The 204054-nt window shown below is 43.2% G+C and overlaps 7 protein-coding genes and 1 long non-coding RNA gene across 18 annotated transcripts; 2 read left to right on the forward strand and 6 right to left on the reverse strand.

The window, feature by feature from the left end:
- Positions 1-1480: 1480 nt before the first annotated feature.
- Positions 1481-15743, reverse strand: LOC109897018 (interleukin-13 receptor subunit alpha-2-like). 6 transcript variants are annotated; one of them, XM_031832309.1, is made up of 8 exons: positions 15619-15743; positions 11751-11881; positions 11225-11378; positions 10622-10721; positions 10273-10448; positions 9519-9652; positions 5094-5232; positions 1481-2933 (listed from the first exon to the last, which is right to left on the reverse strand). In XM_031832309.1, exons 2-8 carry the CDS (start codon positions 11772-11774, stop codon positions 2818-2820), a joined length of 843 nt encoding a protein of 280 aa, XP_031688169.1. In that variant the 5' UTR covers positions 11775-11881; positions 15619-15743; the 3' UTR covers positions 1481-2817. The 6 variants fall into 6 exon arrangements, with proteins under 6 accessions (XP_031688169.1, XP_031688172.1, XP_031688170.1 ...); XM_031832312.1 differs by lacking the exon at positions 11225-11378 and adding an exon at positions 14178-14275; XM_031832310.1 differs by lacking the exon at positions 15619-15743 and adding an exon at positions 14178-14903.
- A 174-nt stretch (positions 15744-15917) lies between these two features.
- LOC109897017 (segment polarity protein dishevelled homolog DVL-2-like) lies at positions 15918-35305 on the reverse strand. Its single transcript, XM_020491505.2, has 14 exons — positions 34788-35305; positions 25507-25576; positions 24054-24214; positions 23353-23462; positions 22626-22846; positions 22448-22517; positions 21832-21971; positions 21659-21735; positions 21475-21542; positions 20682-20813; positions 18671-18802; positions 18273-18449; positions 17815-18048; positions 15918-17652 (listed from the first exon to the last, which is right to left on the reverse strand). The coding sequence occupies exons 1-14, from the start codon at positions 34946-34948 to the stop codon at positions 17087-17089; spliced, it is 2319 nt and encodes a 772-aa protein (XP_020347094.1). The 5' UTR covers positions 34949-35305; the 3' UTR covers positions 15918-17086.
- A 177-nt stretch (positions 35306-35482) lies between these two features.
- Positions 35483-40625, reverse strand: LOC116375226 (E3 ubiquitin-protein ligase rnf152-B). The gene is made up of 2 exons (XM_031831370.1): positions 40383-40625; positions 35483-36638 (listed from the first exon to the last, which is right to left on the reverse strand). Exon 2 carries the CDS (start codon positions 36525-36527, stop codon positions 35880-35882), a length of 648 nt encoding a protein of 215 aa, XP_031687230.1. The 5' UTR covers positions 36528-36638; positions 40383-40625; the 3' UTR covers positions 35483-35879.
- Positions 40626-45302: 4677 nt separating this feature from the next.
- On the reverse strand, positions 45303-47723 carry LOC109897020 (uncharacterized). The gene is made up of 2 exons (XR_002256173.2): positions 47632-47723; positions 45303-45821 (listed from the first exon to the last, which is right to left on the reverse strand). It is a non-coding gene; the product is annotated as an uncharacterized LOC109897020 (long non-coding RNA).
- LOC109897019 (RING finger protein 222-like) lies at positions 46947-50728 on the forward strand. Its single transcript, XM_020491509.2, has 2 exons — positions 46947-47485; positions 49526-50728. Exons 1-2 carry the CDS (start codon positions 47041-47043, stop codon positions 49582-49584), a joined length of 504 nt encoding a protein of 167 aa, XP_020347098.1. The 5' UTR covers positions 46947-47040; the 3' UTR covers positions 49585-50728.
- A 24630-nt stretch (positions 50729-75358) lies between these two features.
- Positions 75359-158625, reverse strand: LOC109897022 (insulin receptor substrate 1-B). Of its 3 annotated transcripts, XR_004211054.1 has the most exons (5): positions 157789-158597; positions 121698-122002; positions 117299-120449; positions 76246-77942; positions 75359-76214 (listed from the first exon to the last, which is right to left on the reverse strand). XR_004211054.1 is itself a non-coding variant. In XM_020491512.2 (4 exons), the coding sequence occupies exons 1-4, from the start codon at positions 158135-158137 to the stop codon at positions 77935-77937; spliced, it is 3813 nt and encodes a 1270-aa protein (XP_020347101.1). In that variant the 5' UTR covers positions 158138-158597; the 3' UTR covers positions 75359-77934. The 3 variants fall into 3 exon arrangements, 2 of the variants coding, with proteins under 2 accessions (XP_020347101.1, XP_031688173.1); XM_020491512.2 differs by having other exon boundaries at positions 75359-77942; XM_031832313.1 differs by lacking the exons at positions 75359-76214; positions 76246-77942 and adding an exon at positions 116836-117093 and having other exon boundaries at positions 157789-158625.
- A 763-nt stretch (positions 158626-159388) lies between these two features.
- Positions 159389-176341, reverse strand: LOC109897024 (arf-GAP domain and FG repeat-containing protein 2-like). 2 transcript variants are annotated; one of them, XM_031832315.1, is made up of 14 exons: positions 174434-174719; positions 171192-171241; positions 170625-170718; positions 169173-169288; positions 167179-167326; positions 166532-166658; positions 166175-166279; positions 165159-165377; positions 163826-163898; positions 163511-163554; positions 163040-163132; positions 162677-162796; positions 161101-161171; positions 159686-160394 (listed from the first exon to the last, which is right to left on the reverse strand). In XM_031832315.1, exons 3-14 carry the CDS (start codon positions 170676-170678, stop codon positions 160347-160349), a joined length of 1218 nt encoding a protein of 405 aa, XP_031688175.1. In that variant the 5' UTR covers positions 170679-170718; positions 171192-171241; positions 174434-174719; the 3' UTR covers positions 159686-160346. The 2 variants fall into 2 exon arrangements, with proteins under 2 accessions (XP_020347105.2, XP_031688175.1); XM_020491516.2 differs by lacking the exon at positions 171192-171241 and having other exon boundaries at positions 159389-160394; positions 174434-176341.
- A 1713-nt stretch (positions 176342-178054) lies between these two features.
- On the forward strand, positions 178055-197919 carry LOC109897023 (arf-GAP with coiled-coil, ANK repeat and PH domain-containing protein 1-like). 3 transcript variants are annotated; one of them, XM_020491514.2, is made up of 23 exons: positions 178055-178688; positions 181231-181288; positions 182931-183050; positions 183241-183294; positions 183488-183546; positions 183716-183899; positions 184416-184460; positions 184694-184789; positions 187594-187668; positions 188162-188274; positions 188583-188634; positions 188778-188878; positions 189111-189222; positions 189344-189552; positions 189625-189694; positions 190870-190964; positions 193762-193958; positions 194518-194568; positions 194647-194825; positions 194929-195038; positions 195114-195224; positions 195303-195364; positions 197284-197919. In XM_020491514.2, the coding sequence occupies exons 1-23, from the start codon at positions 178636-178638 to the stop codon at positions 197379-197381; spliced, it is 2304 nt and encodes a 767-aa protein (XP_020347103.1). In that variant the 5' UTR covers positions 178055-178635; the 3' UTR covers positions 197382-197919. The 3 variants fall into 3 exon arrangements, 1 of the variants encoding a protein (XP_020347103.1); XR_004211055.1 differs by having other exon boundaries at positions 178078-178688; positions 195303-197152; XR_004211056.1 differs by lacking the exon at positions 178055-178688 and adding an exon at positions 179852-180037 and having other exon boundaries at positions 195303-197152.
- The last annotated feature ends 6135 nt before the right edge of the window (positions 197920-204054 follow it).

The following is a 204054-nucleotide window of genomic DNA, read 5'->3' on the forward strand; positions in this document are numbered from 1 at the left end:
TGTAAAAAGTACAGTTCCTGTAAAAAGTACAGTTCCTGTAAAATATTTTTATTTTTATTTTTTTACCCATAATACATTACTAAGAGAAGATCAAAGATGGCTACAAGGTAAGCGAGTCTTCTTTTATTATGTTTTAATTTGATAATTGTCCTCTTACACATTTACCCATTTTAGATTACCATAACTGTGTAATATTTATGTTTGAGAATAATTATTGAAACTATTTACAGTATAATAGATTAGAAAGAGCATTAATTGATGTAAGTTTTTTAGCTGAGTCATAACGGCTTGGTTAGTTAAATTTGCTATTGGCCTTTCTCATTACCGTAATGCTCATTTATCAATACTATGCCATATGGTTGTCTGTGACAGTAATTCAAAGTTCAGTTACGGTAATGATAGAAACTGTTTCTGATGCATGTACAATGTAACTCCATCATGCTATGTGCGCAACAGATACACTGCTAACCAAACAACAGTTCAAGGTGTATGCACACTTGAATTAAAGGGCAACCGCACTGCAATTTACTTTTTTCAGGTTTTTCCCAGACCTAAAAAAAAATTGTCTCCTGATGGGGTTTAAGCATTGTTAGCACATCCAATTTTGTTGTTATTTTATTAGAAGTGTGATTTTGAGAGCAAAAACCTGAAGGAAAAAAAAAAGTAACCATTTTTATAATTTTTCAAAGGCACATTACAATTAAACATCCAAAGTTTATCTGTTGTTTTTAGAACACCAAAAGTGGTGTTCTGTCAACAGATGTCCCCGTCCTAGACCATATGTTTTGTAAATCCGTCTCAGCTATAACAATGCAAACAATTCAAAATGAACTAAAAATTATTTCCAGACTTGTGGTGTTTATCTTTTCCACCGACTCCTAAACTTATTGGTGTTCTATTAGATTGTAATCTGTCATGGTCCAAGAATATTGATTCTATTGTTGTAAAGATGGGAGAGGTTTGTCTGTGATAAAGAGATGATCTGCTTTTTTTAACATCACATGCAACCAAACAAGTCCTGATAAGCTCTGGTTTTGTCACATCTTGACTATTGCCCAGTTGTATGGTTAGGTGCGACAAAAAAGGACCTAAGAAAAGCTGCAGCTGGCACAGAACAGAGCAGCACGTATGGCCCTCAAATGTCAATAACATGCAAGTCAGTCTCTCCTGGTTCAGAATGAAGGAGAGATTGACTGCATCCCTGATGGTCTTTGTAAGATGTGCTGAAAGTACCAAATTGTCTGTTTGGCCAGTTAACACATAGCTAAAAACCTATACCTACCCCACAATACATGTAACTAGGGGGTCTCGTCACAGTCCCCAAGTCCAGAACAGAGGCTGGGAGACGCACAGCACTGTAGAGAGAAATTACTACATGGAATTATCTTCCACCTCAGGGAACTTAGGCAATCAAAATCTGGTTTAAAAACAGATAAAACAAACCCTCAAGGAACAATGCAGACTGAGAGAGACACACATAAACCCAGACTTTCTTATAATTATACATTTTTTTTATTTTCTCCTTTTCACAAAATGAATACAAACCCCAAGCCAGCTGTATGTCTCAACGTCAACAGGAAAAGATCAACACCATATAATTTCCAGGTCTTATTTGGTGCTTATCTTTTTCATTCATTTGGGGTTTTTTGCATATAGGTGTGTCTACACAATAAATGGCCTGGGATGTGGATTTAAATGGATAGTTAAATAAACCAATATGTAATTTGTGTTCATTTTATTTAACCCTTATTTTACCAGTTAAATTGACTGAAGTCATTCTCATTTATAGCAATGACCTGGGGAATAATTACAGGGGAGAGGGGTGATGAATGAGCCAATTGGAAGCTGGGGATGATTAGGTCGCCAGATTGGGAATTTAGTCAGAACACCAGGGTTAATACCCTTACTCTTAAGATAAGTGCCATGGGATCGTTAGTGATCACAGAGAGTCATTTAACATCCCATCTGAAAGACAGCACCCTACACAAAGCAATGTCCCCAATCACTGCCCCAGGGCATTGGGATATATTTTTTTTTAGACAAGAGGAAAGAGTGTATCCTACTGGCCCTCCGACACCACTTCCAACAGTATCTGCCCTGCTTAGCTTCCGAGGCAAGCCAGCAGTGGGGTACAGGGTAGTATTCTGCTTGCTTCCTTACCCTGTAAGCAGTCTATTAACAAGAGAACACATCAATCCTTGCTTGGGTTTTGTTTACCTGGTCACGGTCTCCATCTTTTTAACATTGATAGCACAAAACCAATTTAACTGAATATCTGTGATATTAGCATATTTCACATTTCATGTCCAAATCATCTTAAACTAACTGTATTGAGCTAGACAATCAATTTTTGGCACTGGATGATTTGGACATGGAATGTGAAAATGCTTATAAAAAAAATCAGGGATATCCACTTGCAGTGGTTTTGTGCTATAAACCAAAGCATGGATTGCTGTCTTGCCTTGTCCATTGACTGCTTACAGGGTAAGGAATCCAATGTACGTTTGTAATTTCGGTGATCTATCCCTTTAAGTCTACTTTTGAGACATAAGGCTACTTTTGAGGTGTGCAAACATGTGCCAAACTTTACATTTTTTGAGTGCAATGCCCCTTTAGTGGATGTGCAATAATCTAGAACAATCTGATTAATTTAAACTTCTTGTTATCTTGGCAGATAAACGTCTTGGCAGATAAGAAAAGAAAGGCTGCATCAAAAGCTAGGGTGGAGAAGCACAGAAATCCAGAGCTGCTTGAGCAGCACAGAAGAAAGGAAAGAGAGAGGTATAGAGAGAGGAAGAATTGCAGTCATGAGTGGTTTCAGAGTTGGAGTGCTGATCTATGATCGATTGCGGAGCTCCCACTCCGGACACTCTTATTAAGCAGTGCAGTTAGGGTCCTCGGGGGAATCTTGGGGGAAAAACGTATTTCTGTGCCTGAAAAAGAACACACAAAAAATAAGCCCAAAATGCACCACCAAAATGAGTGAAATCACATTTCCTATATCTAAACACATTTACATTTGAATCATATAGCGGTCACTCCTATCCAGAGTGACTTGGTGTTAGTGCATTCATCTTACGATAGCTACAGTAGGTGGGACAACCACATATCTCAGTCATAGTAAGTACATTTTTTCTCAATAAAGTAGCTATCAGCAGTCAGTGCTAGCAGAGTGCTAGCTGAGGGGGAAAAAGTCAAGTGCGAGTTCACAAAAGGCAAGTGAGTTAGTATTAAAAATATACACTGCTCAAAAAAATAAAGGGAACACTAAAATAACACATCCTAGATCTGAATGAATGAAATATTCTTATTAAATACTTTTTTCTTTACATAGTTGAATGTGCTGACAACAAAAATCACACAAAAAGTATCAATGGAAATCAAATTTAGCAACCCATGGAGGTCTGGATTTGGAGTCGCACTCAAAATTAGAGTGGAAAACCACACTACAGGCTGATCCAACTTTGATGTAATGTCCTTAAAACAAGTCAAAATGAGGCTCAGTAGTGTGTGTGGCCTCCCTACAACGCCTGGGCATGCTCCTGATGAAGTGGCGGATGGTCTCCTGAGGGATCTCCTCCCAGACCTGGACTAAAGCATCTGCCAACTCCTGGACAGTCTGTGGTGCAACGTGGCGTTGGTGGATGGAGCGAGACATGATGTCCCAGATGTGCTCAATTGGATTCAGGTCTGGGGAACAACGGGCAGGCCAGTCCATAGCATCAATGCATTCCTCTTGCAGGAACTGCTGACACACTCCAGCCACATGAGGTCTAGCATTGTCTTGCATTAGGAGGAACCCAGGGCCAACCGCACCAGCGGTCTCACAAGGGGTCTGAGGATCTTATCTCGGTACCTAATGGCAGTCAGGATGGAGGGAGTACATGGAGGGCTGTGCGGCCCCCTAAAGAAATGCCAACCCACACCATGACTGACCCACCGCCAAACAGGTCATGCTGGAGGATGTTGCAGGCAGCAGAACGTTCTCCACCGCGTCTCCAGACCCTGTCACGTGCTCAGTGTGAACCTGCTTTCATCTGTGAAGAGCACAGGGCGCCAGTGGCGAATTTGCCAATCTTGGTGTTCTCTGGCAAATGCCAAACGTCCTGCACGGTGTTGGGCTGTAAGCACAACCCCCACCTGTGGACGTCGGGCCCTCATACCACCCTCATGGAGTCTGTTTCTGACCGTTTGAGCAGACATGCACATTTGTGGTCTGCTGGAGGTCATTTTGCAGGGCTCTGGCAGTGCTCCTCCTGCTCCTCCTTGCACAAAGGCGGAGGTAGCGGTCCTGCTGCTGGGTTCTTGCCCTCCTACGGCCTCCTCCACGTCTTCTGATGTACTGGCCTGTCTCATGGTAGCGCCTCCATGCTCTGGACACTACACTGACAGACACAGCAAACCTTCTTGCCCCAGCTCGCATTGATGTGCCATCCTGGATGAGCTGCACTACCTGAGCCACTTGTGTGGGTTGTTGACTCTGTCTCATGCTAACACTAGAGTGAAAGCACCACCAGCATTCAAAAGTGACCAAAACATCAGCCAGGAAGCATAGGAACTGAGAAGTGGTCTGTGGTCACCACCTGCAAAACCACTCCTTTATTGGGGGTGTCTTGCTAATTGCCTATAATTTCAACCTGTTGTCTATTCCATTTGCACAACAGCATGTGAAATTTATTGTCAATCAGTGTTGCTTCCTAAGTGGACAGTTTGAGTTCACAGAAGTGTGATTGACTTGGAGTTACATAGTGTTGTTTAAGTGTTCCCTTTATTTTTTTTGAGCAGTGTATATTTTTGGGGGGCGCTGTGGGATTATTTAAGATACTATTTGAAGATGTAGCATTCCAGACATTTTTAGAAGATGGGCAGGGACTCTATTAAGACGACATATAATATTATACAGACTATAGACTACTGGTATATATATATATATATATATATATATATATACACACGTTTTATTCTATTTGTCTTCTATTTTATTTGATAACGGGAACATGGTGGTATGGTAACACAATCGGTAACACAATTACAGGACATCACTGTCTGTGTTCTGAAAGAGGAAGAGAATGTAGAGAAAGAGGAGAAAGTACCATAGATTTCCTCTTCGCTCCAGTCGCTGCCTCCCTCCCCACACCATTTCGTATAGACTGCTTTAAGCTTGACTCTGTACTGGCATCTCTGGTCATATGAAACCTTCCCTGGTACATGTTCCAATTGTATTTCCTTACCCTGGAAGAAACATACACAGAACCATGAGTGGAACTCAAAGTGTACTATTTGACTGACACACCCATGCACGCACACACACAAGCACACACAGCAGATGTTCAAAGCCCTTTATTCTAACACATTCAGTAGGTCTGTAAAAACAATGCAAATACTGTCCAGTGACTAAAGCTCTATTTTTATTGGTGTAATTCGCATACGTGACCGGTGTCATGTTGACAATAGCAGAACACCCAACCCCTCAATTGACACACATTCTGTCTGCAGCCAGCTAATCTTTAGGCCTCATTATCTGTGTATTTGTTTTTGGATCATTAAGTATTATTACAAAACACAGGTTCTGAAAAGTTCCCTGTTGCAAAATAGATTTTTTATCTCCGTGAGACTAACCTGTATAACAATGGCACGACTGAGTGGCGTGCAGTGCCTTTGGAAAGTATTCAGACCCCTGGACTTTTTATACATTTTGTTACGTTACAGCCTTATTCTAAAATTGATTAAATGGTTTTATTTCCCCTCATCAATCTACACACAATACCCTATAATGACAAAGAAAAAAAATAGGTTTTTAGAAATGTTTGCTAATTCATATTAAAAAAAACTTCAATATTACATTCACATAAGTATTTAGACCCTTTACTCAGTACTTTGTTGAAGGACCTTTGACAGCGATTACAGCATCGAGTCAAATCAAAATCAAACTTTGTCACATGCCCTGAATACAACAGTGAAATGCTTACTTACAAGCCCTTAACCAACAGTGCAGTTCAAGAAAGAGTTGAGAAAATATTTACCAAATAAACTAAAGTAAAAAATAATAAAAAGTAATACAATAAAATAACGAGGCTATATTCACGGGGTACTGGTACCGAGTCAATGTGCGGTGGTACAGGTTAGTCGAGGTAATTTGTACATGTAGGTATGCGTGAAGTTCATAGATAATAAACAGCGAGAAGCTGCAGTGTAAAAAAACAATGGGGGGTGTCAATGTAAATAATCCGGTGGCCATTTGATTAATTGTTCAGCAGTCTTATGGTTTGAAGCTGTTAAGAAGCCTTTTGGTCCTAGACCTGTTACTCCGGTATTGCTTGCCTTGTAGTAGCAGGGAAAACAGTCTATGACTTTGGTGGCAGGAAGCTTGGCCCCAGTGATGTACTGGGCCGCATGCACTACCCTCTTTAGTGCCTTACGGTCAGATGCCGAGCAGTTACCATACCAGGTGGTGATGCAACCAGTCAGGATGCTCTCGATTGGTGCGGCTGTAGAACGTGTGTTTGGACCTTGATAGTTTGCTCGTGATGTGGACACCAAGTAACTTGAAACTCTTGACCCACTCCACTACAGCCCCGTCGATGTTAATGGGGGCCTGTTCGGTCTGCCTTTTCCTGTAGTCCACGATCAACTCCTTTGTCTTGCTCACATTGAGGGAGAGGTTGTTGTCCAGGCACCACACTACAAGGTCTCTGACCTTCTACCTACAGACTGTCTCATCGTTGTTGGTGATCAGGCCTACCACTGTTGTGTCGTCAGTAAACTTAATGATGGTGTTGGAGTCGTGTTTGGCCACACAGTCGTGGGTGAACAGGGAGTACAGGATGGGACTAAGCACACACACCTGAGGAGCCCCAGGGTTGAGGATCAGCGTAGCAGACGTGTTGTTGCCTACCCTTAACACCTGGGGGCGTTCCGTCAGGAAGTCGAGGATTCAGTTGCAAAGGGAGGTGTTTAGTCCTAGGGTCCTTAGCTTAGCGATGAGCTTTATGGGCACTATGGTGTTAAACACTGAGGTGTAGTCAATGAACAGCACTCACATAAGTGTTCCGTTTGTACAGGTGGGAAAGGGCAGTGTGGAGTGTGATTGAGATTGCGTCATCTGCAGATCTGTTGGGGTGGTATGCGAATTGGAGTGGGTCTAGGGTATCTGGGAGGATGCTGTTGATGTAAACCATGATCAGCCTTTCAAAGCACTTCATGGCTACCGACGTGAGTGCTAGGAGGTGGTAATCATTTAGGCAGGTTACCTTCGCTTCCTTGGGCACAGGGACTATGGTGGTCTGCTTGAATATGTAGGTATTACAGACTTGACCAGGGAGAGTTTGAAAATGTCAGTGAAGACACTTGCCAGTTGGTCTACGCATGCTTTGAGTACACGTCCTGGTAATCCATCTGGCCCCACGGCTTTGTGAATGTTAACCTGTTTAAAGGTCTTGCTCACATCGGTTACTGAGTTATCCCACAGTCGTCCAGAACAGCTGGTGGTCTCATGCATGCTTCAGTGTTGCTTGCCTCGAAGCAAGCAGAAAAGGCATTTAAAAAGGAGGACCAAGGCACTCTTCATATAATTAATTAAAATGCCTTTATTCGTATGGCATGTTTAATAGAAACAAAGTTTATATGAAGAGTGCCTTGGTCCTCTCTTTTTGATGACCAATTTACCCCTTTTACCAAAGAGCACCTTCTAGCTACCAAAATGTACTATTGTGTACCTTAGTAGCGCTTCCCTTCCTCATCTTTATACTAGAAAAGGCATTTAGCTCGTCTGGTATGCTCGTGTCACTAGGCAGCTCACGGCTGGGTTTCCCTTTGTAATCCGTAATAGTTTTCAAGCTCTGCCATATCGAATGAGCATCAGAGCCGGTGTAGTAGGATTCAATCTTAATCCTGTATTGAAGCTTTGCTTGTTTGATGGTTCGTCTGAAGGAATAGCGGAATTTCTGATAAACATCCGGAATAGTGTCCTGCTCCTTGAAAGTGTTAGCTCTAGGCTTTAGCTCGATGCGGATGTTGCCTGTACTCCATGGCTTCTGGTTGGGATATGTACATATTGTCACTGTGGGGACGATGTCGTCGATTCACTTATTGATGAAGCCAATGACTGAGGTGGTATACTCAATGCCATTTGATGAATCCGTAACATATTCTGGTCTGTGCTAGCAAAACAGTCCTGTAGCGTAGCATCCCCGTCAGCCGACCACTTCCGTATTGAGCGAGTCACTGGTACTTCCTGCTTTAGTCTTCTTGGGTATGACGCTAGAAGCTTGGCACACCTGTATTTGGGGAGTTTCTCATATTCATCTCTGCAGATTCTCTCAAGCTCTGTCAGGTTGGATGGGGAGCATTGCTGCACAGCTATTTTCAGGTTTATCCAGAAATGTTAGATCGGGTTCAAGTCTGGGCTCTGGCTGGGCCACTCAAGGGCACCCAGAGACTTGTCTCCATTCCACTCCTGCATTGTGTTGGCTGTGTGCTTAGGGTTGTTGTCCTGTTGGAAAGTGAACCTTCGCCCCAGTCTGAGGTCCTGGGCGCTCTGGAGCAGGTTTTCATCAAGGTTCTCTCAGTACTTTGCGTCGATCCTAACTAGTCTCCCAGTCCCTGCCGCAGAAAAACGTCCCACAGCATGATGCTGCCACCACCATGTTTCACCGTAGGGATGGTGCCAGGTTTCCTCCAGATGTGACGCTTGGCATTCATATCAAACTGTTCATTCTTGGTTTCATCAGACCAGAGAATCTTGTTTCTCATGGTCTGAGAGTCTTTGGGTGCCTTTTGGTAAACTCCAAGCAGGCTGTCATGTGCCTTTTACCGAGGAGTGGCTTCCGTCCGGCTACTCTACCATAAAGGCCTGACTGGTGGAGTGCTGCAAAGATGGTTGTCCTTCTGGAAAGTTCTCCCATCTCTAGAGAGGAATTCTAGAGCTCTGTCAGAGTGACCATCAGGTTCTTGATCACCTCCCTGACCAAGGCCCTCCCCCGATTGCTCAGTTTGGCTGGGCGGCCAGCTCTAGGAAGAGTCTTGGTGGTTCCAAACATATTCCATTTAAGAATGAGGGAGGCCACTGTGTTCTTGCGGACCTTCAATGCTGCAGACATGTTTTGGTACTCTTCCCCAGAGCTGTGCCTCGACACAATCCTGTCTCGGAGCTCTACACACAAATTCCTTCGACGTTATGGCTTTGTTTTTGCTCTTAACTGTGGGACCTTATATAGACAGGTGTGTGCATTTCCAAATCATGTCCAATTAATTTAATTTAAAACAGTTGGAGTCCAATTAGGTTGTAGAAACATCTCAAGGATGATCAATGGAAATAGGATGCACCTTATCTTAATTTTGAGTCTCATAGCAAAGGGGCTGAATACTTATGTAAATAAGGTATCTGTTTTTATTTTTGTTAATTTGCAAAAATGTCTAAACCTTCTTTCTCTTTGTCATTATGGGTTATTGTGTGTAGTTTGTTTTCATGGATATATAAAGGGTGACATAAATCAAATATCCCCACATCCAGGGCTTACCAGAGACTCTTGACACTTGTTGTATTTTAAGATGAAATTCCAGCAGTGGACAGCGCCTATGTCCGGAGGGTCCCAGCTCAGGATGAGATTCCTACCTTCCTCTGTGATCTTCACCTTAGGGGCCGGGGGCTTGACTGAAGGGAATCAGACATATAGTATTACATTAGATAAATGAGAGTATTATTAATAAACAGTATTGCATACTTGAGAGAATAGTCGTATCATATAATTACTCACTGGTTGGTCTACTTTCATAAAGATATAGCTTTTTTATATTGACGACTGTCATGAACGTCGTCTTGAAAATGACCGGACCAAGGTGCAGCGTGGTCAGCGTACATGTTTCTTTATTTTTAAACGTCGCCAACAAAACATTAAACAAAAACTAACATGAAGCTCCGTAAGGCTATACATGAATTAAACGAAGACAACAACCCACAAATGAGAAAAGGAAAAAAGGCTGCCTAAGTATGATTCCCAATCAGAGACAATGATAGACAGCTGTCCCTGATTGAGAATCATACCCTGCCAAAAACAAAGAACCAGAAAGCATAGACTTTCCCACCTGTGTCACACCCTGACCAAACAAACATAGAGAATAAAAGGATCTCGACGGTCAGGGCGTGACAACAACATTTTTACTGACTTCACTTCCTGAGGTAAATGTGTTTGAATGTTTTTCAGATCATACCATGAGGATATCGTAAACATTTGTTTTTAACTGTTAAAAAATGTGGTATGGAGTTATTCTTACCATGATATCTAGGAAGCACCAGGAAGTTATTCTGTACAGATAAGCCATCGAGAGTCCCATTGACCTTGAAGTAGACGTCATATTGAAGGAAGGATCCTCTCAGGTGACATCCTGTCCTCTGACCATCTCTGTACTGGTACTCACTGCATGCTGCTATGTGGGAGGGACCAAGGTACCTGAAACATAAGGGATGAGAGGGATGACAATCTGTCACTGCTCAGCTAAACCGACACAGCTCAACTGACAAATATTCAGTGTTCCAGGAGTTATTTTACCAGTTCAGTTGTTATCCGTTGAATTGGGTAGGGATGTATTAGGGGATTTTGACAGGAAGTAGAATAGTTCTCACCCATAGTAGAGCTGGAGGTCTGAGGCCTGATTGGCTGGGAGCCAGCTGCAGTTCATGGCCTTAGAGGAGTAGAGGGAACACTGGAAGTTCTTCACCAACTCTGTTATAAATAAATAAATAAATAAATAAATATATATATATATATACTGTAGTCTGTTCTCTCTCTCTCTCAAATATATATATATATATTTGAGAGAGAGAGAGCGAGAACAAACTCATGGCAGACTACAAAAATAGGATCTGACAAAGAGAGAGATGGAGATTTAAATGTTGACCTATTAAGGTTTTCCATCCAGCATAGCCTTAAGCTGTGTGGCTGTTTGCTCACCCCTTTGTTCAATATTTTATTGGATGTACAGTATCTACCGTAAACTAGAATTAAATGCAAGGGAATTTCAAACATGTAAAACAATAGTAATCGCAGCACATTGTTCATTTTACAGTAGACACATTGGATATAGTTCAGAGGGGTTCACCTGTCCCAATTCATAAAGGGAAAACTCCTTCCACTTAAGCCAACTTTTCACTCAGTCATGCAATGATTTCAGAGGGAGACTAAGTGAAAATTCAAAGTTAGGATTTGCCCCAGTGATTGTTACCTACCTGTGGGTTTAGTGATGGATTTGCTGACAGGTTTGCTTATGGTTCTACCTATACAGTGTTTGGGGTTTGTTTGCACTGTGTAATTCACTGCATCTTCCGTAGAGAGTCTATACTCTTTATACAACTTGAAAGTTGTCTCTACTTTGGGTCTCCTCTGCAAAGAAAAATGTTATCTGTAATTTCAAATTCAGTGTTATATCTTAGATTAATATGGTGTATATTAAAATGGCCTACAGGTTAACATCACTTCATATCAGATGTTTCTCATACTTTAAGAAGTTATAATTTATAAAGTAGCTATAAGAAAAGTTTTGAAATTGGTGAATAAAATATTTTACTTGGCTTTTGATATAATTTTAATTGCGATTCATATTTTGCATTTGATTGTTTTCTATTATATGCGTGAATATGTGTCCCCATTCAGTCTATACGTGCAAACCAGTCTGTTGTTAAATAAATTCCAAATTAATATTTGTATTAAAATAAAATGTCCCTTTCGTGGGCCCGGGTGAAACAGTCGACTCACCTCTCCGATCGTTGTAGTGATCATGTAGTTCACCTTGCATGATGCATCTAAATCCTTTGGTGCGTTCCACGACAGCTTTATACGGAATTCAGACTCCCACGTCAATGACAGGTTGAACGGCTCAGGGAGAGCTGAAGAGGTGACAAGAGATGAGCAGTGTAAACTACTCTGTATGGCAATGTGATGACCGAATGCTATATATATATTGATCCACAAATCTGTTTGGAGTAACAACAACAAGCATAACCCATATGCTTTATAGTCAGGCTACATCAAAAAGAATAGGCAAATAATCATAGTCCATGTCAAATTAACGTTACAATGGATGCAGATTTGGCTCGGGAATCCAACATGTACTTTCATTTTAAAAGGCTTTCCTACTGAAAATGATTAAACAACTTCTGCCACATACAGTAGGACTTAAAAAGGTAATGTAAAGTTCACACAATTGCATTACCTTTCTCAGCTGCAATCTCTGTTGCGACAAAACGAATAAAGTATTGTAGAACCAAGATACATTTCAAATGTTTCAAAATCATGTTGTCCTGCACGGAATTCCAAAGGTAAGGATCTCAGAATTGTCAAGCAGTGGTCTCCCAAACTGAGAGAACAATGCAACTGCCTCAGATCTGATTGGTCACAGGATAGTAATTGATGTCTCGATCACAGAGGTATTGCTGGTAATTTGTTCTACCTGAAAAGTGATGAATATACATACTGCTGGGAATAGGGCAGGGCAGTGTGTGTGTGTGTGTGTGTGTGTGTGTGTGTGTGTGTGTGTGTGTGTGTGTGTGTGTGTGTGTGTGTGTGTGTGTGTGTGTGTGTATGCAACCAGACATGTTGATTCTTGCCAAAGCAGGATTCAGGCAGATTAATCTATCTTATCTTGTTTTCTGAAAACCAGTTGGTTGCCACATCAACACTAGCTAACCTTTCCAGCAACCCCTTCACAGCGAGGTGGCTTCTTACAGGCAGAAGGCAAGTTCTTAACTGACTTTTAATAAAGATGGAATCCTTAATACCCTTAAAAAAATGATTGCAGTTTTGAAACTGCCATAAAAGTGCAGTAACTGAAGTCGACTATTGTATTTTGGACACCAAGGTAAAGAAGGTTTGAAGTTGGATATTCAACGGATATTCGCGCTTTCAAATTTAGTTTGAAAGCTATTGACTTGAGCCACAGGTTCCAAATAAGTGTCATTATGTTGGAAAAATTGCGCAGGACATTGCACAGGTCTATTTTCACGATTTGGACATTAATTCATTTTCCAAAGCTAATAAACATGTGGAAATGTGAGCAGCATTTTTTATTCCTAGTTGAATTAGTTAGGGAGCGTGAACAAAATACAAACTCTTTTTACATTTGAATTTCAATAGCTCCTTGGTCATGTGACCTACTTGACCCAAACAAGGTCCAGAATGTCCACTGACTGCCCTTCTATATTGCACACCCTTTAGTTTGTCCATTTTCATCTAACAAGATTTTACATGAATTTTTCAAAATGTAAAATGTCAATAGCTCCTTGGTCATGTGACCTAGTGACTTCAAACAAGGTTCAGAAAGTCTGACAATACCTTCATATCGCACACTCTGATGTTTGTCTACTTTCATATCATGCTATTAGACATAAATCTGTAAGCTTTGCAGGCCTTCATTTCACATGGGTATTAAACTTTTAAGTTAACAAATGTTCCATGTGAACTATCTTTCACATGGACATTGAAAAGATCCGCAAATGGCTGTATGTGGAATGGATCAAGGACAAGAGGTGTTCGAACAGAGGTGCTTAAAGGAAGGCACACAGGTAGGCCTCAAGAAAAACAATGTTTCATATGCTCTTTTTAATCACAGTAATAGGCAGTGATTTGTTAGAGTGAGCTTGATAAGGTGAAATAATTATTTTCATAGAATCACTTTCATATACTGTATATTAAGACAAATCCTTCTACGTTGAGTATTAGAATGCAGGTTACATAACCTGATGACTTGATTTGAGTACATTCACAACAAGCCACCTGCAGACAAATTACAAAATGCAACAGTGCATTTGAGGGTCGTTTTTCTGATGAAAATAGTTATTTGATGCATGGCCTACTATTTCTAACTGGAAAAATACATTCCTACGTCTTGAGTAAAATCCTTTTTCCAAAATTGATTTAGGTACACGTTTGTGAAGAGGTATGAGGGTTGTGATATGGGTCATTTAATAGTAAAATCATTTAAGGGATCAATACATTTCTATATTGCTTCGCCAGTATCTGCATGAACCATCAGACCAAGTGTTTTTGGTTGACCCTGCTGGACAGAAAGAGAAGGAGGAATGGGAACACGCTGCATTCAAATTCAGGTCTTAGTTATTCCATTGTACTGGATCTAATACATTAGCATTTTACATACATTCATGTGTAATATTTTTTTTGACATACTGTGAAAAACTCTTGGCTGCTGGTTGTGTCACTTTCAGACATGCGCAGACCAGACTGAAAGGGGAAGGGTAGCTCTTGACTTGATCCACAGTGGTTCTCTGTAAAGAGAGAGTAATCCAAAAGGCACAGACACACCCCTGGACTTTAAATTGGCACCATTGACCTGTATGTATATTCTCTCCTGATTGGCACTTTAGTCAGACGGTGCACCACAGAGCCAGAGGTATGAGGAGAGACATCCTCCTTTGGATTTATGGGAACAAATATTTCCAAACACTTTAGATCCTATTCTTGGACAGTTAGAAGACACAATGCAACATTTATTTTTTTACTAATTACTGTCCATGAGTAACCTCAACCTTGTGGGTCTGTGGGTGTTTGGGCCAATAAAGTGGCAACTAAATTCTACCAGTGACGAGTCTCTCATGCCCCTATGAACGGGGGCAGAGGGCAATAGCTTTTAATCTAAACCAGTCCTTTATATACCGGAGTACACTAACCCCTAATTGGGGCTCTTTTCTTGACACACAGTAGCAGTTTACCAGATAAGAAGTCAAGATCAAAAAGTAGATTGTTGTAAGGGTGTATTACATCCTGTGCTGCCACATTGTCATATCCATTCTGGATTCTGAGTGGTAAAAATCGGTCAGAAAACGCCTCTGTGTGTATACATTTTCCCCCAAGACAGAACTGCCAAAGGGGGTGGAGTTGCAATCTACTGCAGAGTTCTGTCATGCTATCCAGGTCTGTGCCCAAACAGTTCGAGCTTCTAATTTTCCAGAAGTAAGTCTCTCACTGTTGCAGCTTGTTTACAGACCCCCCTCAGCCCTGGACACCATATGTGAATTAATTGCCCCCCATTTATCTTCAGTTTGTACTGTTAGGTGACCTAAATTGGGATATGCTTAACACCCCGTCCATCCTACAATCTAAGATAGATGCCCTCAATCTCACCCAAATTATCATGGAACCCTGCAGGTACAACTTCAAATCTGTAAACTCAGGCACCCTCATAGATATCATCCTGACCAACCTGTCCTCTAAATACACCTCTGCTGTCTTCAACCAGGATCTCAGCGATCACGGTCTCAATGCCTACGTCCGTAATGGGTCCGCGGTCAAACGACCACCCCTCATCACAGTCAAACTCTCCCTAAAACACTTCAGCGAGCAGGCCTTTCTAATCGACCTGGCCCGGGTATCCTGGAAGGATATTGACCTCATTCCGTCAGTAAAGGATGCCTGGTTATTCTTTAAAAGTTCTTTCCTCACCATTTTAAATAAGCATGCCCCATTCAAAAAATGTAGAACCAGGAACAGATATAGCCCTTGGTTCACTCCAGACCTGACTGCCCTTGACCAGCACAAAAACATCCTGTGGCGTACTGCATTAGCGTCGAATTAGCAAAACGTTTTGCAACAGAAACAGCTAGAAACTCACGTTTTTAGTCGGAAATTCTGACTAATGAATACACCCCGGACTTCGGCAGCACAAGAAAGTCTGGTTTCCTTATTTCAAAGTGGGAAGAGTCAAGACAAGAAAACTTCTTCAAAGAAAATGCATATCATAGCGCCATCTACTGTTCTGGAAAGTTGGTGGACATTAATATTTCTCTAAAATCCATTTACATTCGTAAGATATTCTAAAAAAAAGTCTCATTTTCAGTCTATTACAAATTTATTCTAAAATACAGAAACAAAAAGTGACAATAATGAAATCAAACAAGGAGGACACCAAGGTGACACTGCTATACTTCATTTAGCACCTTTATGGTTCGGTTATACATCATCGTTGTCATCTTCTATATATTCCTTCGTACAAAATGGATGCTAACGCGTGTCATTAACATACAAAATATGAGGCAAGAGGATGAGGAGGAATCACAGTTATTTGAAGAGAAAACTCATGATTCAATCCCAAAAGTACAGTTTTTGGTGTGCCTTCGTCAGCCTGAAGTACCATTTCTTATGCCACATAGTCCTAGACATGGTTACAGTACATGGTACCCATTCTTGTAATTTGAGGTCTTTATCCTCTGATTGCCAGCTTCACAAGTTCACTATTCTATACTATTCTATACTATTGCATTTACATGGAAGTTATTATAGATATATACAAAGGCAAAAATAATACAATAAAAACTAGTTGGCACACAAGTTCATGAAAAAAAATGGGCTTGAGACATAATACATTTCATACATGTCTTTTAGGAGGCTAATGGCTGAAAATAAGGCACTTATGAGTCACGTGATACAGCCCCAAATGCCATTATCAACACAACATGATCAATTATAAAAGAGGAAGTGGCGCCCTCTACTGTCCGAGTCCTCTCAGTACACTTGGCGACAGCTCATTTGGCCAGTCCGTTACTTCAGTCGTTTTAATGAACCACCACTACAGTTACTCACACCCACCCAGTCAGCCAAACGCTATTAACTAAATGTTGGCGATAGGAACACAAGCGTTTCACTTCAACCGCAATCACAAATGCTAAATATGTGTATGTGACAAATAGAATTTGATTTTGAAATCAGTGATTTCAGAAGCAGAACTAAACCAATACACACACACACACACACGTTTTAAATAAAACGAGAAGAGTTGCTTTTCTGACATGGAGAGTCCAGCAGCATGTTTCGGAGTTGCAAGTCAAGATGTATGCCAGTATATTCAGAAAAGGGAAACCAGACATGATGCATTTCATGTCTTTTATGATACTGTGCCAAAATTCCTCTGACTCACTGTTGAACCCTGTTCTTACAAGACATGAAATGAGTGACACCAATCTACTAGGTCCTAATCAGACCACAAGTTAATTACCAGCATAGACTAGAATATTCACTCCCCAAAGAGGGAAACTCCTAAACCTCACATCAATAGTCACTCTCTTCACACGCACGTCATCAGACTACATGACATCCACAAAGAACTCGCTGGGGTTGCCCATGGCTAGGTGGAAGGACTGGCGCGAGGCCGTCAGCTCGGGGGGAACAGAGCCCAGGTCACGGGTTGGGGGGGCCCCGGGTGGTCCTCCAGGGACAGAGGGGCCCATGCCCGGGTGCATGGGGACCGAGGGGTGCTGCTGGGGGTACTGGTGGGGGTGTCCCATGTTTGGGGGTCCCATGTGTGGGTGTGGGTGCTGGGGCACCATCATCACCATCATAGGGTTGTAGGGCATGGGCATCCCCGGGGGATAGGGCGACATGTGGGGAGGCGGTGGCATGCGGTGATGATGATGATGCGAGCGCTGTGAGGAGTGGCTGTGCTCGCTAGGCGTGGCCGAGCCGTGGCCCCGCCTCAGGCTGCTGCGGACTGAGTATTCTGATTCGCTGCCGCTGCCCGAGCGAGAGTCCCCCCCTTCCCCTCCTCCAGAAGGGGACTTCTCTCCTCCTCCCGCCGTACTGCCTTGACCCCCCTTACTGCCTCGTCGCCTCTCACCCCCCTCGCTCCGCGTTGACCCACTGCTCCGGCTCCCTAGGGGGATAAACACAGGGGTTAGAACGGATTACAACTGCCAGCTCTCACACATTAATGGTTATTTCTTTAGTATCCATAATGCTGTCACAATTTGGACATTGGCCACCGATGTGACACCCACCCCGGACAGCTTTCCCTCCTTCCCTACCTCCCCCTTACCTTCACTGTGCTGACTGGCTGTGCCCGTGCTGCCTGGAGCGAAGCTGTAGCTGGACAGCTCATGGTAGGGTGGGGGCTGGCTGGAGTAGGGGTGGGGGTGGGGGTACTGGAAGGAAGGGAAGGAGTGTAGCAGGGGCCAAGGCGTGGCCCCCGGGAGGGGCAAGGGGGCCAGGGTGTCCTGGTCGGAGGCCCCGCTGGAGCCGTCGTTGTCAATCAGGGACAGGTTGGCCATGTCTGGGGGGACGGGGAGGGGAGAAGTAATGAGGGAGGGGGCAAGGAGAGAGAGAGTTCAACTTTAACTGGTTGAAGAACTCATTTGGGCAAAGGGTTTGAATAAGCTCTTACAGCTATTAAGAAGATATAGGCATTAACCTTTCAACAAATAAATTCATTCAAATAAAAAAATCTAAGCAATCAAAATGATTTTTCTTCAGCATAAGTGCCCCCCTGGTACTCACAGTTCTCACAGTCGCTGAAGTCTCCGAAGATGTAGTAACACTGTTCTGAGAAGGTGATCTTGTTGACCGTGTGGCGGATGAAGCCGGCCTTCAGCAGGTTGCTGGCGTACTTCCTGGCCTCGCGGCGGTCCTGGAAGCCCTCGATGTGGTGGTACAGCCACTCCACCACATCAGAACCTGGAGATAGACACACGAGAGAGAGAGACAACAAGAGAGAAAGAGACACATGAGAGAGAGACAGACACACGAGAGAGAGAGAGACAGACACGAGAGAGAGAGACATGAGAGAGAGAGCCAGCGAGAGAGGATGAGGAAAGAGGGTCATTAGTTTGATCCCTTTAAATGTTTCCTTTTTATCTTGATACAGAGGCCTGATGAGGCCCCATGCTCTAACTCACCCAGGAAGGCATTGGGGATGGTGATCTTGAGCCACATCCTGTCTCTGACCTCCAGGCCAGACTCTGGGGAGGCCATGGCCTTAGCAACCGACGCCATGTCAGAGTGCAGGGACAGGTTGAAGTCATCAAAACCTGGAGAGATAGAAAAGGAGTAAGAGATACAGAAAAGGAGAAAAAGAGAGGGGGAGATAGAAAATGAGGAAGATAGATGGAGAAATAAAAGGAGAGAAAGGGGGGTAGGTTTGAGGAGAGAGAAACTCAGCAAAAAAAAAGAAACGTCCATTTTTCAGGACCCTGTCTTTCAAAGATAATTCGTAAAAATCCAAATAACTTCACAGATCTTCATTGTAAAGGGTTTAAACACTGTTTCTCATGCTTGCTCAATTAACCAATTAATGAACATGCACCTGTGGAATGGTCATTAAGACACTAACAGCTTACAGACGGTAAGCAATTAAGGTCAGAGTTATGAAAACTTAGAACACTAAAGAGGCCTTTCTACTGACTCTGAAAAACACCAAATGTCAGATGCCCAGGGTCCCTGCTCATCTGCGTGAACGTGCCTTAGTCATGCTGCAAGGAGACATGAGGACTGCAGATGTGGCCAGAGCAATAAATTCCAATGTGAGATGTAGCTGATCGTCCTCACAGTGGGAGACCACGTGTAACAACACTTGCACAGTATCGGTACATCTGAACATCACACCTGCGGGACAGGTGCAGGATGGCAACAACAACTTCCCGAGTTACACCAGGAAAGCACAATCCCTCCATCAGTGCTCAGACTGTCCGCAATAGGCTAAGAGGCTGGACTGCGGGCTTGTAGGCCTGTTGTAAGGCAGATCCACACCAGACATCACCGGCAACAATATCGTCTATGGGCACAAACCCACCGTCGCTGGACCAGACGGGACTGGCAAAAAGTGCTCTTCACTGACCAGTCGCGGTTTTGTCTCACCAGGGGTGATGGTCGGAATCACGTTTATCGTCGCACGAATGAGCGTTACACCGAGACCTGTACTCTGGAGCAGCATCGATTTGGAGGTGGAGAGTCCGTCATGGTCTGGGGCAGTGTGTCACAGCATCATCAGACTGAGCTTGTTGTCATTGCAGGCAATTCAACGCTGTGCGTTACAGGGAAGACATCCTCCTCCCTCATGTGTACCCTTCCTGCAGGCTCATCCTGACATGACCCTCCAGCATGACAATGCCACCAGCCATACTGCTCGTTCTGTGCGTGATTTCCTGCAAGACAGGAATGTCAGTGTTCTGCCACGGCCAGCGAAGAGCCTGGATCTCAATTCCATTGAGCACGTTTGGGACCTGTTGGATCAGAGGGTGAGGGCTGGTGGAAGAGTGGGCTAACATCTCACAGCAAGAACTGGCAAATCTGGTGCAGTCCATGAGGAGATGCACTGCCGTACTTAATGCAGCTGGTGGCCACACCAGATACTGACTTACCTTTGACCCCCCCCCTTTGTTCAGGGGAACATTATTCAATTTCTGTTAGTCACATGTCTGTGGAGCTTGTTTAGTTTGTCTCAGTTGTTGAATATTATGTTCATACAAATATTTACACGTTAAGTTTGCTGAAAATAAACGCAGTCGACAGTGAGAGGACGTTTCTTCTTCTGCTGAGATTAGAAAAGGAAGGGTAAAAACAGAGGGAGGTAGACAGCCATCATTGACCACATAAAAAAGCTGTAGACTAGAAGAGAAAGACAGATGTGGCTTGTGCTTCCGGTGCCAAGGTCGGGTATAAAACGCCTGGCACGCGACAAGGGAATGGATAGACCACGATAAAAATAAAAGAGAGAGAGGGAGGAGGGCAGAAATGAGAGAAACAGAGAGGAAAACTAAGTAAGAGAGAATAGACTGGGGGTCAGTCAAGTGGAGAGAGAAAGGGCGAGAAGGTAAATGTTTAAAAGAGTGAGAAAGTTGAAAAGAGAGCGGTAATATGTAGAGAGTAGCCAAAGAGAGAGAGAAAAAAGAAAGAGCGTGCGGTACTCACGTTCTGTCTCAGTGACAGAGGTGGTGGTGATGGTGCTGAGAGCAGAGCTGCCGGTGTAGGGAGGGTAGGCCCCCGCCAGGGCTACCGAATGGCTCACCCATGCTGCTGGGTCTATGGGCCGGATCGGCTCATCTACAGCGAGAGGGGGGGGGGGGTACACGAGATCTCAAAAATGTAATTTCTTTGACATTTCATAGGATAAAGTATTGATGGCCCCACTATACACAGTGTACAAAAGAATAGGGACAGCTGCTCTTTCCATGACAGACTGACCAGGTGAAAGCTAAGATCCCTTATTGATGTCACTTGTTAAATCGCCCTCAATCAGTGTAGATTAAGGGGATGAAACAGGTTAAAGAAGGATTTTTAAGCCTGGAGACAATTGAGACATGGATTGTGTATGTGCACCATTCAGAGGGTGACGGGACAAGAAAATATTTAAGTGCCAGGCGCACCGGTTTCAGTGTGTCAGAACTGCAACTCTGCTGGGTTTTTCATGCTCAACAGTTTCATGTGTGTATCAAGAATGGTCAATCACCCAAAGGACATCCAGCCAACTTGACAACTGTGGGAAGCATTGGAGTCAACATGAGCCAGCATCCCTGTGGAACGCTTTCGACACCTTGCGGAGTCCACGCCCCGAGAAATGTAGAATGTTCCGAGGGCAAAAAGGGGTGCAACTCAATATTAGGAAGGTGTTCCTAATGTTATGTACACTCAGTGTCAAAGATCATAGAGCCAGAGTAGCTGTACAACTCTGTGGTAGAGACGAGGCGTGCAGGCTGCTACTCACTGCGGGGGAGGGTGAAGTAGCCCTGAGGTGACGGGTCCCAGCACTTAGCCACTGTCAGGATGATGGGCCTGAGGGAGACAGAAGGACAGGTCACCATCGCGTATCAACTGGCATTTCCCCATTGAGCGCAGGCAAAAGGGCTGGACCGTGTAAATGTACTGATGTCCTTAGGTCTGAAACGCACCCCGGTTTGTGCACGATTTCCCTCAGCACGCGCACCGCGTCGTCGTTGCTCATGTTCTCAAAGTTGATGTCGTTCACCTTGAGGAGAAAGAGAGTCCGTAGATATGAACGGTCCAACTCGATATATATATATATAACTGGTAATCTAGTTACCCCGGTCAGTCACACACACACCTGAAGCAGCATGTCCCCGGGTTCGATGCGTCCGTCGGCAGCCACCGCCCCTCCCTTCATGATGGAACCGATATAGATGCCCCCATCCCCTCTCTCGTTACTCTGGCCCACGATGCTGATGCCTAGGAAGTTATACTTCTCTGTGGGAGGGAAGAGGATATTGGTTATTTCATCTCAAACTTTTAGGAAGAAAGTTCCCTGAGATAAAGAACCTCTGTGAGGTGGTGGTAAGAGTTGTGACAGCAAGTGAAGAGAGAAGGATAGAGACGTGACAGGAGGAGAGAAGGGAGGAAGTGGTAGTGAGACATGGAGTTCAGGTCACAGGGTAGAAATGTGTTGGGAGGGGTGGATGTCTATAGCCTGGTAAAGCAGACTGAGCGCTTAAGTTCCGTTTCACTTCACAGAACGTGATCTATTGCAAAGATCAGGCAGGTTTCACCCGGCTATTTCCAGAACGACTGGAGGTTTTTCCAAAAATGGACACGCAGAGTACTGGTTAGGTGGTCTAAAATAACGAGTGAAAAAGCTCGACAGTCAAAGAGAGGGTCAAGAGAGATGGGTGGAAGACATAAGAGGGGGAGTGGTGTCGGGGAACAGACGGCGAAACGTTACTGACCCATGTTGAGCGTGACGGTGATGATGTTTAGAGACATGGTGGAGTCCGTCACGCTGCTGAACGATGACGCCTGGGACAAGAAAAGGGAAAACGCAATCAATTCCAAAGCAGAATGGGACATTTGACTTAAAACGCAAACTTAAGTCAAAAATTAAGAGAGGGAGGAAGAATTCATTACCCTTTCTAGCCTGGGCGGGCGCTGTTTCTTGCGCCTGCGGTGGCGTTTGAGCAGCCTGGACGCCGTGCTCTGCTCTGTGGAGCTGCTGAACCGGCTCATGGTGTCGTCATCCTCAGAGTCACAGAAACTGGTGGTGTCCAGCTCGCTGCTCATCACCGTGGTAGCGCTCTCATAGCCCGCTAGGTGGCGCTCCATGCGGCTCTGGCCGTTCATCCTAGGCCCTGACGCACCAGAGATCGAGAGAGCGACAGATAGGAGAGCAGGGGGAGAAGAGGAAGAGAGATGGAGGGTTAACTATGGATTTTATGTTTATTCATGTTATCAATGTCAATTGCTATTACCACTAGAACAAGGGTTGCGTTCAGTAGACAAAACATTTTGAAAACGGGAAGCCTGACATTGCCCAATAAGAAACGCTCATTGTCATTCTCCATTGTAAAATGTTCCATTACAGTGCCCTACTGAACATGACCCAGTGCCGTTCCATCATGGTTCGTCAATAGTTACCACAGCCACAAAAAAAAAAAGAGATTTTAAACCTTAACCACACTGCTAACCTTATGCCTAACCTTAAATTAGGACCAAAAATAACAACCTTGTTTTCATGAATTTTTATGATTTAGCCATTTTGACTTTGTGGCTGTTCTATTAGCCATTTTTACTTTGTGGCTGTTCTATCTAGTGGAAACCATCATGTGACAAAGAGCAGGCGGTGCAGAGTGCTCACCATGTTGCTCCATGGCCTCCCTGTGTCTGGGTCTCTCTCTCCTGTAGGACACCACAGACTCTGTTTCTGTCTGGTCATCCAGGTTCTCCACACTGCCTGCTGCATTGGGACTGCATAGGGGAGAGGGTTAAAGTAGGGAAAGCTCTGGAACATACATTATTAATAAAACACAAATAGCAGCGCACACCTAATGTCTAATAATATAGGCCACAACACAGATCGTATTACGACCTATGAGGACAATGTGTATGAATAGGAAGCAATGGATTAAGCCTAGTTAAGGTTGGGTTCAAATAGTATTTGAAATCTTAATTTTCAAGAACTTTGAGCGATTACTTTAGTCTGCCTTGAGTGCTAGATGGGCGGGTTTGTACTTTTGGGGCCATTCCACTGGTCTCATTGCACCAGGAAAACTCTATATAGTGCAGCTAATGATTTTAAATACTATCTGAACCCAAGTTTGCAGTGTATTATAACCTAGACAGACAGTAACTAGAACCTGTTCCCAGACCAGGTGCTTACTGTCAATAGGCGGCACAGGCTCAGATCATGTTCAAATGGGCCGTTGTATTTAACAGTAGGTAACATGATAGCTGGAGTGACTGAGGTATTCTGTCATAGAATACGTTAGATACAGTACGAGATACATTAGAGTAGCACACTGATTATTTGGGACTGTGGGAGAGGGTGTGCGCTCATACTGGAATGATGGGGGTCTGGAGTCACCGATGCCCCCGGTCCTCTCAACAGGTGGGGGTGGGAGGGGAGGAGGGGGTGAGGGCGGGGGCCGGACTTCTGCTGGGGGTGGAGGAAGGACTGGTGGTACTGGCTCTGCTGCTCCTGGCGTGTCTGATGAAACCAACTGAGGAGAGCGGGAGGGACAGAGATTTGGAAGGGGTGGACAGAGGAGGGAAAGAGGGGAAAAGGAGTTGAAAGGGGATGATTAAAAAAATTAAAAAATAAAATAAAACATTTAAAATTAAAATAAAACAGGTGGAAGAAGAGGAATTATTATTTTAGTTTTTAAGTCAATTTTTTAGGTTGTTAACTAAGGTTTTTTACTCAAAGGGCCAGTTGCCAATCCCTGACCTTGCGCAAGGCATCCAATTACCTACTCCCTACAGACCCAAAATACTCCTACACAGACCAGTCTGCCTGGAGAGGGGCTAAAAAGCCAACAAATTATCTTTCAACAAAGATTCTGGGTTTCTATACGTTTCAAAATCCTCTATGACAAAGGATACTGAACAAAGCATCCATTCAAATGTGTTCTAGTTTCATGGATACAGTTCTGTCCTGAACCTTCCCCTGAAAACCAGTTTGTAGTTTTGATTGAATATCCCCTCTAAGGTGTCAGACACAGTGCCACAGAACACTTTTCCCCCTTTCTTTTCTTTAAGCTCTCTTCCTTCCCTCGTTCTTCTAAATGGCTGTTTGACTATAGAGCAGTCATCCCTCTGGGACCCTCCATCCTATCTTGTGTCAGTCCCTATGGCCTCCTCTCTTTGTCCAACCCTTTTAATCCCGCTCTCGCTCCTTTCTTCTCCTTCATATGCACTTGGCAGATGTTTTCCTCCCAACCGGGACAAGTCACAATGTTTTGTCTGCAGGACTCATATCCTGCATGTTCTTTAGGGTAGGTAATATGATCATAAGTGAGGACATTTGAGGACGTAGTTACATTCACAGACCAAGGTGTTCATGATAGTGGGTTTTTGTCAGTGCCTTTTTAGTAGTTAAAGCAGGGTCATAGCCACAGAGGTCGGTAGAGAAATGGCCGCCATGCTGGCACCAAACGTTCCATGACAATAACGTTCTAATTGGCATTCTTAGAAGATCGTGTAATGGTCTTGGAACTTGACGCCAATGTGGAGATCGTTTTAAACTCTGAAACTCAGACTGAGTTTGCCAGAGTCTGTAGCCTACATCTCTGGCTCTGGTTCAAAGCTCACTTTGAGCAGTTTATGATACATTTGAACTGCTAGGTCCAACTCAGCAGTATTGTTCCGACTTGGGAACTTGACTTTTACAATTCGGTCCTGGAAAAATAGTTTGTAGCGATTCAGGCATTCCTCCTCTGTCTCCCTTCTACTGCTGCCCTTTCACTGGTCCAAGAAAGCTGTGGACCGTCTACCTCTACCAGTTTGCCCTTACCCATGACACCACTCGTCCGTTGAAGCAGGGGAGCTTGGAACTGTCGTCTGAGATCTCTTCCTTCACCACCCTTAAAAAAAGAGAAGAAAAAAAAGAGATGAGGCTAAGTGAAAACACAGAGACAAAACAAATACTGTAAACCCATACGCGGAGACCGACGTAAAGAGCAACATGAGGACACCGCTGCGTTCGTTTCCCAATGACTCAGCGTCCTTCCCGAACCACAATGGAGATAGATACACACTCCCTACAACTACATCTGAAACTCTCACGGACCAGCCATTGTTTCTTGAGAATTAGAAATCCATTCCTCTTCTTTTGCTCTGCATCCACTTATACAACGTCAGTGAGACAGAGTTTGCTGTGTAATATTTGTCTGTATGAGCCACTATGTTATTACTGCAGTACTTAGGACCTGAGCTTGACATGAGTACTGTGTAGAGGAAACGTTTAACTGACTGCCTAAAGACTTACAGCTAAGCCTTTTCATCTTTATTTGCCTCTATGCCTGATGTTTTGTGTGTGTGGTTTGGTTGGCCAGTGTGTGTGTGTGTGTACACATGCACCATTTTGTGTGTACGTGTGTGTGTGTGTGTGTGTGTGTGTGTGTGTGTGGGGGGGGGGTGTAGTATGGTCAGCTCTGCCCCACTCTGGGGTTTTGTAAGCAGCTGTTGAGGGTTGGTTTTGTGGGTGAGTGTGAGCAGCTGTTGTTTTGAGTGTAAGCAGCACAGGGACAGATTGTTGTGGGCACCGGGGAGGCATGTCACAGGCTGGAGGCGGGCCTTGTGTGACAGTGCTGGAGTGGGTGAATGTGAGAACCCGTCTTTACCCCCTATCGTGCCCTCTTTCTCATCTCTCGCTCTCAGTCTCTTTCAATCCTTTCAGTTGCCCCCTTTCTCTTGCCCTCGGTCTATCCTGTTCTTTCTTGCTAAGAGGTCAGACTCAGATTGCATCCAGAAAGGGACAGATGCAACATTCTATCCCTAACAGGGTAATAGTCTGCATACCTCACCATTCCAAACAAAATGACCTCACCGCAAACTATTTCACCAACTCACTCGAAAATGTCTCAAACACAAACACATCTTGGAAATTCAGAATCCCCTTGGAATCCTAAAACCTGACATTCTTGCCCAGCACCTCCCTCCTAGCCGTTACTTCTTTGCCTCGCACACCCCAAGCAAACACACGTTCTCTCCCATCTACTAATCTCTCGCACAGCACACCCAAAACCACCATTCACTTCGACTACCCCGACCCCTCTCCCCACCCCACTCTCTTCCTGTTGATTCTGCCATGGCCAGACACCAAGCATATGGCCTCTGTCCAACCCCTGGTCCCCGATCTGGTCTGCTCCACACTGCTCAGCTCTGCTCTGACTGCCACACACAGCCTGTCTGACAGCTGGCTCGCACTCCAGGAAACAAAACACAAACAGAACAGGCAAACACACACACACACACACACACACACACACACACACACACCAATGCTTTAGTTACTTTACTGAGGCCTCAGGCTGACGAGCTCTGTTTTGATTGGGCAGCTGACTCCTTTGAGCTGGGTTTAAATGTAGCCTACTTGTAACTGACTCTTGAGATGTTTCAAAATGTTGCGGTTGTGGTAGAAGTAGGCTTAGGTCTAACGAACCCAGGAGTCAGACACTTCCAACGGCTTGACCACAACTCACATTTTTAAAAATGGATTTAACCTTTATTTAACTAGGCAAGTCAGATAATAAATTCTTATTTACAATGAGGGCCAACCCCGGCCGAACCCTAACGACGCTGGACCAATTGTGCGCCACCCTATGGGACACCCAATCACGGCCGGTTGTAATACAGCCTTAGACCGCTGTGCCACCCGGGAGCCCCACTAATGAAGCAGGAGCATTTGATTGTTTTAGTGCCCGTTTTAAAAACATAACATGGTGTCTTGGTTTCGCGTTCAGTAACATCCGAGAGAGACATCAAAGTACGTTTTGCTAGCTTAACAAAACTTCAGCAGTTTAACTGCAAGTAATGAGTTTAACAGAAGCCCTAGGTCTCATCAGTCAAACTCCACCACAAACATGCATTCCATTCAACCTAGGGAAATGCACAACTGACAGGCAGCCACCAAAGAAAGATTAATTGCAAGAGCAGATAGCTCTTTCAGTCTGGAGGATTTAAATGGGAGAAAAGAAGGAGAGAGAGAGGAGAAAGGGAGGTATACAGGGGTTGCAGCCAGCCAAGCTAGGGTGTTAGGGGAGACAAAAACTTGGCCCAGTTCCCAAAAGGGAAGAAAAGCTGAGGATTTCACAAGCTCACGGAGAGAGAGAGATGGGAATTAGTGATGAGAACAGCCAGGGTAACAGCCAGAGTGAGAAGGGTTTTTCTTCATTGTGGTGTCCAATGTAAAGACAGTATTTATGCCGGAAGTTATGCTTTGACCCATATTTGGACACTAGTATGTTTGCCTGGTCTTACCTATGAGAGATCAGGAGGGGTATGATGGATAGAGAGATGGTTTGGCTTTCTTTGTGCAGTCATTGACCCCCCACATCCCCTACCTCTTTGATAGGTGACAGTCATACACAAAATTGGGTAACGTTATGGGACATTGTCCTTATTGAATTCAATTAAATACTATTATAATATCCTAACAGGCCAACCAAATGTGTCACCTTGTTGCATTAACTGTCTAAAGATAAAATCACAAATCCCTATTCCAAACATTAGATCAGTGGTTCTTAACCTTGGAGGTACCGAACCCTTCTTAATTGGAAAAATAAAATATTATTTTTTTCAAATTCAAAACATATGTATATATTTACTGGTGCACAAAATGAACATCACAAAATGAACATCACAAAATTAACATCACTGTGTTCAAAGAACAAAATCATCAAAACATGATTTTCACACAAAAACAAAATAATGAATATTTACTGCAAATCAGTGTGACTTCTGCTGTTGCCTTTCAGAGACCAGTTCAGAAATGTGCGGCTTCACCTTGGCAAGTGCCACTCTCATGTCATTTTCGCAACAAAGTCTGTTCCTTTTCTTCATTTTTATGTCCAGCATCCTCGAAAAGGACTCTCTTGTAGGGAAGTATCCGTCGAGAGACTTTGCAAGCTCATCTAAGTGCGTGGCAATTGCTTGCTTCAGTTCCGCGGGTACAGAAATGTCTCCGATTCCAGATACATCTTCGATCTTACTTACACAGTCGTCCAGCAGGGGAAAGTTTGAAGTTATCGTTCTCTGTTCGTCGTTTCCATACCGGTAGCTTTTTTTTAAAAGCCTTCAGGTTTTCCTCCGCTTCGATGATGTTGACTCCACTGCCCTGCACCTTTTGATTGAGATGATTGAGAGCTGCGAAGATATCAGCCATATACGCTAAAATGAGAATGAACTCAGAATTTTTTACGCAATCTGCATGACAATGTTGGTGCTCTTGCAAAAACAGGGCTAATTCCACACGCATGGCAAAAACACGATTCAGCACCTGTCCCCGGGATAACTACCGAACGTTAGAATGGTACAGAAGTACATCGAATTCAGAGCCAATTTCTTTACACGGCTCACTGAAGATGCGGTGCCTCAGAGCACTAGTTCGCACATAGTTCACGCATTCCACTACACTTTTTAATACTTCTGCCAGTTTTGGAGGCAAGGTTTTTGTTGCCAACGCATGCCTGTGCAGAATACAATGCATAACAATTATGTGTGGTGCATCGGCTTTCACGAGCGCACCAAAACCAGACTCTTCCCAGCATGACTGGAGCTCCGCCCGAACAAACTGCAGAAACCATATCCCACGAAAGATTGTTGTCTTTGAAGAACTCATCCACAAGTTTCTTCACATCGGCTGCCTTAGTTGTGGTTGTAAGAGGCTTACAAAATAAAACAAATCTTCCTTTATCACGCCGTCTTTCACATAGCGCACGAATACAGCAAGCTGGCTTAGATTGACAACGTCTGTGGTCTCGTCGAGTTGAAGGCTGAATTTTGCCGGGCTTGAAATCAGATCAGCAACTACTTGAGCCAAGATGTCTTTGCTCATGTCCTCTATTCTGTCGCTGATGGTGTCCATTTGAAAGAGGAATTTGGGATAACTTAACTTCAGCCTCTTTTCCCAGCATGATATTCGCCATCTTCAACACAGCTGGTTTTATGAGTGTTTCACCAATGGTGTGTGGTTTGCCCTGCTTTGCGATCAGGTACTTCGTACGATGCTGTGAGGATCGGTTTGTTGATGGGTACAAAGCCGAGAACAGGCAGAGTAGCCTTTTCATTGAATCTGTCTCTCTTCACCTTGAATTCAGCGAGCGTGGTGTTCTTGTATTTTCCATCTCCATGCAGCTTAAGGAAGTATTCTCTTAGTTTTGCCGGTGCTAGACTAGAATTGCTCAACTTGGCAATGCAAATCATGCAGTTAGGACGCTGACTCCCATCACGTTCCGTTATACATGTGAATCCATATTGTACATATTCGTCCGACCACTTTCTTTTTTTGCTCGACATAGTAAGTATGAAGGGATTAAAATATTAAGTAAGAAATCACAAGACGTACCATCACGACAGTCACAAGTCGACTACTGAGCGTACCACATTCCCTGCAGCACAGATAGGCCAAGCAGGGCGTGTCATCACGAATCATATGAGTCGGATGTTTGTCTTGACCTCCGCCGAACCCCTGAGACTGACTCACCGAACCCCTGGGGTTCGATCGAACCCAGGTTAAGAACCACTGCATTAGATCAACTCAAGCGTTTCCCCCTTCTCATGACACTTATTTTCTCCCACTAGCCAATTTTGTAACTAATTGGCGACAGATTTTCACGCGAATATTCTAAAATCTATTTAGAATATTATTACATGTACTTTTATGCACATGTAATAATAACCATCATATCGAAGTCCATTTGGGAGTCACGCAATAACATGCGGTCCACCCACTAAGACTTGTAGGGAAAGCATGCCGTTTATTAGGCTACAGATTACATTAATTATGATGAACTTCACAGGGTGTTGAAAGTGTAAGGTGATGAACTTGATGCTCCTTTCTAATAAATATTGAGGGTCTTATTCTGGTGACATGATCAAATGCCGTTTGACAAATCAAAACAATCTTGCTCTTCTGTCCATAATAATCTCATGTAGGCTATGCCTGCACTGTATATCTGCGAGCTGTTGGCTAGAGCGCATGCGCCAATACTAGAGTGGGCACACTTGCTATATAACACAAACATGTTATAAAGGAAGCGGATCCTTTGTTCGGATCACCAACCAGGACATTAGATCTAATCAAAAAGGCCGACCCAAAACAACGTTGCTGCAGAAGAGTTAGACGGAGCAGCCTCCTGGTCAGACTTCGAAGGCATGCACACCACCCACCGTTTCTGAGTATATTACTCACCAATGTCCAGTCTCTAGACAACAAGGTAGACAATTTGGGCATATTTCTCCTCCAGAGAGACATCAGAGATTGTAATGTTCTCTTGTTTCATGGAAACATGGCTCTCTCGGGATATGTTGTCAGAGTCGGTACAGCTACCGGGTTTCTTCATGCATTGCGCCGACAGAAATAAACATCTCTCTGGGAAGAAGGGCGAGGGCGAAGGCTTCATGATTAATGACTCGTGGTGTAATCATAACAACATACAGGAACTCAGGTTATTTTGTTCACCTGACCTAGAATTCCATACAACCAAATGCAGACCATATTATCTCCCAAGAGAATTCTCATCGGTTATCGTCACAGTGACAAGAACCATTCAATGCTAGTCTGACCAATTGGAATCTACTCTTCAAGATTGTTTTGATCACTCAGACAGAGGAATGTTCCGGGCAGCCTCAGAGAATAACATATTTATAAGCTGATTCGGTGAGTGAGTTTATAAGGAAGTGCATTGGAGATGTTGTACCCTTTGTGACTATTAAAACCTACCCTAACCAGAAATCTTGGATAGATGGCGGCATTTGCACAAATGTGAAAGCGTGAATCATCGCATTTAATCATGGAAAGATGACTGAATATGGCCGAACATAAACAGTGTACTTATTCCCTCCGTAAGGCAATCAAACAAGTGAAATGTCATTATAGGGACAAAGTGAAGTCGCATGCAATTACAGACTACAAAAAGAAAACCAGCCAAGTCACGGACACCGAAGTCTTGCTTGCAGACAAACTAAACACCTTCTTTGCCTGCTTTAAGGATAATACAATGCCACCAACACGGCCCGCTACCAAGGACTGCGGGCCCCCCCTCTCCTTCTCCGTGGTCGACGTGAGTAAGATGTGTCAACCCTGGCAGGGCTGCTGTCCCCAGACAGCATCCCTAGCCGCATCCTCAGAGCATGCGCAGACCAGCTGGCTGGTGTGTTTACGTACATATTCAATCGCTCCCTATCCCAGTCTGCTGTCCCTACATGCTTCAAGATGGCCACAATTGTTCCTGTACCCAAAAAGACAAAGGTAACTGAACTAAATGACTTCTGTCATTATGAAGTGCTTTGAGAGACTAGTCAAGGATCATATAACCTCCAGCTTACCTTCCACCCTAGACCCACTTCAGTTTGCATACCATCCCAACAGTTCCACAGACGATGCAATCGCCATCACACTGCCCTATCCCATCTCGACAAGAGGAATACCCATGTAAGAATGCTGTTCATTGAGTACAGCTCAGCATTCAACACCATAGTACCCTCCAAGCTCATCATTAAGCTTAAGGCCCTGAGTCTCAAACCCACCTTGTGCAATTGAGTCCTGGACTATCTGACGGGCCACCCCCAGGTGGTGAGGGTAGGAAACAACATCTCCACTTTTCTGATCCTCAACACTGGAGCCCCATAAGGGTGCGTGCTAAGCCCCCTCCTGTACTCCCTGTTCACCCATGACTGCGTGGCCATGCACACCTCCAGCTCAATCATCAAGATTGCAGACGACAACAGTAGTGGGCTTGATTACCAACAACAACAGCCTACAGGGAGCCTACAGGGAGGACAGCCTACAGGGAGGAGGTGAGGGCACTGAGTGTGGTGTCAGAAAACAACCTCTCACTCAACATCAACAAAACGAAGGAGATGATCGTTGACTTCAGGAAACAGCAGAGGGAGAACCCCCCTATCAACGGGACAGCAGTGGAGAAAGGAGAACGTTTTATGTTCCTTGGCGTACACATCACGGATAAAGTGTGGTGAAGAAGGCGCAACAATGCCTCTTCAACCTCAGGAGGCTGCAGAAATATGGCTTGTCACCTAAAACCCTCACAAACTTTGACAGATGCACAATTGAGAGCATCTTGTCGGGCTCTATCGCCGCCTGGTACGGCAACTGCACAGCCCTCAATCGCAGGGCTCTCCAGAGGTTGGTGTGGTCTGCACAACGCATCACCGGGGCAAACTACCTGCCCTCCAGGACACCTACAGCACCCGATGTCACAGGAAGGCCAAAAAGATCAATGACAACAACCACCCGAGCCACTACCTGTTCACCCCGCTACCATCCAGAAGGTGAGGTCAGTACAGGTGCATCGATGCTGGGACTGAGAGACTGAAAAACAGCTCAAGGCCATCAGACTGTTAAACAGCCATCACTAACAGAGAGGCTTCTGCCTATATACAGACTTGAATCATTGTTCACTTTAAATAATGCAACTTTAATTATGTTTACATATCTTAAACTACTCATCTCATATGTATATACAGTATTTTATACCAGCTATTGCATTTTGCTCATGCCGCTTGGTCATCGCTCATCCATATATTTTTACATGTACATATTCTTATTCCATCCATTTAGATGTGTGTATTAGGTAGTTGTTATGGATTTGTTAGATTACTTGTTAGATATTGCTGCACCGTCAGAACTAGAAACACAAGCATTTCACTACACTTGCATTAACATCTGCTAGCCATGTGTAATTTGATTTGAAATGTTTGAGAAAACGATCAGTAGAGTTGAAAATACAATGGAAACCCATTTAATGTTTATTTTTATTTGTTACATGGGACATTGAGAAAAGTGCAATTGCGAACTGCAATTCAGTGCGTACCTGCATGTTGGCATTCCAGCATCTGCAGGAACACCTATTTATACTTCTATTGAACCATTTTTAAGATGCGGGGGAGTTCCAGTACAGTAGGTGGTGTTAATGCACAATAACGTTGGATGCCAGCCACCAATAAACCCCACAGAAGGGGTGGGGCCGACAACAGCTGCTGGCTAGCCGTACACCGGTAAACAGTGTCCTTCGTCCCTGCATTTCTGTCAACGATGCCGAGGGCAGGTGTTCGGCAGTCGGGAGCGAAGGACATTGTGTGCTAGCTTAGCCAACTAGTCCAGTACACAACAGGCGGGAGGCGACACTGTGTGCTCGTTAGCTAATTAACACACGGTGTCCCTAACTAGCAAGCTAGCGAGTTAGCTAACACAGTGTCGCCGCAGCCCTCCGCCCTCGGTTTTCTCCAGTGCACAGCATGCGAGTGACACTGCGTGCTAGCTAACTAGCACACGGTGTCGCTAATTAACAAGATAGCTAGCACACGGTGTATCCCCCAACCTCTCGCCAGCTGTGCTAGCGGAAGGCGGGGTGACAACGTGTCCTTAGCCCCCACCTGGCAGGCACTGTTTTCCCGCAGTTCTGTTAACAACAGTAAGGGCAGGGGTTCGGCAGGCGGTAGCGACCAGCTGGCTAGCAAGGCATACTCCGGGGGCGAGCACAAAACCCCCCAGATAGTTTTATTTCCCTTTTGAACCGGGGGAGGGGGGATGGACCAATGGGGTACTTGGGGGGGGGGGGGGGGGGGGGGGGGGGTTCATGAAGTAACTATTTGGATGCTCGAGGGGGTGGGGCAGGAACGCCCCGAATTGCACACCATTGCATTTTTATGTGCACAATGTCATCACGCACAGCCTTTAATCTGCTGCAACAGGTCAATTTGATAAAAACATCTGGTGGGAAAATGCGCATGTTTTTTAATGCAGTTTTATCCATATTCGCATTTAAATCTGTAAACATAGTTACTGAATGACACCTTTCATTTGCAACATTGGATCATGCAAGTTAATCCAGTTAAATGGTTACCAGTTAATTTAACTATTGTAACTAACGTTAATAAAGTGTAGTAACAGTTCACCCTTTGTGTCTTTGGGATTATTGTCAAAGATAAATAGACTTTGCAACAATGTATCTAATCAACTACTGGACTCGGGTTGGTTTTCTTTATTATCATAATTTGCCTGAAACCCACAACACGACACCGCACAATCATGCATCACTGGCTCTCACTTACCCGAAGTCCTGGTCCATAGACTTAAAGAAGAATTTGTAGTTGGGCTTGTTCAAGACCTGTTTAAAATCCAACAAAGTGATATTTTCGGCAGGAATCTGAATCTTCACCAAATACGGCGTCTCCTCCTCGTCGATGTGGTATATTATTTTGGTTTCCGCCATTTCACCAGCAACTTTTTTTCAGCTGTACCACACAAACTATGGAAGAGAACGGTAGCTAGTTAGCTAACACTAGCTATGCTAACGGGAGAAGGGGGTGAGGAGAAGTGCTCTTACAACACTAGCCAGCAGTGAGTTTGCCCTGGCCAGAACTAATACAAAAGTTTAACATCTACTTATATCACGAACATATCGCCTTAGTTTATATCCCCCAAAGAAAAATATATAATTCCCTAACGGCGAAGGGGTTAAAAACCACGCACACGCTACATTCACAAGATCCGCTACCCACAATTTCTCCCCCAACAAAAACATAAGGGGGGGTCTAAAACTTTTCTCTCGACTATTACAAGCCAACGCGGCGTATGACGTCAGGTATGCTCCCTTTACGTTTTCGCTCAACGTGCCACCGTCTGTCTGTATCCAATGGTCTGTAGAAATATTCCAGGAATTTTATTCCACAACATAATTCATCTTCATGATGATAACCGTTATGCTAAACACACACACACACACATGTGGAAGTCAAAACATGAAACAGATATGAAATGCTTTTAATAAATAGCCAAGGACTGTAGTACAATGTAATAATAAAAACTCCATTAATGCCCATCTTCACAGTTGAGAACGGCCTATATTACACCACTAGAGGGAACTCTAAATCAGTGCATAGCAGAAAACAGAGCTGTATACAGAATTTTCTGAACAACATTAGCGCTACTTACATCAACTAAATCTGATTATAAGGCTGTATACATCAACTTTGATCTTGTAAGCATATTTGTATTTTACAGTTTCAAGGCTGTTTGAGATAGGCCTATAGTTCATTCTGGATCGAGGCCATATTCAAATATTTTGACAATACACATTTCCTTACTTTAGAAAGTAATCAAGGAAAGAAGAAAGGATGCATGTAAAAGTGTTCATCCTCCCCTCATTTGCAGAAGAAGCTTGGCCCGAACACTACCGCCACTATGCAGGTCACCCCAAACAACACCCAGAAGACCACGGCTAGCAGCTGCACACATACCAGGGTCCTCCTGTGGTGCTGCAGCACCTCCACCTCATCAACCAGTCCTCCACCTCCGCTGTGGGGCCTATCGCTGGGGTGCATCTGCTCCACCCGGAGGCTCACTGTGGGCAGGATGATGAAGCGAGAATCCCTGCTGGCCTCCAGGGAGAGGACCACACTCTGAGTGACTGTGGCCAGTCGGGTGGCCACCGATGTGGGCATGCGGAAGGCCATGGGCGGCAGCTGGGCCAGGATGCGGGAGTTGCAGGGCAAGGTGAGGGGGTCACCTGTCTCCAGCGTGGTGGGGTGGCGGCAAAGGGGGCAGGAGATGGCAGGACTGGGAGGGCTCTGGGGGTCCGAGGGGTCAGTTGGATACGGGGACAGCTGGATCCTCTGGAGGCACTCGGTGCAAAAGACATGGAGGCACTCCAGCATGCGAGGACACTTGCTGCTCTGGTTGTACTCCTGGTAGCAGATGGGACACTCCACATCTGTGGACTCCCCCAGGCTGGGGGTGGCTGCTGAGACTGGGTGCCCCTGGAAGAGCACTGGTTCCGGGGGCTCAGCCATGGTGAGTGAGAGGGTGAGATGGAGGTGGGAATGGGAGTGGAAGGGGGAGTGGGGGTTCAGGGTTAGACTGCTGTAGGGACTGTCAGATGTTCTCTTGTATGTCTGCAGAACCTGGAGAGAGATATTATCAAATATTGATTATATTTTTATATGTACAGTATACGTGTTCCTATAGTATAGGCCATTTCATCCTGTTTCAGTATGTGTGTAACATAGAGAAAATAAAATGGGCCTATATGGGGTTAAAATGTTAAATCGATGTAAAGGCTGCCCCTTAGTCCCTAGCAGTGGGGAGCTGAGGAAATAGTTTGCAAGTTCAAACCGCCGAGCTGACAAGGTACAAATCTGTCGTTCTGCCCCTGAACAGGCAGTTAACCCACTGTTCCTAGGTCGTCATTGAAAATAAGAATTTGTTCTTAACTGACTTGCCTAGTTAAATAAAGGTAAAAATAAAATACAACTTTTTTTTTTAAAAGGCAGAAAAGTGAAAGTAGAGAAACAAAGGAGGACAGGAGCTGTGGATGGAAGTGATTACTGGGGCCTACACACACATTCTCTCTCTCTCTCTCTCTCTCTCTCTCTCTCTCTCTCTCTCTCTCTCTCTCTCTCTCTCTCTCTCTCTCTCTCTCTCTCTCTCTCTCTCTCTCTCTCTCTCTCTCTCTCTCTCTCTCTCTCTCTCTCTCTCTCTCTCTCTCTCTCTCTCTCTCTCTCTCTCTCTCTCTCTCTCTCTCTCTCTCTCTCTCTCTCTCTCTCTCTCTCTAACGCGAAATTCATACAATGCAGAAGAACAGCTTCAGGCCTACTGAGTTTGAATTCCACTGATAGTTGACTAGTGAAATATAGATTTGTTTCAAGTAAACTGCCAATGATCTAATCTCTGAGTGTCGATCCACTGCTGCATAATAGGGCCAATGAACCAAAATATGCAATTCAAGTGTCATTATGGCAAAGGAGTATACCCACTGTATTGTACTCATCTGATATTTCCTCAGGCGTTTATGTGTTTACCTCATTAAGATCACAGTGTACTTTCATAAACAGTGCTATTCTAGTCCCAACCCTCCACTCACACGGGACAGAGCAAGGCAAGCCTGACTCAAGAGAGCAGTTGCCTAGCAGTAGGGATCTATTTTGTATTGGGCCACAGGAGCAGAGATGGTAAGAAACACATTTACAACTGGAATTGATCTAGCTGTACATGTAATAAGATCAAAAGTAATTAAGTTATAGCTTTGATTTTGTTCAATAACCTCAATAGATATTCCACACAAATTTGGTCAACATTTACCCTGTGTAATTTGGTTGACAATAATTCTAATGACTTGTTCCAACTCCTAGACATGCACAGACACAAATGACACCGAATGGCAAAACATTAGGGCTGTCAGAGTTAATCAGTTAACTCATGTTAAGTTTTTGTAATTTTAGTACATGCATTTTTAAAAATCATTATTACCGGTAATCGCATTGTCTGAAAGCATTCAAAATACATTGAAAACATACCAAATACATAATCTTTGCCAGTGTTTCCCAACCGGGAGTACGCGTCCCCTTAGGGGTAGGTGGGCAGTCCCCAGGGGGTATTTGGAAGAAGAAAAAATATTGGGAAAAATATATTCAATTTATTAAAACGTTATTACGCAGGAAAACATTTACTGCGGTCACTGGTGTGAAATATGTAGTTATTTTATATTTTTAGGCTTACTTTTTGACTTTACTGGCCTCTGCCTGCCTACCGGTTGGCTCAACGTTTGATCCTCTGCTCGCGCCAAGTGCTCGTGATCCTTTGCTCCAAGGGCTATAATGCCTGCTGCTGTTATCCTGACAGAAACTACGAATGGTAAGACAGAAGTAGATGCACTGAAGACGTTACAGTTGTCAAATAACACAGTGTGCCCTGGATCTATGACATGGGCGTTGATATTGTTGATCAATTGGTGGGAAAAAAAAGAAGCTTTTTTTCTGCAGTTGGACGAATCGACTGATGTCAATGGGGAAGCCCAGTTGATTTCGTTTTTGTGATACAGATACATTTCGGTAATGAATGAGCACATTCTGTTCTGCAAGAAGATAACGGGGAGAAGTACAGTTGGGGCTGTGTTTAACGTCATTGACAGCTTTTTCACAGAGCACAATCTGGATTTGAAATCCTGTGTTCGTGTGGGCACGGGATCGTGCTGCATCAATGCCTGGGAGGGAAATTATTAACATTAATTGGCCACACAAAGAAGGTAAATCCCACTGTATTGTTCACAGAGAGGCATTGCCAGCAAGATAATGAGTTATGAGATACATGATGTTTTGAATGATGCAGTGAAAGTGATTCATTTCCAGGCCTCTGAATCACCGAATGTTTGAAAGGCTCTGTGATGACAGTGGGACTGTGCACCAGCAGCTACTGCTTCATAGCGACGACCACCGTTGTCTCTACCGAGGGAAATCGCAACAGAGGCTTTTTGGCTGTGTGCTGAAGTAAGTGATTTTCTGTCTGAGCACTCACAGCCCTTGTGGAACACAGACTGGGGTGGCCTCCTTGTCTATCTTGCTGATGTGTTAAGCAAACTGAACAACCTGAATCTAACTCTGTGAGGTAAAGACAAGGGGGAAGTGAGGGGGACATAATATATATCAATATTTTTTTATCTAGTCAGATAAACACTCCAAACAGCCTATCCGACCGCTCGGAGGCATCCGCATGTTCCTAACATGTTCCTAAAGCACACCGTGGCCTCGTTTTGTATCACATTCCAATGATAAAACTGGGGAGGACAAAAATGCAATTTCATAATGTCCCTAGTGAAAGTTGCGCCCCTGGTAAAGACACACATTCTAAACATGCATAACAAAGTCTGTGGATTCATGAAGAAGATCAAACTCTGGGAGAGGAACTGTGAAGATGGGGCTAATAAGTCGTTTCCAGGAGCATGACACCAAACCTTTTACAGTGCTCCTATGGTGCAAATAGTACGCTCACATTTATCCAAACTCAACAGTGAGTTCAACTCCTACTTCCCTGACATTGAAAACAAGTCTGCCAAACTTTACTGGGTGCATAAACCCACATTTTGTCAAATTTACACCTATGAATCTATGAATCACTCCGGTCGCACAAGCATGAGGGGGTACTACAGGCAGGTCAAAGTGTTTTAGGGTACAGTACCCAAAAAGGTTGGGAACCACTGATCTATGCAACTAAAAATAACAATGCAATGTAAAAATAAGATTGAGGTTAAAGTGTGCTTTCTCAATTTACCTAATTTAGCTAACCGTTACTTTAGACAAAATTAAGACAACAATATTCTTGTAATGTTTTTTTTGTATGAAAAATCTTAAACTACAGCTTAATTTGAGCATGTCGGGGTGGCAGGGAGCCTAGTGGTTAGAGCGTTGGGCCAGTAACCGAAAGATCGAATCCCCGAGCTGACAAGGTAAAAATCTGCCCTTCGGCCCCAGAACAAGGCAGTTAACCCACTGTTCCTAGGCCGTCATTGTTAATAAGAATTTGTTCTTACAGAACAAGGCAGTTAACCCCCTGTTCCTAGGCCGTCATTGTAAATAAGAATTTGTTCTTAACTGACTTGCCTTGTTAAATAAAAAAGTGCAGAATTTGTGATTAACCGCGACTAATCACAGCAAATCCTGCGATTAACTTAAATAAATGTTGCCATAGTTTGAAAGCACAACAAATAATATATAGGCCTACTTTATGGTGTCAGATAACGGTTATGATAGCCTGTGTATTAATATATTGCTACTTTATCTATGTATGTCAGTTGATATCAAAACACCATGGGAGTGAAACTCACTGACACTTCATCACTATGTAGTGTGGGCAGAAGATAAGGAAGGACTTACCTCCTCACACACAGACAGTCACACACCCCTCGGATCACGGCTCCGTACCAAAGTTCTCACTAAGCCATACTGCATATCTTCCTCCTTTTCAGTCCACCACGTACAGTAAACATCTAATCTACCTCTCTCCCTCTTATCTTTTCTGGCTCGCTTACTCTCCCTTTCTATTCTTCACCCTGTATCTCCTCTCCTCCCTTGCTCTACCCATCCCTTGACATCTTCTCATCTCTCCTACTGGGCCCAGGGTTTTCTCCTGGTTGCCCTGACATTAATTAATTCATCTCCAGGTGACGTGGTGGTAACTAGTAACCAGGGACACGTAATAGGTAGTAGCCACCTCCTCTAACCCTGACACTTCTCACTGTCCTGACAGTACAGCATTTGTATTTACATTGATTTTGTCAATGTACAGGTTATTCAGAATGACAGCATAAGACATACTGTTGTGAGTCAAATTGCTGTGGATGTCAATCAAGAGGGGAATTCATTTGTTTATGATTTTGGTATCAGTTCAAAAAGCAGCAACCTGATAAATAGTTGAGTTACTGGTGCTGGTCTAATGGAACTCACATAATGTCTTGCCTTCTATCTGTATGTCTGTAAGACCATAGGAAACCGATTGCATATGTTAACATCCTCTGTGAATTATCTACAGAAAAACATGTCTCTGATCATGCATGTACTGTATGCAGCCAAATAAGGTCCTGATACAGATGCAAGAAGTTTGGTCGGCAGTTGGGCTCCCGAGTGGCACAGCGGTCTAAGGCACTGCATCTCAGTGTTGGAGGTATCACTACAGACCAAGGTTCGATTCCAGGCTGTATCAAACGGCCGTGATTGGGAGTCCCATAGGGCGGCACACAATTGGTCCGGGTTAGGGTTTGGCCAGGGTAGGCTGTCATTGTAAATAAGAAGTTGTTCTTAACTGACTTGCCTAGTTAAATAAAGGTTAAATAAATAAATTAAATAGGTAGCCAAAAACAGGACATGAACAGATCACCCTTTGCCCATTTCACAAATATTGTGTTAGCGTGTGTGTCTGTGCATGCGCACTGTGGTATGATTTTTGTGTGTGAATATGTGTTACAATTATACATTAATATTTACACACTATTCACATATACATATTAATATACAGTCTGACCCATAATTATTGGCATCCTTGATAAAAAAGACTGTATAATATGAATAATATATATTGGATGCTCAAAAAAAGAAAAGGGAAATATTATTTTTAGAGTAAGCGATTTTGTTTAACAAGCAATACAGAAAAATCCCTGAAAGATTGACATTTTAGTAATTTAGAAAACAATTAACCAGAGCGACTTACAGTTAGTGCATCCATCTTAAGATAACTAGGTGAGATAACCACATCACAGTCATAGTAAGTACATTTTTCCTAAATAAAGAAGTTATCAGCAGTGCTAGTAGAAAATGCAAGGTTTATTTATTTTGGGGGAGGAGAGGGGGGGATAAGACTGAGATGTCTTATTTAAGGTACTCTTTGACGAGGTAGGATTTCAGACGTTTTTGGATGATGGATGGGGCCTCTTCTGTCGTAGCATCAGGGGGAAACTGGTTACACCATTAGGGTGCCAGGACAGAGAAGAGCTTTGACTGGGCTGAGCGGGAGCTGACCTCCCGCAGGGAGACGAGAGGTGGCAGAACTGAGTGTTCAGGTTGGGATGTAGAGTTTGAGCACAACCTGAAGTTCGGGAGGGGCAGTTCTCCTTGCTGCTCCATAGGCAAGCACCATGGTATTGTAGTGGATGCGAGCTTCGACTGGAAGCCAGTGGAGAGTGGGGTGACATGGGAGAACTCGGGAAGGTTGAACACCAGGCGGGCTGCGGCATTCTGGGTAAGTTGCAAGACCTGATATGACGAGTGCCTGGATTTGGACCCACTTTGCTTCTGTGTGAGGAAAGGTCGTCCTCTGCGGATGAACCTGCAGGAGCGAGTCACTGATTTGATGTTTGCAGATCCTAGTCACGCCAAGGTTCTTTGCTCTCTGGGTGGTTGACACTGTGGAGCTGTCGACTGTGATGAAGAGATCTTGGAGCGGGCAGGCCTTCCCCAAGAGGAAGAGCAGATCCGTCTTGTCGAGGTTGAGCTTGAGGTGGTGGGCCGACATCAAAGCTGAGGTATCTGCCAGGCACGCAGAGATGCTTGTCGCCACCTGGGTGTCAGAAGCGGGGAATGAGAAAAGTAGTTGAGTCATCTGCATGGCAATGATAGGAGAGACCATGGAACTTGTTTATTGTCACATACACCAGATAGGTGCAGTGAAATGTGTTGTTGACTAAACATCAAGATATATGATAAACAGATATGATGATTTGTATGTCGGTGTGTGTGCTTGTAGAGTCAGTATAAATGTGTGTGCATATGATGTGTTTGTGAGCAAATTAAGCATGTGTGTGTTGGAGTGTCAGTGTGCGTGAGTGTGTAGAGTCCTGTGAGTGTGCAAAATGTAATACAAAGGTCAGCTTAGATAGTCTGTGTAGCCATTCTGTTAGATATTTAGCAGTCTTATAGCTTGGAGATAGAAGCTGTTCAGGAGCCTGTTTGTGTCAGACTTTATGCACTGGTACCGCTTACCGTGCAGAAGCAGAGAACAGTCTATGGCAGGGGTATTCAAACTCTTACCCTATGAGGTCCGGAGCCTGCTTGATTTCTGTTCTACCTGTTAATAAATTGTACACGCCTGGTGTCCCAGGTCTAAATCAGTTCCTGATTAGAGGGAACAATGAAAAAATGGTGTGGAACTGGCTTCGAGGTCCAGAGTTGAGTATGATGGGTCTATGGCTTGGGTGGCTTTAATGATTGTCCAGGCCTTCCTTTCATACTGCTTTACATAGAGGTCCTGGATGGTAGGAAGATCGGCCCCGTGATGTACTGGGCTGTCCGCACCACCCTCTGTAGCAGTGATACAGCCAGTCAAAATGCTCTCGATGGTGCAACTATAAAACTTATTGAGGATTTGAGGACCCATGCTGAACCTTTTCAACAGACTGTGTGTGTGTGTGGACCATTGTAAGTCCAAGGTGATTATCTAGGTGGGTGAGGACAGTGTGGAGAGCAAGGGTGTCTAGGATTATGAAGTTGATGTACGCTATAACCAGCCTTTCAAAGCACTTCATTATTACAGGTGTTACAGGGCAGCAGTTATTGTTTCATGAAGCTATAATGTTCTTGGGAACAGGAATGATGGGGGTAACCTTAAGACTTGGGGATTACAGACTGGGCTAATGAGAGGTTGAAAATGACTGTGAATATGCCTGTCAGCTGTGCATGCTCTGAGATCACACTCTGGAATACCGTCCGGCCCGAGGCCTTGCGAATGTTGACCAAATTAAAGACCTTACATCGGCCTTGGAAAGCGAGATCACCCAGTCCTCTGGGTCAGTAGGGTCCCTCACGCACGGCACGGTGTTGTTATTGTCGAAGTGTGCATGAAAATGTATTGACTTCAACTGGTAGAGAGGTATCATTGGGCAGATCACGGCTGGGTCTTCCTTTGGCCCCTGTCCTCAGCCGTAGCCTCAGGGTTGTCTGAGATAGCCCTGGGTGCGGTAGCCATGTCCTTTAGTTTAATGCCAGCCTCGGTCTTAATCCAGGGCTTTTGATTGGGAAAGCAGCGAACCTGCACGCTGATGCATTTCCTAATGAAGCCGGTGACGAAGGTCGTAAGCTTGTTGATTTTATCAGCAGAGACTCTGAACATATTCCAGTCAGCCCTAGCAAAGATGTCCTGTAGCATAATCTCTGATTCTGATGACCATTTCTCAACAGAGCGAGTCATGGGTACTTCCTGTTTGAGCTTCTGCTTGTAAACAGGAAGCAGGAGTACGGAGTCATGATATCATTTGCTGAAGGGGGGGGGGGGGGGACCTTGTATGCTTGCTTGTGGGTAGGGTAACAGTTTCTAATAAACTCTAGCAAAGCAGTCCTGTAGCACAATCTCTGATTCTGATGACCATTTCTCAAAGGAGCGAGTCACAGGTACTTCGTGTTTTGAACTTCTGCTTGTAAACAGGAAGCAGGAGTACGGAGTCATAATCTAATTTACCAAATGGGGGACGAGGGAGGGCCTTGTGTGCTTGCTTGTGGTAGAGTAACAGTGGTCTTTATCGCCCCTGAGGGCGAAGGAGACGTGTTGATGAAAATAGGGCATCACGTGTCTTAATGACGAATAATTAAAATCGACGGCAACAAGAAAAGCAGCCTCCGCGTCGCAAGTTTTCCTGCTTATTTATAGTCTCTTACAGTTCGTTAAGTCCCAGATTGTTATTTTTCTTGTCCTGAGGTGAAATGTATACAACAGTCACGATAACAGCTGAAAACTCCCTCGAGAGGTAGATTCGGTATTGGACCATCAGGTATTCCAAGACCCGTGAATAATGGGTTGAGAGTTCCACTACGCTCTAGTCAGCACACCATTTGTTGTTGATGAAGAGGCAGACCGCTCTTCATTTCCCTAACTCCACTGACCTGTCCACTCACTGAAAGGGGAATCCATTGAGTTGGATAGCCATGGGGGGTATCTTGTCCGAAAGCCATGTTTGAGAAAAGCAATGTTTTTTTTAAATCCATTTTTTTAAAGCTAAACTTGGTTTTTGCCTGATTAACCTCTGGTGGCAGAGCATTCCATGATGACATGGCTCTATACATAACTGAGCAGCGCGTTCAATCTGTTTTTGGTTTGGGTACAGTGAAGAAACCCACGGTGGCGTGTTTGGTGATGTATGACAGTTCATGAGGTCGTATCTTATTGAGTCATCATACTGTACGTGCAAGACTGGATGTTGCAATATTTCACTCACTATAGGATGACTCACTTTCAAAATAGACATGAACCCATGTGGGTGTTATTTCAAATGAAGGAATCTAGGTACTTCCCATGACAAAGGTCAAACAGTGTGTCATTTGGTTATTTTATGGGGTTGAACTGGAAATAGGAAAGGGAATGAGAAAGAGAATGTAAAGGAAAGTACAGTGTACAGTTTGTGAGAACCTCCATTGAAATGTTTTCTGGTCAAGGAATAGGCTTTAACTGGGTCCGGGAAACCGGCCCAATGCCTCTTTTTCTGTTCAGTACAAGTTCTAAACTGGTTTGTTCTTAACATAACTACATACAGGATCCCTTTTTACAGTAAGTACATCTACAGGTGTTAAGCACAGAGGAAAATGGTTCCCGGAGGACACAACACATCAAGGAGTACAGTCTAGATTCTTTCAGATGTCTTATCCTTCCCAAGATCCTGTTACTCTTGGCTTTGACTGTAGGAGGAGGAGGAAATCTCCATGAAAAGAGTTCCCGGGTCACCTGATAGGTCCAGGGCTTTGTCTGGAGGATTTACCGTGGAGGCAGAAGACTGTTGTCACGTCTTTGACCCAACACCACCCCGGAGTGTCAGAAAGAGGGAGCTTCTGGGATTTCTGGGAAGGGAAAAGCCATATGAGGGATTACAGAGGGCGAACAGAAACATATACAATAGTATCTGTTGTTGTGTTTTCATAACAGATTCTTGCAGAGCACGTGGTATAATTATCAGCTTGTTTAATATCAAAGTTGTATTAAGCTGATCAAGGGCATATCAAATGAGGTGGAAATCAAAGGGTATCTGAGCCAGTGTGACTAATAAAGAAGTAGACAACAGTGAGACATATGGGTCGTACGTGACTAATGTGGGTTTATGTATGGGTTATGGTATTAGCAGATAGGCTATGGGATAGCATAGGCAGTCATGGCTTAGTCTGGGTATCAGTCTTTTTAGCTAACATTCCACTCCCCACTCCTGTCTTTGGGAAATGACAGGTAGTGGCAAGGAGTTTAATGTAATAGCTGAACAGAGATCGCAACCAGGCTAGTCATGGCTCAGTCCTGTTCTGTCCAGTTTGGTGCAGTTACAAAGTAGTCTGATGTCACCAAGAAAAAGCCCAGAGGGATTTTACCAAGGGATCTGGAATTCTATAAAGACTTTCACTAGTATCTTCCCTGGTCTCTCCTCTCCCCACAGACAAAGGCATACAGACAGATGCACAGACAGGGGCCAGCTTGATGCAGAATAATATCAAAATCACTGTATTTCACAAGACAGGAAACCCTGAGTCAAGCACTTTGTCTTACATTTCTGGTTCTCTATTATATCTGGGAAATGTTTGTGATAATATCTGACAGACAATGGCCAAACTGTAGCAGAATGGCCCACTAACCTTATTATATATACAGTATAAAGTAAGTGTGGATAAAGAGTGGGAGAAGGGTTATGGCTCAACAATGTGAGGGTTGTCACAAGTTAACACAGCCACAAAGTCATAATTATGGCTAAACTCTGCCCATTTCTACCATTTACCTTCTTAAAATGTGATTGTAAACCCTAACCACACTGCTAACCTTATACCTTTGTAGTTAACTTGGCTTTGCGGCTGTGTCAACAGTTAACAAATGATGGGAGTTGCCTCTCTCTTTGATGACATCACTGTATTTTAAAAGATTAGTCATCTGTTAACAGTATGTTTGGCAAGCTGTCAAGTGAGATCCCTACCTCCCACGCACTTCCCCCACTAAAAAATCAAAACACACTGTAGCCTCATAGTCTCATCATTCAGATAGTTCATTCTCGTTGAATGAAACAGCACCCAAAGAGAAACAAAAATGTGTTCAGAATATGAGTGCGGAATTTGTTACAGAAGCTACAACACGGATCGTCGGTGTCCTCGTGAGTTACAGTGTAAGCACATCTTTTGTGAGAGCTGTATCGTGACTCTTTCTCGACCCTCGCTATGTGAAGTGGAATCCAGGAAGGAATGTTCGCGGCAGGACAAGACAATTGTTTGCCCACTGTGCCGGTACACAACGTCGGTCTCGGGTAAAGTGAGGGCAGCGCTTCGGGTAGACGAAGGTATTCTTGAGCGCATGGTGTCATCTGGCGTACTAAGCATGACAGACGACGAGGAGGATCGTGAAGATGATGAGACTTCTCATGAGAACTCAGCCGAGGAAAGGGACTCCTCTTCGGGTTCCGTAGTTGGAAGGTTCCGCCGTTCGCTGAGGCGCGTCTGGGGAAAATTAACTCGGAATAATGACCAACGGAGAGCGGGTAAATTGCTCTACTCTATTGCAGTACTGTAATTTAGTTTTCACAATAATAAAACACGACTACTCATATTCAAATAGTTTCTATTTATAGCCTATGGCTACTGTTATGGCATTTTCACTACTTAAATTGTTATATTCTATACCTACCCAAAGAAGCATAGCGGGGTTGCCTGCGCTGCAGACGTCTGTATGTGTCCGCTAATACAGGACTATTAAAGGCCCAGTGCACTACGTTTGTGAAATATATACAGTACCAGTCAAAAGTTGACACACCTACTCATTCCAGGGTTTTCTTTATTTTTAGTCCTTCAAGACTGTAAAAGCATTCCTCATGAAGCTGGTTGAGAGAATGCCAAGATTGTGCAAAGCTGTCATCAAGGCAAAGGGTGGCTACTTTGAAGAATCTCAAATATAAAATATCTTTGGATTTGTTTAACACGGTTTTGGTTACTAATTGAGTCCATATGTGTTATTTCATAGTTTGTTTAAACTCTTATTCTACAATGTAGAAAATAGTAAAAATAAAGAAAAAACATTGAATGGGTAGGTGTCCAAACTTTTGACTGGTACTGGATTTACAGTGGCTTGTGAAAGTATTCACCCCCATTGGCATTTTTCCTATTTTGTTGCCTGACAACCTAGAATTAAAACATTTTTTTTGGGGGGGGGGGTGTGTATCATTTGATTTACACAGCATGCATAACTATTCACCCCCCCCTCCCCAAGTCAATACTCTGTAGAGCCACCTTTTGCAGCAGTTACAGCCGCAAGTCTCTTGGGGTATGTCTCTATAAGCTTGGCACATCTAGCCACTGGGATTTTTGCCCATTCTTCAAGGCAAAACTGCTCCAGCTCCTTCAAGTTGGATGGGTTCCACTGGTGTACAGCAATCTTTAAGTCATACCACAGATTCTCAATTGGATGGAGGTCAAGGCTTTGACTAGGCCATTCCAAGACAATTTCCCTGTATTTAGCGCCATCCATCATTCCTTCAATTCTGACCAGTTTCTCAGTCCCTGCCGATGAAAAAACATACCCACAGCATGATGCTGCCACCACCATGCTTCACTGTGGGGATGATGCTCTCGGGGTGATGAGTGGTGTTGGGTTTGCGCCACACATATCGTTTTCCTTGGTGGCCAAAACGCTCAATGTTAGTCTCATCTGACCAGCGTACCTTCTTTAAGCAATGGCTTTTTTTCTGGCCACTCTTCTGTAAAGCCCAGCTCTGTGGAGTGTATCGCTTAAAGTGATCCTATGGACAGATACTCCAATCTGTGGAGCTTTCCAGCTCCTTCAGGGTTATCTTTGGTCTCTTTGTTTCCTCTCTCATTAATGCCCTCCTTGCCTGGTCTGTGAGTTTTGGTGGGCGGCCCTCTCTTGGCAGGTTTGTTGTGGTGCCATATTCTTTCCATTTTTTAATAATGGATTTAATGGTGCTCCGTGGGATATTCAAAGTTTCTGATATTTTTTTATAACCCAACCCTGATCTGTACTTCTCCACAACTTTGTCCCTGACCTGTTTGGAGAGCTACTTGGCCTTCATGGTGCCACTTGCTTGGTGTTGCCCCTTGCTTTGTGGTGTTGCAGAGTCTGGGGCCTTTCAGAACAGGTGTGTGTAAATACTGAGATCATGTGACACTTAGATTGCACACAGCTGGACTTTATTTAACTAATTATGTGAATTCTGAAGGTAATTATTTAGGGGCTTCATAGCAAAGGGGGTGAATACATATGTACACACCACTTTTCTGTTTTTTGTTTTTTAATATTTTTTGAAACAAGTGTTTTTTTTTTTTCACTTCACCAATTTGGACTATTTTCTTTCTGTCCATTACATGAAATCCAAAATAAAATGCCTTTAAATTACAGGTTGTAATGCAACAAAATAGGAAAAACACCAAGGGGGATGAATACTTTAGCAAGGCACTGTATATATGTTTTTTTTCTGCAGATTTTGTTTTACTTCCCGTGGCTATGCAAAGAAGCCTACTATTTATCGTTTTTGTCATAGGCCTACATATTTATTCTTCCCTTACAGAGTGTATGACTGATGAGGACCTACGAGACCTTGCCATGATGTCATGCTACATCATTTGATGAGGACTTCGTTGGAAAAAAGTAATCAGCTGCTGCTGCACCTGATTGATCAGAGAGAGGGTGTTGCTGTCCACGAGCCAACGCTACAGTATTTAGAATGTAGAAGACTGGCGGGTCCAGTTGGAGCAAGCAGGAATATAGCCTCTTCGCACCGGGGAGACCTGTACACGTTGATCTCCCGTTGCCGAAGTTGACATCCCTTGCCCCGAATAACATATTTACCAGCCCTCTGGTTTATTTCCGAGAAACTTTACCTGTCACTGAAGGCAATTCTATAATCCTGTTTACCATTCGGTACGGGCTATACAATGTGTGAACTATGGTAAAAATGGTATAAATATACATTTTCTGAAGCTCACTCCCTAGTCCCCATACAGCCTACTAGTTTTCCGTGATTTTACCATGTGATCCTAGATGGCAGCACACCATTAGGAAGATAGGATGTGATTTTGGTTAATTTGAGGAAAGTTGGATATAAATGTTTTTTTTTTCTCCACACGTAAGAATAAACTAACAGGAATATAGCTTTGTTTACACGGGCAGCCCAATTCTGAGCTTTTTTAAACTAATTGGCCATTTAACCAATCACATCAGATCTTTTCCAGAGCTGATCTGATTAGTCAAAATAGCCATTATTGGGTAAACAAAATATCAGAATTGGGCTGCCTGTGTAAATGCAGCCTATGTATTCTATAATAGCCAACTAGGCCTAAGTGTCAATTTCTTCTCACTTGCATGTCATAATTTGGTGGTGACCAAACATAAACACAAGGATAAAACAGAATTGTAAGAGACCATATAGGCTTTTCTCTGAAGCCATTTTGCTACCAAATGAAATGTTTTTGTATGAAATTGTCTTTGGTGCTTTGAAGTAGCCTATTTTATTTAACCTTTATTTAACTTGGCAAGTCAGTTAAGAACAAATTCTTATTTACAATGATGGCCTACCCCGGCCAAACTCTATGACTTTCCATTTCCAAAGATTAGAATAAGTATTTAATATTGTTGGTGCTAAGTTCACAAGCACAAACTTAATATAATTCAATATGTAATTCAGTGTATTTACTTCATTCACTTTCATTGATTGTGCAGTTTTTTTTAGGCCTATGTTTTGTTGTAATAAAAGCATATAGGCATACCAATATTACTGTCTTGTTCGTTCATTTTCATCTATAGCCTTGATAAATATGTTGCAGCAGTAACTGATGCTTCCTTTTACCCTGAGAATAAGTTAATCATTTAGGTGAATAAAGGATACAGTTATGAACTTCTGCTCGGTTTACCATTATTATGAATATAAGACCTTTTAAGCTCATACCATATAGGCCTATCCAATAATCAAGAAAATAAATGTTCACAATAGCTAAATTTCCATCCAATTAGCAACAGATTTTCATGGGAATATTCAACAATCGCATAAAAACATTATGCACATTTTCCCACCAGAGATATTTCGGCCAAATTGATTTTTTGCAAATAAAAAGATGTGCGTGATAAAGTACTGCACATTTATTTTATTTATTTATTTCACCTTTATTTAACCAGGTAGGCTAATTGAGAACAAGTTCTCATTTACAACTGCGACCTGGCCAAGATAAAGCATAGCAGTGTGAACAGGCAACAACACAGAGTTACACATGGAGTAAACAATAAACAAGTCAATAACACAGTAGAAAGAAAAAAATAGTCTATATACATTGTGTGCAAAAGGCATGAGGAGGTAGGCGGATAATTACAATTTTGCAGATTAACACTGGAGTGATGAATGATCAGATGGTCATGTGCAGGTAGAGATACTGGTGTGCAAAAGAGCAGAAAAGTAAATAAATATAAACAGTATGGGATGAGGTAGGTAAATTGGGTGGGCTATTTACCGATGGACTATGTACAGCTGCAGCGATCGGTTAGCTGCTCAGATAGCAGATGTTTGAAGTTGGTGAGGCAGATAAAAGTCTCCAACTTCAGCGATTTTTGCAATTCGTTCCAGTCACAGGCAGCAGAGAACTGGAAGGAAAGGCGGCCAAATGAGGAGATGGCTTTAGGGTTGATCAGTGAGATACACCTGCTGGTGTGCGTGCTACGGGTGGGTGTTGCCATCGTGACCAGTGAACTGAGATAAGGCGGAGCTTTACCTAGCATGGACTTGTAGATGACCTGGAGCCAGTGGGTCTGGCGACGAATATGTAGCGAGGGCCAGCCGACTAGAGCATACAGGTCGCAGTGGTGGTTGGTATAAGGTGCTTTAGTCACAAAACGGATGGCACTGTGATAACCTGCATCCAGTTTGCTGAGTAGAGTATTGGAAGCTATTTTGTAGATGACATCGCCGAAGTCGAGGTTTGGCGGCGTGAGTGAAAGAGGCTTTGTTGCGGAATAGAAAGCCGACTCTAGATTTGATTTTCGATTGGAGATGTTTGAAATGAGTCTGGAAGGAGAGTTTACAGTCTAGAAGGAGAGTTTACAGTCTAGGCTACCGAATAGAAATACAAGTTTAATGGGTTTCCATCTTATTTTCAATTCTACTGATGGTTTTGTCACAAAATGTTTTGTGTTATATAGCGAATGTGCCCACTCTGGTCTTGGATGTTGCGCTCCAGCCAACAACTTGCAGATGCAGCATGCAGATACATTGCGGGTATATCCTACATGATGAGATTATAGACAAAAGAGCTAGATTATTTTGATTTGTCAAACGGCAGCCAAGATTCGATCATCATGTTACTATTGGAAAGGAGTATAAAGCGCATCACCGTGCACTTCCACCACCCTGTGAAGTTCATCATAGCTTATTTAGCCTAAAAAAACTGCATGTTTTCCTGAGTCGTAGTGGGAGGACCACACAATATATTAACCTGTGACTCCAAGTTTACTTCTACACTGAACATATAAACGCAACACTTGGTTAAAGGCATCAACCAAGTTTCCATCAGGTTTATGCCTTTCCCTTGAATTTGACTATGACGTATCATTTTTCCTCAGAAATTCTGGAGGAGGCAATCGACATGAATGGTTGAAAGATTCAGAAGATTGCAGAATGCAAATAGAAATGTAACAAATAGAGCTAACTTGATTCCCTGGCCTATTCTAAGGCTTTTACCTTCAAATCTTTGTAACTAACAAACAATCTACTACTCTCTGATTGAGCTGTGTTGTCTGCATTTCTGTCTTTTGGTTGGTAGGGGGATGGTCAGCAACGGTGTCAAGGACTCTTAAGACTTGTTCAGATTGGAAGTGAAAAAAATTGCATATCTGATTCAAATCTGTTCTTTTTCATGCAGTCTGAACAGCCAAAAAGCACATGGAATCGGATATTTCAAGCCACCTTCCAAGTGTTTTGAAGTCCGATACACATCTGATTCCTGGCCATGCGCTCGTCTGAACTGTCAAATCAGATTTATTTGCCCCGAAGTTGCTTATAAACTGTTATTTGGCAGATCTTGTTGTTTGCTAGCTACTCTGTTGATAGTTTGACAAGGACATGTGGTCGCTAACTAACTTCATTGTTTACAAATGAGTGAATGTGCTAGAAAGCTAAACAGCTACTTAGGTAGCTAGTTGGCTAGCCAAAACGTACTTGTTTTGAAAGTTAGATCATCTTGTCCTTTGAGGTTTTTGAAGTGTTCGAACACTATGATTTTGACCATTCAAAGCAACTGGGAAATGTCCATGGCAGGCATTGTCACCTTAACTGCTACATAATGTCTGAGTGATAGGAACTAAGCACAAGCACCATCACCAATCAGCCTACGCCACTGCACACACACCCGTCATTACTAGGACAATTAGCGTAGCAATGTCAGCAAATGAATGCTGTCTGAACGGACACGTCTGCTGTCTGAACGGACACACGTCCGATTTGGTCACTTGTAACTTTCTGTTGGGACAGACGGTAGTCCAAAACGGATTTGAAAAACAAGGCTGATTTGAGCATTAAGGCCTGCAGTGTGAACAAGGCTTAAGGGATCATAGTTCTCACCTAGTCAGTCTATGTCATGGAAAGAGCATGTGTTCCTAATGTTTTGTAAACTCAGCATATATAAAATACAGGAATATCACGTTTTTGACTGCAATGGGCCTTTACTCAAGTAGCCTCAGCATCTCAACAGACTATTTCCCAACCCTTTGTATTGTGATAGAATTGAGAAATTGAATTATATTTAAGTAACGTAACTGATGTCACTAACCTAATGAAAGTTACTGATATCATTAACATTTATATATCGAAAAGTGACCATTCTCATATTAGTCAGTGCACTAATGTAATAAAACTTTATTTTCCTACAGAATTCTGTTTGTGTGTCTGGTAATAGCTGCTGTAGATGTTAGTTGTTTAGCTCCATCAAGTGGTGAGAGAGAGAAAAAGTACAGTTTTATGCTTATTTACATTTTTTTATTTTACCTTTATTTAACTAGGCAAGTCAGTTAATTAAGAACAAATTCTTATTTTCAATGATGGCCTAGGAACAGTGGGTTAACTGCCTTGTTCAGGGGCAGAACGATTTTGGTTACTCGTCCAACGCTCCAACCACTAGGCTACCTGCCGCCCCTTATCTCTTGTGATGATTTAGTTAATAACTTTAATAGCAAGGACAACCATTGATGCCATAGCTCCAGTAAAGTTGAGGAAGGACACATCCAAATGGAGAGCCCCTTGGATGAGTGAGGAAACAAATCAATTAAAGAGAAATTGTAGAAAGGCAGAGCGGAAGTGGAGAAAGTCAAAGTTGCAGGACCATTATGATATTCTGAGAGAGCAACAGTGGTGTAAAAATACTTTAAAGTACTACTTAAGTCGTTTTGGGGGGTATCTGTACTTTACTATTTATATATTTTGCCAATTTTCACTTTTACTTCACTACATTCCTAATGAAAATAATGTCCTCTTTTCCCTGACACACAAAAGTACATTTTGACAGGAACATTGTCCAATTTACACACTTATCAAGAGAACATCCCTGGTCATCCTTGCTGCCAGGGGCACACAAATGCTTCATTTGGAAATTACAGTATGTCTTGAGTGTTGGAGTGTGCCCCTGGCTACATAGTACATCAAAAAAAGAACATTGTGCTGTCTGGTTTGCTTAAAATAAGGAATTTGAAATGGTTTACACTTTTACTGTTGATAATTAAGTACATTTTAGCAATTCCATTTACTTTGAATACTTACTGTAAGTATATTTTAAACCAAATAGTTTTAGACTTTTACTCAAGTAGTATTTTACTGGCTGACTTCCACTTTTACTTAAGCCATTTTCTATTAAGGTATCTTTACTTTTACTCGAGTATGACAATTGAGTACTCTTTCCACCACTGGAGAGCAACTTGGCATATATAACAAGGCAATTAAACTGAACAAAAATATAAATGCAACAATTTCAAAGATTTTACTGAGTTACAGTTCATATAAGGAAATCAGTCAATTGAAATACATTCGTTAAACCCTAATCTATGGATTTCACATGACTGGGAATACAGATATGCATCTGTTGGTCACAGATACCTTAAAAAAAACGTGGGGGCGTTGATCAGAAAACCACAATTTGCAACATGCAGCGCGACACATCTCCTTCGCATAGAGTTGATCAGGCTGTTGATTGTGGCCTGTGGAATGTTGTCCCACTCCTCTTCAATGGCTGTGCGAAGTTGCTGGATATTGGCGGGAACTGGAACACGCTGTCGTACCCGTAAATCCAGAGCATCCCAAACATGCTCAATGCATGACATGTCTGGTGAGTATGCAGGCCATAGAAGAACTGGGAAATGTTCCGCTTCTAGGAATTGTATAGAGATGCAACATGGGGCCATGCCATATCATGCTGAAACATGAGGTGATTGAATGGCACGACAATGGGCCTCAGGATCTTTTTTTCTATAACGTATGCCTGCCCTTACCATAAACCCACCGCCACCATGGGGCACTCTGTTCACAACGTTGAAATCAGCAAACTGCTAGCCCACAGGACGCCATGTCAGCCGTCGTGAGGCCAGCTGGACGTATTTCCGTGATCTTTTCTTTCAGCTCGTAAAACATGGGACCAACACTTTATATGTTGCGTTTATATTTTTGTTAAGTATTTAAATGCCAGATGGGCTCATTTTTGTAACTTGATCTCTATTAATCAGAATAATTTGAGATTGCTCTTCTCGACCATTGACGCCCTGATAAATCCTACCCCGCAAACCTACAGTTGAAGTTGAAAGTTTACATACACTTAGGTTAAAAATTCCCTGTCTTAGGTCAGTTAGAATCACCACTTTATTTTAAGAATGTGAAATGTCAGAATAATAGTACAGAGAATGATTTATTTCAGCTTTTAATTCTTCCCAGTGGGTCAGAAGTTTACATACACTCAATTAGTATTTTGTAGTATTGCCTTTAAATTGTTTAACTTGGGTCAAACGTTTCAGGTAGCCTTCCACAAGCTACCCACAATAAGTTGGATGAATTTTGGCCCATTCCTCCTGACAGAGCTGGTATAACTGAGTCAGGTTTGTAGGCCTCCTTGCTCAGACATGCTTTTTTAGTTCTGCTCACAAATTTTCTATGGGATTGAGGTCAGGGCTTTGTAATGGCCACTCCAATACCTTGACTTTGTTGTCCTTAAGCCATTTTGCAAAAATGTGGAAGCATGCTTGGGGTCATTGTCCATTTGGAAGACCCATTTGCGACCAAGCTTTAACTTCCTGACTGATGTCTTGAGATTTTGCTTCAATATATCCACATCCTTTTCTTTCCTCATGATGCAATCTATTTTATGAAGTGCACCAGTACCTTCTGCAGCAAAGCACCCCCACAACATGATGCTGCCAACCCCGTGCTTCACGGTTGGAATGGTGTTCTTCGGCTTGCAAGCCTCCCCCTTTTTCCTCCAAACATAACGATGGCCATTATGGCCAAACAGTTCTATTTTTGTTTTCTCCCAAAATTACAATCTTTGTCCCCATGTTCAGTTGCAAACTGTAGTCTGGCTTTTTTATGGCGGTTTTGGAGCAGTGGCTTCTTCCTTGCTGAGCGGCCTTTCAGGTTATGTCGATGTAGGACTCGTTTTACTGTGGATATAGATACTTTTGTACCTACCTGTTTCCTCCAGCATCTTCACAAGGTCCTTTGCTATTGTTCTGGGATTGATTTGCACTTTTCGCACCAACGTACATTCATCTCTAGGAGACAGAACGCGTCTCCTTCCGGAGCGTTATGACGGCTGCGTGGTCCCATGGTGTTTATACTTGCATACTATTGTTTGTACAGATAAACGTGGTACCTTCAGGCATTTGGAAATTGCTCCCAAGGATGAACCAGACTTGTGGAGGTCTACAAAATAAATTCTGAGGTCTTGGCTGATTTATTTGGATTATTCCATGATGTCAAGCAAAGAGGCACTGAGTTTGAAGGTAGGCCTTGAAATACATCCGCAGGTACACCTCCAATTGACTCAAATTATGTCAAGTAGCCTATCAGAAGCTTCTAAATCCATGACATCATTTCCTGGAATTTTCCGAGCTGTTAAAAGGCACAGTCAACTTAGTGTATGTAAACGTCTGACCCACTGGAATTGTGATACAGTGAATTATAAGTGAAATAATCTGTCTGTAAACAATTGTTGGAAAAATTACTTGTGTCATGCACAAAGTAGATGTCCTAACCGACTTGCCAAAACTTTAGTTTGTTAACAAGAAATGTATGGAGTGGTTGAAAACGAGTTTTAATGATTCCAACCAAACTGTATGTAAACTTCTGACTTCAATTGTATTTAAACGGTCAAGAGTTTTTGTCACCCTTGGTGAACATAACTAAGATAATACATATCACATGTGGCATCCACAAGGTTCAATTTTGTTTCCCGGTACTGTTTACTGTTTAGTGTATATATATATATAGATAGAGGAGGGCGAGGGCCTTATATGCGTCGTGGAAGTTAGAATAACAATGATCTAGGATTTTGCCAGCCCGGGTTACGCAGTCGATGTGCTGATAGAATTTAGGAAGCCTTGTTTTCAGATTAGCCTTGTTAAAATCCATAGCTACAATAAATGCAGCCTCAGGATATGTGGTTTCTAGTTTACATAGAGTTGAATGAAGTTCTTTTAGGGCCGTCAATGTGTCTGCTTGGGGGGAATATACACGACTGAGAATATATACACAAGAGAATTCTCTTAAGGCATACACCCCTGCCTTTCTTCTTACCAGAGAGATGCTTGTTTCTGTCGACGCGATGCGTGAAGAAACCAGGTGGCTGTACTGACTCTGATAGCGCGTCTCAAGTAAGCCATGTTTCCGTGAAAAAAAGAACGTTACAGTCTCTGATGTCTCTCTGGAAGACCCAAGAAAGCCATTGATCAACTGCAAAACATTCAGAATGCTGCAGCACGGGTACTGACCAAGACCAGATGGAGAGCACACATTACACAGGTTTTAAGATCTCTGCACTGGCTGCCTGTGAATTTTATAATTAATTTGAAGATTCTTCTATTGATTTTAAATCAATCCATGATTGTGCACCCCAATACATGTCAGAAATGCTTTTAAGTTATGTACCCAGTAGGTCCCTCAGGTCCTCTGATACTGGCCTTTTAACTATCCTAAAGCCCAGGGCCAAGAGGCATGTAGAGGCAGCCTTTACTTATTATCCCCCCAGCCTCTGGAATAGCTTTGCTTTTCCTTATGATGCTTTTCGTTCAGTTTGTGTAATTATTTTTATTTTTTTACCATATGTTTGTTGTGCAGTAAATATTTCAGCTTTTATTTGGTTTTTATAGATTTTTTCCTGTTAAGCACACTGCATCTCCTTCCATGCCTGAAATGTGCTGTATAAATAAAGCTTGATTTGATTTAATTATCATGCTTATCTTATTGCATAAAAATTGAGCAAAGGTTGTTTTGGGTCATTTAGACCTATGTCCATGAAGTTCAAATAGTTTTTGTTTGTCTTATAGACCTAAATACACAAGAGTTGGGCAAATGTTTAACAATATCCAGGCACACAGGGTTATTGTTCTGATTGTGTCCTTACGTGATTTGTGTTTATCAAATTGTCAATGCTTGACCTCAAGATATCTTGTGACATGAAATCGTTTACCTTGACCAGATATGATGGTTTAGGCTATGTGTTTGAAAACATCAACAAGCTCAATGAACTTCCATATCTGCCTTATCTTACTTTATTAGTGACCTATAAACAAATATTAAATGTCATGTAAGGACAAAAAACTCTGGGCACTACTTATAACACATTGTCCATTTAATTCAGCAAGGCAATTAATACCATAACTTGATAATCACTATTGTGTTGATTGAGGTTTTAGTATTCAGACATTTATAATGAACACTTAAACGTGTTTTATGAAACGGAGGAGCCAGAGGTAAGAACGGAGGAGCCAGAGGTCACAAAACGGAGGAGCCAGAGGACACAAAACGGAGGAGCCAGAGGTAAGAACGGAGGAGCCAGAGGTCACAAAACGGAGGAGCCAGAGGACACAAAACGGAGGAGCCAGAGGTAAGAACGGAGGAGCCAGAGGTCACAAAACGGAGGAACCAGAGGACACAAAACGGAGGAACCAGAGGTCACAAAACGGAGGAGCCAGAAGTCACACAACGGAGGAGCCAAAGATCAGAACGGAGAAGCCACATGCTGTTACAAACCTGAAAGATCCACAAACGTCAACACACACTTTGGGTTCCGAGGGTTCCAATATCAAGCTCCCAAGACAACATTGGCTCCCATCGTGAGTGAAGAAGACCAACCCTCTGTTGCTATCAGACCTTCAATCAACACAAACACTGTAAAGTCAAAGTACTGGCTGGAGATAAACCATGGTACACCTAGGGACATGAAAATGGGTTCTGTCAGTAGGTATCCATATTCAAAAAGTATGGCTTTGACCCGAGGAATAGAGTAGCTTCCATTACAGCTTTCAATCGATACTCTAGTCCCAAGGACATTCAAATCAGGCCCACGAGGAGTCCAACTTATGTCCACAGAAGATAACCTTGTCTCTAGCAATACAGACTCCGCACATGGTGGAAATTAACATAGAAAAGTGCAACCTACTCCTAAAGTGGTAAGGTCTGACACCGACCACAGCTCCTACGTCAGGTCTCAGGCAATTCAAGAACTTCAGAGTGTCTCTGCTCAAAAGGGGTTCAATGCACCTCCCTGCAGTTCTGCTTCACTACAGATGGAGGGCACTAATGCTGCAATCCAGAATGTGCCTATCACTGAAACTTCCATCTCCAGTGTGGTCCAACAATCTTCTGATACTTCTGTTCGAAGCAGCCTGCATTCCCCCAGCAATTTCAAACCAGCCCCAACCCAACCACCATTTCCCTAGACTGAGTCTAAACAACATCCAGCCAAGCTCTGGTCTTCCCAGCAAATCAAATCAAAGCAACAATGATGTCCATGTCAGTTCTACCACTGGAGAGGCTAAACCGGGTCCAATACGCTCAGCCCCTTTCAAGACTAAATTCGAAAAGTTTGAGTCTGGAATTTACAGAAGGCCCAAAGGTTCTTGGTCCAAACAGAATGAAGGTGATCTGGACATAAAGCTCCCAGGCTAAACTAGGTCCTTAGGCAGCCATGTTGGATCTTCCCCTGAAGAGCATCCACCCCCAGTTACACCCAGCTCTGCCTCCAGTGTCCACCCAAGCCCTCCTGGTGTCCAAATCCAACTAGATCCAAGCACCACTGAACTCGCTGAGAGTCGCAACCCCACCAGCAGCGTTATAAAGGGCAAACCTGTCAAGGGAAAGCATGTGAAGGGCCAAAATCATCTTTCCTCCTCCGATGCCTCCTCTCCCTCCAACGATATCCAAGGAAGTGCCTCTTTCAGTGGAGTCTGACCCAGGGGAGGCTCCAGACCCAGTGTAAAGCCAAACATCCAATACCCCAGTGTCAGGCCAAGATAGAGGTGCATTGGACAAGGATCAACCAACACCCAGAAGGTCGGGGTCGCCCCAAGGTAAAGGAGGGGACCTGAAGGCTGTCCCACTCCCACTGTTCCCCAGTGAAGCTGATGCTGTTCAGAGTGGAGAGGTGGATGTCAGTAATGTCAAACGGGATGTCCAAATAAGGTAGGGGTCTTCATTAGTGTGAAACGGGGCATGAGAAGTGAAAAAAATGTACCTTAAGATGGGTCGGATGTGCCCTCTGCAGTCTACTGACTGCCTCAATTTGAAGAGGCATCAGAACTCAACTATTTGAGGACATCTGCAGGTTCTCTCCTTAATAAAGTCTGGTTTGAATTCATGAAAGATTTGACCTGGCCCCATAGCCCTGTTCCCAAGTATTTATTCAGAATATTGTTGTGCTTGTACATTTCAGTGGTGTAAAGTACTTAAGTATAAATACTTTAAAGTACTACTATAGTCGTTTTTTGGGGTATCTGCACTTGACTATTTATATTTTTGACAACTTTTACTTCACTACATTCCATATCTGGCATGGGCTTAGCCTATAAACCTATTAATAGACTGTATTAACCAGCAGTTATACACTTCAAGCACTGACATCCCAAGGACAAAATACAGTAAACAGACAAAATTATAGATTATAATAAATCATGTTTTTAACATCTCACCCCAAGAGGCCCATTCTAAAATAAAACCAATGCATTTTTCAATGTGGGAAACCTCCAAGGGTCAGACATGAGTTTCGTACCAAATGGCACCCTATTCCCTATTTAGTGCACTACTTTTGACTGGAGGCCAATGGGCCCTTGCCAAAAGTAGTGGACTATATAGGGAATAGGGTACCATTTGGGATGAAACCATGGTCCACTGAACATAACATCAGGGTTGTTTAGGAAGAATGTCTTTATATTGTCATGGGGAGTATTAGTTAGTGGAAATTATGGAGGAGAAAGACATTGGACTCTTTTTGTTATTGATAAATGATAGTTTTCCCATCGGTTTAGTCCCCTTTAGCCAGAGAGGCCCTCTACAATCAGCTTACACAGACTTTCCATCCCTTATCAGGGCTTGAGGAGTGGGGAGGATTTGGCATGCTGGTCCCTGAGTTGACAAACAACATGGAAAGCATTTTTTTTCAACCCTTTGTAAGAAATTATTTTTATGATGATGTCCAACGAAATGACATTATCGTTTTATGATAATGCCAAAATGAGAGTCTATTTTACAAATTCTATTATCAAAAGACAGTCTGTAAATGTGGTTAATTTGTGTTCACTTGACCTTGCTGCCAGAAAGAGAACACACAAATTGAGATGGAAAAATAGGTCAATTGAGATGGAAAAATTAGTTGAAAGGTTGTCATAAATCTGTCACTGTGTCAGATTAAGAATAACCTGATTTAAATTGACAATGTTCTTTCTTGACAAGATGACATAGGCCTAAATGCAGTCCAGTTGAAGCATCATCATAGCATGTCTAGACTTGTATTGGAGTCTGTGACTGATGTTCACTTTTTCCAAGTGCTTAGTTTATCCACAAGGTGGCATGTGATACCATTGAAAACTAAATTGGGTGTTTTTTTTCCTTGTCATGTCCCTTTGGTTTCCCCTAGTGGAAGAAGTGTCATGTTAGGTTACTTGCTACAGGAATCTGGAGAAATATGGAAAGAACACAACTCAAAAAGATGAAAGAAAACTATAAAACACATTCATTGCACATAATACTTACTGGATAATAACCATTATTGCTAGAATATCCATAGGCCTCAGTTTAGTTTGGTTGATTTTTACTGTGAGTTTTCCACAGTCGGAATCAACAAGACTCAAACATTTCACAAGTACAGGGATGTTGTTGCTTTGGTCCAGCCACCAGTGGTTTAGCACGGTTCCATGTGTCCATGCTATTGCTCAAATTACACCGCTAACAGTCATTTATGGAGCATGACCCTTAACCTTTTCCCAGCGAGTGAGCCTCACCAAAATACCCACTTCCATTCAGGATCCAGCAGTGGGGGGCCAAGGCTAGGGGGAGGCTTGAGGGATCTGTCAATCAAGTTGAAATACATTGTACATTGGATTAATGCAACTCCCCTACAACATCCCCCCCCTCCCCCCAATACTCCTGAAAAGTGGAACAGTCCACTTTCCCATTAAAGTCTCCTACAGAGTTCAAACCCATTAAAGCCATATTGTGTAAGGGGAGTATTTTCTTGTCCCATGAACTATGCCTGTCTGATTTGGAATGTTACAAAGCAAAGGTAAACTGACAGGTCTTTCTAAGCTCTCTCTCTGTGTGCACATGAGCGTGTGCATGCCTATGAACGTGTATGTGCAAGTGTGTGTGTGTGTGCATGCATCTGTGTGTATGTATCTGTGTGTGTGTGTGTGACGTGTTTTCTCTTTAAAACTGGCTCCCCCTGGCCCCCCTCCTTCTCTCACTCTGAGGGGAATTCTGTACCATGTGTCTGTGGTTTTCAGGGAGCTTTCAAGGAAAATAAAGCATAGAGGCCTCCCAGTCATCTCCTCCTCTTCCCCTCCTCCTTCTTCTCCTCCCTCTCTTACTCCCTGTCCCTCCCTCGCTCCATGTGGCAGTTTTATGTTTTCTAACTCATTCTCTTACTCTTTCTGAAACAAAAATGACAGAGTAACCGAGCTAACTACGTACGCAGCATTACATAAACTAGACACATCAAAAATGATTTCCACATTCCCCATGCAGTACGATTACGGGGTGGGGGAGCGAAAAGGGAGGCAGGGAGGGAGGGAAAGAAAGAGAAAGGCTTTTTGTTTGGCTAAGTACACTATGTGAAAGAGTGGAAGGGAGGAGGGGAGGCTGGGGGGGGGGGGGGGGGGGGGGGCGAGAAAAAGGGGCTGAAAATACATTAGTAATGGTTGAGTCTGCTGTGGCATTTGCAGATCAAATTACTTCAGATGGATTTGCTGGGTTTGACTATTTCCATGTTAGTTTGAACTGCAGTAATTCTGCTGATTGCACTGCAGCAAAGTTTACCCTCAAACTTTTCATAAGAAATTAAGTTAAACAAGTGCGCCAAATAGAATGGAAATGGTTAAAACAAGGAGAATGTGAAGGAAAGGGTGATTATTTTGTATTTATTTATTTCACCTTTATTTAACCAGGTAGGCTAGTTGAGAACAAGTTCTCATTTACGACTGCGACCTGAGTTACTGTAATGTACGAAACAGTACGGTTATCATCTCGAGTTCAGATCTTTATCAGTCTAGAAAAACATATTTATCTCCTTAGTGTCAATGCACAAGACAAGACAGAAATCTAAAGCTTTAAAAACAACACACTATCTTAGTATGGGAAGGAGACGGTATTCTAATGAGTTCGATTCCTGGCGAAATGTTCTATGTAAGACCAGTTTAATTAAGGAGTCTTGCGAAAGAAAAACTCAAAAATGTAAGTAGTCTTCATTGGATGTGTGTCATGTGAATGAGGATCTGTATCACACAGTGCCATTGTTTTATGAGCATTGCCTTATTACAGCATATTGGATGACTGTCATCCATATTCCATTCACCCAGCTCAATGTAACAGCGATAGGTTTAGGCTACTACATGATACTCAAATGTTTCCTATCTGAGGTTGCTACAACCTATCCTATGAAAGTTAGGTTTATAACGTAGATGCACAGGTCAGGAGACAAATTGGAGTAATCAAGGTGACAGACAATACCGCCTTGCACACTCTTGCCTGCATCTATCTGATCTAATTTGTCATTAGTCCAAACAGTTACAAAGAAGAGTTTCTATTGGACAAATTCAGGTAAGTTTATCCCCGTTTGGTTTCCGTTTGCTTCCGTTTATTAAGAAAAGTTTTTCAACAGAATCGGCAGAATGAATACACCCCTGATCACTCCCACACACTGGTCACTTTGATAGCAGCCACATAGAAACAGCATCATCACTTTGTTCGTTGTATAATTCCATCTTGCATCTACGAGCTCTCCTCCTCTTACCCTTTCCCTTCGCCTGTGGACTTCAGTGCACAACACAACAGATGTCTGTGACCAGGCAAATAAAAACTTTCCAAGCCAAACCTTCAAACCATAACCACTACACACAGCCTACATCGTTGTCACTATATTAGCTAACGTCATAGTCAACATAGCTACTAGGACTGACGCGTTAGTAAACCCGCTATAATCATGCAGTACAATGCACAACAAGCTGTTTAGCAGTTACACCGGTGGGAGTAGCAATAAATTAATAAAACCGAAAGCTTACCTTAAGAAATTAATTTGTTCAAAACTGTTCAACTATTGTCTTTCTCTTTGAGTCAACTACTCACCACATTTTATGCACTGCGGTGCTAGATAGTTGTAGCTTATGCTTTCAGTACTAGATTAATTCTCTGATCCTTTGATTGGGTTGACAACATGTCAGTTCATGCTGACAGAGCTCCAATAGGTTGTTTTATCAAAAAAAATCTGAAATTTACTGAGTAAGATTGTCCTCCCCTTCCTCCTCTGAGGAGCCAGTGTATTTAAGTGTGTCTGGTTCGGAGAGCTTGGCTATTTCCGTGACAAACATGGAGTGAGCTCCTGTCTGTCTGTGCCAGAGAGGAAGTCATAAAGCAGGAAAACTTCCTGTATTATTACCCACGCACCGATGGATGTTAGCACCGTTACATGCTGCTACATCATGGGGGTTGGAGGTGATGAACGACAGATGGGAAATGAAATAAAAAGTATTCAAATGTGTCCAGTCTAAACTTTTTAATAGTGATTCAAATCTAATAAATATACATTTTAAATCCCCCTACACAGGCTTAAAATATCCCCCCCACACACATACAAGTAATCCTGAAACACGTTAAAAGCTTTTTGTACATTTTGGTTCCTCAAATACAATGATGGTTTAGTATGGACTGTGCCCAGTATCATAATCAGTTTTTTTTCTCCATTTTCCCCTGTAAGTATAACATAGCCACTGTAAACACAAACCTGTTGTTAATGTGTTAATGCCCTATAATTGTCTAGTCTGTGTGTGTGGGTCTGCATGCTCCTTTCACTCAACCTAACACGTGGGTGAGGGTGAGAGCCAAAAGATGCTGCTGTACAGAGGACATGTCCCTCTGCCTAGTTTTACAACTAAGGTTCACAGGTCATACACACACACACCAGATGGAGGCTTGGCTAACAGCCCAAACACTGCAGACAGAGGGAAGATCTCAATTGCATAATCCTTGCGGTCCTCTCCTGGTCCCTTCCTCAAAACCCATTGGAGGAGAAGGGGAGGGACCTCTGGATCTTCCCACAGACCTACCAGTTGTCTTCTATTGGCCTCCAAGCTGCTCTCTCCATCTCTGTCACCCCCTCTTCAGCTCTTTCCCCCCTCCCTCTCTCCTCCCCTCCCTTCTCTTTTTATCCCTTGTTTCCTCTAGGTTTATGGCATCACTGTCTGTCTGTGACGGGTGCCCGTCTGAACTCGGTGTCCTCTACCTCGTCTTGGCACCATCCCAGAATACTCATCTGGCTCTCTCTCTCTCTCTCTCTTTCATGGGAGGGGTCAACTGTGGAGCTGCCGCCAACGCAACGGAACACAAGCATTGACTCTGCGTCTCCATGACGACCAGACGGTGGCGGTCTCTCATTCGAGCACTCTCTCTTTTTTCAATGTGGGGGCTCTAAGAGCCGCATCTCATCCCTTCTTTTCTCCTCTCTTCCTCTCTCTATCCATCCATCTCAAAGGCCCTTCATTCACTGTTTGACTCTTTGAAAGACTTCCCTCTACTGTCCTGTCACCTGGCTGATCACAATGGTCGCTGTAATGTACGAGCAGCCCTAACGGAGGGAAGCAGTGTGTTTGTAGTTAGTGGTCAGCTAGCGGTTAGCTACAATACTTACTTCACCTAGGGCCAAGCTTTCTGGAATTTTTGAGTCTCTGTGACCATGTGTGTTTATGGGTGGGACATGTCCCTCCCTTTGAGATACTTCAAAGTAGCCAGCCTTTGCCTTGATGACAGCTTTTCACAATCTTGGCATTCTCTCAACCAGATTCATGAGGTGGTCACCTGGAATGCATTTCAATTAACAGGTGTGCCTTGTTAAAACTTCTTAGGGCTGAGATCCCGGGATCGATATGACAACAGCCAGTGAAAGTGCAGGGAGCCAAATTCAAAACAACAGAAATCTCATAATTAAAATTCCTCAAACATACAAGTATCTTATACCATTTTAAAGGTAATCATGTTGTTAATCCCACCACAGTGTCTGATTTCAAATAGGCTTTACAGCGAAAGCACCACAAAGGAATATGTGAGGTCAGCGCCTATTCACAGAAAAACAGACATTTTTCCAGCCAAAGAGTGGAGTCAGAAAAATCTGAAATAGAGATAGAATTAAATACTAACCTTTGATGATCTTCATCAGATGACACTCATAGGATTTCATGTTACACAATACATGTATGTTTTGTTCAATAAAGTTCATATTTATATAAAAAAATCTCTGTATACATTGGCACGTTACGTTCAGTAGTTCCAAAAACATCTGGTGATTTTGCAGAGAGCCACATCAATTTACAGAAACACTCATTATAAATGTTGATGAAAATACAAGTGTTATACATGGAAATATAGATAAACTTCTCCTTAAGGAACCGCTGTGTCAGATTTCAAAAAAGCAAACCATGCAATAATCTGAGTATGGCGCTCAGAGAACCAACAAGCCAAAAAGATATCCGCCATATTGTGCAGTCAACAGAAGTCAGAAATAACATTATAAATATTCACTTACCTTTGATGATCTTCATCAGAATGCACTCTCAGGAATCCCAGTTCGACAATAAATGTTTGATTTGTTCGATAATGTCCATAATTTATGTCCAAATAGCTACTTTTGTTAGCGCGTTTGGTAAACAAATCAAAACTCACGAAGCGCGTTCACTAGGAGCAGACAAAAAGTAAAAAAGTTATGTTAGTCCGTAGTAACATGTCAAACGAAGTATAGAATAAGTCTTTCCCTAGTTGCAGACGAAATGTCAAACAGTTCCGTTACAGTCTGTAGAAACATGTCAAACGATGTATAGAATACATTTTTAGGATGTTTTTAACATAAAACTTTCAGCTCATACAAGGAGAAGACTGATCAGAGATGCAGCCAAGAGGCCCATGATCACTCTGGATGAACTGCAGAGATCTACAGCTGAGGTGGGAGACTCTGTCCATAGGACAACAATCAGTCGTATATTGCACAAATCTGGCCTTTATGGAAGAGTGGCAAGAAGAAAGCCATTTCTTAAAGATATCCATAAAAAGTGTTGTTTAAAGTTTGCCACAAGCCACCTGGGAGACACACCAAACATGTGGAAGAAGGTGCTCTGGTCAGATGAAACCAAAATTGAACTTTTTGGCAACAATGCAAAACGTTATGTTTGGCGTAAAAGCAACACAGCTCATCACCCTGAACACCATCCCCACTGTCAAACATGGTGGTGGCAGCATCATGGTTTGGGCCTGCTTTTCTTTAGCAGGTGACAGGGAAGATGGTTAAAATTGATGGGGAAGATGGATGGAGCCAAATACAGGACCATTCTGGAAGAAAACCTGATGGAGTCTGCAAAAGACCTGAGACTGGGACGGAGATTTGTCTTCCAACAAGACAATGATCCAAAACATAAAGCAAAATCTACAATGGAATGGTTCAAAAATAAACATATCCAGGTGTTAGAATGGCCAAGTCAAAGTCCAGACCTGAATCCAATCGAGAATCTGTGGAAAGAACTGAAAACTGCTGTTCACAAATGCTCTCCATCCAACCTCACTGAGCTCGAGCTGTTTTGCAAGGAAGAATGGGAAAAAATTTCAGTCTCTCGATGTGCAAAACTGATAGAGACATACCCCAAGCGACTTACAGCTGTAATCGCAGCAAAAGGTGTCGCTACAAAGTATTAACTTAAGGGGCTGAATAATTTTACACGCCCAATTTTTCAGTTTTTTACTTGTTAAAAAAGTTTGAAATATCCAATAAATGTCGTTCCACTTCATGATTGTGTCCCACTTGTTGTTGATTCTTCACAAAAAAAATACAGTTTTATATCTTTATGTTTGAAGCCTGAAATGTGGCAAAAGGTCGCAAAGTTCAAGGGGGCCGAATACTTTCGCAAGGCACTGTACCAGCCTCAGAGATTGTAGCCCAAATAAATGCTTCAGAGTTCAAGTAATAGACACATCTCAACATCAACTGTTCAGAGGAGACTGCGCAAATCAGGCCTTCATGGTCAAATTGCTGCAAAGAAACCACTACTGAATGACACCAATAAGAAAAAGAGACATGCTTGGGCCAAGAAACACGAGCAATGGACATTAGACCGGTGGAAATCTGTCCTTTGGTCCAAATTTAGATTTTTTGCTTCCAGCCACCGTGTCTTTGAGAGACACAGAGAAGGTGAACAGATGATCTCCGCATTTCCATGAAGCGTGGAGGAGGAGGTGTGATGGTGTGTGGGTGCTTTGCTGGTGACAATGTCTGTGATTTATTTAGAATTCAAGGCACACTTCACCAGCATGGCTACCACATCTTTCTACAGCGATACGCCATCCCATCTGGTTTGCGCTTAGTGGGACTATTATTTGTTTTTCAACAGGTTAATGACCCAGAACACACCTCCAGGCTGTGTAAGGTCTATATGTCCAAGGAGAGTGATGAGTGCTGTATCAGATGACCTGGCCTCCACAATCACCTGACCTCCAAAATCACCCGGCGTCAACCCAATTGAGATGGTTTGAGATGAGTTGAACTGCAGAGTGAAGGAAAAGCAGCCAACAAATGCTCAGCATAAGTAGGAACTCCCTCAAGACTGTTGGAAAAGCATTCCAGGTGAAGTTGGTTGAGAGAATGCCAAGAGTGTGCAAAGCTGTCATCAAGGCAAAGGGTGGCTACTTTGAAGAATCTAATATATCGAATTGTTTCACACTTTTTTGGCTAATACATGATTCCATGTGTGTTATTTCATAGTTTTGATGTCTTCACTATTATTCTACAATGTATAAAATAGTCAAAAATAAAGAAAACCTTGCAAGCAAAATATTTTAGCAGCCGCCCTCTTGAAAAATGTGTACACATTTTGCCTTGGGGCATAGAGAAAATGGTGCAGTTATAAAGCACGTTTTCTGCAATTCTACACATTTTGCCATGGTGTTGAGAGAAGATTTAGCAATGTTATAATTCATTTTGTGCAATTCTACACATTTTGCAATGGGGTGGTGAGAAATCTATGATATCAGAGTGAGAAATTCGACCATGATTACCGCAAGTGTAGATAGCTGGCCGCTAGACTAACTTACCAATCTAAAATATTGGGTCAATTGAGTGACTGTCAGAACAAGATAAAAACTGCTGATGCACAACCAAATATCGATATTGCACTTTGTGTATTGTACTATTCTAACTCTCAACAGTAAATTGAGACGCAGAATGATCCTCGGGTCTACAAAAGGGGGGCGCGCCGGTCCTTCTTGTAGGCAACTTTTGCCATCAAACTTTGTCATCAAAGTCTGGCTTTTTCTGGATTTATGGTGCTTTCAAGACATCTTGGAACACGGAAAAAAACAAGATCGTATCATGATGTCAGTGATCTTCAGGTTGGAGCTCTAGAAAGAGGCCAGAGTTCCCGACATGGAATTCCGAGTTAGATGACCGTTCAAAACCTATTTTTCCAGTTGCCCATCCCTGCCCTCATACACAGGTGATGACGTGCACTTTACTTACATATTTCTTGCAGGGCAGAGAGAAAGTGAGAGCATCTGCGTGTGCGTGTACGCGCGCGCATATTCCTATTCAGCCCAACTGGGATTTAGTGGAAAGATCACTTGGGGTCCAGGTTCCTGGCCATCTGGGGGAGACAGACAACACACTTCATTAGGTATTAGAAAGAGTGAAAGGAAAGCGGGAGGGAGATGTGAGATACTGACTTATCTTAATGCCCAATGAAACTGTGAACGAGAGAGAGAATTACACACACACACATAAAAGCAGTTGGTCATCATTCCACTCAGATGCGTTATAAACACTGTTGGCATCTTGCCACTACAGAGTCACATTGATCTTATCACTGAGAGATGATGACTAATATAATTCAATGGCATTGTGTGTACAGTAATTAAATAATTAAACAGTTGTATTTTACATGTCATCAGCATATCTGAGTTGTGGTTGTTAAAACCTTCATGGGTTTGATTGTGTCTGTCTGTCTGTCCTCCCCACAGACATCCAGACAACTCTTCTTTTTATGAGATTTTGCTAAATGGACAATTCCAACTTCATCTTCAGAAAAAAAACAGCACATTTCTTTGTTAGCCTTTTTTTTTTGCAGCTTCGTTTTTTTCTCTCAAGCACAGGCAAATATCATCACAATTTCCCATTCAGAATTATCCCTGAAAGAAAATAAGAGAAAGAAATACTGTAAAACTGCCTTTTCCCTTCCTAGAACCCCAAACGGTCTTTCCCTTCCTCCGCTGAACATCTAGAACCCCAAACAGGCTTTTCCCTTTCTTGAACCTAGAACATCTAGAACCCCAAACTGGCTTTTCCCTTTCTTGAACCTAGAACATCTAGAACCCCAATCTGGCTTTTCCCTTTCTAGAACCCCAAACTGGCTTTTCATCCCCTCCTCCGTAGAACATCTAGAACCCCCTATCGTGATGGAGAACAGCAACTTATCCGACACATTAAACTTCGTGACATCATTATGACCATGAATTAATTTCATATTAACATAACATGGCTCGGCTCTCTGTTTGGAACAGGGTGGTCGGTATGCAGTGTTGATTTTAGCATGTAAATCTTGATGGGGCAAACTCCCAAAAATGTTTTAGTTGCATGCCAGCAAAGCCACTACACAACACTAAACAATATATTAATTGCACTATGATGGTGACAAACGGTGCCCACAAAATGTTAGGGCCTACATAAAGCTGTCCCAACAGCAGAGCTTTCGTTTCAGATCCATAAAGTGAATCCTTACCATCGCTACACCTGGCTATCAGCGGAGCCTTGTCTGGCGGTGAAACAGTTCATTCAGCCTAATTTACTGCCTTTGAAAAAAACCATAGCTGATATGGCTGACAGAATACAGAACATGGGCCGTTCTTACAGTATTCTCCCTGTACACCAAGTCAGAACCGTAGGATAAATAAAGGGCACATATAAGCAGACAATGAAAGCTCTTACAATATTCGATGATAACATTTCATTAAAACAGGCTATAGGCTACATGTGCACCCCCAAGTCAGAACAGTAGGTTAAGCTATGAAAAAAGGGAAAGGGACACATTATTAGGGTGAGGCACAAGAGCTACTAACAGTTTACTACACAACATACACTTAGTATTACTTTTATTACTCAGAATAATAGTAGACAATGATTTATTTCAGCTTTTATTTCTTTCATCACATTCCCAGTGGGTCAGAAGTTTACATATACTCAATTACTATTTGGTAGCATTGCCTTTAAATTGTTTAACTTGGGTCAAACATTTCTGGTAGCCTTCCACAAGCTTCCCATAATTATTTGGGTGAATTTTTGCCCATTCCTCCTGACAGCGCTGGTGTAACTGAGTCAGGTTTGTAGGCCTTCTTGCTCACACACACTGTTTCAGTTCTGACCACAAATTTTCTATAGGATTGAGGTCAGGGCTTTGTGATGGCCACTCCAATACCTGGACTTTGTTGTCCTTAAGCCATGTTGCAACAACTTTGGAAGTATGCTTGGGGCCATTGTCCATTTGGAAGACCCATTTGAGACCAAGCTTTAACGTCCTGACTGATGTCTTGAGAAGTTGCTTCAATATATCCACATAATTTTCTTTCCTCATGATGCCATCTATTTTGTGAAGTGCACCAGTCCCTCCTGCAGAAAATCACCCCCACAACATGAAGCTCCCAACCCTGTCCTTCACGGTTGGGATGGTGATCTTCGGCTTGCAAGCTTCCCCCTTTTTCCTCCAAACATTATGATGGTCATTGTGGCCAAACATTTCCATTTTTGTTTCATCAGACCAGAAGACATTTCTCAAAAAAGTACGATCTTTGTCCCCATGTGCAGTTGCATACTGTAGTCTGTCTTTTTTATGGCAGTTTTGAAGCAGTGGCTTCTTCCTTGCTGATCGGCCTTCCAGGTTATGTCGATACAGGACTCGTTTTACTTTGGATATAGATACCTTTGTACCGGTTTCCTCCAGCATCTTCACAAGGTCCTTTGCTGTTGTTCTGGGATTGATTTGCACTTTTCGCACCAAAGTACATTCATCTCTAGGAGACAGAACACGTCTCCTTCCTGAGCGGTATGACAGCTGCGTGGTCCCATGGTGTTTATACTTGCGTACTATTGTTTGTACAGATGTATGTGGTACATTCAGGCATTTGGATATTTGCATTTGCTCCCAAGGATGAACCAGACTTGTGGAGGTCTACAACTTTTTTTCTAATGTCTTGGCTGATTTCTTTTGATTTTCCCATGATGTCAAGCAAAGAGGCACTGAGTTTGAAGGTAGGCCTTGAAACACATCCACAGGTACACCTCCAATTGATTCAAATTATGTAAATTAGCCTATCAGAAGCTTCTAAAGCCATGACATAATTTTCTGGAATTTTCCAAGCTGTATAAAGGCACAGTCAACTTAGTGTATGTAAACTTCTGACCCACTAGAATTGTGATACAGTGAATTGTAAGTGAAATAATCTGTCTGTAAACAATTGTTAGAAAAATGACTTGTCATGCACAAAGTAGATGTCCTAACCGACTTGCCAAAACTGTAGTTTGTTAACAAGACATTTGTGGAGTGGTTGAAAAACGAGTTTTATTGACTCCAACCTAACTGTATGTAAACTTCCAACTTCAACTGTATCTCCCTGGCATATTACATAATTAATGCTGCAGCATACAATACATTTTTGGACTCACGTTGTTGTGCTGTGCTCACTTGAACAGGAAAGTGGCGCGGTGGTCCTTCGTGGGCAAATTTTGTCATCAATCTTTGCCATCAAATTCTGGCATTCTCTGGATTTATGTTGCTTTCAACTGGGAACACGGAAAAAAAACAAGGTCGAATCAAGACGTCAGTGATCTTCAGGTTGGAGCTCCAGGAAGAGGCCAAGTTTACGGCTTGGAATTGCGAGTTAGATGATTTTCTCAGTCAGAGCTCATTTTTTTCAGTTCCCAGTTGTCTTGAACTCACTGAAGTCATGCTGGATTGACAGCATGGCCAATGTATTCAACCTTTACTGGCCAATGGTGTTGCATGTGAATGTTTATCCTTTTAAGCTTGGAAAAGAAAACACTCACACTCTCTCCACTGAATAGCAGGCTAGTGATTGCTTTGTAACACTTGCAGTTTGCCACTGATTCCTTCCAAACCACTCATTGTTGAATTTGTGATTTCCAACTTGTGTAATGTTTATTTCCAATGGCCGATGAGCAGATACGTTTTATCTATAATTTTGAAAGGTTGGAAAAAGATTTGCCAGTAGATTGTCGACTTAATACATGATGATGACTGATGTCTAGCTTGATAGCTAAGATTTTGAAAGTATGATGTTGACATTTTAAGTCCAATCAAAGCTATGGTAGATATAAAGGTAATTTAACATCATTTTATCTGTTGCCAATCACTTTGAGCCTTCTTCGATGGGTACTTCTAATGTAAATCAATCCAGCACCCAAGGGGCTTGAATTTTCGAGCTTTCGCTGTAGATTTTGCGGTGACATAGTGTCCCCATGAGTAACAGAACACTGAGCCAATCACGGTGCAACTAGAGAACATTACCAACTCCTACGCTCCGTATTTTCCACTGGCTGCCACACCACCACAGAAAGCACTGAGCTAGGCAGAAACACCTGCATTTTGGAGCTGCCTTACTCAAGAAAGCAAAAAAGAGACCATGTTTTTATGCAGCTTTATTAACTCAATGATTTTTCTTTTACATTGTTTGCAAACTGATGTGACATGTACTAATGCCAAAATAACATGCAAAACAGATAAAACTACCTGCCCTGAATGACGGGTCGCCACTGTAGGTATGTTAAATGGAGACATGACACTCTTGCCTCCAAGTACCTTGCTTCTCTAAGAATTAAAGTGACACTTCACTCCAAAATTCAAGTTTGTCATCTAGACCTCAACAGCGAATGAGCTCATGGGCATTGTCCACTTTTGAGGCCATAAAGTGTTGGATTTAACTTTGATTTCAGAATGAACTCTTGCACTAAGTGTGTTTTTGTGTGTTTTTCCCCATATTACTGGAACCTAGGATCTGGCTTTAATTTGGAAGATTGTTGAGTCAATTATGAGAAAAATATAACATTTCCAAAACACTGTTTGTGTTTAATGTGTGTGTGTGTGTGTGCATTGCTGCCTCTTTGTGCCATGCAGTAAACAGAAACAAACCCGGCACAGTGAGGTTGGAGTCAAACTACTTTCCTAACCCCACCTCTGCATTGGAAACCATTATGGCCAATTGTCCTGACCACAGATCCCAATCTGGTAGCAATGAAGCCGCTTTGTTATGCTACCAAAAGTCACGTGACTCAAATGAGAAGGAAGTGCATAAGACAGCCAGCCCATATACAAATGTGGTGGTAGTGAAATGGACAGACACATTTCGTTCTGTTTAAAGGTGTGTCCCCCCCCTATTTTTCTCTTTCTGTGATTGCTCATATTGGCAACTTACAGTAAGTATTGATAATTTAGTACAATTTCATAAGTGTCCCAGAGGCAAACTATGAGGCAAGATGTCTCAAAGCATCCAAGACAGGTTTTTTTGTTTTTACGGCGGTAAAGAAAACAACAAGAGAGCAGGCAAGGTTATAATAGCATTTAACAACCAAGAAAAATATAAAACGTCAGAACTTGAGAGCTCATAGAAGCTATTCAAAGCAGCTACTGTAGCTTTTTAATGTATTGTCGGAAAGAGTCACAGCGTATTTTTGTTTTGGCACTAATACGGCCATCCATAGACGAGGTCCTCAATGGGGTCCTCCTCAGGGCCTACATTTTCCAGCACCAACCCAATACAAACACGTGATGAAGTCAGGGGCAATTGGTCAAGTCATTTCATGGGTCACTACATCCTTGAACATCATAATTGAAACCTCAATAAGGGAAGGGTACCTTGAGGTTACATAATATTGTACATACGCTAAAAGAAAAATATACATAAAAATAGACTATATATATTTTGAGAGGATAGCCCTGATAGTGCTAAAGGGGAAGAAAGGAACAGACTGACAGACATACAGACAGGCACTTTAGTGCTAATGCATATCAGAAAGAGTTTAAAGTAGCAGAAAGAGTTTAAAGTAAGAGACAAAATGAAAGAGAAAAAGGGAGAATGAGAAACAGAAAAGAGGGTTGTGGCCATCTATGCCCCCTAACAAAATACTTTGCTAACTAGGCTGAAGTTAGCATGTTCCCGCAGCTAGCAAGGCCCATGTTATCAAATCCAGATGTTAGACAAGACGACATTAGCAAGGGCTATAGTTAGCACAGCTAATGTCAGCGCCTCCGTTATCTCTATGGACACTATACTCTACCATCCTATCGCTTAACAGGCTCCTGACACGATGGGGATGAAAAGACCTGCAACTGTCTTGAGATAATAGATACTAACATTTTATCTGATAATTGGATTGAGTAGGATAATAATGTCATACCTATATCTGAGCTGTGATCAGCAACACTATCCATTTACCACCTAGCTAGCACAATGCTGAGGGATTTACCATCTACCTAGCACAATGCTAAGGGATTTACCATCTACCTAGCACAATGCTGAGGGATTTATCATCTACCTAGCACAATGCTATAATAATCTGACCAACCCAGGTAGAGGAGAATGGGGTATGTTGAGTGGTTGAGCTCATCTTACCCCTATTTTGAATGGCTATGTTCCAACATCCACAGGAGCCCATTTACACCACTCAGTGGTGTAAAGTACTTAAGTAAAAATACTACTTAAGTAGTTTTTTTGGGTATCTGTACTTTACTATTTATATTTTTGCAGACTTTTACTTCACTACATTCCTAAAGAAAATAATGTACTTGTTACTCCATACATTTTCTCTGACACCCAAAAGTACTCAAAAGTAATTACATTGACACTTATCAAGAGAACATCCCTGGTCATCCATACTGCCTCTGATCTGGCGGACTCACTAAACACAAATCCTTCGTTTGTAAATGATATGAGTGTGTGCCTCTGACTATCCGCCAATATAAAAAATAAAAACATTGTGCCGTCTGGTTTGCGTAATATAAGCAATTTTAAATTGTTTATACTTTTACTTTTGATACTTAAGTACATTTTAGCAAATCCATTTACTTTTGATACGTAAGTATATTTAAAACCAAATACTTTGACCTTTACTCAAGTAGTATTTTACCTGGTGACTTTCATTTTTACTTCAGTCATTTTCTATTAAGGTATCTTTACTTTTACTCAAATTTGACAATTGCTCAGAATGCATGCATTCCACAACACATCACTTCATTCCAAGTGGTATGGTAATGTAGATTTTGGAACAGAGCACCTGTCTTTACCTGCAACAAGTGCCAAGTGTTTGTCTTTGTGTGTTAAATACATATTGTCCAGTGCCAGAGACAGTATTCCCGGTGAAGGGTGACTGTCTTTTTGTAAAGTATGTGGGCGGGTTGGTATGTGATATAGAATACTGCAATCTTGGATGAGAGGTATGGGCAGAGAGAGATAGAGATTTTGAGGGAGAGAGAGGGAGAGAGATAAGGAGAAATCTGTCAGTTACATGAGCTTAAAGCAATGAGCTTAAAGCGAATAGAAGCTATGCTGCCAACATCTCTCACAGTAAGGCCAGCTAATTGGTATTTTTATCATCATCATCATCATCCTTATTATTCTTACACCTGCCACAACATCGTGCTACTTCAAACAAGCACAAATACTGAAACTTCTTCACTTCCTTAGTCAATGCTAAGTTGAAGTTCTTTGTAGAATGTCTACAATCAAAAAATGAGGCACTTGAGCAGATATATATTTCTATATATTTTGTTTTTATACTTTGTATATTCAGCCGTCATTAGATTAAATCCTTATTTTTGATTGGTTAATTGGGTTTCCATTTAAGCTTATGATCGAAAAATATCATTCGCTCCCAGTCAGCAGTCAGTCTTCATACTCTTCTCTGATTGGCTTAGAGTCCTCCCTTCTCAGGCTAAGTGCAACCAATAGGTTTTCAGAATATCATTGGCACGCATCCCCATTGGTCATCACAACCAATAAACTGAAAGCAAAAAAATAAAAGGTTTTCCATCAGTCCTTCCAAAGTGCTTCAGAGGTGTGACCAGTGCAACCCGTCTTCCCATTGGCTGTCACACAAGGATGAGGAGGAGGAGCTTCAGGATCTCTTATTTATTTCCCATAATTCCAAGGCAAGGGCAAAGACATCAGCATTCTGAAAACAGAGAGGAAATGGCTGGGTTAGAAGACCAGTAAACAATAGCATATGATATGAAGATTAACCAAATATTACTACATTTATCTACTGACTACCACACATTATCACAAACATTGTTTTCAAATCTACAATAAGATATCTATGTCTGCTTATCCACATGGGAACATTGTGTTCCTTTAATTACATATACAGAGAAGTTCAACTGAGGGATGGAAGGGAGGCGAGTGAGACCGCACAGAGCGAGAGAGAAAGAGAGGAGAGGAAAAGAGCGAAAACATTTTGGGGAGAGAGCGGAGAAAAAAAGAGAGGGCAACCACCACTGCAGGGTGTGTGTGTGCGCATGCACATATAGTTTTAGGTCAATTTACACTTTTCCCGTCATATTACACAACTAAAGCAAGTATGTCATTAAGAAAATGTCCTCATTATTGCAATAACATGGAACCATTGAGAGCTCCAAATACACACACACACAGACTTGTCTTTGTTATGGAACCTCTTGTACGATTGATAACGCCTTCGAGGGCCGTACTGACGGACTGACAGAGGATATTGATGCTACGGAGAGGAAAAGGACTGAAAATGTACACCATAACACAACTCTCATACGTCTTCCTCTCGATTGGTCGATGTCCCTTTATTAGGGGTACCTAGCGGTCACACATGACGAGTATGTTCTGTAGGTCTATAATAACAAGAATCATGTAATTAACATCATCATTAAAGGCCAGTTTAATTTTGAGGAAACGTTGCGGGCGGGCTGCATGATGGAAACATCAAATCAACCAAAACAGTAATGACGAATGGTGACTGATTGAGAGAAAGGAGTCCTTTGTTCCTTTTCCTAAATTTCCCAGCCCTGCTCTCTAATTGTCGATGAAAAAAAGTGCCTCCTCTATATTTTTGGTGCCCCCACCGCCCCCTTCTTTCTCTTCCTGGTGCAGTGCTATATTTAGCGTCCCGGCACAGACGGTGCCAGCTAACAGCAGCAGCTAGTGTAGCTCAGCCTGAGAGAGCCACACAAACAATCAGCCCAATGGACCCAGGGAGACCGGAGGAGACAGGGCACGCATTGGTACACACACATTGGTGCAGAAGCGCTCACAGACAATTGTTTGTGTGGGCACACACACCCACACATTGGCACACCAACACAAACACATTGAGGACAGTGGCCGGGTAAATATGGATGGCACATAAGAGCATACTAAACACACTCACATTTTTTAAATCTATCCTCATGGGGACCAAACATGTATTTCCATTCAAAATCCTATTTTCCGTAACCCACCATTTCCCAAACTCGGACCTCAGGACTCCGACGGGGTGCACGTTTTGCCCTAATACTACACAGCTGATTCAAATGATTAAAGCTTGATGATTATTTGATTATTTGAATCACTTGTATAGTGCTAGGGCAAAAAACTAAATGAGCACCCCTCAGGGTCCAAAACCGAGTTTGGGAAACCCTGCCCTAACCCTAATTCTATTGTAAACCTAACACCCCCCCACGCAAAAACACACCAATTCATTAGGCCGGGGTCAGTGAGAATATATATCTAAATGCGAACCGTGACACACACACTAACTACTGACATCAGTGCGGTCATACGCAACCAGAAAGGAAGCACTTCCTTTTCTAAACTACTTTATTATCTCTCTCTCTCTCACACACACACACACACACACACACACATATCGATTTCAATCATTTCCTTGCGTCATTCTCCGTTCTGGGCTCTAATCGATGTGATGATGCCTCTGAGTACGCGTGACTGTCCCGCTCTATAGGCTCTTTAACTCCGAGGTCAGATGGGGCTATGATCTCAGCCAATGTGTGGCCTATAAAATGTTCCCTCTCTATATCAGTCCCTATGTCAGTCGGTCTATGTGTCTATCTGGGGCAGTCAAAGTGATGGCTCACTGGATGAAGCAGTCAATGTGATGCGTGTGTCTGCCTGGGGCTGTCAATGTCCGGTTCTGTGACGGCTCACTTTAGTGGCTCATTAAGGATAAGGCACCCTCTGTGCCTTTAAGTAGATTCATTTGAGTGTATTTGTGTGTCACCCTAGCATCTGTCAGTCTGTGAGTCAGTCTCCGCGATGAGGTAAGATGAATATTAGATGCAATGCCTTGTTCTGTGTGTGACACACACTAGTCTGTTGATCAGAGTTGTGTCTGTCTGTCTGCGTCAGTTGTTGTCTGTCTGCGATGGGGTCACTGGACTTAGTTTAGTTGTGTCCCTCAATAGACTGACACTGGCTGAGCACATACTGCTACTGCGCAAGTGGGCACACATCTCTCTAACACACACACACAAAATCGCATACACTCGCTCTCCCCTCTGACCCTTGTACCGTCAATCACTTCCATGCCCCAGGAGCCACAGCTGTCAAGTTATATAACATTCTGTTTAACCAATAGCCCATCACCATAGGAAGGCCTCTGCCAAGCAAAGAGAGGGTGTTATGAAAGCCAGTAGGGAAGAGGGGATCAGTGCAAAGAGCAGAGGGAGAGAGATCGAGAGAGTAAGGCGATCTCTCTCTCTCTCTGAGTGCGTGTGACATCTGGGAGATGTATGTGCTGTGGATCACATTAGCCGGTAATAGACGGATTTTGGCCCCAAAAAATAAATGAGAAGACGATAAATTAAAATTGCCACCGGCCAATTGCAAAACAATGCCTTTTAGCCTATTCATTGATAAAAATACCAGTCGATCTAAATACATTTGACCAGTCATGCTTCATTTGAATACTTTACTGGAATTAAATTGGCGTGTGTATTTTGTTAGTCGTTATGATTCTTACTTATCACACACGCACAGCATACAGATACAGAGCCTAGTTTAAGCGGAACATCAGTCAGACAGCGCGAGAGTGGCTGCTACAGCTGCTATGGCAGCTGGAGTGAAATGTGCTTTATAAGCACAGTCATTGTGCAACAATTCTAAATGAAATCGCGAGTTAAAACATTTTGGTGGCCACAATTAAAAATCGATACTACTTCTATTTCTCAACTGGTAATTGAATGGCGAAAAGGAAGAGCGCTTCAAGTTCAACGGTAGGCAGGCTTCAGCGGGTCACACTTTACAGTGTGAGCTGGAAGCAGTATGCATTTTGAAAACATACACAGTACCAGTCAAAAGTTGGGACACACCTACTCATTCAAAGTTTATTTTTTTACTATTTTCTACATTGTAGAATAATAGTGAAGACATCCAAACTATGAAATAACACATATGGAATCATGTAGTAACCAAAAAAGTGTTAAACAAATAAATATATTTCAGATTCTTCCAAGTAGCCTCCCTTTGCCTTGATGACAGCTTTGCACTCATTCCAGCTTCACCTGGAATGCTTTTCCAACAGTCTTGAAGGAGTTCCCACATATGCTGAGCACTTGTTGGCTGCTTGTCCTTCACTCTGCAGTCCAACTCATCCCAAACCTTCTCAGTTGTGTTGAGGTCGGGTGATTGTGGAAGCCAGGTCATCTGAAGCAGCACTCCATCACTCTCCTTCTTGGTCAATTAGCCCTTACACAGCCTGGAGGTGTGTTGGGTCATTGTCTTGTTGAAAAACAAATTATAGTCCCACTGAGCGCAAACCAGATGGGAAGGTCTATCGCTGCAGAATGCTGTGGTAGCCATGCTGTTTTTAAAATATTTTTTACTTGTGTTTTTTAAATTGAATATCCGAAACATACATTACACTTGCAGTGAAGCCGCTCAACAACGACATCATACCAGTCATCCAACAGACTCCCATTCAGGGCGACACACAGAAGCATCCAGGGTCAATGCCCTGCTCAAGGGCACGTTGACAGATCTGCCACCAGGCCAAAAAACGTGAACCCTCCAAGATCCCCCCAAAGTTCCCCAATAGCTGTCCCTCAACCATTCTAGACCCCTCCCACCCCCCCCCCCCTCCAAGAAGAAGAAGGAATTATATTTTTTATTTCATTCCCCACCCCCATGAACCCACCAATGCACCAGCAACCAAGAGAATGAACTGAAGAGAAAAAATAAAAAGACAGAAAAAATAATAATAAATAAATAATATATATATATATAATAAATAAATATTTAAAACAAAGGACAACTAAAATCATAACAGCAATGCCAACTGTATATGTTTGTGTGCATGTCTGGCACTATTACATGGACAGTTGAAGTCGGAAGTTTACATACACCTTAGTCAAATAAATTTAAACTCAGTTTTTCACAATTCATGACATTTAATCTTAGTAAAAATTCCCTGTCTTAGGTCAGGTAGGATCACCACTTTATTTAAAAAATGTGAAATGTCAGAATAATAGTAGAGAGAATGATTTATTTCAGTTTTTATTTCTTTCATCACATTCCCAGTGGGTCAGACATTTATATACACTCAATTAGTATTTGGTAGCATTGCCTTTAAATTGTTTAACTTAGGTCAAATGTTTCAGGTAGCCTTCCACAAGCTTCCCACAGTAAATTGGGTGAATTTTGGCCCATTCCTCCTGACAGAGCTGGTGTAATTGAGTCAGGTTTGTAGGCATCCTTGCTCGCATACGCTTTTTCAGTTCTGCCCACACATTTTCTATAGGATTGAGGTCAGGGCTTTGTGATGGCCACTCCAATACCTTGACTTTGTTGTCCTTAAGCCATTTTGCCACAACATTGGAGGTATGCTTGGGATCATTGACCATTTGGAAGACCCATTTGCAACCAAGCTTTAACTTCCTGACTGATGTCTTGAGATGTTGCTTCAATATATCCACATAATATTCCTGCCTCATGATGTCATTTATTTTGTGAAGTGCACCAGTTCCTCCTGCAGCAAAGCACCCCCACGACATGATGCTGCCACCCCCGTGCTTTACGGTTGGGATGGTGTTCTTCACCTTGCAAGCCCCCCCCCCCCCCCCTTTTTTCTCCAACCTTAACAATGGTCATTATGGCCAAACAGTTCTATTTTTGTTTCATCAGACCAGAGGACATTCCTCCAAAAAGTACAATCTTTGTCCACATGTGCAGTTGGCTGTGTGCAGTCTGGCTTTTTTTATGGCAGTTTTTGAGCAGTGGCATCTTCCTTGCTCAGCGGCCTTTCAGGTTATGTCGCTATAGGACTCGTTTTACTGTGGATATAGATACTTTTGTACCGGTTTCTTCCAGCATCTTCACAAGGTCCTTTGCTGTTGTTCTGGGATTGATTTGCACTTTTCGCACCAAAGTACGTTCATTTCTAGGAGACAGAACACGTCTCCTTCCTGAGCGGTATGACGGCTGCGTGGTCCCATGGTGTTTATACTTGCGTTCTATTGTTTGTTCAGATAAACGTGGTACCTACAGGCGTTTGGAAAATGCCCCCAAGGATGAAGCAGACTTGATTTTTGCCAATTTCTTTAGATTTTCCCATGATATCAAGCAAAGAGTCACTGAGTTTGAAGGTAGGCCTTGAAATACATCCACAGGTACACCTCCAATTGACTCAAATTATGTCAATTAGCCTATCAGAAGCTTCTAAAGCCATGACATCATTTTCTGGAATTTACCAAGCTGTTTAAAGGCACAGTCAACTTAGTGTTTGTAAACTTCTGACCCACTGGAACTGTGATACAGTGAATTATAAGTGAAATAATCTGTCTGTAAACAATTGTTGGAAAAATTACTTGTGTCATGCCCAAAGTAGATGTCCTAACCGACTGGCCCAAACTATATTGTGTTAACAAGACATTTGTGGAGTGGTTGAAAAACGAGTTTTAAAGACTCCAACCTAACTGTATGTAAACTTCCGACTTCAACTGTATATTATACTGGAAAAATTCAATAAAATTATTTTGTCTTAGCTAAAAATAAGTTGTCTTCCAGTAAACTTTGATTAAATTTCCAATATCCCATCCTCATGGAAAATCTATGAGTTATGTGAATGCCAATTAGATGATGATCATGAACCAATCGCATTCTGTCTCCTATTAAAACTTTTTTTAAACCTTTGATGCAAGAGAGAAAGAGACAAGAAAGTAGTCAAGATGACTAGCTTGATTAAGTCTCCTCCATTTATATCTCACTAGGTCAGGGTTTATTGGTCTCCAAATATCCACTATTTCGAAAGTGTCCATAATATGTGTGATTTCCTTAAGGGCACGGTGATAATAGTTTATAGAGTAATTACCTTTACAGTCCATTGAGGTACTTAACACAATGTTATAGTCTCGTACCATAATGATTTGATCATTTGTTGCCTGTAAGTTCAATAAATTGGTATTCATTTTTCAGAAGAAGTATGGATCATCCTGATTTGGAGCATATAGATAAATGCTGGTTAAGTGTGCCTTGAATTCTAAATAAATTACTGAAGATATCACCAGCAAAGCACCCCCACACCATTACACCTCCACCATACTTCACGTTGGGAACCACACATGCGGAGATCATCCGTTTACCTACTCTGCGTCTCACAAAGCCACAGCGGTTGAACCAAAAATCTCAAATTTGGATTCATGAGACCAAAGGACAGATTTCCACTGGTCTAATGTCCATTGTTCATGTTTCTTGGCCCAAGCAAGTCTCTTCTTCTTTTTGGTGTCCTTTAGTAGTGGTTTCTTTACAGCAATTCGACAATGAAGGCCTGATTCACGTAGTCTCCTCTGAACAGTTGATGATGAGATGTGTCTGTTACTTGAACTCTATGAAGCATTTATTAGGGCTGCAATCGGAGGTGCAGTCAACTCTAATGAACTTATCCTCTGCAGCAGAAGTAACTTTGGGTATTCCTTTCCTGTGGCGGTCCTCATGACAGCCAGTTTCACCATAGCGCTTGATGATTTTAAAGACTGCTCTTAAAGAAACTTTCAAAGTTCTTTATTTTTTCCAGATTGACCTCCATGTCTTAAATCAAGGGTTCTTAAACTTTTTCAGCCTGGGACCCAAATGAGAAATTGTGTTTTTCTGGGACCCAAGCTTAGGAAAATATGCAACTATACATAAACATCGGTACATTTCATTGCCCTTATGCCTAAAACAAATGCAATATAGACAAAAACAAACAATGAAATTAAATATCCTTATAAATATGTATTAATGTTTATTTTCCCCTATTAAATACACTCTTACATATCTGGCTAGGTTGGAACTGTTGCTGTTAAAATACAATAAATTATTTTCATTCTGAACTGGAATAAACGGATTGATCACATCACACAGACGAATAACAGAACACACACACAGGCTTTTTGATAGGGTTGCACTAAGTAACAGTAAAGATGAAAAAATTATCAGGCCTACTGTACATCTTATTGTAGAAATTATTGTTGAAAGAAAGTCTAGGTTGGAACTGTTGCCGTTAAAATACAATACATATTTTTTTATTCTGAACTGGAATAAACTGAATGATCACATCTGTAGACCAGAAAACACACACACAGTCCTAATGAGAGCAGGTCTATTCTGGGCTCTGGTTTTGACAGTACAACATTGAGGTCATGCTCAGCCTTGAAACTGTTTCTGTACTTGTTCTTTAAGTATGTCAGAGTTAAGAACCCTGACTCGCATAGGTATGTGGTGCCAAACTGGACCAGAACATCTACTGCTTTCTCAGCCAGGCAGGAGACTGCTTCCTGCTGTAGATGAGCAACCCATAACTGTGTGAGTGTGTTTGCCTCAAAAAGCATCTTGCTTCAATTTGTTATTCTTAACTGGAATAAACTATTATTATTGTATTTTAACAGCAACAGTTCCAACCTAGACTCGTTTTCAACAATAATTTAATCTTCACCTGTACTGTTACTGGGATGCACTATCAGTAGCTAGCTTGCTTTGGCGAATGTTAGCTATTAGTTGTGTACAAGGCCAGGGGATTGTTTGAAAGAGAAACTCACATCTACTACTAAGAGAGTTAGTACGCCCTTATTACTGCTTATTACTGCTCATCACCTTTTATAAAATGACAACAATGCCTTGCTAGCTGACTTACTTTCCCACTGTCGAAGCACTGTTTTCGGAAGCATTCTGCCCTGTTCTTAAAGAACTCCCTGGGTTTATCATCATGCTGTGGATGTTTGGTCAGGATGTGTCGTTTTATTAATTTGTTCGTTATGCGAGTCTCATTACTAAGCACTTCCACACACAAAACACATTGTGGGCGCTCCTCGTTCTAAGTTCGTATGAAAGAGAGAGAAACTCATCGCTGTATGTGCGTTTCATGACAATGCGGTCAGAACTTGTGGCTAGCATGAGTCCATTGGATGACAAAAGTGAATGATGGCGAGTAGGAATGACAAGTCAGTGGCTGACAGCGCGTCATCTCCTGCCTGAACGACAGCGCTGCAGCGTGTGTCGCGGAGTGATCTTCAAGAAAACTGAAAGATCCGGTAAACCGCGAAGAACGCGGGCTTCTCCCTCTCACACTCGCGCAGCTGCCAAACTGAGCAGAGACTGCTGCTTATTAATAAACAGGTAGCGCACTGAACAGAGCGCAGATGCACTTGGCCAGTAATTCATCTAACAATTATAAAATGTACACTGACACGTCACGACCCACCATTAACAGGTCCGCGACGACCAATACTTTAAGAAAGGCGGTCTTAAAGTAATGGACTGTTGTTTCTCTTTGCTCATTTCGAGCTCTTCTTGCCATAATATGGACTTGGTATTTTACCAAATAGGGCTATCTTCTGTATATCACCCCTACCTTGTCACAACACAACTGATTTGTTCAAACGCATTAAGGAAAGAAATTCCACAAAAGATTTTTTTTTGTATATATGGCGACTGTTTAGTGCCAAAAATACAGGGTTAAATATACGTTAAAAAAACAACAACAACAACAACAAAAAACATTTAGGACAGACACTTCAGAAAAAAATTCCTTTAGATTTTTTGGGGGGGACTATCTGTTGTTCCATGTAGTGAACATGTTATTAAATATGTTTGTATGGGCTAATAGCTTTAAGGCCAAAACATATTTTCATCAAATATATATATATATATATTTTTTATTCTTCAAGGGGTGTTAAAATTCAAAATAAAATAGTAAAATGGTATGACTTAAAAATAAAAATAAATCCATATACAGTGCATTCAAAAAGTATTCAGACCCCTTGACTTTTTCCACATTTTGTTATGTTTCAACCAATCTACACACAATTCTCCATAATAGCAAAGCGAAAACAGGTTATTAAATTGTTTGTATAAAATGTATAATGTATAAATGTATAATGTATAAAAAAAAACAGAAATACAGATACTTACATAAGTATTCAAACCCTTTGCAATGAGACTCAAAATTGAGCTCAGGTGCATCCAGTTCCCATTGATCATCCTTGGTGGTAAATTCAATTAATTGCACATGATTTGGAAAGGCACACACCTGTCTATATCAGGTCCCACAGTTGACAGTGCATGTCAGAGCAAAAGAAAAAACAAGCCATGAGACCAAAGGAATTGTTCGTAGAGCTCTGAGACAGGATTGTGTGGAGGCATAGATCTGGGGAAGGGTACAAAAAAATTTCTGCAGGATTGTAGATCCACAAGAACACAGTCGCCTCCATCATTCTTCAATGGTAGAAGATTGGAATCCCCAAGACTCTTCCTAGAGCTGGCCGCCTGGCCTAACTGAGCAATCCTGAGAGAAGGGCCTTGGTCAGGGAGGTGACCAAGAACCCGATGGTCACTCTGACAAAGCTCCAGAGTTCCTCAGTAGAGATGGGAGAACCTTCAAGAAGGACAACCATCTCTGCAGAACTCCACCAATCAGGCCTTTATGGTAGAGTGGCAAGACGGAAGCCACTCCTCAGTAAAAGGCACATGACAGGCCACTTGGAGTTAAAGGACTCTCAGCCCATGACAAACAAGATTCTCTGGTCTGATGAAACCAAGATTGAACTCTTTGGCCTGAATGCCAAGCATCACGTCTGGAGGAAACCTGGCACCACCCCTACGGTGAAGCATGGTGGTGGCAGCATCATGCTGTGGGGATGTTTTTCAGCATCAGGGACTGCGAGACCAGATCGAGGGAAAGATGAATGGAGCAAAGCACAGAGAGATCCTTGGTGAAAACCTGCTCAGTGTTCAGGACCTCAGAATGTGACGAAGGTTCACCTTCCAACAGGACAACAACGCTAAGCACACAGCCAATACAACGCAGGAGTGGCTTCGGTACAAGTCTCTGAATGTCCTTGAGTGGCTCAGCCAGAGCCTGGACTTGAACCTGATCTAACATATTTGGACAGACCTGAAAATATCTGTGCAGCGACACTCCCCATCCAACCTGGCAGAGCTTGAGAGGATCTGCAGAGAAGAATGGGAGAAACTCCCAAAATGCAGGTGTGCAAAACTTGTAACGCCATACCCAAGAAGACTCGAGGCTGTAATCGCTGCCAAAGGTGCTTCAACAGTCAAGGGTCTGAATACTTATGTAAATGTGACATCAGTATTCTATTTTTATTTAATTTTTTTGCAAAATTTCTAAAAACCTGTTTTCACTTTGTCTTTATGGGGTATTGTGTGTGGATCCATTTTAGAGTAAGACTAACCTAAGAAAATGTGGATAAAGTCAAGGGGTCTGAATACTTTCCGAATGCTTAGTAGAACACCCCTCCCCTCCCCTGCTTAGACAGGGCCTGTTTTGTGCCAAAAATAAGCGGTTAAATACATGTACAAAAAATAACAAATGCTTCCTAATCTTTCTTATATCTCTCAGATATAGGACAGACTCTTCAGAACAAACTTCCTTTTGATTTCTGTTGTTCAATGTAGTGAATCTGTGCCACTTTTGTTTGTTTTCGGACAATAATTTCCACCTCCAGGTTAGATGGACGTCATACTGTATTTGTAGGCCTTTCGTAGGCCTAATATATGGATCAGACGTCGTTTTTATTGATCTGTTTGTCAGTGTCAGCAGAGTAGGCTACCCTGTCATTTTTGTTATATTAAGAAAGACTCTGCTAATGTCTCCAGTCATATAAAGTGTAGTAGAACTGCATGAAATGCATTTATTAAAAAAAATCCCTAGCCTACGTTAATCTACTATCCCCCATAGTAGAAGAGTTGACCTATTCGATTGGCCAGCTTGTTTTTCTGTGCGGAAAGAAATAGCCTATTCCAGAAAGACTCTGGGACAGTTGTGGGACGACAGATAACCAATTCATACAACAAGTAGGCCTAGACTACATCCCCCAAAAACTTTAAATGGCAACGAGGCTCATGCAACAGATCAGAACGTTTAGCATAAAATGTTGATCAACTATTATTTCTTTACATTATAACCGCAGCAATGCACACAAGGCAGTAGGCTACGCGCGAATGTTCGTTCCATAATGCAAATTAGCTTTAGATAACTGTGTTGTAGGGCACGAGTTCAGGGCTCAAGTATGCTTTACATATTCCCTATGTTCAACAGTTTGGACATAAATCATACAGTGATTTAATTTATCCACAGAAATTGAAATTATAGGAGGGAACATTCTGCTAAATAATTATATATAACACCCACGCACACCGTACACCCCCCCCCACCCCCCAACCAGCCCATTTGCTGACTCAGCCCCTCTTCCCCCCCTCTCTGTTCCGTCGCTCTACCAGTTCTGCCACTTTTCTGCCAAAGTGTTCTGAGAAAGCTCCAGAATAAACACTGTTCAGTTCAGAGAGGTGATTTACTACCATAAAGGAGAGGCAAGGCAGCACGGGCTCTAGCCCTCCGGCAACTCTGCTATAGTTCTTCCTAATACCCTTCCCAGAAAAAGCTGTACTTCATTCACCCTTCTGAAGTAGAACACAAGACGAGATAGCCTATACGCCTCCTCTGTTGCTAACATTCAACGCTATTCTGCACAGTTTAGGGGTGGAATCGCTCTATGTCGAGTAAATAAGGTTTTGGTTCTAGAGTCCAGACACGGATCTTGGGTCAGTTTTGTGTGTACTCGCAGAGTGGTTAAGGTTAGAGGTTAGGGGAGGGTAAAAAAAAAAACTTGCATCTCAAAGGCTATTTCACATCCCCTGTTTCTTTGTTTCACTTGATATGCATTTAGCAAAGTCAGAGGAGTCTAGAACCCCAAAAGGATTGATTGACAAACTTTTGGGGAAATTTCGACAAAGAGAGAACAAAACTGCTGACCAAGCTTTATTATTAAGGAACATTGTCCCATGACTTAGGAGGGAGAAACGTGTGTGTGTGTGTGTGTGTCACTGTGTCCATGTCGCCAGTCCATACCCCCATCCTGAGATCTCCTGGTAAATTGTGTAATCATTAATAGAGTTGTAAGTGGTGTCCCATCAATCCAGTCCCCCTCACAGTCCGTCTTCCAAACCCTTCCCTCCTTCCTCCCCGAGGCGTTTAGAGTTACCATGTGTAACCTTAGTACCTTTATTCAGATAAGCGCGCTTCTGTGAAGCAGGACGCACAGGGACAGACTGTCTGTGTGTGTGTGTGAGAGTATCTAAGAGTAAGAGTTTGTGAGCGTGTATGTGGACGAGTGTGTGTGTGTGTGTGGGTGACAGCCACGCATGGCCCAACATGGCACCGCAAATATTTATGTATGAGCATGGGGAATGCTGGGCGATCCCGTAAGGTCCCTTCCCTCCTTCCCTTTTCACCACCAGTGGAAAAAGAAAGAGAAGCCAGAAAGAATCTTCTTCTTTCCTAGACCCCTCACTATCCTCCCTCCCTCCATCTCTCTCTCATTCCATCACTCCCTCTCATGGACGTAGGTTGGTAGATTTACAGTGTGGGTTTTTGCTCTCCTCATCCTAATAAAATGTTATTTTTTGGAGTTCTGTGGTGAACAGATAACCTGGTCTGAACAGCATAGACAAGGCAGAGACTGAACACTGTATAGGGCTGTGTGTGTGTGTGTGTGTGCGTGTGTGTATGTGCTGAGGAGGTAGTGTTGCTGGTTAAATATATAATACATCAATTATATATATGGCATTTAGCAGATGCTTTTATCCAAAGTGACTTACAGTCAAGCGTTCAGAAATGTTTTACGTATGGGTGGAAATAGGTCTGAGAGTGTGCGTGCGTGTGTGTGCGTGTGTGTGTGTAAGGGAGAGCAGTAGGATCCAGTGGTCATGCTGGACAGCAGGGTAACAGAAGCTGTCTGTGGTGAAAGCTAGTCATAAAGCATGTCACTGCACCGCTGCTGTTTTTAACCATCCCAGGAGGTTATACCCCCAACACACACACACACGTTTCACAGACCACACACACACACAAAACACACAACATTCTCCCTTTACAAAACACACACAATCTCAACCAACAACACTCAACAACACAAACACACAGTCATGCATAATGCAAATGTTACCACTCTGCCCGACTCCTGGGTGCACAGTCACCACTACATATGTAAATTAGCCCTGACATGACGCACAGCAGTGGCGCTTGACGTGTGTTTTGGTTCGTAATATGATTTATATTAATTTGTACTCTAAAATCCTTTTCAATTTATCTGCAGTTGACCTCACTACGAAAACATGCGATCACTCTATGACCACACACACGCCTAACCCCGCCACTCCAGCCCACTAGGGTAGGTAAAGGAAAAATGTATATGAAATGAAAAAAAATAGCGACAAAGCCAGGGAGGGCACGTGGGTTCCTGATCTGTCATCCCTCGCTCCACTCATTTGTTGACGTAAGCCAGCCCTCCACACACACACACACACACACACACACACAAAGCCAGTGTTAATGGGGGGGGGGGTATAGTGCCCATTTCCTCCCCATCCCTGGAGTGTGAGTCAATCCTTTTATAAGGCCTAATGCACCGAAGATTAGGTCCAACATGCTTCGGTGGGGAGAACATTGTGTGACGGATGCTAATTACTGATGCTGGCTCACTGAGCATCACAAACCGAATGGGAAGGGATGGGACGTTTTCAAAATGGTAGAGAGACAGATGTACATAATTGACAAACACACATATTAAAGCAGTACACATACCAATAAAGATAGGCTTAAGTACCGCAGAGATGCAGACACAGAAGCACACAAATACACGCTTTCAGCTAACCACACACACACTATCCTCTGTGGCATTTCCGTGACAACATATTGAGTCACACACAAAATACAGCCTCCACGGTGACACACTCCTCAGAGTGTCCATGACTTTTCTGCAGGAGACCTTTATTTCTGTTTCAGTGGCAGAAACCTTGAAGGTTAACGACCATTTCCAGGCAGCATAATGGGGGACAGAACAAACATCTTCACTCTCGCTGTCCATTACCTCTGCCTGCCCTCGCTGACACATTGGTGACATCATTCAACTATCTCTAGTTGGAGCACACATTGTTCTCCTCTCTACATGATTTAACCAGTCTTTGCCCTGAGGGGGGGGGGGGGGGGGGTCTCAGAGTGTGTGTGTGAGAGAGAATCAGTGTGTACGCCGAGATCTACACAAAGATAGGCCTGTGTGTGTGTATGTGCAGTCAGTGAGTCGTCCTCAAATCCAATATCACTAACCTGACCCTTCAACTCAGTCTAACACCACATCCCCTCTCTCTCTCACCCTGGGTTGATCCTCTACATGCACTATAACCCCTGACCCCTACGTGCCCTTTACACTTCTCTCTCCCACCGACCCATGAGACCCTCTGCCTCAGCATTGACCCCAGCCTGTGACACACACAGGCCCTGCGTGAGAACTGCGTGAGAACTTCTCATTATCATTAGCAATGTTGTCAAATGCCCATCGGTGCTAAGTTCTTTACAGACAAATCCAGTGAGAGAGAGGCCGGGCTAGGGACGGTAACTCCTAGAACACTGGGGTTAGCAGCAGTACTGATGACAACAGTTACTCAACACCGGGAGAACAGGAGGAGTAAGCGAAGTAGGTGTTGCAAAACTGAAGGGGAAAAGGGAGCCGTCTTCATCGACTTGGCCAAGGCTTTCGACTCTGTCAATCACCGCATTCTTAAAATCGGCAGACTCAATATATTTGGCTTCTCAAATGACTTCCTCGCCTGGTTCACCAACTACTTCTCAGAGTTCAGTGTGTCAAATCGGAGGGCCTGTTGTCCAGACCTCTGGCACTCTCTATGGGGGTGCCACAGGGTTCAATTCTCAGGCCGACTCTTTTCTCTGTATATATATCAATGATGTTGCTCTGGCTGCTGGTGATTATCTGATCCACCTCTATGCAGACGACACCATTCTGTATACATCTGGCCCTTCTTTGGAAACTCTGCTAACAAACCTCCAAACGAGCTTCAATGCCATACAACACTCTTTCCGTGGCCTCCAACTGCTTTAAAATGCTAGTAAAACTAAGTGCATGCTTTTCAACCGATTGCTGCACGCACCCTCCCGCCCGACTAGTATCACTACTCTGGACAGTTCTGACCTAGAATATGTGGACAACTACAAATACCTAGGTGTCTGGTTAGACTGTAAACTCTCCTTCCAGACTCACATTAAGCATCTCCAATCCAAAATTAAATCTACAATCCGCTTCCTATTTCGCAACAAAGCCGCCTTCACTCATGCCGCCAAACATACCCTCGTAAAACTGACTATCCTACAGATCCTTAACTTTGGTGATGTTATTTACAAAATAGCCCCCAACGCTTTACACAGCAAACTGGTTGTAGTCTATCACAGTGCCATCCATTTTATCACCAAAGCCCCATATACTACCCATCATTGCGACCTGTATGCTCTCGTTGGCTGGTCCTCACTACATATCTGCAGCCAAACCCACTGGCTCCAGGTCGTCTATAAGTCTTTGCTAGGTAAAGCCCCGCCTTATCTCAGCTCACTGATCACCATAGCAACACCCACCCGTAGCACGCTCCCCAGCAGGTATATTGCACTGGTCATCCCCAAAGCCAACACTTCCTTTGGCCGCCTTTCCTTCCAGTTCTCTGCTTCCAATGACTGGAAGCAGGAAGCTGGAATCTCATATCTCCCTCACTAACTTCAAGCATCAGATGTCAGAGCAGTTTACTGATCACTGTACCTGTAAACAGCCAATCTATAAATAGCACACTGACTACCTCATCCCCACATTATTACTTACACTCTTGCTCTTTTGCACCCCAGTATCTCTACTTGCACATTCATCATCTGCACATCTATCACTCCAGTATTAATGCAAATTGTAATTATTTTAGCCACTAGGGCCTATTTATTGCCTACCTCCCTACTCTTCTAGATTTGCACACACTGTACATAGATTTTTCTATTGTGTTATTGACTGTATGTTTGTTTATGTGTAACTCTGTGTTGTTTTTGTCACACTGCTTTGCTTTATCTTGGCAAGGTCGCAGTTGTAAATGAGAATTTGTTCTCAACTGGCCTATAAAGGTGAAATAAAATAAAAAATAAAAAGAGGAGATAAAGAGATAAGGCAACGAGGAGAACGCGTTCAATGGAGAAAGAGAGATTGATTAGAGCAAGAGGAGAGGATGCAAAAACAGAGAGAGTGGTAGAGAAGAGGGAGAGAATGCCAGAAAGCCGGAGCACAGATGAAACAAACAAACAAAATGCCAAAAACAAAGAGAGGGTGAAAAAGAAAGACAGGAAATGCCTGAAAGAGGGTGTGTTTCATTGAGAGTGTATAGAGAAGTGCTCCCATGGACTCGATGACCCCCTGAGCCTGTACTACGAGCACACACACACACACACCACAGCGCACTTGCTCACACACACACACACACACACACACACACACACACACACACACACACACACACACAGCAGACAATCACTGCTCTGTACTACTGTAAAACTGTTCCACAAAGTTCCTGGCAGGCGGCCACAACCATCAAGGAACTATATACTGTACTAGTATACACACACACCCGGCGGAACTCCTTAATCCACAGAACATGATAAGAAGAAAATAAGAGAGGGAGGGAGAAAGAGGGAGAGTAAAAGTGGTGAGAGAGGAAGAGAAAAGGAGAGAGTGTGTGGGTGTACTGCCAAGAAAGTAGACTTGAGGCTGGCGGAGGACTTTGGGCATTAGGTGAGAGGCTTTTCGCCGATCTCTTTTTCCTGTGATTTGATTGGCTTCCAGATCAGTCTGAGCCTTTCTCATTGAGGAGCCCCAAACACGTGTGTGACTGTACTGTGTATATAAACACAGCAACCAGAGAGCGTATTACCATCCAACAACTTTGATTTGAGGAAGACACACACTATTTCTCCCTCTTGTCTTGGGCATGGTCCGGTGCCCCATTGACTGCCAAGTGACATGTTGCCATAACACTGTGTGTGTGTTCCCCAGTGCATTTGAATAAAGCAGAAGAGCAGTCAAAACATGACTAGCCTACTGAGTCATTATACCTCCTCATTAGAATCAACCAGACTGGCAGACAGTGTGAGAACGTGTGTGTGTGTGTGTGTGTGTTTGTGTAGAGATGACATGAATTACATTTATATATTTGAAATATGTATTTAAATGATTTCTCAGTATTTTGTCATTTGTATTACATTACACTGAACTACACACTTAGAAATTATTTTGTTACTACAGCTGTATTTAGAATTTTCTAAATACAAAAACACTTTTCTATACCATTTTTTATATGAGGTCCACCATTTTGTGGCCCCCTTTCACCCTACATTGGTATCAGAAGTCTGATGGCACTGTGGTGTGATAAAAGTGTCTGCTAAATTAACTAAATATAAATGTTTGTGTAAAAATGGATAACTGCAAAGTATTCTGAGTATTATTCTAATGAGCTCCGCCCAGAAACAAGGTTTTGTCTAGAAGAGATACAGCGTTTGTCAAAATTGACTTTTCGTAGCAGGTTTAGGACAAGTAGGTTAAGCTATATCCCACCTAGACCCCAAAATGAGGCCAATAATAATAATACCCAGTATTAATTTTGGTATGTTCATTTCACATATATATATTGGTCATTTAGCAGACACTCTTATCCAGAGTGACTTACAGTCAGTGCATTCAACTAGATCAGTGGATCCCAAACTTTTTATAGTCCCGTACCCCTTCAAACATTCAACCTCCAGCTGAGTACACCCTCTAGCACCTGGGTCAACGCACTCTCAAATGTTGGACCAGGGCACAAATAATAATATAACAATAATTTTGCTGTTTATTTAGCAATCTTACATATAAAACCTATTTGTGAATAACTCACCACAGGTTAATGAGAAGGGTGTGCTTGAAAGGATGCACATAACTCTGCAATGTTGGGTTATATTGGAGAGAGTCTCAGTCTTAAATCATTTTCCCACACAGTCTGTGCCAGCATTTATTTTTCATGCTAGTGAGGGGCGAGAATCCACTCTCACATAGGTATGTGGTTGCAAAGGGCATCAGCGTCTTAACAGTGTGATTTGCCAAGGGTAGGATACTCTGAGCGCAGTCCAATTCTGAAATCTGGCAGTGGCTTCTGATTAAATTACATTTTCACAGAACCGCTTGTTGCAATTTCGATGAGGCTCTCTTGTTCAGATATCGGCAAGTGGACTGGAGGCACGGCATGAAAGGGATAACGAATCCAGTTGTTTGTGTCATCCGTTTCAGTAAAGTAGCTGAGAATTTGTGCACCCAGCTCAATTAGGTGCTTTGCTATTTGACATTGTCTGTAAGCTTGAGTTCAATTGCACACAAAAAGAATCATACAATAATGCCGCACATTGAATATAGTTGCGGCGAGTTCCTGTAATCCTAGATTCAGATCATTCAGGTGAGAAAAAACATCACCCAGACAGGCCAGTCGTGTGAGAAATTTGTCATCATGCAAGCGGTCAGACAAGTGAAATGATGGTCCATAAAGAAAACGTTAAGCTCTTCTCTCAATAAAAAAACTAAAAAAAACTTGTCAATACTTTGCCCCTTGATAACAAGCACACTTCTGTATGTTGTAAAAGCGTTACATGATCGCTGCCCATATCATTGCATAATGCAGAAAATGCACGAGAGTTCAGGGGCCTTGCTTTAACAAAGTTGACTATTTTCACTGTAGTGTCCAAAACATCTTTCAAGCAGTCAGGTATAAAAAAATAAAAATGGAATCAAACTTTATTTGTTACATGCGTCTAATACAACAAGTGTAGACTTTACCGTGAAATGCTTACTTACAAGCCCTTAACCAACAGTGCAGTTCAAGAAGAAGAACATATCTACCAAGTAGGCTAAAATAAAAAGTAACAATAACGGGGCCATATACAGGGGGCACCGGTACCGAGTCAGTGTGCAGGGGTACAAGCTAGTTGAGGTAATCTGTACATGTAGGTGGGGGCGAAGAGACTATGCATAGGCAACAAACAAACAGCGAGTAGCAGCAGTGAAGAAGGGGGGGGGGGGTTCAATGTAAATTGTCCGGTGGTGATTTTTATGAATTGTTCAGCAGTCTAATGGCTTGAGGGTAGAAATTGTTGAGGAGCCTGTTGGTCCTTGACTTGGCGCTCCAGTGCCGCTTGCCGTGCAGTAGCAGAGAAAACCGTCTATAAATTGGGTGACTGGAGTCTCTGACAATTTTATGGGCTTTCCTCTGACACTGCCTATTATATACAGTTGAAGTCGGAAGTTTACATACACTTAGGTTGGAGTCATTAAAACTCGTTTTTCAACCGCTCCACAAATTTCTTGTTAACAAACTATAGTTTTGGCAAGTCGGTTAGGACATCTACTTTGTGCATGACACAAGACATTTTTCAAACAATTGTTTACAGACAGATTATTTCACTGTATCACAATTCCAGTGGGTCAGAAGTTTACAAACACTAAGTTGACTGTGCCTTTAAACAGCTTGGAAAAATCCAGAAAATGATGTCATGGATTTAGAAGCTTCTGATAGGCTAATTGACATTCTTTGAGTCAATTGGAGGTGTACCTGTGGATGCATTTCAAGGCCTACCTTCAAAATCAGTGCCTCTTTGCTTGACATCATGGGAAAATCAATCACGTTCATCTGTACAAACAATAGTACGCAAGTATAAATACCATGGGACCACGCGGCCGTCATACCACTCAGGAAGGAGACGCGTTCTGTCTCCTGGAGATGAACGTACTTTGGTGCCAAAAAGTGCAAATCAATCCCAGAACAACAGCAAAGGACCTTATGAAGATGCTGGAGGAAACAGGTACAAAAGCATCTACATCCACAGTAAAATGGGTCCTACAGTAAAACTTCTGACCCACTGGGAATGTGATGAAAGAAATAAAAGCTGAAATAAATAATTCTCTATTATTCTGACATTTCACATTCTTAAAATGAAGTGGTGATCCTAACTGACATATGACAGGCAATATTTACTAGGATTAAATGTCAGGAATTGTAAAAAAAAAAAAAAAACTGAGTTTAAATGTATTTGGCTAAGGTGTATGTAAATTTCCGACTTCAACTGTAGGACCTGGATGACAGGAAGCTTGGCCCCAGTGATGTACTGGGCCATTCGCACTACCCTCTGTAGCGCCTTACGGTCAGGATGCTCTCGATGGTGTAGCTGTAGAACCCTTTGAGGATCTGGGGGCCCATGCCAAATCTTTTCAGTCTCCTGAGGGGGAAAAGGTTTTGTCGTGCCCTCTTCACAACAGTCTTGCTATGTTTGGACCATGATAGTTTGTTGATAATGTGGACACCAAGGAACTTGAAACTCTCAACCCGCTCCACTACAGCCCCGTTGATGTTAAATGGGGGCCTGTTCGGCCCACCTTTTCCTGTAGTCCAACATCAGCTCCTTTGTCTTGCTCACATTGAGGGAGAGGTTGTTGTTCTGGCACCACACTGCCAGTTCTCTGACCTCCTCCCTATAGGCCTTCTCATCGTTGTCGATGATCAGGTCCACCACTGGTGTGTCGTCAGCAAACTGAATGATTGTGTTGGAGTCGTGTTTAGCCACACAGTCGTGGGTGAACAGGGAATACAGGAGTGGACTAAGTACACACCCAATTCCCTTGGCACCTCTCAGTGGATGCTGCAGTGTACCCAAGCGGCATCGGGAGCAACTGCTTGCACGCGCGTTACCACTCCACTAGGTCTCCCTGTCATGGCTTTTGTGCCATCAATACAGATACCAAAACATCTTGACCACCCAAATTAATTTGATGTCACAAAGCTGTCCAGTACTTTAAAAATATCCTCATGTTGTCCTAGTTTTCAGTGGATTGCAGAAGAGGATGTCTTCCTTAATTGACACCACATAAAAGTAACGGGACATATACCAGGAGCTGTGCCAGGCCCGCCACGTCTGTTGACTCATCCAGCTGCAACGCATTGAATTCACTGGCTTGTAAGCGAAGCAGTAATTGTTTCAAAACATCTCCTGCCATGTCCACTGATGCATCGTTAAACAGCGTTGTTTGATGAAGACATTGTCTGTATATTTTTTTTTTTGCCTTTTCCCCCAGCATTGTTCCAGCCATATCCACGGCAGCAGGAAGAATTAAGTCCTCCACAATAGTATGGGGCTTGCCTGTCCTCGCCACTCGGTAGCTCACCATACAAGACTCTTCTAGCCCCTTCTTATTAATGGTATCTGTTGCTTTTATACATGTTTTACTACTCGAAAGTAGCCTTTATTCTTGCTCAAAAAACTCCCGTGGCTTATTTTTCAAATGGTCATGTTTCGTTTCTAAATGTCTGCGCAAGAGTGAAGGTTTCCCGTGAGAGAGTAACGGTTAATGTGATCGGATGTTATTTATTAGACTAGTCTACCTGTATTTGACTTTGGGTTGTTATTTCCCTGAACACTAGATGGTTGAATTAGATTTTTGACAGTGAAACGAGGCTACTTCGGCGAGGGAAAAAAAAACTTCAACCAAATGTATAGCCCCGTTGGAAAATATAAATGTACTGTTGGAAAATGTGAAAAGAAAATACTAAAAATAAATAAAAAATAATGTTTTTAATCACATTTGGCGTACCCCGACGGCATTGCATGTACCCCAGTTTGGGAATACCTGAACTAGATAAACAACAACATATCACAGCCATAGCAAGTAAAACGTTTCTGTTGCCATTACTGAGAATGTTCTTGCTGTTCGGCCAGCTACTTGCAAATGTATTTTGATTAAATACACTTCAAAAAAGTGTTTTGTAGTTTATTTTGATACATTCATCCTCATGGTATTTTGCAATTGTATTTTGAAATTTTGCCCATCCCTGTCTGTGTCAGAGAATAATTTCTTAACTGTCAGTGAGTGAACCTGATATTAGTGATGGAGGGGGAAAAATCCATATATCAGGATATAATTTACCATATGAACTCAGCAAAAAAAAGAAACATCCTCTCACTGTCAACTGCGTTTATTTTCAGCAAACTTAACATATGTAAATATTTCTATGAACATAATATTCAACAACTGAGACAAACTGAACAAGTTCAACAGACATGTGACTAACAGAAATGGAACAATATGTCCCTGAACAAAAGGGGGGGTTAAAATCAAATGTAACAGTCAGTATCTGGTGTGGCCACCAGCTGCATTAGGTACTGCAGTGCATCTCCTCTTCATGGACTGCACCAGACTAGTTCTTGCTGTGAGATGTTACCCATCTCTTCCACCACGGCACCTGTATGTTCCCGGACATTTCTGGGGGGAATGGCCCTAGCCCTCACCCTCACCCTCCGCTCCAACAGGTCTCAGATGTGCTCAATGGGATTGAGATCCGGGCTCTTCGCTGGCCATGGCAGAACACTGACATTCCTGTCTTGCAGGAAATCACGCACAGAACAAGTAGTATGGCTGGTGGTATTGTCATGCTAGAGGGTCATGTCAGGATGAGCCTGCAGGAAGGGTACCACATGAAGGAGGTGGATGTCTTCCCTGTAACGCACAGTGTTGAGATAGCTTGTTGTCATTGCAGGCACAGTCCGATGATGCTGTTACACACCGCCCCAGACAATGACGGACCCTCCACCTCCAAATCGATACCGCTCCAGAGTACAGGCCTCGGTGGAGCGTTCATTCCTTCGACGATAAACGCGATTCCAACCATCACCCCTGGTGAGTCAAAACCGCAACTCGTCAGTGAAGACGACTTTTTGCCAGTCCTGTCTGGTCCAGCGACGGTGGGTTTGCGCCCATAGACAATATTGTTGCCGGTGATGTCTGGTAGACAGTCTGAGCCCTGATGGAGGGAGTGTGCATTCCTGGTGTGACTCAGGTAGTTGTTGTTGCCATCCTGTACCTGTCCTGCAGGTGTGATGTTCAGATGTACTGATTCTGTGCAGGTGTTGTTACACGTGGTCTGCCACTATGAGGACGATCAGCAGTCCATCCTGTCTCCCTGTAGCGCTGTCTTAGGCGTCTCACAGTACGCACATTGCAATTTATTGCCCTGGCCACATCTGCAGTCCTCATGCCTCCTTGCAGCATGCCTAAGGCAAGTTCAGGCAGATGAGCAGGGACCCTGGGCATCTTTCTTTTGGTATTTTTCAGAGTCATTAGAAAGGCCTCTAAGTATAACAGAACTCATATGGCAGGCAAACACCTGAGGAAAAATGCAAACAGGAAGTGGAAAATCTGAGGTTTGTAGTTTTTCAGCTCTTCGCCTATCGAATAAAGTGTCTATGGGGTGAAATTGCACTTCCTAAGGCTTCCACTAGATGTCAACAGTCTTTAGAACCTTGTTTGATGCTTCTACTGTGAAGTGGGGCGAATGAGAGGGGAATGAGTCAGAGGCCTGCCAGAGAGCCACGAGCTGGACACGAGTGTTCATGTGAGAGTTAGCTTGAGTTCCATTGCATTTCTGAAGACAAGGGAATTCTCCGGTTGGAACATTACTGAAGATTTATGTTAAAAACATCCTAAAGATTGATTCTATACATCGCTTGACATGTTTCTACGGACTGTAACATAACTTTTTGACTTGGTCTGCTCCTTGTGATCGCGCATCATTAATTTGGATTACTGGGCTAAACTCGCGCAAAAAAAGGAGGTATTTTGACAAAAATGATGGACATTATCGAACAAAACATTTATTGTGGCACTGGGATTCCTGGGAGTGCATTCTGATGAAGATCAAAGGTAAGTGAATATTTATAATGCTATTTCTGACTTCTGTTGACTACACAACATGGCGGATATCTGTTTGGGTTGTTTTGGTCTCTGAGGACCGTACTCAGATTATAGCACGGTGTGCATTTTTTTTTTTTTAAGTTTTTAAAAAATCTGACACAGTGCTTGCATTAAGGAGAAGTGTATCTATAATTCTCTGCATAATAGTTGTATCTTTTATCAATGTTTTATGAGTATTTCTGTAAATTGATGTGGCTCCCTGAAAAATCGCTGGATGTTTTGGAACTACTGAACGTAATGCGCCAATGTAAACTGAGGTTTTTTGAGATAAATATGAACTTTATCTAACAAAACATGCATGTATTGTGTAACATGTGGCCCTATGAGTGTCATCTGATAAAGATCAAAGGTAAATGATTAATTTCTCTTTCTGCTTTTTGGGACTTCTCTCTTTGGCTGGAAAAATGGCTGTTTTTCTGTGACTTGGCTCTGACCTAACAATCGTTTGGTTTGCTTTCGCTGTAAAGCCTTTTTGAAATCGGACACTGGTGGGATTAACAAGAAGTGTATCTTTAAAATAGTGTAAAATGGAGGAATTGTAATTATGGGATTTCTGTGTGTTTAGATTTTTTTTTTTGTTGTTGCTGAGTTTAGATTGCAATATTATTTTTTACAATATATCTATATTATTTTTTACATTAGTCGGCTGTACCTGCACCAAAACTACAGTAATGTTACTTCATAGCTGCTTCTGTCTTTTTAAATAGTGAGGCAATTTGTTTTCAGCACTTTTATTTCCATGACTGACCAAACTAGTTCTCTTATGCCTCTCTTTTCCTTCTGCAAGCAGAAGTTTCAGGAAGGTAAAACGTTTTCAGTGTGAACTTAAACGACTAAAACCAGACATAAAATATGTAGAAAATATAATGGAGCAATATATTTTTTTAAAAGATCATCTTTGAGAACTAACAATCACCTAAATAAAAACGAGACTAAATTCAAAATACAACATGGCCCCCATTGATTTTGTTTTAATGTTTGAGTCACTCAGATGGCATAAGAACGTGGAAAAATGTGTTTAATAGACGAAAATTAGCTTTAAAACTGAAAATGTTCTCTCAGCCCCATGGCAAAATGTGTAGAACTACAGGAAATTAACTTTGAAGCTGCAATTTTTATCTGAGCCCCGTGACAAAATGTGTAGAATCCTTGGGGAAACACTGCATAGGTATCGTGATAATATCGCATCGTGAGGTCCCTGGCAATTCCCAGCCTTACGTCATATACTAGTGTACTTAGGGATGGGACTGGGTGTGTTACCATAGGAAACAGGACCTTAACAAGAGAGTGACTCAACAAATTCACACACCCAGATATCTGTGTACATCCTCCCAGACATACAATACACACAAAAGCACAGGTCTATTGTGACACTGCGCTCTCCTTATCACCCCATATCTCTCTCTCTCTCCTCTTTTCTCCCCCCTTGCCCTTCTCTTGAGCATAGGAATGAAGCTAGTCAGGTCTTTCACCATGACCTCCATGAACAACAAGGTCACACACACACACACACAATCTCCCATCACCATCAGCAACCTCCCACCAAGTGTGTGTACGTGTGTGCTTGCAGAACGGAACTATGGAGACAAACAAATGGGAAGATGGGAGATGGTTGGAAGAGATTGGACAGAGTGGAGTGAGAGAAGGAGAGATAAGGGGGTGAGACTGATAGGATAACATGGAGAGTTAACTGATAGTGGCAGAGAGAGAGAATGTAGTGGTTACGAGCGTTGAGCCAGTTACTGAAAGGTCGCCGGTTCAAATCCAACTAGGTTAAAAATCTGTTGATGTGCCCTTGAGTAAGGCACTTAACCCTAATTGCTCCTGTAAGTCGCTCTGAATAAGAGTGTTTGCTAAATGACTAAATGGAGAGATAAAGAGCAGGACAGAGTGAGACTTTATTTGTACTTCTTTCATTTGTACTGCTTAGGAAACAGCGCTAAACTAAACACACTTCCTCTCCTGCGGGCAAAAATTCCAAGAAAACCACTCTCTCTCTCTCCCTCCTTCCCTCTCCCTCCTTTCTTTCTCCTTCCCTCTTTCTTTCCCTCTCCCTCATTCTCCCTCAATATTTGTTCCTGTGCAACTTCTGAGTCGGAGTATCACTATGACAAGTGTAGCTCTCCATTCTCCAGCCTGTGTACTAAAGCTAACACTGTTGACTGTCCACAACAGGCAACAAAAAGGCTTTCGAATTCCATCAAAATCAACCACTGACCTAGAATATTACAACATAGAGGGAATAGAATAGAGCAGAAAGATTACCGAACATTATTGATTACAACTGACAAGCAAAATTATGGTGAATATTATATTATACATGTGATGAAACAAGTGGTTATTACTACATTTAGGGTAGCTGCGTCGGCCTCTCTGAGATTAGTCAATGGGAGATTAGGCCGCGCAAGCCAGTACTTCAGGGACAGACGCAACACACACGAACAGGTGGACTTTAAAGGTCATAAATGCACACGTGCGCGTGCGTGCGCGCACACACACACACACACACAACATCATTTAGACTGGTAAACTTAGAACACAGGTGACATTACGGTGACACAGAACAAACATATCATTTCTGGTTTTACTTGTCCCGTTCTGCTGGCCTGTGTGCTTTGCTGTCTCACGTCCCTCTCCTACTCTCAACAGTATAGTGGAAAGATCCACTCTGTTGAGCTCTATGATTAAAATCCATTGAGTGTGTGTGTGTGTGTGGGTGTGTGTGTGTGTGTGTGTGTGTGTGTGTGTGTGTGTGGTAAAACTCCCCTGCCTATGCTGTGTTGTAGAGGTCGACCAATTATGATTTTTCAACGCCGATACCGATTATTGGAGGACCAAAAAAAGCAGATACAGATTTTAAAAAATGTATTTGTAATAATGACAATTACAACAATACTGAATGAACACTTATTTTAACTTAATACAATACATCAATAAAATCATTTTCCCCTCAAATAAATAATGAAACATGTTCAATTTGGTTTAAATAATGCAAAAACAAAGTGTTGGAGAAGAAATTAAAAGTGCAATATGTGCCATGTAAGAAAGCTAATGTTTAAGTTCCTTGCTCAGAACATATGAAAGCTGGTGGTTCCTTTTAACATGAGTCTTCAATATTCCCAGGTAAGAGGTTTTAGGTTGTAGTTATTATAGGAATTACAGGACTATTTCTCTCTATACGATTTGTATTTCATATACCTTTGACTATTGGATGTTCATATAGGCACTTTAGTATTGCCAGTGTAACAGAATAGCTTCCATCCCTCTCCTCGCCGCTACCTGGGCTCGAACCAGGAACACATCGATAACAGCCACCCTCGAAGCAGCGTTACCCATGCAGAGCAAGGGGAACAACTACTCCAAGTCTCAGAGCGAGTGACGTTTGAAACGCTATTAGCGCGCACCCCGCTAACTAGCTTGCCATTTCCATTGACAGGCTTGAAGTCATAAACAGCGCAATGCTTGAAGCATTGCAAAGAGCTGCTGGCAAAATACACGCAAGAAAGTGTTGTTTGAATGAATGCTTACGAGCCTGCTGGTGCCTACCATTGCTCAGTCAGACTGCTCTATCAAATCACAGACTTAATTATAACACAATAACACACAGAAATACGAGCCATAGGTCATTAATATGGTCGAATCCGGAAACGATCATTTCGAAAACAAAACGTTTATTCTTTCAGTGAAATACGGAACCGTTCAGTATTTTCTCTAATGGATGGCATCCCCAAGTCTAAATATTGCTGTTACATTGCACAACCTTCAATGTTATGTCATAATTACATAACATTCTGGCAAATTAGTTCGCAATGAGCCAGGCGGCCCAAACTGTTGCATATACCCTGACTCTGCGTGCAATAAACGCAAGAGAAGTGACACAATTTCACCTGGTTAATATTGCCTGCTAACCTAGATTTCTTTTAGCTAAATATGCAGGTTTAAAAATATATACTTCTGTGTATTGATTTTAAGAAAGGCATTGATGTTTATGGTTAGGTACATGTTGGAGCAACAACAGTCCTTTTTCGCAAATGCACACCGCAGGACAGGGCTAGATAAACTAGTAATATTATCAACCATGTGTAGTTATAACTAGTGATGATGGATTGTTTTTTATAAGATAAGTTTAATGCTAGCTATCAACTTAACTTGGCTTCTTACTGCATTCGTGTAACAGGCAGGCTCCTCGTACGGCAGGATGTTAGAGCGTTGGACTAGTTAACCGTAAGGTTGCAAGACTGAATCCCTGAGCAGACAAGGTAAAAATCTGTCGTTCTGCCCCTGAACGAGGCAGTAAACCCACAATTCCATGGCCGTCATTGAAAATAAGAATGTGTTCTTAACTGACTTGCCTCTTTAACTAAAGGTGTAAAAAAAGACTTCTAAAAATACAGATTTGTTATGAAAACTTGAAATCGGCCCTAATTAAAAATCGGCCGATCCGATTAATAGGTCGACCTCTACTGTGTTGTGTTCCAGTGTGGACTGGGACCGTATGGTGCCCTGATGTTGAAAGCTGCAGCACCGCGTTGTTTTGCTGACTGTTGCTGTGTGTGTGGTTTAGATCACCCACTCCCAGGGATTTTGGTTTGGGTTGTGGTCAACCCATGTAGGGGTACATTGAGCTACTTCACGAACATTCAACTGGATTCATGACAATGTGGTGTAATGAGAGAACTGGAGAGATGATGTCACTAAATGGAATGTGGTGCTCACCCAAACACTACTGCGTTCCAACTGTAATCACATTCCCTATAGCAGTGGTTCTCCAACATTTGATAGTCCCGTACCCCTTCAAACATTCAACCTCCAGCTGCATACACCCTCTAGCACCAGGGTCAGCACACTCTCAAATGTTTTTTTTGCCATCATTGTAAGCCTGCCACAAACACTATATGATATATTTATTAAACATAAGAGTGTGAGTTTAAATCACAACCCGGCTCATGGGAAGTGACATAGAGCTCTTATAGGACCAGGGCACAAATAATAATCAATAATTTTGCTCTTTATTTAGCCATCTTACACAACTTTATTTGTTCATCGAAAATGGTGAATAACTCACCACAGGTTACTGAGAAGGGTGTGCTTGAAAGGATGCACATAACTCTGCAATGTTGGGTTATATTGGAGAGAGTCTCAGTCTTAATTCATTTTCCCACACAGTCTGTGCCTGCATTTATTTTTCATGCTACTGAGGGGCGAGAATCCACTCTCACATAGATATGTGGTTGCAAAGGGCATCAGCGTCTTAACAGTGTGATTTGCCAAGGGTAGGATACTCTGAGCGCAGTCCAATTCTGAAATCTGGCAGTGGCTTCTGATTAAATTACATTTTCACAGAACCTCGTTGTAATTTCGATGAGGCTCTCTTGTTCAGATATCGGCAAGTGGACTGGAGGCAGGGCATGAAAGGGATAATGAATCCAGTTGTTTCATGTACTTTACCGAAATGGATGACCTGCGTAAATTGCGCACCCAACTCACTCAGGTGCTTTGCTATATCACATTCGACATTGTCCGTAAACTTGGGCTCATTTGCACGCAAAACATCATACAATGATGGAAAGACCTGTGTGTTGTCCTTGTTAATGCAGACAGCGACGAGCGGCAACTTCTTAATCATAGCCTCAATTTTGTCCCGCACTCCAGATTCAGATCAATCAGGCGAGAAAAAACATCACCCAGATAGGCCAGTCGCGTGAGAAGATCGTCATCATGCAAGCGGTCAGACAAGTGAAAATTATGGTTCGTAAAGAAAACGTTAAGCTCGTCTCTCAATTCAACAAGACGTGTCAATACTCTGCCCCTTGATAACCAGCGCACTTCTGTATGTTGTAAAAGTGTTACATGGTCGCTGCCCATATCATTGCATAATGCAGAAAATGCACGAGCGTTCAGTGGCCTTGCTTTAACAAAGTTAACCATTTTCACTGTAGTGTCCAAAACATCTTTCAAGCGGTCAGGCATTCCCTTGGCAGCAAGAGCCTCTCGGTGGATGCTGAGGTGTACCCAAGTGGCGTCTTGCGCGTACCCCCAACGGCATTGCGCGTACCCCTGGGGGTAAGCGTTCCACAGTTTGGGAATACCTGTCCTATATAGTACACTACTTCTGACCAGGACCCATAGGGAATAGGATGCCATTAGGGATGCACACCACTGTGTACTTTACAGGAGACTCAGACCAACACAGGATAACAACAGGGAGCTTTAAATAAAAAATTTAAAAAATCCTTGACATGGTTTCATACAAGACTGTAACATGCGTATCTGTACCGTGAGATCACTGGTTGAGTAGAGTGCTGTAGCTACTAGGTAGCTACTGAGTTGTGGAAAGCAATATCCAGTATCATTTGTAGATGGCAATAGGACAGATGTTCAAGCCCTAACAGGAAACAACACATGACTAAAACAGGAAGAGGTTGAGCTGGGTTCGGTTCTGCTACATTAGAAATATATAGTGACTATATAATGTATTTATATTGTATTTTAGATTTATAAAACAGTGGAACTTCCAGGCTAATTCTGCCATAGACACGATTAGGACATTCATTGTTTTAAGAGAACTGCAACACTGCCAACAGTAATCAGTACTATATCTAGATTAGAGGTAAATCCATTACAGAGCTTACATTTTACCCAATATAGGCTGTGTATAATCTGCGGTGGGCTGTTGAGCGTGGTGTACAGGCCTGGCACATGGGGGAGAATACATTACAGTAGATCACAGCGGGATATAAATGGGTAGAACTAGACAGAGGATTACAAAACAGTCTAATCTCCATCTCTCTTCTGTTGACTTGAACCATTTCTGAGCCAGTAACAACCACTGGATCTGGTCCCCAAGGATCTCCAGGACCAGACGTCTATAGCCATGTGAGTGACATGGAAATGTTGGCCTTAGAAATAGAAACCAAAAGTACAGTCGAATCCAGATTCTACATGTGAACGAACGCATGCCCTAAATTAGAGAAACTAGCCTAACATTTGACAGTGGAAGAATGTGGAGCCGTTATCAAAACGGATCGTGTCACGCAATATCTGTAGCAGCATTCATTTCATAACAACCTGTTTCGGTATGATCCATGAGAAGGCAGGGAGTGATGCATGTGATTCAATTGGTGAGCTGTACAATATTCAAAACCTCCCGTAGTAACACTTTATTTGACCGTTTCGGAAATACCTTTTGAATTGTGTCGCGTTGAGTATTGGTAACATCTCTGTATGTTTTTAGTGTCAAAATGTCACCAAAGGAAAACTGATTGTATGACATATCTAGTCAGATGCTGTAGTCTGCAAGTCTTACACTACTATGTAAAAAGGTAGGGTATTTTTTTAATACCAAACGCAGTACACATGCTGTGCACTGATGGCAGTCATCATACAACAAGTCCAAAAGGAGAGTTAAAATACTGGGAGCATATAAATAAGCATCGCTATGGTTACAGGTCAGGGATGAAATGACAGAGTAGACTTGTTCAGTCTGTTAGTCTGAGTATTCTGTCCTGTAATCCAGGGGAACCATGGGTTATGGGCTAGTCCTGTTATGTAAAACTGTCTCTAAATGGAACTCCGCTGGTGACGGTCAGGGCACTATGCGTGTGTGTATGAGAGAGAGAGGGTGTGTGTGTGTGTGTGTGTGTGTATTGGGTGGCAGATCTAATATAACTCCAACAATGAGAGCCATTCTTTCTGGTGGGGGGTGCAGAGGGAGGGGGAGATGGATTAAATACTTCTAAACTACCTCGGATCAACTTCCCTCTATCCCTCACATCTCTTGAGGCACTTACCACAGGATGAGCAGCCACCACAGCACAGTGAGGCAAGGCCAGATCTCTCTCTCTCTGTGTGAGTGAGTGAGTGTGTGTGAGAGAGAGAGAGGGTGAGGGAGAGCGAGTTAGATTTGGGTAAATGGTTCTTATTGTTCCCCTCCCTCCCAAGTGTGTGTACCCCGTTGTGTGTGTGTGTGTGTGTGTCCCCCGAGCAAGCAGGAATTCCACACGTGGCATGGGGCTTTCAAAGGAGCTGCCAACATGCCATGTCACCCTCAGGCTTGCCAGGAAGCAGAGTAGCGTTACAAAGTGTTACTGGGCAGCGACATGCTACTGGCATGTATACCGGCTAGACCAGGTTATACCAAATGGGCAGTGACCTCAATTCTTGCACTGTTTTACCTAATTTCTTGCACTGTTTTGTGTCTCACTAGTCTGAGTTTTTGTGCCACCTCTTTAGGGAGATAAAATATGATTTGTTGAAATGAAAAGGTTGAAAAGTATCAGATCCTGTGTTAGTGGTTGGGGGCAACTCACAGTGGGTAGGGGCTAGATGTCGGTTTAGCATTGGTAGTTTATTTCAAATGAGCAAGGATAGAGGGGCAAGTAGCGACATTGTGATGAGAAGGTTAATAGAGTCAGGTCTTACTGGAACATGTTGGCATGGCCTACAGGGTGATTTGATTCCCATCAGACTTTTTAGGGGAAAAAAAACGTGATTCACTCCTTGGTAAACACATGCACTCATTCCATCCATCCAACTCAGTTTGAAATAACCTTTCTCCAGGTGCTGTAGTTGAAACACACAGACATGAGGTGGAACCACACGGTTGTTTGCTTCAGGAAGGGACATGTGTGCAGTCGTCATCTAAATCATTTACAGTATGAGCTCCCATTAAACAACACATTAAATGATCACACTCTAGATCAGTGGTTCCCAAATCTGGGGTCGGAACCCCATGTGGGGTCACCAAAAGTTGAAATGGGGTCCCCTGAGAAAATCTGTAATCTCTTCAAATGGTTATAGAATAGAACTTTCTTAGTTTCAACTACTATTAGGATGCACATTCATGTTGTTGTGTGTTGCAAACACCCAGCAACTCGGGAATATCATTTTTCAAAGTGGGGTCTCCTGCATTTTCTAGTGTCAATTTGCAGTCATGTGCTGTTAAAGTTTGGGAAGCTCTCCCATGGACTCAATGAACCCTTGAGGCTGTACTAAGAGCATACATACCACACACAAAACACACACACACACATTCATGATTAAAGACTCATTGTGTAATTGTAACAACATACAAGAACTCAAGTCCTTTTGTTCATCTGACCTAGAATTCCTCAAAACAAATGCAACCTGTATGATCTCCCAAGAGAACTCTCCTCGGTTATCGTCACAGCCATGTACAGTTGAAGTCAGAAGTTTACATACACTTAGGTTGGAGTCATTAAAACTCGTTTTTCAACCACTCCAACTAATTTCTTGTTAACAAACTATAGTTTTGGCAAGTCAGTTAGGACATCTACTTTGTGTATGACAAGTAATTTTTCCAACAATTGATTAGACAGATAGATTATTTCACTGTATCACAATTCCAGTGGGTCAGAAGTTTACATACACTAAGTTGATTGTGCCTTTAAACAGCTTGGAAAATTCCAGAAAATGATGTTACGGCTTTAGAAGCTTCTGATGGGCTAATTGACATCATTTGAATCAATTGTAGGTGTATCTGTGGATGCATTTCAAGACCTACCTTCAAACTCAGTGCCTCTTCGCTTGACATCATGGGAAAATCTAAAGAAATCAGCCAAGACCTCAGAAAACAAATGTAGACCTCCACAAGCCTGGTTCATCCTTGGGAGCAATTTCCAAATGCCTGAAGGTACCACGTTCATCTGTACAAACAATAGTACGGAAGTATAAACACGATGTGACCACGCAGCCGTCATACCACTCAGGAAGGAGACGCGTTCTGTCTCCTAGAGATTAACTTCTTTGGTGCGAAAAGTGCAAATCAATCCCAGAACAACAGCAAAGGACCATGTGAAGATGCTGGAGGAAACAGGTACAAAAGCATCTATATCCACAGTAAAATGAGTCCTATACCGACAAAACCTGAAAGGCTGCTCAGCATGGTAGAAGCCACTGCTCCAAAACCGCCATAAAAAAGCCAGACTACAGTTTGCAACTGCACATGGGGACAAAGATCGTACTTTCTGGAGAAATGTCCTCTGGTCTGATGAAACAAAAATAGAACTGTTTGGCCATAATGTCCATCGTTATGTTTGGAGGAAAAAGGAGGAGGCTTGCAAGCCGAAGAACACCATCCCAACCGTGAAGCACGGGGTTGGGAGCATCATGTTGTGGGGGTGATTTTCTGCAGGAGGGGACTGGTGCACTTCACAAAATAGATGGCATCATGAGGCAGGAAAATTTGGTGGATATATTGAAGCAACATCTCAAGACATCAGTCAGGAAGTTAAAGCTTGGTCACAAATGGGTCTTCCAAATGGACAATGACCCCAAGCATACTTCCAAAGTTGTGGCAAAATGGCTTAACTTGTTGAGTGTAGGGGGCAGTATTTTGATTTTTTGGATGAAAAACGTACCCATTTGAAACAGCCTATTTCTCAGGCCTAGAAACTAGAATATGCATATAATTGTCAGATGAGGATAGAAAACTCTAAAGTTTCCAAAACTGTCAAAATATTGTCTGAGTATAACAGAACTGATATTGCAGGCGAAAACCTGAGGAAAATCAAACCAGGAAGTGGCTTCTATTTTGAAAGCTCCATGTTCCATAGCCTGCCTTTGTTCCATTTAAAGGGATATCAACCAGATTCCTTTTCCTATCGCTTCCTCAAGGTGTCAAGTCTTTAGACATAGTTTCAGGCTTTTATTTAGAAAAATGAGCGAGAAAGATAACATTGCGTCAGTGGATAGCTGGGTGTTCGCATGAGTTTGAGTGGGGCAGCCATTGTCTCTCCCTCTCCTATTGAAAAAGCGATTGTCCCAATTTATTTATTATCGATTATATATTTTAAAAACAACCAGAGGATTGATTATAAAAAACGTTTGACATGTTTCTGTGGACATTACGGATACTATTTGGAATTTTCGTCGGCGATGTCGTGACCGCTCAAGCCTGTGGATTTCTGAACATAATGCGCCAAACAAATTGAGGTATTTTGGATATAAAAGGAACATTTATTGTGTAACTGGGAGTCTCGTGAGTGAAAACATCCGAAGATCAAAGGTAAGCGATTAATTTGATTGCTTTTCTGATTTTCGTGACCAAGCTGCTTTGATGCTAGGTGTTCATAATGTTTTGTCTAGTGATCGATAAACTCACACAAACGCTTGGATTGCTTTCGCTGTAAAGCATATTTTCAAAATCTGACACGACAGGTGGATTAACAACAAGCTAAGCTGTGTTTTGCTTTATTGCACTTGTGATTTCATGAAAATTAAATATGTTTAGTAATTTTATTTGAATATGGCGCGCTGCAATTCAGTGGGTGTTTATGAAAATGATCCCGCTAACGGGATAGGGTGCGTCAAGAAGTTTTAAGGACAACAAAGTCAAGGTATTGGAGTGGCCATCACAAAGCCCTGACCTCAATCCCATAGAAAATGTGTGGGCAGAACTGAAAAAGAGTGTGTGAGCAAGGAGGCCTACAAACTTGACTCAGTTACACCAGCTCTGTCAGGAGGAATGGGCCAAAATTCACACAACTTATTGTGGGAAGCTGTGGGAAGGCTACCCGAAACATTTGACCCAAGTTAAACCATTTAAAGGCAATGCTACCAAATACTAATTGAGTGTATGTAAAATTCTGACCCACTGGGAATGTGATGAAAGAAATAAAAGCTGAAATAAATCATTCTCTGCTATTATTCTGACATTTCACATTCTTAAAATAAAGTGGTGATCATAACTGACATAAGACAGGGAATTTTTACTAGGATTAAATGTTAGGAATTGTGAAAAACTGAGTTAAAATGTTTTTGGCTAAGGGGTATGTAAACTTCCAACTTCAACTGTATATCCCCCCACAAGCGGATTCCAAGACAGCCATCAAGAAACTTCACTGGACTTTACGCAAACTGGAAACCATATATCATGAGGCTGCATGTATTGTAGCTGGGGATTTTAACAAAACTAATCTGAGAACAAGGATACCTAAATTCTATCAGCATATCGATTGCAGTACACAAGCGAGTAACGCACTCGACCACCGTCCATTTGTCAAATCTGACCATGATTCTATCTTGTTGCTCCCCTCTTATAGGCAGAAACTAAAAACAGGAAGCGCCCATGCTTAGGTCTATCCAACGCTGGTCTGACCAATCGGATTCCACGCTTCACGATTGTTGTTTCGATCGCATGGACTGGGATATGTTCCGGGTAGCCTCAGACAATAACATTGACGTATACGCTGACTTAGTGAGCAAGTTTATAAGGAAGTGTATAGATGTTGTACACAGAGACTATTAAAACCTACCCTAACCAGAAACCGGGGATTGATGGCAGCATTCGCGCAAAACTGAAAGCATGTACCACCACATTTAATCATGGCAAGGCGACTGGAAACATGACCGAATACAAACAGTGTAGTTAGGAATACCTATGTAAGAATGCTTTTCCTTTGACTACACCTCAGCATTCAACACCATAGTGCCCTCCAAACTCATCATTAAGATTGAGACCCTGGGTCCCGACCCTGCCCTGTGCAACTGGGTCCTGGACTTCCTGACGGGCCGCCCCCAAGTGGTGAAGGTAGGAAAAAATATCTCCACTTCGCTGATCCTCAACACTAGGGCCCCACAAGGGTGCGTTCTCAGCCCTCTCCTGTACTCCCTGTTCACCCATGACTGCGTGGCCACGCATCCCTTCAACTCAATTTTGCAGACGACACAATAGGGAGGAGGTGAGGGCCCTCGGAGTGTGGTGTCAGGAAAATAACCTCTCAATGTCAGCAAATCAAAAGAGATGATTGTGGACTTCAGGAAACTGCAGAGGGAGCAGCCCCTATCCACATCAATGGGACATCAGTGGAGAAGGTGGAAAGTTCCTCGGTGTACATATCAACAACAAACTGAAATGGTCCACGCACACAGACAGTGTGGTGAAGAAGGCGCAAGCCACTACCTGTTCACCCTGCTTCCATCCAGAAGGCGAGGTCAGTACAGGTGCATCAAAGCTGGGAGCGGGAGACTGAAAAACAGCTTATATTTCAAGGCCATCAGATTGTTATACAGCCACCACTAGCACAGAGAGGTGGCTGCATACCTACTGACTTGATATCATTGGCCACTTGAATTAATGGAACACTAGTCACTTTAATAATGCCACTTTAAGAATGTTTACATATCTCACATTACTCATCTCATATGTATATACTTTATCCTTCACTATATATTCTTTACCATATATTGCATCTTAGCCGCTCTGTCACTGCTCATCCATATATTTTATACTCATATATTCTCATCCCATTCCTTTACTAGATTGTGTGTATTAGGTTTTGTTGTGGAATTGTTAGATATTACCTGTTAGATGCTGCTGCACTGTCGGATCTAGAAGCATAAGCATTTAGCCACACTGGATTCGAACCAATGCATGCTGCATTCTGTTGTTATGTGAACGATGGGCTGAGCCTTGGATACAGCCAGTATTGCGCCAAACGCGCATCACTCGTTCGTTACAGCCAGTAGTGATCCAACCCCCCACCCCACTTTTCGCATCGGATCTACACAAATCATCTATTTTGGATTCAAAACGGTGAATTTCGCCGAAAAGTGACTAGTTTGCATCTCACACACACACACACACACACACACACACACACACACACACACACACACACACACACACACACACACACACACACACACACACACACACACACACACACACACACACACACACACACACACACACACACACACACACACACGAGCCTGCCAGAAAATAAATTCCCCACAATTACCATGGAGTTAGTTGACCAAACATTTTTAGGCCTAAATAAATGCACAGACGAAACGATTCATTGCTTCCAAACCGCGCCGTAGTCTAAGGATCAATCTGTACTTTTGGGTACTCCACAACATCTCTCATTCTCTCTCTCCTTCATTAAATCTCTCTATCCTAGTTTCTTTCCTCTCTTCTCAATAAGAGGGGGACTCATCGTTCTGGGATGGAGCGAGACAATGTGAAAAAAGAGAAGAGAGAGATGGAGGGGAAAGAAGTGAAAGAAAGAGATCGTGAGAGGAAAGAAAGACAGTGAGGAGAGAAATAGAGAGCGAGAGACAGGAGAGAGTAAGTTAGAGGGAAAGGGAGAGAGAGAAAGAGAGAGTGTGAGTGAGTGACTGAATGAGTGACTGAGTGAGAGAGTAAGTTAGAGAGACAGGAGAGAGAGGAGAAAGACAGGAGAGTGTAAGTTAGAGAGAGAGACACCACGGCAGAAACACCCGAACAAAAGGGTCATTTATTGGAGGAAGAAAAAGGGGGAGGCGGAATAGACTGGAGGGATGAAGGGAGGAGGGGACACTGCACAGAGGCATTTGATTTGGGAACAGTTTGCGGTAGTGAAACACTGGCCCCCTCTCAACATTCCCAGCCAACGTGTAACATTCTGCCCCACGCTGCCTCGCTGACGCGACCATGCTAACACGCACAGCCATAGATTTCCCCAAAATACCTACTGTGGAGGCTAGCTAACGGTGGTAACGTTCTCCATAAAGGCCCACTGTTTGAAAGCTAGCTAGCCTAGCGCGACTCAGCACTTCACTACCCAATCTGGTTTATAAATCCCCACTCAGGGTTTAACTGGGGTCTATTTAAATAGACAGACTTCTCTAACGAGCCAATTCTGGCTAAGAGAACATTTGTCTAAGTGCAAGGCTAGGATAGGAGTTATAAGCTACATCTATTTATTTTACCTTTATTTAACCAGGCAAGTCAGTTAAGAACAAATTCTTATTTTCAATGACAGCCTAGGAACAGTGGGTTAACTGCCTGTTCAGGTGCAGAACGACAGATTTGAACTTGCAACCTTTCGGTTACTAGTCCAATGCTCTAACCACTAGGCTACCCTGCCGTTCCCATGTCAGCCAGTGATATTGAGTGTGAGTCCAACTATTTACTTTTTTCCACATTTCCATTTTGAAGCCATTTCCTGCTAATAAACTTACATAAATATGTACTAAGATAAAAACCGTATGTACTTAGCTAAAGATAGCAGACTCACCATATCTCTTCTCATTTAGGCGTAAATAGACAGTAACAAAGACCTGATTGGCGTGTGTGTGTGCTTGTGGTGACTGCTGGGTAATCCAGCACCAGGTGGGCCTGCATATAAGCATAGATGGACAGAATCTGAAATGCCACCGTTTCATCTGAAAAATGTAGACAGTAGCAGCAGGAGACAGGAGAGAGAGAGAGATGGGGGGGGAGAGAGAGAAAGAGAGAGTGAGCGAAAGAGAGGGGTGGCATAGGAAGAGGAGCAGGAGCGCAACCAAAGCTGTACACAAAACATCACAGAGAGAGGACATTTAGACCTTCCCCCCAAATATGGCATAAGGAGTAGAAATGAACTCTCACCTGTACCGTCTTTGTTTCCGTTCGGATGCGTCCGCAGCTCTTCTGACTTGTAGAAGTCAATGCTGGCATAGGTGTTGAGGTTGGAGCCGCCACTACCCCCGATGCCCGCCCCGGACAACCCCACCCCGCCCCCCCCATTCAGTACGGACGAGTAGAGGCGAGGGGGGATAGCCTGTATGGTTGAGGACCCATCTAAGGCTGAATGAGGGCTCTCTTTGTTGGCCAAGTCCAAGTCTATGTAGTTAAGGCCTTGCTCCATGGACAAAGCCTGGGCAGCGGGTATGCCAGGCCCAGGGTGGAGGAACTGCGAGGGGAGATGCTCGGCCGACACTCCATTTCCCCACAGCATGCCCTCAAACCCAAGCCGGCGAGCCACGGCCTGGGCTTGCTCCGGGAAGAGAGAGGCAGCAGAGGATGAGTTGGAGGAGGGGGGAGGGAGAGAGGGGGAGGCGAGGAAGGTTTCGGAGCAGTGGCGCCTGCGGCCCTGGGGGTCGGCCCGGATCACTTTAGCACCGTGGTCCGGGTTGGGCCCAGGTTTAGGCAGGGGGAAGTCCAGGCCCAGGGTGACGACAGGGACTGGGGGATCGGGCCTGGCTGGGGAGGGGGCTTTGGGGAAGGTGTTGTTGGACGTGGAGCTGGGGACGGTGTTGTTTTTCAGGCTGAAGGCCATCTCTGTATAGTCCCCGCAGGAGGTAGGGGACTCTGATTGAGTCACCACTACATGGGTAGTCTGTCTGTTTGTCCTGGGCCCCGCTTCAGCACCCTCTGTCCCGCCTTGCTGCTGAAGGGCCACCCTGTACTCGTCGTGGGCCTTGGGGACCAGGATCATTGGAGGGGGCGTTGGTGGGGTGGGGAAGGTTGGGAAGCTCAGTGGTGTCAGGGAGAGGGGAGAGGGGGACGGTGAGGGCCGCAGGTCCATGTTGACATATTCTGAGGCGGATGGAGGGGTAAGGGGCATGATGGGGGTCTGGGGGGTGGAGGGGCTTCGGGGGAGGGGCATGAACCCCCCCAGGCAAGAGGCAGCCCGGTGTGAAGGGTGCTGGCTGGAGCCGTGAGGCAGGGACATCCCGTGTCTGAGTCCCCTCCCTCCCCCACCTCCTGGCCCTCCTCTGGCGCTTTGATCTCCCTTGAATTCAATGCTGACGTACTCCCCTGGGCTCTTGGGCTCTGGGGGGAGGGGGTTCTCACGGACCCTGGGGAGGGTGTTTGCTTTGGACACGTCCACAAACAGGCTGACAGGCCGGGTCCTGGGTCCCCCCTGCTGGCCCTGCTTGGGGGCTGCCCGTCTCTGCTGGAGGAGCCCCATGTCTTTAGAGTGAGCTCCCCCACCTGAGGACCCTGCTCCCTGGAGAGCCCTGTCCTCGTTCTCCCCTAGGCTCTCACTGCTGGCAGAGCTGGAGGAGTATGAGGACGAGGAGAGGGACAGGTGGCGACCTTGGACTGCACCCAAATTGGGGTCCTGACGAACCACCACCGCCCTGCCAACTCCTCTAACATCACTGCTCCCATTGGGCCTCCTGCCTCGGCCGGGACCGTCCTCAAAGTGTCCACCAGGTGGCGTGTGTTTGTAGGAGCGGGGCAGTGAGTAGTAGGAGTAGACCATCTTGGGGGCCTGCAGTGAGGGGTGGTGGTCTGTCTGAGGGGGTTGCTCGGGGGGAGGGGGGCTGCTGTTGGCCGAGCGGATGCTGATGGGAGACATGTTCATGTAGTCGCTGCCCGCCCGGCTGTCGGCGCTGCTGCTGTCCACCCAGGCCACACCTCCCAGGCAGCCACGCTGGTCCGGAGAGCAGCTGCTGTTGGGTGACATCATCATGTAGCCGTCGCCAGAGCCAGGAGGGGGCCGGATCTGCTGTGGGGGGGACACGCTGTTGTTAGGCGTCATGGCCATGTAGTCATCCGCTGGCTTGGACTCAGAGTCAGAGACGGAAAGCGAGTGGGTGAGGGAGACTGGAGGTTGGGTAACTCCTCCCGGTAGCATGGACATATAGCCGTTATCCCGCACTATAACTCCACTACCAACCAACTCTACAGCCACGTCCAGGTATCCCCCTCCTCCACCGGGGCTCATCTCAGAGTCTCTTTGTGAGGAGACGCAGGTGGTGAAGGAATCCCCGCTGGTGCTGCGGGACATGATGGCGTAGTCCGCCACATCTTCATCCTGCTCCTCCTCCCCCCTGTGGGGTCGCGGGGCCAGGCGCTCCAGGGCCATGGGAGGCAGGGACGCCCGCTTGCTCAGCAACTGCCTCTCGGCTTCACATTCCCGGCTAGAGGAGCGCCGCAGGACCCTCCTGGTCTGGGGCTGGTGAGAAGGGGCTGAGCTGGATGCTCCGGCAGGCAGAGAGCCAGATGTTGGAGCTCCACCACCACCACGCTGGCACATTAGGATGTAGTTAGCAGCCTCGTCATCCAGGGATTGATAACGGCCTGACCTGGCTGACCCTCCTGGCATGTTGGGGGAGGGGGCAGAGTGCTCCCCAGGGCTGGAGCCGTACTCATCCGAGGAGCCATAATCACTGGGGGAGCCGGACACGGAGGCGTTGTGGGAGTGGAGGCGGCTGTAGGCACCGGTCCCTGTTGCTCCTCCACCTCCTCCGGTTGCACCCACCACTACGCCAAACTCAGAGCAGTGGCTGGAGCTGGAGGACAAGCTAGGACCTGGGGAGGGAGCTGGGGTGGAGATGGAGCGCATCAGGCTCAGGGAGTTGTTCTTGGTTGGGGTGGAGGCAGAACGGGCCAACTTGGACCTGAGGATGGGCGTGGTGGAGCAGGACCCATTGGTGGTAGGACTGGAACTCTGACCTACACCTCCGCACGCTCCCCCCACCCCTTCTTCTCCTTTACCCCCATCACTGGCTGTGCCTGACCTGGGGAAACTGTGGCGGGGGGTGGGTGATGCGTTTGCGCTGTTGCCGCCTGTTCCAGACCCTCCGGGCGGCTCGGTGCGAGGCCTACGGGTGAAGCCTACCTGGCTGGGGGGTGGGTTGGGATGGTGGCGTCGCGAGGGGACGCTGATGGGGTTGGAGGCGGTGGCTCCCCCACCTGGCCCAGAATTGGACTGGGACTTGCTGCGTTGGCGGAACTCCTCACTCAGGGCTTTCATGGCTTCCAGTAGGGTCTCATGCATGTTCTGGGCCACCACTGAGTCATCCACCTGCATGAGGCACAACACAGTCATACTCTATGTGTTTACAACCACATGTTCTAACTAACCACTAATCTACAATCTTAACATTTAACCCAGGGTTTCCCAATAGGCGGCCCAAATTCAGCCCACGTGATTTTATTTGTACCCCCACGTTTTCTGAGCAAACCAAAGTACATATACAGTACCAGTCAGACATTTGGACACACCTACTCATTCAACCTACTCATTTTACTATTTTCTACATTGTAGAATAATAGTGAAGACATCAAAACTATGAAATAACGCATATGGAACCATGTAGTAACCAAGTGTTAAAGAAATCTAAATATATTTTTGATTTTAGATTCTTCAAAGTAGCCACCCTTGATGACCTCTTGGCATTCTCTCAACCAGCTTCAAGAGGAATGCTTTTCCAACAGTCTTGAAGGAATTCACACATATGCTGAGCACTTGTTGGCTGCTTTTCCTTCACTCTGCGGTTCAACTCATCCCAAACCATCTCAATTGGATTGAGGTCGGGTGATTTTGGAGGCCAGGTCATCTGATGCAGCACTCAATCACTTTCATTCTTGGTAAAATAGCCCTTACACAGCCTGAAGGTGTGTTTTGGTTCATTGTCCGGTTGAAAAACAAATGATAGTGGGACTAAGTGCAAATCAGATGGGATGGTGTATTGCTGCAGAATGCAATGGAAGCCATGCTGGTTAAGTGTGCTTGAATTCTAAATAAATCACAGACAGTGTCACCAGCAAAGCACCCCCACACAATCACACCACCTACTCCATGCTTCACGGTGGGAACCACACATGCGGAGATCATCTGTTCACTTACTCTGCATCTTACAAAGACATGGCGGTTGTAACCAAGTATCTCAAATTTGGACTCATCAGACCGAAGGACAGATTTCCACCGGCCTAATATCCATTGCTAGTGTTTTTTGGCCCAAGCAAGTCTCTTCTTCTTATTGGTGTCCTTTAGTAGTGGTTTCTTTGCAGCAATTCGACCATGAAGGCCTGAACAGTTGATGATGTGTCTGTTACTTGAACTCTGTGAAGCGTTTATTTGGGCTGCAATTTGAGGTGAAGTTAACTCTAATGAACTTAACAAATTCCCTACTGTAACTTTTCCTTTGAATTTAGCCAACATGAAATGGTCATGCATCAGGAGGAATACACTGCTTGACTTAAATTAAAACACCATAGCCATTCACAGCTGTAACCCCAGAGATTGGGCCTGTGTTACATTTCATCTCACCTGCATCCAGAATTCCCCAGGGCCGGTAACCGCAGAGCGACCAACCTCCACAAAGAAGAAGTTTTCGGAGTGACCGCAGCGGCGCACATTCATCAACTGCAGGACCACGGCGGCCGCGTCCGAGTTGAGCTTGACAAAGTTGACCGTCTTGTCGGTCAGGCACAGCCGGTAGACACCCACCAGGTTCTTGGCCTGGCCCAGCCCTTTAGGCCACACCTTGACCTGCCACACCTCCTTGAAGGCAGGGCCTGGGGTGGGCACGCCGTAGTCCCCTCCAGCACCTGTGTCAGTAGTAGGTGTCTTACCTGGAAAGGAGGAGAGTGGGGAAGAGATGTATGAAGACCGAGAGAAGAGAGAGTTAAGGAAAAGTGTTTGAGAGGGCGAGAGAGAAATGGAACAAGAAAGAGAAAGGATGAGGGACAGGTGGGTGGATAGAGGGATGGAAAGAGAGAGAGAGAGATCTGTTATTAATGTGGGTTGTGAGGAGGTTCACAAAGGAACAAAGTGGTAAATCACCAACGTTGTAAAGGACCAACATGTCCGTCGTGCATCAGTTGCCAGAGGGAATGTGAGGTGAAAGCACTATTTACGTAGCCCACAAGAACAAGCCTCCGCCATTATGCAAGCTCTGCTGATAGAGCTTTTTTAGCAAATTCTGAACAATCCGCTTTTCAGGCGAGCATGCTGTGGCTTGCGAGTCCCGCTCTCCCTGCACCTACATGTTCCAACTCGGTGGCCACACACATACACACGGAAATTTCTAACTGTTGAGGATTCAAACACTTCAAAAGGACAATGACTATGGAAAAAAAAGAAAACCTGTGAAAATAATTTAACTGACACTGCAAAAGATACCATCTATCCCACAAATCTGAGGCCCTTATGCGGAGTTCTTTCCATATATTTGGTTGGTGTTTGCAGGTTTGAGACATTCGGAATACATTAGAACCCTATAGAATAGCTAATTTACTGTATAGAGTTGAGTTGCAGTATGAAGACACAAATTTACAGGTCATTCACCGTATAGAGAAGACCACACAATTATTGAGACTGAGCTCACCTGGTCTGATAGGGAACAATGACGTCCTCTGTCAATATCAATGGTATGCACCTGTTTAATACCTGCTTTCATAGATAAGAATGGGGTCAATGATTCCTTGACTGACCCACACACACACTGAAACTATACGATTAGACTACTAGCTCATACAGGCACCTCTGACAACTTCACCTCAATAGAAGAGAACCTCCACTCTTCCATAACCTCCAACATTATTATCAGACTTGAGCGTGTGTGTGTGTGTGTGTGTGTGTTCACGTACTTCCATGAAGTGACATTGCCTTGTCTTCTGGATAGTAGAGACTCAATTAGGTGCACGGAAACTTGGCCCTCTGTGTGTGTGTGTTTGTTCCTCTGCCGTGCCTTCTCTTCAACCCAACAATCACAACCATATATATACAAAAACCTTCGGCACGAACGCACAACGACATACTCAACCTCCGTTATGACTAACTTTTCCACAACCGTTTCCAAAACATTTAGTTGCGGTCGCAGTATGGGGAACCTGCCTGTCTGTTCTTCTGGCTCTCTTACAACTAAATGAATGATGAACCAGAATAGCTGTTGTGTTCTGTTAGAGTCTATGCCAGTGGCTTAGACAGTAGACCAGCGGCTGTGTATGAGGCACGTCCCCTACATTAGATGAGTCACTCTTGGGCCACACATGACTATTTAATGGGCTGCTGTGTGTGTGTGTGTGTGTGTGTGTGTGTGTGTAGTCCTGTCTTGCCAGCTGCCTTTGGATTTACTAAAAGGAAAGAGTTGCTTTTGAGATTTTGCGGCAAAGGCACTGAGAAAGATGAGGGAATGCAGACAGGAAATAAAACATCCTTGAGAAAAAAATGAAGGGAGAAGAGAAAAAAATGTAAAAGAATGAATGAAATCAGAGGAATGAAAAGAGGTAGACTTTCTGGATGGTACTGACTGGCATTGAACAAGACTCAATAATAATGGAATGAAAAATATATCCCCTTCCTTCCCTTACACTTCTTCTCTGCTTTTCTTTCAGTATCAAGGCTACCTTACCATTTCCATCCTGGTCACAGTCTTACCATCCCATTCCACTCTACTGTCCATCCTTCCCACACAAGGCCTCAGATCCCTATGCCAAATACTGCTCAACCAAGTATTTATTTTCTCCTGGAAAACTTCTCAGCTATTTGTGAAGTAGGTCTGTGTTTGTTATGAAAACATTGTTAGAAATCAGCTGTACGTCGTGAATGCCACTTCAACACTCAAAAACCCGAAAAACTCATTTTTTGATCTTGGGTCTCGCAAGGCCACCGTTTCCCCTCCTACACCTGCTAATGAGACACACGCACGGATCCATGTGCACCTTCTGCAGCAATCGAGAGCAGCCGAAAACCTCAGTAGCACTGGTACCCTTTCTGTTGAAATTCACATAGCCTTAAAGTGACCAAATAGGCTATATCCATCTAACATTACATAAGAGGGAGGTGGATTTGATATTACACAGAAGTGTGTGAATTATAGATGTGACTGGTGCTTCCTCCAAGGGACCTTTCCCTGGCAGAGTAGTGCTAACAGAGCCAGTGGTGGAGAAGGAGCAGGGTTTTAGCTCACGCAATGCAAAGCCAGTGAGGTAACCGTACAGTCAAGTCCAGCACACAGACCAGGGATGGACCACCAGCATGAAGTCACCTGGATATTAAGGATGTGACAAATGGAAAATGTTTCAAAAACGGCTTTCCATCAAGTTCTACCTTACTCATTCATAGGCTAAATCTCAAACCGAACACTTGGCCCCTAAGCTGTTTATCAAGTGCCACTTGCTGTTGTGTTCAATAGTGATCACTTGAGTCTTCAAGTGTTTTGGCCAAAATGAGCAATGAGACGATGCGTACTTGACGTCACAACTGCCACTTATCAATATTCCAAAAACGCGCATGCCATTGTCTACCGCTGCCTGTCTTGTGCATGACTCGCTCGCTATGAAACATGGGCACTGGGGCAGACACAGGCTCATACTCTGATACAGTAAGAAAGTTGACAAAAGGGCATCTCTACTCCTACACAAAATATGTGTATCGGTCGCCAGTGATTTCATCAGCTGATTTAGCTTGTTGTAGCTTGCCTGCTGCTGGCTAGTTTCACGAAGGATACACATCTCCTTACAGCATTGATGCTTTTGTTAATTGTTTAATTTAAAATGTTCCCTTTATGATGATGATTGAGACCTGTTAGTGGTAGCTTTGTGATGCACTATGATTTTAATTTTGTGGGGAAAAAAAAAAAAAACGCTTCTGGTTAGGGATTTTTTTGTTTTTGTGTTAATGTCCCAATGTTGTCTTAGCGTTTAAACGTTCACACCCATCCTGGATAGATAACACTGCAAACGAGCTCAGCCTTCACACACAGTGATCATTTATTAAGCCCTCAGCAGCAGTCTTGATGATTCATGAGAAAACATTATGGCAATAATAGTCAAAGTGACATTGTGCACCTGGACTACATGGAGCACCTCCCTGGGTGAACAGTAAGACGGTTCATGTTCGCATGACAACCATAAGACAACTTTATTGCAATATTCAGCTTCACATGGCTTTTCCACGTGGTTAGTCAGTGGCTACAGCCAACCACAGTATGAATAGAACACTTTCTACTCTTCATGTAGCCTATCATTACTGTATTTCAACCTTACTGCAACATTCCAATCCCAAACATGTTATTAATGGCTGTAAATGTATGCAGTTTTAAAACACACACACACACACACACACACACACCTCTATTCATACAAGATAAGTAATTTATTACAACCTTATTATAACCTAACTACAACCTTACCACAACATTCTGCTTCACATGTGGCAAGTCTACAGCCAACTGCAGTGTGAAGTCCAGCACACACACACACACACGTCTCTATTCATACATACTTTATTTACTGTACCCTTTGTCCCCTCCCCTTGAGACAAATATTACCATATAGACTAATCTCTCTTGCTGGGCCTCTCTCCACAGGCCATTAGATATGACTTAGGGCATTGGCGCCAAAGCACCATGGTATTTTCCCAGCCTCTTTATCCAGGTCAGCTTTTATTGGGGGCCATAACAGCTGCTTGTCCTTTGCCCATGAACCTGCTGGGCTGCTAGCTGTGTGTGCTAGCTGGCTAACGGGATATTGACGAGCCCTTTCCATTAGTGATGACCGGAGTGTGACCTAGTGATAACTGTTATCACACACTGGCTAGGCTACCCTGTTAAATGAAGGTCAACGGTATGGACATGATAGCCAGCAGCATACCACCCTGCATACATACCACTGCTGGCATCCTTCTGAAGATAAGCAGGGTTAGTCCTGGTCAGTCCCTGGATGTGAGACCAGATGCTGCTGGAAGTGGTGTTGGAGGCCCAGTAGGAGGCACTCTTTCCTCTGGTCTAAAAAAATATCCCAATGCCCCAGGGCAGTGATTGGCACTGCCCTGTGTAGGGTCCCATCTTTCGGATGGGACGTTAAATCGGTGTCCTGACTCTCCGAGGTCATTAAAGATTCCATGGCACTTATCGTAAGAGTAGGGGTGTTAACCCTGGTGTCCTGGCTAAATTCCCAATCTGGCCCTCAAACCATCATGGCTACCTAATCATCCCCAGCTTACAATTGGCTCATTCATCCCCCTCCTCTCCCCTGTAACTATTCCCCGGGTCGTTGCTGTAAATGAGAACGTGTTCTCAGTCAACTTACCTGGTAAAATAACAGATAAATAAATAAAATACCGTGGAGTAGCCCTTAGTTGTGAAGTAGAGTATATGTCTTGCTATGGTAGGTGTTAATACATCATGAAGTGAAGGTGAGGATGAAGTTTTATTTGACCAGAAACAAGCTTTAGGTTAAATTAAAACCTCTTATTGTAAGTGTGATACATTTATGAAGTAGGAAACAGTTATGAGTTGGGATACATTTGTAAGGTAGGACATATTTGTTATGTAGTGTGTGGTTGGCTATAGGGTTTAATGTGTATTATGTGGGCTTAGTTTACACAGTAGACAGAGCACATAGTATACAGTCTGTGGGGAGATGGTTGAAGATGATCTGAGATGAATCTACTGTTGATAGAGTGGTGAAATCAAACACTTCTCAGGCTAGCGGGTTACCGTCTTTTGCCTTTCATGGATTCACTTTATGTGGAGTTTACATTCCAATCTCATCAAATTCATGGCGGGGCACGACCTCTGTGAGTGCTAGGCAAAATCTTGCCGATACATTTCTGGGTCTTAACAAAACAGGGTAAATCAGAGAATCACATAATTGAAGTTTATGGCAAATTTTATAAAACATTGCCTCTCTCTTAGTTGAAGCACTTAGTAAGTCACTGAAAGCTAGAGCTGGCATTAAAATAGCCTTTTCCAACTAGATCTTGTTTCATGCTGTTGCCCACGGTGCCCTAGCACAAGGTACAGCTGTGTAGTGCTACGGCAAACGCAAAAATGTGCACCATGGGGGGGCCTACAACAAGCTGGACGTCTGAGGCCTAAAGACCCATTATGTATCTCGCCTGCTTGGCTATACCCCCCCGACTCCAGCTTGAGTTACCAGTGGGGAGAGACACAGGACAGCTGTGTCCAGTGTGTTATGTAAGCCACCCAGAGGCAATAAAACCTTGGGTCCCCCCAAAAAGCATACCAAGATGGTGCTGGAGAAAATGGCGTTACATTCTCACAATCAATTATGCTATTTTGTACGTTTTTTGCATAACTTATTTTATATCTTATTGTGTACATAATGTTGCTGCTACCGTCTCTTATGAACAAAAATAACTTCTGGACATCAGAACAGCGATTACTCACCGCGGACTGGAAGAAACGTTTTCCTTTAACGAGTCCGAAGAGAAGGATGTCCTGCTTTCACTGGAACAGGCCCAGATCCATGCCTTTTGCATGAAGAAAAGGTGCAGGAAAATTGGCCACAGATCGGCCAACCTTCTGAGAATCCGTAGGAGAGCGAGTAAACTCCCAATGCCATCCGTTCTGCTTGCTAAAGTGCAATCATTGGAAAATTAAATTGATGACCTACGATTAAGATTACCCTACCAACGGGAAATCAAAAACTGTAACATCTTATGTTTCACCGAGACATAAATTCATAAAAAATCCTACAATGTGATTTTCTGGATTTTCTTCTATCATTTTGTCTGTCATGGTTGAAGTGTACCTATGATGAAAATTACAGGCCTCTCATCTTTTTAAGTGGGAGAACTTGCACAATTGGTGGCTGACTAAATACTTTTTTGCCCCACTGTATCTGGAGAGACCTGAAAATAGCTGTGCAGCGATGCTCCACATCCAACCTAACAGAGCTTGAGAGGATCTGCAGAGAAAAAAACGGGAGAAACTCTCCAAATAGAGGTGTGCCAAGCTTGTTGCATCATCAAATCAAATGTTATTTGTCACATACACATGGTTAGCAGATGGTAATGCGAGTGTAGCGAAATGCTTGTGTTTCTAGTTCCGACAATGCAGTAATAACCAACGAGTAATCCAACCTAACAATTCCACAACTACTACCTTATACACAAGTGTAAAGGGATAAAGAATGTGTACATAAAGATATATGAATGAGTGATGGTACAGAACGGCATAGGCAAGATGCAGTAGATGGTATCGAGTACAGTATATACATATGATGAGTAATGTAGGGTATGTAAACAAGGTGGCATAGTTTAGTGGCTAGTGATACATGTATTACATAAAGATGCAGTAGTGATATAGAGTACAGTATATACATATGCATATGAGATGAGTAATGTAGGATATGTAAACATTATATTAAGTGGCATTGTTTAAAGTGGCGAGTGCAGACCTCACTACCCTCTGGAGAGCCTTACGGTTGTGGGCGGAGTAGTTACCGTACCAGGCGGTGATACAGCCCGACAGGATGCTCTCGATTGTGCATCTGTAGAAGTTTGTGTGCTTTTGGTGTCAAGCCAAATTTCTTCAACCTCCTGAGGTTCTAGAGGCGCTGCTGCTCCTTCTTCACAACGCTGTCTGTGTGGGTGGACCAATTCAGTTTGTCCGTGATGTGTACGCCGAGGAACTTAAAAATTACTGTCCCATCGATGTGGATAGGGGGAGGAGTGCTTGACCACGCAGTCGTGGGTGAACAGGGAGTACAGGAGAGGGCTCAGAACGCACCCTTGTAGAGCCCCAGTGTTGAGGATCAGCGGGGTGGAGATGTTGTTACCTACCCTCACCACCTGGGGGCGGCCCGTCAGGAAGTCCAGTACCCAGTTGCACAGGGCGGGGTCGAGACCCAGGGTCTCGAGCTTGATGATGAGTTTGGAGGGTACTATGGTGTTAAATGCTGAGTTGTAGTCGATGAACAGCATTCTCACATAGGTATTCCTCTTGTCCAGATGGGTTAGGGCAGTGTAAGTGTGGTTGCGAATGCGTCGTCTTTGGATGGAAGGTAATGCTACGGGGCGGTAGTCGTTTAGCTCAGTTACCTTAGCTTTCTTGGGAACAGGAACAATGATGGCCCTCTTGAAGCATGTGGGAACAGCAGACTGGGATAAGGATTGAGTGAATATGTCCGTAAACACACCAGCCAGCTGGTCTGCGCATGCTCTGAGGACGCGGCTGGGGATGCCGTCTGGGCCTGCAGCCCTGCGAGGGTTAGCACGTTTACGTTATGTTTTACTCACGTCGGCTGCAGTGAAGGAGTCCGCAGGTTTTGGTAGCGGGCCATGTCAGTGGCACTGTATTGTCCTCAAATGAGCAAAAAGGTTATTTAGTATGTCTGGGAGCAAGACATCCTGGTCCGCGACGGGGCTGTTTTTCTCATACCCAAGAAGGATGTAATCTCTGCCAAAAGTGCTTCAACAAAGTACTGAGTAAAGGGTCGGAACACATATGTCAATGTGATATTTTTGTTTTTCATTTTCTATCAAATTTGCCAAAAGAATCTAAAAATCAATTTTTGGTTTGTCATTATGGGGTATTGTGTGTAGATTGATGAGGGGGGAAAAACAATTAAAAACATTTTAGAATAAGGCTGTAATGTAACAAAATGTGGAAAAGGTCAAGGAGTCTGAATACACTGTATATACAGAGTAAACCAAACATTAAGAACACCTTCTTAATATTGAGTTGCACCCGCCTCTTTTGCCCTCAGAACAACCTCAATTGGTAGGGGCATGGACCTTCAAGGTGTCGAAAGAGTTTCACAGGGATGCTGGCCCAAGTTGACTCCAATGCTTCCAAACAGTTGTGTCAAGTTGGCTGGATGTCCTTTGGCTGGTGGACCATTCTTGATACACACGGGAAACTGTTGAGTGTGAAGAACCCAGTAGCGTTGCAGTTCTTGACACAAACCGGTGCCTACTACCATACCCAATTCAAAAGGCACTTAAATATTTTGTCTTGCCCATTCACCCTCTGAATGGCACACATACTCAATCCATGTCTTAATTGTCTTAAGGTTTAAAAATACTTGTTTAAACCTGTCTCCTCCCCTTCATCTACACTGAAGGATACACTTGGTCAGTCTGTCATGGAAAGAGCATGTGTTCATAATGTTTTGTACGTGATTGTATCCCAATGTGTAATCAAGGTTTCTTTTTGTTAAATACTATATCTGTTTATGCAGTGTACCAAATTATCTACAACTATATTCCGGACCCGACCATCCGCTCAAGAAAAAAACATCTAGCGGCTGAGAGTAATTGGGGACCCTGGCTTTAACCCTTATGACGAACCCATTGACCTGGTCCTGCAACAGAGGGGTGAGCTGGTGGTTATATAATGTACTATCAACTAGCAAATCAATATCACCATAAAAAGGTTTCTATTCGCATAAACCTCAGCTCCCAGCTCAGTGTGGCATATGGACACTCATCGACTAGCTCGATTGCGTTTCTCTCTGCCTTTCCTTCATGTAAATCAAATTATGGGTCCACTTATTGACTGTCCTTAGGATAAATTGTGCTTGTTGCAAATATAACATGCATATGAAGCAGGCTTTAAATTGATCTCTCTTAAGTCTACAAGACTTAAGGTTGATATTTTACAGTAGTTGACTGTTGAACATGGAGCTATTGCGCAACAGGAGATCTACCCACCCAGCAAGACTGTCTAGCCCCATGTTAAATGAAATTACAGGGTGTTAATGGTGTAAACTATTTTCTGCATAGGAAACGACCTTGCTGAGGCCCTGTGGCTGTGGTTGAAGGGAAAAGGAGGAGGAGGAGGGAGGGAGGATCCAGCACCCGGGTAGATGGGGCTGGCTGGCTTCTGATCCAACTCACGTCGCTCACTTGGTTTGCGTCCCAAATGGTGCTCCATTCCTTATATAGTGCACTACCTTTGGCAAGGTTCCATAGGGCTCTGGTCAAAAGTAGTGCACTGGATAGGGTTCCATTTGGAACACCACCCCTGGGTCTTAGCGGCTAAAATAGCGCTAGGCTAGCTCCAGTGGCTGTTCACACCCACACCATCCGGTTGTCCCGTCAGGCAACGCCACGTCGGGCTGACTCAGAGACAATAATTACTGTCTAATTAGGGAGATGAGCAGCGGTTTAATGTTTAATCGCCTCTCCGGCCCGGTCAGCCACAGGTGAGAACCAGATCCCACCGCCTGCCTGGATGACTGGGAGACTGACTGACAGGTGCTGGGAACACTACTACACTACAACCATGAGACAAGTGTATCCTCATGGGTGAAGTGGCCTCTTGACTTGCAAGGATATGGAGTCAGAGTATGAGACAACAGTCATATCCATTATATGGAGTGAAAATGGGAAAACTGACTGTAGATCAGAGCTGACTTGAGGTTAGTGTATCAAACATCAGCTAATATGACTGTGTTTTATGAGGCGAAAACGGAAAACTCACTTTAGATCAGAGCTTAGTAACGGACTTGGAAGGGCCTTTGTTCTGGATTGTGGCTTGCTGGTCAAGTTTGACACTATACTTTAATGAGCGGTTTGCCTCCTAGTGTGTGTGTTTGTGTGCAAACCTGCCACCTGGGTAGTCACTGTAGTCCATTTTCTTACCAGTTTCATATTTTTTTTCCATTTTGTTCCACTTTTGAGTCATTGGCCTGTTTTTTTGTTGTTGCTTTTGACCACAGATATCTCGGCTATAATGACCACAGAGTAAATGTACCTCCAAACTCAGACCTTTAGGTTTAAGCTGGGAGGCATAATGTGGTTAAGTATGGGACATTTGGCATGTCATGCACTCTGTGATTAGGAAAGTGATGAAAGGTGCAAGATGTGAAATTCAGAGAGGGGGTTGATAGAGCTTTCTCAGGATAGGGGGAGACTTTTTAGGGGAGGGACAGTTATATACATTGTAATTTTCATGTACAACTGTGTCTAGCAGCTTGATCATCATGGTACTTTTACAGGCATGATTTATGGTAAGTATACTTGAAACTTCTATCTCACTATGGTAAGTTGTGAAATAAGTATATTTAGTTATAATCGTAAGGGCTTAGCATATAATAAGATGATCAGGCTTTACCGGGCTAAAACAGAATGAATATATACTGGACAAAAATATAAAACGCAACAATTGTTTGTTTTTTTACTAAATTACAGTTTATACAAGGACAACAGCCATGGGTGAGTTTTTCCCCACAAAAAGGCTTAATTATAGACAGAAATACAGAGGCGGCTTATGGTAGAGAAATTAACATTAAATTCTCTGGCAACAGCTCTGGTGGACATTCCTGCAGTCAGTATGCCAATTGCACGCTCCCTCAAACCATCTGTGGCATTGTGTTGTGACACAAAACCCCTCTGCAGCATTTGACACTGTCGGTTATAAGATTTTAACTGACCTTCTTGAGAGGCTTCTTGGAGTTTCTGGAACACCCATTGCCTGGTTCCACTCCCATCTATCTAATAGACAACAGTTTGTCTCCTTTGGCAACTACAGGTCTCCCCCAGGCCCTGTATCACCAGATGCCCGACAAGGCTCAGTGTTAAGTCCATTACTGTTTAGTATGCTACCCCTTGGTCAGATCATCTGTCAATTCGGAGTCAGATTTCACTGTTATGCAGATGACACACAAATCCACAACCACACAAAACCCATTCTGGCACCCCCCTTTGTTGTTGACTGTCTCCGTAAAGTGAAAACTTGGATGAGCAATAACTTTTTTAAACTAAATGACGACAAAACAGAGATCATGCTCATGGGCCCGAACTCCCTCATCAAGAAACTGGGTCAACTCAACATGAGAATCGACAGCTGCAACATTCACTCCAACTCCATAGACAGGAACCTTGGTGTTATATTTGACTCCACTCTGTGGTTTGAACCACATATCCGGAACATAACCAACTTGGCCTTCTTCCACCTTAAAAAAAGATCTCACGACTCAGACCCTCTCTCTCTGACCCCACTACTGAAACCCTCCTTCACACCTTTGTTTTATCACACCTGGACTACTGCAACGCCATTCTCAAATCATATAAATCTAAATGTATTTGTCACATGGGCCAAATACCACCGGTGTAGACTTTACAGTGAAATGCTTGCTTATGAGCCCTTCCCAACAATGCAGAATTTAAAAATATATATAGGGAGTACCTGTACCAGATCAATGTGCAGAGGTACGAGGTACTTGAGGTAAACATGTACATGAAGGCAGAGTAAAGTGACTAGGCATCAGGATAGATAATAAGAGTAAAATAAAGAACAGAGAAGCAGCAGCATATGATGAGTGTAAAAGTGTGTGTGTAATGTGCATGTGTGTTGTTTCGGTCTGTGTGTGTGTGTGAATGTGAATGTCTGTGGAGTTTGTGTGGGAGTGTCAAGGTAGTGTGTGTGTGTGTGTGTCTATAAACTCAGCAAAAAAAGAAAACATTCCTTTTTCAGGAACCTGTCTTTCAAATATAATTTGTAAAAATCCAAATAACTTCACAGATCTTCATTGTAAAGGGTTTAAACACTGTTTCCCATGCTTGTTCAATGAACCATAAAAAATGTATGAACATACACCTATGGAACGGTCATTAAGACACTAACAGCTTACAGACGGTAGGCAATTAAGGTCACAGTTATGAAAACTTAGGACACTAAATAGGCCTTTCTAATGACTCTGAAACACACCAAAAGAAAGATGCCCAGGGTCCCTGCTCATCTGCGTGAACATGCCTTAGGCATGCTGCAAGGAGGCATGAGGACTGCAGATGTGGCCAAAGCAATAAATTGCAATGTCTGTACTGTGAGACGCCTAAGTCAGCGCTATAGGGAGACAGGGCAGACAGCTGATCGTCCTCGCAGTGGCAGACCACGTGTAACACCACCTGCACAGGATCGGTACATCCGAACATCACACTTGCGGGACAGGTACAGGATGGCAACAACAACTTCCCGAGTTACACCAGGAACGCACAATGGTACCCTTCCTGCAGGCTCATCCTGCCATGACTCTCCAGGATGACAATGGAACCAGCCATACAGCTCGTTGTTGTGCATGATTTCCTGCAAGACGGGAATGTCAGTGTTCTGCCATGGCCAGCGAAGAGCCCGGATCTCAATCCCATTGAGCATGACTGGGACCTGTTGGATTGGAGGGTGAGGGCTGTGGCCATTCCCCCCAGAAACGTCTGGGAACTTGCAGGTGCCCTGGTGGAAGAGTGAGTTAACATCTCGCAGCAAGAAATGGCAAATCTGGTGAAGTCCGTGAAGAGGAGATGCACTGCAGTACTTAATGCAGCTGGTGGCCACACCAGATACTGACTGTTACTTTTGATTTTGACGCCCCCTTTGTTCAGGGACATATTGTTCAATTTCTGTTAGTCACATGTCTGTGTAACTTGTTTAGTTTATGTCTCAGTTGTTGAATCTTATGTTCATACAAATATTTACACGTTAAGTTTTCTGAAAATAAACGCAGTCGACAGTGAGAGGATGTTTCTTTTTTTCCTGAGTTTATATGGTTTGTATATATAGTCTAGTGAGTGTGCGTAGAGTCAGTGCAAGATAGTCGGTGCAGATAGTTTGAGTACCATTAATTTACTATTTAGCAGTCTGGCTATTCAGCAGTCTTATGGCTTGGGGGTAGAAACTGTCTTGGAGCCTGTTGGTCCGAGAGCCGATGCTCCAGTACTGTTTGCCGGACGGTAGTAGTGAACAGTCTATGGCTAGGGTGGCTCAAGTCTTTGGCAATTTTTCGGGCCTTCCTCTGACACCGCCTGATAGAGGTCCTGGATAGCAAGGAGCTCGGCCCCAGTGATGTACTGGGCTGTCTGCACTACCCTCTGTAGCGCTTTGCGGTTAGGGGCGGTGCATTTGCCACTACCAAGCAGTGATGCAGCCAGTCAAGATGCTCATGATGGTGGAGCTGTAAAACCTTTTTAGGATCGGAGGGCCCATGACAAATGTTTTTAGCCTCCTGGGGGGGGGGGGACACACACACACACACCGCCGTGCCCGCTTCATGACTGTGCGGACCATGTTAGGGCCATGTTAGGTCCTTAGTGAAGTGGACGCCAAGGAACTTTTAACTCTCGACCTGCTCCACAACAGCCCGTTGATGTGGCATGTTCTCCCCTCTTTCTCCTATAGTCCACAATCAGCTCCTTGGTCTTACTGACGTTGAGGGAGGAGGTTGTCCTGGCACCACACAAGTCTCTGACTTCCAAGTAGGCTGACTCATCACTGTGTTGTCAGCAAACTTGATGATGTTGTTGGGAGTCATGAGTGGTCACAGTCATGGGTGAACAGGAGGGGACTAAGCACACACCCCTGACAGGCCCCCATGTTGAGAGTCAGCATGGCGGAGCTGTTCTTGCCTACCCTCACCACAGGATACAGTTGCAGAGGAAGAGGTTCAGTCCCAAGGTCCCTAGCTTGGTGATGAGCTTGTAGGGTACAATGGTGTTGAACGCTGAGCTGTAGTCTATGAACAGCATGCTCACATAGTTATTTCCCCTTTTGTCCAGTTGGGAGAGGGCAGTGTGAAGCGCAATTAAGATTTCGTCATCTGTAGATCTGTTGGGGCGGTATGCAAATTGAAGTGGGTCTAGGGCGTCTGGGACGATGGTGTTGATGTGTGTCATGACCAGCCTTTCAAAGCACTTCACAATTACAGATGTGAGTGCTATAGGGCAATAGTAATTTAGGCAGGTTGCCTTGGAGCTCTTGGGAACAGAGAATGGTGGTCAGCTTGAAACACGTTGGGATTATAGACTGGGACAAGGATAGACACTTGCCAGCTGGTCTGAGCATGCTTTGAGAAAACGCCCTGGTGTCCCGTCTGGCCCAGAGGCCTTGTCATTGTTAATCTGTTGAAACGTGGAGAGCGAAATCACAGTCACCCGAAAAAAAGGGGCTTTCACACAAGGCACAGTGTTATATTCCTCGAAGTGAACATTAAAGGCATTTACATTGAACAAAAATAAACGCAACACGCAACAATTTCAAAGTTACAGTCCATATGAAGAAATCTGTCAATTTAAATAAATTGGGCCCTAATCTATGGATTTCACATGACTGAGAATACAGATAGGAATCTGTTGGTCACAGAAAAGGTAGGGGCGTGGATCAGAAGACCAGTCAGTATCTGGTGTGACCATCATTTGCCCCATGCAGTGCAACACATCTCCTTCACATAGAGTTGATCAGGCTGTTGATTGTAGCCTGTGGAAAGTTGTCCCACTCTTCTTCAATGGCTGTGCGAAGTTTCTGGATATTGGTGGGAACTGGAACACGCTGTCGTTCATGTCTGTAAAAAAGCATTCCAGGTGAAGCTCGTTGAGAGAATGCCAAGAGTGTGCAAAGCTGTCATCAAGGCTAAGGGTGGCTGAAGAATCTCAAATATATTTGTATTTGTTTAATACTTTTTTGGTTACTACATGATTCCATGTGTGTTATTTCATAGTTTTGACCCCTCCTGTCTCAGCCTCCAGTAATCATGCTGCAATAGTTTGTGTCGGGGGGCTAGGGTCAGTCTGTTATATCTGTATTTCTCCTGTCCTATCCGGTGTCCTGTGTGAATTTTAGTATTCTCCCTCTAATTCTCTCTCTCTCTCTGAGGACCTGAGCCCTAGGACCATGCCTCAGGACTACCTGGCCTGATAACTACTTGCTGTCTCCAGTCCACCTGGTAGTGCTGCTGCTCCAGTTTCAACTGTTCTTCCTGCGGCTCTGAAACCCTGACCTGTTCACCGGATGTGCCATCTTGTCCTGGACCTGCTGTTTTCGACTCTCTCTCTCTACCGCACCTGCTGTCTCTAACTCTAAATGATCGGCTATAAAAAGCCAACTGACATTTATTCCTGAGGTGCTGACCTCTTGAACACTCTACAACCACTGTGATTATTATTATTTGACCCTGCTGGTCATCTATGAACATTTTAAAATCTTGGCCATGTACTGTTATAATCACCACCCCTCAGAGCCTGGTTCCTCTCTAGGTTTCTACCTTTCTAGGGAGTTTTTCCTAGCCACAGTGCTCCTACATCTGCATTGCTTGTTGTCTGGGCTTTTAGGCCAGGGTTCTGTGTAGCATTTTGAGACATCTGCTGATGTAAAAACAGCTTTAAAAATACATTTGATTGATTGATTTCTCTACAAATGTAGAAAAAAGTAAAAATAGAGAAGAAAAAAAACACTTGAATGAGTAGGTGTCCAAACCTTTGACTGGTACTGTGTGTATATACACACACACACACACACACACATATACACACATACAGCTGAAGTAAGAAGTTTTACATACACTTAGGTTGGAGTCATTAAAACTAGTTTTTCAACCACTCCACAAATGGTGGTTAACAAATGTTAACAAACTATAGTTTTGGCAAGTCGGTTAGGACATCTACTTTGTGCATGACAAGTCATTTTTCCAACAATTGTTTACAGACAGATTATTTCACTGTATCACAATTCCAGTGGGTCAGAAGTTTACAAACACTAAGTTGACTGTGCCTTTACACAGCTTGAAAAATTCCAGAAAATTATGTCATGGCTTTAGAAGCTTCTGATAGGCTAATTGACATAATTTGAGTCAATTGGAGGTGTACCTGTGGATGTATTTGAAGGACTACCTTCAAACTCCGTACCTCTTTGCTTGACATCATGGGAAAATCAAAAGAAATCACCCAAGACCTCAAAACAAATTGTAGACCTCCACAAATCTGGTTCATCCTTGGGAGCAATTTCCAAATGCCTGAAGGTACCATGTTCACCTGTACAAACAATAGTACGCAAGTATAAACACCATGGGACCACGTGGCCGTCATACCACTCAGGAAAAATACGCGTTCTGTCTCCTAGAGATGAACGTACATTGGTGCGAAAAGTGCAAATCAATCCCAGAACAACAGCAAAGGACCTTGTGAAGATGCTGGAGGAAACAGGCACAGAAGTATATATATCCACAGTAAAACGAGTCCTATATTGACATAACCTGAAAGGCCGCTCAGCAAGGAAGAAGCCACTGCTCCAGAAACCGCCATATAAAAGCCTGACTACAGTCTTCAAATACAGATGGAGAAATGTCCTCTGGTCTGATGAAACAAAAATGGAACAGTTTGCCCATAATGACCATTGTTATGTTTGGAGGAAAAGGGGGTGGCTTGCAAGCCGAAGAGCACCATCCCAACCGTGAAGCATGGGGGTGGCAGCATCATGTTGTGGGGGTGCTTTGCTGCAGGAGGGACTGCTGCACTTCACAAAATAGATGGCATCATGAGGAAAGAAAATGATGTGGATATATTGAAGCAACATCTCAAGACATCAGTCAGGAAGTTAAAGCTTGGTCGCAAGTAGGTCTTCCAAATGGACAATGACCCCAAGCATACCTCCAAAGTTGTGGCAAAACGGCTTGAGGACAACAAAGTCAAGGTATTGAAGTGGCCATCACAAAGCCCTGACCTCAATCCCATAGAAAATGTGTGGGCCGAACTGAAAAAGCATGTGCGAGCAAGGAGGCCTACAAACTTGACTCAGTTACACTGGCTCTGTCTGGAGGAATGGGCCAAAATTCATCCAACCTATTGTGGGAAGCTTGTGGAAGGCTAACCAAAACGTTTGACCCAAATTCTTTGGCCACTATGCCTATTTTGCCAATTGGCCTGATTTACCACACAGAGCCCTGCTGATCTGTCTGCCGACGTAATAGCACCCGGGGGCCACAACAGACTTTCTTCCATCGCGACATCCCTCCAAGGCCCTTCTGTTAGCTTGCTAGCCCCGGCCCGCTAGCTGCCTGAAGTCACTCACTGGACTCCTATGATCACTCGGCTACGCATGCCTCTCGATAACGTTAATATGCCTTGTCCATTGCGGTCTTGGTTAGTAATTATTGCCTTATTTCACTGTAGAACGTCTAGCCCCGTTCAATACGCCTTATTTAAACACTTTTAGTTCCACCTACTACACATACGGTGATATCACCTGGTTTAAATTATATTTCTAGAGACAATATCTCTTTCATTGTCACTATGCACAGGTTTACCCTCACTGTATTCACATCCTACCATACCTTTGTCTGTACATTATGCCTTGAATCTATTTTTACCGTGCCCAGACATCTGCTCCTTTTACTCTCTGTTCTGAACGTAGTAGGCGACCAGTTATTTTAGCCTTTAGCCGTACCCTTATCCTACTCCTCCTCCTCCTCTGTTCCTCTGGTGATGTGGAGGTCAATCAAGGTCCTGCAGTGCCTAGCTCCACTCCCATTTCCCAGGCGCTATCATTTGTTGACTTCTGAAACCGTAAAAGCCTTGGTTTCATCCATCTTAACATTAGAAGCCTCCTCCCTAAGTTTGTTTTACTCACTGCCCTAGCACACTCTGCCAACCCGGATGTCCTAGCCGTGTCTGAATCCTGGCTCAGGAACATCAAAAAAAAAAAATGAAATTTCCATCCCTAACTATAACATTTTCCGACAAGATAGAACTGCCTAAGGGGCAGTGTTGCAATCTACTGCAGAGATAGCCTGCAGAGTTCTGTCTTACGATCCAGGTCTGTACCCAAACAATTCAAGCTTCTACTTTTAAAAATCCACCTTTCCAGAAACAAGTCTCTCACCGTTGCCGCTTGCTATAGACCACCAGCTGTGCTCTGGACACCATATGTGAACCCTATGCGCCCCCATCTATCTTCAGAGCTCGTGCTTGAATTTCAATAAGCATTTTTCTACGGCTGGCTATGCTTTCCACCTGGCTACCCCTACCCCGGTCAACAGTCCTGCACTCCCCACAGCAACTCGCCCAAGCCCATTTCTCCTTCACCCAAATCCAGATAGCTGATGTTCTTAAAGAGCTGCAAAATCTCAATCCCTACAAATCAGGCGGGCTAGACAATCTGGACCCTCTCTTTTAAAAATGATCTGCCGAAATTGTTGCAACCCCTATTACTAGCCTGTTCAACCTCTTTCATATCTTCTGAGATACCCAAAGATTGGAAAGCTGCCGCGGTCATCCCCCTCTTCAAAAGGAGAGACACTCTAGACCCAAACTGCTAAAGACCTATATCTATCCTACCCTGCCTTTCTAAGGTCGAAAGCCAAGTTAACAAAACAGATTCCCGACCATTTTGAATTCCACTGTACCTTGTCCACTATGCAATCTGGTTTCAGAACTGGTCATGGGTACACCTCAGCCACGCTCAGGTCCTAAACGACATCATAACCGCCATCAATGAGTGACATTACTGTGCAGCCCTATTCATCAACCTGGCCAAGGCTTTTGACTCTGTCAATCACCGTATTCTTATTGGCAGACTCAACAGCCTTGGTTTCTCAAAATGATTGCCTCACCTAGATCTCCAACTACTTCTCTGATAGAGGTCAGTGTGTCAAATCGGAGGCCCTGTTGTCCGGACCTCTGTCAGTCTCTATGGGGGTACCACAGGGTTCAATTCTCGGGCCGACTCTTTTCTCTGTATACATCAATGATGTCGCTCTTGCTACTGGTGATTCTCTGATCCACCTCTACGCAGACAACACTGTTCTGTATACTTCTGGCCCTTCTTTGGACACTGTGTTAACAGCACTCCAGACGAGCTTCAATGCCATACAACTCTCCTTCCATGGTCTCCCAACTGCTCTTAAATGCAAGTAAAACTAAATGCATGCTCTTCAACCGATCACTGCCCACACCTGCCCGCCCGTCCAGCATCACTACTCTGGACGGTTCTGACTTAGAATATGTGGACAACTACAAATACCTTGGTGTCTGGCTAGACTGTAAACTCTCCTTCCAGACTCATTAAGCATCTCCAATCCAAAATTAAATCTAGAATCGGCTTCCTATTTCGCAACAAAGCATCCTCCACTCATGCTGCCAAACATACCCTCGTAAAACTGACCATCCTACCGATCCTCGACTTCGGTGATGACATTTATAAAATAGTCTCCAACACTCTACTCAACAAATTGGATGCAGCCTATCAAAGTGCCATCCGTTTTGTCACCAAAGCCCCATATAATTACCCACCACTGCCACCTGTACGCTCTCGTTGGCTGGACCTCGCTTCATACTCGTCGCCAAACCCACTGGCTCCAGATCATCTACAAGTCTCTGCTAGGTAAAGCCCCGCCTTATCGCAGCTCACTGGTCACCATAGCAGCACCCACCCGTAGCACGCGCTTCCACAGGTATATATATATATATATATATCACTGTTCACCCTCAAATCCAATTCCTCCTTCGGACACCTTTCCTTCCAGTTCTCTGCTGCCAATGACTGGAACGAACTGCAAAAATCACTAAAGCTGGAGACTCAGATCTCCCTCACTAGTTTTAAGCACCAGCTGACAGAGCAGCTCACAGATCACTGCACCTGTACATAGGCCATCTGTAAACAGCCCATCAACCTACCTCATCCCCATACTGTATTTATTTATTTTGCTCCTTTGCACCCCAGGATCTCTACCTGCACATTCATCTTCTGCACATCTACCATTCCAGTGTTTAATTGCTATATTCTAATTACTTCACCACCATGGCCTATTTATTGCCTTACCTCCCTTATCTTACCTCACTTGCACTCACTGTATATTGACTTTTCTTTCTACTGTATTATTGACTGTGTTTGTTTACTCCATGTGTAACTGTGTTCTGTGTCGAACTGCTGTGCTTCATCTTGGCCAGGTCGCAGTTGCAAATGAGAACTTGTTCTCAACTAGCCTACCTGGTTCAATAATTGTGAAATAAAATAAAACTATTTAAAAGTCAATGCTACCAAATACTAATTGATTGTATGTAAACGTCTGACCCACTGGGAATGTGATGAAATAAATTCTCTCTACTAGTATTCTGACATTTCACATTCTTTAAATAAAGTGTTGATCCTAACTGACATAAGACAGAGAATTTTTACTCGGATTAAATGTCAGGAATTGTGAAAAACTGAGTTTAAATCTATTTGGCTATGGTGTATGTAAACTTCTGACTTCCACTGTATATACACACACTGAACAAAAAATGCAACATGCAACAATTTCAAAGATTTTACTTAATTACAGTTCATAAGGAAATTAGTCAATTGAAATAAATCAATTATGCCTTAATCTATGGATTTCACATGACTGGGAATCCAGATATGCATCTGATAGCTTTTTTCTTTTTAAGTAGGGGCGTGGATCAGAAAAGCAGTCAGTATGTGGTGTGTAGCATGTCATCTCTTTCGCATATAGTTGATCGGGCTGTTGTTTGAGGCAGGTGGAATGTTGTCCCACTCCTCTTCAATGGCTGTGCAACGTTTCTGGATATTGGTGGGAACTGGAACATGCTGTCGTACATGTCGATCCAGAGCATCCCAAACATGCTCAATTTGTGACATGTCTGGTGAGTATGCAGACCATGGAAGACATTTTCAGCTTCCAGGAATTCTGTACAGAACCTTGTGACATTGGGCCATGCATTATCATGCTGAAACACAAGGCGATGGCAGCGGAGGAATGGCATGACAATGGGCCTCATATACTGTGACAAGATTCTCTGTACAATCAAATTGCCATCCATAAAATGCAATTGTGTTCATTGTAGGTCAAGACCCTGGTGAGGACTACAAGCAAGCAGATGAGCTTCCCTGAGACCGTTTCTGACAGTTTGTGAAGAAACTCTTCAGTTGTGCAAACCCACAGTTTTATCAGCTGTCCGGGTGGCTGGTCTCAGACGATCCTGCAGGTGAAGAAGCCGGACGTGGAGGTCCTGGGCTGGCGTGGTTACACGTGGTCTGCAGTTGAGGCCGGTTGAACACACTTCCAAATTCTCTAAAATGGCTTACATGCGCCATACATGTAGCAAAATAGCTGGGAAGAGATTATCTTCCGATACACAAAACAACGCTTGATTGAACAGTAGGTTTTTTTTCTCAAGGTGTCTAACTCATTCCATGAAGGGCCTATTGTCTGCAAGTTGTTGTTTTTACTTTGAATTAAGCCTTTAGACACCCAGGTGTCGGGACTTCCTTCAAAATGTAACTCAATTCCTCAACCAAGTACAAGGGAGGAGCGAAAACCCGCAGACACTCGGCCCTCCGTGGAATGAGTTTGTAATTTAAATTAATACATTTTAATTATTGCCACTTAACTTTTGCCAATGTTTTTTAATTTATGTTTATATATATATGGGGCATACAATAATCTCAGCACTGCAGATTATGATGCAAAGAAACAATCACTAGATCATTTATTCTGGTATTGTCCCCATGTAGTTTGCTTCTGGTCACAGGTTCAGGAATGGGTGACACATCACAACATTAATTTAAAATTAAGCTTCAATTAGCAGTGTTGGGCGATTTGGAAATAGTCAATCAATCAACAATATACTTTTAATACTTTTCAGAAAAATATTAATGTTTAACTTAGAATGGTTCATAATTCATGTAAGACATCACAGTTGTAAAACATGAAAATCACGTGGAAATCAACAGAAGATGGTATAGGAGATCAAATAAAATTGTATGTCACATGCGCCGAACACAACAAGTGTAGACTTTACCATGAAATGCTTACGAACCCTTTCCCCACAATGCAGTCCAAAAGTAAGAAAATTAACAAATAGATAAAAATAAAACTATTATTGTGGTGCACCCGCCCTCTTTTGCCATCAGAATGCCCTCAATTCGTCAGGGCATGGACTCATGGTGTCGAAAGCGTTCCACAGGGATGCTTGGCTGGATGTCCTTTGGGTGGTGGACCACTCTCGATAGACACAGGAAACTGTTGAGCGTGAAAAACCCAGCAGGGTTGCAGTTCTTCACACAAACTGACGTGCCTGGCACCTACTAACATACCCTGTTCAAAAGGCACTTACATTCTTTGTCTTGCCCATTCATCCCCTGAACGGCACACATACATTATCCATGTCTCAATTGTCTCAAGGCTTAAAAATCCTTCTTAAACCTGTCTCCTCCCCAACATCTACACTGATTGAAGTGGATTTAACAAGTGACATCATGTATCGTAAAACTTCCATTAATAGCCTGGGCATTTATTTGCTTTAATCACTGAACACAACAAGCATTTATTAGAGACAGGCTTATTATTGAGCTAGGCTTCTATTTCCTTAATGCACACTGCTTTTGCTCATTTGCATAGTTTAATTCTAGCATTTTAATACATTTCTTAATTTCCTGCACTAATGTGTTATAATTTACATACTGCGTCATGTTTCTTTTTTCTTAGTATGCCTCTAATTAAAACATCGATCCACGGATGCAAACAAAAATGACAATGTCAGAGTTGAATTCAATAAGAGAAAAACTGCGAAATGGGGAGTTGAAAATAATGAAAAGGTAAGGGACAGAAATGTAATGTTTGGGAAAGATTTGTTGAAGTGGCAAAAGAGGATGATCGCAGTGCTATGTTTGATGATTGTGAGGCGCTATTCAGATTCGACAGTCACGAGATCTTCAAATAGGCCTATGGCATGTCAGGGGAGCTGTAGTCTACTGTTCAGATGGGTTAAATGGAAACTGAAATCTGGACACTGGTCTATAACCTCTCACAGAGCCTTAATATTAACTCCTGCAGAATTAAGCATTTCTTGCAGTAAAATGATACACCAAATGTAGCCAAAATTTGGACTCGGGGGGGTAGTGAAGAATGCTAATGCAAGTTAGTTAACGTCTGTAGGTGCCATCTTTATCAGCATCATAAAAGCTGGTAGTATTTCAACCACATAAAATAAGCATCCAAGCCAAAATGAAATCTTATCAGACACATTGGGTTGTTATTACAGCTTTGTATTTCCTTACAACCGGTCAAACTGAAGTCATCTGAATATTTTGCACTGAAAATCTTTCCCATTTTTTGGCGAGTTACTGCATTTTCTCCCGGTCCCTAAATGGATTTGCTCTGCCAAGAAGCAGAGATGACAGAAAACTTTACCAATGTTTATTTAGTGTTCTGTGGCAACATATTACAGAAGAGAAGTTGCAATTATCTAATTATACTTGACTAACAAATAGCCTACCAAAGTGTTGGAAATTATAAGCAGAAACAGACACCTAAATCAGGCAACAATAAAAAAATCCTGCAACTCCTGTCAAAAAAATCTTTCCGTCGTCTCGGACTACAGCCTACAGTGAATTTTGTATATTAGCGGGCTAGAGTCAGGTTCGGGCTGCAGATTGTCACTATCACATACTGTAAAGTCAGGCGGTTGCAGATGGGTTATTAGCAATTGCGGGCAGGTGTGAGTGAACAAAAGAGCTGACACTAACAGGTGGCTATTTGAGACTTAGCGTCTATTTGAAGTTTTACGGTAATTATGGTGTATAAAAGTAACGAAAAAGTTGTAAAAACTAATTTATAAACAGTTACATTTGTTGTGTGTGTGTGTGTGTATGTAATATATATATATACATATATTTTATTACACACACACGCTGTGTAATCTCCTCACCTCAAGTTTGCACTGCTCTGTTGTGTACAATGGTCAACAACAGTTCTTCAGGTGGCTTAGTGAGCCAGAGAACTTTTGTCTGGCAAATGATGATGCCCCACATACCCTGCCTCAGCCTTGATACACTCCCGTGAATATAAATAGTTTGGTACATAAGCTTCTCTTACAGCTTGATACAGTTCTTACTGGCCAAATGGACTCCTTGAACCCAGCTTAACACATATCTCTTTCGGCAGCTGGACTGTATTTGCGCAAAATTATGAAATTGGGTTTACCAGAAGGAGTTTACCAGATCGCAGCGCGGAAAGCATCGGAGACTGGGGCAGTTATTGAAAGTGGGCTATGGGTGCATAGACTGACTGCTGTGATATCTGTTATGTATGTAAAGAGAGAGAATGCACTTCTCTCCCTTTTGTATCCCCTGCTCCCAAATATAGGTAATAATAGCTACCTCTCATTGTCAACACATTTCTCAAAGCTTAGGCCCAGAACCGTAGTATAAGCCGTAGCAGGTCAAAAAACACTCCTCCACACCTACAGGACCAAGAAGACTGACAAGACTTGAAAGTGGCTGTGGCACAGTATTTGCTTGACTGAAAAGGTATTTCCAGGGAGGAAAATATGCGTTGCAATGGGGCATCTCTCCTCTGGCCCCCCATTTGTCCTATAGGGCCGAGCCAATTTGTCTGGGTGGGTGTGAATTCTTCTGCTCTCCCTACAAGTGGGGGGGTTCACGTTACCCCCATAAACGTTCAGCTTACTGGATGAAAACCCTTAAGACTGCATGGACAATGACACAGAAACTCTGCTCATTTAGTCTAGATCTTTTCACAAAAGGCATCTTTCAAAATGTGAGGAGCTTGTCGTCAACCCCAGCATAACATACATTTCAGCCACACCCTTTTACTGTATACATAGGTTGGAATTCCAAGGTTGGGTGTGCACACACACACACACACACACACACACACACGTTGGCCTCATTCCCCTCAACAACAAAAAATTCAGCAAACGTTAGCATGAAATAGATGGATATTTTGGAACCACATGACCTAGACCCTATATGGAATATGAGCCGTATGCATGTAGATTGATGTAGCTAGCTCAGACCAGACAGAGGAGAGATGGACGCGTTATAAAACAACACTCAAGAAACAGGAGGAGTGGGGGGGGGGGGGGGTAGCAGTTCTGAACAATGTCGCGCTCATTCAACAACACCACAAAGCTGAGAAAACAGTGACAAAATGGACAGAAGAAATGCCAAGAGGCAGATATCAAAATGTTTGTCGAGACAAACAGTTGACAGGGTTGTTGATTTAGTTAGCGCCGCCGATTGTTTTATGGCTGACAACTGGAGTGTGAGACACCCCTTCTCCTCCTCCTTTCCTCCCCAATCTGGCAACCACATCCCATACCCACTCGGAGGCCTCTGAAGGAGCTCCTCTGCTGCGGTCTCTTCCAAGCGTGGTGCTGCGAGTGGGGAAGAAACGTTTGACAACGAGCCAGGATCAGTTAGGCCTATGTAGACTATTGTTGCTGTGGTTTTCTGTCCAGTTGATTACAGTTAGGACTGGAGTAAGGAAAACTGATCCTAGATCTGTACGTAGGGCCAACTAAGCCTGAGACAGCATGGAGCAGAGGTAATATGCCAGCATACGACATTAGTTAAGGCACAGTTTAACCAAGTTAAAAGAGGTACATTTCTATTTCAACCTCTTGATCATTGTTACCGGTGCAGAATGTTTGGGACATCTACACAGTAAGAGGTTTCTGTGTTTCTCTCACTCTTGTTGCGGTACCTAGTTTAGTGCCCTCATTCTAAAATCAGCAGCTCAGCTGTAAGTACCATGACCCCTTACCTTCGTTTGCCAAGATTGCGTCATGTGTGTCTTCCCCACCCCAGTCACTGCCGGGTCTATGAGCTTTCACATTGAAAGACCGCAGAACAAACCTGGCGAATGCAGCCAGTCAGCCACTGGCTTGAGAGTTGTGTTTGCACAAAATGCTTGATCAACAGCTGATATCAGGAAGGATTTGAAAGTGTGTCTACATTGAAATCAATGCTTTCTGTTGCTGTGTGCATAATTGCAAATATTCATAAATACCCCCAAAAAGTATTATTGAAAATGAGCAGGCCTACTGACATTTGTGTATACTGCACAGGTATCAAACTATATGGATCTTGTATAAACTTGTTCATACTTGAGTGTTTTCTCCACTCTGATGAATGTCGTCTGGGCTAATATTTTCATGTCAGCAGAAAAAGAGAAAATACAAAGTAAACAGAGAATCAGACTCATAACAGAAATCTGGATGTTTCAGCAATGGCCTGGGTTGACTTGGAAAAGAAGGAGCAGGACGAAGGTTGGCAGTGACACATTGGCTCCAATATACCCTACTCTAGCTATAAAAATATATATAATCTAGTCTGACCAGTATTCTGTTCCAGCTGGCTGATCGGCAAAGCAAGAAAAAGTATGTGAACCCTTTGGAAATGGCTGGATTTCTGCATAAATTGGTCATACAATTTGATCTGATCTTCATCTAAGTCACAACAATAGACAAAGACAGTCTGCTTAAACTAATTACACACAAGCAATTATACGTGTTTATGTCTTTATTGAACACACAGTGTAAACGTTCACAGTGCAGGCTGGAAATAGTATGTGAACCCTTGGATTTGACCCTCCTTTGGCAACAATAACAACAACCAAACCTTTTCTGTAGTTGTGGATCAGACCTGCACAACGGTCAGGAGGATTTTTGGACCATTCCTCTTTACAAAACTGTTTCAGTTCAGAAATCTTCTTGGGATGTCTGGTGTGAACTGCTCTCGAGGTCATGCCACTGCATCTCAAATCGGGTTGAGGTCAGGACGCTGACTGAGCCACTCCAGAAGGCGTATTTTCTTCTGTTGTTGATTTACTTCTGTGTTTTGCATCGTTGTCCTGTTGCATCACCCAACTTCTGTTAGGCTGTCCGCCAATTGAAGCTCAACATTCTCCTGAAAAATGTCTTGATAAATTTAGGAATGCATTTATCCGTTGATGATAGCAAGCTGTCCAAGCCATGCGGCAGCAAAGCAGTACCAAACCATGATGCTCCCTCCACCATATTTTACAGTTGGGATGAGGTTTTGATGTTGGTTTGCTGCGCCTTTTTTCTCAAAAAATAGTGTTGTGTGTTCCTTCCAAACAACTCAACTGTAGTTTCGTCTGTCCACAGAATATTTTGCCAGCAGTGCTGTGAAACATTCATGCGCACTTTTGCAAAATTCAGACGTGCAGCAATGTTTTTTTTGGACAGCAATGGCTTCTTCCGTGGTGTCCTCCCATGAACACCATTCTTGTTTAGTGTTTTACGTATCGTAGACTCGTCAACAGAGACGTTAGCATGTTCCAGACATTTCTGTAAGTCTTTAGCTGACACGCTAGGATTCTTCTTAACCTTACCTTTCTCAACATCACTATGCACTGTGCCCTTGCAGTCATCTTTGCAGGACAGCCACTCCTAAGGAGAACAGCAACATTGCTTTACTTTCTCTATTTATAGACAAATTGTCTTACCGTGGACTGATGAACATCAAGGCCTTTAGAGATAGTTTTGTAACCCTTTCAGTCAGCCATTCTTAATCTTCAGTCATCTGAGATCTCTTTTGTTCAAGGCATGGTTCACATTATGCAATGGTTCTTGTCAAGAGCAAACTAAAAACCTTTTGTGAGTGTTTTTTTTTTAATAGGGCAAGGCAGCTCTAACCAACTTCTCCAATCTCATATCATTGATTGGACTCCAGGTTAGCTGACTCCAACTAGCTTTTGGAGAAGTCATTAACCTCGGGTTCACATACTTTTCCAACCTAGACTGAATGATTAAATGATGTACTCAATACAGACAAGAAAAATACAATAACTTGTGTTATTAGTTTAGCACACTATGTTTGTCTATTGTTGTGAGTTAGATGAAGATCAGGTCAAATTTGATGACCAATTCATGCAGAAATCCAGGTTTTCCAAAGGGTTCACATACTTTTTATTGTCACGTGTGTGTATAATATATATATATATATATATATACACACACTTGAAGTCAGAAGTTTACATAAACCTAAGTAAGTCATTAAAACTTGTTTTTCAACAACTCCACAAATGTCTTGTTAACAAATTACAGTTTTGGCAAGTCGGTTAGGACCTCTACTTTGTGCATGACACAAGTCATTTTTCCAACAATTGTTTACAGACAGATTATTTAACTTATAATTCACTGTGTCACAATTCCAGTGGGTCCGAAGTTTACATACACTAAGTTGGCTGTGCCTTGAAACAGCTTGGAAAATTCCAGAAAATGATGTCATAGCCTATCAGAAGCTTCTAAAGCCAATTTACATAATTTGAGTCAATTGGAGGTGTACCTGTGGATGTATTTCAAGGCCTACCTTCAAACTTAGTGACTCTTGATTTTCCCATGGTGTAAAGCAAAAATAAATCATTCAAGACATCACCGGCAACAATAGTTCTTCCAAAACGATCTCGACAAAACATTTCAGTATGGATCTCGCTTTGTGCATGGGGGCATTGTCATGCTGAAACAGGAAAGTGCCTTCTCCAAACTGTCACAAAGTTGGAAGCACAGAATCGTCTAGTGTCATTGAATGCTGTAGCATTAAGATTTCCCTTCACTGGAACTAAGGGGCCTAGCCTGAACCATGAAAAACAACCCCAGACCATTATTCCTCCTCCACCAAACTTTACAGTTGGCACTATGCATTGGGGCAGGTAACATTCTCCTGGCATCCGCCAAACCCAGATTCGTCTGTAGGACAGCCAGATGGTGAAGCGGGATTCATCACTCCATAGAACGCATTTTCACTGCTCCAGAGTCCAATGGCAGTGAGATTTACACCACCCGAGCTGACGCTTGGCATTGCGCATGGTGATCATAGGCTTGTGTGCGGCTGCTCTGCCATGGAAACCCATTTCATGAAGCTCCCGACGAACAGTTATTGTGCTGAATTTGCATCCAGAGGTAGTTTGGAACTCGGTAGTAAGTATTGCAACCGAGGACAGACAATTTTTACACGCTACACACTTCCGCACTTGGTGGTCCCGTTCTGTGAGCTTGTGTGGTCTACCACTTCACAGCTGAGCCATTGTTGCTCCTAGACGTTTCCATTTCACAATAATAACAGCACTTACAGTTGATCGGGGCAGCTATAGCAGGGCAGAAATTTGACGAGCTGACTTGTTGGAAAGGTGGCATCCTATGATTGTGCCATGTTGAAATTCACTGAGCTCTTCAGTAAGGCCATTCTTCTGCCAATGTTTGTGTATGGAGATTGCAAGGCTGCGTGCTCGATTTTATACACCTGTCAGCAATGGGTGTGGCTGAAATCGGCAAATCCACTAATTTGAAGGAGTGTCCACATACTTTTGCCCATGTAGTGTATATGTTTTCTAAACTTCAATGTCTAGTTGCAGGGGGTTTGTTAATAATTAAAAATAGGGATGCACGATATAAATCGGTGAACATATAGGAAATCGGCTGATATTAGCTAAAAATGCCAACAGCAGTATCAGCAGATGTCTAGTTTAAGGCCGATGTGCAAAACCGATGTCAAAGCTGACGTGCATACCTATATAACGAAGGTACACGACGTAATGACACCACCCAAAATGATGCGCTATACATGCAACACAGCATTCCTAAACTAGTCCACAATGTCTGCTGTGTGGATCGAGCAGTCAACCAATCCAGCTATCATTTGAAAGAGTAACATGTCAGCGAAACAACTCAAAGGTGAAATCCATTAAATCCAAAAGATTAGAATTAGAACTCCTACCGGAGTTACACAGTATTAGCATCACTGCTATTAGCTTCACGACATATATACTATGGAATGCCGTTTAGTTTGTGTCAAAAAAGATACAGTAGCACTGTCAAGCTGTACAAAAAAAGTCTGCAAACAAGCTAACCCCAGACACGAACGATGTGTTTACAATAGCACGTTGGTAATAAAGCATAATTTGTTCGACCACAACTACTGGGGTAGCTAGCTTTAGCTTGGTACCTAGCTAGCACCAATACAATCAGCCTGAAAACAATGAACAGTACAAACTGCAGTCATTTTCATTATTCTTAGCAATGATTTAGGAATCCTTGTGTAAGTATTAGCTTGGTTGCCACTTGTTGTTCGCCTATTGAAATTGAACTTCAGTTCATGAAAAGAAATAGCTAGCCAGCTACTTAACCCTGTTGCCTAAAGCTAAGGTTATAAGAAGCCAGCTAGCTTCATCTGGCTAGTGAGGCTCGAACGGACCGGGTTATGTGTTGTGAAGCTAGCCACAATAAGGATTAGGCACCCGCAATAAGGATTAGGCTCTAGTGGAATAATACAATTTGCCTTCTACATAAAAGTATGTCACTGACAGTGATGCAAATGAATGCAACATTGTAAAATGATGGCATACTTTTATTTTGAAGGCTAACCGCACTAAGTCCACTATTGTGGCTAATCCTCATTGTGGCTAGCTTCACTAAGATAGGTCTGACCACCATTAATCAAATAAGAACTGTCTTATAAATTATGGATATTTTTTATGATGACACCTAGCTATATAGTTAGCAAGCTAACTATAGCTACTGAAACAGATTGTCGTTTTGCTATGTTTTTGGGGAAGCACATTGTTTGCATCCAGGAGCTAGCTATTTTTTTTTTATGACCAGCACTGTAGGTGTGCGAGTCAACTTTACCAGCATCATAGCATACGTATCAATGAATTGTTGTGACAGAAGAAATGTCAATTCATCTCAGTGAAAGAGGTGTCACTATAGTCCCTGGTTCGAATCCAGCCTGTATCACATCTGGCCATGGTTAGGAATCACACAGGGCGGCGCACAATTGGCCCAACGTCGTCCGGGTTTGGCGGGATAGGCCGTCATTGTAAATAAGAATTTGTTCTTAACTGACTTCCCTAGTTAAATAATGGTTAAATGTAAAAAAATATATATAACAGACAGCTGATGTGTTGTGCACCTAAGTCCACAAGCAAAGGGAAAAGGTGAGCGGAGGAGTGCGTAGATGCGGGAACAACGACCAAATTGATCATGCTGTTTGTATATGGCTGCTATGAAAGTGAACTGTGTTTGCATGTGATAAAGGGTGTATTTATTCCGCCGATTCTGTTGAAAAACGTTTCTTAAACAGAAGCAAACGGAATGAAACAGGGATAAACAGACCTGAATTTGTCCAATAGAAACTCTAATTTGCAACTGTTGGACTAATGATTACAACCTAGATCAGCTAGACACAGGCAAGAGTGTGAAAGGCAGTATTGAATATTTCAATGTCTAACCTTAATTACACAAATTCTGAACTGTGCACCTACAGTACATTGTAAACTTTATCCATAGGCTAGGTTGTAGCAAACTCATGATGGGTACAGGGAAACTGAGCATCACGTAGTAGCCTAAACTCAGAAATGTTACATTTAGCTGGGTGAATGGCATATGAAGGACAGTCATCCAATATGCTGTAATAATTCTCAGAAAAACGGCATGACCGCCACTGGTGTGCTGCATGTCATGGTTACATCACCCGTCTCGATCTATGCAAACACGTTCCTGGATTACTTCATAGAGCAACATTTTTTTTTAAATTTAATAACAGAGCATTTTCTAAATTCAACAAACCCCTTACAACTAGACATGTACAGTGAATTCGGAAAGTATTCAGACCCCATGACCTTTTCCACATTTTGTTATGTTACAGCCTTATTCTAAAATAAAAAATAAATAAAAATTCACTCATCAATCTACACACAATACCCCATAACGACAAAGCAAAAACAGTTTTTTTTTTTTTATTCTTGCTAATTTATAAACAATAAAGAACAGAAAAACTTTATTTACATCAGATTCAGACCCTTTGCTATGAGACTTAAAATTGAGCTCAGGTGCATCCTGTTTCCATTGATCACCATTGAGATGTTTCTACAACTTGAGTCCACATGTGGTAAATTCAATTGATTGGACAAAGATGAACATCGCAAAGTACAGAGAGTTGTACAACCCAATGACGCTGACAGAGAGGGATGCCTCGCTTCTAGACTTTAGAAAACTTTGCTTATTTTGTTTTTTTTGTGTGTATTATTTCTTACATTGTTAGCCCAGAAAATCTATGTTATTACATACAGCCGGGAAGAACAATTGGATATCAGAGTGACGTCAACTTACCTGCACTACAACCAGGAATAAGACTTTCTCGAAGCAGATCCTTTGTCCGCACCACCCAGGGCATTTGAACTGATTCCAGAGGTCAACCCAAAACCACTCTTGTATAGAGACAAAGTGTAGTCGCAATTCAACGACTCAGACACGAGGCAGGGTCAACAGACAATCACGGACTACAAAAGGAAAACCAGCCATGTCACGGACACAGACATCTTTCTTCCAGAGAAACAAACACCTTCTTTACCCACTTTGAGGAGAATACGGTGCCTCCAACGAGGCCCGCTACCAAGGACTGTAGGCTCTCCTCCCCTGTGGCCGACGTGAGTAAGACATATAAAAGTGTTAACCCTCGTAAGGCTACCAGCCCAGACGGCATCCCTAGCTGCATCCTCAGAACATGCGCAGACCAGCTGGCTGGTGTGTTTACGGACATATTCAATCTCTCCCCATCTGCTGTCCCCACATGCTTCAAAATGGCCACCATTGTCCCTGTACCCAAGAATGCAAACAAAATGACTATCGCACCGTAGCACTCACTTCTGTCATCATGAAGTACTTTGAGAGACTAAAGGATCATATCACCTCCACCTTACCTGTCACCCTAAACCCACTTCAATTTGCTTACCACCCCAATAGGTCCACAGACGATGCAATCGCCATCACACTGCCATATCCCATCTGGAGATGAGGAATTCCTATGTAAGAATGCTGTTTATTGACTATAGCTCAGCATTCAACACCATTGTACCCTCCAAGCTCATCATTAAGCTTGAGGCTCTGGGCCTCAACCCCGCCCTGTGCAATTGGGTCCTGGAATTCCTGACGGGCCGACCCCAAGTGGTGAAGGTAGAAAACAACATCCCCACTTCGCTGATCCTCAACACTGGGGCCCCACAAGGGTGCATGCTCAGCCCCCTCCTGTACTCCCTGTTCACTCATGACTGTGGCCATGCACGCCTCCAACTCAATCAAGTTTGCAGACGACACAACAGTAGTAGGCTTGATGACCTCATACAGGGAGGAGGTGAGGGCTCTCGGAGTGTCGGTGTCAGGAAAATAACCTCTCACTAAACGTCAACAAAACAAAGGAGACGTCCACATTGACGGGACAGCAGTGGAGAAGGTGGAAAGTTCCTCTGCGCACACGTCACTGACGGACAGAAATGGTCCACGCACACAGACAGTGTGGTGAAGGCACAATAGCGCCTCAGCCTCAGCAGGTTGAAGAAATTTGGCTTGTCACCTAAAACCCTCACAAACCTTTAAAGATGTACAATCGAGAGCATCCTTACGGGCTGCATCACTGCCTGGTACGGCAACTACACCACCCATAACCGCAGGGCTCTCGAGGGTGGTGCAGTCTGCACGACGCATCACAGGGTGCAAACTATCTGCCCTCCAGGACACATACAGCACCCGATGTCACAGGAAGGCCAAAAGGATCATCAACGACAACAACCACCCGAACCACTGCCTGTTCACCCCACTACCATCCAAAAGGTGAGGTCAGTACTGGTGCATCAAAGCTGGGAACGAGAGACTGAAAAACAGCCTCTATCTCAAGGCCATCAGACTGTTAAACAGCTATCACTAGCACAGACGCTGCTGCCTACATACAGATTTAAAATCATTGGCCACTTTAATAAACGGAACACTAGTCAATTTAATGCCACCTTAATAATGTTTACATATCTTGCATTACTCATCTCATATGTATATACTGTATTCTATACTATCTATTGCATCTTAGCCTATGCCGCTCTGTCATTGCTCATCCATATTTATATATTCTCATTCCATTTCTTGTGGAATTGTTCGATATATGACTGGTTAGATATTGCTGCACTGCTGGAACTAAAAGCACATGCATTTCACTACACTCACAATTACATCTGCTAACCATGTGAATGTGAACAACAAAATGCGATTTTATTTGAGAGATCCTTGATGAAAACATGCTCCAGAGCGCTCAGGACCTCAGACTGGGGATAAGGTTCTCCTTCGAACAGGACAACAACCCTAAGCACACAGCCAAGTCAATGCCGGAGTGGCTTTGCGACAAATCTCTGAATGTCCTTGAGTGGCCCAGCCAGAACCCAGACTTGAACCTGATCAAACATCTCTGTAGAGACCTGAAAATAGCTGTGCAGCAATGCTCCCCATCGAACCTGACAGAGCTTGAGAAGATCTACAGAGATAAATGGGAGAAACTCCCCAAAAGCCAAGCTTATCGTGGTGTCATACCCAAGAAGACTTGAGGCAGTAATCGCTGCCAAAGTACTGCGTATAGGGTCTGAATACTTATGTAAATGTGATTTCCGTTTCTTACAAAAATGTCAAAAACTATTTTTGCTTTGTTATTATGGGGTATTGTGTGTAGATTGGAGGAATTATTTTTTTATTAAAATATATATATATATATTTTAGAGTAAGGCTGTAACAAAACAAATGTGGAAAAAGTCAAGGGTGTGAATACTTTATGAATGCACTGTATGTTTAGAAGACAGTGGTTGTCTTCCAAGTTTGGAAGGTAGGTCAAAAATTCTCTGTGCTATGCCTAATAGTACAGGGATTTTTCTGGATCAGAAAGGGGCTTAGGTGGTGAGAGTGGCAGGGGGGCGTGTCAATGAGCACAGTCAATCATCATGAGGCTACATTGAGGTCCCCATCCTGACACTACAAAGACAATTGTGAATTTTTTTTAAACAAATTTCTCATTGGAGCTGAGATACAAATGTTACAGTTTTAAAGCTACATTTCTGCAATTCTAAACATTTTGCCATGCAGCTGAGAGAAATTGTTGCAATTTTAATGCTAATTTCCTGTGATTCTACAATGGAGTTGAGAGAAAATGTTGCTGTTTTAAAGCTAGTTTCCTGCAATGATAAGCATTTTACTATGGAAAATGCTGTGTTCTTTTGCTCAAACATAATAACAAAATGAATTCTGCTAAATCAATTGTTTAGTGAATTTTCAATTCTCCACAACTGTCTCGCTTTTATTTTGGTAATTGTTAGTTCTCAAAAAGATATATATATATATCCATTATTTTCTTTGCATACTTTATATCTGGTTACACTGAAAACGTTTTTCCATCCCATTCGTACAAAGTAAAAAAATAAATAATTCAATGTTTGGATTTAGGCGACCCGAAAAGACGTTTATGCCAAACCAAGGCTAACAATGGCTGAAATATCGCTGCAGTACCCAACCTGTGAAGGCTAATTGAGCATCACATTAGACGTTGCAATCTGTTAGCTAAGACTACACTTGATACTGGCAACATTTTAATGAAACGACTTGTTTTTCCCTTCTCAAAACGCTGTACAAACCACCAGCTCTTTGTCCACCTCTGAACTTCTGAAGCAAGTAGACCATCTGTGGTAGTAAGAAAAGTATGATAACGTAGCTATGTTCTCAGGGTGGTGTCAATGATAAGCACACATGGCAACTTGGATGAGGTGTAGTTTTTGGTGTGCCTTGGCAAATAATTATTATGCAAATAAGTATGAACTGTAATTTTGCATAATATTTAAATAGTCCTTAGGCAGCATTTCATATTAAGTACAGTAACCACACATTGTAATTTGGACATATTTTGACACCACCGTCTGTTTCAGAGCATGCCTCAAAATATTATGATCAAATCGGGACCGACATTTGCAAAACAGCGCTGGTAGTAAATAGTGGGAAACCCCTCGCTGCTGACATGCAATGTGAAATTACTCCCATTGAGAACCATATACATACTCCTGGATGTCATTCAAAAAGAATAACTATGAACCATATTTTAAACGAGCACGTGTTGAATTTATAAGTTGCATTTCAGCAATTGCTGCAGTGGGCTACATCGCCACGTTCAGATAATACTGTGGCCACTTTGCTAACGTTTGGCAGCCATATAGAGCTCGGGTTGCAGTCAGAGCTCGCTGTAGTTTGCTAGCTATATATATATATGTTTACTTACTTTTGCATTGCAGCTCCACCATGGCCTGATACCATTCGTCCTGGTCCGCCTCGTTTTCTGCCGCGATGGCAAAGCTCTCCGCTCGAGTGTACAGCACTATCATGTGCTTGTTCTTCGCATCAGCCCGCTTATTGATGTTGAAACACGTCTCCAGCACCAGGGCTTTCTTTGGGACGGGTGTTTTTCCGCGGAATTTCTTCTCGCTCTCGTAGTATTCGAGCCGGGCCGGACCCCTCTCAGAGGCCGTCCGGAGGACGAAGTATCGCCGGTGCATGGATTTCTGCTTGCGGAGGTAGCCGTTCTTTCGAACGTCCTCGTAGCTTTGCGGGTCGGGTGGTTGGCACTCCATCGCGCTCGAGTACTTGTTTTTCTCAACTACAACCTAAACTTCTATTCAATGACAGCAAAAATATTTTCGCTAGCTAGATAATTCCAACATAATTCAGTCGCGTCCCCCTCCCTCCCTTTAACACATGTATGCAAGGGAGAGAGGTCCTCTAGTCCAGTCCAGTATTTAAAAATATATACTAAATATTACCTTTCCTTTCTCTTTGCAGTAGTGTGTCTGCTACTACTATTTAGCTTGCAGAGTGCTTTAATCCATTTACTGTATTTCTTGGCAGCAGTGTACTGAATACTTCGCTGCAACTGCTGCCCTCTCCCCTCTATGGCGTGGAGCTACTGTGGAAAGCTGTCAGTCAACGCTTGTCCGTAGTGACAGAAGAGGGCGAGAGATAGTATACAGAGAAGGAAAGAGAGAGAGAGCATTGAGTTCATGTGCGAACTTGAATCAAATTTCATATGACGTTTTGTTCTTATAAGAATGCCTATGCGCTTCAGCCAATATTGTGAAACTTGCAACGCTATTTTGAAGATTATTTGATGTGCTGCACGATTGAGACATTTTATAACCAGAAATGCACCCCGATGATGGTACCATTGGCTTGTTTATACTTTTCAGTTGAACCCCGTTACAGCTGTTAGTGCGATCGATTTAATTGTAGTGGGAAAAAAATGTACATTGTGTAGGCATAATTACGTGATTCAATCAATGGTGCCTCCAATGCTTCCCACAGTTGTGTCAAGTTGTCGTTTGGGTGGTGGACCAAACCCCTGTATCGATGCAGTTCTTGACACACTCAAACCGGTGCGACTGGCACCTTTACTAGAAAAAGCACTTAATTATTTTGAATGGCACACAGACACAATCCATGTCTCAAGGCTTACAAATCCTTCTTTACCCTGTATCCTCCCTTTCGCCTACACTGATGGAAGTGTATTTAACAAGTGGTATCAAAGCTTTCACCTGGTCAGTCCATATCATGGAAAGAGCAGGTGTTCTTAATCTTTTGTACACTCAGCGTATATGCCACCTCATGGACAAGGCTAGAAAACTGTACAACATACGCCGCCTGGTGGTTGAATTGACCTATATCAAGTTGTCAATAGGGAAGTTTTTAAATAGGCTATCCATAATTGGCTGAAAGCCAACGGAAGCAATTACTTGGGTAAATATTTGATTATCTAAATAGTTTGTTACAAGTTACATATTATGCAATATTTTCTCTCTCTCACACACCGAATAAAGAACTAGACACTGTTTAAAGACGCAACAAATATTTGAATTTATGAACATGGACACATCATTACACACACTTTCTCAATAGAACTCTATCTTTTGTTTGCAAGAGATCAATTTCATCTCCATATTTTCACCCCAAATAACAAATATTTGGTCCATTATAGGGAGAAATAAAACTGTTTTGTTGTGAAAATAGCTTTTTACATTCAATAGTATCTCCTCTTTGAAGCCCTCCAAGCACATGCAGCCTGAGACTGAAACACAAATGATTTACTCAAGACAAAAACTGACATAAAACGATACAAACGTGTTCTCCACATACATACACACAGCACATGGGGGGGAAAGACAGGCTTGTCTGTAATGTCCTCCTATCTACATGCATTAGGAGGATGTTATGTTAAGGCTGCCATAACCATCACTAAAGGAAAAAAAAATGCTTTGCTTGTCATAATTTTTTGCTCGTCATCATGTTCAGCTTTCATAGCCTTGAAGCGGGATCTCTCTCCCTTTTGTAACTTGATATACACTGACTGACTGGACTGGCTAGTTTTTAAAGGCCGTTTTCAGAGGTGGCTCCAAAAAAGCAAGCCGAATGTGATGATTTGGCGTACTGTTTTAAGAATGGGACTGTTGTTGCACAAAAGCGGGACATGGGAGAAACAGCGAAGTGTGTGTGTGTGTGTCTTGTCTGATGGCACCCACTGAGCCCTGAGGTGGATTCTATTGTCATACAAACACCTTTAATATATGGTCACACACACACACACACACGTACACGTTATTTCAACGGATCAACATTACTGTACAGAGACTCCACACACACACACACACAGAGGGGAGAGGAGCCTGCATGAATGCTTCCCCTCTCTCTGAAGGCGAAAATACTCTAGAGGCATTGAAATGGCAGCAGCTCCTAAAGTTCACTGGTCTTCATGTGCCCAGGGGTGGTTGGGGGGTAGCCGGGGCGCCGGTATCAGATGAAAGGGTTTCGCGACGTTCCTCTACTCGGGTAAACATTCCCCTGAGAGATGGCAAGAGAGAGGGAGGGAGAGATGGAATGGTGAGGGAGAGATGGAAAAAGGGAAAGGGTGAGGGAGAGATGGAAAAAGAGAGAGGGTGGGAGAGAGATGGAAAGAGAGAGGGTGAGGGGGATATGGAAAGAGGGAAAGGGAGATATGGAAAGAGAGAGGGTGGGAGAGATGGAAAGAGAGAGGGTGGGAGAGATGGAAAGAGAGAGGGTGGGAGAGATGGAAAGAGAGAGGGTGGGAGAGATGGAAAGAGAGAGGGTGGGAGAGATGGAAAGAGAGAGGGTGGGAGAGATGGAAAGAGAGAGGGTGGGAGAGATGGAAAGAGAGAGGGTGGGAGAGAGGGAGGGAGAGAGGGAGGGAGAGATGGAGGGAGAGATGGAAAGAGAGGGAGAGGGTGGGATAGATAGAAAGAGGGAAAGGGTGAGGGGGATATGGAAAGAGAGAGGGTGAGGAGAGATGGAGAGAGAGAGGGTGAGGAGAGATGGAGAGAGAGAGGGTGAGGAGAGATGGAGAGAGAGGGAGATGGTGAGTTCCTGCTGTACATCTACATCACCAGAAAAGCCCTCCAATGCCTTTTGAATGAAGCATTAGCATAAGAATTAAGCAGCTAGCAGTCCAAATCCCCAACAAACTGTGCAAATCTATTGAAGTACACTCAATGCTTATTGTAGTGTTGCTGTAGTGTGGTGTGGTACTCACAGTGAATGGGTTCACTGACATTGGACGAGGAACTTTGGGTTGAGAGTCCGATGCCGGGAAAGAGGCAAAACCTACAAACCCAACAACACCCCAAAATCAGAGATACATTAGGATCGAAGACTATCGAAGACTATGCCGTTCCTCGGCATACACATCACAGACAAACTGAATTGGTCCACCCACACAGACAGCATCGTGAAGAAGGCGCAGCAGCGCCTCTTCAATCTCACGAGGCTGAAGAAATTCAGCTTATCACCAAAAGCACTCACAAACTTCTACAGATGCACAATCGAGAGCATCCTGGCGGGCTGTATCACCGCCTGGTACGGCAACTGCTCCGCCCACAACCGTAAGGCTATCCAGAGGGTAGTGAGGTCTGCACAACGCATCACCGGGGGCAAACTACCTGCCCTCCAGGACACCTACACCACCCGATGTTACAGGAAGGCCATAAAGAACAACAACCTGCCTGTTCACCCCGCTATTATCCAGAAGGCGAGGTCAGTACAGGTGCATCAAAGCTGGGACTGAGAGACTGAAAAACAGCTTCTATCTCAAGGCCATCAGACTGTTAAACAGCCACCACTAACATTGAGTGGCTGCTGCCAACACACTGACTCAACTCCAGCCACTTTAATAATGGGAATTGATGGGAAATGATGTAAAATATATCACTAGCCACTTTAAACAATGCTACCTAATATAATGTTTACATACCCTACATTATTCATCTCATGTGTATACATATATACTGTACTCTATATCATCTACTGCATCTTTATGTAATACATGTATCACTAGCCACTTTAACTATGCCACTTTGTTTACATACTCATCTCATATGTATATACTGTACTCGATACCATCTACTGTATCTTGCCTATGCCGCTCTGTACCATCACTCATTCAGATATCTTTATGTACATATTCTTTATCCCTTTACACTTGTGTCTATAAGGTAGTAGTTTTGGAATTGTTAGTTAGATTACTTGTTGGTTATTACTGCATTGTCGGAACTAGAAGCACAAGCATTTCGCTACACTCGCATTAACATCTGCTAACCATGTGTATGTGACAAATCAAATTTGATTTGATTTGATTTAATACATCCAATACTAGTCTGACAAACATAGAATAATTACTGGAATAGACAACACCCCTCAGACCATGGAAGTTTCACTCATTCTAATTCCATGGGTTCTAACGCTATATTTGGGGACTGAGTTGGTATTATGTAAGCATGGGAGAAGACGCTGTGATCATCATTAGCTATGATGTTGGAGCCTCTTAGGGTTTGAGGAGGCCGTGTTGGTTTTGATCACAGGCCAAACCCCATACATAACAGATGACATGGTATGCTGCTGCAGCCCAGCCAGAGAACACATCCACGCAGCACTGCACTGCAGAAACTATTTTGTTTCTTGGCAAAGCATGTACTGTACTTTGTATATATTTAGAACACCAAATGGTAAACACTTTTTGTGTGCTCTTATCCTATACAGTTGGAGAAAATTCAACATTATTTTGTCGAGAATAGAAAAAAATAGCATGAGAATTATAATAGACTTATACTTGCCATTGGCTTCCTGGTTGTTGGCATGCTTGTGTGGAAATGCATTCTGGGTAGCCGGAGTTGGGAAGGTGGCGGACGGAGGGAACACTGAGGTTGGAGAGCTGACGAACCCACTGGAGTCACCTGCATAGGGAAACAGAACATAGGGGTGTTAAGTCACACACAGTACATTGAAATATTACAATAAACCAAGAATCCAGGGGTCCCAAATCTCCAATATAACTGTTTGTTAGTTATTTCTAAACTACATGAACTATTAGCTAATGAAGACTGTCTATGAATTACTTATATACAGTTACCCCTGTTACTGTACATTCTTGACCTTTGCCCCCAGGCTGAATAAGCAGTGCTCTGCTGGCAGCTTACCTCCTGAGGTGGACCTGTTGAATGGGTTACTGGGGGACAGGGCAGGCTGTTGCTGCTGAGAGTTGGAACTGGAGCTGAACGGGTTGGGGAAGCCTGAGACATGGAGGTAGGAGACAGAGAGACAAGGATAGTGAGAGAGAGAGACAATAGTTCATGGATATGTTCAAGCCTTTCAAAGTCTTTCATGAAAAATATACACCTGCATGCAGGGGCGCAACTTTCACTGGGGACGGGGGGGGACGGGGGCGTTCTGAAATTGCATTTTTGTCCCCGCCAGGTTTATCATGCGAATGTGATACAAAACAAGGCAACGGTGTGCTTTAGGACCGGTAGGCTGTCGGGTAGGCTGTTTGGAGTATTTAACCGACAGGTAAAAAAAAATTATTAAAAAAAGATGTCCCCCACAACTTGTAAAACAAAAGTTGCGCCCCTGCCTCCGTGATTGATTAATATTTTTGTAACACTGCCTACTTGCAAATGTTTGAGATCCCGACACAGCATCCACGCCTGGAGAGCTGAAGAAAGTCGGAAAAGAAGAGGAAAGAGTTAAGAACAACTATATATTATTACATGCATGAACATTAAAAACAAGTCAATTTAATATTGCAGTTGCCTCCAGCTATGATGTCGGCCTGTCATGAATTACTAAACCAAGGGCATGCAGATATCCTGAGCAAATAAAACTATGTATTTGTACCGGGACTGGTGCACTTTAACAGAGTCTACACTTCTTCGATGCATTAAATAGGAATGTTAAGTGTATTTGCTTGACAGTGCATTCATTACCTGGCAGGAGTGGAACTGGAGGACAGGCGGTTCCCAAATAGGGTGCTATACTGGGGTAGTCCACCGGGGGGTGCTGAAAACACACATTCAAATAAATAGACTAACCATAGACGGGTTGGTTTTCTAGGCTTAACAACAAAACTGATGCGTGCACAACTATGGGGAAAAACAGACAGGGTTGGCTTAGATTGTTGACATGTAAACTATATATTGTCTCCAAATGTTTATTGAAAACATAAATACATTTGCACAATGAGCACTTGTCTCTCAAATTCATCATTATCGATATCAGCTGATGTACGAAGGGCTATATAAATACATTTGATTTGATCATTACAGTTGTTGGTTAGCTAGCTCGAAATTTTTTGCCAATATTAGCATAGACATGACATGAGTCACAACACCTCAAAACAAGACATGGTATCAATAAAAATGCTACAACGAGCTGAAACAAGCCACATACAATTCCCCACATGGCAGCTTCTTGTCATTGTTGCTAGCTATCAGACCTCTCTGAATCAAATTGGCCTCCCAATGTCGTCAGCCACCCAGTCTACAAGCACAGGGCTCAGCTGGGGGCTAATTTGAGAGATCACATGTAATTGATTTGATTTGACATAGGGTGCAAAGTTTCCAATCTCAGTGTGATTGGTCAAGGTATAACTATTGACTGTGCAGTGTAAAAAAGAAAAAACTGCTTATAGTTCAATGCTATATTAATCAAAAGAAACTACACATAAATCTACCTACAGTATATTATTGCCCAGGGGAGAGATATTATGTATTGAATCATGGAAATAAAACAATGATATATGTTCAAACATGCCTAAGGCATTGGTCCTGCACATTTATGTTCTCATTAGTTAGCAGCTAGTAGCATTGCTAAATCCAAACGGGAACATATTTCCAATGTTGTTTTGTAACAACCCAACGGTTTAGTATTGAGTGCAGAAAACACAATGGGGTCATTCACTTAGTAAAACCTTGGCATTTAGAGTAAGGCATTATGCAATGTAGCTGACAATAATCTCACTCACTTAGTCACACACACACACACACACACAACTATGCCTTACTATACTTGTGAGGTATTTTTTGTGATTCAAAATCCTATATTACCTAACCCCTAAACTTTACCATAATCCTAAACCTAACCCCTAAGCCTAAAATAGCATTTTTATGAGTGAGGACTGGAAAAATGTCCTCACTTCTCTGAATTTTTGTTGGTGTACTATTCTTGTGAGGACTTCTGGTACTCACGAGTATAGTAAAATGTGTACACACACACCACCCACCCTCTCCCACCCCCCACACACACTCCTTCTACCCTTACCTGTAGGTCCAGGCGACGTGTCAGAGAAGACACTGTTTAGTTGGGACAGGGCAGCGTAGCGGTCCTGGTGGTTTGTGTGTGTGTTTGGGCCGGGGGCTGGGGGGGTGATGCTGAGGGCACTGTGACTCTGCTGCTGGCTGAGCCCCCCAAAATCCACACTCAGAGACTTAGGGAAGGCCCTGAAGGGGGCTAAGCCCCCCGAGGAGGACACTGTGCGACCTGAGAGGACCAAACAAAGATGGCCGAGATAAGGAAGGCTGGGGGTGAGTCCGAGATGGCACCCAATTCCCTATATAGTGCACTGCATTTGACCAGGGCCTGCAAAGTAGTGCACTATATAGGCAATAGGGTGCCATTACAGACGCAACCCATGCATGTTTTTCCATGTGACTTGACCATCCAATAGCCTCAATAAAACAAGATAGCAAATAGAACCTCAATGGATTATTGGGGAAATCCTAGCTTTGCACAAACATATAACATGCTACATGTGTTAGCAGCCAGGAGTTGAATGTGTTCCTAGATGGGGTCTGTCCTGGACAGAATCATAGCATACTTCTGAGCTGTGAAATACCATTGGGCCCCTGTTGAATGGGGCATTGTCCACTCTCTAAAAAGTTTAGTTTTTAGAGAGAATAGTTTTATTCATGTTATTATTCTCTTTCTATCCATCTCAGGGTACAGTGTGTCTCTGCTTGACCTGGCCAGTTCTCCGATTGGAAACTTTGAAGGGAGAAACGGACAAATCAGAATTAATAGCAGAAGAGTACAGGACTACTGGCGAGTATGCACTCCCACCAAGGCTATATTCTTCTGTTTTGTTCTATTCTATACCTCTGAATAAACGTTCAGGACACAATCAATTACTGTACGGGTTAGTGCCATACCTGCCTAGTTAAATAAAGGTAAAAAAAAAAACTAAAGTGAAGTTGTTTTTGGAAGTGCTACTGGCTAAGGAGGTAAAAGTTGAGAGAGAAAAGGAGAGATATTTAAGTAGAGGAGGGTGTGGTCTTTACCTGAGGGTCGAGGGAGGGCAGGAAAGGAGGGGGCGTGGCTCTGGGGTCCCATCGTTGAAGAGAGAGAGCCTGGACGTTGTCTCTCTATACCTCTCAGTAGAGACTCTGAGAGCGAGAGAGAGAGAGAGAGTGAGTGAGCGAGCGACATACAGAGAGAGAGAGAGAGAGAGAGAGAGAGCGGTAGAGAGAAGGACAGAGAGAAGGACAGAGAGATTGGCAAGGAGAGAAACAGAAAAAAAGAGAAAGAAACAGACATAACGATAGAGAGGTGGAAAGAGAAAGAAGAAACAGGCATCAAACAATGTTGCCTCAGGTTCCATTACTCACGGTACCAAAAAAGAATGTGAACAGTTCTACCTTTCATTGGGGGGTCTCTAAAGCTCTGGGAGCGTGAGGGAGCACGGGCGGTAAACACATCAGCCCTCATGTCCGCAGGGGAGATGGTGGGGACTCTGTCCCCCCAGGACGAGAGCTGGGACTGGGACTGGAGGAGAGGGGAGACGGGGGGGGGCAAACAGTGGGTGGATGTATTTCTCCTCTGTGTTACATTATCCTCATTTAACCCTTCATCTGTTATTCACCCCTTTATCTTTGCTGTGAAGATGACCTGGAGTGGGTTCTCTTTGGTCATCTGTCTCTGTCTCTCTGTGTCATTGGATCTCTGTCGGTACAGTATTCAGGTACAGTATTCACCTCTCTCTAACTCTATTAGTCTTCTCCACAGTAACACCTCTAACTCTATTAGTCTTCTCCACAGTAGCACTTCTAACTCTATTAGTCTTCTCCACAGTAACACCTCTAACTCTATTAGACTTCTCCACAGTAACACCTCTCTCTCTCTTTTTCTCTTGCTTTCTATCTCTTTCTCCACTTATTTTTCCTCTCTCTCCCTCCATCTCCACTCTTTCCTCTTTCCTCTCTCCTTCAATTTAATAAAGCTTTATATACATGAAATATCCCTCTATCACATCTCCTCAATCCATCGGAGGAGTTATGTATCTCACCAGTGTGCGTATGGGTCTGGCGGAGGGGGGCATGGCGTGGGATGGGGCCTGGGCGGGCGGAGGGCCGTGAGAGGAGGGTAAGGCCTGCACCCCCGGCGGGCTCCAGGGTCCCTCCACCTCCCTCCGGCTCTTGTTCTTCGAAAAATGCCTGAAAAATAGTTCCATGTTGCTGTGACTACATTTGAAGAAGAGATCTTATTTCAATGAGACTAAACTAATAAAAAATCATTTTCCCAATGTAAGTAAATGCATTGTGCTAAAAATAATTTGAATGGACATTTAACACATTCAACTCAGTGTACAACTTTGAGTTGGGATGAGTTTGAAATAGGTGGTACGTCTGACATATACAGTTGACGTCGGAAGTTTACATACACTAATGTTGGAGTCATTAAAACTTGTTTTTCAACCACTCTACAAATTTCCTTTTAACAAACTATAGCAAGTCGGTTCGGACATCTACTTTGTGTATGACACAAGTAATTTTTTAACAATTGTTTACAGACAGATTATTTCACTTATAATTCACTGTATCATGATTCCATGGAGTCAGACGTTTACATACACTAAGTTGACTGTGCCTTTAAACAGCTTGGAAAATTCCAGAAAATTTTGTCATGGCTTTAGAAGCTTCTGATAGGCTAATTGACATCATTTGAGTCAATTGGAGGTGTACCTGTGGATGTATTTCAAGGCGTATCTTTAAACTCAGTGCCTCTTTGCTTGACATCATGGGAAAATCTAAATAAATCAGCCAAGACCTGAGAGAAAAAAAAGTAGACCTCCATAAGTCTGGTTCATCCTTGGGAGCAATTTCCAAACGTCTGAAGGTACCACGTTCACCTGTACAAACAATAGTATGCAAGTATAAACACCATGGGACCACGCAGCCGTCATACCACTCAGGAAGGAGACGCGTTCTGTCTCCTAGAGATGAACTTCTTTGGTGCGAAAAGTGCAAATCCATCCCAGACCAACAGCAAAGGACCTTGTGAAGATGCTGGAGGACACAGGTACAAAAGTATCTATATCAACAGTAAAACGAGTCCTATATCAACATAACCTGAATGGCCACTCAGCAAGGAAGAAGCCACTGCTCCAAAACCGCCATAGAAAAGCCAGACTACGCTTTGCAACTGCACATGGAGAAATATCCTCTGGTCTGATGAAACAAAAATGGAACTGTTTGGCCATAACGACCATCGTTATGTTTGGAGGAAAAAGGGGGAGGCTTGCAAGCTGAAGACCACCATCCCAACCGTGAAGCACGGGGGTGGCAGCATCATGTTGTGGGGGTGCTTTGCTGCAGGAGGGACTGGTGCACTTCACAAAATAGATGACATCATGAAGAAAGAAAATTATGTGGATATATTGAAGCAACATCTCAAGACATCAGTCAGGAAGTTAAAGCTTGGTCGCAAATGGGTCTTCCAAATGGACAATGACCCGAAGCATACTTCCAAAGTTGTGGCAAAATGGCTCGAGGACAACAAAGTCGAGGTATTGGAGTGGCCATCACAAAGCCCTGACCGCAATCCTATAGAATATTTGTGGGCAGAACTGAAAAAGCGTGTGCAAGCAAGGAGGCCTTCAAACCTGACTCAGTTACACCGGCTCTGTCAGGAGGAATGGGCCAAAACTTTTTGTGGGAAGCTTGTGGAAGGCTACCCAAAACGTTTGACCCAAGTTAACCAATTCAAAGGCAATGCTACCAAATACTAATTGAGTGTATGTAAACTTCTGACCCACTGGGAATGTGTTAAAAGAAATAAAAGATGAAATAAATAATTCTCTCTACTAGTATTCTGTCATTTCACATCCTTAAAATAAAGTGGTGATCCTAACTGACCTAAAACAGGGAATTTTTACTAGGATTAAATGTCAGGAGTTGTGAAAAACTGAGTTTAAATGTATTTGGCTAAGGTGTATGTAAACTTCCGACTTCAACTGTAGATATCTTTATGGAGATGATATCTTTATTGATTTTTTTTCACCATTTCTTCTTCTCGTATTTGTCCTGGAGGAACTCCTTGAGCTTCTGTGAGTCCCTTGTGTTGAAGCATGCATCTGTCTTTGGCTCAAAGACACACAGCCAGGTCCTCCTCCCCACCTACACACGTTCAGAGCCACAGAAAAACACAAACACACAAATAATGATGCAGAACATGAACAATAGGCACCACACATACAGTCTTGTACAACTAACCTTGTGGGGACACACAATTCAGTCCCATTCAAAATCCTATTTTTCCTAAAATCCTAAACCTAATCCTGAATCTCACCCTAACCAGTACCCTTACCCTAACCTTAAACCAAAAACCTAACTTTAACCCTAAACCTAAACCTAGCTCCTAACCCTAGCTCCTAACTCTAACCTGAAACCTAATTCTATCCTTAACCCTAAACGCCCTAGAAATAGCATTTGACCTTGTGGGGACCAACAAAATGTCCCCAGTTGGTCCAATCTTCATTTGTTTACTATTCTTGTGGGGACTTCTGTACCCCACAAATGTAGTTAAACATTTCTGTATACACACACACCAAAATAATAATGTAGAAAATGAACAATAGACACATCTGCCTACCAACACATTAGTTAACATGCTAGAGTCACATGCTCTGATCGACACTACTGTAGCTCACTGACTAATTATGAATCACCAACATCAACACATTAATCTAACCAAATCGGACTATCCAGACTTTTCTACCTGATATCTGTGCAATGAATCAGACACTCATGCACACATGAACTCATCTCTAACTAAATTGTATTATTGTGTACAACTGTAAAGTTTGATCCCTTTCACTGCAGACACGCTCTCTCACCACACACACACACACACACACATTCTCTCACACACACACAGTGATGAGGTGGTTTGTGTGTACGGTAATTGCGATGTTCGATCCGATTCACTGCACAAATTGGGCAGAGAACCTACATCCCTCCAGAAAAAGCCTGTAACCACCAAACAGTGCTACACTCTATTGGTCTGACTGGTACAAGAGAGGGAAGCATCAAGCATCCTCTTCTATCTCATAAAGATGGATGAGATTTTAGCTGGGCCTTATTTAGTCTAGATCACATTAAAAAAAACTATTCCTTACACAGAGATAGATTCATCCATCTCATGTGGCCTCAATCCCTCTCCTGGTGGCGGACTCGGCCCAAGGATGTACATTTATCATTTATGATATCTATTTATAATATCTATATCATCTATTCTTGCTCTATTCATCCTGGGACACGTATATATTTAATACTGAATGTTAGGAGTCCAGGTATGCCTTTTGTTTGTGTTTTGTTCACCTTTTCCTGCTGTTGAAATCTTGAAGTATCCAGCTGAGATTTTAACATTATGCCCAGAATTGAAATGAGGTGTGTGAAATACAGGTGTAATACTGTTAAGTCCCGCCTACAAGCCCACCTGACTGTCACTCACCTCATTGCCATGGTTTTGCAGAAACTCCACTTCCTGTTGGGAGAAGGTTGTCATGGAGATAGACTTGACTCTGTGGGGAGGGTTGAGTCCTCTCCTGAGAGAAGAGAGAGATTGGAAAAAGAGAAACCGATAAAAGATATATGTAAGATATGTGAAAGGGGGCACTCCACATTTATAACAACATAAATCGCTAAAGACGAACAATTGTGATACGGCATTTAAAAGAGGAAAGGGCTGTAGAGGGTATTTAAATTGTTCAAAAAAATGGATGCAATGACAGGTGACTGTGAGAAAAAGTGAAAATGAATTGTTACGGTGAAAATGGCCATAGTGAAAATGTATACAGTGTAGAGAAGGTTTACACAACAGTAGATAATATTGTGCTCATTCACTGTTCTTTGGAGGGAGACAGCCTGTCCAAGACTCTAAACCTGTGCTGAAATCTCACCGCTGCGAATTAGTGAAACCTTGCGAAATGTCCCTCAACCACAGCCTATAATCTGTTGGGGATCTGAGCTATGTTCTGCATGCAGAACACAATACATGAGCCGGAAGAGAATGCCAAACCTGGAGCCATGCCGAAATGAAACGTAACACGAGCGCGACTACGGGCTCGCCTGAAAAGGATAAAGTAGTCTGATTAACTGCAGCATACGACACCAAGGGGAGGAAGAGACACATGTTACAGTTTCTTGTCAATACTCAAATGTAACAGCAGCATCCTAAAATTGAATCTGCAGATGCAACATACTGGTTAATCATTTTCTGCATGCACAGCCTGGTCTCATAGACCTGACGTAACATAGTAATCAAATCAGATCACATTTTATTGGTCGCCTACACATATTTAACAGATCACAGGTGTAGCGCGGATGTAGCGGGTGCTTATGTTCCTAGCTCCAACAGTGCAGTAATACCTGACATTACAAAACAATACACCCAAATCCCCAAAATCTAAAGGAACTAAGAGATATATAAATATTAGAATGAGCAATGTCAGAGTCCAGATAAAACAGAATGCAAACATTACTAAAGTGACCTGTGGTCAATGACTATGTACATAGGGCAACCTGCTCCCGCTCTTCCCCCCAGGGGCTCGAGGGCGTCAGGCTCCCCAGCATTGCGCACATCTACCATCCCCCATCAGTGTATTATTGAACTCACCTGGACTCAATCACCTGTTTATTACCTCCCCTGTATGTCAGTTCCCCATCTCTGTTCCCCATTGCTGCAAAGATTGTCGTTTGTCATTGTGTATCAGTGTGCTGACCTTGTTAATGTCTTGCTCTTTGTCTGTTCCTAATTAAATGTCAACTCCCTGTACCTGCTTCTTGTCTCCGGCGTCGGTCTTTACAGCAACAGTCTCTAAGGTGCAGGATTGAGCCGGCCTAGTAACAGTGACTAAAGTTCAGGGCAGGGTACTGGGCCGGGAAGTGGTGACTGTTTAACAGTCTGAAAGCCTGGAGATTAGGGATGCACCGATATGACATTTTTGTCCGATATCTGATATTTTCCTTGCCAAAAAAAACCCGATACCGATAACCACATTTTTTTTATTTCTGCGGCCTTTTAAGAATTCTAGTACAGTTAAATAGTTGCAACACACACTGACCAAAAAGTTATTTTGTTGGCATTTACGTATGTCCCCATTACCAGTAAAACAAAATCAAAACCTATTTCTTTCACTTGCTGTGCTGTTTCGTTGTTCATTTGTTCATTCTCAACCAGGATTTCATCATACATGTCAAGCAGTGCAGTTTCAGCTCTGTCTGTCCGTAGCCTCTCTTCCACGGTGCGCACAGTCACTGTGTCCGTTTACATCTTGTCCAGCTGTGTCTGTAACATTTCACGTAAACCCTGTTTCTTGTCTGCATCGAAGTAGCGGTCCTTGTACCTAGCATCGAGCATGGTGGCGGCAAATTAGAGTCTCAGAGAGAATGCCACCGAATCGCCTGTTCACAGCCTCTAGTAGAGTACTTTTCAAAGTTAACCGACGGTCTGTGTTGGCATTTTTGTTGAGCAGGCATTTCAATGCAATGACAGGGTATCACATCAGCTGCAGACACAGTTGAGCTTATTTCTCGAGTCGGTTGTTCGAATGGAGCAAGGAGTGTTCCTGTTTCCAAGTTTCAAACATGTTCTCAAATGCCATTGAAATGGCAGCAGTGGTGTGAGAACCAAGGCATTCTTGAGCATGCAATACAGCTTTCCTCAGTACGAAATCCTCATGGACCCACTGTGCTGTCAGACTCATAATGCTCATGGGGCTGACATCGCTGGTCCAAATATCAGTTGCGAAGCTAATAGCAGTGACACCCATAGCAAGTAGCTCATGGAGGTGAGTTTCAACAATACTGTGTAACTCCGGTAGGCCAACATCTGAAAAGTAATGCCTACTTGGTAGTGTGCACCGGTGCTCGACCAGTCTGCGAAAGCCAACATCATCTACGACAGAGAACGGTTGGTTGTCAAGGGAAATTCATTCCATTATCTTGGCATTAATGGATTTCGCCTTTGAGTTGCCTCACTGAAATGTACTTACTCTTTCAAATGACTGCTCGACTTGTTGACTGCGCTATCCACAGAGCATACATTGTGGGCTAGGTTAGGAATGCTGTGTAGCACATGTAGAGCTACATTTTTCGTGGCGTCATTACGCCATCTACTTATGTTAGATAGGTGTGCACATCAGCTTTGACATCGGTTTTGCACATCGGCGTTAAACTAGACATCCGATGTTGGCATTTTTAGCTAATATCGGCCAATTCCGATATGCTTACCGAAATATTGTGCATTCCTACTGGAGATAGAAGTTGTTTTTCAGTCTCGGTCCCAGATTTGATGCACCTGTACTATCTCCGCCTTCTAGATGGTAGCGGGTTGATCAGGCTGTGGCCCGGGTGGCTGAGGTCCTTGATGATCTTCTTGGCCTTCCTGTGACATCGGGTGCTGTAGATGTCCTGGAGGGCAGGCAGTGTGCACCCGGTGCAGTGTGCCCCCGGTGACACTCAAATTATGTTATGATTGGTATGGTTACATAAGACAGAAGGTTAATTAAGGAAAACTATTAAATTGGGTGATTGGTCGGGGTGGATGGGTGGGCGTATACTGGGAACTTCTATCAACCCAAAAGTTGTGTGTGGAAATCTCATCACGGCCAACTTTAGCGTTTTATCTAATTAGCAACTACTTACTACTTTTTAGCTAATTTGTACCTACTTAGCATGTTAGCTAACACCTATATCTGCCCTTTAACTTAAGTCCTAACCCTAACCTTAACCTCTAACCCAGCATTTCTCAAACACGGTACTCAGGACCCCAAGGGGTTGATGTTTTGGTTATTGCCCGAACACTACACAGCTTGATGATTAATTGATTATTTGAATCATCTGCATAGTGCTAGTGCAAAAAAAAATAAACGTGCACCCATTGGGGTCCCGAGGACCGAGTTTGGGAAACCCTGCCCTAAACCCTAGCCTAACTAACATTTGCAGCCTAACTAACATTTGCAGCCTAGCTAACATTAGCGATAGCCACAACAAATTGGAATTCGTAACATATCATTCGTTTTGCAAATTGGTAACTTATTGTAGAAATTGCAATTCCTAACATCATACAACATGGATAATGGACACACACAAATGAACACCATTCTCATTGGAGAATCCCAAATGTACATTTACTATGTTACGTCTACCCATGAGTCCGGGTTGGCATGCAATGGGCTTAGTTTTATAGTTGTATTATAATTCTAGGCATAAGTAGCCTAATAGCCTATGCATGTTATAGAAGAAGCTATCCATACTTACAGCATTCCAGAGCACGACGTGCAAACGAAGCAGCCCACGGTGATATCGATGTAAGTCACCCCGGGTTGACTGCACTCGAAGCAGTGTTTGTTTACTCCAGCCTGGGCCAACTCCCGGACCTTGCGGGCGCATATCTCTTGGTTGTCCCGATGTTTTCGGTTCGACATGTTGCTGTCTCGGCCCGCTCTCCCCGCCTTTGGTCTGGCACAGACGACAGGCTCGTAGTGGTGAGCCGCTTACCACTGGCCCTCCGCTATCCTCCCTGATTTCTCCCTTCGTTTACAGTATATGTTACTCACACCCGCATTATTTATGCAGCTCGCATTAACGTGATTTGAGACCGATATTACATGCTTGAGTCAGGCTATTTCGTGTCTTTAGCAGAAGAAGTCAGAGGAGATCTTGTCATACAGTCAAACAGTTTTACTACGTCGTTATTTATTTATTAATAGCTGCGGTATTCTCTTCGGCAGTGGTGAAATAAATATGTCTCGCTCTAAATATCTCTCTCCGCTCTCTGCTCGCCATACGAAGACGCATCGCTTTGGAATGGTGACAGATTTTTGGAACCCAGATTGCCAGCTAAGGAAAGGACAGAGGATCACACATAGCATAGCACGGTAAATAAAATAACCAACAGAGAAGAGAAAAAATAAACCATTATAATTACGAAATGATATTCTATATGACTAGATTATTTTATGAGAGTTGTCTGATGTGAGTTTATTTTCACAGTAACAGCAACACACATTTAATGCCTGTCATGGGGAGACTATATCACGCCCATTGCACTATGACGTCTGAAATGAAAAAAATGTTTTAGCTGCCATGAATTTGTTAACTCTTCACATCGATTTCTGATAAAACCCTATCCATTTAGAACAGTAAATATATGATAGGTTACTATACAGGTCCCAAAGGGTTTACGCACGCGTCATTACGCACATGTAGTAATTAAACAGATTCAAGATAGATAGCCTACGCAAAGTAAATCCCTCCTTCACACTTGAGATTGGTTTCAGATTTTACACTCAGAGCAGATCAGCCAGTGCATGTAATGTAATGATGTCTTTTGGTTACAAACGAGAGCCATGTGCAGGCAGGTCAGGTGGTATGGGCCTGGGTGAGTCCCTGCAGCAATTGTTACACACCTGTCATTTGATCCTACAAGCTTTTCTGATGGCGGTGTAGGATGTAAACATTGTAGGCCTGCATGCATACTATCTAGCAGCTTTTCAGCAGAGTAAGACCTTTCAACGATATACATCTCTATTCTATTAATGTGAACATTGTGCCCTAATGTGTGTGTGTGTGTGTGTGTGTGTAGGCTATGTGTGTGTCTGTATTCATGTACATGTGTGTTGCGCCATTCAGAGAGACATAAATGATGGACCTAGATCATCAGCCACTGTAATGATAGGTCTGTGTAGGCCACTCAACCACAGACTAGCTACTGTGGCATGCAGACCTCTCTGGTTACATAGAACTGTATGTTGTGTTGAGGTAGAGCTAATCTCATGTTGCTCAAGGATATGTGGACTTTTTAATGTTCTGTTTTGAAATAGCCCTCTTGGAGATACAATATGTGTGTGTGTGGGTGTGTGTATGCGCATGTATCTGTGTTTATGTTAATTGGATGGCTTCTTGCCTCAGAAAGACAAAGTACAAGTATCTTCATTAATTGCAAGAGGTTGCCAAACAAGAATACACACCCTAACCACCCAAATTGTACCTCTTTCTAAACATTGGTATGGGATTAAGGGAGTATATGGCCCTTACCAAGCATAATTATCTCACATAAAAACCTATTGACCAAACTACATTCACTCTCACTATACGAATAAATCACAAATTGACTGGTTATTGGGAATACACATAAAAGACTGAACCATTGGGAATAAATATTTTGTAATGTTACCTGTTTGTTTGTTTTTAATTCTTAAAACTGCATTGTTGGTTAAGGGCTTGTAAGTAAGCATTTAACTGTAAGGTCTACACCTGTTATATTTGGCTCGTGACAAATAACATTTGATTTGATTTGTAACGTTCCCCTGATGTTTGTTTTCAACATACAGCGTTTTCAACTTACATATTTGACATACATGACATTGTGCATGTTAATTTATACAGTAATTATTATTCAACTTGTCCTCACCTGGGATTTGAACAACCTCTTGATAAAGGAGTAACATTAAAAAATAATAATATGCCCCAACAACATGAGACAACTATGTTTTTTTTCTTCTGAAATAAGTAAATCAAATCTATGATGAAAGAATAGTTAGCTAAATTGATAAATGACACAGACATGGTGGTGTAGTGCGGAATGCTGTGAACCAAGAGTTTGTGAGTTCGAATCCCATGTGAAGACATGTTGATTCCATATGTGTTATTTCATAGTTGTCATGTCTTGACTATTATTTTACAATGTAGAAAATAGTACAAATTAAGAAAAACTCTTGAATGAGTAGGTGTGTCCAAACTTTTGACTGTTATTGTATGTAAATTGAAAAAGTGTGTGTTAAAAGCACTGTGTGAGTGTGTCCCTAACCAAAACCTCCAGGGGACCATGACAGAACGTCCTGTTTTAAACGTCAATTGGACACAGGAATGTTCTTGCAATGTTTCCATGAATCGTGTCTAGAACATTCTTATCTGAGAACATGGCAACCATGCTCTGTGTATGTTTGGTGTGACGTTGATGGAATAATCTCGTAACCCCCAGAAAACTGAACACTGGAATATTCCTACTCCTATGAAAACTTTAGGTAATGACTTAATGAGACTTTTAATTGAATGTTCTCCACAGTTGTGGAAACGTTTGTTTTTAGCTGGGTTTTATGTAATGGAGCACTGGTGGGAGCTAAAAGTAGACCTACATTTGCTCCAAATATATTCCTATAGCTCTTCAGCCTCCACATAAATTGTGATCTAGTTGTGATATCAACATAAAAGCCATATGGACATGTGGTATTTTCTGAGTTGTATACGCAAATTTAGCATTGGCAGCCGATAGTGGGCGCTACATCTTCTATGATTGATGTGGATTCTCTGTTGTGGCCCGGCTCATACATAAAGCAAACTAGAATAATATGTGTACTGTTTTAATAACACACAATATTCCAACACCATTTTCAGATTTTCTGACAATTTAGGATGTTGCACACCGTGATCAGCCAAGGTTGTGCAACAGGCTAAATTGTCCGAAAATTGTGCTTTATTAAACAGTAGGCCTAAACATATTCTTGTTTTTTTTTCCCGCCGGCACGAATGTTTTAAGCAGCTTTTTAACCGGTAAAATTATATATTTGCAGCCTGAATAGAGGATACTTAATTTAGCCGGTAGACGGATGACACGAGTGTATTACCACCCACTATCGGCTGCCTAGGCTAACTATGTTTACGACAAAAAATTGATGCAAGCACATGGTTATAATCAGTGCCTCTTAGAATGAATGTAAGACTAATATTCGACTTATTTTAACTCCAAAATTGCAATTTCTAGCCTATTTAATCATATCTCCTTCTTTTGAACAACTTCCCTACCACCACAACACTGAACTGTCTTTTTTGCTGTTAGGTTAGTGCAATGACACTTGCATACCCGGAAATAGTGTGAGGGGGAGGACCAAGGCATCAAGCGAGAGAGATCGAGATATTTTTTTCGTTAGTGTGCCAGTCTAGTCACCCCAGGGTCCTCGATGGAAATGCTGTATGTTTACAATTATTTTATTGATGTTGGATTTTTTACGGTGAAAGAATCTAAACTGTCGAGAAACTGTTGGGATTTTTTTTCTTCATTTTCCTGACTCAAGCGCGCACGAGAGCAAGAGCGAAGTGGAAAAACGGACCTATAATAAATTCATCGATTGCAGTTATTTGGTTACTAATTTATTCTAATCAATACGTAATAACCTGTTGTTCCAAGAAGAGAAAGGCGCGATTCACTGATACCTAATGTCATGATTTAATGTCGAGAAGAATAGAATTCAAGAGAACACAAGTTATTTATTGAAAAACCTAAAAACAATGCAATATACGTTCAATATGTAAATACTATATTTGGAGTATTGCTTGTTCGGCGACAACGTCGCCAAAAGGAGCTCATCTATTTTCTCAAGCACTCTCTCCCATGTCACATTCAACATCAATAGAAATAGTTGCGGTTGTGTTATTGTTGTAATTTGTGTCAAAACCGAAGGATGACTGTCAAACTGGATTTTGAAGAGTGTCTCAAAGACTCCCCCCGATTCAGGTATGTCATGATTAACCCTTGAATAATCTTTTTAATGACTTGGGGCAACAGTTTACATAAACTACAGGCATTATTCATGCAGTCACATTATTAGCATTGTAAAGTGAGAGCTAATAAGTAAATGCTGCATAAATGTATGTAGCCTACTTACTGCTGGCAAATTACAGATGTATTCAAGGGTAGCCTATGTAGGCCTACTGTATGTTTTTGCAGTCAATTATTTAGATAGTTTCAAAACGGTTACATGTACACACAAGGCATCCTCCCTAACAGTAAGGAAATAGAGTAGTGCTACAAATGTTTTGCCTCAAAGTTACCTGTGCAATGTCAATAGATGCTGAGCATTGGCAGTGTGTCACACCATTCTAGTTGCACCAGCACAACCAGAGGATGCACTTGTCAAATTACAAAGTGTCAGTCCTGCAGATGGTTTGGGGCCATGCCTCTTGCTTGGGGCCAGATTTGTCACTGCGATGAATGAAATGAGTCTGGGCATTAACATGAGGGACGAGACACTACCTTTTCTCATTAATGGGGTTGGCTTTGTGTGTCGGAATAAAATAGTGAATTTATACAACTTTGTTGATTGTTGTAAGCAGAGCTCTAAATGAACCTTTTCATTGGTAGCACTGGTGGTCTCCACTTTAAAATGTTAGTTTAAACAAATACGATACAAATGTAACAACACAAACATAACAAATGTGTTTGCGCCCAATGGCACAAATATCATTTTGCCATTCGGTGCACTGGTGCTATCAAATCAACATTCCAGGTCATATGCGACCAAGATTGTTGCAAGCCGAGGTTGTAAGTCAATGTGCGAATGCCACACACCAACAACCTTGGAGTTCTGCTTGGCTTAATAATCTCTTTGAGAGTCAATATTTTTTTTTTTAAATTTAACTCTAAAAGGAACACAATTTGAAGCCAAAAGGGAAGTGGATTTTGTGTTGGGTTTGAAAGTAGCTAATAAAAGAGTTTTGTTGCATTGGGTGTGTTTTGCCTCCCTTGTCTGTCTGGGAGATCAGGAGTAACTGTGGTAATAAACGTCTCTCTCTTTCTCCCTTTCTCTGTCTCTTTGTCTTTGCTGTTTTATCATTAACCTTGTAAGTGGTGAAAGAGCTCCTAACTCTCTCTCTTCCTCTCTCCTCCCTTCCTCCCCATCTAGCTCTCTCTCTCTCTCCTCCCTCTTTCTTGGCTCATGGTCTATCTGGGAGGCACACAGTGTTGGAAAGTTTGACTTGCTGTGGCAGTCAGTGGTGCAAGTTGCAGCGGTGAGGTCTCGTGTTTGACCAAGAACAGCGAGAGGGAGAAGGTTTTAGATGTAGTTTGAACTGAATGTGCAAGAGGTAGGCCTTCAGACAGACACACACACACACACACACACACACACACATGCAGCTAGTGTGAAAGGGAGTAGAGGGTGATGTTAAGAGAAAACAGGCTTTGAAAGAGAAGAAAAGAGACCGAGAGACATATCAGTGAAAGAAGGATTGAAGAGAGAGGGACTTCTCAGGAAAGAGGCATTGAAAGAGGAAAAGCGAGAGGCTACACAGTACACATACAGACATAGAGGCTACTGGGGTAGCACGTCAAACCACTGCCTCCTGTTGCTAGGTAATCATGGGGGTGGGCTGGGGTTGTGGAGTGGAACAGGAGGTGAGAGATACTGAGGTGATAAATAGGAGGCAGGAAGTGTGTTTTTTGGGGGTGGATCATTGCAGAAACTTGGTCTCGCTCTCTCTCTCAGGCACACTTACTCATGCACGTTCACACACACAGATATGCATTCCTTTTTATCACCATACAAACACAGGCGCGAACACACACACACACACACACACACACACACACACACACACACACACACACACACAATGTGTGTGTGTAATGACACAGGCTTTGTTCCAACCTCATCAATTATATTTTCCACCAAACCTTTGGCAGTCCTGTTTGTATTGGTACCCCTGTCACGCTGGGCTAGGCGATTTGAATATGAATGATACTGAGCTGACCGACCCAAGACCTGCAGCCACTGTCTCTACTTCACCGCCGGCAGACAAACAGGCACTGTCTGTTCCATTTCTCTCTCTCTCTCTCTGTCGTAACTCTGTTTCTCAGCATCTCCTTCTCTCTCTTTTTTTTCTCTCTCAGTATCACTCTGTCTTTAGTTGGAAGGCAACGGAAACCACACTGTAAGGCTGTTGATGTGAAAGACAGACAGCGGAGAGGAGATACTGACTCATAGACAAACAGTCACAACAGCCACAATCTCCTTCCACTGGCCTTCTTACAGGCTTTAACCATGTATACTAGATCCCATGTGAAGCATCGAGTGTACTGCTTGAACTCTCATGACGTCTGATATTACAGCCCAAAAGATGTATTGGAGCCACAGACATTTTTACTGTAGATATACTAACATTGTGCCACAAGTTCAACAATCAGACCAGTATGGTATTGCTCAAGCAGGGTGTGGATGCATGGGAAAATACCTTCTGCCTAAGTGATGTGGCGATGTATATGTCTATGTTTCATCCAGGGCCGCCATTGAAGTGGTGGAAGGAGATGTCTGTGAATTGGAAACGCGATTAGAGAAGGTGAGCGACAGTGAAACACACACACACACACACTCATACACACTTCTTTTTCTATCCTCATGGGGACCTAAAATTGATTTCCATTCTAAATCCTTTTTTCCTTAAGCCTTTTTTTTAAAACATTTTATTTAACTAGGAAAGTCAGTTAAGAACATATTCTTATTTTCAATGACGGCCTAGGAACAGTGGGTTAACTGCCTTGTTCAGGGGCAGAAGGACAGATATTTACCTTGTCAGCTCGGTGATTCGGTCTTGCAACCTTTTGGTTACTAGTCCAACACTCTAACCACTAGGCTACTTGCTGCCCCAATACCTAACCCCTGAGCTTAAAAAAGCCTTTGTCCTCATGGGGATGGTGGAAATGTCCCCACAAGGCAGAAATGATCTTGTTTTACTATCCTTGTGGGGACTGTTGGGGATTTCAGGTCCCCCACAAGGATTGAAGAACAAGACACACACACACCTCCCCACCTTTTGCTACTATGCTCCGAGTATCAAAGCTCTCGATATGAGCATAACACCACTTCTACAGTATAAACATGCCCAGCCATCCACACAGTAGAGTGTAGATAGTAGTTGGACTGGGTCCGTTTTTGTGAACATCCCTTTTCTCTGAATATTGACTATGAACTGAGAGAGACATGGTGGTGTTTTACCTGCGTTGTAGGGAATGAACTTTACTGCTGCTTCCCCAATCTATTGTCACCAGACGAAAATGGAACTTGATCACACTCTCCTTTCAATCAATTGATATTCCTAATTCCCTAAAGGGTTTGGTGCGCATAACATTTTCAGATGCATACTTTGGTCATCAAAGTTCAGAGTCTTGAGAGTCAAATCGAATCAAACTTTATTAGTCACATGCGCTGAATACAGCAAGTGTAGACTTTACTGGGAAATGCTTACTTACAAGCCCTTAACCAACAGTGCAGTTCAAGAAGAAGAAAATATTTACCAAGTAGGCTAAAGTAAAAACTAATAAGAAAATGTAACACAATAACGAGGCCATATACAGGGGGCACCAGTACGAGTCAGTGTGTGGGGGTACAGGCCAGTTGAGGTAATCTGTACATGTAGCTGGGGGTGAAGTGACCATGCATAGGTAACAAACAACCACCGAGTAGCAGCAGTGTACAAAAGGGAGGGGGGGTTGGGGGGTTCAATGTAAATTGTCCGGTGGCGATTTTATGAATTGTTCAGCAGTCTTATGGCTTGGGGGTAGAAGCTGTTGAGGAGCCTTAGACTTGGCGCTCCGGTACTGCTTGCCGTGCGGTAGCAGAAAAAACAGTCTCTGACAATTTTATGGGCTTACCTCTGACACCGCCTATTATATAGGTCCTGGATGGCAGGAAGCTTGGCCCCAGTGATGTACTGGGCCGTTCACACTACCCTCTGTAGCGCCTTACGCTCAGATGCCGAGCAGTTGCCATACCAGGCGGTGATGCAACCGGACAGGATACTCTCGATGGTGCAGCTGTAGAACCTTTTGAGGATCTGGGGACCCATGCCAAATATTTTCAGTCTCAACCTATTCTGTGTCTGAACAGTGATCATATTGGTTGGTAGTGCTATGTCATCTCATTTAGCATTGTGTAGTATCCATGTTGTGTTGTACCTTGACACCTGTTGTTGTGTTGTGTAGCTGGTGAAGCAGTGCCACTCCATGCTAGAGGCTGGCAGGGCCTACTGTCAGACCAGCAAGAGCTTTGTCACAGGGCTCAAAGAGCTGGGCCACCACTGTTCTGGGGACAACATGATGGGGGTGAGTCTATAGAGATTCTGGTTAATACACTCTAAGCACTGATTTGAGATCATTGTAGCAGGAACCTAACTGTACAGGTCATATTACTCATAGTAAATTATTATGAAGGGAAGTGAAAGTTCCGTTCTATTGTTTTCAGTCATAGAAAAAAAAATTAAACTGACTAATTCAATGTTCTTTTCTCATCCAGGAGTGTTTGGAGAAATTCTCCAAGAAGCTGGCAGTGATTCTGGAAGCTCAGGGGGTGAGTTGGACTCCTCTATTGTGCATCGCTAGCTTTCAACTATAGTTACTGTAGCAACCACTATTACATGTCAGGTGTCTGAGTAGCTCTCTCTCTTTCTTTGTCTCTCTCTTTCTCTGCCTCTCTCTTTCTTTCTCTTGTCTCTTTCTCTCTCTCGTTCTCTCTCACTCCTTTCACTCTCTTTTTCTCATAGGAAGTGATTGAAAGCACACAGAAGTCGGTGAAGTTGAAGTTGCTGAGTTTTGTGAAAGAGTGAGTGAGTCTGGCACTCCTTTCTCATTCAGTCCTCTTTGCCCAAACTACTACCATACACTGCTTTCACAACTAATCCAGTTCCACCCACCTCTGGTCTGAAAGGGCCACTCCCTAGCATTCAGTTATGTCTTATCCCTCCCTCCCGCTCCCCCTTCCCTTCTCCCAGGGACGTGCGTCGGTTCAAGGATGTGCGTAAGGAGTTTGAGCGGGGTAGTGAGAGTCTGGAGGCAGCATTGGGGAGGAACGCTCAGGCCCCCCGGGGAAAACAGCACGAGGTAGAAGAGTCCAGCCATGCCCTCCTCAACGCCCGCAAGACCTTCCGCTCCGGAGCCCTCGACTACGTACTGCAGGTGAGGGCATCCAAGGTGGATGGATTGAGGGAGATGGAGGGGTGAGTGTTTGCCTGTGCATACACACTGGCATGGCTGTAGAAACATGCTTTAATTGACTCCCCCAAATGCATTTTCAGCATGTTAGTTTGACTTTGAATTGATTTTGAGTGGTTTGCTTTAAATTTCATTACAGGCCAGTATTGAAACGATCAGTTCTAGACTGGAGTCTTTCTCATTCCACAGCTGGCTGGCTTTTTGAGAACATGGACACTACTCAAAGGCCTCAAACAGAATGCTAGATCTTTTACACATAACAGACGTCAGGACCAGGCCATATTTCTAACAAAATAATTCATAAAATATGCAACGGCACCTATGTTTAGGGACATGTGTTTTGCTGTGGTGAATGATAACAGCATTGCCTGAGGGTTTCCCTGTAGCAGGCTGGTCACTATTAATACCCAGAGGTTTCGTACTAGCTGCAGTCATAACCACACCCATGTTCTGTTCCCTCCTGTTCACAAACTCTCCTAGATCAATGTCATCGAGGCCAAGAAGAAGACCGACATCCTGATGGCGGTGAGTTTCGTCATGTTATCGTTGGGAGTGTTGTAAAAAAATGTTATGGTTGGGAGTGTTGTAAAATCATGTTATCGTTGGGAGTGTTGTAAAATGTTGCATGGTTAAGATCACATGTGGGTGTCTAATCATTTGTTTACTTGAGCAGTTGTTGAGTTCTCTTTATGCTTGCATGTATTGTTTAGCATGTAGTTGGTTGTATGACAACGCTTTGCTCTGTGTTCTTCTGTCAGATGGTGTCTATGATGGATGCCCAGTCCCAGTTCTTCCAGCAAGGTCACCAGTCCCTCTCAGAGCTGGACGACTACCGCCGCACCCTGAGTGAAGAGGTAACAAGAACATGTGAAGGAATGAGAGGGAGGGCGGGAGATAAGTGTGTTGGAGGAACCAAGTTCATAGACGGAGGAAGAGATCTGTTCAAGTACGTTGTTCAGATTTTGAAATTAGGGAACACAGCGAGGGAGAGAGAGTGGGGTAAAAAATAGTTTATGAGAGTGAGTGGAAGAGAAGAGGGGGATGAATTGATCTCTTAGATGGACGGTGGAAAAGGTTTATTCTAATAGTCGATTCCATTGATTAATTAGCACACGAGTCCTAGCAATGAGCTCCAGAGGGATGAGGAAGTCACAAGGTGACGTCCCTCTCATCGTGACAGGAAACCGTGTGAGCACCGTCAACAGGAAACATTTCACATGACTGAGAAAGTTTGTGCTTGCATGCGTTCATGTGTGTGTGTGTGTGTGTGTGTGTGTGAGAGCACGTGCATGCGTGTTTTCATCTAGTCGAACAGTAACGTTAGTGCCACACTGGAATTGCACTTTAGCATAACTGGAAGAGCTGCCATACATTGAGCTCTAGGCCTGAAGTCAACAGTAGACTAAAACTAACAGGAAGGTTCGTCAGAGAGAAGCTTGAAACCGGAAAGCAAGTCACCTTTCACTGGAGCATTAAGGCCACAAAGACTGTTTTAACTCTTCCTGCTGTTATAGGAAATGGCAAAAGAGTGAGAGGCAGAATGAGAGAGAGAAAGAACAAGAGGGCAAGAACATGTAAAAATAATACCTGCAGAAGGTGCTTAAAGACTGCTGGATTGACTGATATAAATATATTTTAATTTTATTATTATTATTTTTTACAAAGATGACCAGTTTACAGAGGAGTATAAAGTGCAGTGATGTGTCCTATAAGGAGCATTGATGGCAAGTCTGATGGCTGAATGGTAAAGAACATCTATTTGCTCAAGAGCACCCTTACCTGCCGATCTATAAATTACGTCTCCGTAATCTGGCATGGGTAGGATGGTCATCTGAATTAGGGTTAGTTTGGCAGCTGGGGTGTAACACAACATTCGGGGAGGGGCCAGCTGAGTACAAGACTGTATCATCTGCATATAAATGGATGAGATAGCTTCCTTCTGCCTGATCTATGTTGTTGATGTAAATTAAGAGCGTGGGGCCTAGGATTGAGCCTTGGGCCTAGGATTGAGCCTTGGTGATGGGCAGTGGCTGAGACAGCAGATGTTCTGGCTTAATGCACTGCCCTCTTTGGGAGAGGTAGTTAGCAAACCAGGCCAAAGACCCCTCAGAGACACCAATGCTCCTTAACCGGCCCACAAGAATGGAATGGTCTACCGGATCAAAAGCTTTGGCCAAGTCAATAAAAATAGCAGAACAACATTGCTTTGAATCAAGAAATTGGCCAATAACAGTTAGGATCAGCTTGATCTCCCCCTTTAAATAAAATACACACCATGGCTGCCTTCCAAGCAATGGGAACCTCCCCAGAGAGGAGAGACAGGCTGAAAAGGTTAGAGATATGCTCAGCGATTATAGGGGCTACAATCTAAATCATATGACCCAGATGTTTTTTGGGGGTCAAGTGTAAGGAGCTCCTTTAGTACCTCAGACTCAGTGACTGCCTGCAAGGAGAAACTTCGTAGCGGGGCAGGAGAAAATCATCAGGGCTATTTGCATTAAAAGGGGTGGGAGATGAGGAAAAGTTGGACGGGCAAAGAGGCATGGCGGAGTCAAATAGGAGTCTCGACTTAATGAAGTGGTGATTAAAGAGCTCAGCCATGTGCTCCTTGTCAGTAACAACCACATCATCAACATGAAGGGAAAGCTGTGAGGAGGAGGGTTTATTCATCAGGTCTTTAACCGTTTTCTAGAACGTCTTGGGGTGAGACCCACAGAGAGAGAACTGCTCCTTAAAGTAACTAACTTTGGCCTTCCAGATAGCCTGAATGCACTTATTTCTCATTTGCCTGAACGAGATTAGGCGTTTGCCGAGCCTTTCACCAAATGGAATTCTTGAGGTGGAGTAACTCTGCCAGATCATGGTCGAACCCGGGGCTGAACCTGTTTTTAATTCTCATTATCTTTATGGGGGCATGTTTGTTAATAATACCACTGAAAATATTAAAAAAGAATGTCCAAGTGTCTTTGACAGAGGGGATCAAGCTGGTTCTTTACCAATTTACAGAGGCCAGGTCATGAAGGAAGGCTTGCTCATTAAAGTTTTTTAGCAAGCGTCTATGACAAATCAGGACAGATCGTTTCACTGAGCAGCCATTACGAACACAGGCTGTAAAACAGTGATCACTAAGGTCATTACAGAAAACACCAGTCTGATACCTGTCAGGATTATTTGTAATTGGTAATAATCTGAGAAAGATTTAGGGAGTCCTGAAACCTTAGTGAGAGAGGAAGAAACTAAAGCTACTATAGGAAGCTGCTTGAGGTTTTTCCTCGATCCTCCATGCAGAAACAGGGATTTGGGACAGGTTCAGCACTTCCTCCTTCCTGTTTCACCAAGAGGACGAAGTCTGTAGTGATGGACTCCCTGACATCTAGCTAAAAGCTGTCCAAGCCAGAAGTCCTTAATCTCCTAGCCTGATTTTCCTCAACAGTTTCTACATGAATCTCTAAAACTACAAAAAAAACATACACTGTTCCAGTATACTGTGTACATTATTCTCTATATTTTGTTCCCTGGCTGAACTGGCATATCATGCTGCACTGCCGTGTGTGATACAGGATAATGTGCATCATTTGAAACATATTGTATTCTGTGTTTTTTTTTAAATCACATTTTTTGTGCCCGACTCTCTCTCTTTTTTTAATCTCATACACAGCACACTCAACTAGTGTTGAATTCTGCCAGGGAGAAGAGAGACATGGAACAGAGACACGAGGCCATTAAGAAAAAGGTGAACACTGCTGGATCCAAACTAAACACAGGCCACCAAGTTGGCTGCCGTGTTATTACACTAGAAGCAAATGTGTTTTGTAACTAAACCAAGACAGACCACAACCTGTCGTTTCCAATGGGAACAAATGAGGGCAGAACCAAAGACAAGCTAGTGCGATCCAATTGGTGCGTTCTAGCATGCATCTGCATATTTCCCTTCGGGAATGCCACCTCTGTGAAATGAGTGTGGGCAATTCTCCTTTGCAATCCATCTAACAATGTAATTTTGTTTTTGCAAAGGGTAAGTCTACAAAATGTAGTTCACTTTGTTCAGAACATATCCTATCTGTGCTAGAAGTCTCCAACCTGTGAAGATACAGCTAGTCACACCTGATGACGTTGTCACTTCCTTTTCGACATAGCTCGGTAGTCTACTGGCATCACTGCATGACAATGATATTTACTAACATCCCTTCCCTTTCCCTACAGTAATGTTTATGTTGTGTTGGCAGGATGTGTCCTATGATAACTCCTTAATGGATTTCTGTGCTGATGCCACCAACGGTATTGCCATGGAGGGCTACCTGTATAAGAGAGCTAGCAATGCCTTCAAGACCTGGAGCAGGTATGTTACACCACCACATATTCTCTCTACTGCATGTTGTTCTCTCTCTCTGATATTTAAAGGCTATAGCCTAGGAAGCAGAGGAGGCTGCTGAGGGGGGGGACGGCTTATAGAAAGGGCTGGAAAGGTGTCAACCACATAGAACCACGTTTGATACCATTCTATTGACTCTATTCTAGGCATTAATATGAGCCGGCCTCCCCTCAGCAGCCTCCACTGCTAGGAAGGTGATGGGTAGAATCATGATATATCTAATGATTGCATTATTTATTCTCATCTCCTTTTGATCTCCTGTCTCACGACGGTAGGCGCTGGTTCTCCATTCAGAAAAATCAACTGGTCTATCAGAAGAAATTCAAGGTGCATTTTTGAAAGACACTGCTTTACTTTTCAATGCATTTTTTTATAGCAATCCATGCAGAGACAACGTTAATGACGTTCACACACACCCACCCACACACACACACACACACACAGCCTGACCGTGTCCTTCTTTCTCTCAGGATCAGCCCACAGTAGTGATTGAGGATCTGCGTCTTTGTACAGTGAAGGTCTGCGTTGACAACGAGAGACGATTCTGCTTCGAGGTGGTCTCTCCATCCAAGTGAGTCTACAGCTGTGTGTGTGTGTGTGTGTGTGTGTGTGTGTGTGTGTGTGTGTGTGTGTGTGTGTGTGTGTGTGTGTGTGTGTGTGTGTGTGTGTGTGTGTGTGTGTGTGTGTGTGTGTGTGTGTGTGTGGTTTATACAGGGAGAGTAGTGTGTGTGTTGATGTTGCTTTCGATATTTGTTTAGGGTATTCGTTTAGTGTTAACATAGAGATTTTGTGTGTGTGTGTAGGAGCTGTCTGTTACAGGCAGACTCCGAGCACCAGCAGCAGGGCTGGATCAGTGCTGTCCAGAACAGCATTGCTTCAGCCTTCCAGGAACGCAGAGAAGACCCACACTGTCCCGTGAGAAAACATACAAATGTTATTCATTGTGAACAAATGTGTTTCAGAAGCAGGTTTGTAGGTCATTGTCTACACAAAGTTTGTTTGTGTGTGTACATCTCTCGCTCTTTCTCTCACATAGAGGGAGCATTGCAGCTCTGTGTCGGGAGGCAGCCCAGGAGGAGGAGGGCTGTGTGGGGAGCAGGAGAAGACAGGGGGCCGCGAGGCTCTGGAGGAGGTCCAGGCTATTCCGGGGAACATGCAGTGCTGCGACTGTGGAGAGCCCGGTCCAGACTGGGCCTCTATCAACCTGGGGATCACCCTCTGCATCGTCTGCTCGGGGATACACAGGTACACACACACACACTCAAGCAAACACACACACACAAACTAAAATGTAACTACCTTCTATCCTTCTGACAGGAGTCTGGGTGTCCATTTCTCCAAAGTACGCTCCCTCACCCTGGACTCCTGGGAACCAGAGCTGGTCCGGGTAAGAATACATCCACTACGCTACCTTTGGATGCATCTCAATAATGTAGCATTACTAGACTAATGTCAAGGGGGGTTACTGTACAGTCGTGGCCAAACATTTTGAGAATGACACAAATATTAATTTCCACAAAGTGTCTTTAGATATTTTTGTCAGATGTTACTATGGAATACTGAAGTATAATTACAAGCATTTCACAAGTGTCAAATGCTTTTATTGACAATTGCATGAAGTTGATGCAAAGAGTCAATATTTGCAGTGTTGACCCTTCTTTTTCAAGACCTCTGCAATCCGCCCTGGCATGCTGTCAATTAACTTCTGGGCCACAGGACTGATGGCAGCCCTTTCTTGCATAATCAATGCTTGGAGTTTGTCAGAATTTGTGTGGTTTTATTTTTTCCGGATGTAGCAAACAATCGGAAAGGGGATTCATCAGAGAAAATGACTTTACTCCGGTCCTAAACAGTCTAATCCCTGTACCTTTTCCAGAATATTAGTCTGTCCCTGAAGTTTTTCCTGGAGAGAAGGGACTTCTTTGCTGCCCTTCTTGACACCAGGCCATCCTCCCAAAAGTTTTTGACTTACTGTGCATTCAGATGCACTCACACCTGCCTGCTGCCATTCCTGAGCAAGCTCTGTACTGGTGGTGCCCCGATCCCGCAGCTGAATCAACTTTAGGAGACGGTCCTGGCGCTTGCTGGACTTTCTTGGGCACCCTGAAGCCTTCTTCACAAGAATTTAACCGCCCTCCTTTTGAAGCTTCCAGTTTGTTATTCGAACTCAATCAGCATGACAGATTGATCTCCAGCCTTGTCCTCGTCAACACTCACACCTGTGTTAACGAGAGAATCACTGACATGATGTCAGCTGGTCCTTTTGTGGCAGGGCTGAAATGCAGTGGAAATGTTTTTAGGGGATTCAGTACATTTGCATGGCAAAGAGGGACTTTGCAATTCATCTGATCACTCTTCATAACATTCTGGAGTATATGCAAATTGCCATCATACAAACTGAGGCAGCAGACTTTGAAAATGTATATTTGTGTCATTCTCAAAACTTTTGACCATGACTGTACATGCATTGAAACTCTATGTAGAAATATATATATACTTTCTTTATTCAATAAAAGCACAACTGACGTGTGTGTTTATCCTCCCTGCCTTGCTGTCCTGTAGTTGATGTGTGAGTTGGGAAACACAGCCATCAACAGGATCTACGAGGGGCGAATTGATGAGATCACCATCAAGAAACCCCACCCGTCCAGTCCAAGGTATCTCACTCCCCACTCTCATTTTCATCACAGAGTCATCACTTTTTATTAATCTCACATAGACAGTCAAGATGTAATAGCGTTGCCGTGTGATTTCATTGCAGGTTTATGAAGGATAATGGAACAGAACGTACAGATAGAAATATATTGTGTAGACCAGACAAGATTCTGTATTGTCTATATACTGTGGAGTAGTTCTGTTCTTTACATTTCTATCTGCAACTTTCAAAACATTATAAAAAGTTGTGTTGAATCCCCAGGTATAAGAATCCCCCTTTCATCTCCTTCTGATGTCATTAACATGAAACTGCAGGGAGATGTTTTACAAGTTTTCCTAATTACACTTCAAATGCATACTGCTAAAATGTAAACTATACTTTTTCTTTGCTCAATATGCCAACATTCTATCTTTAAGTACACTACATGACCAAAAGTATGTAGACACCTGCTACTCGAACATCTCATTCCAAAATCATGGGTATTAATGTGAGGTTGGTTCCCCCTTTGCTGCTTGCTTCCATTCAGCTGTTAGTGAGGACGGGCACTGACTTATGTATTATACAGTGCAGGAAAGTATTCAGACACCTTGACTTTTTCCACATTTTGTTACGTTATAGCCTTATTTTAAAATGGATAACATACATGTTTTCCTCATCAATCTACACACAATACCCCATAATGAATGACAAAGCAAAAACAGGGTTTTTAGATTTTTCAAATATTTTTTCAAATAAAAAACAGACCTTATTTATGTAAATATTCAGACCCTTTGCTATGAAACTCGAAATTGAACTCAAGTGCATCCTATTTCATTGATGATCCTTGAGATGATTCGACAACTTGATTAGTGTTGTGATAAATTAAATTGATTGGATATGATTTGGAAAGGCACACACTGTCTTTTATAATTATTATATATATTTTTTTACCTTTATCTAACTAGGCAAGTCAGTTAAGAACATATTCTTATTTACAATGACCTATCCCGGGCCAAACCCTAACCCGGACAACACTGGAACAATTGTGCGCCGCCCTATAGGACTCCCAATCACGGCCGGTTGATACAGCCTGGGATCAAACCAGGGTCTGTAGTGACCCCTCTACCACTGAGATGCAGTGCCATTGCGCCACTCGGGAGCCCTGTCTATATAAGCTTCCACAGTTGACAGTGCCTGTCAGCGCAAAAACCAAGCCATGAGGTTGAAGGACTTGTCCAGAAAGCTCAGAGACAGTATTGTCTCGAAACACCAATCTGGGTAAGGGTACCAAAAACATTCTACAGCATTGAAGGTTCCCAAGAACACAGTGGTCTCCATCACTCTTAAATGGAAGAAGTTTGGAACTACCAACTCTTCCTAGAGCTGGCTGCCTGGCCAAACTGAGCAATCAGGGGAGAAGGGTCTTTGTCAGGGAGGTGACCAGGAACCCAATGGTCACTCTGACAGTGTCCCTCTGTGGAGCTGGGAGAACCTTCCAGAAGTACAACAATCTCTGCAGCAGTCCACATATCAGGCCTTTATGGTATAGTGGCCAGACAGAAGCCACTCTTCAGTAAAAGGCACATGCAGCCCACTTGGAGTTTGCCAAAAGGCACCTAAAGGACTCCCAGACCATGAGAAACAAGATTCTCTGGTCTGATGAAACCAAGATTAAACTCTTTGGCCTGAATGCCAAGTGTCCCATCTGGGGGAAACCTGGCACCATCCCTACGGTGAAGCATGGTGGTGGCAGCATCATGCTGTGGGGATGTTTTTCAGCGGCACAGACTTTGAGACTAGTCAGGATTGAGGCAAAGATGAACGGAGCAAAGCACAGAGAGATCCTTGATGAAAACCTGCTCCAAAGTGATCAGGTCCTCAGACTGGGGCGAAGGTTCACCTTCCAACAGGACAAGGACCATATGCACACAGCCAAGACAATGCAGGAGTGGCTTCAGGACACGTTTCGAACATTTCTGGAGAAACTTAAAAATAGCTGTGCAGCGACGCTCCCCATCCAACCTGACAGAGCTTGAGAGGATCTGCAGAGAAGAATGGGACAAACTCACCAAATACAGGTGTGCCAAGCTTGTAGCGTCATACCCAAGAAGACTCAAGGCTGTAACCGGTGCCTAAGGTGCTTCAACAAAGTACTGAGTAAAGGGTCTGAATACTTATGTAAATGTGATATTTCAGTATTTATTTGTTAAATTTGGCAAAATTTCTAAAAGCCTGTTTTTGCTTTGTCATTATGGGGTATTGAGTGTAGATAGTCCCCCCCATCTGTTAAATCTATTTTAGAATAAGGCAGTAACAAAATCTGGAAAAGTTAAGGGGTCTGAACACTTTCCGAAGGCACTGTATCTGACTTCCTCTTTTCCTCTCTTCTGCTGCACCCCAGACAGGAAGTGACACAGGTACATGACGACGGCTGTGGTTTGTGCCGTAACATGACAATGACTGTGGTTTGTGTCGTAACCAAACTGTCCCCCAGAAATGTGCTGTGCAACTGCATGGCTTTGTGTATGTGTTCTGGATGTAAAGTAGAATGCAGTCAACCATGTTGTAATACACACAGGGAGGGCTGGCTGGTCAAATTGAATTGAACTGAATTGCTGTGTTATAATATGATGGTTTGTTAATGTGCATTACTGTATATGAAATTCATTTGATTTGATATATTGTTTTACTCAAATTGCATTAATGATCTGACACTCTCTTGCCTTCCTTTTTTTATATCTATCCCATCTCTCTCGTTCTCCATCTCTCTATCCCCCTCTCTTTCTCCATCTTTCTCTCTCTCTCTATTGCTCTCTCAGGGGTGATAAGGAGTCGTGGATTCGTTCTAAGTACGTGGAGAAGAAGTTCATCCAGAAGCTCCCGGAGACGGGACGTAAAGCTCCCCTGCGGCGCTCCAGCGCCCGGAGGAACAGGGCTAACACCCAGGAGAGGCCAGCCGGGTCACGACCCCCACTCAAACCAAAACCCACCCGGGCCACCCTGCCACGACTCGCAGGTACTGGACAGGACATACAAGCTCATCTGATTCGCACTATAGGGCCAAACCGAGCAGACCTGTACCAGGCTGGCCTTGTTAAGCATTACATTACAACTGATCAGTTATTCAAATCAATAGCATTTCTGCTTCCTATAAAAGAGATGTTGTTGTTCTTTTCGCTGTCTGCTGATGGACTGGTAGGTGTTGAAGTGATATAATTCCTGATCCAGTACAAATCTGTGTTCAGGTCAGGAATGTAAGCGATGCAGGTGCTGTGGGTTATTTGTGTCTGTCCAAGGGGTAGATAAGAGGATAGATACCAACGACAGAAATTCCACAACTTATCAAGCTAGGAAGGAATTTATGTCAAATATTCACACAATGTTGAGCCTCGCTGCACCTAAACTCATACACACACACACACATCATCCATAAACCTGGTGACACAGTAAAAAGCGGTAAGCTTGGTACATTGTTGCCGTGTGTGTATTGTTATAGTCAGCAGGATAAACCTGTCATCTTGTGGCCTGTTGCTATACTGAAGGAATATCATGTGACGCTCTCTCTCTCCCCTCAGGGCTCAATCAGAGTGACCTTGTCCAAGAGAACAATACGGGCATTCACAAAGGTGACACAAACACACACAGAGACGGCCCACCCCACACACACACACACACGCACTAAACCCCCTGTCATCCCTCCACAGATGATGAAGATGACGAAGAGGAGGACCTGTCTGGTCTTCATCCCGGGGCGTTGTTATATCGGTCTGCAGCGCTGCAGCATTTCCCTGTCATGGCCGACGCCCTGGCCCACGGAGCTGACGTCAACTGGGTCAACACAGCCGAGGAGTCCAGCACCCCACTCCTACAGGCCGTCACCGCGGTGAGGAGAGAGAGAGCGAGTGTTGATAAGAGCGCAAGCAGGTTTGTGTGAATGTATCGGTTTGTGCGTATATGCTCACATGCCCTCTGACCCGTCTCTCCAGAACTCCTTGGCAGCGTGTGAGTTCCTGCTACAGAACGGTGCCAATGTCAACACAGCAGACAGCAACAGGAGAGGACCTCTACACCACGCCACTATACTGGGACACACTGGGTGGGATGGACACACACATGCGCACACATACGCACGCACACACACACACGCACTAACCTGGTCCCCATCTCCTAGGCTTGTGTGTCTGTTCCTGAAGCGAGGGGCGGACTACAACGCCAGAGACAACAACCAGAAAGACCCCATTACTATCGCCGTGGAGACAGCCAACGCTGACATTGTCACCCTGTGAGTATAAACTTCAGTTGATTTGTTGACACTAGAAGGGTTGATTGATTTTCTCACGACTCTGCTTTCTCCTGACAGGCTGCGAATTGCCAAGATGAACAAGGAGATGCGGGAGATGGATGGAGCCTTTGGCCAATCAGGTCACTCGGGGGGACAGGGTGTGGGCGGGACAGGGAGTGGGATGGGCCAAACCAGGAAGGGACTTCAGGCCTTGAAGAACCAACTGAGTGGATGGGCACTAGGGGGGCAGAATGAGTAGAGAGAGGTGGACTGGCATCGTAATTGAGGAGAGAACAGATAGGGAGGAGGGGTACCTCTGAGGTGCGTAGGCTACTCGTCTAACAGTTCCCAGTAAGTTGTGAGGTAACATTCAAATAGATTAGATTTTTTGTTTAACATTAAAGTCAAGCATGATGTTGAAGTTATGTTTTGATTGCTTTCTGGAATCATTGCTGGACCCTTCCTAGAGTGCTGTCAGAAGAAATCTGGACAAATAAGAGGTTAGGGGGAACGTTCTTGTAACTTATATGGGGAACGTTCCTGGAACTGAGAGTTGTTAACTGGATTACTGGGTAGGGACCATTTGCTGTATCTCCAAAGAGGGAGTAGAGTGAATGCAGTTTGAGTAGAGGGATAACTCGAATACAGGGTAAATGTATGGACAAGAGGCTATACTGTAGTATTTCTGTATGTTGGAAGAGGCAACCATTTTGGGAATATAATACTAAAGGGAAAAACTGGGAAAAGGAGAGAACATTCCATAGAAGAGGAAGGAGGGACGTTTAAAGGGAGTGTTTATGTATGCACACCACGAGAGAGTCCACGTTGCACTTTGATGTAGAATGAATGAATGCCGTTAGTCATCCTGCACTTTACAGCCCAAATAAGCTCAATGTAGATCAGTGTATGATTGCACTGGGCATTGGCCATGTTTAACATGTATTTATACACCTATATATAAGTGTAGAGTTCTATATGGACTTATGTGTGAATGTATTGTATGATAGCACAGGATGCTGCTTGAAAAAGAATGAATCTGATTGTTAGTGTTGTCTCATCGTGTACATTTTATGCACCTTGCATAAGTCCAACAACCAATGGTATTTTCACTTGAGGGTTTTTCCATTATACAACTGTATGTTCCCCCAGGCTTGCTTTAACCTTTTCAAACGGGTTCTGTGGTCACACCTAAGTGGTTACTATTGTGTTTGACCGGTTTCAAATGCACACTGCCACCATTTAAGCGTGACTTTTGTTTGAGAATTAGAACTTGGTGCTGAGAACATGAAGATGTATAGAAAGTAATGAGCCACTCTGTCTATTGTAGTTCAGTGTTTTCCAAACAGTGGCTCAGGGCCCACTTGTGGGTTATTGTTGTGGCCAGTCTTAGGCTGCTGGTCAAGCCTGGGTCGTGGCTGTTGTAATCATGTTTGTGTCTATCTGGACAATGAACAATGCACCATGATTAAACATTTGGGAACCACTGGTCTGAGCCCATCAGCTAGCCAGTAGGCCTAGCTGATGCAACCAATTTGGGCTGGAACAGTGGACTCTCAATGGGTAGAGCTGTAATAATTTTTGCGGTGTTGTATGCGAAAGAGGGTGGACCATCCATTCCTCCATAGCCAAACTGTCTGCCAAGTGTGTTCCAAGTTATTTACTCCAGTACTGTCACAATAACTCCCTATTTCAAATCCTGGTTTGAAGTATCCTAACTCAAATAATTTGTCTGGCTCTGGAGGACTGAGGTTGTGAGGCTCATGTAATGTCTATACTCGGAAATGCTTCATTTGTCTTGTCAGTCTCTGATGTGCAGTGCTTTCTCGTTGTTGTTTTGTGAGCCTTTGTGTTCGTCCAATGAGGCGACTGCCTGCTCTGCGCTGCTTGCACAGTGTGTCCCTTGATGCCACCTCCTTACAGCGCTACAGGTAAACAGTGTGTGTGCGCGTGCGTCCGGGTGTATGCATGCGTGTTTTATAGGAGTAGCCTAAAGTCGGCAAATTGTAAATGTCTAAATCCTCTTTTCCTGAATTGTCATCTTATGTCTTGTTTTTCTAAGGTGATGAAACGTACCAGGACATCTTCAGGGACTTCTCTCACATGGCATCTAACAACCCGGAGAAACTCAAACGCCGCAGCACAGACTTTAAAACTTGACCTTACAGCTGTTTCTTTTGTATGCTGTTGTTACGCTGTTTTCCTTTCTTTTTTGTTGTTGTCACACACACACACACACACGCCTACACAGACAAACACACACACACACATTTGCTGGCCACCTGCTCTGCGTTAGGTCATTGCTCAGCTGGTGATTACTTTAGTAGCGCCTCCGGTCCAACAGTAATGTCTTTGTGTTTGGCCTCCAGAGGAGAACACTCCGGCTTAGTGGCTACATGAGACACTTGTTGAAGGAGATCGAAGATGTACAGCCTAATAATGACGGCTGATACAGTAATAACCTCCCATTGAATGACTTATTTCCTCATTTCATTTGGCTAACCGTAGTCTAGCGGAGCCACCCGACACAATTCTTGTCTCGTTGACTCGACTGTAAGGCTCGGTTTCCCACAACTACCGTTGAACAAAAACAATGCAACTTTAATAGCTGTGTTGCTTTCTGTCGATCCTCCTCAATGTGCTGTTGTGACAGAAAGAAAAGGAGGGATAAGTTTGAAGCACAGGGTAAAACTGTTATGTGCTCTTGTACTTGTCTTTATAATTTTGGATGTGATGTTGTTTCTCTGTATATCATGTTTTTTTTTTGGGGGGGGGGGGGGGGGGGGGGTCTATTGACCACGTGAGGTACAAGAGATGTGTTTCTTGCGGAAAATTAAAATACCCGAGTTAATTTCCGTTTCTGTGTAAAGTCATTCAGTGGACCTAGATATGCTGGGTGTGTTTAAGCGGTAAGTCGAGCGAAGTCGACTGTAGACGAAAATAGCGAGTGAAGTGGGGGGGGGGGGTGTATCTGCGACAGCCAAAAGCAAGGCTCAGATCAACATGGCAATGTCAACAAAGCTGCTATATAAAATGTTCTCTTTATAAATGTCTAAAAAAAAACGTTTCTATACCCCCATATCACACACTCACAAACTGAAACCGTTTCTATACCCCCATATCACACACTCACAAACTGAAACCGTTTCTATACCCCCATATCACACACTCACAAACTGAAACCGTTTCTATACCCCCATATCACACACTCACAAACTGAAACCGTTTCTATACCCCCATATCACACACTCACAAACTGAAACCGTTTCTATACCCCCATATCACACACTCACAAACTGAAACCGTTTCTATACCCCCATATCACACACTCACAAACTGAAACCGTTTCTATACCCCCATATCACACACTCACAAACTGAAACCGTTTCTATACCCCCATATCACACACTCACAAACTGAAACCGTTTCTATACCCCCATATCACACACTCACAAACTGAAACCGTTTCTATACCCCCATATCACACACTCACAAACTGAAACCGTTTCTATACCCCCATATCACACACTCACAAACTGAAACCGTTTCTATACCCCCATATCACACACTCACAAACTGAAACCGTTTCTATACCCCCATATCACACACTCACAAACTGAAACCGTTTCTATACCCCCATATCACACACTCACAAACTGAAACCGTTTCTATACCCCCATATCACACACTCACAAACTGAAACCGTTTCTATACCCCCATATCACACACTCACAAACTGAAAACGTTTCTATACCCCCATATCACACACTCACAAACTGAAACCGTTTCTATACCCCCATATCACACACTCAAACTGAAACCGTTTCTATACCCCCATATCACACACTCACAAACTGAAACCGTTTCTATACCCCCATATCACACACTCACAAACTGAAACCGTTTCTATACCCCCATATCACACACTCACAAACTGAAACCGTTTCTATACCCCCATATCACACACTCACAAACTGAAACCGTTTCTATACCCCCATATCACACACTCACAAACTGAAAACGTTTCTATACCCCCATATCACACACTCACAAACTGAAAACGTTTCTATACCCCCATATCACACACTCACAAACTGAAAACGTTTCTATACCCCCATATCACACACTCACAAACTGAAAACGTTTCTATACCCCCATATCACACACTCACAAACTGAAACCGTTTCTATACCCCCATATCACACACTCACAAACTGAAACCGTTTCTATACCCCCATATCACACACTCACAAACTGAAACCGTTTCTATACCCCCATATCACACACTCACAAACTGAAACCGTTTCTATACCCCCATATCACACACTCACAAACTGAAACCGTTTCTATACCCCCATATCACACACTCACAAACTGAAACCGTTTCTATACCCCCATATCACACACTCACAAACTGAAACCGTTTCTATACCCCCATATCACACACTCACAAACTGAAAACGTTTCTATACCCCCATATCACACACTCACAAACTGAAACCGTTTCTATACCCCCATATCACACACTCACAAACTGAAACCGTTTCTATACCCCCATATCACACACTCACAAACTGAAACCGTTTCTATACCCCCATATCACACACTCACAAACTGAAAACGTTTCTATACCCCCATATCACACACTCACAAACTGAAAACGTTTCTATACCCCCATATCACACACTCACAAACTGAAAACGTTTCTATACCCCCATATCACACACTCACAAACTGAAACCGTTTCTATACCCCCATATCACACACTCACAAACTGAAAACGTTTCTATACCCCCATATCACACACTCACAAACTGAAAACGTTTCTATACCCCCATATCACACACTCACAAACTGAAACCGTTTCTATACCCCCATATCACACACTCACAAACTGAAACCGTTTCTATACCCCCATATCACACACTCACAAACTGAAAACGTTTCTATACCCCCATATCACACACTCACAAACTGAAAACGTTTCTATACCCCCATATCACACACTCACAAACTGAAAACGTTTCTATACCCCCATATCACACACTCACAAACTGAAAACGTTTCTATACCCCCATATCACACACTCACAAACTGAAAACGTTTCTATACCCCCATATCACACACTCACAAACTGAAACCGTTTCTATACCCCCATATCACACACTCACAAACTGAAACCGTTTCTATACCCCCATATCACACACTCACAAACTGAAACCGTTTCTATACCCCCATATCACACACTCACAAACTGAAACCGTTTCTATACCCCCATATCACACACTCACAAACTGAAAACGTAACATATGTTCAATTAATTGGTTAATAAAGAAAGGTCTCAAATATTCCTTTCATTTGTGTCCCCTGCAGCTTGACAATTGACGCAGTTGGTTCCTGTTTAAGTCACGTCTTCGGCCATGTTTGCATGGGTATAAGTACAAATGTGATTTAATTTGTTTATTTTTTCAAGCCTAAGTGGACAACTACTTTTTGTGTTAACTATGTTTTGTGTACCAGTCCTAAAATGTCTTTGACTGGATATAATTGCCTGTACATTGTGTTGCGGTAAATGGGGTTAATTTTGCCCAGGACCACCTATAGTTTCCAAATCCACAGAGTTTACAACCAGAGGAGCATCACTGCTTATTCTACGGCCCTTAAAGAGTGGCCAATCGGCTTAAATGTAGTACGTTTTTCAAAAGGGACATACATATTGCACCTTACATAATTGCCTGTACATTGTGTTGCAGTAAAAGGGGAGTCGATTATGCAATATTCATTTTAGACAGATGGGTTATAGTTACACATACATGTGCCACAATGGAAAACTTTGGCAGTTTACAGTAAAACTGAATTGCAGTTGAGTTTCCAGAAGATATAAGAACGTTTCATTGAATTTGGTACAACTTTCAAACGTGTGTGGTACATTTTCCCAAATAAATACAGAAATGTAAACAGATTATCAAAATGGCTCATGTTTCAAAACTAACCACGTGTAATTGACTAAGTACAACAAACAAATTCAAAAAGGTACTTGTTCACTGCACCAAATCATTCACATCCTGCATATGCTGTATAAGGACAATAACACTAAGACTGACATATTTCTCAAAATGCTCACAAACTGACATTGGATACAAATGATAAAAAATGTAAAATGGTTTCCCCCAAAAAATTTGTATGTCAAGTTATAGTCAAATACTGTATGAAAAATATTTAAACTCAGCAAAAAAAGAAACATTCTCTCACTGTCAACTGTTTATTTTCAGCAAACTTAACATGTGTAAATATTTGTGAGAACATAAGATTCAACAACTGAGACATAAACTGAACAAGTTCCACAGACGTGACTAACAGATATGTAATAATTTGTCTCTGAATAAAATGGGGGTCAAAATCAAGAGAAACAGTCAGTATCTGGTGTGGCCACCAGCTGCATTAAATACTGTAGTGCATCTCCTTCTCATGGACTGCACCAGATTTGCCAGTTCTTGCTGTGATGTTACCCCACTCTTCCACCAAGGCACCTGCACGTTCCCAGACATTTCTGGGGGGAATGGCCCTGGCCCTCACCCTCCTATCCAACAGGTGCCAGACGTGCTCAATGGAATTGAGATTCGGGCTCTTCGCTGGCCATGGCAGAACACTGACATTCCTGCCTTGCAGGAAATCATGCACAGAACAAGATGTATTGCTGGTGGCATTGTCATGCTGGAGGGTCATGTTAGGATGAACCTGCAGGAAGGGTACCACATGAGGGAGGAGGATGTCTACCCTGTAACGCACAGCGTTGAGATTGCCTGCAATGACAACAAGCTCAGTCCGATGATGCTGTGACACACCGCCCCAGACAATGACGGACCCTCTACCTCCAAATCGATCCCGCTCCAGAGTACAAGCCTCGGTGTAGCGCTCATTCTTTCGGCGATAAACGCGAATCCGACCATCCCCCTGGAGAGACAAAACTGCGACTCGTCAGTGAAGAGCACTTTTTGCCAGTCCTGTCTGGTCCCGCGGCGGTAGGTTTGTGCCCATAGGTCACGTTGTTGCCGGTGATGTCTGGTGAGGACCTGCCTTACAACAGGCCTACAAGCCCTCAGTCCAGTCTTAGGGATTGTGCGTTCCTGGTGTAACTCAGGCAGTTGTTGCCATCCTGTACCTGTCCCGCAGGTGTGATGTTCGGATGTACCGATCCTGTGCAGGTGTTGTTACACATGGTCTGCCACTGCGAGGACGATCAGCTGTCCGTCCTGTCTCCCTGTAGCACTGTCTTAGGCGTCTCACAGTATGGACATTGCGATGTATTGCCCTGGCCACATCTGCAGTCCTCATGCCTCCTTGCAGCATGGATAAGGCACGTTCACGCAGGTGAGCAGGGACCCTGGGCATCTTTCTTTTTGTGTTTTTCAGAGTCAGTAGAAAGGCCTCTTTAGTGTCCTAAGTTTTCATAACTGCGACCTTAATTGCCTACCGTCTGTAAGGGAAACCGTGTTTAAACCCTTTACAATGAAGATCTGTGAAGTTATTTGGATTTTTACGAATTATCTTTGAAAGACAGGGTCCTGAGAAAGGGACGTTTCTTTTTTTTTGCCGAGTTTACTATTCTTCTTTCTATTCAGCACTTCAAATAGAATAGTTTTGAAATGTATATTAAATTTTTTGCTATTTCATTACATATGACTTAAAATGACTAAAACGTGAGCCTAACATTATCTAATGTAGGCCTATTGGTGACTAAAATTTTTTTTCTCATAGTAGTTCACAGAAAATGCATTTTGCATGACTCTGACTCGGGTAAAAGATGTGTTCTACTGCAATGAATGCAGGGTTGAGTAGCGGGAACCGGGATTCTGAGATTTCCCACCCAAACCCACTCCCCTTTCCAGAGATAAATAACTGCAAGAAACCGGTCAATTGTCATCAGTTATTTATATGAACACCATGATGTGAAATGGAACTGTTCAATTATATGCAATAACTAAATCTGACTTTTATACAGCCTTCACTCTGCTCTCTGCGTGATCAATCATCAACTGTCCGAGTGGGGACAGACAACCTCAGTATGGAGCGCAGTTCACAATGCATGTATACCTATCATCTCATCATAGGAGCTCTATTGTAGTCTTTCTTTCTCCCTTTCCATCAATTCCATTCAAATTGCATCCAAAATAGATAATCCAGTTTTTTTTCTATCTTTATTTAACTGGGCAAGCCAGTTAAGAACAAATTCTTAGTTACAATGACGGCCTACACCTGTTCAATATTGATATACACAGCCGTTGGAAATTGTTCAGACCCCTTGACCCTTTCCACATTTTGTTACATTACAGCCTTATTCTAAAATGGATTAAATACAAATAATTCATCAGCAGTCTACACACAATACCCCATAATAACAAAGTGTAAACAGGTTTTTTGACATTTGAGCAAGATTATTACAAATAAATGCAGGCCCTTTGCTATGAGACTCAAAATTGAGCTCAGGTGCATCCTGTTTCCAATGATCATCCTTGAGATGTTTCTACAACTTGATTGGAGTCCACCAGAGTTACCACTGGTGGACTCAATCAAGTTGTAGAAACATCTCAATTCAATTGTTTGGACATGATTTGCAAAGGCACACACCTGTCTATATCAGGTCCCACAGTTGACAGTGCACGTCAGAGCAAAAACCAAGCCATGAGGATTGAAGGAATTGTCCGTAGAGCTCGGAGACAGGATTGTGTCGAGGCACAGATCTGGGGAAGGGTACCAAAAGAATTCTGCAGCATTGAAGGTCCCCAAGAACACAGTGACCTCCATCATTCTTAAATGGAAGAAGTTTGGAACA

The sequence above is a fragment of the Oncorhynchus kisutch genome, linkage group LG9, assembly GCF_002021735.2.
Source record: "Oncorhynchus kisutch isolate 150728-3 linkage group LG9, Okis_V2, whole genome shotgun sequence".
Taxonomy (NCBI): Eukaryota; Metazoa; Chordata; class Actinopteri; order Salmoniformes; family Salmonidae; genus Oncorhynchus; species Oncorhynchus kisutch.

Bases quoted from the DNA above. Each gene is read 5' to 3' on its own strand.
- LOC109897022 (XM_031832313.1), bottom strand. From the start codon at position 158,137: ATGGAGTGCCAACCACCCGACCCGCAAAGCTACGAGGACGTTCGAAAG. The intron at 122,003-157,788 runs GTAAGTAAACAT...CCTCCTTTCCAG, and splicing joins GGTGGAGCTGCAATGCAAAA to GTAAGACACCTACTACTGAC. The intron at 117,094-117,298 runs GTGAGAGTTCAT...TACATTTTTCAG, and splicing joins CGGAAACAAAGACGGTACAG to ATGAAACGGTGGCATTTCAG.
- LOC109897019 (XM_020491509.2), top strand. From the start codon at position 47,041: ATGTGTTCAGAATATGAGTGCGGAATTTGTTACAGAAGCTACAACACG. The intron at 47,486-49,525 runs GTAAATTGCTCT...CTTCCCTTACAG, and splicing joins TAATGACCAACGGAGAGCGG to AGTGTATGACTGATGAGGAC.
- LOC109897023 (XM_020491514.2), top strand. From the start codon at position 178,636: ATGACTGTCAAACTGGATTTTGAAGAGTGTCTCAAAGACTCCCCCCGA. The intron at 183,051-183,240 runs GTGAGTCTATAG...TTTCTCATCCAG, and splicing joins CTGGGGACAACATGATGGGG to GAGTGTTTGGAGAAATTCTC. The intron at 189,223-189,343 runs GTGAGAAAACAT...TCTCTCACATAG, and splicing joins GAGAAGACCCACACTGTCCC to AGGGAGCATTGCAGCTCTGT.
- LOC109897018 (XM_020491506.2), bottom strand. From the start codon at position 12,289: ATGATTTTGAAACATTTGAAATGTATCTTGGTTCTACAATACTTTATT. The intron at 11,379-11,750 runs GTGAGTCGACTG...TTTTCTTTGCAG, and splicing joins TCACTACAACGATCGGAGAG to AGGAGACCCAAAGTAGAGAC. The intron at 9,653-10,272 runs GTAAGAATAACT...GATTCCCTTCAG, and splicing joins GGTGCTTCCTAGATATCATG to TCAAGCCCCCGGCCCCTAAG.
- LOC109897024 (XM_020491516.2), bottom strand. From the start codon at position 174,600: ATGTCGAACCGAAAACATCGGGACAACCAAGAGATATGCGCCCGCAAG. The intron at 167,327-169,172 runs GTGAAAAAAAAT...ACTATTTTTCAG, and splicing joins AAATACGAGAAGAAGAAATG to GCATTTTTCGAAGAACAAGA. The intron at 160,395-161,100 runs GTGAGTACCACA...GCCATCTCTCAG, and splicing joins TGTCAGTGAACCCATTCACT to GGGAATGTTTACCCGAGTAG.
- LOC109897017 (XM_020491505.2), bottom strand. From the start codon at position 34,948: ATGGCGGAAACCAAAATAATATACCACATCGACGAGGAGGAGACGCCG. The intron at 25,577-34,787 runs GTAAGTGAGAGC...TCTTTTTTTAAG, and splicing joins TCTATGGACCAGGACTTCGG to GGTGGTGAAGGAAGAGATCT. The intron at 18,450-18,670 runs GTGAGTTAGAGC...GTCTATCTCCAG, and splicing joins CATCCCCAATGCCTTCCTGG to GTTCTGATGTGGTGGAGTGG.
- LOC116375226 (XM_031831370.1), bottom strand. From the start codon at position 36,527: ATGGCTGAGCCCCCGGAACCAGTGCTCTTCCAGGGGCACCCAGTCTCA.